The sequence below is a fragment of the Phodopus roborovskii genome, unplaced genomic scaffold (genome assembly GCF_943737965.1).
Source record: "Phodopus roborovskii unplaced genomic scaffold, PHOROB, whole genome shotgun sequence".
Lineage (NCBI taxonomy): Eukaryota > Metazoa > Chordata > Mammalia > Rodentia > Cricetidae > Phodopus > Phodopus roborovskii.
This window is the reverse complement of record NW_026126547.1, coordinates 12,919,690-13,171,784: the sequence shown is the minus strand read 5'-3', so window position 1 is coordinate 13,171,784 and position 252,095 is coordinate 12,919,690. Positions and strand designations below refer to the sequence as shown.

Genomic DNA, 252,095 nt, shown 5'->3' with positions numbered 1-252,095 from the left:
GAGAGGCTTGCTGGCCAGGACACGATGTCCACTGTCAGGAGCATATTCCTATATGGCAGAGAAAAAAAACAGGTAAGAGAACAGAAACAAGGTACATGATATGACTTCTGATGGAGATAGTCTTGGGGGGGGTAAGGAATGCTGGGGGGTTGGGGGGGTGAGGGAAGGGGTGATATGCTTGTCAGAAACGTTCCAGTGTCTGAGGTGGCCAGGGTGACCTTGTCCTTGAGGTCATTCTGCAGACTGGAAAAGCAAGTGCTGCTGTGAGAGAGAAGGGTTGCTTGGCAGCTCCTTCCTTTGAGGAAGGTGAGACAGGCAGGCAATAAGGCTGGGTAGACACCCAGAGCACGCACTTTAGAATTTAGTTAATACAGCCGTGAGCGCGAGGGCCCAGGGTCTCTCTCTTCTACACATGAGCACTGCAGACACAGGGTGGGCCTTGCTTCCAGCATAACCACTACCAGAACTGCATAATAAAAGATGCTCAAACTCCTCTGGAGATCTCTGAGTTCTCTGTCTGGTATTCTGAAACAGTACCCCGAGGCTCTGGGGCCTTGGGTTTGGACAGTATGTCTGCAGTGCGGAGGAGGTGGTCAGAAGCTATGGCGAGGAACTAGCTTGAGCTGAGACTTGAAGATGAGGAGGAGTGAAACCCAGCAGGCACATCCCATGCTCCCCATCACCTCTCCTGATGTATAAAAGCAGTCATTTGCAGGCACTGGAATTCGCCATATATTTCGCATTTCTATGACCAAATGCCCAGAGAAGCAACATAATGAGGATTTTGTTTGGTTCATGGTCTTGGAAGGTTTCAAATCATGAAGATGGGAAAGGCAGAGTGGAGCTGTGGCAGGGGAAGCGTGTGCCAATGACTCCTCACATCCAGCAGACCGGAAGACCAGGAGCCTGAGTGAAAAGTGGTGCCGCATCCAGGCTTCAGAGGCCACCTCTGTCAAGAAAAGCCACCTCTTCTATTTCGTGGAATGAAATACTGCTTTTTTTTTTTTTTTTTTTTTTTTTCCAAGACAGGGTTTCTCTGTGGCTTTGGAGGCTGTCCTGGAACTAGCTCTTGTAGACCAGTTGGCTTTGAACTCACAGAGATCCGCCTGCCTCTGCCTCCCGAGTGCTGGGATTAAATTAAAGATGTGTGCCACCACCGTACCAAGGTTAGATTCAATTCTTAAATATAATTACGTTCTTTAAGATTTGCCAGGTTGAGAAGGCGCTCTGGTGGCAAAGTGCCTGTCATGCAAACATAAGGACCTGGGTTTGATCCCCTGTAGCATAAAATTCGTGTTTCAACCCTTTGTCCGGCCTGAGTTGATGTCTTCGGATCCCCTCTCTGGGAGGCCTGTCTTTACCCCAGTCATTTTTCACCCCCCATAGCCAACCCCTGCCCCGTCCTCACAGTGTACCCCAACCTTGTTGCATTTTCTAAGTTCTCAGGGCGCCTCTCCTCTGTCAGGTATTGGTCCCAGGGCAAGACACAGTTCATAGGAAGCTAGGCCACCGATCAAAAGGAAGTGGGAACCTCCAAAAAGCTGTGTGGCACCAAGCAGGAGGCCCTCGGATGGGCGCTGGTTGGTAATAATTGTTAGTATCTAGCTGTAGTGGTGATTACATAGGATTAAATAACTCCACCATAGCCCAGTGCAGGCAGAAGAGGTCAGAAGCCACCTACGTGACTGCTGTCCCTCTGCCCTCTCCTGCTGGATGACAGAGGACAGGTCCCAGATCTGCCCTAGGCCCTCGCCCCTAGCACATAGTGTCCAGCCCTCCCAGGCGCCTACACCCTCAAAAGAGATACGATCATCTGCCAGACGCCGGGCTATCCTAAGAAGAAATGACACTGTTATGAACATGAAATTGAGCTGCTGGGTACCTCAGGCAGGCCCTGGGGAGGGAATGTGAGGTCACCCGGCTGAAGGGAAGGAGGCTAAGTGAAGGACAAGAGGGGGAACTACAGGAGGGCTGGTGGGCCAGGAGAGAGGTGAGTGGAGTAAAGAGGAGGTGAAGGGTTGGACAAGTTGCAGGGTCCACAAAGGCCGAGGCAAGAACTCTGGACTGGGTGCCGGGGAAGCCAGGAGGGCCGGCCCTTAGGGTACAGGGAAAGTATAATCTAACATTTGGTTTCTAGGTGTATGGTTGGACCAACATGGCCTAGGTAGACATGAGGAGCTCCAGATGCAACCCCAACCACCCAAATGAGAAGCTGCATTGCCACAGCCTTATGTCTGTCCCCTCCCTGTTGACCCCTCCCCTTCTCTTCACTCTGGGCATCGCCTTGGGGACAGAGGACCCATGTAAGGGGTGACTGGGTGGGGGTGGGGAGTACAGCCCTGCAGATGGAAATGCTGCTGGGAGCTGTCTGTGCAGGGATGCAATGTTCATGGTTTCGAATTTCCTGGTGGAATGATTTACTCTCAGGAGTAGGTCCTGGGCCACGTGGGGTCAAGGTGACCCAAGGGATTTGGGTGACTAATGGTGCCACCTTATGCCACCTCCAACCTCTAGCCTTTGGTCAGTTGAATGAAAATCAGTGAAGTGCCAAGCACGTGTGACACATACCTGTAACCCTGGCTCTAGGTAGGCAGAGAGAGGAGGGCTTCAGTAAGCTCCAGGCTACAGACTGAGCTCAGAAGTCTGTGCAAACCTGTTCTTCCCTGTGGCCAAGCTGAGGGGCTCCCGGCATATGCAGACTAGAGGCGGCTCTACTCTGCTTCTCTGATGATATGAAAAAACTGTTCAAAAGCAGCTTGGGGAGGGAAGGAGCTCTTTTGCTTACACCTCCAGATCACAGCCCATCATGGAGGGAAGCCAAGGTGGAACTGAAGGCAGGAACTGAATCAGTGACCACTGGGGGCTGCCGCTTACTGGCTTGCTCAGCTTCTTTTCTCACACAGCCTAGGCCCACTTGTCCAAGGACAGGACCGCCCACAGTGGGCTGGGCCCTCCAACATCCCTCAGCAATGAAAAAAGTCCCACACACATGCTCACAGGCCAAGCTGATGGAGGCAATTCTAATGAGATTCCCTCTCCCTAGATAAGTCAAGTTTTGTGTCAAGCTGACAAAAAAACTAACCAGGGCTTTTGACCCCTTGGCAGCTTGATACAAAAACATGCCACTATTAAACTAAAACCTCTACTTTCTCCCTTTCTTGTTTAGCCCCAGGATCTTTTGTTACTATTACAACATAAAATGTAACTTTAAGACCCTAAGTCTTTAAAATTTTCAAGCATTTAAAAAATTCAAAGTTTCTTTAAAGTATCCAAAGTCTGTTGTTTCCTGTGGGTTCCTGTAGAAACAAAACCAAGTTAAATACTTTCTTATTCCAAGATGGAAGACCAGTTATAATCAGATCAAAGTAAAAACAGTGTATGTAGTTGCAACATATAGAACTCATTCACTCATGATAGTTTAGGCTCCAAAGGGTTTGGACTTCCCACTTCTCTGCCTGCCGGCCCCCACCATCCACGGCTTGTATGGCAGGTTCCATTCCACATCTGTAGCTGTACGTGATCATCTCAGATCCTGGGGTCTCCAATACCCTGGTAGCTTTACTGCAAATGAGGTTGCACCTTCACCAATGGCTTCCTGGACTCTCTTCAGGGACTCCAAGCCTGCCACATGGTGTCAAGCCTGAATGGCTTCAATCCTAGGGATTTCCATGACACCTGAGGCCACGCTTTCACCGGTGGCTGCTCCTGGCTTCTCAGAGCTGCTCTTTATAATGGCTTCTATCTAGCAGTCATGAAGCCAAAGCCAGTTAACACCTAGGCGATTCTTACATGTTACCGAATTAGGTTTTTTATTTGTTTGAGACAGGGTTTCCCTGTGTAACAGTCCTGGCTGTCCTGGAACTCGCTATGTAGATCAGGCAGGCCTTGAACTCACTGAGATGTGCCTGCCTCTGCCTCCCAAGTGCTGGGATTAAAGAGGTGCACCACCACTGCCCAGTTTGGCTGCCAGGTTGAGCTGCAGCTCTGGCAGCCTCTGGACCACAACTTGTGTGTGCTGACTCAGAGGAAAACTCACAGAAGACTTCACCTCAAATCACGCTGGTCTCTTCTTAGTCACAGCTGATTCTTCAGTTGCAGCCAGCCAGACTATAGATCCTTAATTCAAATATACCAGCAACTCCTGATAGTCTTTAAGGGCCTCTCAAACTTCCCAGTGAGACATCACAAGCCAGGCCTCCTCATTTCTCTCCGCATTCTTATCTCCCAAGCTCCTATTAAATATCCCATCATTCTCCCATCATTCTGAGCACTCAATGACTTTTCCTGCCCAAAGTTTCAAATGCCACCACAATCTCCCCAAAACTGTGAAGAAAAAGAAAAAATCTGTCAAAGCAACGCCTCACGGCTAATACCCACTTCCGTCTTAGTTTGCTTTGTTGCTGTGATAGAATGCTGGCCAAAAGCAGCCGGGGAGAAGAGGGCCAATTTGGTTCACACTTCCAGATCATTTCCCATCATCTAGGGAAGAACTCAAGGCAGGACCTGAAGCAGGGGACACTGGGAAATGGGAAGGTCACTTACAGGCTTGCTCTTATACAGCCATATACCTTTCTTATACAGTCCAGGCCCACCTGCCCAGGGATGGAACCACTTATAGTAGGGTCTCCCACACAAATCAAGCACTCAAGAAAATGCTCCACAGACACACTCGTGGACCAATGGTATCTGCTTCGAGTTGTGTCCATGATATCAGCCTATATGGACCTGGGCCCCTGGATAGCACAGCAGTGTGTCTCCAAGGTGCAGAAAAGGAACCTAATAACGTGCTCGGATGTCTGCTCCCGTGCCGCCTTACTTAATTAATAACCTTTCTGGACTTCGGTTTTCTGGTTTTTGCCTCAGTAAGAGGGTCACCTGAGACTGAAAATGCTTTCCAGGGGTAGCTTTGCCCAGCCTGGCTCCCCAAGGGCATTCTCCCAGCCACTGGCCAATTAGAGCCCTCCTTCATAAATTACACTGCTCAAGACTGCTGCCCACTCTGTGCTAGTGCCTCTGGCTTCTACCCTCTCGCCAGCAGGTACTTCTCCACAGAACCCAGCCCCTCCTGGTGCTGCCAGCCCAGCATGGGCAGCCTCTCTGCCTAGACTGTTCCTCCAGTCCTATATTCCTGTAAGTCAAAGCTGCATAGACCAGCCCGACGACAGGGAAACCTTTTGCCACACCACACCGACAAAACAGCTAACCGGCTGAGTAGCTCCCAGGAGGAGGGAGGCCGGGCACGGCGGCTATGGGTCTTCCTGGTGACTCAGCCTCACTGGGTCTATCTCAGAGCTCACAGCTGAAGCCCAGCCCACCTGATCCCCAGACACCGGCCTCATGAGGCAGAGGGCAAGCTAGTGTGCTGTGGCAGCAAAGCTCACTTCAAGCAGGCATGCAGGATGAAGGGGGTTGGCCGAGAGGCAGAGCGGGAAGTGATGGAGACAAAGTTGGGAGAATGGGCTTCCCACCATCAGGACTGGCTGGGCAAGACCTGGGGTTTGGCTCTTTGGCTAGACTGTTCATATTGGCCACCTCACAGCTGGGGTACTTCCATCCCCTCAACCATGGGTAGGCATAGGTTTGGAGAAAAGAGAGGGAGGTTCTCCATGGTAGGAAGGGCTAGAATTCTCTCCTAATGGCTTCAGTCATCAATGATTTCTGTTGCAAAGCTCCAGGAGAACGTGGGACTTCTGCCTATGGATCCCGGAGTTTCAGTAGCACATCTTCCCTCAGTCTAGGCTGCAGCATCCGTAGTCCTGCAGTGACGGTGGAGGTCCCCTCTGCCTCCTTGAACCCCCCCCACACACACACATATACTCACAGAGGCACACACACTACCACCCTCTCTGAATTGTCCCGTTACAGCTGTCTGAGAAACCCTGTAGTTGTACACACATCAGAGACTGTCCTCATCTCTGGACCCTTGTTGGGTCCAGAGAGCAAGGGCAGGCGCCTCACAGAGCACTAATTTCAGCCACTCGGATGAATCCTGTGGCAGCTAGGGCACAGAAATGGGGCCACACACTCCCCACATAACACGGCCAGAGAAGACATCTGAAAGGAACCTTGTTGGACCGTGACGGAGGGAGGGGACTGTGTGAGAGGGGGGTTGGATTTGTCTCAGACTTCTCCCAGGAACGCAGGCCAATGCGAAGGGTGTGGAGAGCTTCCTCAGCCTGCCACCCCTCCCCCACGTTGCCTCCAGCCTTTCTCCAGTCTGAGCTTTGCAGCCATTTCTTGTCACTGCTGAACAATAGGCCTCGCTGGCAGCTGGCAGCTTGGCCCTGCCTGGGAGGTGGGGGAGGTCTGGAGAGCTATGGGGTTGAGACAGCCAGCTTGCTGCAGAGAGGGTTCCCAGCTCCAGGGACAATGTCACCATGTGTTGCCCCATCCTGTCATGCACATGACACGCCATCCCAGATGCCTTGAAGGCGGGCACCTCGGGGCACTCAGGAGCTTTTTGCAAAGCCTTGAGGCCCACAGCCCAAAGCCAGCCCTCCCACTGTGATGACAAACTGGGAGAAGCCAAATATTCAGTCTCCTCTTGCTCCTAAGGGGAAGGGACTAATCTGAAGTCACACAGCCAGGGCAGGAGAGCCTGTGAACACCTGGAGTGTTCAGCCATGAAAAGTGGCCCCCTCCTCCTGTTCCTTAAGGCAATGATGTGGTATGCGAGGAGAGACACGCATGCGCGACACACACACACACACACACACACACACACACACACACACACACACACACACGGGAAGGAGATGAGTTCCCAAGCCTCCAGGCTGAAGCCAGGGTATGCTGTGTTAAGAAGATCTCAAGAGTGACAGTAACTATAGTGTAAGCAACTCAGAAGGCCAAGACAGAAGCCCTTACACCCAGTCCTTTGAGACCAGCCCGAATAACAACTGTTTCAAAGCACACAAATAAAAACAAACAGAAACTTGTTTAGGGCTAGAGGGAGAGAGATGAGCAGGTTTAGGGTGGTGACAAAGGGTACAAACTCAGGTAGTCTGCTTATGAACCAGGCTGAATGCTATCCCTTTGAAGCCTCCATTGCCTTGAGACCAGCCATTGTCACGCCCCGTTTCTGTTCTCACAAACATAAATCAGGTCCCCTCCCAGACCCCTTACCAGTCCCCTCTGGCCCCTCCTCCCCATCTCCTTCTGGAGACACATATCCTTACCGAAAGCACTGAGCCTGTTTTGTCTGTGGCTGAGACACTATTGTAAGGACTGTGTAGGTTCCAAATGTCAGAGTTTGGCACTGTTTTCCTGTAAAGGGTCAAATGGAAACGCTTTTGAACTATGAGGGTCAGTTTAACTGTACCTGCTCAGCTGTACTGTGGAGGCAGACACCAGAGGCGACACTCAGCTCAGTAAGCACAGTCACGATCTAGGACTTTACTGCTTATTAAAACAAGTAGGGTGTAGCTCATGGGGGTATGGTGTGCCAAGATCTGGTGAAGAGGATCAGCCAGGGGTTGTGTTCCTCAGAACTGCAGTGTTGCAGAGAAAACCACATGCAGCCAGGGCTGGGTTTGCCAGGGGTCTTTGCCACGTCCAGAGCCCTGCAGGGACTCAGGAGCCTGGCTCCTACTAGGCGGATGAAGAGAAGGATTCGTGGACGGGCATGAGGTTGGCCTTGAAATGAGGCTGTCCTGCACAAGAGAATGGGAGCTGGGGCACAAAGGTGAGGTGCTGGTGTGAGCCAGAGCTGGGGCCACACGGGTGATGAGCAGGGACCTGGAACAAGCATAGGCAACGCTGGGTGCTGAGCTTCTCATTCTGAAGGAGTCAATGGCCACCCCTCACCCAAGTCTTCTCCGCCGTGCTTCTCTGTTTTAAAGACAAGGTCTTAAGTATCCAAGGGGGACGCAAACCTTGAACATACATCCCATCATCCTGTTGCCGCTCTCAGGGTGCTGGGGCAGAGCTCTGGGCTTCACAGATGCCCTCTTCTGAGGGACAACCCCAGCTTCTCCTGGAACCACATGCCAGGAATAGTCCTGGGCACCAAGGACAGACAAGACATTCTTAACTTGCCAATGTCTTTAAAGGGCTTTAGGGACTGTGGCTGAGCTTTTTCTTGTAACCCTGGAGGCTGAATGGCTTACCAAACAAAACTGCATAGCCAATCAATGGCAAATGCTCACCACCTCAGGCTTGAAGAGGTCCCCTGGTTCCCAGCTGCCCCGAGAGGTTTGCCAGAGCTTCGATGACAAAGGACCCGACCCAGGTAGACTCAACAAGAGCAGCTCACTTTTCTGGAGGGTAGAAATCCAAGATCAGGATGGTAAGGGGTTGCTCCTTTGACAGCTTAAGAAAGGCTTCCTGTAGTGAGATATCTCAATCTGTGTGTCATTAGCTGCCTTTGTGTTATCACTAGAGGCTTGCTGGCCATGCCCAGTGCTCCTTGATGTGTAGAAATATGGCCCTCATGTCTGCCTTTGTCTTCACACAGTATCTCTGTCTGCATGCAGGGCTGATCTGACAGGCTTTCTAATCTCACATACCTCTGTAAAGGCTGTTGCTGAATAAATCCCATTCTGGGGTACTGGAATCTATAACCTCTGTGGAGAACAATTCAGTTTATAGCGCACCCCACCCCCTGCCTTCCATATTCCAAAGCTGACTTAATGGAGCGTGTACTTTCCAGTTCTCTCATACCCACATCTGCCGCCTCACCAGTCAGCAGTGGCCCAGCTATTAAGGAGTGTCTGGACATCCCCGCCCCAATTAGGCCCTGGTGATGGCAGGGTGGCCCAGTCTGGCATTATGTTACCAAAACCACCAGGACAGAAATAGTGACATACACACACCAGCAGTAGATAGGGATGATAGCAGGTATGGGTCAGAGAAGCAGAGAGACAGGAAGGTGTCTGAGGGGACAAGGAGGCTGGAACTGAGGGACAGGCTTACTGTATAGGAGCTGAGCTGAGCCTAGGAGGGGCCAAGTGGCCTACTGGAGAGGGCTAGGTCCCATGGGGAATGGCCAATAGAGAGAGACACATTGCACCTCTGGTAGACAGTGCAGTCCAGCAGTTGAAGAGACAGGGCCCAGCCACGGGTTTTCAAGTCCCGAGTGCGGGAGGGAGACCATCTCAAGCTACACACAGGGTGAAGGCTCTGGGTAAAAATGATGTCTGGACAGAGCTGGGTCAGAGAAGGAAAAGAAGTGAGGAGGGACCCCGAGAAGCCTGGAGAGCAGCAGGATGGGATGAGAACGGGCAGAGCACACTGCAGGACCAAATGCAGGACCAAACAGTCACGACACAGCCCGGTGGTACTCCTGACAGAAAAAAAAACTATAAACACAAGTCTCATCCTTTAACTGTTTATTGTATAATATAAAACTACAAAAGACCGCTCATTTCCATGTACATTTAATCTGTCCAATTGTTTAGAATACAGCCTGAATGAACCTACATTGAACACAGCCCCCTGGGTTCTGATGTGACATCTGTAATATTGCATAGAAAAGGCACAGCTCTCAGGTCTGTGGGGGAAAGGTCACACCTACTTTTGACAAAAAGCCCTCCTCCAAATCCATGCACCTAGCACGTCCCTATGTACACTTTCAACACCTCAGTTGTACATATGGACTACGTTTCCTTCCAGATTCCCCAAAAGAAGTCCAAAACTTTTATTGGCTTTGTCTGCAAGAGCATTTGATCCTGGCTAATTTTCAAGAACCATGTAGACTCATTCTTGGAAGCACTGGAAGCAATCGCACACAGGCAGGTGCACACCCCGCTGGCATCCAGGTGCGGAGCAGCACACGAATTAACCATTTACAGCTAGGACAAGTCAAAGAGGCTCTCTTCTTCCTATTTTCAGAAATGTATAGAGGTCCAATTTGTAAGAGAAAGATTTCAAAATTAAGACAATTCACACAAAGTAGAAGAACGATCTGCACAGGCAGTCTCTTTTTTATGTGTCAATTAAGAAGTCTGCCCTTGCAGTATCCATAATTCATTGTTTACCGAAAAGGTGGTTAATAAATTTAAGCTTTAAAAATGATCCGTAAGTTGATACTTTGGCTCTTTGGAGCTTACTCTGTTAAGAAATTTTCCTTGATTGACCTCAGGATGGTTGGGGCACTTCAAGGGGCCAAGGCAATAAAAAGCTCAACCGCTAAAGACACCAGAGCGGTGTGGGAGGTTGTGGCCATTTCTCACCCTCTGGTGTGAAGGTGGGTGCCCGTGTGCTGCCCCTTCTGTCACAAGTGAAAGTGCTACTAAGAAAACTTTAAAAAAATTATCAACCCTTTTATGCTTGATTTTCTTAAAAATTTGGAGGTATTAAGTAAGACATTCCTCATCCACACCCTTTGCATATTTTAAATAGACCCATATTGGAGGAGGCGAGAGTGAAAACTGAATGTGGACTGTGTATCTGATGAAAAGACAGGGTGGGGGCTGGCTTGGCTCCCCCTTCTAATACAGATTTACATTCCTACAAGAAATACATTCCCACCATACATTCTGCACCATACCACCCAGATGTTGTTAGAGTGCCACAGCAAAATAAATATATTTACACAGGAAAGAAAGGAATAAATAACTTATGGGGAAGCCACCTCTTTAAATCTCTCAGGAGTCTGCACATCGCTGTCAATAACTGCCTCTCAGGCCCAAGCACCCCAAGCTGTCTGCCTGCCTCTGGGTGCCACAAGACTGTCTCTGTGAAGACCAGCCACAACTGCCAGGAAGCATCCCGAAGCACATCCCACACTCAGGCTGGGACTTGGGAGGTCTCGTTCTGACTGGCTCCACCTCTTCCCTGTTGGGACATTGCTTAATACAAAGAGGACACAAAGTCAGTCTTAACTCTTGATGGGCTTGCTCTTTCTGAAACGGGCCATTACTTTCCCATGCACGTCTGCAGAATAAGCACGTGCCTGCTGAGTTGGGGTGGGTGTTTTGATTTTGAAGCCTGGGCTTACAAATGCACTGGAGTCAGAGAACTAAGTTTGGGCAATGCTTCTTTGAGCTTATTTGAACTGTTGCCCAACATACGGGATCGCTTAAACACACGGTTTGCTAATCCAACAAAAGTACAGTTGTTCTAAGTTACTGCACATCAGGTTTTGACAATGGCAATCAACTGCGCTGTGCCATTTTTGTTGGGAACAGTCAACACTACTGTACACACACATGTATGCAGATGTTTGTGGCGGCATGTGGCCAGTTCACAGGGTCCTCCAGGTCTAAAACACAGAGGAGGGTGGAGCTGCTTTCTTCAAGAAAGAAACATTCTTAAAATGGGCAGGCACAATGACACTTGGGAGCATTGGGCAACAACCCTCACCTTCTCATATGGTCCCTGGTCCTACATCAAAGGAAACATACACTTGTAGCGGTGAGAGGTGCCTGTGGAGGGTGCCCACAGCAGAGTTAAATGCAGCTGGGTCAGCCTCTCACTGATCCACAGAGCTGGGAAGCAGCCTTTCAAACACATGGCTGTGGGAAAAGGTAAATCAGAATGCAAAAAGGTATTAATCACACCATACACAAATCTTTTGCGTGGAGGAGCAGTTCCTTCATCGCAAACACATTTGCTTGCCATGTGCATTATAAAAATAAAACTATCTATGGCTTATTTAAAGTGCCATTTATAAACTTATCTTTTTCATTGGCCAGAAAGACCCAATTTTAGCCATGGCAAGAAGCGAGCAGAACTGGTGGCTGAATATTGACAAATGACCAACAACAACGACAACAAAAACAAAACAAAATCCCATAATTTAAAAATTTTAAATAAATATAAAAGTTATTCCTAAAGAAGCCATCTGCATAACAATATCGGCTGTAAGCTGCACGCCACAGCTGAAGTACCACTCCCAGAAAGGAAGGCAGCAGACCTCAGCAACGGGCAGGATACCCTGAAACAAACTATTACAAATCCGGGGATAGCACTGGAAATAAAAAGCTGCTTAAGGGGCCAGGAGACAGGGTACGGCCAGAGACAAGCACGCATACAAATTCCTGTTATGTATTTGGGGATAACAGCTTTGTAAAGTGTGGTTAAATTAGCAGTTAATTAAAAAAAAGCAACCAGATTGGACACCATGACGTAAGGTGATGGACTGCGGCTCTAGTCACAGATGTTGAGAGTGCATCCCGGCTGGCTGAGGTGAGCCAAGCTCACTGTGGTGATCATGAAGATGCCATTTGCAGCTCTTAGCAACAGAGGGAACAAAGGCTCCAGGGAAAGGACACAGGGAAAGGCAGTTCAGCAACACGATGGATGCCTTCTGGGTAGAATTTCTTCTTTATGAGTCCTAAGCACTGAAGTAGGCTCAGCTCCTTGAAGAGGCCAGTTGCTTGTTGTAAAATTGTTATGTAAAATTGTGGTCTCATCATAAAAGCTATGCCCAAGGGGTAAGACCGGGGCTTACATTTTACAAAATTAAAATAAAAACAATTAAAAGAGCAAACTTGGCATAAATACAGTCTTCTTTCTTACCCGTCCCCCCCACCCCCCCAGTCCTCGAGACAGGTTCTTTCTCACTGTATAGCTCTGGGTGGACTGGAACTCACAGCAATCCACCTGTCCTGCCTCCCAAGTGCTGGAATTAAAGGGGTGCACCACCACATCCAACCACGAGTGCGTTCTTAAACAAAACGATACAACCTCTGCTCAGAAGCAGGAGCTGAAGAGACATCAATCCCAGGGTCCTGCTGCCATCTCCCCAACCACTGCTTAATGCAAGTTTGATGAGCAGACAGGGCTCTGGCTTTGGAAGTCACAGGACTGGCAGGTGATCGTGCCAGGGGCTGGTGCTTGTGAAATTTGGGTGTCAGATCACCTGGCCCTTTATTGAAGCACTGTGTATATTTGCATTTGGGGACATCAACTGCAGATTGATTTGATCCAATTGTCTCTTGCACCATACACATATAAAACATTACGACTCTATAAAAGTACAAGTGCAACTTGTACAGCTTACAATTGCAGGAACTATGTGAGCAAATCCTATCAAAATAGCTATCTCATATGTATAAACAGCATTTGTTTTTAGAAAAACAATATCATAAACTGCAGAATCTGTACAAAAATATAAAATAAATTTGGGCAGCGGTTTTCTAAACAGCCATGTAAATGCAACACTTATGAGGAGTTAATGCCTCTAGAAAGGCGGAATTGCCAAGTCAACTTATACAGGGCAAAACGCCAGGAAAGGTACTGAGATTATCCAAATAATATAGATGTATATTCTTTCTTTTACCTCTTGCAATAAAACTTATAGAAAAAATAGACAAATATGCACATGCAATTTACAGCTTTTCCAACTTAACCCTTGTGCTTCACTTGAGCTGTTCATATTCACCTTTCAGCATTATCAATGCAGTCTTTGAACGTCTTCTCTCCTAAGCCAGGGCAGGGTCTCTGTGGAGCCCACTCAGAGAGCGTATTAAAAGTGGTCATACTTGAATGAAGGCACTCCAACTCTGCTCAAAGAAAATACTAGTGTGATCCTTTTGTAAAATTGTCTTTTTCTCTGAAAAAGGCAAGCAAGGGTACATGCACAGTGCGGAGAAACTGTCAGGGAGGCAGGATGCTTGTAGGGCCTGGTTAGGCACAGTCAAGGGCTCCCCAGTCTTAGGACCCAACAAGCACCTCCATGATGTGGTCTAGCTCTGTGAGATCCATTTTGAAAGGCTGACTTGGGGCAACGGGCTGGCTGCTATAGGGAGCCAGGGTCTTGAGGAGGTCATCAGCTGACACAGGGGCCATTTTTGAGGCTGTCCCTGATGCAGATGTGCAGGGGTCAAAATCGTACATGGATGTGTCAATGTCAGCAAACAAGATGTCATCCAGGGTCAAGTCTGTCAGGAAACCCGTGGACGTTGTTATTTCAAAATTCCCAGGCAGAGAGTCCATGAATCTTGAGTCATCTGTACGGCCTTCCTGGGGTCCCTCAGGCTTCTGGATGCTGGACTCACTAGAGGTTCCTTTCGGGCTGTCAGGCGCCGCTGACGTGGCCACGGCAGCCTCTGTGGAGGTAGATGTGGGACAGAGCTCCTCAATGTCATCCAAGGCAGAGGAGAAGCTGTCCTTTTCTGGTGGGAGGGCTGCAGAAGACAGTCTGGTAGGAGGTGCGGGAGGTGCAGCCTGCAAAGTGCAAAAAGTGTCATGGTCGTCCTCTAGCAGCGAGGCCGGGGTGAGGCAGGCCTCCAGGGGTGGAGTGCTTCCTAGGTCACAGGGGTGAGCAGGAGGCGAGGCCAGGTGGGAGAAGGCAGGTGGGGCCTCCCTGCAGCTGTCGCTCAGCGCATCGCTGGGCTGGGAAGAGGGGGTGAATGCAGGTCTCAGGCTGCCTTCCTGCTTGAGTTCCTCCTGGATCCGCCTCAACATGTTGTTAATTAAGACAGTCTTCTGCAAGCTGGGCTCTGTCAGGGGCCTGTGGTTATACAGTTTCATAAGGGAAATGTTGAAGACAGTCTGACGCTGTAAGGTGTAAGACACCCTGGATGGGCCATCGGAGGGGGACACGATTTTGCCTTCCAACCCATCTTCATGCTCATCAAACTTCCGTTTTCCTCCTTTACCCAACATATATCTACAAAGGAGAAAGACAGGAGGCATCGTGAGTCACATGAAGGCTAATTTCCACATGAAAAAGATGCTGCCTTAGAGGTTGGGACTCTGTCTGCCTGGGTCACTGAGAAGAACAGGAGACTCACCAGGGGAAGACCGTAGACAGACAGGGAAGTGGGGCATCCGCCCTCGTACGCCTGCAGAGCAATTTTTATCACTAGGCAATCCTGGCCAATGCACTGTGTGAGTAATGTGTACAACACGACACAGAAGTTAGGAGTTACCATGGAAACCATGATTTTTACTTCTCAGCTCATGTGCTTGCGTTCGCATGCCTAACATTATCACACAGGTTCAATTTCCCTCCCCCAAATGGGTTTATTTTTAAAGCTCAAGAACATACAACGCACAACCTCAACAGACAGAGGTGTTAGAAATTACAGCTTGAACACAACTAAAAAAAAAAATTGAAGGCACCAAGTTAGAGAAGGAAGAACACATACAATTTTGGTAGAGCCGTGTGTGCTTTCAAAATGTTTTTTCCTTCCTCATTATGCACGAAGCCTTCCTGCCTGTTGGGTGCTATGTGGTAAGGCTAAACGACCACAGACTGAGTTGCTACTGCCTTTCATTCTAGACTAAGTGGGATGCATGTCTCTCCACCGGTGTCCTGCTTGGCTCTGTTTGACAGCACGTAGTTGTGTGAGAGCATGACGGCTGTAGTTTTAGAGGGATCTGCTCTGACTGTAAGCTGTAAGCCCTGCTATCCGGGTACTGAAGACTGCCCTAACAAAACACCTACTGTGTCTGGAAGATGCAGGACTTACATCCCCGACCCTGAGAGTCTGCTGCCTAGTTGGTGGTCACTTTCGGAACAGCAGAGCTCTTGCTGTCCCCACAGTCACCGTCAACCCTTTCAGAACCCAGCTCTAAGGACCAGCCCCTGCCCCTCAATGCTTGCTATCTTGTTTTTGTCTTACAGTTCAAGGCAGGCTTCCAATATGAAAATCTGGACTGAGTTCTTAGATGGAACTTGAAATTCTTGTGCCTCAGCCTACCACGCCAGCCCAACCTGGCTTCTGGGGTCCAGACTAGAAGGAAGGCCCTGCCACTCATCTGCAGCACTCACCCGGGGACCCATGTGAATCCTCTCCACAGGTGCTTGGTAGTTACATCATCTCTCCTCTCTTCCTAACAGCTCTTCTTCATTCCTTCTCTAATGTGCACATTACACACATTCTCCACATCTACAGCCTCCAGGTGGGAGGAGTTACCACATGAACTTCCTCCTAGGCCTCACAAGCCTTTTGAATTTCAAGTCTGGTCCTAAAGGGGAAGGCTAAGAGAACAAATACAATTCACAGAAGTGTCTTCCAAAGCTTGGCTTAAAGGAAGGTCATGTTGTCCACCCCATGAAGCAGACATACAGGAGGCCAGAGTCTGAGATCTGCCGATGCTTATAAAGAATGTGGAATTACTTGTATGAAACCATTTCCCCTCATTCCATAAGCACTGACAAGAAGGGTATCAATCCCTTTAGGATCAAAGACCAGACCAAAGACAGCGATTAACACAACTTGTTCTGAGAGACAAGGAGGGTCTAATAAGAACAGCTGGCTTATCTTTCACCTCTCAGAGTTCCTACTGTCTAGTGCGTTGTATGTCTTCTCTGCACCGGACGTGCCCTATCTAGAGTATCTGTACTCATTTAAACTTGATAAATCAGAGAAGAGATAGTCTTATTTCACTCTGCAAAACACAATGCATCAGAAGCATTACCAGACAACTGGATTTCGAAGTGCGTAATTGTATTCATATTTATAAGTGTATCTGCTTACAATTTTAAGCATTTAATACTCTCAGAAAAAAAATGTTACTTTGGCACACAATGTTATCTGATCTGTTAGTTATTCTGTGAAGAGACCACTTGAATGTATACACACACACCCTAGACCAGCATTTCTCAAACTACAATTCACAGGTGGGGATCGCCTGTGACCTGGTAACCCTTCAGATGAGGTAAGTGAGGAAGACACTGTATTACTTAGGGAGGTTTACAGCAAAATTACAAAGTAACTGTTAGGTCTGCAGATCTAACCCTCAGTACTAGCTTTTATAGTCTTTCTCCCACCCCCACCCCCCACTTCATTTTTCAAATAACTGTTTTTATACTTTACTGAAATTCACAAATGACAGGGTAGGGGTGGGGGCGATCAAAATGGCCCATCAACATAAAAATTTGAGACACTAAATACAGCCAAGATCAAATTAGAGACTCATTGTGACTTGGCACTTTTACTGATTTTCTGCAGCAAAGATAATCTCAGGTAACAGTGTAGATGTCCACTCATTAATATAAAACCGAAAAGGCTTGTAAACAGAACCAAATGGTGCTTCTACAGTTTTTGTTCCCTCTCTTTCTCCCTCCTTTTTTTTTCTCCCTCTCTCTTTTAGATGAGATCTCTGTTGACCAAACTGACTGAAACTTCTAGACTTAAGCTATCTGCCTTTCTAGCCTCCTATGAATACATGACACACCACCTCAGTACTTTTCAATAGCACACTTCTTTTGAAAATTAATTTATAAGGCTAGATGAAGTGGTACATGCCTTTGATGTTAGTACCCAGTGAGTCAGAAACAGATCTGAGTTCCAGGCCAGCTAGGGCTACTTGGTGGGACCCTGGTTTTTATTTGTTTCCGTGTATGTGTGTGTATGTGCATCTGTGGAGGTCAGGGATGACTTGCAGAGACAGGTCTGTCCTTCCACCATGGGCCACTCTGCCATTAAGGCTCTTTGAGCACGCACTCCTCAACAAGTCACCTTGCTGGCCTTCTTTAGAAACAACTGCCACTTCTACAGCAGTCACACCTACGGACTGGAGAGATGACTCAGGGCTAAGAGCACTTGCTATTGCTGATAACTAGGGTTCAGTCTCTAGCACCTCCACGGTGAGGCACAACCATATGTAGCTAGTTCCAGGGGACCAGATATCCTCTTCTGACTTCCAGGGAACCCAGGTGCACGTGCGCGCGCGCGCGCGCACACACGCACGCACGCACGCAGATGAGATAAATCTTAAACAAAAGAACCCCACACCTGGGCTGTGTGATGCTGTAGGCATTTAGCAGAATTCTCATAGCTGAATAGCATCTGTGGAGACGTTTTCCTTGTGAGGAGCAGCCTAACTTCCCATTAGAGCGAGCATCTGGCCGAAGCTGCATGCTAAACCTAGTGTTTAGGAAGCCAGTGGAGGTATGCGTAACGCTGCCATCAACAGGGCCCCTGCAAGCAAAATCTGTGACCAGGACCAGGTAGACAAGTTGAATCTCGGGTGTTCTTCAAGTGTGTAAATAAAGGCCCCTGGTGGATTATGTCTCAAACAGGCTTACTTTCATTTTTCTATTTTGTATTGAAGCAAATAAAAATGGCTCCCATGCACCCAGCACAATGTACACAATCTAGCTAAGCCAACAAAACCAAAGTGTGGATTCCCCAGAATCTGATTAATTCACGGTAACAACCTTGTCATTGGCCCCAGCTGAGAGGACCTCCGGCTCCATCCACAGAGGCAGGGCATGTGTGTCCCACATCTCCTCAAGCAAGACATAACTCAAAGAGGATGCAGCATACCCTCAAGAGCCAGGCAGGGCACACCCAAGTACATGGCCCCTTCCGCTCCCAATGGGCCTGGCTCAAGCTCCTGGGACAGGGTGGCCAGCTCCTTGGAAGCCTTTCTCCTCAGTCACTCTTTAAAGGCAGGTGACCTTTCAGAAGGCCCCACAAGGGGCAGCATGCCAAAGCAGCACAGGGGCTCACTGAGGGATTCCTGGGAAGGCTAGGGAGGGCTACCCTCCGGGATGGAGGGCTCCAGGGTCACGGCTAAATACTAGCTTGCTTGCTAGGGTACCTGGGCTTTGTGTTCCACTCAGCTTGCAAATCTCAGCTCCTAGGGTTCAGGGCTGAGTTAGGACACAGGGAAATCAGGTGGATGGCCCTTCTTTTCCTCTCTTGCTGCCCAAGACTAAAAACTATCAACTGCTTTTCTATCAAATATCCCAACACTGGGAAGCCGAGGCAGACCACCTGTCCTGTCTCAAACAACAAAAACATAGCAACGGAAAAAAGGCTGTCTATATTTTGTTGAGTTTGGTGCCCAAAAGTAACAAGTGTTAGCACATCTGTCCTCAAAGGACAAAGGTCTAGACTCTAGACAGACACAAAACTTTTACCTGCTACCCATGGCTCCACCACGCTGGGACTGGAGAAATTCATAGTGTGGGAGCGTGACTATAGCCTGATGTGACTCTAGCCTGATCAGCAGAGTGCCCCTGGAACCTGGCTTGGTAGCTCCATTTGCATGTCTGTCAACTACCTCTAGACTTGTCCCCCTAGGGGCTCAAGAGTAACTGTTTTGTTCACCTCAGCACTCTTAGCTCAGGGTCTCTCCCTGACACCAGACTAGTCCTCAATAAAAGAACAGTGAGTGGGGGGGGGGGGGGGGTGAAGACACAGGGCCAGTGGTGGTGGCGGCGCTCGCCGCCTTTAATCCCAGCACTTGGGGAGGCGGAGGCAGGCAGATCTCTGTGAGTTCAGGCCAGCCTGGTCTACAGAGAGAGTGAGTTCCAGGACAGAGAGAGAGAGAGAGAGAGAGAGAGAGAGACAGAGACAGAGACAGAGAGCGCTCCAGCCTGTAGACCCCACCTGGGCGCCCCTCACATTTACCCCAGCCTCCCACTTAGGTAAGTGCCCAGCCTCAGCTCTGGGCTTGTTTAAGAACAGATGATGGGTTCTAGGAATCTGTGCTCCTCAAGCTTCCAGGGGATTCTGGGCTGTGGCCTCAGAACCAGGATTTCCCCTGGTCTGTGCCAGGCCACCTCACACTGGCCTGAGCACACCACTACTCAGGTGAAGGCCTCCCTTCCTGTTCCAGAGCAAGCAGGGCAAAGGCAATGAACAACGCTTTATGACGACAATGGACTAGACGGACTGCCTCATGCACAGGGACCAAATACTAAATACTGCCTGTGTTTAAGAGGTGACATCCCAAAGCCTTTATTTTTAAGGCATTCAGTCGCCCCCCCCAATGTAATGTGAATTTAAAAGTTACCTGTAACTCCTTTCCCACTATTCAAAAATGATCTCTTCCTCTTACTTTTTTAATCACCATCCTTTAATGTTATATGGAGCCTCTATGACTTTCATGGGACAAATAGAAAACCATTTGTTATCCCACCAACAACTGGTGTCACCTGGAGACTGGCTCGTCCCAGCCCATGGCCCCAGGACTTCCTCGAGGCCCAGCTGACACCTGCCAACTTCAGGACAGGCTGTGCTATGGAGCCCTCTCCTGTTCACCAAGACTGGCAGACTCTGTGCCGGGCAAAGGGAGATGTAAAAGTTTGTTTTAAGTCAATTCATTCCAATCAATGGTCATTATTCCCCGACAGGAGAAACGCGCTAAGATTTCTTTTCTTTTACTCAGACAGGGTCAAAATTGATACCTGAGCCCCAATTTCAAAGAAAGGAGATGACTGGACAAGATATAACTAATCTCATATCCAATTAGGGCGTCAAAGAATACCTAAGGGTGAACAGAGGCACCTGGGGCTTCTGATGAGCCCATTACCACCCTGAGTAGGGCAAATGTGAGTGTGCTTAAACATCCTGGATGGGGCAGGTTAGGATAAAAGGGAGTGGGGTGGTTATCAGTCACCATGAGACTGATAACCTAGGGCTCAGCTGAATGGTACCTTGTACATATTTTCAATAGCACAGAACAGTTTCTTCTCTAACTGAGAAACTCAGGGTTTGCACTTTCCAGGGGTATAGCATAATTAAGTTCCATGGTTTTTCTTTTTTCAAAAAGATTTAGTTTGTATCTATGTGCATGAGTGTTTTGCCTGTATGTATCTGTGAGTCACTTTCATGCCTAGTGCCCAAAGAGTCCACAAAGGGTCATGAGATCTCCTGGAACTGGAGCTACAGACAGCCGAAGAGGCCAACAGCACCAATGCTGGCCCTTCACTCCAGGCCTCTACACAAATTTACAATTTTCGAAGGAAAAAAGGAACCAACAAAGAGAAGGCTCCCAACATGAGAGACTCCTCAGCAGCATCTGGCGCTGCCAGAGGTTTCAGCTCTTACCTTGAAGGGTTCTCTTGGGTCAGTGACAGGGAGAGCATGCTCCTAACTGAGTCAGCTATGTGCTAGACAGAATCCAGAGACAGAGTGGGAGTGGCCACAAAGGCCCAATAAGGGCAAACTCCTAGGAAGTGAGCAGAGACCTATATGCCAGCCATGGCTGTCAATCACACAGCCCTGGAACCACCTCTAGGAAGGTCAGCTAACAGCTTTCATAGCAGCACTCGGTGGGCAGATCTCAGTGAGTTCAAAGTCAGCCTGGTCTACATAGGGAGTTCCTAGCTGGCCAGGGTCACATACATGGCGAGACCCTGTCTCAAACAAACAGCCGGAGAGATGGGTAGAAGAATGCTTTCCCTCCCAGCCACCAGTCGCCGCCATTTCTTTGGCCCAGTCAGGAAAGCAGAATGCTTCCTCTTTTTTCTGCTTCTCTCTCAGAGCTGGTCAGAACCCCAGTGTGCTTTTTCTGGTACTCCGGGCTTCCTTATTCTTTCTGAAGCCTCCCTCTTGCCTGAGGCCATTTGTTCAGTGTCTGACCGCCATGGCTCTGCCCTCTCTTCCATTTTCCTCCTGTGAGTAACTACTGACATTTACAGCTTTTCTGCCTGCCCTGGGGGGAAGGGGTTCATTTAAACTCGAATAAGTGTCTGTAAGCTTCCGTTGAACTCATTCTTACATTCTTTTATTAATGAGACTAAGACCCCATGGGGGACGCCCTATTTCCACTCTATCATCAGTGGCTAAAGTTGGGCTAGAAATTGTTGGGAAACATCTTCTGAAACAATCTTCTCAGTTCCTTGCCTTCACTCACCTTTGGTACCCTGTTTTGAGTTGGTCCTTGATGGAGCACCCCTAAGGGCCTGGATGATGGCCTGACATTCCCTGGCACGTGTCACAGTGCTGTGTTGGCTGGCGGTGAGGAAAGGCCCCATCCACTTCAATGGAGAACCATAGTGGCTTAGATAGCTTTCCACACTTAACATGTTACACCCTGAAGAACACACCATACTAAGAAACCTGATCACATCTAACCTTTAACACCCTGCTTCCCCTCAAAGCACACAGCAGTACCAGAGCAAAAAGAGCACACTGCAAAGGAAGGTGGTCATGGACGCTGGCAGACCAGAGGGGAGGCTAAGAGAAAAGACCAGCCTCTGGGTCCTGGGCTGAGGCCGGGCAGGAGGCTACATGATAGGTAGCAATGGCATCAGGCAGTCTTCAGACGACAGTCCACCAGGGAAAGAGCTTCTGCTGCTTGCAGAAGGGACAGACAGCACCCCACCCCTCGCCACCGTGCCAGTGACAAAACGTGAGGCTGCTGGAATCGGGAAGATCTTATTTTTAAACTAAAGCCTACCCAGGGTTTCAGAGGTCTCTGCAGTAACATCCATGCTAATTGGTAAGTAAGACAAAGCCTCCCCTAACGAATCAGCGAGGTAATTATAAAGCCACTCACTAGATCAGCCAGTCCCCCGTGCTCACCCAGGCTGCTGTAACCTGACACCCGCCTGCGGCTCCACTCAGCCTGGCCCGCAGTCCCGCAGGCCAACCCTGCCCACCCAGCCCGCTGCAAACTCCCAGCCCTCCTGAGGGCCACCAAAGGCCAGGAGAAAAGCTGAGCTGGCCCAGAGGCCAGCTTCCACGCATATTTAGACAAACAACTTTACCATGTGGGGGTTGTTTTCTAATGTCCACATTTTAATACATTTTAGCTTTCCTCTTAGGATTTTCACACGTCTCTATTAAACCCAGAACACTTTCTCATGCTGGTTTGTCAAATCTTGTCGTTTCACTTGAAAACAAAAGGACTTTTAACAGGTGATAACCAATTTCACTGAATAAACAAGAATCAAATTCTAGAAGTGAATGTTTCTTTAGAATAAAGAAGAGAGATATGCAAGAATAAAGTATGCCCTGTTGGCAACAATCCGGAATGCAAACGATCTTTTAGAACATGTCAACAGTGGAACATGGTCTAACACCCTGAATCACTGGCTCTCTGTCCCTTGGAAATTTTAGGTTGCAATGCCAGCCCTAACGGATGGAGGACACGATGATGGAAGTGCTAACAATTCCTCTATTTCACCCCATAGTTCTGGCCAACGGCAGTTTCTGAATTTAGAGTTTCATAGAAGCATGCCCAGTATGATTTGAGGACTCAGGTTGGTTAGAAATAAACACTCCAGAAACAAACAAAAGACGGTCATGTAGATGAAACCAGACCCTTGAAGCAGGGTTAGGAGTGCAGGCTATGCATGGACTGTACTTTTAACTTCTGAGTCTGTCTGGAATTTTCCATAAAAGTTAAACAATGCATCAATATATATATTTTAAAAAAAAACCTCTATAAGTAAAAAAAATCAAGTAAGCATAACGAATTCCTTACAGAGAATTAAATTAATTTTATAGGCATGTTTACACAGATGAATGGTCCTGATGTCATATGTAAACAAGCATGCCCAGAGCAAATTGGAATCCCATACATGCTCAAAGACAGCACCACATCCACCCACAAGGGGGCGCCACAGAGCAGCAAGGCACCTTCCAACTCCATGTCAGTTCCTACCCACAGTTCTCAAAGCATTTACATTTCCAAATTCCACCTCTGATTCAGGTGTCCAAAGGACAATGATAAAAGCTAGGAGCCTTGCCAACCCCAAACTAAACTGTATTATGCTACAGTTCAAACTTTTATTGTCTGTACATAAGTAACTCCAGTGCTTCAGAAACCTCGGTTAGGACCACGTAGGATTATGATTTAAGAAAACACGCACTTGCACACACACATGCACCAAATCATGGAGTTGGAGTTGGAGGAGGTGATTGTTCAGATTTCCAGTGGAGCCTCTGAGGTTGACTTCCAATCACACATCCAATCTCCTATGTTTACAACTATGAATTTTACTAGTATAGCCACTTTCAATAATCCTAATGCATCTTAGTAACAGCAAATTATTTCCACACCAAAGAGACCATGCTTCAGGCAGTTGTTTGAGAAAACCCTTCATCAGGAACACAGTGGAGAAGCCACTGAGTTGTAAAATGTGATGCTGTTAACCTCAGGTTTACACAGAAGCAAGTTACTGTGCAATAGCTGGGATTCTCTCTAGTCGTACTTATTACAAGCTCAGGTTGTATGATGTTTGTTTAGTACTAATGCTCCTAGCAGACAACTGGGATCTTTTTTTCCCATAGTATAATGAGTTACATTATGAAGCCACTTCCTAATCATTTGGTGTCCAGGGTACATCTTTACCACCCTGAATCTGAAGTCTCATTAGCATCAAGGATACCTCAGATTTGACTTTTCTCCCATAGGACTGCGTGCCAGAGAAGCTGATTCAACTCTGCACCCTCCCCCATTCCCAGGCATAATGAAAATATTTTTTTCTCCTGTATTTATAATTGCTTAGATGGGATTCTGGCTTCAATCCTCTTGTAGCATCTTTTCCCTGAAGATACCTTGTTTTTCCCCTCACATAAGTGATCCTTAATAAACAATGTCAAGGGAAAAAAAAAAAAGACTTGAGTAGAAACCAAATGATTTGCCAAAAAAAGCATGTGAAAACTTCCCTTCTTGCTAAAAAAAAAAAAAAAAAAAAAAGGTTCACCAACAGCCATACTGACCCAGTAACTTTAAGGCCAACTCAGTGAAAAATACAACTGCATTTTAGTTAAAACCAAAGGTTGCTTTCCAGGTTAGCTAACTACCTTATCACTAAGTAAAACTGGGGAATAAAACCCAAGAATGCAACCACAAACAAGTATTTTTATGGAAGAGTTTCTTAAAGAGTTAGAAGACTAAGTTGAAAGAATGGGTGGTGAATCTGAGGCCTGTGTAACTAACCTACATATTTAGAATATTTATTATAATTGCCTTTATGAAGGGTTCCAGAAATGACTCACTGGCTGCTCTTCCAGAAGATCTGGGTTTGATTCTCAGCAAGCTCACCACTATCTGGGACTCCAGTTCCAGGGGATGTAACACCATCTTCTGGCCTCTGTGGGTACTTGGTACATAATGTGGTACACAGAAATACACATAGGCAAAACACCCACACACAGAAAACAACAAAATTAATTAGGCTGGTAAGGTTTTACAGAGACAATTTAAATTTTTTATCATATATTGGAGTAGTTCACTCAAGAGAAAAGGGCAATGAAAATATAAACTAAAAGGTAGTGGCTACTTTATAAAAAACAGTAACCATTTTTTCCAGGCTGAGATTAAAAAAAAAAAAAACTCCTCAAGGACCTGGAAGAGTCATAACTTACTGAGTTTTAAGCAAAACCATTTAGCTAAACAAATCAAAATAACCAGAGTGCCACACTAAGTATAGTAAATGTTTTTTTCTAAAGAATACACTCAATAGTTCTTCCTTCCACCACTTTGCAGGATCAATCCTCGTGGAAGGCTTTCCTCAAGCCCACCCAGCAGAGCATCCCTAACATTCTGTTTGTCCTACCTGCCTTTGGGAGCTTTACAAGCAGCAGAGGGGCCATATGAGAAACTGCATTTTGGACTTGTAAATCAACTATTGTCACACAGCTAGAAATCACCCCAGCCAAAATTCACTTCATTTCATATTTCTGGTTATTGTAAAGCAATATTTTAAAATCAGCATTTCAAAACTTGTTCTGTGCTTACCTAACTTATGGAAGACCTGGTGTTCCATCCTTGGTGTCACAAAAATCACTTAAGTTTGTCCAGGACTCAGTGGCAGAGCACTTTCTTAGCACTTTCCACCCCGAGCACTGGGGAAGAGAGGCAAACACACGCAGCTTTAGAAAAGTTCACTGCAGGTCTCACCAGTGCAGAGTAAAAAAAAAAAAAAAAAATCTCCTGAAGCCACAGTACCCAGGTTCTGCCAGACAGGCTTCTGGGAATGTAAAGAAAGCCCCAAAGACATATGTAGGCACAAAGTGCTGAAAATGTTTCCTTCAAAAAGGAGAGGAATCTGAAGAGCAAGCATGTAACAGCTATACCAGAATGGAACATCTCATTCGAGTGGCTGGAATTGTATGCAAACCTGTTCTGGTACAGAAATGACCTTGGGACTTTCGGGTTCCCTGAGCCTAACTTGGGCAATGCTTCTCAACACAGGGGTGGGGTGCTCCAGCAGACTACTCCAAGCTCAGAACCAGCACAGGCTGGAAAGATAGATAAGCAGTTAGCCAAAGAGGAGAGCAAAGGGCTACACAGCAGATCTGCAGCCAGGGACTTTCATGAAAGCTGTAAAACCACTGGACAGTTGCGTAGACTTTACTGTGGCCACCAGGTTGACAGAGCCCACTGTATCACAAGACTGTCCTGGAGTCAGAATCCCTTTCCCATCACTATTCTAAGTAAAACTCCTTAGAAGAAGAAAAGTGTGGTTTAGTGGCTTTTTTCCCCCTAGCTAGTTGCTTATGAAGGGTTTCAAAGGTGAAAGAAAAGCTTAGCTTAGTCAGGGAGCCTGCAAAGTGACAGTGTTTTGTAAGACACAGCCATAGTATATTGCAGACGTGCATGGGCTTTGAGAATTTAAGTTTGCTGCTATGTAGAGTTAGTAGAGAAACAAAGCTGCCTTTGGGCACCTTAAACTAGTCAGACTGGCTATAGCAGTTGCACAGCCTGCTGTGGCTATGTCCTCCGCCCTCTCCCTCCAGCCCCCACCCCCACGTGCCCACACAGTTCAGTCCACTGAGTGAGGCGCCAGCTCTACCTCACCCATCCCTGTTCCTGCCATCCCTGCTGAGAGGCAAGGCCAGCTCCAGTAAGACAGCATAGGGTGTGAGGCCAGGCAACTCCATCCGGAATTGAACACTGCAATGGAGGCAGAATGCAGCTTACATCACGCTAGATTTCTCCCACAGATCTATAACGCCCTGGTGTTTGCTTCTGCAAACTGTAGCGGGTACTTTCAACTGAGTTCAGATGACGGACAGGGGCTTCCTGGCTGGTAGGACCCTCAGACTACAAACAGCCACCTTCCAGAAGCAAGTTTGTATGGTACAAGAATGTATTTGTTTTGTCCTATTAAAACATGTATTTTAAAAGATATCATGCTGTTTTTATCTCGAAATGTGATTTATACATTTTTCAAAGAAAATTTTTAGACAGTCAAGCATGTTTTTGTCTCATGATCTTGGGGGGGGGGCACAACAACAACAAAGAGTCTATTTATTACCCAGAATAGGAATGCCATCTTATTAGGCTGACATATGCCATTCACAGATTGATACAAAGAATGAACTGCTAGTCAGTACTAATGGAGAAAGACACAGCTCCACACAATGAGTGATGGACGCTCCGGGGGACAGTTCTGTTCATAAGGGTTTCCCAGTATGTGGGCAGGACAGGAGTCTGCCTTCAATGCTAACTTCACTGGCTGTTTAAGACAACATTTTCTTTTCTTTAAAAACCAACCCAACTTCGGTTAGTTGTTTCAATCTAGAATAATAAAATCAAATTAAACAGAAGTCACAGCCTGTATGTCTCTGACAAGTGTTTAATGTTTATTAGTGGCAGTTAGAAAATGCATTACTTGTGTGCATATAACGGCCACAGCCTTTTAAAACTTTCGTGTGTTTCTGGTAAGAACTAAGTAATGGAGCCTGAGAGACAGGAGACAGCTCAGATGGTAAAAGTACTTGCCACTCAAGCATGGAGACCAGAAGTGAATCCCCAGATCCCAGTAAGAGTCAGAAGGAAAACTGATTCAACAAGGTTGCCCTCTGACCCCACATGAATCCCTCCTCCATCACACACACACTTTTAAAAAATCCAGTATAGATGTGTGAAGGCTGGCATTACCCTTAGCGCTAGGTCATTTCCTCTTAAGCTGAAGCTCTGCCTCTGGTATCTTTAGCATATGTCCGATCTTTGGACTCAACAATCAGATATGACCCTGCCTCCTGCAACTAGTGCTCTCTCCCTACACTACACCACGACAATAAATGAAGAGATCCACAACCGCTAAGCTTAGGAAATTCTCTAAGTACACTACAGTTCACCCTTCTGAATACCATTCTTACCTACCGTTCTGTAAATAATACTAGCTAAGTGGCCTCCATCTTGAAAATATGAATAAAAACAAAACTCGTACTTTGGGTGGATGGTGGTGGCACACGCCTTTAATCCCAGTAACTATGGAGGCAGAAGCAGGCAGATCCTCTACAGAGGACAGCCAGGGTTACACAGAAGAAACCCAGTCTCAAAACAACAACAGAAAACAAACAAACCAACAAAGTCGTGCTTTCACTCATGTCTTTAGTAAGAAACCACAGCAAAACAAGCCTGTAAAAAAAAACATTGTTGCAGCTCTTACCTTTCTTAGTTTCTAGAGTCTAACATATTTTAAGTAAGGACATTCTTGAACTATGTAACTTGTACTTTACCATGAGGGTACTGTTTAAAGTAGTGGTAATCATAAGATATCAGCCATCACATATAAATTTAAGTGACTTGAAAACTCTATGTTGTTTACTATGCCATTGTTAATAATCAGTCTTAGTAATTGGATAAAATCTCTATTTCTGTTCCTTAACTAAAATAAAAAAAAAAAAAAAGCTTTTACGTAGGATAATTCAGCAATGGGAATGCAAAGATTTTCTACGTCTGAGTCAAAACTCTTCTCTCAGTTCTTCAGCAGAAGCAGGCCTGAGCAGCCTGACAGTAAAACTATTCCTAGGACACCTCCTGGCATACAGCCGGTGTTATAAAATTCAAGTCCATTCTCCTACCTGCTGAAATAAAGAAACAGAGCCAGGTGAAGAGGGGGGAGGGCAAGTTACCAAGTCCATGTCATAAGATTCCCACTAGGAAGCATTAGTCGCTGAATGTATTTTAATTAGGAGGGGAAAGACATTATTTTAAAGCACACCTAACCGAAAACAAACACTTGCTGGCCCGGAACTCACTGTGCAACCCAAGCCAGTCTTGAACTCCTACAGATCCATCAGTGCTGGGATTAGAAGGGTATGCCACCACACCCAGGCCAGCTCTACAGACTTTTAAATGAAGAAACTTAGAAAGCAATTATCAGGAAAGTAAAGTTCCACAATTATTGTTGTTCAAAACAGAGCTGGGAGCTTAGTACCTTCCCCCTCAAATCAAAATAAAATGATACTAGAGGGGTGGGATGGAGTGGCAGCTAGGGTGAGGTAAGCAACACACACACTCTCTCTCTCTCTCTCTCTCTCTCTCTCTCTCTCTCTCTCTCTCTCTCTCTCTCTCTCTCTCTCTGCCCCCAGCAGAACAGCCCAGGGCTCTCAGGGATGTAGCCCTCCAGGGGGTTGAGTGGAGCCCTGGTCCACCTAACTCTTGCCAGTAACAAAAATTATGAAAAGCAACTTTGAGTAGTTAGGGCCTAACAATCCTACTGGTGACTACAACTTCCGGGCTCTTTATACAGGTTCTGAACACTTAACATATATTGGGAAATCAAAAGCATGTTTCAAGAACAAAGCTTGAAAACTGACTCCCTTACGACCAGCAAAGGTTTGACCAATTCTACTCAAAATAAAAACTGCTGTTACCCTGCTGACTGCCCTTCTCCATGCTGCCTGGAAAAACCTACTTTCCATTCCTGAAACTACTTAGTTGCAAGCAAAAAGTTATTCTGAAACAGACCGTCTCATCTTTTTGCGAAACTTAACATTCAACTCTCAACTCTATTGATTGCTACTATTTCTGCTAAAGCTAAGGCAATGTATGGTCAAGAAAAAATATGAACAGTTCAGTACTTTCTCCCGACGCAATGGTTCTCTGAAGGGTGCCCAGTGTCAATGGTACAAAGTCTACACGTCGGGACAGCTGGCTCCCCTCAGCGCCGTCCTTCTACCTCCCCCCCCCCCCGCCCCGTCATAGGCGGTTACCACCAAGATGACTTGTAGATTTCTAATTTAAAAACCAGGGAGGCGTTAAGTTTAATATACATTCCGATCCAAAATCAATTCATTTGTGTACGGAAGAAAAGAGGGTGAAGAGAGCTGTTTGAACGCATAACCACCGGGAAACTCAAAACACAATATAGCAAGTTGGATGCAAACCCAGACACGGAACTCAAAAGTGAAGCAGCCTCCGTGCCAGCAACCCGAATCTTAAAAAAAAAAAAAAAGTCTCGCACGTCCTCAGCACCGCAGCCACCACAACGAGCACAGACACCCCAGCTGGAAAGGCAACAGCTCCCAGCCCCGCCGCCCTGCTCCTGCCCCGGGCCGTGACAGTGGGGGTCTCCAGGCGGCCGGCGGGTGCGCCCCAACCTGCCCTGCCCGGCCTCCTCCGCCTTGGGCTCCCGCCTGGCCCAGCCCAGCACCGCCCCCCGCCCGCTGGAGCCCAACCCCGGGAAGCCTCAAGCTCGGCCAGGAACTCACCACAGGCAGGTCCTCCCGGAGCTAACGCATCCGAGGGGTTTCCACCCACCCCTCAAGCTATGCCCGCTCCATGCGGGGCGCCCCGCCACGGGGCCGACGGTGGCTGGGAGCGCGCGGAGAGGCCGGAGCTACCACCCCGGCGTCCTCTGCCTGCGCGTCGGGAACATTATACAATGGTGGAGGAGGCGGCGGGCAGCCGGGAGGAAGCAGGAGGCGGGCGGAGGGGACGCCGGGCAGAGCGAGCTGCGGCTCGTGCTCCAGCACTCGCCGTGCAGGAGTGACGTCCGCCAGCGAGCCTCCGGCGAGCTCCGGCCAGGCCCCGCAGGCCCCGCCCCCCGCCTGGCCGGGCCCCGCCCTGGCAGCCCCGCCCCTGCAGCAAGGCCCCACCCTGCCTCCCTCCCACCTCAAGCCGCAGGCCCCGCCCGCCCCTGCTCCACAGGTCCTGGCCCCCGCAGGCCCCGCCCCCATACGGACTGGACCCGCCCCGGGACCGCCCTCCACGGGCGGTACCATAAATGTAGATTCCGACCCGGTGAATGCTCGGGAAGGGGCAGGCAGGCACCCAGCTTCTGCAAGCAGCTCTGTGGATCAAAGGCCGAAATAGGGGAGGAAGAAGAAACCGGGGTGCTCCAGCCCAAGGGCCACACTGTCACTACTAATCCCCACACTCTGGAAAACAAGCGGATGAGGGAGCCGGTGGTGACAAAGGCAGCAGCGCGGGCACAGTCCGCAGAGGAGCGAGACCACAAATATGATAGGCATCCGAGCTATTCGGCCACTTGGGCCGGTCGGCGTGAGGGTAGGGTCCACCAATGGCCCTCAGAGATGTCGGAATGGGGGGGGAGGGGTCAAGAACTCCATCTGGAGCTGGCTACTGAAAAAGTTCCAGTCGAAATGGGTGGTCGAGTGATACCTTTGGAGCGGGACGGACCTGAGTTGCATCCTGTATGGAGAGCCAGCAGCCAACCAGAGGGAAACCAGGCTTCGAGAACACCGGGAACCAGAGTCGTCCTCAGCCCACAAGTTTCACGCTCACAGCCTTAAATTCCCCCACTCCCACCCCAAAAGACCTAATGTTTTTAACTACTCAAACTTAGCAGGGGACTTTATATTGTCCTTAGTATTAGTATGGAGTGCATGTGTCTAAGTGGTTTGAATTTAAAAGCACTAAGAAGAGGCCAGGCACAGCTCAACTGGAACATTTATGATTGCTTTAAAAATGACATGTACATTCTGCATAAGGATATTACAAAAGTAATTCAGGCACCTTAAAGTTTTTGGCTGCCACCCCAATCAATAAATTCTTCTCTGACCACTTTACTGTTTAATGGTCCACTACACTAGTTGTATTTAAGGATGATAAAGCTTTAAGACCTAACATAAAGGTCTTAAGCATCAAGACAAATTTAGACCAACTCAAACTGTTCCGTAATGATTTGCTATCAAACCGATGATCTTATCAAAATTAAAGTTGGTGCCAGGTGTGGGATTCCTGCACTAGTTAAGCAGAGGCAGGCAAGTCTCTAAGTTCATGGCTAGTCTGGTATATACAGATGTTCTAGACCAGCCAGGACTGTATAGTGAGAACTTGTCTCAAATAATAATAGTGATAATGCCGGCCAAAATGGTAGGAGACATCAGGTTTTAAAGAGAAGTTAAAAGGTTTTTTGTTGTTGTTGTTTTTGTTGTTTGTTTTTAGTAAATTCTTGGCATCATCAAAATTTCATAGAGATGTTTCATTAGATATAACCAATTTCAAAAGCTAAGTGTGTAGCTCTTTGGCAAGTCATTATAATAGTATGTAAAACTGGCATCAAATAAAGTATGCCCATGAGGCCCTATGAGGACTTGCTTGGTTCATGCCTAGGTGGCATAAACTTTTGAAACATTTTGCTAGAGAGCTAAGCTATTTTTCATTTCTGGAGCTGTGCCTTTGAAGACAACATAACTACTCACAGCTCCCTGCCCACCCACTCACTTATACTTTCAGTCCTCGATTTAAGAAACAGCCATTGAAACAGAAGCTGCAATAACCTCTTCCTGTGATGTCTTTGTGGGAGGCCAGAGGTATTTAATTCTGTAGAATTTAAAATGAATTGAAACTGTTATTCATGAATTGAAGTTAACAAAAAGACACAGGAGTTTATGACTCTTGGATGTTTCCTAGCAAATGCCTTCCCAAATACAGTGGTCCTGTACAAAAGAAAAGAGTGAAAAATGAAAGTGACATCTTTGCTTGCCCACAGAATGAGCACATGGCTGTCTGCAGTGCTTGGTAAAAGTCTGGATTCTGAGGAAAGCAGCTCACGGTGGCTTCTGGGGCAATGGAGAGCGAGGAGCTGGCCAGGTTGTATTTTTGAAGGCTTGATAGCCCATCAGTGCAGGCATATATTTTCACTTTCCCAACTTATAGATTCTGGAGTATTAGCCCAATTGGTCAAAGTGTGAAGTGTCAGGTCCCTCTTCCCTGCTCCTTCTCCACAGGCTGAGTTCCATGGAGGCCAGCACAGCGATTCCTGCCCAGTCCCAGACACTCAAGGATATAAAGGGAGATCTTCCCTGTACTTAAAAACGAAAAACTGCCGAGTAAGGGTGTTGACTGCATGTATGTCTGTGGACCATGTGCATGGACTGGTCCTGTGGAGCCCAGAAAGGGCCCTGCATCCTCTGGAACTGGAGTTACACACGGACAGCTGTGAGCTGCCATGTTGCTGGGAACCAAACTGGAGTCCTCTGTAAGAGCAGCCAGTCTCTAACTGCTGCACGAGCTCTGCAGGCTCCCGGCCCTGCACTTGGGAAGTATACACAACGACTGACTCTTTGTTAAAGACAGTTTCTCCACATAGCCTGCCTGTTTCAGTTATTAAACCACTGTATAGAATAAGCTGGACTACGTGTCTTTTCATGGAAAAAATCTGAGTTATCAACGGTAGAATTACCATAACAGAAAATGGGATAATTTTCAAAATAAAATTCTGGAAGTCACATCTCTTACCTTCACCTGGGATGTGAAGGCCAGGAAACAGCTAAGCTCACACAGATGGTGCAGTGTGAGAGAGACTTTCCTGTCCCCAATGACTGAATAATCTCTGACGGCAAGTTCCATCCCACCTCTTGGACCTTGTCAGGCCTTCTTTTTCCTGCTCCTCCCTCAAGTCTCAATTCACACAAGCATGGCTACAGCCCCAAGCTAAAGATCTTTTCCCAAAGTTAGCTCATTGTCTCGTTGTTATAAACTTAGGTGTAATGGCTACCAGTTGCATTCACAAGCATTTCATTCTTGTGCTAGCAATTAGGTCCTTTTCTTTCCTAAAAATCTGTCAGTAGTTAACTCTTAACGCAATCTTAAAGATGATGTTTGGAGTGGGGGAAACAAAGGTAACAAAGGTATTCCATTTCTCAATCTAGCACTATCCGCTGGCCAAAACACACACTGCTCTCTATCACAGGGAGGGGTCTGTACACCGCCTAAGCCTTAGTGGGTAATACACTTTCTTCTCACACATTCAAGTCATCTAGCTCTCACAGAATGCCAAAGGATGTTAGAAGCCCAGCTCCAGGCTTTTCTTGTCCTAGGAAGTGAGTTAGGTGAAGGCCCTTGATAAAGAATCTGAAGATCTACAACTCCATTATTGAACTATGATTAATCCATGACTTAAACATTGTGTGTGTGTGTGTGTGTGTGTGTGTGTGTGTGTATTTGATTATTTGATTGGCCAAATGTGGAGGTCAGAGGACAGCTTCTGGAAGTCTGTTTTCTTCTTTCATCATGGGATCCAGGGATCAAATTCAGATCTGCAGATCAGGCCTGCAAGTACATCTGTTCACTGAGCCACCAAGGTAGCCCAATCTGTGACTTGTGTATTAATCTGCTGTGTCTCAGATCTCAGATCACCATGGGCTCTACTGAAACAAGCACAGGGCTATACGAGGAGACAACTCTGGGGCTAGCTCCTGGTCCTCAGCACTGGGAAGCAGAGGGCCTCGGCAGCACTGAGCTGACTCCTGCACCTTGGACTCTTTCTAGGATCTAGGAGTCTCTCAAAAGGGAAAGGGAAACTTCGCTCTCATGCTTGAGGAGGAATTCTAGAGCTGAAAATGCTATACAATGCTTTGTAAGTTGCTCAGCTCATCTAGAAGACTGTATAACCAAGTCCACATTCACACAATTCTAAATGGAAGCAGAAACAGAAATGGTAATAATGTGTTCTTTTTTGGTAGGTCATGTTCCTCAAAACTTTTCATGTCCAGATGACTCAAGCCATCTTCTGGTTTTAAGGTCTGGAGAAATGCAGGACATTCTCCCATACCTCTCACATGGGTCCACTTGCCTGTCTCCATAGCACACTTTGGGTCACACACAGGGCAGCTGCAGCTCCAGGGCTTGCAAGGAGGGAAGGGACCCAGAGAATGGTCTGATACTAGTATATACCAAAAACTGCGTATCACTTAGACCCAAACAGAGACTAGGATATAGATAAAAGTAATTCATTCTTTTGCCCAAAACTCCAACCATGCCTATCCTTGACCTTATTTCAACCCACAGAATACACACCCCCCAAACCACAGAATAAAATGAAGCAATGTCACCCTACTTCCCAATCCTTTACTTATCTCTAATATGCCTATAAACTAGCCATTCTTATAACCCCATTGCTGGCCTCCAGGATAGCAGGTGGCAAAGGAAGTGGTCACCAAGTATTTGGTAGGTACTAGGGGAATGCGTGGAGAAATTAAGAGGTCATTCCTTTATAAATATAAATTTATAAATAAATCAGTTCTAATCTTTTACACAGCCTAGTTTCAAACTTGTGGGTTCATGAGTTCCAGCTACCTCAGCCTCCCAAATAAGGAACTACAGATCCATGACTGATTCTTGCTATGTTCCCTGTGTGTGTGTGTGAGTGTAACCAAAATGCTTATGCAGATCATTGGTAGTATATCATTGTACTTATAATAACTTTTCAGCATCTCTGTAGTATACCATTCAGGTCAATCCTAGTTAAAAGAATTAATAGGGGGTGGGTGCTGGAGAGATGGTGGAGAGTGGTTAGGAGCACTGGCTGCTCTTCCAGAAGAGCTGGGTTCAATTCCCAGCACCTATATGGCAGCTCACAATGTCTGTAACTCCACTTCCAGCGGATCTGGCATCCTCACAGATATATGCAGGCAAACACCAGTGTACATAAAATACAAATAAAAATTATTGTTTAAAAAACTAACTGTCCTTACAAAGCACTGTTGAAAGTTAACCTGTACAGACTTTCTATCTGGGGAATGACCTTCCCAACAGATGCCAACTTATAGCTATCATTCTGCCACTCTGTACTTCCCTGTGAACACTGTCCTGTCCTACTCACTCTAACAAAGTGCCAATTAAGTCATATATACAAATACAGCATTTGAGGGCTAGAGAGGTGGCTCAGTGGTTAACAGCACTAAGGCCTGAGTTCAATTCCCAGCACCTACTGGGTGGCTCACAACCATCTGCAACTCCAGTCCAGGGGATCCAGTGTTGTCTTTTGACCTTCAGTGGGCACCAGGCACGCATATAGTGCACAGACATATGTGCACACGAAGCACCCATCCACATAAAATACATAAACCTCAAAAAAGTTAAGTGTCAGTAACCAAACATGCGCTAAAAATTTGCAGTCAATTTTAGGTCAGCCTGATCATAGTGAGTTACAGGATAGCCAGAGCTAGACAGTGAGACTCTGTCTGGAAAAAAAAAACAACAAAAAATTAGCAGCCATTTTAACTGCAAAGAAAACTTGCCTAAATGATTATAGAAAATATATTTTTGTAAAAGCATTACTCCTATTTCAAAAGCAAGAATACTTACATGATCAGCTAGACTAAGTTATATTTTGTATAATATATTTTTCATATCCATTATAGTGACTATCTAGGATCATCTTCAAACAATCCATGAAAGCCAGATGTTGTAGGGAGCACCCACAGTTCAGCTGCCAGGAAACCTGACGGATGGAGCAGGAGATTGAACCCAGGAGTTTAAGACCAGGCTGAGCAAAACAAGAGACCCAACAGCAAACACATGAAAACATACTTGTGAATCAGGAGGCCCTTCAAGGAAGAAAGTATATGATGATGTTTATAAGATAAATGATATATTCAAATAATTTTTTTAAACCACAGCTATAAAATTTCTACTTTGAGAAGCTGAAAATTCAAGACTTTAATGGAACTGTCTATGGAAAAACACATGTGCAGGAAGGAACTCTACAGCCTTCCCATTTTCATGCTTTGCCCGGGACTGAACCATGCTTAGGAGGTAAGCTCTCCACCATAAGCTCCATCCCAGCTTAGTGTTACCTTTAGTCATAGATGTGGAATTGTTGTTCAAACAACTGCCAGCAGGGTATGGTGGCACAGGCCTAAAGCCAGCACACACACATCCCAGCATTCTTCATCCCAGCACTTGGCAGACAGGGGCTGTAGGAGCATCTCTGTAAACTCAGGCCAGCCAGCCTGGCCTACAGTCTGAGCAATACAGAGAGACCCTGTCCTAAGATAACCACTACCAGAAAAATAGAACAAACAACAGCAATATCCTATTGCCAGAACGATGGAGACAGTTTCAAAATTATCCAACATCTGGACTAGCAAGCACATACCTGTAATCCCAGGACTTGGGAGCCAGACACAGGAGGATTGGAAGTTCAAGCCATCCTCAGCTATGAATTCAAGATGAGTTTGGGCTACATGAGACCCTGTCTCCAAATTAAATTAAATAAGCAGTAGTAGTTCTTTGCCTGAAATCAAAAGTTCTAAATTTATAAATATTTTTTTATATTTGAAATTTCAGAAACACATGAAATCAATCAGGGAGAAAGTGAAACATGCAGCTCAGACACCAATACTATATTATGGTCACTGATTAGCCAGACAAATCTTACATATATGTTTTAAATAGTGAGGAAAAACATTTAATCATGATAAAAAAAATGCTTGTTTCTTTTAAAAAGAAGTTGAAAGGCAAGTGTGCGTTAGCAAACTCGGAGGCCACTGTCTACCATGCTGCACATAACTGCATGCTCTCACCCTTCGTTTGTTCAAATAGTCTGCACTGAGACTATGTGATACCTTTACAGAGGTGAATAATGATCAGGCCTGTAAATTCAAGGCTTTATTCATGTTTTTATATTTTATTTATTTTGTGTGGAGTGGCTGAGGGCCACTCCATCACATACATGTGGAGGTCAGAGAATAGCTTTCTGGTTTTTTGTTTTTTGTTTTTGAATTTTCAAGATGGCTTCTCTGTGTAATAGCCATGGTTGTCCTAGACCTTGATCTGTAGGCCAGGCTGGCTTTGAACTCACAAAGACCTGCCTGCCTCTGCCTCTGGAAGGCTAGTATTAAAGGCATGCACCACAACCACCCAGCTCAGAGAATGTGGATTTTGGCTGGGGTTGAACTCAGGTCACTGGGCTTGGCAACAAGTGGCTTTACCTGCTGAGCCATCTCACTGGTTCAAATCCAAAGCTGTGCCATTAATAAGGAAAGTATAATAAAAATCTGTCTAGGTGGATATGTCATTTGTACCAAGGTGTCTGTTTAGCAAACATGTCACTGTATATATTAGGTCAGCTCCAATTAAAAACAAAATTAAGGTAAGAGAAAAGGAAACTGGGCAGTGGTGGTGTACACCTTTAATCCCAGCACTCAAGGGACAAAGGCAGGTAGATCTCTATGAGTTCCAGGAAATCCAGGGCTACAGAGAAACCCTGTCTCGAAAAACCAAAACGAAAAAAGAAACTAAGGAAAAAGGAAAAAGCTCACTAACAAGTGACAGGGTGAGAATTAGAGCAATGGCTCAGTAGGTAAAGGCACTTGCCATAAAGCCTGACGACCTGGATTTGGTCCCTGGAACCTACATGTGTACACACGTAAGAGCATGTGTGTACATGCACACACACCCATACACTCTAATATTTTCTTAAGAGGCCAGGATTCAGCTTGAGTAATGGCAATGGTGGTACATGTTTTCAACCCCAGCACTAAGGACAGTGAGGCAGGAGGGCTGCGAGTTCAAGGCCAGCCTGGGAAAGCAGCATTTGTGAGACTAACCATTGCCATTTCTGTGCAACTTCTTTAAGACAGGAAAGCTCAGGCCAGGGAACTCTAAATTTGAGGTCAGCCTGGTTTACGTATTGAATTCCAGGCCAGCCAGAGCTACAAGTGAGATTCTGTCTTTTTTTGTTTTTTGTTTTTTTCCGGAAAGGAAATTAAAGCCTAAATTACAAAGACGATTAGAAAAAAGCTTAAGTAATTGCATATCCATCTTTAATCCACTCAGATTTGTTATAACCTTAAAGTTGTTGAACATTATTATGCTTTCTAGTTTTAATGATGAAAATTAATAGCTATGAGGATAAAGACTTCAGAATTACTATTTTCATGTTATAGCCAGAGATGAAAAGTAGAGAATAAATGCCTTCCCCAAGTTATCAGATGAAAGGATCCATAACGCAGACCCCTGCCATTTCATGGACAAGAATACTTTACCCTATATGAATGTAATGCTCCCATGAACCGACGAGAACACTAGATGCAACTCCAACTTAAGCCCTGATTTTCAACCTGAGGGTGTATTATAGTGTCTGGGCTGGAGTAATATGTGGGGCCTTGAGTTTAGTACCTAGACCAGCATGTGGGGCCTTGAGTTTAGTACCCTGCACTTGAACAAATTTTTTTTCAATTTTGTGTTGGGATGCAGCTCAGTGAGCAGGGTGCTTGCTTAACAGGAAGCCTTGCAAACTGCCTTGCAATTAGATTCAGCAAAGAAGGCAGCAGGAGGTCACCGGGTGGAAGGGAGAAAGGCTTGGGTACCCTCCTTGCAGCCTTTGTTGGGCCCCAACTGGCAGTGCCTGTCTCTCTACCAGCACAGCTGCTTCCGAGTGGCCCTCCACCAGGCCCTCGATTCTCACTGTGTTTGCTGGGGGCGTTACCCCCACAGCACTATGTCCTCCCCTCCGCCTCTGATGTAGCCACTCCCTATTATCACTGATGTCCACGTCTCAACTGTCCTTTCACTAACATCTCCTTGGCTGAGCCATTTATGTAGAACTCCCAAAAAGATGACACTCAAAGCACAAACAATAACTAGACTATATTAGAAGTTAAGTATCTGGGCAGGCGATGGTGGCACACACCTGTAACACCAGCACTTGGGAAGCAGAGGCAGGCAGATCTCAGTGAGTTCAAGGCCAGTCTATTCTACAGAGTGAGCTTGAGGGCAGCCTGAGCTACACAGAGAAATCCTGTCTCAGAAACAACCAACCAACCAACTCAAGTATCTGTTAAACAAAATACACTATTAACAAGTTAAAGCAACCTAAGAACTACCAAATAATATGTGAGGTTCACACACTCAACAAAAGTACCTAGAATTCATAAAGAATGCTTGAGTTAGCTTTTTAAAAGGTTAAAAAATACAGTAGAACAATGGATAAAACAGGAGATGGAATATTTAATAAACACATGAAAAGTTAGGCTCCAGTAAAATAAAAATGCTAATTATAAAAGTAAATGTCTCAGCTTTTAAACTGGTAAAAAGCATAATCTAATGAACAATTAAGACAAAACTCAGGCTCTCCCAACAAAGGAGACAGTTCAGAGGGTAAATCACAGACTCCCGGTCTTTCTGCAGTCCCAGCACTGAGGAGCCTCTAGACAGTGGGGCCCTGGATCTCTGTGAGTTTGTGGCCAGCCTAGTCTACATAGTGAATTCCAGGACAGCCAGGGCTACTTACTGAGACCCTGCATAAAAAAAAAAAAAAAAAAAAAAAAAAAAAAGGAAAAAAATTAAATTGGCAGGACAGGGGACGTGACCTGTGGGCAAAGCACTTGCTATACAAATGTGAGGCACAGAGCTTGGGTCCTCTGAACCCGTGTAAATCTGAGCAGGGGTGACAGTCACCTACAATCTCAGCCCTTAAAGACACAGACAAGGAACAGGTAACACCCAGAGCAAGCTGGCTAGCTAGACCAGCTAGACTAGAAAAAAGCGCTGAATTGGGAGAGAGGCCCTATCTCAATGTGCAAATTAGAAAGTGATGAAGGAAACAGTGATCCTCAGCTTCAGGTCTCCATACAGGCCCACACAAGTGAACATACATACACAGATGCACTCTGGTAGGAGGTAACTGAGGACATACAATGTCATCCTGCATACACAAGTATGCACATGTGTGCATGCACACACGCGCGCGCGCACACGTGCACACACACGTGCACACACACACACTTCAAAGATGAATTCTCGCACATTCTTAATGAGTACTTAAGTGGGTATGGTCACTTTGGAAAAATCTGAAATGATCCAGTAATAAGCTGAAGGGCACATGCTTACCCATATACATGCAAGACTTTCTTAACTAGGATTCAACAGGAAAATAAATCCTACAGAAAATGATTTAGGGGTCATACCTTCATGTCTGCAGAGAAGGGTATAAAACCAGTGATATTCTGGCAAATATTTAACTACAGGACAAGGCCATAATGGATTTCTTACGATATTGGGGCTTAATTGTCTTGAGGAGGTAGCGGAAGGGTTATGTTCAGAGTCCATAGAAACTTGTTTTTATCACCATGGAGCCACACAAAAAAAAAGACAAACGGACGGGCGGACAGATGGACAGAAGGAAGGAAGGAATGTAGGAAGGTAGGATGGAAAAAGGACAGACTGGTACACTGCCTATAATGGCAAACACTGGAAACAATATTAAGGCTCCTCTAGATGAGAACAGATCCACACACCAGGAAACTGTACTGGTTTCAAAGAACTAATATTACCCATCAACACATGGGCAAATCTCAAACACAGCTGAAGACAATAAAGCAGGTTGCAAGACATTACAAAATCACTTGTAGAAGACACTGAAAAAAAAAAAAAAAAAAAAAAAAAACAGGAGTGATGACAGACACACCTTTAATTCAGAGGCAGAAGCAGCGGGTGTCTCTGTGAGTTCAAGGCCAGCCTGGTGCACATAGTGAAAGTTCCAGGACAGCCAGGGATATAGAGAGATCCTGTCTCAAAACAAGACAGTGTCCAAAGTGTGTTCTATATTGTTTACAAGTACACAGTAGGAACCACACAAGCTACACAGCAGATAATAAAGTTCATAAAAACACTGTCCACTGGTAAGGAGAGGGGGGCAATGGAACTGGGGAGAGACACATAGTCTACAGAGTTTAATTTCTTTTAAAAATATCAAATAAATGTGTTATAATTTAAAAATTCTAATTTATTGTTTCAGAATTTATTAGACTAAAGAAATACATTTTCTTTGCTTTCTTCTTTATGAATCCCACAAAACAGAATTTAAGAGATTTTTGTCTACAGTAGCAAATGTCTGCTAAAAGAAAAAATACTGGGCTGGGCAATGGTGGCACACACCTTTAATCCCAGCACTTGGGGGGCAGAGGCAGGTGGATCTTTGTGAGTTCAAGGCCAGCCTTGTCTAGAGTGAGTTACAGGACGGCCAGGGCACAGAGAAACCCTGTCTCCAAAAACTAAAACAGAAAACCCAACTAGACATGGGGCTAGAGAGATGGTTCACAATTATCTTCAACTCCAGTTTCAAAGTTACCAGGCACATATGTACTACACAGACATACATGCAGGCAAGCACTCATACACAGAAAAATAATAAATACCGGAATATGTACTGTAAACATTCATTATCTCCTATGATTATAGTAGCACTTTATTCTTCTCATTAATTTTGAGGTATTACTCCATACTAAAATATAATTATTACATATTTATATAATATTATAATAGCATTATAGAAATATTCTTAATAAAGGGCTGAACAAGAAGTCTGGTATCACATGTCTGTAATTTGAGTACCTGCAAATTAGAGACATAAGGATTCCAAGTTCAAGGTCTGGGTTACACACTAAGACCCTGATTCACACCGAATAACCACAAAGCTCAACGGCAGTGTTAAAGAAACCTAAAATTCTTAATGAGCAGGCTGTCCAAAACAGGGCTTGCAGTTGTGATTGCTAGCTAACTTCTACCACGCCAGAAAGATTGCAAGCTTCCTCACAAAATTTGAAGGCCATTTGGTTACCTCCTCAAAACTTCAAAGAACTTACTTAGGACATGAATATATATGTAGCCACAGATATATGATTTTGTGTGTGTGTGTGTGTGTGTGTGTGTGTGTGTGTGTGTGTATACACATACATATTTGTTTATTTATTTTGTGGTACTTCACTGGCGGGCTGCATCTCTGTCACTCACTGTTTTAAATTTTAGCATCAGTATCCAGACAGTCTTGCTAAGTTATACAGGCTGGCCTCAAATGTTCTATCCTGTTGCCTCAGACTCTAGAGTGGCCAGGGTTACAGGTGCATGTCATTAGATCCAAATTGTTGTTTGAAAATGGAAACAAGGTTGTGTTAATACAGGGTCTTGATATCTGCACACACCATGCTGTTGAAGTGTATGAATAGTGTGACTTTTTCAAAGAGACTGTCTTGAAAGTATACACTTCTCTCTGCAAGCTAGCAGGCATCTGAAGCTAGGTGGGTCTAAATAAAGAACTCTAGTCAACAACAGGAAATAACTCCCACAGAAAAAAGGGGCAGAATACAAACTCTCACCAACTCTTGCACACAGTTCACAACAGCCTTTTGTTCACCGCACACTATGCCTGAGGTCCCCCTTTCAGGGTACTGAAGCCTTTGCAGAGCTATGAAACATTTTTTATTCTCTGGCTGGTGTCCTTGCTTTTTTCCCTCTGAGGAAATGAACGTATAAAAACTTCTCACCATGAGACAGCATGCCAAAAACCAAGGCAGTTTTTTTCTTCTTGCCTTAATTTAATGGAGCGTCTAAAAAATGCTTTTTTCCTGTTCCTTAAAAATTTGCTTTTCTTTTTTCTTTTTTTTTTTTTTTTTAGTTAGGCTATGGTGGCACATGCCTTTAATCCTAACACTCAGGAGGCAGAGGAAGGTAAATTTCTTGAGATCAAGGCCAGCATGGGTTTTATGACAATCATGGCTACACAGAGAAACCCTGTCTCAAAAAACAAAAACAAACAAACAAAAATTCACTTTTTCACCAGGTATGATGGTACACACTTTGTGCTGGCTAATTTTATGTCAACTTGACACAAGCTAGAGTCATCTGACAGGAGAAAAACCTCCATTGAGAAAATGCCTCTGCAAGATCAGGCTGTAGACAAACCTGTAGAGCATTTTCTTAATCAGTGATTGATGGGGAGGACCCAGCCCATTGTGGTGGTCCTGGTTCTCTAACAAAAGAGGCTAAGCAAGCCATGGAGAGCAAGCCAGCAAGCAGCATCCCTCCCTGCCTGCATCAGCTCCTGCCTCCAGGATCCTGGCCTGTTTGAGTCCCTGTCGTTGACTTCCTCCAAAGATGGACTGAAATATGAAAGTGTAAGCCAAATAAACCCTTTTGGGTCATGGTGTTTCATCACAGCAATAGAAACCATAACTAAGACACATTTGTAATCCTAGTGCCTGGGAAGCTGAAGCCAGAGGATCATGAGTTCAGGCTCAGCTAGACCCACAGATGGAGAAAGTGATTCAAAACCAACCAAAGAAACAACAAAATCCCTGTTTCCCACCCAGGTCTCTCTCTCTCTCTCTCTCTCTCTCTCTCTCTCTCTCTCTCTCTACACACACACACACACACACACACACACACACACACACACACGTGTTCACCTGCAGTGTCTGTTTCTATCCCTCTTAGTAAAGGATGCATAGTATCAGCCCATAGATCCAGGTTAATTATCAACATTTTACCAATAGCATTTCAACAAAACAATGCGACCAGAAGGCACATTAATATTCTTTTTCAAGTGTCCATCTTGATTCTTAAGAGAAAGAGGAAAAACTTAGATTTCAAGCCAACCAAACAGAAAGACACCTAGACCGTGCCCTCCTTTTTCTTTTCCTTCTGGAATCTCTACTGTGATCTCAACCGCTATGCATGCACCCCTGGCAGGCAGCTGACTGCAGACGGTGTTCCTTAACATCCCTTTTCACCCAGTCTACTTCTTCCCCACTAGTCCCTTCCAGTAGTCAACAAACCACAGATTCAGTGAGCTCAATCTTTACTTAAAGCAAGGAGGAATCAGCAGGGTGGTGGTGGCAGCACTCGCCTTTAATCCCAGCACTCAGAAGGTAGAGGCAGGAGGAACTCCGTGAGTTCGAGGACAGCCTGGTTTAGAGTGAGTTCCGGGACAGCTAGGGCTGTTGCACAGAGAAACCTGTCTCAGAATAAAAAAGGAGAACTCCTTTCCCACATTCCCGCTGTACTGTGGTGGGCCCAGGTGTATCTTCCTGTCCTTACCCTTCATAGCTGTGTCTCCTGCTCCAACACAAGTGTACTGGCCACCTCAGAAACAGGGTCAAGTGTCTTCTAAATGCCATGGCCAAGTGACACTTCTTGTCACCTGCAATATAAGTAGCACCTGTTGTCACTACCCACCTCCCATTGGTTTTCCCAGCTCTTCCCTATCTGCTCCTTCCTCTTCCTCTGGCCTCATATAAACCTGCAGCATTAGACCTTTTCCCCTAAGTTGCAGATCAAACCCAGGCCACTGTGCATACTGGGCAAGGTCTCTACCACTGAGCTATCCACAGCACCTAGAATTAAAACAAAACAAAACACCCTCCAATAATCTCTGGATGCAGTTGGGGGTCAAAGGGACATATGTACTGGGAGTTTGAGAAAGCAACAGGGATGGTTAGTTAGGGTACTCAAGTATAAGGAAAATTTTGGTCTAAGAATTTTGAGGAAAACTTTTCCCAGTTGATAGCCAATAAATGTACTTGCTAGGGTTTTGTCTCTGCCTCTTTTCTCTTATTCTCACCCTAAAAACCCTCACGGGGTGACTGTGCTCACTCTCGGGTACCTCTATACTAATGACTCATCTTTGAGCTCTAGGTTTGACTCTTCCCTTTTTCTTTCTCCTTTTTAATGTGGGAAGACCATACGTACATCCCAGGTCAAATCAGGGTCATTCCTGGCATATGTTTGTTAATTCACAGTAATTATTAATACATCCTGTCCTAATCTGAACAGTAACAGTATATAATTAGCCTATTTATATTCCCTTGCATATCAGCTACCTCCACTGGCTATCATAAAGGCATCTCCAACTCACAGCACAACCACAATTGCCTAGGAGATGGTGAGATGACTTACTGGCCTGATGACCTCAGTTCAATCCCCAGAATCCCACAAGTTCTCTTCTGACCTCCACACACACCATGCATGCACCCGCCTTGCCTCCATTCCCAAATAAAGACATGTTACAAATAACATTGGCCCAGTCATACCCTTCTTAAATACTCCCTTTGTGTGTAGGTTGGAAACTGGGGTCTCAGAGAATCATCCCCTCACACTCAATACTCACCAGGTACAAAGTTCAGTCTTCCTCTTACTGCTTTCCAAACGCATCCTATTTCTCACATCACAACCTTAGTGGAGCCCCACATTTATCTTCCACAAGATAAATTCAAATCTCTAGTTGAATATTTTCCTCTAGCCCAGTCATATCACAGATACCTGATAGGTAGCATGGTAGATACTAGACATAAAAAAATGAAAGGGAGAGCTGAAGGCATTAGCTCAGTGGAAAAACTCTCGCCTGGACTGTGCCGGTGATTAAAGGCAGTGCCAGTGCATGCCTTTAATCCCAGCACTGGGGGGTGGGCAGAGGCAGGAGGATCTCTGAGTTTGAGGCCAGCCTGGTATAGAGTGAGTTCCAGGACAGCTAGGGCTGTTACAAAGAGAAACCCCATCTTGAAAAACCAAAAACCAAAACCAGCAACCAACTAACCAACCAACCAACAGTCTTGCCTAGCACGTCTGAGGTCCTGGGTTTAATTCCCAGTACCATCACTAGCATCCCTACCATCACCACAAAACGAACAAACAAACAAACAAATCAACAAACAAAACAACACAACAATAAAAAACCTAGAACCACCAAATATGAGATGCTTCTGCAGAGCTCTCAGGAAAGACTACCCATCCCACTGTGGTACAGTAGGTCACATGGTGACTGAACCTTGTACAACTTAACAACACAAGTGAGAGGTCACAAAGCCAGGTTGGTTAGGAAGTAGGCACTGAGAAAATGATCAATTTTAGGGCAGCAGACAAGGACATCAATCAAGGTCACTGCAAGCAGATGGAGAGGCTGAAGCAAAACAAAACAAATTAAAAAATAAAACAAAACAAAACGCAGGACACTAGCATGTCCTCTTGGTTAAATTCCAGGAGGGAATGGCAAAGCCAAACATCAGGGATCAATTGGAGCAGAGCTCTGAAGGCCAGGAGGAGCCAGGAAGAGATTTTCCAGGGAAGAATGGGAAGATCTGATTTTAATTTTAGGGCATTAAATCTATAACTATTCCTAAACTTGACAAAACGATCTAAAATTTATTTAGAACCAACAGATGAGACACGGTCTCAGTCACGTAGCTTTGGCTGGCCTGGGAACTTACTGTGTAGACCAGGTGTCGAACTCACAGAGTTCTACCTGCTTTTTTCTCTGGGGACTGTATCATCAGACCTTTTGTTTTGTTCAAGACAGGGTTTCTCTGTGTATCCCTGGCTGTCCTGGAACTCACTCTGTAGATCAGGCTGTCCTCAAACTCATAGAGATCCGCCTGCCTCTGCCTCTTGAATGCTGGGATTAAAGGCATGTGCCACCACTGTCTGGTCACATCTGTCTTAAAGATAATTTTTAAGGTAATATTTTTTAGATTTATTATTTTTATTTTATGTACATGAGTATTTGGCCTGTATGCATGCCTGTGCAACCTATGTGTGTGCCTGGTGCCAACAGAGGTCAGAAGAAGGCATTGGATCCCCTAGAACTGGAGAGACCAATGGCTGTGAGCCATTGGTTCTGGGGATGGAAGTCAAGACCTCTGCAAGAGCAACAAGTGCTTTTTGCCTTTAACACTGAGCTAGCTGTCTCTCCAGCCTCTTAAAATTAAAAAAAAAAAAAATTTTTTTTTTTTGAAAAGGAGTCCAAACCATATTTAAAAGCTACATTAATTAAGGTTGGGCTCTGGTGTTTAAGAAATGAAATGGATCAGAATTCAATACTTGAAACAGCCCTATCAACTACAAAGGCTTAGTATTTTCTAGAAGGTGCTACTGATGGCACATGCACTGTGGCCATGGGAGAAAAGTGAACATGTCACTCCTCTTCCACACAACAAGCAACACACCAGAGATCAAAATAATAACATTAAGAATCAAAAACATAAGCTGAGCAGTGGTGTTGCAGCCTTTAGTTCCAGCACTCGGGAGGCAGAGGCAGAGGCAGAGGCAGATTTCAGTGAGTTTGAGTTCAAGGCCAGCCTGGTCTACAGAGTCAGTTCCAGGACAGTCAGAGCTGTTACAGAGAGAAAATTTGTCTCAAACAATCAAAAAACCCATAAACATAAGAAAAGTTGAGAGAAATCACAGGTGAAAAGTTGATTTCAGGACTAGAAAAGAGCTTTCCAATTAAACGGGAAAAAAAAAGATAAAATGACTACGTTTAAGAAATTGAACACATAAGAAAAACTGGGGAAAAAAAAAAACCCACAAACTAGGAAAAATATTTGCAACACAGACAAGAAAGACTAGCCTTTAGATTCTACAAATCCGTTAAGAAAACACCAGCATTAAATTAGAAAAACTTTAAAACCAAGTGGTCATTAGAATGGGGAAAAGACAGAAGCCAATAAATACCATAGAAATACAAACTCACCTAATAAAAGCCAAATATTTTTAAAATAGAATTTCCATGTACCAAGCCTGCTGGGGTTGTCTATAAGTGATGAGTATAAAGTGGGCAGGTTGTCTCATAGTTGCTGATGGGATATAAATTGATTTGACCTTGGGCAGAATAGGTTTTGGTCACGTGTACCAACAACCTTTTTAAATGTTCATATCTGTAATGCAGGGATTTCACTTCTAGCAATTTGTCCTACTAAATTAATCAGAGTTCTGCATATACTCAACAAATATGGTTTTAATGTCCACTGTATGTCTTAGGTCACAGAAGCCAGGGGCATGAGACAAATAGACGAAAGCTAAACAGACGGCATTTAAGTCAGTGCCTGCAGGAAGTGAGGCTGCAGGCCAAGCAACTCTCAGGCAGAAGGGTTTGCTAAAGAGAGAACAGCAAATGCAAGCAGGCCTTGTGGGCAGGGGGATGAGGAGGTAGAGGTGAGGGGTGTTGGGTGAGGTTAATATGGGAGAGCAGGGCATGTTGTGGAGGATCTTATACGTCTATGCAATGACTGCCTTTTACCCAGAGTCAGATGTGAAGCAATTATTGCAATAAACTGTCACCTAACTATGTGTTCTTAATATGGGGTCTGGTGACCTTGACAAACTTACTCTCTTTAGTTCTGGAGACGAGCAGTCTAAACTGAAGGTGTTAGAAGGGCTGCATTTCTTCTTTTTCCTTGTCTTTTTTAACTTTGAGGGGTTGTCTACATTCCTGGGATCCTGTCCACTTCCTGTAGCTTCAAAGCACATTGTTCAACCACTATTTGTTACCTCATTTCCTCTGCCTTCTCCTTATAAATACTCTCATGGTTACATACAACTATATAATCCATAGCAGTGCCCTGTCCCATGAACTGTAACCTGATCACATTAAGTCACTTTCTCCATGTATAGTAACACAGGAAGAGCATTATCCAACCTCCACACCAGCCAATTATGGGGACCATCGAATCCCAGGCATTGTTTGTTGGGTTTTCTGTAACATGTGTGTGGAGGCAACACAGTAAACCACATACTGGTCATAAAAGCTTGCTTGGTAACTCCCAGTGAGAGCAGAGGTGGATGACAGAAAGTGCAGAGGAAGGTCTGAGATATTGATGACTTTTTCCAAAAACATCTTTCTGTATCCTGCCCAAACCCATGGAACTGGGATATTCAGGTAAAGGCATCAGGCACAAGGAGTGGGCAAATCTCCCTATCTGAAAAAAAAAAAAATACAGAATAAATGTCCCACCAGTCTCTCAGGATCATGAGAAATCAAGGTAATATATGTGGAAGCATTTTACAAAGGCTTTGATCATTAAAGGAAACTGAGGCAGACAGGAAACAATGGTGGTAGACAAAACAGTTCATTCAGAGAAATTTGCAAACCAAACAAAACTATACTCTTGAGAAGTACCACAGAGCCCGTGTATCAGACCCCATACATTAATGTGCATTCCCCAGGCATTTACTCTTAATTTTAATTTCCCCTTCCTTTTCATTCATTGTTTCTTTTTTTTGGGGGGGGGGGGAGGAGGGTTTCTTGTGTGTAGCCCTGGCTGTTGTGGAACTCACTTTGTTGATCAGGCTGACCTTGAACTCAGATATCCCCCTGCCTTTTCCTCCCAAGTGCTGAGACTAAAAGTGTGCGCCTCTACCATCTGGCTTTTAATTTTCAATATATATGGCTTCCCCCCTTAAGCCAAAGACTGTAAGTGGAGGTTTAAAAGGGAAAATGAAATAGGTAAGAAAGAATGAGTAAAAACAGCTTACTATAAGGATTTTTAAAAAACTCATAAAACTGTTTTAAAAGGTCCTGCCCTCGGATGATTTAAAGCTCTTATTTCAACAGAATACCTTAGTACTCTAATGATTCCCAATCATAAGAAAAGGAAATATCAATGCTGCCTGTGCAAAGTACATAATAACACTGACCATCACAACCACTGTATAAAGAAAGATTTTTCATAGGACATCCTTGTGTTAAGCAAGTCTGATACACCTAGAGATAAATTTAAGGTCTCTAGAAAACTCAACGGCATAGAACTCTACTGTACTACATAAATGTGAGGTTCCTGTATGAACTATGGTTGCAAATTTACACACGTTCTTCTGATGCAAAAGAAGCTCCCCAGCACATTAAGTACTCAATCAATCTGTGCTGTTCAGTTCAGGAAACTGCTATGACAGTCACCCCATGGATGAGGATGGTGACGGGCCAGCTGCTGCTGTGTACATGACACCTTTAAACTGGGGACTACTCTTGAAATTGCATAGCATGCACAGATTACAGAGCATCTTCAAGAGTCAGACATTACTCTACTGTGCACTTGGGGAACTAGGGCTCGGAGAAACCTCTGACTGGACAGCAGAGCCCACACTGGGAATTTGCATTATTGCAAATTTACAGCATTACTTTGGTTAAATGTCGAATGAAGGCTCTTTGCCAAATCACATTTCTAAAAACAAACTCAGATGAGAACTATGTGTGGTGATCTGTCTACCTACCTATCTAGTGGTATGAATCAGAAAAACTTTAAGATATCTTATTTTTTTTTTAAATATAGCCTGTCTTTTTCTTTTTAGTATGCCCACACACCAGCTAGTTTCTATAAACAGCTTTAGCTTAGAGTGAAATTTTACAACTGAATCTTAGGCACTTAAATAGAAAATGTTAAGTTGGCTTTTAGTTAGTGAAAGCATTAGCTGTAAAGACAGAAAGCCCCACAAGTACAGGTTTCACAGGCATTTGTGCTGTATGGATGGCCACAGGTAGTAATCCGGTGTTTTCTTCACCGTTGTCTGTGTCTCCAAAGGACTGCTACCATGCTTGCTCTCATGCTGTTCCAAGCCCACATACGCTGATGACACACACAGAGCCTAAAATGCCATGATGAGCCATCGGGTGGGGCACGAAGCTGTTCTGCCTAACATTTGCTGGCATGCTTCTGCCCCCACCACACGATGGGATCTGCGTGCCACCCCAATCCACCCTTGTCCCCCACAGAGAGTATGCAGTACATCACAGCTCCTTGAGTCACACATCACCCTGACTTCGTGACTGTATCCACCGAAGCTCTTCACTGAGTCTGGCCACTGCTATGCCATTAGATTTTGGTTCTTTTAGAGGAAAAGCATACAGAGATGATTTATAATGAAGTGTAATTTAGGGAAAGCTATAGTGAGTATATTTGACATTTCTAAAACACTGACTTTGAAGTTAAATATTCCTGGGACACACAGGCTTTCAAGTTCTAGCTTAACCCAGCACTGACCTTAAATCTGTAAAAAAAAAAAAAAAAAAGAACCTAGTTATGGTGGCACACACAGGAGCTGAGGCAGGAGAATCCCACGTTTGAAGACAGGTTAGGCAGAAGGCAGGAGCCAGGGCCCTGCCTGGTGCTACTGTTGAGGGGGGGTGGGATTGGTTGTGTGAGGAGCTGGGATTGGTTGTGTGAGGAGCTGGGATTGGTTGTGTGAGGAATACAACCTGAGAACGAGGAACCATGAGGGAAGCCACTGTTGTGTGCAAGTGCAGCAGCCTGCTCACTGAGATCCCCACCATGCTGGTGGTCTCTCATGTTAGAGAACCCTGCTGCCTATCTCCAGCATGCTTCGTCAGCACCGCACTGTGACAGATCTTACAGTGCTGTAGTGCCACAGAGAGATGGAGCTCCATCCCGGTATTAGGTCAGGTTGGAGGACAGGAAAAAGCTACTTTTACTGAATAAATCTTCTCAGCTCACTAGCATTCAAAATGCACTCTGCCACTGTGATTGAATATAAAACCAGTGCCACTATTTTTGTGTAGCACTGTCAGAATGTACTAATGCATTTATGTATATAATGTAATAAAATTGTGAGGTCCTAGGCAAAGCTTAACCAAGACTGTCTCATGAACCTCCAAGAGAGGTTAAGCCTCAACTGGTTTGTTGTTTTCAGATGATGTCTCACCAATATAACTCACTATCTTTGTTAAGACTGAGTTGTTGACCCCCTTCCCTACATCCTCCATTCACTGGGATTACAGACATGTGCCAACATGTCAGCTGCTGCCATGTCCAACTAAATTCTGAATTGTTAACGATCTTGACCCTTTTCTTAATTATACTGCAAGAGGAAAACCCAACAAGGAAGGATCAGATACTTTCTTCAATGGCTTTAAAATGCAAGAGCCGTGAAGGCAGAGGCAGGTGGATCTCTGAGTTTGAGGCCAGCCTGTTCTACAGAGCAAGTTCCAGGACATCCAGGGCTACACAGAGAAACCCTGTCTCAACAAACAAACAAACAAACACAATGCAAGTAACAGGAGCTTGGCAAGTGAGCCCCGAGAAAGAGAGAACACATACAAAAAATGTAGAGGGCTTCCCGCCCTGCTTGAAGTAGACACACATACCCATCCTTCTGGTCCCATTATGCTGGTGCTAATCACAGACACAGATAGTTCTGTGGTCCAGAGTTGAGGGCTGGGGCTTCAGTGGTACACCCACAATCACCAGTTCAGTTATAAGACTAAGGACTGGAAGGATGTTAAAAGCACATCCTCATGTTCTCAGTGTCCCCAAAAGCTGCTCTTCATTTGGCATTTCATCTACATTCTAGGTATATATATATATATATGTGTGTGTGTGTGTGTGTGTGTGTGTGTGTATTTATAAATATAAGTATATATAATGTTACAATAAATACATATAAAAATAAAGTTAGATATGTTATATTTTATGAGGCTTTGTGTTTTTATTAAAATATATAGTACTTTATTTATATAGCATATATAATACAAATATATTTTTGTTTTATATTTATAATATAAACAATTTTATATATTATATAAAAGCTATATATAAACATATATAATATATATATCCTCCTTAGGGACTCCCACTCATACCTCTCAGGCCAGAACAGCATGAGTGTAGACAGCTCAGCTAAGATAGCAACAGTTTTGTTTTGCTTTTTTAACTTTAGTACAATACTACCCAAATAAAATCAGTCAAGGCTATGACACAGATCTGTGGCAGAGCACAGACTTAACATGCATGGGGCTTTGGGTTCATTCTCCTGCACTATAAAACAAACAAGAAACACAAAGGACAAACTATAACGAGATACAACACAGAAAAAGAATGTATCAAACCTGGTTACTGAGAAAGAAAATGAATTAAAGTGTCAAAGGAAAGAAATGGCTTTGTATTGCTTGGTAAGTAATAGTAATGACAGCCATGGCTACTTGGATTTACTCACTGGCACACTCCCATAAGGCTCTACATGACTCTCTACACACTAACTTTTCTCATAACAATAAATGCTGAATTTCCCAAGGATAGCTGCATAAGAACACAAAAATACTGACAGTGGTTGTGGCGCCCCCCCCCCCCCCTCCGCTGAGAGCTAAATACAATGCCTGCTGTTCTTGCTCCTCCTGGACACCGTCAGGGTAAAGCTTAGCCTCTGGCTAGGCAGAGACAACTCTGAAGTGAAGGACTCCTATGCTGTTCTCATGTCTAAGGGGAGAAGGGTCAGATCACACACAGGGCAAAGTGTAGTGAATGAAATGGGCGGGTGTAAATAAGGAAACCCTGAACTGAGACAGGTCGGATGGGCCTTCAGTGAGACATGGCAGCTGAGCCTGGAGAGGCCGCAGCAAATGTGTGCGCAAGCTCAGCACTTCCATGAGCCCCAATACCCCTCTGCCCACGCGCAGGGCAAAGAGTCTCAACGGTTAGGGTCGCCTACTGAAGCTAACAGTGCTAGACTCCCAGAGGAAGAGAGGAAGAGAGCAGTGCTGGGAGGAAAAATATGGGGCAGGGCTTTGATGGCTATAAAGTAACTCCTGAGATTCAGATGAAGTCAAACCACATCACTTAAGATATTACTTTATTTTTTAAATTTCTATGTATATAGGAATTTTGCCTACATGTATGTCTACACTGTTTGTGTGTGCCTGGTCCCCTCGGAAGTCAGAAGGCATTGGCTCTCCTGGAACTGGGGTGACAGATGATTATGAGCTGCCAGGTGGGTGCTGGGAAACTAACCTGGGTCCTGTGCAAGAGCAGAGAGGGTTCTTAACTGCCAAGCCATCTCTCAAACTCTAATACTATTCCTGTTAATCCAGGTTTAAACTCACAGATGAGACCCTTGCTTTAAACTTCAGAGAACACATAGGCAACATACCACAATTAATCCCAGAACTCATCCAAACTGAAAAGGGTATCATATAGCTATTTACTAATGTTATAATTTATTCTTGAACTACATATGTAGGCTTTCTAACTGAAAGTTTATTCCCAAATCCTTAACCGTTTTATAGACTAAAAAAAAAAAAAATAATAGTAATAATTATTACTAGGTAAAATACTAATAAAAAACCTGAAGAACAATAGAAGTTATTCTTTTCCAAGAACAACTCCTACTGTTATGAGTTGAGCACACACAGATTTGAAGAAAAATACTCCGTAACACCTCAGAGACATATGTGAGGAATTCCTCAGACTAAAAGAAGAGCAGAGGCTGTCATAGGCTCAGCTCTCAAATAGGTACACATCCAACCAATCAGCAGTTACTTTTAATGAATAAAATTACCCTACATGAAATGATTGCATCTCCGATATATTAGCCATTCTTTTCAAAGGCAGTTTAACAGGTTTTTAAAATACACTAAAGGCTCTCTCCTTCAGACAACAGAACAGATGCAGTCAGTGTCACCATTACTTATAACCCCACCGGGAGTTAGAGCAAGAATGTTTCATTAGAACCTTTTAAGTTCACTACCATGTGGCCGGGGACGTTATTTCTCAACACTAACTATGCAGATCACAGGGTCTCAAAAACACACAAGCTTTCCCTCTGTGTAGAGATTTCTGTTTTGTTGTGTTTTGTTGTTGTGTTTGTTTGTTTGTTTTTCGGAGAAGGGATGTGACAGTGGTAACAGGGAACAACTTTAGGCCTGGGGAGTTCATCACTTTCCCTTAACATAGGCATTGGTTCGGGGTGTGTGTGCTAGGGAGTTTGACATGATTCTTAATTGCAAATGGTCCATATGGGTTTAATGAACTTTTTTGTGGTTGTTGTTTTAAAACAAACAAACAAACAAAGGTGGAAAAAAAAGTAAATTTTTTTTCCTCAAGTGGACAAAGACTTGGGCCTTCTAATGGTTTCAAATGCATTGTTTTTTATAACTTGGAAACTGATTGGGTGACACTCAATCTCCGAGATTAAAATCACTTAGTGAATATTGTATTGCCCCACTGCGCTCCCTGTCATTTTGGCATGCGGGGGCCCACACTGCTGCTTCTGCTGGCGCACTTAGCAGCTAATGAAACCTAGCCTCGGAGCAGCTGCCTGAATCTATGTCAAACTGCATCTGGCATCCATCTATCTTCCAGCCATCGAAATTCACCTCTGAAATCATACAAAGCAGTGAAAGCTTGCTCCCTGGGCCACGACAACACACCGGCCTTTGTTTCATCAAGACTGGGAAGCAATTTTAGGCTCATGTTTTGCTATTTTATTTTAAATTTGCTACGTTTTAGAACAGTGGCTTCTGAAAGGAATAGGGGAAAGTTATTTTAAATACAGATACTACCAAGACCTGAAAATATTCTGTAAACATTTCCTAGATCATCATCGGCACGGCTTTGGCTGAAGCAGAATGCTGAAGGGCTTGCCAGTAGACACAATGCTGCCGACGGATCCCAGAAAGGAGGCGAGGCTGCTTACAATTCTTGAGTTGTCACGGTTGTTAAATATGCTGTACCACAAAACCTCCCAGCCCTCGAGGCTTTCTCCCTATCAGCTCTGTGGCATTAGCAGAAATGCTGTTTTAGCAAGAAAATTATTGACGTGCACTTGAGACATTATTTTCAAAAACCATTATTTGAGAGACTAGTTTTCCTTAGTGAGCACACACATTATTTTAAAATACAGTATTTAAATGATATCCTCGTGTGAGTATTCTAACACTGCAATACAGCACTGAGAAAGCAGAGGCAAGAATATCTCAAGTTCAAGGGCTTCTAACACCTCAGTTGGCTCACTTTATAATACTGGCTTTCTCCTGGTCTTCTGGTGAGAACGGCCTGTATACAGGGACATTGTTTTCTTTAATTGAGATGAATACAGTATGAGCCACAAACAAGTGCCAAAGAATCTACCAGGAGATTCAAGTTGCAGATGATGCCTAAAACTGACCTACAACAGAAATGATGGGGAATTTCCCCCCATTTATTTACTTCTGCCTTCTAAGTGCTGGGATTAAAGGCATGCACCACCATGCCAGCTTCCTCACACTCCCTCCTCCAGGGACACTTTGTCCACATGGCTTTCAGGACTGTTCACACCTGGCTTTCTTCCCTTTCCACAGGTCCATACTCTCAGCCTGTCCCAGAAGGTTTCCTCTTCCTTTCTCTGGCCTCTCAAACTGTGCCAGTGGCTCAGTTCCTTGGGTCTCTTCACTGAACTTCATTTATCTAGCTTCATCATCTTAAATGCAACTTTCAAATGTGTTATTCCAGCTTGTATTCGTCCCTCTGAACTCCAGATTCAAGTTTCCAATCGGAAATGTGGACATTTAGAACTCAATATCCCTCTCCCACTTCCCCTGAGAGCCCATTATTGCTGCTTATTCCTTCTCAGCTGATGACACACACTTACCCAAGTCCCCAGCTCCAACAGCCCTGGAGCTGCCATAGTTTTCCTCATCCAATTAACAGAGAATCCGGTTCTCAATCTCTCACCCCAACACCACCCCATCCACCCATTCATCCACCCACCCTCCCACCTGTCCACCCGTCCGTCCGTCCATCCATCCATCCATCCATCCATCCATCCATCCATCAACCCATCCATCCACCCACCCATTCATACAACCACCCACCAAACCATCCACCCACCTACCCATCCATCCCAGGGCTGGGATGCAGATGAGGGGGTAGAGGATTATCATGTACAAGGCCCAGACTCCAGCCCACAACTACAACACACACAACAACAACCTGAACACAATGGATCACTTATCCACGACTGGAGTACACTACCCTTCTCTGAATCACTGTCACCTCTATGCCAGGAGCACTGACATAGCTTATGAAGGTTATACTTTCCCTTGACCCTTAAGTTTCATTTTATTTTTAATTATATGTATTTGTGGGAGTGTATATGTGAATGCAGATGTTCACAAATGCCAGAAGAGGGTTCAGATCCCCTGGGGTTAGAAGATTATTTTTGCTTAGTTTTAAGTGGGCGAATCCACCTCTAGTCTAGACCTTTGAGGCAGGAAGACACACACCTTTTTGATCTGGATCTTGAGGAGGGAAGATACACCTTTAATCTGGGCCACACCTTCTGCTGGAAGCCAATATAAGGACATAGAAGAAAGAAGCTTTTGCTCTTTGTCTGCTTGCCCTCGCCTGCTAATACATCCATTCCTTCACTGGCATCCCTACTTCTCTGGGATTCCAGCATATACTGAAGACCAGCAGAGACATGCAACCTTGTGGACTGAGCAACTACTGGATTTTTAAAATTTCCATTCACAGCCAGCTACTGTTGAGTTAGCTGAACTGAAGCTTGTAAGTCACTCCAATAAATCCCCTTTACACACACACACACACACACACACACACACACACACACACACACACACACTCATTCTATAAATTCTGTTACTCTAGAGAAGCTGTGGGCAATTTAGACATGGAGGAAAAAAGCTCCAAGGAGGAATAACCTACCTACATAAACTGTTAAGGATTTGCAAAGGAAAGAAGGTGCTGGTAGAATAAGAATGAGCAAGGAGAGCAATTAAAACGGGGTTCTATGGATGCTAAGAGTGGAGAAGATGTTGAGCCTTCATCTTTTACTGACCGAAATGGGAGGTCACTTTTGGATGTGGACAATGCCATGACCCAACCTACATCTTTAAAAGGGCAGTTCTGGGGGCTGGAGAGATGATTCAGCACTTAAGAGCATTGTTCTAGCAGATGACTTGAGTTCCCAGAAGAATAAGGTGGTTCCCAACTATCCCAAACTCTAGTTCCAGGGGATCTGATACTCTCTTGTGACCTCCAAGGGCAGCGGGCATACATGGTGCTCACACTGTCTCAAACACAAAACACTCCAACACATGAAATCTAAAAAGTAAAATAAAATGGATCATGTTGGCTATGTTGAGTTGAGGCAGTTGAAGAGCAATGGTAAGGAGGAGGAGAGAGAACAACCCAGGCCAGAGAGGGCTCTGCAGTTAAGATTGCATACTGATCTTGCCGAGGACCCGAGTTTGGTTCCCAACACCCAAAATGGGTGGCTCACAACCACCTGTAGTTCTAACCCCAGGGGATCTGAACCCTCTTCTGGCATTTGTGAACATCTGCACTGTTTTGGGATACTGAATACAGCCATGGCTTGTAGAATGGGTCCGTCAAGCCCCTGCTTCTGTTCTCTAAGCAGCGTGTCAACTTCTTCAGATATTTTCTTCTACTCAGGCACTAGATTACCTGCTGGGAAATGCAGAGCCCTCTTCTTACCCTCATCCTCAGAGTTCACAATCCAGTGGAGTTCTAACGAGCTTATGATTTCCAAGCTGCATTTAATTCTGAGATTGTATTTCTACATGCACTTGTAAGAAACAATCCTGAGAGACCCAATGTACCCTTTACCCAGGCTCCTCCAATGGTAATTAACAACTTGCACATCTATAGCATAGGATTTTGCCACTGATGTAGGATACAGAAGTTTGCTACCTTACACAAATCTCTTGGGTGGTCATTTTACCATCATGGCCATTATCCTTTTTCACTGTCCTTTTCCTGGAATCTGGTCTGTCATCCATTTCTATGATTCAGTCATTTTTAAAAAATGTTATGTGCATGGAATAAGGCAGTAAGCAACTTCTCCCGACTGGCTTGTTTCACTAAGCATAGTTCATCCAGTTTCGGCCTGAGTCATTAGCTAGTTCCTTTTCATCACGGAGTAATAGTAAATGAATTATGCTTTGATCATTTATTCATTCAAGAGATTCTGGAATGTTTCTACGCTGGGAATATTACCAAGTCACTATGGAATCTGTACATGGGTTTTTCCTGTTACTGATGTTTTACATGTGTGATAGGACTTACTTTGTGATGAACCTGAACCTTAAGTGGGTGAGAACTTGTCATAGGTGTAAGTGGGAAAGAATATTCAAGGTTAAGATTTGAAAAACTAGGGGGATGGGATGGGAGGGAGTTGGGTGGCATAGGAGGGATGGAGGGATGGAGGGAGGGAGGGAAAGAGGGAGGGAGAGAGAGAGGGAGGAAGGGAGGGAGAGAGGGAGGGAGAGAGGGAGGAGGAGGGAGAGAAGGAGGAGGAGGGAGAGAAGGAGGAATGGAGAGGAAACAGATTGATAAGTAAAATAAGAAAAAATAATAAATATATATTTAAAAAGATTTAAAAAACTAATTAGGATGTAGGTGGACTTCAACAATGTTAACCTAGAGAACACATTAATAATCATATCTTCAACAATACTGTGGAACAAAAAATTGTTATTTCTTATAGGATGTTGAAGTGCAGATGGGGGTAATTGCTCTGTGCTTACAATCTGTAATGTTTGAGATATAAACACTTCCCTTAAAAACAAAGAACTCACTAGTACCAAATGCCTTGAGAAATTTGTGATCCTAGACTCCAGAGATGGGCTTTGGAAAACATCTTCCTATAGGAACATTAGGGAAGTAATAACTAATAAAGGGAAGAACACAGCGAGGAGATGACTACTCCTTTACTTGACTGTGTTTTTACAGAATGTGCTACACAAATGAATTTCCTGGCTAACTGGTGAAGCTTAACTCCAAAGTGTAGAGTTAAATCCTTTTTCTCTCAACTGCAGTGGAGAGCGTTCTGCGTCATCATTAGTCAACATCTGTCCGGGTTTTACTGTGTGGTGCAATCCTCCAGGCCCCCCACCAGTTCACAGGACCCCTGCCCTGTGACCACATTCCTCTAGGCTGCCCGCTGGCCTCTGCCTCGGTCTTTTGTATGTATATACTGGACGTTCTGCTCTCCGGCTACACAGCAGCTGGGGTGCCTGCCTTTCCCTACCCTTCCCCTCAATCTGTAGAGGTTTGTGAAACTCCATAACCTAGTCAGTAACCTCAGTGTTGGTTAAGAGTAGTAAACATGACTCAATGGTTAAAAGCACTGGCCACCCTTTCAAAGGACCCACATTCGATTCTCAGCACCCATGTGGCAGCTAACAATCATCTCAAATTCCAGTCCCAGGGAACTTATCACCCCCTTCTGGCCCTGCGCGCGTCACACACAGACACACGGTGCCCCAGATACACACGAGGGCAAAACATCCATATGCATAAAAATCAATTTAAAACAAAACCAAAACAAAATGAGAAAGAATCTCTGAGTGGGGACACGATTTGCTCAGCGGTGGGTGAACTACACCATGCACAGCCGTGTGGCTGAAACTCTAACTTCCCTCCAATACTTGTTGTACTCCTTTCTTCCACAGTAAAATGGGTTCGAGTCCATCAACGTTCAGACCACATTTCCTAGCCTCTGTTGTTGGCTGGGTGCGGCATGTGGCAATGTTTTGGTACACAGCATACAAGAGGCGCTACCTCTGGTCCCTGTCCCACCCCACCTGCTCAGTTTCTCCTGACTGGGATTTTGTTTGAGATGGGAACTTGCTTCATTTCCTGACTGGCTTAAAACCCTCCTGCCTCAGCCTGAACTACGGGCACCAGCACACCCAGCTTGAGTAGCTGTTTTAATGAGTTTGAGTCACCCTAGACATGGGCAGTGAGACAACAGCTCTAGTGTATTGATTGTTACCCAATCCTTTATCTGCTCCATCTTTGAGCATCACTAATATTTTCAAAAGACACCTCAAAGTCAGTAATATAAGTTAAATATTATACAGAACTTTCTGGGAGAAACACAGTAAACAGGCCCCAAGACAAACCCCAATTACTCCTACCTTTGGTATTCACTTTGGTACAACTGTTTTGACTTTAACAGATGTAATAAAGGGATCTTGCCTTCAAGATTAGGCTCATGACTGTGGCTTTCATCTCATCGCCTTCTCTTGCTCTCTGGCTCACTCTGATGGAAGCCAGCTGCACACTGAGCCACTCTAGATCCAAGTTCCTATTATGGAGCTCCATCCAACTGCCCTTAAGGAACTGGAACCTCATTCCAACAGTCTATGAGAAGTGGACCCTGCTCCTGACCAGGAGAGTGAGCTGGGAAGTCGCCCTTCCCTCATTTTGGCCTTTAAATAAGACTGCACCCCTTGTCTAGCACTGGCACACCTATGACACAAATGTCCACAACGGCCACACTTAAATTATTCTTTCAACATTAGAGGTGGGGTGGAGACAGGGTTTCTCTGTGTAGCTTTGGAGCCTGTCCTGGCACTCGCTCTGTAGACCAGGCTTGTCTCGAACTCACAGAGATCTACCTGCCTCTGTTTCCCAAGTGTCAGGATTAAAGGTGTGACCGCCACCGCTGTCACCACCAGCACCGCCACCACCATCACCCAGCTCAACATTTATTTTCATTATTTTATTTACATGTATGTGTATGCCATGTGTGTGCCTGCTGAGACCAGAAGAGGGTATTGGATCCCCTAGAGCTAAAGTTACAGAGGATTGTGAGCCACCATGTGGGTTCTGGGAACCAAACTCGGGTCCTCTGGAAGAGCAGCAAGTACTCTTAACCGCTGAGCCATTATCTCTCCAGCCTCAGGACTTGAATTCTTGATTCACAGATACTGAGATTATAATAAATGTTCATTGTTAACTTAATCTGTTACATAGCAAAAGGTAATACAAATCTAAAAAGTAAATATCAGTGGTAAGAGATTACTATTTTAAAGGTACTTATACATTTCATTTAATGATTTTTCAATTTTTAAGAAATACTGGAAACTTAGAAGAAATGTATGTGTGAAAATAAAAGGAATATATAGCTCTCAGGAGTCTGTGGCAGAAAGGTTGGAAGTTCAAGGCCAGGCTGGGCTACATAGTGTGATCCTGTCTCTGAAGAGCAATACATTATCTATGTGTGATAATAGCTTTGGATACAAGCTGCAGGTATAGAAAATGCATTAGTAGCATTTTTACCAAGTGATGATTCTGAATACTGCAATGCATTCAGGCAACATGTTCTCACTGCTGCAATGGTGGCATGAAGGTTATGAGGGTAACCAGCTGCTTGCATGTGAGGCCCGCCCCACAGGAAGGAACTCAAGCCAAGCACTGTAAACTTAGTCAAAAGCCATGGCTCCAGAGGTCACACTAAATAGATATGTTGTCTAAATGCTCACACCTTAGCCTTGGCCAGAGGGGCTTCTTCTGCAGAGCAGCAGGTAATGCAAAAACTCACAACTGGTCAAAGCGCTGAGAAGAAATGACTGTTGCGTGCCCAGCTCTAAATGGAACATCTTTATCAACCCCCTGCAAGAGGACACAGAAAGAATAGAAGGGCTACAGGATGGGAGACGGGCTGCAAAACGCTGTCTTCTGAAGGTGGCATGCACAAAATCAAGCCAAGACCCAGCAGGCAGCATGAACTGGACTCGGTGGCTACCCACCCCCCACCCCAAAAGAGCAGACATGAGGGCAGGAAGGGGACTGTGGAGGGCTGTCTAGAGGGAGTGAGGGAGAAGTGGGTATGATCTTTAAAAAGGAAATACCTTTGTTTACAGCTACAATAAGTTGCTCAAATAATTGATTTCATTTTAATCTTTTGGACCAAGGATTTCATTTCAAAGTAATAGCCTATATCATACAATCATAAAGATTTCATACTCTTTTCAATCCAAATAAAATAGCATCTTGATTATAACTGAATGGAATTTCTGTGAGATTTACAAAGTGCTATTAAACTCATGAGAGGTATAAATAACAATGGCCACATTTCTTTTTTTATATATTTCTATGTTTTTTTAATTAATTTATTTTTTGCATTCCAATCCCAGTTCCCCCTCTCCCCTCTCTTCCCAATGGCCCCACTCACCCACCCCACCTCCCACCTGCTCCTCAGAGAGGGTAAGGCCTCCCCTAGGAAGTCTACTAAGTCTGTCCCATCATCTCGTGGAGGCACCTCCCCACCCCCACACCCCTGTCTAGGCTGGGCAAGATCTCTTTCCATACAGAATGGGCTCCACTGGGTTAGTCTGTGCAATAGTGTCACCTATATTTAGGGAGTCTGGTTCAGTCTTATGCAGGTTTCCCAGTCAACAGCCACATTTCTAAATGCTTTAGATTTGGGGAACATTTAAATACTGGCAAATTAAATATTTGTATCTCCAGTCTCTTTGCAATTCCTGCTTCCAAACAGACTCTTACACATACAGGATAAGTTGGTCTCTTCGCCTCTGTGTGTGTGTGTGTGTGTGTGCTCCTTCTGATTGATTTCTGTAAAGCTCAAATGAGTAGAGAAGCATTTTTTAAACAGTTTCATTGAGAAAGAATTCATACTGTACAATCCATCCATATGACTCATCCAACTCAAAGGGCTTTCACAATACTGGCAGGGTTGAAGAGCTATCTTTGCGCTTGGTGTTTAGACAGGATGTGAAAGAAAGAAGCCAGAGTGGGGGTGGTGTGGAGGTGTGTACAGAAATCCATCTCCCTTTCAGCCTGCAGAACTTTCTTCCTGGAGTCCTGCTCAGGCTTTACTTCAAGTGACCCTCCTCCAGCCTTGGAAAGAATGACCCCTAAAAGCACACAGATTCCCAAGGCGCCTCTGTGCCACGTGCAAAGTGCCAGAAGGGAAACAAGTGTGCTGAGATGGGGGCCCATCGGGGCCCCTGGCAATGGAAACTTCTGCTGGGGACTACTCAGGGCTCCGGCTTTGGAATTTCCTGCCACAACACAGAGGAAGTTGTAAGCCCCTACTGTGGTTTAGCTGATCCAGTGAACAAATGCATCCTGATACCAGCCATGTTCCAATTATTCTGTGAAGTGCAAGGGCCAATGTTCAACCCAGAAAACCAGAAAAAATGCAGGTGAAGTGGGTTCTCGGTGCAGACTGCACACTAACACTTCTGGGCCTGGTTTGAGAACCCAACACAGGGAAAAGAGGACACAAGCTGCCTCCAGGTAAGGGACAGCTTTGTCACTTAAGGGACAATTCTACCATGCTCACCACCGCATTCCAATACCAGCCTGAGCTCAGCCTCCCCACCCTCCTCTTGGGCAATGTGACCCCTGTGAGTCTCCACAGGATTACCAAACTACACTGGAAATATTTTCTTCTTCTTTTATCTGCAGGATCGAGGAGTGCTTTCTGTGGCCTCCGACAACAGGGATTTCTTAGTTCTACATTAAATGTAAGTGCAGGAACTGACTTCAGTCTTTATGGCCCACTAGTTGCAAAGGTATTTTACTGGAGATTTTACAGATTTCACAAAACTCATTTAAAGATGCCATGTGTCAAATAAGACGGTAAGAAAATTAAAGTCATAGCCCTCCTCTACAACTCCCCCACCACACACACACACACACACACACACACACACACACACACACACACACACAGGCAAGTGCTGAAAAGGCAAATGTAAGCCCACCTGAGGCGAGGTGACCTCTAAGACTAGTGTAACAAGGTGGGGGCAGCGGGGTGGGGAGGGTGAGGCACACACTTAGAATGACCTGAGAAATGGGCAAATTCATTACTTCACAATCAAGAAGCACCAAACTTTCGCCGATATAAAAGGCTCAATAGGAATCAAATTGGAAGTTACAGCAAGTACCTTTTTTAAAAAGATTTGCTTTTACTATTTTTAATTATGTGTATGTGTGCACAAGTATGTACTGGTGCCCAAGGTAGCCAGAGGCGTCGGCTCCCCTTGGGTCCTCCTAGAGCTGGAGTTACAGGTAGTTGCTAGCCACCCAACATGAGTGCCGGACCAAAGTCCTCTGCAAGAGCTGGAGGTGCTCTTAGCCACTGAACTACCGCTCCAGCTCCTGCCACAGCCCCTTTTCACTCTTCTTTGTCAGTCACAAGGCTCAATCCGTACTTCAGAGAAGTCTTCTTAAAAAAAAAAAAGCACAAAACAACCTGAGGACATATTCTTAAAGTACTATAATCATTATAAAATGCCTGTGTCGGGCTGGAGATGGCTCAGCCGCTAGAGGCTAGGCTCACAACCAAAAATATAAAATGTCTTTGTTAAAGTCATCAATGTTTCTTTCTGAGGTATAGTTTGTTTTCCGCTATTCTTACAACCTTTTACCTATCTTTACATGATAAATGCATAGGTGACATAATTTTAGGTGGTATTCACTTGGGTAACAGACACTTGAGCTTCCACAGCCATGCTGGCTCCTTTAAGCCATCTACAGTTAATGTAATTATTCGTATGGGCTGATTCAAGTCTAGCATCTTGCAATTTGTTTTCTTTTTTTCTTCCTTTTAGGGGGAAGAACAACAAAACTGTCTTGTTTTCTTTTTCTTCTCTTTTGGACTGAGTATTTTATTCTTCCATTTGCATATTAGTTATTTTTATTAGTGTTTATAATATACACTTTAATTTTAAATGTTTGTTTAATGTGTGTGTGCACACGCGTGCCTGTGTGCATTTGTGAGTTTATGCCATGTGTATATGGGTATCCACAGAAGAGGGGATTAAATCCCTAAGGGATTAGAGTTACAGGAAGTTGTAAGTCATTTGGTATGGATGCTGGGAACTGAACCCAGGACCTCTGTAAGAGCAGGAAGTCCTCAGCCACTGAGCAGCCATTCCAGCCTGCACATTTTAAACTGAGGATATACCTTCAAATAATACCAAGACTACTCTGGACACATTTAAGATTGCTCCTGTTTCATATATTTCATTTCCATCTAATTTCTAAAAGTCATAACACAATGCTACTATATTTGCTCTAAATAGTTGTTAACTATTTTTTAAGATTTATTTTAAACTACGTGTGTGTGTGTGTGTGTGTGTGTGTGTGTGTGTGTGTGTGTGTATGAGTGAGTGCATGTGTGGCTATGTGCAAGTGACAAAGGCAGAGGCAGAGGCGTTACATACCCTGGAGCTGCCTGATGTGGGCGCAGGGCACTCTTGACTACTGAGACTTCTCCCCAGGGCCGTATTTCAGAATGGAGTCCTTCACATTTATTTACATATTTACCACTTCAGTGCTATTATTCTGTCGACACCTCAGTTTCCACCTGGGCTCTTCCTTCAACTTGAGGACTCCCATTACCCTTCCTGATGTGTAGGTCTGCTGCTCACTCAGTTTGCGGTGTTGAAACGATGGTCTTGGTGTATCTCCATTCTCCAGGGCTTTCGCCTGGTCTGTGGTTTCGAGCTGGCTTTCTTCCTTCAACATCTTCAATGCGTACCTTCAGTCTTAATTCTATAGTCTTCTGCTTCACAGTTCCTGATAGCAAGTGTGTGGGCCTCTCATTTAATTCTCTAGATGAGACTGTTTTATGCTGCTGCAGCTGACTTTTCTGTCAATATCATGGTCTTGCAAATGTGGTTATGATGTAGTTTTGTGTTATTCTCTTTAGGTTTACAGAGCTTCTAGTTTTCACCAAATTTGAGTACCTAGAGTCTTATTTTATCCCATTTATTTTTGTTCTTTACCCTTCGAATGTGTACTGGGTTACTTAATAAGGGCTCCCCTGACACTGACATTTTTTTTTATGCATATAGAGTATTTTTAATTTAATTTTATATAACAAAGTCCAATTAAATGAAAACAAACATTTATACACAATATTTGGGAATTTGGGCGTCGTTCTTTCCAAACTACTTCCTGCTGGTAAGGGGCGCTGTCTTGGGGGATTCGAAGAGACACTGACATTTTCTGTCCATTTCTTTTACAACCACGTTTCCCATCATTACACTGGGGAGCCCACTGATCATTCACTACAGTGTCTCATCTGCTGTGATGCCCGTTCAGAGATGGTTTCATTTCAGATGCTGTATTTTTCACCTCTAGAAATTCTGGTTTAAATGAATCTTCCATTTTAAAACTTTTATATGTTCTTGTCTTATCGTAAACCCTCAATCACACTGATAATACAGATCTGCTAGTTGAACTTTCTAGCCTTCTTTACATTGACTAACCTCTCTCTCTTGCTCACTGTGTGTTTATTTATACACAGACATTTTATACCCATAGATATGTTTTATGTTTATATTTATATCCATAGACAATTGCCACTCTCAATCAGAGAAGTCTCTCCAAAAAACTGTTATGATTATGCAGACTCATGGCTGCACAGAGTGCTGAGAATAAATCACAGATGGGTACTCAATCCTAAACAAAGCATTTGTTACATCCCCACCAAAGTTCAAAGAAAACTGAAGGTAGAAAGATTGAGAGAGCTGAGCTAAAAATGGAGGAGGGCCAGGCAGAACAGTACAGGCCTTTAGTCCCAGCACTAAGAAGGCAGAGGCCAGCCTGGTCTACATAGCAAGCTGCAGACCAGCCAAGTAAGACTATATCTACAAATAAATAAACCCCCCAAATAAATAAAAACAATGCAGAGGGGCCCAGGGGGCCTACTCCTCACTGCTGAACTATCTCCTACCAATAGATTCGACAAAAGGGGGAATCATTGCCTTCGTTGCTGTACCCAGTGGCAGCCACACCAGGCTCCCATAGCTAGTCCTTGTCTGAATATTACACTGATGGCCCTAGTTCAACTAAACGGGTGCTGAAACAAGACCAGAAGTCACAGATCTGGAAAAGGGACATAGAGGCAGGAAATGAAAGGGGCTGGGAGGAGAGAATAGTCAGAATGCCTTCCATACAGGTATGAAATTACCAAAGAACCATCACTTTTTAAAAGTTGACCAGCATTTCAAGTCACACGCAAATTAACTTGATCTTTTCCAGGCTTGCTCTTAAATTCTGTCAGTATCCAGATCAGGGTTTCTCGGCTGTGGTTCCTCTGACATCTGGGGCCACACCACCCACAGGGGCTATTCTACGGAACGCGGCTGTTTTGTAGCAATCCTGGCTTCTATCCCACATGTCAGCAGCAAGTCCTAGTTATGACAATACAGAATGTCTCCAGACATTGCCAAATGTCTCCCAGAGTCTCTCCTAGTCCTTTGCCCAGTGTGCAGAGTCGAATTAACACAACAGGACTGCCCCTAATAAAAATCCTAGCGCCAAGGCTCGGGAAAGCTTTTCTAGTAGACAACATTTCATACATATGTCGTCACAAGTGGTTGCTAAGGAAGTCAAGTCTATCTGCATCCTGTATGATGTCACTGGGCAGGGATTCTTAGAATCTTGTGTTCCTGACTTCACCCCTCATGCCTCTTCCCTTCGCTGGCTTTGTTCCCTTCCACTGTAACACATCTTAACCATAAGTGTGACTGCATGCTAGGTCCTGTGAATTCTCCTGGTATATGACCAAACTCAGCCTGACCTGGGACTCACCAGCACACTGGACCCACCTGTACACCTAGCTTAGGGTTCTCGAAACTTAAGGGCCCCTATGCAGATGAGTGGGCTCCTTTTCTGCAACAGTTGCTCCCTCTGGGACATCTGGCCTCTCACATCCGAACCTCCTCGGCTCCCCGACCTCTAACAGATGGGCCATGCTCTAGCAGAACCACTGGTGACCTCAGGACTTACTCTGCGACATTGGGGTCCACACTGTATGATGTCTAGTGTATGAATGAGACCTGAGTCCTCTGCAAGAGCAGTAAGCACTTAAGTCAACCTCTGAGGCATCTCTCTAGCTCCTAAAATATAATTTAAATTTTGGCCTTAAACTAATCTGAGGCACTAAATTGTGCTCTTAATATAGCACAATGTAATTCAAGAAACATCTGAAAGGACCAGACACACACACCCTTGGTCATTAACACTGATTATTCCTGGTGTTATGGTTAACAGGATTTCATCTCATTCAGTCTTTCTCTGGATTTGGGTGGTTTCGGATTCGAAAAGCTTTTGTTTGCTTACTCTTTGTTTCTTGGCTACTGTTTTGAGACTGAATTTCACCGTGTAGCCCAGGCTGGCCTGTAACTTGCTATGTAGACTAAGTTGATCATGAACTCAAAGATCCACCTGCCTCTGCCTCAAGAGTGTTGGGATTAAAGGGGTGCAGTGCACTACCATGCCTGGCTTGATGACTTACTTCTTATCCACATCTCTTCCCGTTAGATGTCGCCAGCACTCTCGAGCAGGCCTATTTATGTGGCTTTCATTTGTTCTATTTAATAAGCACTACTTACTAAGAACCAGCCTGGTGTGGTGGTGAAGTGCCTGATACCAAACTCAGTTCATCCTTTTACCAGTTCTGTGGCACAGGCAAGGCACTTAACCTCTCCATGCCTCAGTTTCTTGTCACTTAATGAATAAAACAGTCCCTCCCTCAGAGGAGCACTGAGGGAGGTGACCCTAATAAAGTTCTTGGTGCAGTGTCTGCCACACAGGAGAACCTCTAGAACCCTACCACAGTGCTTAAAAAAAAAAAAAAAAAAAAAAAGTACAAGCCCCACCACAGACACTGGACAAGAATGAATAAGACATTTTAAAATAAGAGTCAAGGAGTTCATGACTCAGTAAAAGGCACACAAGAGTTATTTCTTAAGGATTAAGAAAAAAAATCATCATATAATAACATTCACTGAGCACTAAATACCTTTACTTGTCACTTAATCTTAGAAGTATCCTCTTGAATCAGAGACCATTACTGTGTCCATTTTACAAACATGAAATCTGAGTGTCTGAAAGTCTATGCAGTTCCCCAACTACCAGTCACTCAGCTAGCATGGAGCTGGGACCTGAATTCAGCGAGTGTAATTCTAGAGCAAGAGTAAACTGGCTCACCGCAGCATGGTTAAGGGCATAAACTCTGGAGTCGCAATTGTGCCTAGTGAGGCCAGGGGAGAGAGAATATTTAGACTGTGCACACTTCACCATGCAGAAGCGGGAAGACGAGAGAACAGACAAGGAATAAAGTGGCGGTGCAGACTTGGGACCCTGAGACTTCCCTCGTGGGACCACAGCACCAAATGCTCCCGGAGTGGCAGTGACGAAGCTAGGAGTCCCTGGGGTGTTCCTGATGCCAGCTCTGTCTTGCAGTGTAAGTTCCGACCTTCTCCACACCACCATGGTGCATAAAGAAAATGTGATCCCTGGGCCATGGTGACAACGCCTTTAATCCCAGCACTAGGGAGGCAGAGGCAGATGGATCTCTGTGAGTTTGAGGCCAGGCTGGCCTACAGAGCGAGTTCCAGGACTGCTAGGGCTGTTACATAGAGAAATTCTATCTCAAAAAATCAAAAGAGAAAGAAAGAAAGAAGGAAGGAAGGGATTTGGCGCTGGAGAGATGACTCAATGTTGTTAAGAGCACTGACTACTCTTCTAGAGGACCGCGGTTCAACTCCCAGCACCCACATGGCAGCTCACAGCTGTCTGTAACTCAAGTTCTAGGGGATCTGAAACTTCCTGTGCCAAAACACATTAAAACATAAAAATAAAATGGAATCTGCACAGTAGATTGTAGAAGACAAATGTCTCTACTTATTACTGCTGTTACACCAGGGATGAGAGGAGCCAGGGACCTACCTACCCCCATCCCAGAAGGTCAGGGGCTTGGATATGAAGAGAGGAAGGGGGAGGGAAGAAGGGAGGGATGGAGGGAGGGAGAAAGGAAGGGAGACCAAGGTAGCTTCCACTTTAAATGACTGCAGGACAGAGGGCAAAGTAGGGAGGAGATAAAGAATGTAGGAAAGGAAGGAAGGTAGGGGCTAAAAGGAGAGACAACAAGTTAGTAGGGGCATGCTGAGTCATCGGCCTGCCAGGCCTTCAGAAGAAGATATTTTGCAACACACTGCTTGCCTGAGGTCTGGAGGAAGACCTGCCATTTATCTGACTCATCAACCAAAATCCTTGTTTTCTTACCTTAATTAATCATCACCTTTGGAGCTGTTTCCAAGCCCTGTTCCAGTGTCTTTCAGATACATGACAATGACAGACAGTTTAGGGAATGGGGTCTATTGGTTTGAAGAGAAAGCAGAAGGGTTACAAGAAGTCAGAATGATGTGTGCCTGATTTTTAGAAAAGGTGACAAGAAATGCCCCTGGTGTGCCCTTACACAAGCACGACTTAGCGTGGCTGTTCAGGTAGAGGGACTAGGTAGCCACCAACACAGCGCTTGCTCAGTCCTCAGGAAAGGAGGGTGCAATTATCCACACTGAATTTGCCCAGGGCACGAGGGTCAAGTAGCTAAGTGTACACAATACTTGAGACTGCCTATAGTGGAAAGAAATGTCTCTTCTCCTATGAATTAAAGCAAAACCCCCATTAACACTTTCAGTCTCTCGGTGCTAATTCTGAATGTGACCGATGGCAAGGAAGCCGTGTAAGAACAGAAAGCATGACACCCTAAAAGAGAAAAGCGATCTCAAGAGTTTGATACATAACAACTGTGGTTCTGCCATGTGGAGAATACACCAACATTAAGATTATGTTTTCACAAATGTGTGCTGACTATTCTGTAATTAAACTACACAGAGCACTGTAGCCAACACTGTAACGAGTTTACACTGTTGAACATTATAGAAGGGTGAGAGATGCTTGCTAATAACTACCATAAAAGGAACAGATGACTAAGAACAGAGAGGAAGTGTGACTAAAAAGTCCCTCCATGTTTTTTTTTTTAAAGTCCCTGAATAACTAGGCATACCAAATGTGGTCTGTCATAAAATTATTCACTGCTAAATTCTGCACTTAGACAACAAATATAATGTTTGCCCAAGGGCTAAAGCCTTTGTATAAATAATTTAATTGCAATTCAAGTGTCAAAATAATAAAACCATCAATAAGCAAAAGTGCTAATCAAACTACACCAGCTGGGTTGGACTGGGTCTTCAATTCAGAGGCAGAGACCACAGTACACTGACCACACCAGAAGACATCTCACAGAACCTCAAACACTGGGGAAACCCTAGCTGGCACATCGTAGCCTACCCTTGGTCCCCAGATAAGCTTATACCACAGCTATCCCCACAGCTACAGCTTTCAAAAGAGACGGAGGTCTGGGGCCACAGCTCAGCGAAGGCTCTTGTTTATCACCAACCCAGGCTAGCATTAGATCCCAGTAGCCAAAACCAAGCCAAGCAGCGAGTGAGCGCTCCCCAGCCCATGCTCAGAAATGTAGCCTGGGTTATTTGCTTGTTTTGTTTTTCAAGACAGGACAACAGTCCTTGCTGTCCTAGAACTCTCTCTGTAGACCAGGCTGGCCTTGAACTCACAGAGATCCGCCAGCCTCCTGAGTGCTGGGATCAAAGGCGTGGGCCACTGCCACCAGCACACTTGTTTTGGGTTGCTTGTTTGTTTTTATTAATACAACTGTCTATGTATATCCTAGACCTCACAAGGGACATTCTACGAAAATGGTACTTTCCTCCCAACAGTAACTTCAAACTATCAGGGAAATGGTAACTATTATCATGTAAACATTTACCCTTACACTTTGAAATCCTTATCACATCATTTCCCCACTGGGCGACACACTCGAGACCCATGTTTGTTTCGTGACAGCACGTTGTTTTCTCAATGCTTTTCTGCTTGTTACAGGATATCGCTGGCTGACATTCAGAGAGAAAATGTGTTGAGCAAGTGGTGACTCACACAGGGGGATGGCCTCAAATGACTGCAGGACTACCTGGTACCATACTTTCTATGACTTTCTACGGCATGTGATTGCGGTTGGGCTGCTGTTTTTTTTTTCAGCTTTATACTTTTAGTTTTCCTAGTATATGCTACTGTCTAAACCTGTAACCAGGTCTATATCAGATTAGCACACAGGATTTTAACAAAATGTACATCTTTACCATATATGAATCTTGTATATGAAGAATCCATGTTCCCTATGTACAATAAAAAAGGGCAGCGTCTTTTATTTATTATAATGAATGATAACCCAGGCTGGTCTCAAACTCCTGATCCTCCTGACTCTGTATCTTCAGCAGATCCTACTGAAGTTTGACACTACAACTGGCTCTTTTACTATAATTGATTATAGAGAGTGATACTTACTTTCCTTATTGGCATTTTATTGACTGATTGGTTGTTATTGATTTTTTTTTTTTTTAGGTACGCTCTCATGTAGCCTTACTGGCATTTACTTACTGATGTACAGTAAGAAAAAAATCGATTTAATGAATACATTTTAGAGTTCTTAATTTTGGAGCCATCTCTCCAGCACCTTCCCCCCCCCCCCCTTTTTTCCCTGTCCCTCCTCGAGACAGGGTTTCTCTGTGTAGCTTTGGAGCCTGTTCTGGAACTCGCTCTGTAGACCACATTGGCCTTGAACACAGAGATCCTCCTGCCTCTACCTCTAGAGTGTTGAGATGAATGACATGTATTACCACCACCTAACTTCAGTCCCTATTTTTTTATGCTTTTTTCCCCCCTTCTGTGTGTGTGGGGTGGGGGGAGGGGTGTACATGACACAGCGTGTTGGGGGTGAGGAGAATTTTAGGGAGTACTGGTTCCCTTTCCACTCTGTGGGTCCCAGGAGTTGAACTTTATAGAGTGTCAAAGCTCCTTTACCTGCTGATGACATCGCTCATCTTGTAAGATGTAACAACAAGCAAACAAAATAGAAAGATTGTAAAAAATAAATTCTGGCACGGCAAAAAAAAAAAAACAAAACAAAAGTGTCTATATTGTTTGTCATTGAGACTCCAATATCCAGCACAGAGGAACCAGGAAAGGCAACCCTGATAGATGACACAGACTTTCTTGTCTCTGTTCCAGTACAGTCCCTGGAGCAAACCAACAACATTATAAGAATTTTACCATACATCTTGCTAAAATCATGAAGCCCACACCTACAAACTTACCCAATGGAGAAAAAATGAAAAGATATGCAAAGATAGAAGATGTGTGATGTTTCTAGCACTGAGTTGCTTATAAGGAATGAGTGAGAAGTGGCACAAATGCCCAATAACATGGCCTGCTGAACAGAATATAGCCCGTGCTACAATACTATGCTGCAATGCAAAAAGATAATCTACAGTGCCAGGAAAAGTGCAGGGAAAACTAGCAAAACCAAGAACAGTAGCAACAGACTGACAGCACTGACGAGAGTTTATTCCTCTGTGTGTGTGTGTGTGTGTGTGTGTGTGTACACATATATAATATATATACATGTATGTATACATGTATATATGTATATCCTAAGGAAGGTAGGAGTTTAGAAGTTGGTTAGGGTTTTTCTGGAAGGGGGGTTGTTGGTTTGAAACAGGGTTTCTTTGTGTAGCTCTAGCTGTCCTAGAACTCACTTTGTAGACCAGGCTGGCTTCGAATTCATTGATCTGCCTGCCTCTGCCTCCCAAGTGTTAAAATTAAAGGCATGTGCCCAGCTGCTTGTTTGTTTTCTAAATCAACATTTTGCCAGTAGACTCTGTGGGAGGAGACTGAAAGGGATACCTGTTAATGGCTTGTGCAAACATGTACTGTCCTTGAAAGCAGGTAAGTAACAAAATACATGCATGCGCGTATACATACACACACACACACACACAGGCACACAGAGAGAATTAGTGCAATTTCCTGAGAAGTAAAATTCAATATGGAGACAGCTAAAACAAAAGAATTTTAATCTATTCACATGACAGTGAAGGCCTAAAATCTTAGCCTGTCTGCCAACAAGGAGCAAGGCCCCATACTTTATGGCTTTGTAATTCTTGCACAGAAGCAACAAGACCGTGATTTGAACCCAGCCTGGGTTACATGGCAAGAGCCTGTTTCCAAATGCCAAGATAACATAAAGTCTCCGTTTTCCTTCTAGAGGATAGGCCTAGATTGTCTACCAAAGAAACATTTGCCTCATCGTGCTGTTCTGAATTGTTCACAGCAAGCTGAGGCAGCTAAGACTCTCTGAGGAAAGAGGCAGGGCCAGCAAACAAGCTCAGAGGGCTGCTGCCTCACTTGTGAGCATCAGGGCGTGCGTGCAGCCTAGTGACAGTGTTCATTCAAAGCACAAAGACATCACTTTAGCTTGCTATTTACTTGACCACTTAAGACAAGAGAGGAAAAGCCTGGTGCTGAAAACACTTCCACTGTGGAGCTACAGGTTTTCCTCCATCAAAATGAGCTGGGCTCGTTTTACCTGTTCTCTGCCTCATCACAGCCACTGCTCATCACCCTGTCTCCAGGCTCATGGCACTGCCCCTTTCCACAGGGACACACTTCAGGCAAAAGCATCACAGAGTAGGGATCTACAACCCTGATTACTTGCCATTCGCCTTGGTCCTGACAAGTGTATTTGTTTTGTTCTGGGCTTTAAGAGTGATATCTTTTAGGTAGGTTCATCCCTTTCATAGTCGCTGCTCCCTTCCTTTTCACAGTACACATCTAATCTTGGCCAGCTGCTCTTTCATGTAATCCTTGACTGGAAAGGCAAGATTATGTACTGGGCCACAGGTCATTGTAATAGAACTCCGGCCTTACAGTCTAACACCAGACTATGCTCACAAGTCAGCACATACCATCACTACAGCCACATCTATGTCCCTGGCTATCTACTGACACAGTACATATTATTTGCATGCTGACTTTATAGCTAGGTGATCAGAGGAAAAGACAGGAAGTGACATGAACATAACATACTATGGGTGGTGCAGATGCCGGCCCCACGCTACTTCATTTCATTGGAGACAAGATCTAGTATGTAGCTGTATTGGTTTTAGTCTTCTCGCTTTTGTGACAAGAAAGGAAGGGCTTAGTTTGGCTCTTGGATTAAGAGGGTAAGTTGTAAGTTCCAGCACGGTAAGGGAAGGCTGGGTGGGGAGAGGATGAGGCTGTTGTTATTAATTTTGGTTGTGAGCCTAGCTCTAATGGCTGAGCCCTCTCTCCAACCCAAGGCAGTTAGTTAAGTCACTGCACTACAGAGACAGATGGGTACCGGTGCTCAGATAATTTTCCTCTTTGAGCTTAATACAGGACCCCAGCCCATGAGAGATGCCATCCATATTCAGGACAGATCTCTGCCAGCTAATTCACTTTAGAAAGCTCTCACAGACACATTCAAGTCTGCCTCACTAAGGCCCTAGGTGTTTCTTAATACTATCAAGTTGACAACCACAATTAACTGTCACAGGAGCCCAGACTGACCTGCATATCATTATGTATCCTTGGCTGGACTTAAACTTGGACCAATACTCCTGCCTCACCCTCACAAATGTTGGAATTACAAGCATGCTTTACTATGTCACACAGACGAAGCTCTTAACTCTTATACTTTCTTAAAAATAGTTTGGGTCTAGCAAAAAAATACAAATACAAGTCCAGATATAGTGGCACATGCCTATAATCTCAGCACTCATGAAGTAGAGGCGGGAAGGAGTTCAAAGTTATCCTTGGGTATACAGCAATTTAGAAGCCAACCTGGGCTACATGGCAGCCTGTGTCAAAACACATACATACTATACACCACACACACAACACATCAGAAATACAAATATAGTGAGTCGTGCATTATCATGAATTTAATTATCAGATTCAATTATATATGCTCAGATTACAAAAGAAAACTGGAAAATAACAATTTAGGTAGTACTGTTATCCCATCTATACCTGAGTACTTTTCCTCAGTAGACTGAGTACTTACTTGTCCTTAACAACAATATTTAATTAAGCTGACTAAGTCTTTTAGTATAGAGAGTCACTTTGTTTGTTTTTTGAGATAGGGTTTCTCTGTGTCACCCTGGCTGTCCTGGAACTAGCCTTGCAGACTAGGCTGGCCTCGAACTCACAGAAATCTGCTTGCCTCTGCTTCTTGAGTTCTGGGAGTAAAGATATGCACCATCACCGCCTGGCTGAGAGTCACATTTTCCCCACTGATGTCAGAGGATGAATAACAACTATTTCAACTTGCTGCTGGGGAAACTGTCCCCGTGAAGATGGGATGTCAGTCCCCACCACTCACCTTCCTGAGTAATTTTAAGAGCAATTTTGAGCAAATACAATTTGTGCCTCACATGCTAACTTGAATGCTGTCTCCCGCTTTAGGCCTCACCTACTACGTGCATGAGCACTGAATGTTAGTTACTTCAGTAACAGAGCAGTAAAACCAGGCAATTACAGAATGCAACTCCTAGCCATCAAGGCCATCCCTGTGGCTTTGTGGTCTCTTCTAGCATTAGTTCATTTTCCCAGGCCTCGCGTGAAGTCTCAGACACATCCACGCATAGGCGAGAGCTGACAACAGCATTCACTTTGTGAGGAGACTGGAGAGCATTGGGCACAGACCTCCCCATTTACTTCACTTTCACCACAAAATTGTGTGCACCCAGACGCCTCCTGCTACAAACTGAAATAATCCCGTCTTACTTATTTACTGAAACTACAGTCTCCCAAACCACCAATGCCTCAATGCCAGGTCCAATCACTCCCCAGGATGTCTGTCCCTCCTCCCCATTCTCCACTACTACAAATTTGAAGCCCAAAGATTGAGGGAAACACTGAAGCTAGGTCCCAGTCTCAGACTCCAATTTCAGGGTTACTGAAGGGAGAGGTGTGGCACTTACTGAAAGCTCTGTGAGTGGGTTCTGATGCACAGCCAGGGTCATCACCATCAACTTACTTGGTAACTCATCCCTCCTCTTTGAACCTCTTGGTTGCTGTAGTAGTTTGAATGTAATTGTTCCCCATAATCTCATAGGGAGTGGCACTCTTAGGTGTGCTTAGTTGGAGTGGGTATGGCCTTGCTGGAGGAAGTGTGTCACTGTAGGGGTGGGCTTTGCGGTTTCCCATGTTCAGAACACCACCCAGTGTCTCAGTTGACTTCCTGTGGCCTGTGTATCAGGATGTAGCCATCACCATGTGTTGCATAATTTTACCGAAGATGTGTTACATTCATTTATGCTGTGGAATATTTTGTTTAATGATGCAAAGATGATGCATTCTTTTATGTTCTGTTTGTTTAACTCTGTAAAGCTGTGCTATTTTGCCTGTCTAAAACACATGGTTGGTCGAATAAAGAGCTAATTGCTAGGCAGGAGAGAGAAATAGGCAGGGCTGGCATACAGAAAGAATAAATAGGAAGAGGAAAGAGAGAGGGAGGGGCAGAAAAGGAGGAGAGGAGGACACCAAGGGCCAGCCACGCAGCCACGCAGTCACACAGACACACAGACAGACACACAGTCACACAGACACACAGACAGACAGACACACAGCCACACAGACACACAGTCACACAGGCAGTCACACAGCCACATAGCCACAGACAGACAGACACACAGCCACACAGACACACAGGCAGTCACACAGAGAGCCACATAGCCACACAGACAGCCACACGGCCACACGGCCACACAGACACACAGACACACAGGCAGTCACACAGACAGCCACAGAGCCACACAGACAGCCACACAGCCACACAGCCACCAGCCAGCCATGGAGTAAGAAGTAAAGAAAGGTATATACAAATGTAAAAGCCCAGAAGCAGAAGGTAGACGGGATACAGTTAAAGTTAAAAGCTGGCTAGAAATATGCCAAGTGAAGGTTGGACATTCATAAGTAAGAATAAGTCTCTGTATTAATTTGGGAGCTGGGTGGCAGGCCCCCAAAGAGTAAAAAAAAAAAAAAAAAAAGTACAACCATGTTTGCCTGCACGACACCGTGCTCCCTGCCAAGATGATAATGGACTGACCCTCTGCAAATGTAAGCCAGCCTAATTCAATGTTTTTCATTTATAAGAGTTGCAGTAGTAATGGTGTCTCTTCACACCAATAGTAACCACACCTAAGACAGTTGCTATGACCTCGTCCTACTGGGTATTTCTATTCTCCTACCTCTCCTCTTCACTAATCTTACCCAGCCATCCTTCTGCTGCGAGCATTTCACTTTCCACTGACATGCTCTCTAGAGTTCAAATCCCACTATGTCCACAAATACCCTGCTGTAATAGTGCACTTTCCTTTTCACTCAGTAGCTATTTTTAACATTCTCCATCTTTCCCAGACCCTGTCCCTTACTTACAACAGTAATCCTTTCTCCTGGGACAAGAAAGATTGCCCAGCAGGTAAAGACCTGCCCCATAATCCCGATGACCTGAACTAGATCCCCAGAAACCACATGGGGTAGGAGAACCAAACCCACAAAGCTCACCTAAAAGCCATTGTTTGTTGTGGCAAGCATGCCCCAACACCCTCCATCCCCTAGGCTCTCCACACAAATCATCCCACCCCCTCTGGCCGATTAAAGAAAATCGAAGCCATCACACATTCCCTCCCCCCCACCCACTCCTATCCATCTAAGGCTCCATTTCATCCTTCCTCATGGAGTCCACAGCCTATCATTTCCTTCCCCTCTTTTGTCTGAGAGGGGTTTGCTTGGGTGTTTTGTTTGTTGGTTTCAGCTTTTCGGCAGGAGTGGTAGGGTGGTGTTTGCTTCTGAGGAGGGGTATCTCTATGTTGCCCAAGCTGGTCCCAATCTCTCAGTTCCCCTGCCTAACCTCCCAAATCATGAGATTACAGCATGCATTACTAAACCCAGCTAAAATTCTTAAGTTGACCACATTAAGTGCCTCTGCTTCTTAGTGTCTTGGAGGCTCTACCCCCTCAGGTGTTCCTCCGGCTGCCTTCCTTACTTTGTCATTTGTCACTTAAATACTCTTCCTGAATAACCACCCACTCCCAACTGTCAACTGTGGACTGTGCTGATCTATCCTAAGTGTATCTCCACCCAGACCTCTAATGAAATTCAGAATCACACATCTAAATCCTGACTCTACATCTCCTTTGAGACATCTCACTGGCATTTTAAGTTCAAAGAGTCCAAGGCAGAATATGTTCTCCTTTCCCTGCCTCTTCTGTCAGCAAAAGGGACCATCGTCCACCTAGCTTCCCAAGCCAAGAAGAAGCCCACATTGGAAGAAAACTGACTCAATGGTTGTCCTCTGCCCACCACACTAATGCTACGGCACCTTATGCCCACATACACTTCACACCACACATCACACACCACACACACACACACACACACACACACACACTCACACCACTCACACATACAACACACATACACACTCACACACTCTCTCTCTCACACACATACACACACAGAGAAATAATAAACAACTTTTTAAAAAATTCCATTGCTATTTTTATTGGACTTGCATTAATCTACAGACCATCTGGTGTGTGTGTGGGGGGGGGATCCCATCTGAAAATATATGTTTTTCCATGTATTATCCCTTCAGCAAAGGTTACTTACAGTTATGTGGCCTATCAAATTATTACTAAGATCCCCCCATAATTTATAATTTTAATAGATATGGTTACTCAGACTTTTAAAATTATGTTTTTGAAGTGATCTTAATGATCTACAGGAAAACTATCCAACTGTGGGCTTAAGCTTCTCGGGATCACTCTGCTGTGTTCTGCCTGTGCTAATGGCTAGTTCTCCAGGAGACAGACGGTATCAGGTTCCACAGGAAAGGAAAAAAACAAGCAGGTCTGTATGTAGCACAATGAGGTCCATTTAAGAGGGTCTGAGCTTAAAGTGACAAGCCACACTTATCAAAGATGTCTTCAAAGTACACAGAAATTCACAACTTCAGCCAGGGGAGAGGGTCAGGGCTGGACAAGATGGTAGAATTATACATGTCAGGTAAGAGTTGAAAATGATCTTTTGGGGCAAAGCTGATGCCAGGATTAATACAGGAAAAAATGTTGCACTGCTCCAACCGACATCTGCTGTACAAAACAGAAAGACAAGTTTATACTGCCTGGTGGTGTCATGTTACACTTACAGAGTACAGACCCCTCAAATGTACTTTTCCAAAAAAGAATTTCAGGAGACCAGGGTGGGGTCTCCTGACTGCAGCTCTGGCTACCACATAACTGCCCTGGGATTCAAAGGCATGGGGGGTGACGGGGGAGGGGGGATCTCAGTGATCAAAAGTGAAGGGAGGAAACGGGTGGAGGGAAGAGGAAATGCTCAACTACAAGGTCACGGTCAGGAAACCAATTTGGCAAGATGTATGGAAAAACAAGGCATATAGAATCAAGCACCACAACAGCGACTCGAAGCCCAAAGCCAGCTTTGTCTTCAGTAGCAGGCCTCGGGTGACAGGGTGAAGGCCAGGGCCTGCCATCCACAGAGGAAGCCACCTCTAAGCTCCCCAACCCCGGGGGTTTTTCCTTCCAGTTAGTCTTCTGTCTGAGACAGAATCCAAAATGGAGTCTGGGCCCACGAAACATGTTAGTAATAAACGCCCAATGTACACCCAGGAGTGTACATAAAATTCTCCTTTCCTTTTACTGCCACTATTTTTTAAACCAGTCAAGAACAATACTTATGATTCATACAATGGAATAGCACTAAGATATGGAATGTGTGGTTGGTATCTAGCTTTACCAGGTGGTTACTAAATAAACACAAGAGGCATGTTTATCAAAATGTTAAAAGTGACTATAACTAAACAGCAAAATAAAGCCTAGTTTTTATTTATTTGTTTGTTTGTTTATTTACTTTGGTTTTTTGAGACAGGGGTTTCTCTGTGTAGCTTTGCCTCATCTGTTCTGGAACTCTCTCTGTAAACATGCTAGCCTTGGACTCACAGAGATCACCTGCCTCTGCCTTCTGAGTGCTGGTATTAAAGGTGTATGCCAACATTGCCTGGTCACAGTTTTACTTTTTAAAAACTCTTTTCTGCACTTTTAGCTTCCTGTAATGTTTTAGTTACTGTTATGTTACTGTGAGACCATGACAATGGCACCTCCTCCTATAAAAGAAAGCATTTAGCTGGGGGCTTGCTTACACTTTTACAGGGTTAGTCCATGTTCATCATGGCAGGAAGCAGATGGAAATGGTCCTAGAACTGTAGCTATGAGCTTTATATCTTGACCCACAGAGAGATAAAGTCAGAAAGACAGAGACAGAGAAACATTGACTGGAGACTGGGCCTGGCATGCGCTTTTGAAACCTCGAAGCCCAACCTCAGGGACACTTCCTCTAACAAGGCCACACCTCCTAATCCTTCCCAAACAGTTCTACTAACTGGGAACCCAACATTCAAACATATGAGCCTACAGGGGCCATTTGTCATTCAACAAGTACGTCTAATGAACATATGCTGATGCAGTAATAAAAGAGCTTATAGAAACAACACTCAAAATGCTAAGATCAAAGCAAAGCAATGACTACTATAATACAGAATTTCAGATTCCTCAGGGAGAGGAATTATGATTAAATCTCTCAACTTTTAGATTGTGAATAATATAGGATGACTTCAGACCTTGCTTTTTTCCCTCTGGAGAATGCTAATATAAAGGGGGCATTCGAGAAGGGACTGCAAATTCCACAGAAGCCAGCATGGCAACATGAAAGGAGGGTATGATAGCATTCTTTCTCCTCCATGATGCAGCCAGGGCAGAAGGGGCCGGAGAAGACAAGGGGCTCAGAAAGGAGCCCTGAAACCAACAAGCCACAACGCATCAAGTATCTCACATGAGGTTGTCCACAGCACCGGGAGCAAGGCTTCCTCCCAGCTCAGCCACGGGGTAAGGGCAGCAGGGATGAAGGGCAGCTCTTCCTCAGGCTCTCCCCATCAGAGCCCTTCAGGTGCCTCATACTTGCAGAGTCCCTACCAAGTCCCACACCTCCTCAAAAACAATGATTTCTCCGTGGGAAAAGGCTCCTTAAAGCAGCTAAGTGGGCAAATTAAAGAACTCCAGAACGAGGCTAGAGATGGTCTGCTGGAGGACAGCTGCCCTGTAAGGGAAAGACCCCGCAGATTACTCGTGGCCAGATGTCACAAGTGGATAGGTTCGTTATACTCAACCGAGTATATATTTGCTAGATGTCTTCAATACAGGACATATGCCATAGGGGATATGGAAAACTGTCCACAGCCCTAACTGAGACAGTGCTGACAAGGTGGGTGGCAAGGGAATAAAATAAAGGTGCCAACGATTCAACAACACAATACAATAATGAAAAGTCACATGGTAAGAAGGTAAGACTGGGCTCAGGACTCTAAAGTTTGAGTCCCAAATCCTCAGCCTTTAGTTGTGTGACCTTGAGAAGCCACTTAATTTCCCTGTGTCTTAGTTTTTCTTCTGGAAATAATATTGATGCACTCCATAGGGCAGATAGGCTGTGTAGTTAAAACAACAACAACAGTTAGAGTGTAGACTAGTGCCAAACATATACTAAACATTTGCTATAACTTTGTGCCTACGATACAGCAATGTGCTAACATTTTAAGTCTTATATTGAATAAAGTAGCCCTATTTTCAAGCCCTATTTGTAGGTCAGGGCTGGGGAATCCAGCAACTTGGTCTAGACAGAGGAGGGAAGAGCTGTGATTTGAGCTTCCATCTGCTAGAACACAAAACTTGAGACATTGCTATTACTCTACCTAGGTAACATTTACTTAGCACTTACCCTGTGTCATGATTGCTGTACCAACAACTGCGGGTTTTCTCATGAGGTACAAGGCCCCATCTCCAAGGCAGAAGCACATCCATGGAGAGGCCTGCACAGGCTGAAAGCTCTGAGCTGCTGGTAGAAAGCCAGCATAAGAGTTATCTCCGGGGCCATGGCTCATCGCCCTCACTCATGGAGCTTCAACTGGCTAGCTTCAAAGGGGAGTGAGGTTGTAACTAGGTAAATCTGGTGAGGAGAGAGCTGCATGGCAAACTGACGTTCTTGTGCCATTTTCATCATTGGCAAAGGCATGTGTCATCGTCGTTCTGAACACCAATGTGAAAAGTGTATACTCAATCCATGTACAAATGGAGAGTCAGCTAAGGTATGCCAACAGGTAGCGTGTTCAGAAAATGGATCTCTGGAAGTGATGAATAGACCAATGGGCTGGCCAGGCCATGGTGGTGCTTGTCTTTAATCCCAGCACGTGGGAAGCAGAGGCCAGCGTGGTCTACAGAGCAAGTTCTAGGACAGCTAGGGCTGTTGCACGGGAAAGCCCCATCTTGACAAAAATAAGAAAACAAAACAAACAAATAAAAAGATAGATGGGCTGGAAGGGACAGGCTACTCAGCAGGATACAAAGAATAAAAAGCTTTTTTCAGGTTTACAAAGCTATGTATTGAACATATAGAAAACAAGTCCTTGGAAAAAGATCTACCTGAAAGTAAGGAACCTCAAAGCCTACAGAAGACACTGTACTTTCATGTGTTGATCTGTATATATCAGCTGAAATAAAACCATGCTGGTCCATCCTTCCATCTTCCTCCCCCTTCCCTCCCTCCCCTCCATTACCTTCCCCCTTCCTTCCTTTTTTAATTCCTAGATACAAGGCCTCTCACCCTGTAGCCCAACCTGACCTTGAATTAATTCGCAGTGATCCTGCATCGAACTTCCAAGTGCTGGGATTACAAGCATAAGCTACCACACAGAACTTCAGAAATTTCAAAACATGCTAATGTGTAAATATGGCTGAGCCAACATATCATAGTAAGAAGAAAACTTTTAATTTTATACAGATTTAGAGCTTTAATAATAGTGATATAAACCTGGAAACATCAAAGAACAGAGAAGATAACATACATGTTTTATAAACACAATAAAGATTGTGGCTCACTTAGTTACAAATTAATGAACTGATTTCTAGTTTAAATTATGAATGAAGATATATTTTTAAGATAGTAAAGTTAAGGACTAGGGCTGTAGCTCAGCAACAGAATACTTACCTCGAATATACGAGGCCCCAGGTTCAGTCCCCAGTCTTGAAAAAAAGAAAAATATTTAAAAACTAACATCAGAATTGTGGTAAGATAAGAAAAGTTCATAGTTTCTTGGTGGATTACCTAAGTGTTGAGCAGATAGGGTTTATTTTCAGGAAAAAAAAAACCTGTGACAAGCAACATAAGGATAATATACGCTTTGACTCAATAAATCCACTTGCGTGAATTAAGTGTAGGGAAATAACTGAATAAAAGCTAGAAGGAATATGTAGAAGATATTTACTAAAAGGATCCAAAAGTAAGAAATAATACTTAACATTAGGAATGGCTTGATTGATTCTGAGTTATAAGCACAATGGAATTATACATAAACATTAACTCCTATTATAAAAAAGACCTTGAAATACAATAAAATTATTACTATAATTTCAAATGCACACTCTGGGATATAGCATCACAGTGGGTATTATTTGTAGCTACGTAACACAAATGCGAAATGAGGCAAACTGGAAAACACAGCACTAACTGGCCAGGGCTGGCACCTTCCCCGGTGTTGGTGTTCTATTGTCTTTTACTGTCATTGTACCAAGTTTTCAATTCCTTTGAAACAGAGAAGGCTTCCTAGGGAGCGCCACCGCCCTAGCCCTAATCCCCCTTACAGACTCTAGTGTATGGTTCTGCCTAATTGGTGTCCCTTCTAGGGCAGCATGACCAGCTCTTCTTATCCTTAGGCTTTGCACTGAATGGGAATCACATATATCACCCAGGCCAGCCAGGCAATGCACACACACACTCCTTCCTGCCTTTCTAGGGATGGCGCTTGTGCCGTTGTGTGCTGCACGCTCTACATGGAACTGGGCTCATATTCTCTCCAAGGGTTCCGTCCACCTGGGCCATCACAGAAAAACACCTGACAATGGGAATGAGATTTAAAGGCGGCAGACAATCTTCCAGAGAAGGTGTCCAGAAACAGTCTAGCAGGAACAGCAGTTACAAGCGGAATACAGTGGCCACACCTAATCTTGAATGGCCTTTTCAATTTTCTAGGTTCAAATGCATTTTTAAAAACTTTCTGTTTTCGGTACCTTTGTATCTCTCTGTTCTCTCTCTCCCTCCCTCCCTCCCCAAATGATGATTAAACCCAGCCAGCCTAGATCTTGCACAGTGACATAGTATCTCTGTGCAAGGGTGAGTGGGATAGGATAATGAGCTTTCTGTCCTATGACCTAACACCTATTCTCATCTAGTTACCTGCACATCACTCCAGCTGCCACTGTCCACAGCTCACCACATTGTCCCGTGCCACCTTCACAGCCACATGCACCTTAGCGCAGGCAGATACAGCCCCATTCCACCTTCATGTAGCCTCTGGCTCCAGATCATCTCCTCTTCTGCACCTGCACCAGCTTGTCAAATTCCTTAGCATAGCCTCAAGTCTCTCCTTACCTGGCCCACCTGTTGTGGGTTTTTGTTTGTTTGTTTTTCTTTAACCCCCTTTAAATTTAGAACCAATCACTGGTATTGCCTTGAGGTACGCATCTCCAGCCTCTCTCTACCACCCCCACCCCCCAACGGCTTCCCTCTTCTCATATTTGTAACCCTAGATGCTACTTGTTTTAAGACAGGGTCTCACTATGTAGTCCCAGCTAGCCTTAAACTCACAGAGATCCACTTGTTTCTGACTCCAGAATGTCAAAATTAAAGGCAAATAAACCACCATTGTGGGCCCTCGCTTTTGTGTTTCAAGACAAGGTCTTGTTATGTAGCCCAGGCTGACTTCCTGCCTTAGGCTCTCTAGTGCTGAAATTACAGGCATATACACTAAATCTAAGAAACCACCTTCCTTAAGATCCAGTCCAACAGGTTGCTCCAGAAGCGCTTCCCTGTTTCACTGACTACATGCTCTGCACTGGTATTCTAGTGCATACTCTACTTGGCATGCATGGTACCTTGAACAACTTGTAGCCACTTGTGAATACATTTTTTTTTTTTTTTACCTTAAAAGCTTTAACAACATTAGAGGCAGGTGGATCTCTGTGAGTTCGAGGCCAGCCTGGTCTACAAATTGAGCTCCGGGACAGGCTCCAAAGCAAAACCCTTTTTTTCTTTTGGTTTTTGACAGTGTTTCTCAGTATTGCTTTGGTGACCAGGCTGCCCTCGAACTCACAGAGATCCGCCTGCCTCTGCCTCCCGAATGCTGGGATTAAAGGTGTGTGCCGCCAACACCCGCCCCCCCAAAAAAAAACCCTTTAACAGCAGTATCTCCTCTACATCCCCCAAGTCATGATAAAGGTGGATCATACGAATGTGGGGTATGTGGAGGTGGGTAGGGGGAGTTCTATTTGTGTAGAAGTCAAATTGGACAAGTTCTAGACTGTCCTTTACAAATATCCTTAGTGTACCCCACACAGTTTAGAAGCTTCCCAGTCCTGACAGCCCAACAATACCACTGCTGCTGGATCTCACTAACAGAAATTCACTAGGAAAACGGAGGCAGGAGGGTCAAGTTTAAGGCCAGTTGGCTGCATATTAAGTTCAAGGCTAGTCTACGCTATGTGAGGGAGGCCCTGTGGAGGAGGAGGAAATTATTCAGACTGATGGATTAGAAGGGCCCAAGCGTGGTGGTTTCTTTTAAATTTCTTTAGTTAATTAAATGTGCAGTCAATGTGCTGATACAACACTCATTAATAATAGTTCTTGTCCTGGCAACAACGAACACAGGGTTCAGTACAGAAAAAACACCTACTTCCACCTTTAGAATGTCCCGTCTTCCCTCCACCCACCCCCGCCATTTCCCAGTCCCATATGATGCTCTAGCTCTCCTGGGCTCCCCATCTCAGCCTGCCCTTTCCCCTAGCATCTACATGCTAAAAGCCACCTTCTCTGTGCCAGGTGCTCCAGGACACAGATTCCATGAGACACTTGGAACAAAGCACTGTCTAAGAATAATCTACATTGCACACATCATTAATAAGCTTTCTTTTGGTTTGAAATCTCCCAAGAGTTATCATGTACTGAGAGCTCACCATGTCCTAGATATGGGATGATATAAGCTGAATGGCAACTCTGGGAGGAAGGTCCAAAAATTCCTATTCACAGAAGGTAAAAGAGATTTAATTTGGAAGATGAAGCAACTCTTCCGAAGGTCACAGGCTGAGAAGTGGTATATCCCGACTTCCTGTCTCATGTTATACAATTAACCTCTTTGCTATGTGTTAAACACTTGTGTTAGGCTGGGCACAGCACCAGGGAAGCTGAAGCAGAAGGACTTGCTTGGACAAGTTAGAGGCCAACCTGGGCCACACAGCAAGGATCTCGCCTCAAAAAAAAAAATAAGAAAAAAAAAAAAATAAAAACAAACAACGACAAAAAAGCAAAGGCTTCCATCACTCCAAAGATGTCACTGAGTTTAGCAGCATATGACAGGGGTAGACTAGGAAAACGGACAGCTCGATAGCTGGCAGTGAGCAAGAGTGGGACGCACAGTTAGGACCCACAGTCCGGCTCCTGGGTGCACTCCCACGGTAACTGCTTCACCAAAGCTGTCTCCTGTTCTCCACACCTGCCGATTCTCCCATTCTCCTGAGCACCACAGTGTTTCTGCAGCTGCAGCCCCAGGGCCTGCTTAGATGGGGAACTAACTGGGGCAAGAGCTGCAGCCATTGGCGAGGAGGGGCTGTTATAATTAGAGACTGCCCTATTTGAAATGCATTAGGAAGAGCACAATTAGCAGATTCATTTAGATTTGTTATATTTAACTTGTGAACACTCTGAGTAAGACCATATGCTTACAAATAATATTGTGGCTGGGGTTGATAAAGAAAGTATTCCCTGACTCTGGATCCTGGTCGTGATCAAAAAGGCCTGTGCTAGCCTCGTATGTTCCCTGCCTACTCCTTCGCGCAGGACATGTGGAGGCCGGAGTGGATGTCAGGTGTTTTGAGCAAGTAAAGCACTCTCCACCGTATTTTTTGAGACAGGGTCTTTCACTAAATCTGGAGCTCATTAATTTGGTTGAAATGGTAGATTGTAAGATCCTCCTGTCTCTGCCACCCCGTGGATACATTTTCAAATATATACCACCATGCCTGGCTTTTGTGTGGATATTAGGTTCTGAAACCTAAGCTTACCCAAAGTAATTCTTAGTTTTAAAACAAAATAGAAATGAGTGTAGAGGCTTATATCTGCAATATCAGCACATAGGAGGCTGAGGCAGGAGGATTGCCCTGAGTTCAAGGTCAGCCCGTGCCATAAAATAAAGCCAAAAACAGCCCACAAAGACTGACTACACTGAAGCACGATTCCTACACTGCCAGGCATGGCCTTCAGCAATATGTACCCAGGTTTGTAAGCAAAGGGGGTTTAGTCTCCATCTCTCCATTGTCAAGAAGACAGGACCATGGTAGAGCTGACCTGTGAGGAAAGCCAAGAACTTCCCACTCTCCTGAGCTCTCAACAAGAGTATCATCTCCGTAGGCTATGGCGGCACACACCTTTAGTCCTAGCACTCAGGAGGCACAGGAAGGTAGATCTATGTGAGTTCAAGGCCAGCCTGGTCTAAAGAGTGAGTTCCAGGAGTCAGAGAGTCACAGAGAAACCCTTTCTTGAAAAAGAAAGAGAGAAAGAGGGAGAGAGAGAGAGAGAGAGAGAGAGAGAGAGAGAGAGAGAGAGAGAGAGAGAGAGAGAGAGAGAGAAGAAGAAGAAGAAGAAGAGGGAGGGAGGGAGGGAGGGAGGGAAGAAAGGGAAGGAAAAGAATGTCATTCTTTGGCACTGACTGGCTCATAGCATGGTTTGGCTGCAAGGGTGCATGTACTAAAACAATCATCCCAGTGTAGCTGCAGGTTAGGCAAGGACACTGGTTTACAGTGTGGTGAGTGGTTCAATTTGTATGGGAGTCTTCACCAAAGTGCCAAGAATCCCCTACACAGAGTAAGAAAATTAAAAAATAAATTTAAGCTCTTTTACAGTTTGCCTATTCCAAAACAAATGTTTCTTCCACAAGAAAACACACAACAGCAGCATTATTTAACAAGCCCCAGTGAGCAGCCATGTATTCAGCCTTCCATGGCCCCCTCCCCAGTCTGCAGGGACCCCAGGGAAGAGAGCAATTCTGTGCTTCTCAAAGCAGACCCTGACAGTGGGGCGCTGCACAGTGGAGACGTTGCTGGAACTCTGATGTAGCACCCTATCACAGCTGGGGTTCTGAACAGGTGAAAGGGCACGGTCAGGAAGAACCACATGGTGCGCCCCTCAGGTCCACGTCAGTGGCACCTCAAATGCCCAGGGACGACGAAGGCTTACTTCTAGCAACCCTCTCCCTTTGAGCACAAGCCCTAACTACTCTGAGTGGTAAACAGAACTCATGCAAGCACACGAGCTGGCCGAGGGCACCTGAGAAAGCCCCTGCCCTTGCTGGCCTCTGAGCAGATGAGGCTGCTTTTGATCAAGCCGGGCCACATCTGCTTGCTGGCATGCCAGTCACACACTGTGGATATTCAGACTTGAAAGGATTGGCAGATAGTTTGGGTGGGAGCAATAAAATTCAGGCCTGCAAGTAAAAATGAGAATTTGGGACAATTTGTATTTACCACCCTGAGCATGACACCTTCCCAACACTTTGTGTGTTCCTGCTGAATTCAGTGGTGAAGCTAACAATGTGGCATTTTAATGCTGTACGATGAAAAATGTCAGCTATGAGAAGTTCTGCATAACTCAGTAATAACTCCAGATAATCAAAGTATGATATTCCCTAGTCAGGTACAAGTAAAATACTATCTAATAGTCAAGGTCAGCCACATTTAATGTAACAAATAATTAAGAATTCGGGGACCTGGTTTTAGATCCTATACTGCACCAAACTTTCACAGTTTGAATATAAAAGAACATCCATAATTATCTGGAAATTTTATTTGAATACTCCTCCCTTTCCCACATATCTGTGTGGAACCACACTTTCATTATATACTTCAACCCAAAGAACACACAAGTAGATAAGATTATTTAGCAGTCCTCTAGAAGGAAGATGTCAAACAGATTTGCCACAGTAAAACAATGCAATTCTCATGGGAATGTTGTCACACACTTTTCATTCCAGCACTCAGAGGCAAAGGCAGGTGAATCTCTGGGAATCCAAGGCCAGCCTGCTCTATATAGCAAGTACCAAGGCCACAGAGTGAGATCCTGTCTTTAAAAAAAAAAAAAAGATTTTATCCAGTAGTATTTTTATCGTGGTAAAGTTTAGATATTTCTTATAAAAAACAAACAAAAACAGCAACAAAACCCCATGTGGTGTGGGATGGAAACGAGGCCAGATGTAGAACACTCATCACATCTGCTCAAAGTCCTGGGCTGGATCCTAAGTCCCAAACAACAAAACAAAACACAACACTGTTCGTGTCAACAAGTCCTCTTCTTGCAGTTGTGTTTTAGCTGGGTTTTCCCTGACAAACTCCGGGCAAGTCTCTCTGCTAAACTATATCCCTAAGGCCCAGAATTTTTTCATGGAAAAATATTTCATTATTCTTTTATTTGTTAAAATGGTAGGTAACATATGACTCTATTAACCTAAGTCCTTTGAGGTCCTCGATAGATAACAGATGTGAAGTGAGATAGAGGGCAGGAGAAACTGCAGGTGACGGGTCACACACCCAGGAGAGGAACTGTAGTGCCATGGGTCCCTGTCCTTCCTACTTCCCGGACATTGCCAACCTTTATCACGCATGGCAAGGACACTCCTCTCGGTAGTTATTAAATATTCTGAATACAAGCTGCTTATTATGTGGATTCTAATTACTTTCCCCAGTCTGTCTTTCAATAAATAAAACTTAATCAGAAACAGTCACATTTATCAATCTTTCCTATTCTGATCAATATCTGCTATGTTTTGATGGAGCAACCTTTCCCTCTCCCAGATAGCCTAAATCTTTCAATTAGAGCCACAGGCTCTGTGAGCAGCCAGGAACTACCTCTCCTCCCCGCATTCTCCTATTGGTTCCACAGTCATTACTGCCAAGCTTCCACTTCAACCTGTCAATGAGCTGAAGAGATGGAAGGTCCAAACGCTTCCACAAGGTTAAAAAACTAGAGAGCAGTCATCTTGTCCCAGCACAGCTATGACCAGGAAGGCTCGTTCCTGCTGCCATTTCAAGAAAGCTATGCTGATGTTTAAGGAAGAACAGAAGGCAGGCTGGGGAAAGGTGTGCAGTATCTCCGATTCTCAGGAAGAGGTAAATGCAAACGCCAGTGAGGGGCACTGACAGCACAGGACACCTGACTGGGGACGGATGCTGAACAGAACACTTTCAGAGAACTGGGACTGGGTTCCCAACACCCACACGGTGACTCACAACTCTATAACTCCAATTCCAGCAGATCAGACGCTCTCTTTTGGCCTCTCCAAGGGCATCTGGTCCACACATGGCATACATACATACATACATGCACGCATCAACATAAAAATAAAATCTAAGTGAAGGAAGTTTGGAGAGTAGCTCCAGAATAACCCTCAGTAGGAAAGGTGCCACCAAACCCACTGCAGAAGCTGGGAAGGACACTCATGTAACACATTGCTCTCGTGGGCTAGTATCTTTACAGAGCAGTAGTTGCTTCCCGCCATAAATGCCCACAACAGGGGTATGTGCAGAATGTGAACTCAGCTTCCACTCTTACTGTCTAGCACAGAATTTTCCAAACTACAGACCATTATCCAGAAACGAGGTGTGAAGTCAGTAAAGTGGGTTACAGTTAGCATTATTTTAAATGAACCAGCTTTGAGAGTACGAAAGAGGACGACCACAGTGCCTAGAACAAGAGGGTGAGTATTGATTCTCACATTTTCAGTCAGTCAAACTTGTATTTACATATACGCCTTAATGCAAAATGAATTATCTGCTACAAATCTGTTCTGAAAGATGCTAGAACCTGCCAGGTTGTTGTGACATATATTTAGGGGATTGTCCTCCCAGCCACCAACTCTTATCCGGGGAAACACCTACCCACTTAATAGCCATATGCATGCAAAGATGTTACCATGGTTCTACATAACCTTCACATCTCCCCAGCCCAGTGGTTCTCAACCTTTCTAATGCTGCAACCCTTTAATACAATCCCTCATGTTTTGATGACCCCCAACCATAAAACTATCTCAATGCTTCTTCATGACTGTAATTTTACTATTGTTATAAATTGTAATTATAAATATGTGATATGCAGGATATCTGATATGTGACCCCCCCAAAGGGGTCACGACCCACAGTTTGAGAACTGCTGGCCTAGCCCTGGGTGAATAGAATAACCAACAAGGAATGGGCATTTGCCCATGTTGCTCCCAAGTTCCTTGTCCATCATTTTTTAACTTGGTACACAGAGGGCATTTGAGTGTCAGATGCTACAGGGCAGACTGCTGGTGGCTGCTTCCAGGCACAGAGAGAAATGGTCTGTCACAAGGAATAAACAAACATGCAGAAAGAGGTGGAGAGGAAATTCAGGGAATACTGTCCACACTGAGGTGGCTGTGTTCTCAGTCTCTATCTTAGTTACTGTTCCACTTCTGTGAAGAGACACCATGTCCACAGCAACTTTTATAAAGGAAAGCATTTATTTGGGGGCTGGCTTACAGTTTCAGAGGTTTGGTCCATTATCATCATGTCGAGGAGCATGGCAGCATGCAGGCAGACATGGTGCTGGAGAAGGAGCTGAGAGCTACAACTTGACCTATAGGCAGAGTGAGAGACTGGGCCTGGCAGGGACTTTTGAAGCTCAATGCCCACCCCCAGTTGACACACCTCCTCCAACAAGTCCACACCTCCTACTCCTTCTAACCTTTCAAACAGTTCCACTCCTTGGTGACTAAGTATGCAAGCACATGAGCCTGTGGGGCCACTCTTACTGAAACCACCTCCTCCTCCTGCACAGGATGGAGTCTGACTCCCACTTGGTGTGTCACAACTGTCTTAACATGTTCTAAGCGACCTCACACCCTTTTCTTGCCTCTGCTGGCACTGCATGCGTGTGGTACCTATACATGCCAGCAAAATACCCATACACATAAAATTAAGTCTTTACAAAAATATTTTATTGTAATTCTATTTTGGTCTTTTACTAAAATGAAATAAAGGACGTCTGAGGGTAAATTTAGTAACTGGAGGTGAGGCAGGAACTTTAAACTCTTAGCTAAGTTCATAGATATATATATATATCAATTATCATATTGTTTCTGTCTCTGTACTGATGAGAAGCCAGTGACATACATGGTAGCAGAGACCACTGTCACAGACTATCTGGGGGTTTTGCTTTTGTTTCTTAAGCAAACCCCAAAGCACTCAGTTCTTAAGCCCCGGAGGACTTGGTGAGGGCAGAAATGCTGGATTATAACTGAGTTCTACTGAGGTGTTTGCTGTTCAAGGAGCTGGAGGCAGATACGTGAGGGAATGTACAAGCTTCCTCCTTCATCTGCTCTCCTGAGTGCTAGATCGCCCTTGAGACATGCAGTCTACCTGCCATGCTGTGTACTGCACTGACTGAACTTTTACATAGTGTTGTTTGTTCTGCTCCGGAAGAATCCACCAAGAAACACAGGGAGGGACTATGTGGTGTTCTGTGAGGGTGTTGGCAAAGTAGTCTCCTGTACAATGGAACCTGTCATTATCTGACCTCATTCTCTAGCAAGTCAGTGTACCTCCGAGTGGCACATCTCCAGAGGCTCACCAGAGCTCCTGAGCAGCCACAAACTACGCTGCTTAGTTCTTTGACATTAGTTCTTTGAACATGTATTCCCAGGAGTTAAAGGCCAATATCAGAACTCTGATAACAGCATGAGTAACATGAGTTTCTCAGTTAAAATATGGATGGGAGGGTGGCAGAACATGCCTGGCATCCCAGTGCTCACAGGTGGTGGAGGCTAGGTCAGGAGTTCAAGGCCAGGCCCAGCTGCAGGTCAGTTCCAGCAGTTGCTAGCCTAGAGACTCCTAGGTGGTCCAAACTGACCTCACACTCAAGATCCTCCTGCCTCAGTTTCCCAAGTGGCAGGATTAGACCACAGCACTAAGCAAGAAAGGGCTTCTTCCTAGGTAGCCTCCAAGGCTTTGAAACAGGAGAACACTTAGTACTAGGGCCACTTTCCTTGGATCTGGTCTCCCCACAAGCTCCCAGGAAAGAACTGCAACCTCCAATAAAGAAGTCCTTTACAAGAAAGAGCATTCAGGCCTGATCTGAGGGAGTGGGCCCACCACAGCCCATGCACTTACATATAATTCTCTTCACACATGTACCCACACACCCATGTGTACACACACATAATTTAAAATGAAATAAATCAGACTGAAGAGATGGCTCAGTAGTTAAGAACACTTACTATGCTTGCATAAGACCAGAGTTTGATTCCCAGCAACCACATAGTAACTAACAACTGTTAATAATTCCAGTTCTAGGGGATCCTACAACCTCTTCATACTTTTGCAAGTACTAGGCATGCCATACACATGGTGCATAGACATACATGCAGGCAAAAGACCCATATACATAAAATAAAAATACATGTTAAAAAACATTTTAAAGAGGGAGGGTAGTGTGAATATAGCTCAGTAGTAGAGCGCTTACCCAGCAGGTCCTAGGTTCTGTCCCTAGCACTAAAAATAAACATAAAAACCTTTAATGGTTCCTACTATTGACTCTAAGAAGTGACATGGACCCTATTTTAATCTATTATTAAGGTCAAAGTTTAACCAAGAAGCTGCCACTTGATAGGCATGTGTTTTCTGTAAGTAATATGAACCAACTATAAGATGGACTGCACCAGAAAGCCAGGCCATCCAAGTGCTGGCTCCTAGCATAGCAGAGGGAATACTGGAGCAGGATGGATCTAGACAGGCTGGACAGTCTAAACCCAGAGTGGCTCGTCTCTAAAACAAATACTTCACAAGGCAGTTGTTGCTAAAGTGTTACACAGGAGAAAGCAGATGACTATAACACGGGGGTGGGGCCGAGAGGCTCCGTGGCTAAGGACACCTGTTGTGCAGGCTTGACAACCAGAGTACAGTCCCGAGGACCCACAATGTAGAAAGAGAGACCGAACTCCTGAAGGCTGTCCTCTGATGGCCACAAACATGCCACGGCACTCACACAGATTATTTTTTTTAATGAGAAAAAGAAAGCAAAACCATTCAAATCTCATGGTATTAACTGTAACATTACTCTCAAGAAATAGTATTTTTTCAACAACGCTGATTTTTTAAAAGCTAATACCTTAATGAAGGATTAAAATTAAAAGTCTTTGGGACCTACTGCGGGACACAGTAAGATCATTTGCTTTACGCATTACAGTGGAAGTATCATTGGGCTCCACTGCGGTTATCTAACTCGGTCTCTACCAGGAACCATTTGTTTACAATTTCAACAATCGAATGCAGAGCTGAAAATGTCCACTGCTATAAAATGGTAAGCCTGAACACTTCAGGAATCTCTCTCTCTCTCTCTCTCTCTCTCTCTCTCTCTCTCTCTCTCTCTCTCTCTCTCTCTCTCTCTCTCTCTCCCTCCCTCCCTCCCTCCCTCCCTCTCTCTCTCAATATCTCTCTCTCTCTCAAAAAAAAAAAAAAAAACAAAAACAAAACTTAACGCTGGCTGGTCGCTTTCCACACTGCACCAGGCTGGCTGCACGGCCACGCCCTTCTCAGCCACCAGGCCCCGCCTCACGCCCCGCCCTGCACGCACCTCGCACTCCGCCCAGCCCGAAGCTGTCAGACTTCCACTGCAGAAATGAGTCTCTGGCTGGCAGCTGTTACCTGCTCCTTTTCTTCATCACTCGGAGAACGAAGTGAACGATGGTGAACAGTGACTTGTTCTTTGTCTGGGCCAGATCTGTGTACTACGTCTCTGTTCTTTCGCCCGCTAAAGGATTTAAAAGCTGGCAGTTTAATCTTTCAGGGCACAACTTTTTCCCCCGTTAAATGAAATATAATGCAAAATAATAAACAGTTCTTTTGGTTGTGGTAAAATTATTCAGTAAGATGTTTCTTTTACTCCAAATGAGCTTTTGTTCCTTGAATTCACTGTCAATTGTTTTATAGGTTCTAGTTGAGTTTGCTAATTTTTGAGCATAACTATGTAAATGTATTTTAGTGCCTACTGTGTGTCAAAGTTAATTTTTAAGAGTAATTTATAAAATAACAATTTTTGCATTTTTTTTCTTTTTTGAGAAAGGGTCTCTGTTAGCCTAGGTTGGCCTCAAATTCACTCTGTGCCTTGAACATCTGCCTCTACCTCCCTGGCGCTGTGATTAAAGCCTGTGATTACTAGCATATCCCATTTTGTGTGGCACTGTGGAGGGAGCCCAGGGCTTGCAGCCCTATATTTGCATTTTTAATGGATAGGATTTTAAAACATCTTGTTAGGGATAAGTGAAAATCAACAGTAATTTATATTTCCCTAAACATATGCCTCCGAATCAAGCAAGCTGGGGGTCCTGGCTTCTAGCAGAGAAGTTAAGTTTACACAGTTTACTGTGGTTAATCAACACCTATCAAAACACTTCTTGTGTTTACTCCTTCTGGTTTTGTTTGCAGTCTTGTTTGTCTGAGCCAGGGCCTCTTGCTGGCCTGCAGCTCATCAGGAGGCCTACACTGGGAGCTCCAGGAGCCACCTGGCCCCCTTCCCTGGCACCCACACTGCAACCACCACAAGCTTTTCCTTTAAAAAAAAAATGGGTTCTTGAGAGCTGGAGATGCTCAGTGGTTAGGAGCCCTTACTGCTCTTCCATGGAGAGTTCAGTTCCCCACACCCACATCAGTCAGGCAGCTCACAACTGCCTGTAAATCCAGTTCTAGGGGCTCCAACACCTTCTGACCTCTGCGTGCACATACTCAGGTAGACACACATACACACAAATAAAAATAAATTAATTAATTAAAAAAGAAAGAAATGTGGGTTCTGGGGGTCCTGAACCTCTTTCTTGCCAGTAGCACCTTACTGACTGGACTATCGATGCAGACCAAACAAGTTCCAGTGGCCCTTCAACTCGTTCCTCCTCCTCCAGGGAGATGCTGCTTTCTAAACCTGATTTCTGTCTCCTCCAGTTAGCAACAGGAAATGAAGTCCATCCTCTCAACTGTTCATAGTATTCAGAGGCACATGGGCAACAGGGTCATCGTGTTAATAAATCTTTCTAATTACCTGGAGGGTATAGACGTACGCTAGATGTTTCAGACGACTCAGTAGCAGGGAATGGCTCATTTCATTGTCTACAGGTTCCTTGCTGTTTACAATTTTAATGCGCAGAGGTCTTGATGGGCAGGGGAGTGTGAGGGATGGTGGGGAGGAGCCTCATAAACCATCTTCCCACATCATTTAAATGGGAGAGGAAGTTCTACAGAAGTTATTTAATAAGTGAAAATCAAGAGATTCCAACATGTGATATCAATCTCCTATAATTTCCACACCATGAGTCTGAGATCAGCCTGGGCAATAAAGGGAAACTCTATCAAAAGAATGAAAGTGGCTGGTGGTGGCAGTGGGTGCGCACCTTCAATCCCAGCAGGCAGAGGCAGAGGCAGAGGCAGAGGCAGAGGCAGAGGCAGAGGCAGAGGCAGAGGCAGAGGCAGAGGCAGAGGCAGAGGCAGAGGCAGAGGCAGAGGCAGAGGCAGAGGCAGAGGCAGAGGCAGAGGCAGAGGCAGAGGCAGGTGGATCTCTGAGTCTGAGGTCAGCCTGGTCTACAGAGTGAGTTCCAGGACAGCCAGGGCTACACAGAGAAACCCTGTCTTGAAAAATCAAAACAACAACAACAAAAAGGAAAGTCAGGGGGAGGGTGGGAGGAGACACCAAGGGTTTGGATCACTGTCATTGGTACATTCCTAAAATATGAATAACTACAACTGTCTAGCTTGCTCTGCTGGGTTGCTGTTTAGACTATGGTCCAAGGATGAGTACTGTGCCTTTAAAACTTTTAAAGGACTACCCCAATATTTCTGACATTAACCAATTGCTCAGCACTACACTTGCTTGAGTGTGCCAGAAGAGAACCACTGCCAGGCCCTCCATGGTTCTGAGGTGGGCCCTATCATATCCTGGGGTGATGTCAGGCTGTTGTTTACAGGAGGAAGGTTGCCAGTTTCCACTGAGCTCAAGAGGGCAATGGCCAGCCTCCCTGGCTTCATGTGAACAGGAATGGACTCTTTATGTGGCATGCACAAGCAGCCATATCCAGGAACACTAAAACAATAAAAATCTCTCGGTGTGTGCACACCACACTACTTACGTGTCATTAAGACTAAGCAAAACTGATCGAAACACAACGCTCACTTCTGTTACTCTGAAGTAAGGGGACTGTCACTCACGAACTTTATCCTTTATTTGATCTGGAGAAAACAATCCAAAAGCAGAAGCTCTGGTCTTTACAGAGCCCTTCACCACATTCTACAAATACTCACTGACTAGAATTATGAGCAAACTTCAAAGCCGTAGAGATCCCGTTTGTAGCAGCTTCACTTGAAGAGTTGTTAGGGTTGTTTTTACACGCAATTCCGGAAGCAGTCGCTCAAGTACTAACACACTCTAACTGAATCCACCCAGGGAGAGATTGTGTTACACTTCTTACTATAAAGGAAAAAATATGGCTCATGAACATTCACCCATTCATAAAATTCCCCGACAGGAAGCAACCTGTGCTACCAGTTGGAAGGGGGAAAGGAAAACAGGGGCTGCATTCATAACTTCCTGCAGGGCCCCTCCACTTCTGGGACAGCAGCTGATCAAGACATGAAGCTGATCATGCTTACACCTGGGATGAACCTGATTCGGGGCACACCTAAATCCCACTGTTGACACACTGAAGAGACTGGGGATGTTACCAGGGCTCGGAACGTACTTTCTTGTCCTCTAAGGATATCTGAATAAGGGAGAAAGCACAGCTGAGCAACAAGACAAGCCCAGGGAGGAGGCCCGTGTTCTGCTGGCTCTGTGGCTGTCAGGAGCAAAACCCTGGTCAAATATTTACGTGAGCTGGGCTTTATTTTCAGCATCTGAGAAGTGGGTACAAAACAGCAACTGCTGTTTTACGATTTGCAAAAGGGCATTAGGAAGAAGCTAAAAGTGCAAATTTTTTATATATTAATGAGGAATTAGAAACAGAAACAGGCTGGGGCGCTGCCTGGTACTGGCCAACTCCTCTGAATGCCAGGGAGGAAAACCTGCTAAGTCAGTGAGAAGTGCTATCAGCACCTCCTTCAAGTCATAGTTAGACACAACAGTATTTCAGAAAACAAGGCACCAGCTCAACTTTGCCAGGGTCGCTTCCAAGGAACCATGCTGGCACTATTCTTAAACACCTCAAGGAACTTGAAGGGCCACCCCAAGTTCCTCCCGAACATGAGCTCCAGAAACTGACGCTAAAACCTTCACAGAAGCATACAGGTGTAGCTTTAGGTAGAAAATGGCTGAAACCAGCTCCATCACTTCCACAGAAAGGGACACGGGAACACACACGTCAACGACAACAGAAAAGCTCAGGTGACAGCATGGTAGCAGGAGCATTGATAATCCCACGAATAAATCAATGACTGCAGAGGACAGATTCCTCTCCACAAGCAATAGAGTTCATGAGTTTATTTATCTACCTATTTATTTTTCACAGTTAAAAACAAACAAAAAAACAACTTACCCCAGGGCATTATGCATGCTAAACAAGCAGTCTACCTTTGAGCTTTGTTCCAGCCATTCGTAATTTTATGTCTAAAGAAAACAAACTTTTATATAAAGCAAAGCAGTTAACTTGACACTGACAGCAATAGGCAAGAAGAGAAGTAACAAAACACAAACGGAACTAATAGAGACTCTCACTCCTCACTCATTCTTACTACATTTGTGGGAACTGAACCTTGGGGGTGTATGCCAGGTAAGTGCTCTGCCAGTGCGCTAACATCCCCAGCCCCCTCACTCATTCTTAAGTTTCCCTTCTTTAACTTAAAAGTTTGAAAGCAGGGACTCAGTCACTGAAGTGCTGGGCACACAAGCCTGAGAGCCTGAGTTGGGACCCTGGCTTCACATACAAAGCCAGTACAGTGGCGTGTGCCTGTAATCCTAGCATATGGGATTCCGGGATTCCGGGGTGAGCCAGCCAGCCTGGTCAATACCTGAGCTCCGGGTTCAGTGAGAGACTGTCACAAACAATAAAGTGGCGAGCTACCATTCAGAAAGACACTCAGAATCAACTCTGGCCTCCACATGTATGCACTCAGACCTGTACCCCCACCTACCCACACCCACACACAGACAAATTCCAAAATTGAACTTTTGGACTTTTTGTTTCCTTTATGTTTAACAATTTGGTTGTCTTATTATAAAGCAATTAGAGGTACACACATGAAAAACAAAAAAACAGGGCATCTGAATGAAGTACAGAAACTTAGAATCAGATTTACCAACTGTCTAGTTTCTACTAGACACCCCATGGCTGAATTGCTACACTTCAGTGTGCCAGGATATCACCTTCCATTTCTAAGCATGCTGTCTAGGAGGTCACAGTGCACTTGCTCAATGTGTGACACTATGTGACAGTCACCTGGGGAAGCACGAAGGATTCTAGAAACTCACTGCGTTCACACTCACACTCACACACTGTAGCAGTAAATCATCTCAACTTCAAAGACACAACTGATACAGGACTCTGTTTCAGTTCAGAGGCTGACTGAACAGAGGATTCCTTACCCAAACCTTTTCACTAATCATAAAAAAATAAATATTCAAAGTGCATCTTATTCTGTACCGAAAGAGGTGAGATACTGCTAACTGGAATGCCAACAATTTACAGTGAAAAACAAGTTGAAAGTTTTGAAATACAGGGTGTGATGCCTATCAGTCAGAAATGACCAACAAAGGTGAAAAACAACAACAAAAAACAAAACAACCAAGTGTAGTACTACAGGCCCATAGGCCTGCTATGCTGTGAGCTGAGGTAGAAAAGCCACCTGTGCCCAGGAGTTTAGGGTCAACTTGAGCCACATGGTAAGACCCCAACTCAGAAAACAAAAACATCTTACTGAGGATTCAGCTCAACCCAGTGCTTGCCTAATATGCACAAAGCCCTGGGTTCAACTCCCAGCACTTTCGTATGCTAAGCCTGATGGCGCACTCCTGTAAGCCCACCCCTGTGGAGGTGGAGGCAGGACGATCAGAACTTCAGGTCACTCTGAGCTACATAGAAACTCAGTCCAGCCCAGGTTCCCGAGACTCAGTCCAGCCCAGGTTCCCGAGACCCTGTCAAAAACACAAAACAAAACAAAACTCTTCAAAAACCTTATTCAAGCTGGGTGATGGTTGCACACATCTTTAACCCCAGCTCTTGGGAGGCAGAGGCAGTTATGTGAGTTCGGGGTCAGCCTGGTCTATAGAGTGAGTTCTAGGACAGCAGGATACAGAGAAACACTGTTTCAAACAACAACAAAACTTACTCATATTCAATACTTAAATCAGAAACCATGTGAAATGAAACTGTTAACACCAAAAACAAGCATGGTGGCAACAATCTCTCCTCCAACATCCCAGCAGGGCCCTCTGTCCATCTCTCTTCACCATCACAGGTGGGCAAACAGTACTGTGGTTACACAGAAGAATGTCCCTGAGCGTCATCGTGTCCTAGCTTTCGCTTAAGACAGGAAAGAAGTAGACATGCAGGGATCGGGAGAAAGAGACAGAAGGCAGGGAGCAAATACGGCAGAGGCAGAGCGCTCCTAGCCAGCAAATCCGGGGTGACAAACAGCCGCTGGCCAATCACGATTTCCAGTTTTCTCCACATTTGAAAAGTGTGGTTGTGGGTGTGACAATGGTGCACACCAAAGTCCCAGCACTCAGAGGGTGGCAGGCAGAGGCAGGCAGATTTCCAAGACATGGCCAGCCTGTCTACATAGTGAGTTCCAGGCCAGCCAGAGCTATAGAGAGAACCTGTCTCAAAAAAAAAAAAAAAAAACAAAAAACAAAAACATTGGTGTGCTGAAGGATAAAGTATCAAGGCAACAATGTAGAGTGTGTCTGTGCATTCAAGTTACCCTGGGACTTCCAGAACACCAAAACCAGGGTCTCACTCCCGGGCTGTGTACTGCAAAGGGTAAGTCTACATGTGTTCTGTGAAGACGGCAGAGGGTGCTTGAGTTGTTAAGTCACAGCTCATCACACTCTGACAGTCCTGATGCCAGAGTCAAAGTTCTAGCAATGAGAAGGTAGCAGTATTTTTAAACTTAACCTAGGCATGAAATACAACAATAAAGAAATTTTACCCAGAACATACACTGGCTAACTTAGGAAATACTGAACTAACATGAAATCATTACCAGATAAACTTGCATTGAGCTCTCAGTACTGTGTACTTGTTTAGTAACAGAAAGGCCCTTAGCTCCATAAAAACAAAAATAAACGCTGGGGATGGGGGTAGAAGAACGGAACAGACTTATGTCTCCTTTAAACAAATCTACCCAGAAAGTCTATGGCTCAACTTGTAAAAATCAAGTTATGGAACTGAAAGGGGGGCAGCGACAATGTATTTAGGAGACACACTAAGCCATTTTCCCCATTCATAACAAGAGCAGGGGCTAGGGTGATGGCTAGGAGGGGCAAGTGCTCGCTGCGTAAGCATAAGGACTTGAATTCAGATCTCCAGCACCCATAAAAGCAATGCTTGTCAATAACCCCAGTGGACTGAGGGGTGGACGAGCAGATCTAGGGAGCGGGGACGAGCCAGCCAATCTAGCCTAGAAAGCTCTCTCAACAACTCTCTCAAAAGGTGTACAGGGTACGATAGAGGACACCCAGTGCTGAACATACACATGCATGGGCATGTACACCCATGCTCAAAAAGGCATGTGTGCCCGCGCACACAAATCCACACACCAGGCACCCTCTATTCCCCCAACACACACCTTTTAAAAATATTTTTATTTTATATTTATGAATGCTTTGCCTGCATGTATAAATGTGCACCTCACACCTGGTGTCCACAAAAGTCAGAAGAAAGCACCAGATCCTCTAGAACTGGGGTTACAGATGGCTGTGAGCCTCCATTTGGGTTCTGAGAATTGAACTCAGGTCCTCTGGAAGAGTAGCCAGTGCCCTTAACTGCTGAACCATCTGTACCCCACCCCCACAGAACTAGTATAAAAAGGACACAGAAGCCCGACTAAAGTTATATTCTCATCTCCATGTCAAAGATGAGTCATAATCAGTAAAGCTACAAGGAAAGGATCCCTTGGAGACTACACAACTTCAGTTCACCACATTCAAATTTGTGCAAATTATTTAAAGATACTCTGGTGAGTCTTACATATGAAGAAAAGCTCTCCAAGGTCCAATACATAAATTTAAACCAATACTCATTCCTCTGTGCCTCCTTTGTGCTATTCATCTTTCTTATTTGAATGTATGTATGGCCTAAGGTATGAAACATACATGACTAAAGGGTACATAAGATAGAGAAGCGATTAAAAGTCACAAACTCAAAAACATACTTCAAAGACTGGTATGATTGTTCACACATGTTACCCCAGCACTTGGGAGACTAAAACAGAAAGGCCAGCCTTGGCTCCACTGTTAAGTTAAAAGCCAGCCTGGGCTATAATGTATATCCTGTCTCCTCAATTGATCTTAATCAAAAGGGCAAAAAGCAATGAGATCCTGTTGGGGAAAAAAAAAAAAAAACAAGTTCTAGTGATAGAAATTGTCTTAACAATGTACCTTACAATCTAGGTGGCTTTAATAAAAGTTTTATTGATTATACATTAAGTGCATGCATTTAAAATTTAGTAAAGTTCATTTATTTACTTTAATGAAGGGTCTCTGCTGTCTTTCCTAGGTTGTTTTTTTAACTCAATCCTCCCACAGCCTCTCAAGTAACTTGGGTTACAGTCAGGCAACACCACAGAAGTGGGTGGTGCTGGGATTGAACCTGGGACTTCACACATGCTAGGCAAATGCTCTACCACTGACCTACATGGCACCTTCTTGTTGTTTGTTTTGAGACAGGGGTTCATGCAGTTCAAGCTAGTCTCAAACTCACTGTGTAGCTGAGGATGACCTTGAACTCCTGAGCCCTCCGCCTCCACTTCCTAAGTGCTGGGATCACAGGAATCATACATCATACATCATCGTGTTAGACTACAACCTGGTACATTTTGACACAGATATCTATCCCTGAAGTTATTAACAACAGAGGTAATGCACACAACTATCCTAGAAGGGCTTTTCAATCCTTGGACTAAATGATGGGAAAAGGAAAGGAAAAGGAAGTCTTCGTGGGTTGTTTTTCTTCTTAGGTCTTCACAGAAGTGACTAAATTCTTTCATTAATGGATGAAGACAGACAGAATCTCTGTGAGTTTGAGGCCAGCCTGGTCTACACAGCAAGTTCCAGGATAACCAGGGCAACACAGAGAAACCCTGTCTTAAAAAAAAAAAAAAAAAAAGCAAATAAATAACATAAAATGTGAGATTTTGGACTTTTATCTCTAAATTGAAATCTAAGAGACAGGAATGCACTATATTGTTCTATCTTAGACATAGTTCCAAATAAAGAAACATGTGGTCTAAAAATAAGAATGTTAGCATTTCTAAACAGTCAGAACAAAAATTAAACAAAACCACAGTCACACGGCAGTATGTTTGAATTTAAATCCAAGGCTAGAACACACTTGGAGGAAAAGTGCTTGCCTAGCGTTCACGTGGCTTTAGATCCAGTTCCATCACAAATAACAACAGTAAATACAAGGTCCAGCCTGCCTGCTAATTTCAACCCAAAGGAATTTAGAAGGGTCATTTACAAATTACAGCAATATATTCAGACTTAAATTTGCCCAACAGTCCTAGGTACACCCACCTGGCAGATAGGGCTATTCTGGGCAAAACTGGGGGAAAAGTGTCTCAAGTAACTGCCTAAGACTGCATCCTCATCCCTCCACAGGGTTCCCCTGGTCTAGGGCACCTTCACTGATGTTTCACAGTTCCCAGCAGTGGGCTCTTTGTTTATTTTTGACTTAGGAATCTAGAATATATCCACACTGTGTCTATGAACTCTGTTCACAGGTGCAGTTGCTGCTTCCCAAGGGGATGACGAGTGTCGCTAAGAGCCAGGGCGACTACTCTACATTTAACCGCTTCCCTACTGAGAGACTGTGTAGCAGCTGCAGATGAGACTATTCTTTGTCCAAGCCACACAAGCCATCTAACCAATGTTAGCCAAACTTAAAGAAAGGATCAATTCCCAAGAAGGTCATCCAGCACTTCCAACAGGACAGGCAGGTTCACCAGATCAAGGACTTGAGTCATTGCTGTTCCACACACCAGACTTTCCCTTTGTCTCCAAGTGGGCCATAAGCATCAGAATGGGGAGATGCCATGTCTTATTATATACCCAAGACCTGGAACATGTATTAAATATTTATAAATAAAAAACAGAATAATCTACAATGATTACATGTAATACTACTTGTAAAACCATAGGTATATTCACTTTGTTGCTTGAGATGGGACCAACACTAATAGTTTCATTTGTGCAGGAAATTACAGAAGTTCAGTCACAGAAACAAAACCTTAGCTCCCCCTGCATACCAGGCAAAGCAAACTTAAGCAAACTTGTTAATTGTTTAATATCACTGGGACAGCTACATGGCTACATTCCCATTGTGAAACATTCATTGTTACCTTTTTTTTTTTTTTTTTTTTTTTTTTTTTTCCCTGCTCTGTCACAATGGAAACAAAGAACAAGGGAAAACAACTTTAAAAGTCTAATTAAAATATCTAGGAAAAATTCCAGACCATGGTCATCATAAAGTTTTCCAGGGTTAATAAATACAGAAGATTCATGATTTCTGGGAGAAACTGACATTGTTGTGTTTTGATGTCTCAACTCAAATTCAAATAAAAATTGTTTACTCAAATGAATTTTGTGGTTGGAACTGGGATTCCCTTTATACAAAATCAAAGAACATAAAATCCACATTAAGATTGTTTCCTGTTGTCATTTCATCATTGTACAGTGTTTAACTGTGGCTGCTCCAAACAGCAGCTATCAAGTTCTGAATTCACCATAGCCCTCTGGAATCTGATTTCCAGAGAGGGAATATGCCCTTCCTTTCTTTACTCAATACCACACTGCCTAGCTGGCTCACATTAGGGACTCCAAAATACAGTGTCTAATTTTATTTGAATTAAGTAAAATGTAACAAGAGGGACTGGAAAGATGGCTCACTGGTTAGGAGCACTAGCTGCTCTTCTAGAGGACCTGGGTTCATTCCCTAGCAATCACAGGGTTGCACACAACCATTTGTAACTCCAGTTCAAAGGGATTTGATGTTTTCTTCTGGCTTTCACACGAACCATGCACACAAACATATCTGCACACATAAAATTGAATTAAATTAAATGTAAATTAAATCTGAAAAGTAGCAACAGATTGTAACAGCCAGGCAGCCTTGTTGGGCACATCTATGATTCCCGCACTCACTAAGAGGGCTGACACAGCAGGTTCAGGAGTCTCAGGTCAGCTTGACTACAAAGTTAGTTCAAGGCCAGCCTGGGCAACATGGTGTGACCCTGTCTCCAAAGAATGAGATTTAAGAACACCTGATTTGTGGTGTCTAACTTCAAAAAGTTTGGGAAACCAGAAAACATTCCCACCAGGTCAAAGATTGTGGTCCTTGGTATTTTTTTTTTTTTTTTTTTTTTTCCTTTCCTTTCTTTTTTTTTTTTTTTTTTTTTTTTTTTTTTTTTTTCCTTTTGGTCTTTCGAGACAGGGTTTCTCTGTATTGTTTTGGGACCTGTCCTGGAACTCACTCTGTAGATCAGGCTGGCCTTGAATTCAGAGATCCACCTACCTCTGCCTCCCCAGTGCTAGGATTATTAAAGGCATGCATCTCCAACACCCGGCAACTCACAAGATTTTTATGGATATCTTACTTTGAGAGATGGATTTGGATCCGGAGTACAACTTAGTGGTAGAGCATCTGCTGTGCGTGTTTATGGCTGACTTTCTTGGTGATTTTCAGCATCACAAAGAGAAGAAAAAGCATTCATTTTTATACTCTGATTTTCTAAGTAAAAGAATCCTTAAAATCCAACAACAGCTAACCTAAAGGAGACGTTTTATTTGAGTTAAAGCCAATGAAGACAATAAGGCTGATGTGACGTCGGCAGGGACATTAATCATGTAACAATGTGAGTCTGGAAAACTTCACAGTGGACAAGGTCTGATGTCCTGACTCGATTTCAAGAGTTGAAAACAAAACAAAAGGAGCTGTGACGATCTCGGCAGTCATCTCAATATGGTTGGGGCAGTCGCCACACACACAAAAAGCTTACAAACTTACCAGCCACTTGGCATGGAGTAAGTCTAAGACACTTTACCATGAAGTCAACAGGAGAGAAGGCTATATGTAGGCTTTCCCCGACCCCATCAAACAGACTAATAGAAAAGTCAGTAAATAACAAAGATGTTAAGTTTTTTCCTGTTGCTACCTCTCACAAACTGAGACTTGTCTTAGGTTTATGGCATGACCTTTGAACCTGTGCAGGGAAAATGGTCAATGATCATCTTTCCATAGACAAAGAAAATCGACAGGCATGCCTTTAATCCCAGCACTCGGGAGGCAGAGGTAGGCAGATCTCTGTGAGTTCCAGGCCAGCCTGGTCTACAGAGCAAGTACCAGGACAGCTAGAGCTGTTACAGAGAAACCCTGCCTCGAAAAACCAAAAAGACAAAGAAAAAAAAAAAAAAAATGAAAGCTTCAACTCTGTATGTCCTGCTTGGTAAATGTACAGAGAGCTAATGGGAAAAAACTACTGGGAAAAAGGAACACACAAGGGATTACACACACACACACACACACACACTCTCACATACAAATAAATACAAACTTATTCAGGAATAGTAAGAACTGAAAAGAACTTTACAACAAAGGAAAGAAGGCTATGGGAAACAATGCTTAAATAAAAGGTGGGATATTTTGACCATTTAATATATTGAAAGTAAACAATCGGTAATAAAGAGTTACTAAAGAGTTACTCGTGCCATCACAAAAACCACCCTATTGATATGGGTAGAGGGTGTGTGAAGCTGCTGTGAAGGCTGCTGAACAACAAGAACAAAGAGGTTAAGTTTATTTTGTTTGGTTGGTTTGGGTTTGGGTTTTGTTCTGGTTTCTCTGTGTAACAGTCCTGGCTGTCCTAGAACTCACTTCGTAGAACAAGCTGGCCTTGAACTCACAGGGTTCTGCCTGCCTCTGCCTCCCAAGTGCTAGGACTAAAGACCTGCGCCACCACTGCCTGGCAATTTCGTTTCTATTTTTGTTTTTGTTCGTTAAGTTGATTTCTGGGAGCAGGCTGGAGAGATGGCTCAGCAGTTCAGAGCAAATTCAGTACCCAGTGTCCAATCAGGTGGCTCATAAGTGCCTGTAAGTCCAGCTCCAGGCAACCCAACACTTCTAGCCTTAGAGGCCCTGTGCTCCATGCACATACCTACATAAAGTAACCACCTGCACACAATCTAAAAAAACAAAGACAAAAACAAAAAAGATTTGCTTCCTAGAGGATGGGGGCTGTAGCTCAGTGGCAGAACATGTGTTTGGTATGCACAGTTCAACTCCAAGAGTCAGAAACACATGAATTCTGTTTAGAAAACTCACATTTGGGGGAATTACTACTCACTAGCCTTAATACTGATTAAACTCAATAACATTTCTATGTTTCTCACGTTCACTTTAAATGGTGAATAATACACGGTTATGGTAACTACTGCAAATTAGAGAAAAAGTGAACTAAATTCTGACAAATTTATCTGATAGGCTAACCCTAAGTCTCTGACTTTAAAATGTGTATGTATTTTTGAGACAGTGTCTCACGAAGCTCAGACTGACTTGAACACAGGTAGCTTGAACTTCTTCTGATCCTCCTGCCTCCTCTTGCCAAGTGCTAAGATTATAGGCATGTGCCACCATGCCCAGCTACCTTCTAATGTTGATTTTTATATTTATTTGCTTGTGTTTGCTTGTGACCAGGTTTCTCTATGTAGCCTCGGCTGCGGCTAAAGACCTACACCACCGTGCCCTTTTTATCTTCTAATCTTTAAAGACTCCTAATCCCTGGTGTGGTGGTGCACCCCTGTAATCCCAACACTTGGAAGGTGGCAGGAGGATCAGGAGTTCAAGGCCCACCTGAACTACATGAGAACCAGTCTTAAAAAACAAAACAGAAAAAGAAAACCCTACAACCAAGGAGACAAGGCTAAAGAACCCCACTTGTCTTTAGAGGCATGCAGGGGGACCTTTAAAGTGCAGCCTTTTTGGCACATGCCTTTGTTTGTCTACCTAAATAAACAGAACTGATGGGGATAGACTAAATCCTCCAAGCCACTCTACTCTGAAGTGTGTATATTCCACTGCCTTCAAATGGTACAATATGAATGAGTACAAGGAGGGGTCCCAAAGCTAAGCTAATCACTCCCTTTGGAAGGGCACAATTAATGAATTTTTCTTTGACTTTCTTTTTAACTTTTTCTCTTTTGTTTGTTTTGAAAAGAAGTCTTAAGCCTGACTCTGCGCGCGCGGGTGCGCGCGCGCACACACACACACACACACACACACACACACACACACACACACACGCTGAGTTTATTTTTATTTTTATTTGGTGTATTGTCTACTTACAGATTTTGGCTTAAAAATATTAAATGCAGGTGTGGTAGTGCATGCTTTTCATCTCTGCACTGGGAAGGCAGAGGCAGGCAGATCTCTGAGTTTGAGGCCAGCCTGGTCTACATAGAGAATTCCAAAACAGACAAGGCTACACAAAGAGACACTGTCAAACAAACAAACAAACAAACAAACAAATAAGAAGTACAGGGGGACTGCCCAACATTTTTAAAGAAACATATTTCAAGCGAGGCATGGTGGTACACACCTTCAACCCCAGCACTCTGGAGGCAGAGGCAGATAGATCTCTTGAGTTCAATACCAGTCTGGTCCACAGAAAGAAACCCTATCTTGAAAACAAAAGTCCTATTTCAAAACCAGGCATGGTGCCCATGCTTTTTATAATCACAGTATTTTGGAGGCTGAGACAAGAAAAGCTGCCATTAGTTCAAAAGAGGTGAGTGCCACAGCTGAATACCAGGACATGTACCACTTAGCATAGTAAAAGGGAAGGGAATACAGGGAGAACACTAGAAAAACATGATGCCTTCCGTTTTCAGACCAGATACTTAATATGCTATATCTAAGTGCCTGTAAGTTATTATTTTATTTCATTTATTTAGTGTGTGTGTGTGTATGCATAAAGATAATCTTAAAGGGTCAGGTCTCTCCTTCCATCATGTGGGTCCCAAAGATGTAACTAGTAAGGTCCTTTACCTGATGAGCCATCTCACTGGCCTTATAACTGGCCTTATAAATGATTTTTTGTTTTGTTTTGTTTTGTTCTGATTAACTGAGTGAAGTAGCTCACACCTGTAATCCCAGCACTCAGGAGACTGAGGCAGGAAATTGCTGAGAGTTCCAGACCAGCCTGAACCACACAGTTCCTAGCCAGCCAGGGCTCTGAGGGCTCAAAGAAAAATACACAGACAGCAAGATGTGAGATGTGTGGCTGCAATCCAAATGCTCAGAAGGCTGAGCAGGAGGAGGACCAGAGCACAGAGCACAGCCTGGGCTACACATAAGACCTGGTTCTGTCTTTAAAAGGAGGATGAGTTTTCCAAAATTTGATTATTTTAGTCAATGAAAATGCAACATGGCCAACTAACTGTGTAGTATGGTTAGATTAAACAAAGGTTTGCATACACAGAATTACCTGGCTACAGTAATCAGGTAATTCTGTGAAGAAGGTTTAATAGTTTTAGAAAACTTGGTCATGCTCCTGATTCTGTAAATGAAGATACTTCTTTTTAACTCATGCACTTATAACTTCAGAGAATACAGTAAGCAAACTGTGTTTTGCTGACACGTAAAAAAAAAAAAAAAAAAAAGGGTTCTATAAACAATGCAGGTAGTAGGCCCCATCAAATTTGTTCATTAAAAAAAAATTATTTCCCAACTGTGTAATGCCTATTAAAACGTGGGAAATTTGAAGATTGTTTCATATGCTGATTTCACATGCCTCCATGACAATTTCTACCACACTATTACAGCAACTTCTTCCACAGCTAATTATGATTAAGACTGTTCAAGAGAAAGAGTTTTCTTCCTGCACGGAAGAAAAGCAAAGCTTCAGTCCTTGAGGAAGTGAAGCCATTTTACATTCTCTTTATTAATTCTAAAGCAGAGAATTACAACCTGTCACCATTCCAGACTTTCAGAATCTAAGTTGTATGGTTAACATCAATGAATAGTAGTAGCATTCAACTTAATGATAGAAAGCTTACAACTCAGAAAAAAAAAAACATGGACATGTCAAGTAACAAAGGGAGATATTAGACGTGCTTTTTCTGATGATTTCAATTTAATCTTCAGAATTAAAATCTGCTACTAAAAATAAATTATAAATTTCATTTACTCTTTAAGCACTAAAATCAGTAAAAATTCTTTTTTTTTTTTTTTTTCTTCTGAGTGCTGATCGGTATTAAAGGTATGAGCCACCACATCAAAGCAATGATTCAGTTCAACAAGAAACAATATTCTCTACAGTATCACTCTTAAAATGTACATTCAACTATTCATAAACAAGTTTAAAAAAACTGTTCAATTAAATCAACATGGTCATTCACTTTTTATATGCCAGGTACTTTGCTCAGCACCAGCAATGAACTCAGAAATGAAACGCTACTGTTAGTTTTACAGGCAAAAACCATGAACACTATGTGATTTCTGTAACAATTTCATAATAGAGGTAGATATAGGCCACCATGCAAATTTAAATGAAAGAAAGCAAACAATGGTGCCTTGAACTTGTACTCCTCAGGAGGCTTAAACAGGTTTGAAGCTAGCCTAGATTAGAGTGAGAGCCTATCTCAAAAAGAAAAAAAAAAAAAAGTGAAAGCGTGTAGACAATTCAACTCATCCAATAAACTAAAAGCCATTTTTCAAAACAATGTCTCACTATATAATCCCTGATAGCCTTAATTTCTGATTATTTTGCCTTGACTTCCCGAGTGCCAGGGTTACAGGTACATTACAATATGTCCTGCCCAATAACTGAGTTTTCTTCCTTCACTTCTGGGTACATGTATGCACGTTCCTGTGTGCAGGTACATGCATGTGCAGATGAGCATGCACATGTATGTACATATAAGTGGAAGTCAGAGGACAACCTAAGTACTTTGTTTTTGAGACAGTGCCACAGTGCCTCTTAATGGGCTGGAATTTGTTCAGTAGCCTAAGCTAGCTGGCCAGTGAGTGGCAGCCTGTTGCAGCACTGGAAGCCAAGCTTACGCACCAGATCTCACCAGTTTTGTAGGGCCTGGGGATCTAATTCAGGTCTCATGCTTATAAGGCAAGTGATTTATTAACTGAGTTATCTCTATAGCCTTTTTGAAGGGATTTTGAGACAAGATCTTGTTATGAAGTCCTGGCTGGCACAGAACTTAATAACGTAGACCAAGATGGCCTCAAACTTGTAGCTTTCTCTGCCTCTGGAGTACTGACTTGCAGAAATGTGCCACCCTATCAGGCTTCTAATAACTGAATTTCCTTTTCTTTTTTGTTTTGTTTTTTCGAGACAGGGTTTCTCTGTATTATTTTGGAACCTGTCCTGGAATTCCCTCTGTAGACCAGGCTGGCCTCGAACTCAGAGATCTACCTGACTCTGCCTCCCAAGTGCTGTGATTAAAGGTGCGCCACCAATGCCCAGCATAACTGAATTTCTTAAATGTTTCAGGTAAACTCTAGTTCAAACATCAGGTACTGCTAAACAGCAATGATTCTTTATAACAATTATACCACTGAGGTTAAGAGAGGCAGTCAATGGGGGAGCACTTGCCTTCACATAGGCAAGATCCTAAGTTGGACTCTCAAATACACTTCTTCCTAACAGAGGTAAACTTGTTTAGACAACACATCAAAATCTCCTCACGTGTTCATTCATTCTGTCCTCATAACAGTACGAAGTAGGAACTGCTACCGTTAGCATTTCAAAGATGAAATATCCAAAGTTAACCTGGCCAAGGGCACAGAGACAGCAAAAGGAAATACTGAGACTTGAAACTACAGGACCCGATTCCAGAACTCTCTATTTTCATTTGGTTTTGGTTTTTGTTTCTTGTCTGCTGGTTTGTTTGTCTGAGAAGAAGTTCCACTATGGTCTGCATCCTGGGCTCAGGCCATCCTCCTGCCTCAGCCTCCCTGGAAAACAGGCTCCTGCTGAGCACTAGACCTGGTTTCTGAGCCCTACTCCCCCACCCCCAACCCTGTGTGCATGTGTTTATGTGTGTTCCTGTACCTGTGTGGATGCACATGTGTGTGGAGGTGAAAGACTGGCATCAAGTCTCTGCCTTACTCTTTCTCCATCTTTTATTATGCCAGAGCTTGCTTGAAGCCAGAGCTTGGCAATTTAGCTAGTCTAACTAGCTGCTTTTCCCCAAGAGGCCCTGTCTCCACCTCCCAGTACTGGGATTACAGGAAGGGCTGCCACATTTTTGTGGGTGCTGAGACTCTGAATTCAGAAAATGAGCTACCAACTGAGCAATTCCCCCCAGCCCCTGGGGCTTCACTCTTAAATACTACACAGACACCTATCTTCCAACGATGATGTAGTCTATGGAAAGCATGTTCTTAATCCTTGGAATAAAAAGCTTTCAAAGAGAAGTCTCTCTGGGGAAACAACTGGAGAAAACTTTTACAGACCAGATTGTTTGAAATGTGTCCAAGGTCACAGAACCAGTGAGAGAGAGTGGCAAAATTCAAATTCAGACAGAAGGGGCCCTGTGCTATGTTGCTTCACCCTCATTTTTAAAAGTCACATGTTAAATGTATTAAACAATTGAAGAAGGCTCTATGTAAGTCTCCCTGAAACACACTGAAAGGCCTGGGATCTGGTGATGAGCATTGCTTTAAAACAGCATTTTACGTGTAAGTCACTTTCCAACTCCACCACTTTGGACTGATCATAACCACATTTCTGCTCTTTAAAAAGAAATCTTTCTGTAGCAACTTGGCAGACTTCAGCACAGGAACAGTCTATTCTTTAAAATTAAATTTAGTAACAACTTATTCTGGTTAGTCTGAAAGAGAAGTCAAAAATGAACTACTAAGAGGCCAATGCTGAACTTTAGTATTTCAAAACATTTTGGTTTGGCCTAATTTAAATCTTATGGACAACTAGTGTAGAACTCGATATAAAGAGGGCAGTACCAACTTAAAACTACAGAAGTCTAAACAGCAACCTCAGAAGCCAGTTTGGAGAAACCATCTCTTATCATTCTTTTACCTCAAAATAAATACTAATGATCCATAAGGTAAGTTCCTCATGGAGCAGATAGATAGGTATGGGTATTTGTAGTTTGGAGGCACTTAAGATGGAGAAACCAAATTTAAAATTAACGAAATTCTGTACAGTAACATTGCTTAAAGGATAGTCAAGAATACAAAGTGTATACCAAAAGAAACAAAATCTAAACTGCTCTTCTACCCACACAGTTCTGCGCTGAGTCCAGTGGCTAAGAAAAGCAAAATTCCATGTTGTAGTTCTCTCTAGAGCGGAGGAAAACCGAAGTGGACATATCGTGCTGGATTCCCATCTTACCTTGCTCTCTTCCTACAGGTTCAGACTTCATAACCTTTAATACTGAATTAACATTTTTCTGACGAAAACCCATTAAAAAATGCTTCAAAATAAAAAAGCTAAGCAATGCCACTAGGCAACCAGTGCTCTATCACTATATATTCAAATTAGAAACACCTTTTGCTTTCCCTTCACTGAATGAAAGTTAACTTTGATTTAGAGGAAAATGTGTCCATTAGACATTTTTCACTTTTTTGCAGGGCACTCAGTCTATCAGATCACATCGCTGACTATTACTGCTCACTTAGGCATTCAAAAGACAGAAAGCATGCCAGCACCAATTATTTTACAAGCGGCATAATGCCCCGCTGGTGGAAGTCTGGCAATACCTACATGTACAGCAAAAGACAGGAGAAGGAGGGCGTCAAGGGCGGGGGAAGAGCGAGCAAGGGAATGAGGGAGTCGCCTCCTCAAATCCACGCCGGACCGGGAATCTCAGCCACAACCAGATCCCTGCCCCTTCCCAAAAGTGGCCTGGCAATCACATTTTTTTTCCCCCAGACCACCCCACCCAAAACCCCGCTCCGTACTCACCTTCCGCGAAGAAGTGGGCGCGGGGTCCAGCTCCCGGGCGGGTCGTACCGCCGCGGGGAGCGAGCGTCGGTCGGCGCGTCCCTCGGTGCGGGACCGGGAACCCGACGAGTGGGAGCGCGGGGGAGCGGGGTGGGGGCGCCCGCTCCTACCGATCGCGCTGGTACTCCACCGCTGCCCCGCGGAGGAGAGCCGACCGGGTGATGGACCGACTGTCGGGGGACCGGCGGGGACCGGCGAGGAGGGCTAAAGGGGCGAGACCGCGCGCGGGCTGGACGGGAGACGGCAAGAAGCGGCTCGGGGTCTAGCCCATGCCGCGGCGGCCTGGGGGCAGAGGCTGGCTGGGGGGAAGTTGCCGCGGCTGGCGAGATGTGGGAGGAGGGCGCACCGGGAGGAGTACAGCCAGCCAGCCATGGATAGCGGGGCGCCGAGAGCAGGGGCGGCCGGCGGCGGGGAGCACCGCCCGCTCGGCTCGCTCAAGACATTTAATTGGATTGATGGGTTGTGCAGTGACTCACAGACTTTAAAGAGTCCTAGGGCAGTCCCCGCCCAGCTGGACCGGGAAGAAGCGGCGGGGCGGGCGGGGTAGGGGGCCGGGGAGAGCCGCGAGGGAGGAGGCGGCGGGGCGGGAGCGCGGCGAGGATGCCCGGTGACAGGGCGCGCCGCCTTGACGGGCGTGACGGTAAGCCAATGGCGGTAGGGCTCGCTAGGTGGCTGGCTTCGCCCCTGGCCCAATGAGTCTTCTAAGGACACTGTCGCGCACCGGGCGGGGGAAGTGGTGGGGGTGGGGAGAGGTGGGTGGACGTTGAGCAGGGGGAGGAGAAAAGGAGCCGCGGGAGACCCGCGGAGTCACTCTGCCCTCCTCGTTCTAGAAGTGCGCTTTCCGCCAATCCGAGAGCCACCCGGGGGTGATGGACGCCTGTCTGTGGCCAATGAGGAGGAGAGGCTGACGTCGAGGAGTGGGCGGGCCCGCGCTCTCGCTCCCTCCTCCCGTGCGGTCCTCCAGCCCTGCCGGCACGGGTCAGTCACGCAAGTAACCGTGTGAGAGCCCGGCCGCGGAGGGCGGGGCGGGGCGGGGCGGGGCGGCGCAGCTGGCGGCCTCACCCGGGATGGGCTGGAGGGGCGCGGGCGGGTCCCTTGCGGACCTGCAGGCAGAGGGTCGCCCAGCCCGCCCTCGGGGCAGTCGGATTCGGAGTGGATCTGATCCAAACTTGAACCTCGTCCACGCAGCGCCCACTCCTGAAACAGCCCGGTGTGAAGTCCGATGGGCATATGCTCTGGGATTTGAGGGGTCAAAGACTCGAGGCGTGGCAATCACTTTGGCCCAGGATTTGCCCGTTTTGGGGGGACGACACCTAGGGTGTGGACAGGTTGAAGGGGCTCCTCAGTGCACACGTGTCTTTTTCGGGTTTCTGGAAATGGCACTTCTTAATCTGGCGTGAAAGTCTCTTTGCGGGTTTTTGCAGTACTTGTGTACAGCTTAGCTTTCTCTACATGTTCCTGGGCACTCTCTCCCACTTCCTCACATTGAACCCTAAGACAGTGCCTGGGTGCTGTGGCGTGTCTCAATATTTTGGCTACTGTCCAGTAATTGCTTCACAGACTTTAACCCTTTGTGTACTTGAAGGAGGCCCCCCCCAAAAAAACACACTGGCAAAACCCATCTTCTTACCCTAAAAATGCATTCTGTTTGTTTTGGGACAGGGTCTTGTTACCTAGCCCTAGCTGCCCAGCTACTTGCTGTGTAGTCCAGGCTGGACTTTACACTTGTTTTATCCCTACTGCCTCGGCTCTGAAGTGATTTCCGGAGGCTTAAATCGAATACATCCATTTCTGACAAAGTCAAGTACCAGTGAGACAATGTTGCTGTAGTAGGTTCTAGGAATAAGATTTCTCCCCAGATAACTGAAATCCACAGTGGTTGGAAATAAGAAAAGATAGAAATAAAGGCAATTGCTCCAGTTACATTGGAGCTTTTCTCAATTGTGGTCAGTTTAGGATACAGACTGTTCTGGAGCTTAGTTGTGACACGACCCTACCCCATGATTTCTTTCTGGAGTCAGAATCTGCTAATGAAAATGAGCTGTGCCCAGAACATCTTGTATTGTACATCTTGTATTGTATGCATTTTCTCTTAATGTGTTGAAGCCACTTTGAAGCTATGAAGGGCAAGGGACCCAGCAATTCTCTCCCTCAGTAGGTGAGGTAGTAGGTGAACAATGTTAGCCAGGTTAACCTATGAAAACCTAAACCAACCAGATTTCTCACAGTGGCAAAAACCAAACAAACAAAACCCTTGTGAATCTAATCTGGGTTACTATACTACTTTTTTTTTTATTTTACACATATAAGTGATTGTATGTATTCATGTCTGCCTGTGGAAGCCAAAAGAGGGTCCTTTGGAACTGGAGTTAGAGAGGGCTGCTCACAAGTGTGTAGATGTTGAGAACCTAACTTGGGTACTCTTCAAGAGCAACAAAATGCTCTTAACTGCTGAGCTATCTCTCCAGCCTGCAGATGTTATATATAAAACCTTTTTGTTTTCTATTTTTCTCTTTCTTTTATTTATTTTTTACATTCCAATCCCAGTTCTTCCTCCATCCTTTCCTCCCACTCCTTCCATTCCCCCCTCCTCCTGTCTGCTCCACAGAGAGGGTAAGGCCTCCCCTAGGAAGTCTACTAAGTCTGTCACATCATTTAGTTGAGGCAGGACCAAGGCACCTCTCCACCCCCACACCCCTGTGTCTGGACAAGGTATCTCTCCATATAGAATGGGCTCCACTAAGTCAGTTTGTGCATTAGTGTTAGATCTTGAACCCACTGCCAGTGGCCTCATATATTGTCCCAGTGACACCATTGTCACCTATATTGAGGGATTCTAGTTCAATCTTATGCAGATCCCTCCATTTGTCAGAACAGAGTCAGTGATCTCTCACTAGCTTGGGTCAGCTGATTCCCCATCATGGTCTTGACTTCTTTGTTCATATTATCGATCCTCCCCCACTTTGATTGTACTCCAGGAGCTTGGCCCATTGGTTGTGTATTTCTGCATCTGCTCCCATCTGTAAAACCTTTTTCCTATATGAGATCATTTTATAGATAACTGAATATAAAATAATTATTGTATATAACATACTAAAAGTCAGATTTTTGACTATGTGGAAGATCTCCAAGTAAGGGTTAGCATCTCGGGTTGGAAGAGCTATGGATTACCTCCAATCTTCACTATGTATCACTTTAGAATTCTTTGCCCTCCCTCTTCCAATATTTCCTTAAGTGTGGAAGGCCCACTAGATTCCTGGGTCCCCTCTCAGGTCTATAGCTTACTTGCTGCTTAAGCAAATAACTCAAGTGTTCTGGATATTAAAATACTCAATGCTTCATTAGCAACCTCTGTTTATTCCTGACTTTACTCTTTCTTATGATCTTTTAGTGATCGCTTGCATATTTCCTGTGTTCATGTCTGAGTGGATAGTGTTGGTGACACTGTTCTTAGGGAGACAGTAACAATGTCTTATTACCCAGGGCAAACTGAATTTCTTGGGGTTTCTTATGAGAGTATGGATTAGGGATTGCTTGTATACAAGGGCACAAAAATGCTACTCAGAATGGGTGACAACTAACCAAAACTGAAATCTTGGGAGATCTCTGCATCACTTGCTTACAGCTCCTTAAGTCAGAGAATCTCCTCAGTCTCGACTGCTTTTATAACCTTGGGGAAGGAAAAGCCTTTTGAATCTGGTACTTTTCGGGAACTTCTGAGATGTATGAGTTGTTTACTTCCTGTCTTAATAAGCCTCCCTTTAGAACTTCCTGAACTCTTAGGAGCTTGGTGAAGGTCGATAAGCTGACAGTGGGAGGTGTTCATCACAGCTGTGCTTGTAGCAACCCAAGTGGGATTACCTTACTAGATTTCACCTCTAATTCAAATGAACTCACACACACACACACACACACACACACACACACACACACACACACACACACACAGGCTCTTCTGTCTACATTCCTCCAGTTTCTACTGTCATGGCTTCCCCCTCCATTTCTTGGTGCTCCGATTTTAAAGAGTAGGTGCAGCTGAGTGGCAGCCCTGTGGTAGAGCAGTCCTGCCACTCAGCGGCCCCTTCCCAGTTAGAAATAGTCAAGCAGTCCTGGATTTTTAAAAGCTTTATTTCGATACTAGCCCAAACATGTTTACTTCTGTGTTGCTGTACACTTCTTAGAAAGCTGTGGGTTCTGATCATAGCCACCGTGATAAGCAGTAGCTGCAATTGTGATATCAGCCATGAGTTGGGAAACAAGCAGTAGACCAAAGGCCTTTTTAAAGTTGGCCCAGAGGGTAAAAGAACTAGCTATGGAGAGTCGGTTTAGCCAGAGGTGCAGCTCCCTTCTGAAGTCAGAACTGACTGGTTGGCAAGTGAAATAGTCACCAAACAGTTTGGGGATAGATTCAGGGTGCTGCTTGCTGAAGGCAAGGGTGGATGGTGAAGAAACCATCTCTTAAAATTTTTCCTAGCACTATTAGGTTATATATCGCTCCTCCACAGGCCAAGTTGAAAACAGTCATTTACCACAAAGGGACGTCCAGAATAGCCCTGCTGGTTATGGATTCTGCTGCTTTAAAAGCTGGTCTCTGCTGACTCTCCTTAATGGCTCATTATTGGCATACTGAACTCTGACCTTTAGTAATGGCTGCAGCTTCATGGCCCTCAGATGTTCACATGCAGGAGCAGGCCCACGCCTCAGCTGGGAGTTTGGTGGGAAGGTAGGTGGTATGATTGAGCCTAGCTGCCTGCACCCCTTTCTGGTGGGCCAAGAAACCAGGCAACTCCACTAGCTTTGGGTCCCCCAAATCCACAGAAGCCAGTCTGGGGTCCTGTAGAGTTGAGGGTTTTGGGGAAGCACATTTCTCTGCACTCGCAGGAGCTGTGTCATCATCTAGCATCTGTGCTTGCTCCATCATCATCTTTAGTGACTGCATTTGCACTTAGACGAGGGGATGGCTTTGCCATTCCTACAGGTCTGAAGCATTGGGCTCCTTGTTTATGCTGTGCTCATGTTAACAACAGGCATTCACTCAGGCCTTCATCTGTTCCCCTCCCCTGGGAGGTGTGAAAATAAAGTCAGAGTAGCATCTGAGCCAAGTGTGTATAGGTTTCTTTCTGTAGTCTGTTGTAAATTTGGAAAAAAAACAATTGCAAAGAAAGAATTATTAATAATTATTAAACTATTAAATATTTGGTCTGTATGTGGTTTTAGATATATTTAAATTAGATATATCAAATATTTCTCCTACCACTGAATATGATTTTTGGGAAAAAAATTTTTTTTGTTTTTTTTCTGTGAGTCATTGCCCAAGCTGGCCTCTCACTCACTTACATAGCTGAGAACACATGTTCAACCATATCCAGCTTCTAGAAAATGATTCTTAGTTCAACTTTGTATTTGGTACTTGGGACTGAAACAATGACCTTGTTAGTCAAACACTCTCCTACTAAGCTACATCCTTGGCCCTCAGCTTCAGTTTTTTAAGGTGGTATGAACAATTTTGGAGAGAAATATCTGTCCACAGAGGACTAGTCGGGAGATAAATCCACCAAGGATCTGGCTGAAGGTCTGTGATAGGAAGACAAAGACAAAGAAGAGACTTGGTCAGAGCTATCGCTAAAAAGACTGTTAAGCGAGAAAAGCAAATCTCCGCTTATTTGTAGTTTAAGCACAGGCAAGGCTAAACATGTGTTTTAGAAAGCCATGTATAAACATTCAGTCAAGTCTGGTGTGTTCCCTATGCCTGCATTCCTACCTACTATGGAAGGCTGGCTTACCCAGGAGGGTCACAAGTTCAAAGCCTGCCTAAGCAGCACAGGGAAGCGCTATCTCAAAAGTAATACTAAAAAAAGAAAGGGGTAGGAGCAGGGGGTAGTGTGTAAAGATACTGACACTAAGCCTGGCAGCTTGAGTTTGATCTCGAGGACCCACATGGCAGAAGAAACCAACTGCTTGCTACAAGTTGTCCTATAACCTGTGTGCCATGATGCACGCAAGCCTATACCTGCATGAGTGCACCAAAAGTTTGTTCAGCAATTATGCCCTCCCCCCTTACTCTTCATTCTGGTGGTTATCCTTCTGAAAGAATTCACTGGAACAATGTCATTCCTCACCCACTCTTGCTGTGCTGACCAGGAACAAGCTAACACCAGCTTAAGAACAGCATAGCCAGGAGCACTTACTGCCTTTTCAACACGTGTGCATTTCCACTTTTATAACAAAAATAGAAACCTCTGTGCACATAACTGGAGTATTTTGACATCTCACTTCTTGCTCTATAGCATAGAAAGCCATAGTGGGAAATAATGAATTTTGATTAAGAGTCCATCGTTTTAAATGTGTGGCAATGTAAAATGATGAGTTAAGTCTCAAATAATTACTGTATGATGGATACTCATTCTGCCATTATTTCCATTCCCAACATGCCATGGAATAGAGAAAAATTATGCACTATAGTTCCTTGTTTTGACGTGCTCATAACAACCCTCGTAGCCTATCCACAAAGCACTACTGTGATGATGCTGGGTGGGTCCAGCTAGGTAAAGAACGCTGAGGACAAGAATGTAGCACTTGGCGGTTTCATAATAAACTTTTCCAAGATGACAACAATCCTCAGAACAGAACTTACACAAACACTGAGTATCTGCAGTGTGTTCTGAGAGTTTCACAGTATAGTAAAAGAACAAGCCTAAGATGTATCTCCCAAGATTAACATGTTTATAAATTAGAGGGCCTAGCATATGTAGGTAGATTTATAAAGGTAAGCCCTTTTAGTTTACATTTCAAGATGCTTGTGGAATGCATCTTAGAAATAGAAACAGACAGATAATAGACATATTTTAGAAATAGACTAAAAAATAGTTCTGTCTCCCTACCCCGCTCCTCTCAGTTACCTACCAAGAGGCAACATTGTGGCCAGGTTCACATACACGAAGTATATAGAAGTTAATATATACACGATGGCAGTGGATATCGTTTCTGTTCTTTGTGTGTGTGTAAGATAGGGTTTCGCCATCATTCCAGGATAGCCTTAAACTCTTCATTTAAAAAAATCATTCAAAATTTCCTTTCTTCTTTCTCCCCACCCCTCCCCAACTCATCTGGAAGCCCTGGGCTGTAGTGATGCTCTTGCCTCTGCCTCTGCATTGCTGAGACTGTAGGCGTGTCTGCATCAGTCTGTTCCTGTACTTTTCTCACTTGAGACTTCTCTTGGAGTCACTTCCCTGTTGGTACTGAAGGAGTGGCTTTACTCTTCAAGCCTACAAAACAGATCATAGTATAGATGTAGCACAGTATAGGACATTTATATTGCTTCTGGACGGTTCCTAGGACAGACATTGCAACAACCATGACCTCACACGTGCCCCACTTGGGAAGACTGTAGTGGAATTGCTGCTCCAGGCATGTGTACTTTTGTTGCTCTCTGTGAAGCCCTGTCTGTCCTGGAACTCGCTCTGTAGACCAGGCTAGCCTCAAACTCACAGAGGATCTGCCTGCCTCTGCCTCCCAAGTGCTAGAACTAAAGGCATGCACTGCTACCACCTGGCTATGTGTACTTTCTTTTTATTTTTTATTTTTTAAGCTTTAAATTTTTTTGATGTATATGAGTGTTTTGCTTGCATGTATGTGAGCATCACATGCATGCCCAATTTCTGGGGGAACCGGAAGAGGGCATCAGATCTCCTAGGACTAGTGTTATAGATAGTGAGCCACAATGTGGGTGCTGGAAACTGAACCCTGGGCCTCTGCAGGAGCAGCCAGTATTCTTAGCCACTGAGCCATACCTCCAGCACGTTTTAAAATGATAGGTATTGCCAAATTGACCGCACAGTGTTCTGCCATTAAAAGGATATTTTATAGTGCATGTACCAATTATTGTGGGGGTCTTTTTAAAGTACTTACATGGTGCTCTCCACAGGAAAACCACATTATAGCACCATCACTGACCACCCTGCAATCTTTTCATAGCCTACGTGTTAGCAAGAACAGCATATTATACATTTCTCTGCTTGTGTTTTGAGGTTATAGATCTACCGTCGTGGGGATTAAGCTGTGGTTTGCTATGCATTTAGAAACGAATCTGTAACTAGGGTTGTCCAAGCCCTTTTTCTTGAATCTAAAGGGCAGTCTACTCTGGAATTTCTGGTGTTGAGAAAGTGAAACTGAGTAGAAGCCAAGATGAAAGCCAATGGTCAGGCTTCCTCTTTAGAATGGTGAGAGAATTATGAGAAATAAATTGCAGCCTCAAAAAATCGGTTCTGGTTACTGCAAACTTTATTGTACCTAGGTAGGGATTATTTTAACCACTTATAATTACATGAACAGTGCACATATAAAAGCATAAAATCCTTATCTAAAAGCCACAATTTTAAAAAATAACTTTCCTATCATTTTAAATGTATACTATTGGTCCTTTATTTCGGCCCCTTATCCCAAATCCAGTTTAGGTCTTGTTTGGCCTGTTTAAATTCTTGGAGAATATTTCACAAACTCACAAGAGATGAATCAAATTCACATGACGAATGTAAAAATAGTCATGCATGTTTTAAAACGAGGGGGATTCCCTGTGCCTGAGAAACCCTTAGCCCTGCAGTTACTCTTCTAGTTGGAACTAGAAGAGCACGAGTAGCATAGGATTGATTCCTAGCCGCTGTAGGTTAGAATCTTTGGTCCTTAGTGAGATTTTTCACGTACGACGAGGATGCCAGGGAATGCTGTTTGCGGTCGGTGGGGTGGCTATAAATAGAAGGTGATGTGTTCTACTGCCAGGAGGGTGCGTCACAGGGTCCCCCCTGAAGCTCAAGAGCTTCGGGAAGCCACCTAGTAGCACTGCTCTGCTCAAGTCGGCAGGGGCTCCGGTTGAAGGGGCTTGTGCCCGCAGGGGATGTGGGCAGGAGGGGCCGGGGCTGCAGGGAATGTGGACAGGGCGGGTTCGGACAAAAGGAGACGTGAGCTGGAGGGGCCGGGGCTGCAGGGGGCGTGGGCAGGAGGGGCTGGGGCTGCAGGGGGCGTGGGCAGGAGGGGTACAGGCAAGAGGGCCGCGGACCCCGCAGACCAGAGCCTCATCGGAGTCATGAGAGAAGCGCAGGCGGCCCCGCCCGGTCCCACGCCTCGGGGCAGAGGAGGAAGAACGATAATCTGGAGGTCTCGAGTGGCGGTAGATATGAACGTCCGGTTTCCCTGTGCACCCCAGTCTCGGCAGAGCAGTTGGGTCCTGTGAAACCTACAAGCTCTACAAAGCACCTGCTGGGCGAAAGGACTCCCTGTAGCCTAGACAGAGCAGCCGACACAGTGCCACACAGTGCGTGTGCGTGCGTGGAGTCGCTGTTGGAATTTCCACTGGCATTTTTGTAAATGGCCAGTTCTGGGATTCCCCCGCCCAGGCGTCTGTCTTCACTGCCTGTTCCTGCAGCTTGACCCTAAGTCTCTTCCGCCCCCCTTTCTCTCTGTCTCTGTCTGTCTGCCTGTCTGTCTGCCTGCCTGTCTGTCTGCCACACACACACACACACACACACACACACACACACACACACACGGGGCGGGGGGGGGGGGAAGGGGTGGTGTCTGTGGCTTTGCCCCCGTGGTGCACTGTTTATTTTTCTCTCCCTCCTGGCCTCCTCCACCCTGCGGTTCTTTTTTCGTTCTGACTGAGGACTGTGTGCTCCCCTTGCCCTTTTCCACGTGTTGGTTTTATTTCTGTCTCGTAACTTATTCTATCTATTCAACTCCTTTTATTTTTCTGTTACAGCTAACCACATCTGCATTACCATTTCTTCTTCCCTAAATTCTGAACACAAGGGTTTCTGAAAACAACCCAAGATTTCATAGCATTTTGTCTCAACAAAGGATGCTGAATTCCACTTGTAAGGGTTATACTCAGGACATGCCTTTGTAGCTAGGGAAGTCGCAGCCCTCGCAACTGTCTGGTGTGTTTGCTTAAAATGGAGGAGGGGGGCTGGCAGTTCGGGGAAAGCAAGGGGGGCTTTTTGTTTGTTTGGTTGGTTTTGAATTCTCAAGACAGAGTTGCACTGTGTAGCCCTGGCTTTTCTGGAGCTAACTCCATAGACTAGACTCAAATGAGAGATCTGACTCTGCTGGGATTCAAGGCACTATCACCACCGCCTCGATAGGGGGCACATTTTCAAGTTAAGATTTTATAACCTCCATTTGTTTTTTGTTCGTTTGTGTGCTTGGTTGGTCGGTTGTGGTTTTTTTCTGTTTGTTTGTTTTTGTATTGCTTTTGCAGCCAGTCGGTGGTGGTGCTTGCCTTTAATACCAGTACCTGGGAGGCAGGGGTGGGTGAATCTGAGTTCAAGCCCAGCCTTGTCTACAAAGAAACCCTGGTCTCAAAAAACAACAACAAAAATTGTTTTCTTGGTTTTTTAATGTTTCCATTAAATTTTAACCTATTTCCCCCTCATCCTTCCCCTGGGATTATGAACTGAAGCCAGGGCCTTGTACTTGCTCAGCAAGTGCTTTAACCCTGAACTAAAGTCCTAATCCCCATATTAGTAATTTTGTGTGCACACATGTGTGTGTGTGTGTGTGTGTGTGTGTGTGGCCTCAACTGTGTGAGTGTGGACACACACATGCCATGATGGAGCTCAGAGAACACCCTCCCATGCAGTCCTCACCTTCCACCTTGTTTGAGATGGTCTTTTGGTGTTCATACCCTCATACACAAAGTTATCCCTTCATCAAGTTTCCAGGGCCTTAGCATAGCAGCACTGAGATTTCAGACCTTCCATAGCTTGCCTGCGTTTGCATTGTTCCTGGATGTAAACTCAGGTCTGCATACCTGTGTGACCTAGATAATTTGTCTTAAATTGGAATTACTCATTTTATTTTATGTGTGAATGTTTTGCTTGCATGTACGTATGTGCAACAGTATGTGTTTGGTGCCCTCCTCAGATGTCAGAAGAGGTCATTGGATCCTTAGAAACTGAAGTTATCAATGGCTGTGAACCACAATGTGCATTCTGGGAAGTGAGCCCAGGCCTCTGGAAGAACAACAAATGCTCTTAACCACTGAGCCACCTCTCTATCCCCTAGAATTGGTTTTTGTTTGTTTGTTTGCTTGCTTGCTTGCTTGCTTTAAAAATTGTGCGTGTATGTATGTAATATCCCAAAAACAAAACTTTGATCATATGAAGTTTGAAGTTCTGACTCTGGCTTCTTTTGTCCTTTTTACCCTTGTTCCTGTCTGTGACAGTAACTGGCTACTTTGAAGCCTGACCTAGATTACCAAGTATACACATCTTACAGCAGTGCACATTGGAGATAGCTCCTGGGGACTGGAGTGTTGTGGAAAATTATTTTAAGATGTGTTACATTTGTTTATGCTGTGGAACATTTTTTTTAATGATGCAAAGATGTGCTGCATTTTTATGTTGCATTTGTTTAACTCTGTGAAGCTGTGTTACTTTGCCAGTCTAAAACACCTGGTTGGTCTAATAAAAAGCTCAACAGCCAGTAGCTAGGCAGGTGGGGCTGCCAGGCAGAGAGAATAAATAGGAGGAGAAATCTGGAAAAGGAGAAGGAGCAAGAGGAGAGGAGCAATCTAGGGGCCAGCCACCCAGCCAGCCATGGAGGAAGAGTGAAAGTAAGATTACAGAAGTAAGAAAGGAAAAAGCACAGAAGCAAAAGGTAGATGAGATAATTTAAGATAAGAAAAGCTGACTAAAAACAAGCCAAGCTAAGGCAGGCATTTAAAATGTAACAATAAGCCTGTGTGCATGATTTATTTATGAGTTGGGTGGCAGGCCCCCAAAAGAGCCCCAAGAGCCAAAGAGTAAAAAACAAGCAGCTACACTGGAAAGATGGCCCAGTGGTTAAGAGAAGCTTGTTTCTCTAGCAGAGGACCCAGAGTTGTTCATTAGCAGCCACATGATAGCTCACAACCATCCACAACTCCAGGTCCAGGAGAGGCAACGCTGTCTTCTAACTTCCCTGAGTAGCATGAATGCATGTGGTGCATGTACATATGTGTAGGCAACACGCGCACACACACACACACACACACACACACACACACACACACACATTAAATAACATTTTAAAAAGAAAAAAGAAAAGAAACAGCCCCTGGACTTGAGACCTGAAAACCCTCCAGACAGGGCCAGTAAGATGGCTCCGTGGGCTGTGGCACCTGTCACTAAGTCTGAGGACCTGAGTTCAATCCCCAGAACCCACATGGCAGAAAGAGAACAGGTTTCGGCAAGTTTTCCTCTGGTCTATTACATGTTTCATGGTACAGGAACATACCAACACATACAAACACATATATGTTAATAAATGCAAAAAAATATTTTAAAGAAACTTGAATAGGCAACAAATAGCTGAAATTTTAACAGTCAGCCAGGTGTGGTCCTGCACTCCTGTAATCCCAGGACTTGGGAGATAGAAACAGAAAGATGAGGAGTTCATGGTCAACTGATGTTACAAGAGAAACTGCCCACCACCACCAAAAAAAAAAAAAGTCAACAAAAGCAGGCTTTTTGTGGCAAAAATACTTAGAGGTGAGAAGGAATTTGAGTGAGTAGCTGGGAGAATTGGGGGAGAGTTGAGCATTTCCAGGAAGCAGTTTGCTTTGTCAGAGCTGTCCCTGGAGGGCATGGCACCTGGCAGGTGATATTGGCTGGAGCTGCGGCAGCACAGCCATGGCAGGAAAAGGGGAGGTGGCCATAGGCCATAGCAGCGCAGAGAGAAGAGTGGCCTGCTGGGCCTCCACTCCCACCGGCGTCCCTCTGCTATCAAACTTGCTGTCCCCAGAGAAGGCCTACATGGAAGGAGGGGTCTCAGGAGCAAGCCGTGGGGTCATGAGCGGTGCTCACTCTTACCAGAGCCATCTCTCCAGCTCCTAAAACTGTATCTCTGTTTTGTCGTTCTAGAACAGGTTTTGTTAATTGCTGTTGCTTTGAAGCAGAGTCTCCCTTTGTAACACTGGCTGGCCTGGACCTTCCTATGTAGACCAGGTTGGTCCAGAGCTCATGGAGATCCTCCTGCCTCTGCCTCCCAAGTACGGGGATTAAAAGCATGCACCACCACACCCGGCTTTACAGTATACCAGCTAATTCTTGGTAATTGAAGGGGTTAGGGACAATCAATTCATAGATAATTCATTGAAACCTACAAAATTATGAGATTCCATTTTTTTTTGCCCGGTTATTTAAATCTCTTTCCTTGCAGGAGATTGGGAGAAAACACAACACAACTTTAATCCTGAACTTGCATGCATAGTAGTAAAATTATCTATTTTGAGTTTCACAGACTCTTATAGCCCACTTTTCTTAATGAATGAGCTTCCTGTTATAAAATGTGCAGGAAATGAAAAGTGGCAGGAAGAGGAGATTGTATTCTTAGACATGGGTTTGAAAGTCACAGCCTGTGTGTGTGTGTGTGTGTGTGTGTGTAGGTCAGGGGACAACTTTGGGGACTTGGCTTTTTCCTTCCTCTATTTAAGTTCCCAGGATCAAACTCAGACCATCAGGCTTAGCAAGTGCCTACCTTTAACTGCCACCCTGATGGTCAAACACATTTAAATAACAAGACATTATTCAGGAGACCTAAGTCAGGAGAGGTGAAAGCCAAGCTGGGCAATATGATGATCCCTGTCTCAAAACTATAACAACGCATTGATTGTGGGGTTAGGGCTGGGTATTAGTGGTACCTGCTGACTGGTGGCGCCTTGTAGGCTTTTTGTTTTGGGTTTTTTTCACTCTAGCCCCACATTGGTTCACCACAATGCTGTTTGCTGTTTTCACTCTTTACTCTTTGGGGGTCCTACCACCCAGCTCCCAAACAGTTCACAGGCACAGGCGTATTCTTTCTTATGAATGCCCGGCCTCAGTTTGGCTTATTTCTAGCCAGCTTTTCCTAAATTATCCCATCTACCTTTTGCCTCTGGGCGTTTTCCTTTCTTACTTCTGTGCTCTTACTTTCACTCTTCCTCCATGGCTGCTGAGTGGACCCTTCCTCTCTTGCTCCTTCATCTCTCTTGTTTTTCCTTCCGGTTATCCTCTCTGCCTGTCGGCCTCACCTATCCTTTCTCCTGCCTTGCTGTTGGCCCTTCGGCTCTTTATTAGCCCAGTTACCAACCTCATCCTACCTAAAAGTTGGCCCAGGTATCTAGAATCACTTTTATTTTTTTCCCACTTAACCCTTGCCTAATCCTTCCTGCCAGGAAACTCCTAACTAGAGGCTTACTGAATCAGCAATATGATACATGAACTAACCTATCTAGTATATTTCCTCCTTTCTGTGTGTGTGTGTGTGTGTGTGTGTGTGTGTGTGTGTGTGTGTGTGTGTGTGTGTGTGTGTGTGTGTGTGTGTGTGTGTGTGTGAGAGAGAGAGAGAGAGAGAGAGAGAGAGAGAGAGAGAGAGAGAGAGAGAACACAAGCACATGGTGGAAAGTAAGCCCAGGGCCGATCCATGCTAAGCTACCCCTCCCCCTTCCTGTTCTCTGCATTCTACCTTGCCTTTCTCTACATTGACTTTTTACTTGGGGACCTCCGTGCTCTGCGCTCATGATCACAGTATCTTGGCCACAGAATGTCTAGTCTCAGTTGATCAGTTGAATATATCTTAGGTCTTGGGACCACGTCCCTATAAGTAGAAAATGGGTTTCCTGGGAGATAGCAAGGAACTCTTCCAGACCCATAGTTGATCATGGTTTTTAATTTTCACTCTTTGACAATCATACAACTTAGCACCAATATTTTAAATAGGCCAGGCTGGTACTGTACACCTGTGATCCCAGCAGGCAAAGGAAGATCACCCAAAGTTCAAAGGCAATCTAGTCCACGTAGTGAGTTGAGGCTAATGAGGGCTATGCAGCAAGATTTGCCCCTCTCAAAAACCAACAAAAGTGGGAGGATGGTATAAAGCTAGAACATGGACAATTGTATACAGATACATGTTAAGGGGGAGAGCGGGTGAAGCTCCCCAGGACCCAGTCATTTTTATAGTTGCCGTGAGACTTGACTTTGAAATTAGTGTCACATATGTAGTCTTGTTCTGAATCTCTTCAAGTTATGACCTAATATTTAGGAACTTGAAAACAGGTCAAAACAGGTCAAGGGTACAAAAGAAGAGCCTGAATTACTAGAACAACCAACCTTGCCTAATCAAATGGCACGGACTAAAACATGAAGCCCCGCTAATTAGTGTTAGGATTAGTGAAAACAGCCAGAAGAGTGTGGAGGAACTGTGGCGAGTGTCAGACAGACATAGCTGCCAACCAAACATCACCCACGAAGGGGGAGAAGGCTAAGAAGCCCTGTACCAAGTTGACTATTTAACCGGTAGTTCAAGGAGGGACCGTGTGTGAGGAGTATTCACTTACTCACGTTAAACCCAGTCAGTAAATCTTACTGGGCACCTCTAATTGATGGGCAAGGGAATGTGGAGATCTGGATAACATCTTGTGAAAGTTAACTCTGTGCCAGCTTGCCTTGGCCAACAGATGCCCAGGTAGCTATTAAATATTTCTACGTGTTAAAGCTGGAGCAATAGCTCAGCAGTTAAGAGCACACACTGGCTGCTCTTCCAGAGCACCAACATTGTGGCTCTCAAACATCTGTAACTCTGATGCCTTCCTGATCTCTGTGGGCACCAGGCACACATGTGGTACACATCTGTGCAGGCAAAACACCCATATATGTGAAAAAGAAAATTGAAATATTTCTGTAGGGATGACTCCAGAAAGACTAGCACATATTTAAATCTATGGACTGAGTAGAGAGGTTACCCTAATTGATGACAGTGGGCATAGGCTACTCACTGAGCCTGGATAGGGAAGAAGGATGGGGGAAGGGCCAGTCTGTTTAAGCCACATCCATCTTCTGCTGTAAGACAGTAGTCTTTCTAGTTCTCCACCTTTGGACCTACACTGTTAAGATTCTTGTGACTCTGGCTTGCAAACGACAGGCTAGGACTTATCAGCCTTCAGCTTCTTGGGAGCCAATCCTATGTAATAATTCTCATTGAGCTATCTAGCACTCTTTCTCTGGAAAACTGTGACCAATGCAAGTCCAGACCTTTCTATGTACCCATCTCATTCTCTTGTAAAACTGTAGGACATTTTCAACACAGTAACTGAAGTAAACTGATTAAAATATATATATATATATATATATATGTATGTATATATATATATATCATCAGAGAATCAATGGCAAGCTCAGAAGGTGCTAAGTCAGAGAAAGAAAATAAAATACTAGAAAAGGGATAAAGGTGTGCAGCTTCTGGGATGGAGGTGCTGCCGAAAAGGTTTGGGCCCCACAGGCTAGAACCGTCAGACATGTTCTATGCAAAGACACAGCAAAATCATGGAATCCCAGAAAACGTGAAAGTCCACACGAGTGCCAAAGATGTGGCCACATAGTGACAAGGACATAAAGCTGTGCATGGAGAAACATGAGTTGGATGATCAGAGGGTCCGTGTGGCACCATTTCAAGAAGTACATGCCTGCCCAGGAAGAGAGATAAGCCTGTGGTTAGCTGGCAGTTAAGACAACATTTAGACTTAGAGTCGATACAACATTTATATTATAGTTGAAGGGAAAAGACAGAAATCACAGGAAAGATTTAGAAATTAACATTACCTGCCACTTGAATTCTTTCAATGACTTCTTGTTTTTATTTCTGGTAAAGCTACAGCCCTCACAGCCAGGAAAGCCCTGCCCCCACCCCCTCTGTTCCCTCTCTGGGCTGTCCCAGCATCCTGTCCTTTGCTGGGCTGACCATAGCACCCTGTGTACTGGGCATGGCCTCCCTGCGCTGGCCACTGGCCGGGTGGGCTCTCTTCTCTACCCCACCCCACCCCCAGGGCCATCCTCGGTTGTCATCTCTCCAGCATTATCCTCAGGTGACTGTGCATAAAGTTCCCCAAATCCCTATGCTCTTTCTCCCTTTTTCATTTGCACCCCTTCACCATGTCACTGCATGAGGAACATTGCAGTTATTGTCTTCCTGCCACTTGGGACATAAGCTGTCCGGGGACAGAGATTTTTGGTGTGTTTGGGTCACTGCTCCATCCTGGACCCAGAACTGGCCCATATTGAACAAATGCTCAGTAAATCGTTGTTGGCTGATGTCTAAATGCCTTAAGAAGTCCTTTGGACACATAGATTCCTTCATGCCCTTTAAAGGACCTAGCAAGTAGCAGGCCATGGCTGATAACCAAGGTCACTTTGAGGAGAAGCTGTTCTTTCTGGGTTTTTTGTTATACTATTAAACTACAACTGTTAAATGATGGGAGGAATGCAGTGTGGATAGTTACAGGTACCCTGGAGGAGAATGGTAACAGTTCAGCAAGGACACTGCCTCCAGTAGCTGAACAAGCAAACACTGAAGAGTAAAGGCAGCTGGGGTGGTGATGCATAGTGAAGTCTCTGTACTTAGGAGGCAACACGTCTCAAGTTCAAAGCCAGTCAGGGTATATAGTAAGATGTGATCTCAAAAATGTTAATGTGGCTAAATGGTAGAACATTTGCCTAATACATATAAGCACAGGCCCTGGGCTTGAACCAGCACAAGAAAAAGAAAAATAGACAGGCAGGTAGGCAGGCTCTTATGAGGCCAAGCTCATCCTAGATTCCCTTTGTGAAAGAGGCTGGTTAAGCCTACTGTGCAAGGTTGTTGGAAGGAACGGGCAAAGTGCCTGTGGTAACTAAGCATGGAATGTGCTCATTAAATGGTGGCTGTTGGATGATCAGCCACTGCCCCATCCGGTACAACCACACCTTGCTGACAGTGAATATGCAACCCATTAGAAAACCCATGGCCACTCAGCCCCCTTACCTGATATGGCTGTGAGATCACAGATTTTTACAATGTGTAAGGAAGGCTGTGCCAAGACCCACTCGGGCATCTCCCACAGTTCATTTCCAACTTTGTTCAGAAGCATCAATGACTTTAGACATTAAACACTGGAAGAATGCATGTGTCACACTTCAAAGCTGATTAGGTGGACTTATAAAACCAACATCAAAAGAACCCCCAGATCCCAGATACTAGGTGTCGCTCCATGCTGTTCTAGCACCACAATTCAACAAGAGAGGTGCTGTGTGTTTCTCTGGCAGTGGCCCTTTCCCAAGGGTATGGAGAGAAAATGGTCTGAAGTGAAGGAAGCTTGGACTCTGTCAGCCTGTCTTTTCCTCAGAATGCTTTCCTTTTTCTTTCCCCAAAGTTCCCCTTCAGCTACTACCACTTCTCGGCTCCCCTGCTATTTAGCCACACCCCTCCTTACTCCCCACCCCTCCTCTCATCTTTCCCTGACACACTCAGAATTTGATGGTTGGGTGAATTTCTTCTTCACCTGCCTTCCCAGGAATCCTTCCAGGTGTGGTCCTACATTCCCAACCACCCTCTCATCCTCTGCAGCATGCCTGGCCTTAAAGTGCTGTCCCAGAGCTGGAGAGATGCCTGCGCGGTTAACAGCTGCTCTTCCAGAGGACCTGGGTTTGATTCCCAGCCTGGTCATGGCTTACAACGTTCTTTAACTCCAGTCCCAGGGAATCCAAGACCCTCTTCTTGTCTCTGCAGGCACCACACACACACACACACACACACACACACACACACACACACACGGGGCACAAACATACATATAGGTGAAACACCCATATATACAATAATAGTTTTATTTTTAAAGTTTAGTCCTGGCTACGCTGACTGAGAATACTTCTGTCCTTCCCTTTCATCAAATCCATCAGGTCTGAAAGTTGCTTTGCTCCCTTCCTGTTTCAAACTGGGGGATGGGGCGGGGAGGGAGGGAAGGCAAGCTTGGTGATTGCTAGTCTCTTACAGCTTGAAAGAGTTAATATGTAAACAGCACTTTAAAAAATACTTATTTATTTTATGTGTGTTTTGCCTGCATGCATATATTCGTGTACCGTGTGCATGCCTGGCACCATGGATCCACTGGAACTAGAGTTACGGACAGTTGTGAGCTGCTGTGGATGCTGGGAATTGAATCCCGGTCCTCTAGAGAAGCACCCGGTGCTTTTAACCACTGAGCCATGTCTCTAGGCCTGGAAATAATATTTTTAAAGACAAGAGAAACGGAAACACTCAGAAAACCCAGGCTTTGTGTGAGTTGCGGGGCCCTTGTAACAGCAGTTGAGGCTGAGGGCTCTGAAACCATGGCATGTTTCTGACCTCAGGCATCCATTCCGAGGTTTGTAGGAGGATCCTGTACTTCTTGGAGTGACCCCCTCAAGTTTCCAAGTTGTCTTACTCACTCCCACCCCTTGGCCAATGCAGTCCATTAGGGAAAGACAGACTCTAGCCTTCTTTTTCTCCCTTGCCAGCCAGCTGCCAGAACAGGGGTTTCTCATTCTCAGAGCCATGGGGATTTCCCCTGGGGAGGGAGGGCCTATAACCAGTTCTAGCCTTATTATCCCTCCCCTTTTCTATCAGCTTCTAGCTGACTGTGGAAAGGATCCCAGGAGGCTCAAAGTCCGCTCCTGCAGCATAGATTCACCCTTGAGACACACGCTACCCAGGCAAGGAGAAGCCCCACATGGACAACTTACAGCTCTGATTTGTTTAGCTTTATCTGCCTTTGGTTGGCATAAACACTTCCGAAAACGGGCTGCAGCTGCAGCCTTTTGCTTTGGTCCCCTTTAACAAGGGTTTATAAAACGACTCACTATGCAGAACACATGTTCTAAGTATAGTATTACTTGGTGGATTGTAACAGTGTGGAGGGATGTCAGACACGTGTTTAAAATATACTTAAAATACATAATTATGTTGTGGGCCAATCAGGTACATAATTCATATTTGGATGTCCCATTTAATTGCTGCTTACCTAGAGAACTGGAACCTTTCTTGTCTCCTGGTTAAACTGCAGATTTTTAGAAACCATCCAACCACATATTTACTTGACTCATTCTGGTCTCTTGGGTGATGAATTCTTTGCCAAAGAAAGGGCTTTCCATGCAGAACGAGACAATTAAATGCACGAGGTGGTGGTGGTGGTGGCTGCCCATGTAAAGAGAAGGGCTTTGTCTCTCATGATTCAGAGATAAATACCCCATATCTGGGCCAAACACGGAGCTTGAAAACGAACCCACAGCACTGATCGCAGAACTCACTTTCCCATCTCAACATCTCCTTATAGCCCCGTAGGGAAGAGAAAAGCAAAGTGTGTCACTCTGGAGTTTTTAAGAGGACCACAGGGGGATGAGGCTGGATATCTTCACCTCTAACCCACCTCTAGTCCAGGAGGGATTCCTGCTCGGCCTCCTGGAAAGGCCTGCTTCTCCACCCCCTATAGTACCCACCTCAGACAGCCTCACCACCCGTGCTCATCCTGCGTGCCTTCCTCACTCCGTCTGATGCAATCAGGTACTATTTGGACACATCATCTAACCTCCCCATCTCTTCACCTGTCTAGTACTGACCGTATAAGGCTGGTAATACAGGTGTTAAATGTCAAGTGACTAGGACCCAGCCATGCACACAATAAGATCTGTGTTTGTTTTCTCTGATCGGTTCCATATTTACTATCCTTAGGACTCTGCTCACTTTTCAGGACACCAGAGGTAGAAGCAAGAAATGTTGAGGGTTCAGGCCAGCCAAGGCTGCATAGTGAAACACTGTCTCACTCACAACAAGCAAGAGACAACAAATCCCTTCCCCTCTCCCAGTGCCATCATCAATGCCCCCATTCAAGCAGTTGCTAGATCCTCCCGTTCCCCTGATCTCCAGGTGCTGTCCTTTTCTGGTCCCCAAACTCCATCCTAACCCTTTAAAACTCTACTTTTTTTCCCCCCAAATCCAGGCATACTGCTCCTATTCCTGGAAGTCTTCCATGGTCCCACCCACTGCTCAAAGGCAAAAGCCAGCTTATGGAAATGGCTTCCAAGTCCATTTGTGGTCAGCCCCTGCCTCAAACTCCAGTCCCAACTGTGTCCTGAAAAGTTATATTGAACTGCGTCTGACTTTAGCAGTTACAGATCAAAGGTGTTGGTTCCCTTGGGGTGTCAGGCCCTGGTCACCTCCACTTCTGGAAACAAGTGGACTTTCTCGATACAGCAGTTGGAGAACCATGCTCTCTGCTTCCATCCCTGAGCAAAGCCTGCCATTTGTGTTTAGTTCCCCTGGACTCTTTCAACAGCCGTACCCCCTGGAGGGGGCGCTTTTGGTGGGCTCCAGGCTTCTCATGACAGATTATGGAAGGTGAGAGCCAGATTTAATGGCTTCTCCAGGCATTCTGGAGACGTAGTCATGTCTTCTGCCAGCGTAGGCACCTGGAGTGAGACCCCCACGGAAACCCCAGGCCCTTGTTATCTACTTCTCCTTGCTCAACTTCCTGTTCCCAGCTCTCTCCTGGCTATTGGTAAGCCGGTCTCTACTTTTAGTAGATAAAACTGTGGGGCTGGGGCTGGGGCTGGGCTGTGATGGCTGTTCTTGGTTGCCAACTTGACTGCATCTGGAATGAACTAAGACTCAAGTGGCTGGGCATACCTGTGAGGGATATTTTTTTTCTTAATTAAATCATTTGAAGTGGGGTGACCCACTTTTAACCTGGCTCTTTTGAGGTGGGAAGATCTGGTGGCAGCCTACACAGGACATGAAAAAAGGAAGCTTTTGCTCTTTGCCTACTTGATCTTGTTCTTGATGGCAAGTCCATTCCATCACTGACACTAGAGCCTACTTCTTTTGGGATTTCAGTGTGTACTGAAGACAGCTGAGACATCCAGCCTGGTGGACTGAACAACTACTAGGTTCTTGGGCCCTCCATTGGTAGGCAGCCATTGTTGGACTAGCTGGACCACAGCCTGTCAGCCATTCTAATAAATGAATGTATGTGAACATACACACACACATACACACACACACACACACACACACACACACACACACACACACACACATATTCTGTAAGTTCTGTTCCTCTAGACATCTCTAATCAGGGACAAGGCTGCAATAGAGTGTATGTGTAATGTGCAAAAGACCCTGGATTTAATCCTGGGTATGAGAAGAAAAACTCCTTGGGTTGATTGAAGTACTTCTTCATTGTGTGGCCCAGACCTGTGTTTCAGAACTTGAGGGAGATTCCTCCAACCCATCGGCATGGGAGGCCTTTTCAGCTTCTAGTCCTAAGTCTTCTAGAGCTTTCTTTCTTTCTTTCTTTCTTCCTTCCTTCCTTCCTTCCTTCCTTTTTTCTTTATAGGGTAGGTTGCTTTTTTGTTTTCTTTTTTAAAATATATTTATTTATTATTGAGCTATACATTTTCCCCACTCCCTCCCCCCCCCCACTCCCATTCCACCCTGCCCACTGCCCCCATGATCCCAATTTACTCAGGAGATCTTGTCTTTTCCCCTTCCTAGGTGGATCCGTGTGTGTCTCTCTTAAGGTCCTCTTTGTTACCTAGGTTCTCTGGAGTTGTGGCCTGTAGGCTGATTGTCCTTTGCTTTATGACTAATATCCACTAACGAGTGAGTCCATATTATATTTGTATTTCTGGGTCTGGGTTACCTCACTCAGGCTAGCTTTTTCTAGTTCTGTCTGTCTGCCTGCAAATTTCAAGATGCCACTGTTTTGTTGTTTTACCGCTGAGTAGTACTCCATTACGTAAATGTCCCACACTTTCCTTATCCATTATTCAGTTGAGGAACATCTAGGTTGTTTCCATGGCTTACGAATAATGCTGTTATGAACATAGCTGAGCAATGTCCTTGTGGTGTGAGTGTGCATCCTTTGGGTATATGCCCAAAGGATGGGTCTTGAAGTTGGTTAATTCCCAATTTTCTGAGCAATGCCATAGTGTTTTCCACATTGGCTGTATGAGTTTGCACTCCCACAGCAGTGGAGGAGTGTTCCATTACTCCTCATCCTGTCCAGCATAAGCTGTCATCAGAGTCCATTCTTAAAGCTTTATTTATAGAGGCATTGCACCTCCTTGGTTTGGTTAGGTTTGTGCCAGGGGTGTCTGTTGTTTTGTTGGTTGATTTGTTTTTAGTGGCAATTGTGAATGGGATTGTTGCCCTGCCTTCTTCCTCAGCCTGCTTATCATTGACTTATTGGCGATCTACTGATTTCCAACACTAAGGCTGTAGGTATCCTGCCACTTTGCTGACAGTGTTTACCAGAACTAATAATTTTCTGGTGGAGTTTTAGGGCCTTTTATAGAATTGTATCATCTACAAATAAGGATATTCCAACTTTTTTTTCATATTTGTATCCCTTTTATTTGCTTTTCTTGCCTCACTGGTAGAGCGAAGACTTCCAGCACCATACTGAAGAGAGTGGAGAATGTGATCACCCTTGTCCTGATCCTTGTCTTAGTGGAAATTCTTCTTGCAGTTCTGGGAGCTGGGAAGCACAGAAACAGGAACCAGCAGGTTCTGGGTCAATGTGTCTTGATGTGGAGACAAAGACAAGGGGCCTGTCTCTGGCCTGTTGTGATAATAGTGTTGATCCTGTTCACGAGAGTCCCAGCCCACAGCCTAATCACCCCCAAAGACCCCATCTCCTGGAATAGGAGTCCAGCATACAATTGAGGGGTAAGCAGACATTATGACTGCAGTGTAAAGCTTCCTTCCATGCCTTTGTCCCACAAGCCAAAACTTCAGTGTCACACTGGTAAGCTAGCTATGTCAAGGAGTGGAGAACATCTGAAGCAATAATTCTGTCACAAAGATGGGAGCACTTATCAGGAAAAGCCTATCTTCCAGGTGGGCAAGATGACTCCAAGTAACAACTATGCAAAAAGAACAACATTGGTGCACTTAAGGAGTAAATTCTGGCAATGTCTTGCAGTCTCCTGACTCTGTTTAAATGTTCAAAGTGTAGCCTGGGGCCTAGACCTGAAGGATTATATGGATGACAGTACAGTTGGAATGCACAAACCCAAGGCCAATGTGAGCTGGTAAGTTTTTCTGTTTGAAGCTGGTTTCCTTTTGTGAGCTAGCCAGAACCAGTCACACGCTATTATTAAAGAGCTTTTCTCATTCTTAATGTCTAAATGTGCAAAGTGATTTCTCCCTGGGAATGGTTATTGATCCTGCAGCATTACGACAGGTCCACTGCTCTGTGTGGCACTGTCCGCTGTTGGCCGCTGGCACTACACACAGTGCTTGTCACTGTAAAGCCAGCTTAGCCGGCTTCATCCTGCCATAGCCTCCCCACTGTAGGCTGAAAGTCTGCTTTGAAGCCCCGATTCCTCCCTCTCCACCCATAGCAGGCCTGGCATAAATGAAATACTCTAAAGAGGCTCTTGTGTCTTTCCCTCTATCAAACTGTTGAAACAATGGACGCCAAAGAAGGTGTCAGTGCTGGAAGAAGGAAAGGATACCAGCCAGAGAGGGAACTTGCCTCCCAGAAAGAAATTTCAAACTGTTCTAAACAACCTGTCAGAGTCCTTGCAAGATGAGACTGAAACCCAAATAATGATGGTTACTGGTGGGTGCTCACACCCATTGACCATGACTGCACTGAGTGGATGTGTGTAGCCTTGACCCTCTACTTAAATTTTTATCTCACTTCATGCCCCTGAAGACAGACTCTGGACTTTCCCTCTTCCTAATGCACACACATTAAATTGATCTTTTTTTCTATGCTTTCCGGTATTCATTTGGTTCTTTTTATTGGCTTTTTATGGAGGATGGTGGCCAGACTTGACTTGAGACACAGTTTGTGATCACCCCAAGTTTGATACCTCTTGTTTTCCAGCTGTTGATCAAGCCACACCTGGCTATGTCCTGAGTTTGGGGGGAGGGTAATATTGCCTGACTTCACAATAAATAAAGAAATAAATACACACACCACAGGGCACAAAGTTGCCCAGCACATGAGCCTTCCCCAGCTAACCCTGCTGTGGGCTTGAGTGCCTGTCTGCAGGGTCAAGCCAGCCCAGACGACCTGGGCAGTGGAGACAGTTCACTATTTGATGACTTGCACTTACTTTGTTTTCCTTTCCCAGACTTGAAGTCTGGCAATGTACCATCAGAAAGTGATATCTGCCTGGAGAGATGCAGAGGTTCAGGGATGCAGTTTCTTATTCAGCAGGTGCATAGGTCTAGATTCAGATAAAGAATTATCTAAGCGTAGGAAGGGAAATGTTTTGATTAACACTGGCATTTGGCAGGGACCTCACTTGGTGTCCTGGTTCAGGGAGCTAGTATTTATTTATTCAATACAATAAGACAAAGTCATTAAAGTCCCCACTGCTGGTAATTGTCTCAGAAATTGCATTCCTTGGCCTCACAATTAGTTTGATACAAAGCAGGAAGACACTTGGGTTAATAACCTTGAGTTTTTATGACTCCATCAATATTTTGGTTGCTGCAGGCTGCTTTGCTGTTGTAAATTTTGAGTACAGTGCTTGTGGAGTGTATAAATATTTAGCCAGCCATTGAAGCATCAATTAATGAAATCATTTCTTTAATTTAGAAGCACCATTGGCAGTGCGTTGCTATGAGGTATTTCTGCTGGGGAACTGGAATGCTGTTGTGCTGTATGGCTTATTACTTTGCCACTTCCCAGGTCCTCACTGTAAATATTTCTTGTAGATTAATCACCTTCAGACAGAGCGGCGTAGCTGAGGCTCTTGCCACAGATGGTTTTGACCTGATTTTAACTTTATAGCCATGCTTCTTTATCTGCTCAAGATTTGCAGTATTTTATGCCAGTGCTTGCTGATCTTACAGATAGACTGGGCATCAAAGCTCCCAGTGATTGCTCGCTCCATCCTTCTTTCTAGAGTATGATACTGTTAAAAAGAGAAAATCCTACATAGTCAGAGCCCCCCCCCCAACTATGGTTCTCAAATACCAAAGCACTGTGTTCAGTGATATTTTAACTGGGTATTTTTCTTTTCTCCTTCTTCAAAATTTGATTTAGAGTCAGGCATGGTGGCACACACCTTTAATCCAAGAACTCAGGAAGCACAGGCAGGGGGATCTCTCTGAGCTGAGGCCAGCCTAGTCTACACAGGGAGTTCTGGGCTACAGAGTGAGCTACCAGCCCCCAAAACCTCACAATGTTTTGGGGGGAACTATAGAGATGACTAGTGGTTAAAGTGCTTGCTGTGCAAGCCTGGAAACCAGAGTTTGGATACCTAGAACCCATAGAAATGCCAGTTGGCATGGACTTCCACCTGTAAATGAAGTCTTGGAGTCCCCAGAGTAGGCTGGTTAGCAAGAGAAGCCATATTGGCAAGCCCTGGGTTTGATTGAGACACTCTGTTACATTGACTAAAGTATAAGAGCAATCAAGGAATATAGATACGCACTCATGTGAATGCATGCACACTACACATAAAAATGGATGAGGACTGGCTTTGGGTTTCTGAAATATGGTCTAAGGTATATCAGGCTGACCTCAAGATCCGGAATCTTCCACATCCACCTCCTGAGTGTGAGATTAGAGGTGTGTAGCAATACCTGGTCTTCAACTGGTTTTTCTTCTAAATAAATGTTTCCCAAACTATGCTCCTGGGAATATGTTTCCCTGGGTTGCTGAAAGGAGCCTCCTTTGTTTCTGTTTGGAAAGTCAAATTTAAAAACAAATTTAAAGAGAGGGGAGAAGGGGAGAAGAAAAAGAAGGAGGTTGTATCATCTAGTTATCAGTTTTTTTTTTTTTTTGAGTCAATAGACATCTTGAGGATGAAGGATTGTGCATATTGTGTCCTGTAGTTTTTAACTTGAACTATTACTACTAGGAGGGTTTTAACTCTTTAGCTTCATCCTAGGAAGGAGGTATCTTAATGCAATTTGTCCTAATACATAATTTCTTGACATTGTCACTTGGTTTTTAAACATTCACAAACATGAAATAGAAATTGGGTGCTAAATTATACTAAAAGCAAGTGTAGTGTTTCATACCTGTTAATCCAGCTACAGGAGAAGCTTGGGTTGGAAGACTTATTGCTTTGATTAGTCAAGACAGGGTTTCTCCATGTAGCAACTGGACTTGTAGACCAGGCTGTCCTCGAACTCAAAGATCCACCTACCTCTGCCTCCTTGTGCTGGGACTAAAGGTGTGCACTGCCACCACCACCACACTAATGCCCAGATTTTAAAATTCAGATCCCTGTGCTTGCAATGCCAGTACTTCACTGACTGAGCTATCTCCCAGGACCCCCCCCCACCCTAAGAGATACTATTACTATGTGACCCAGGCTAGCCCAAAAATTCAATTCTTAGCCTAGGCTAGGCATAATATCACACACTTGTAACCCCAGTGCAGGGAAGGTAGAGACTATCTAAACAAAGAAACAAAGAACAAAATCAGGTTGCTGGAGCCTGAGCAACAACACACAAGTTCGCCATCTTGCCGATTCACACCCAAGCACGCGAGTGCATAAAAACTGGCACACAGCCCCTTACCAGCAGGAAGTAGTTTGGAAAAAAACGACGCCCAAATTCCCAAATATTGTGTATAAATGTTTGTTTTCATTTAATTGGACTTTGTTATATAAAATTAAATAAAATAATAATAATAATAAAAACTGGCACACATATGTGAACATGCACACACATAAAAACAGAAAAATTCTTTCCCCTTTCAATCGTGCATACTAAAGCACACGCAGACAAAACTACCTATTGCCCAGAATTTTCTTTAAAACAGCTCAGCAGCTCTGATAAGTCCCTGGTCAGAGGGCAGGGGCTCTGTATCTTTCACTTTAGAATATAGTCTCAGTCTGGTGCCTGGACTTCTGTCCAAATGTTGGGAGCCTGAGCCTCCCGAGTCTAGGACTGTGGACACACAGTGCACACCTGGGTTAGGACCCTGTCTTTTTCATCTGCACTAGTCTATTGCTTTAACACAGGCCCTCAACAGGGTGAAAAGATCCTGTTCTTGAAATCACTGAAAAACATACAACTGTATGCACACACCATTGCTCCACCACATCCAGATGCAAGAGAGGCTGGGCAGTACAGTCTCTATTCCAGACCTCTTCTTAGCTGAAGCCTAGCTGAATCTGTGTCTCAGTTAAGGTTTCTATTGCTGTGAAGAGACACCACGACCACGGCAACTCTTACAAAGGCAAGCATTTAATTGGGGCTTGCTTACAGCTCAGAGGTTTAGTCCATTATTGTCTTGATGGGAAATATGGCAGTGACCAGCCAGATATGGTGCTGGAGGGAGAGGGAGCTGAGAGTTCTACATCTTGATCCACAGGCAGCAGGGACAGAATGTGTCACACTAGGCCTACCTTGGGCCTATAAGACCTCAAAACCCACCTCTACAGTGACACACTTCCTCCAACAAGGCCACACCTCCTAACAGTGCCATTCCCTGTGGGCTAAGCATTCAAATGCATGAGTCTATTCAAACCACCACAATCTGTCTATCTATCTATCTGGCTGGCTATTATCTATCTATCTATCTATCTATCTATCATCTACCTACTTATCTATCTATCCATCTATCATCTGCCTACCTACCTGTCTATGTATCTATCTGTATATCAATCTACCTACCTGTCTATCTACCTACCTATCTGTCTATCTATCTATATGTCTGTCTATCATCTACCTACCTACCTGCCTATCTATCCGTCTATCATCCACCTACCTACCTATGTATCTGTCTGTCATCTACCTGCATACCTGTCTATCTACCTATCTATCTGTCTGTCTGTCTGTATACCATCTACCTACCTACCTACCTGTCTATCTATCTATTTATCTATCTATCTATCATCTACATACCCATTGATCACCTTGAGATAAAGCTGAAAGGCCAAGGCTAGTGCTGCAGAGAACAAATTGCCCATTCTTTTGTGGAAAGCTCATTGTGTTTAATGTAATGATGTAGGATAATAAACCAGTGTTTCCTGCTTTTCAGGTATCACTGGGGCTGCTTTACATGGGGGAGCATTTACTGTACTGGCACTCACTGATAAACTATTTAGAAAAAGCAGCCTTCAAATTGTGAAAGAAATAGCCCAAGTGTCTGTGTGGCAGGCATGGCCCCTATGAGGAACAGCACATTTACACATTGAACATTCCCACAAGACATGTAAATATTTACTTAGCCAACAGTTGGACTTTACAGTTATTACTTCCCGGGTCTAGATTATAAAGTCATGGATCTCCCTAAAGTACAATGCAGGTAGCAAAATTATATCCTGGCTTTACTCAAATGATCCTATTATCAAGGATCTTTTGAAATGTTCCTTTAGAACAAGTGGTGTTCTCTGCCAATACACAAACATTTTTGGATATGATTTCATAGGGTGGGGGAGATGGCTCGGTGCATAAAGCCCCAATCACACAAACATGAAGACAAGAGTTCGCTTCCCCGGAACCCACATAAAGCAAAGCCTCTTATAGTCCCAGCACTCAGATGGAAAGTGAATTCCTGGGGCCAGCTGGCTAGCTAGACCAGAAGGAAAATGGCTCAGTGATCCAGAAGACTGACTGCTCTTCCAGAGGACCTGGGTTCAATTCCTGGCATCCATGCAACAGCTTAAACAGTCTATAATTCCAGTCTCAAGGGATCCAACACTATCCTCTGACCTCTGAGTGCATTGCACATGGATACACAAACACATAGTTAAATAAAGGAAAGAAGTGCAGGTTTTTGTTTCATGCTGTGGGTACAGGGTCAAGGGGCCGTAAAGACACACTGACAACAGGACCTGCTTCAGCAGGGGGCTCTTCCTAGAGCACCTTTGTTTCTGAGGTGAGGTAGAAGGGAGTCGATGGAACCAAGAGCACATGGGTTCCTCAGCTCCAGTGGGGGCGGCTAATCTATGGAAAATAACAAAAGCGCCTACGGGTGACCTAAGCCAGCCCACTGACCACTTTGTCTTTAGATAATGGTTCACTCAACTGGAGGACGAATATAGGTAAAGATTCTTTTCCTCCCTTGTCTCGCCTTTCCTTTATAACTCAGGACCTTTATTATTAAAATTAGTCAATGCATATTATTTGAACAATATTAAAACATTGGCTGGGCAATGCAAGAGAGATAACATGAGAGGATTGCTTTCTCAGCCCCTAACAAAGGTCATACAGAAGACTTGGGAAGGAGGTTAGCCAAAGGAAGGCCAGAGCTGTGTCTACAGTAACATGGCGACTGGCCCTGGCAGGACAGGAATTAGCCCGGTGAAGCCAGGAGGTGGCAGAGAAAAAGTGTTTCCATATGAAGACTGGGCGTGAATAAAGAACTCGGTGGTAGACAAGCAAATGGCAAGAGACGAGAGAGCCTAACAAGTGGACGGGAAGTAGTTCGTGTGGACCTGAGACAGACTCATCTGTTTTTATCCTAAGCACTGTCGGGCAGGGCCTTGAGGAAGTGTTGTGTGAGTTAAAGGTAAAGCAGGGACACTTTCTTGGGAGGTACAAGCCTCGGACAGTAGGATGCAGGCAAGTGACACAGGAAGGTTAAGCGTCATCACTCTGGTGGCTGGGTCACAAGGGCGTGCAGGACCATAGCAGGGATGTTTGTTGGGCACCCAGGATTTTTCCAGAGAATTTTCAAGGGAAACGATGCCTCAGAATTCTGGTTTTAATTTGAGACAGAGTCTTACTTGATAGCCCAGGCTGGCTTCAAATTCTTGATAATTGTCCTGCCTCTGCTTCCAGGTGCTGGGATTATAGACATGAACCATCATGTCTCGCTTCTTAGAACTTCTGCCCATCTTTTCCCTCCTTGCATTGTTCACTGGTCATGTCTCACTCCTCCGAAGCCAACTCTTGTACTTTCAGAGGCTTCTACACTGCACTTCTCCAAGCTGGAAGCAAACACCCGGAAAGGGAGGACACACGAAAGGGGGATGAGAGAGGGTCTGTGTCTCATGTATCCCCAAAGGGGCCCACAGGAGAGGTATGTGACCCAGAAGCAATGTGGAGAGCCGTTTCGAGGTGCCCGAGAGTGGGAGTAGGACCCGTTGGGGCATCACTGCAGTGGCAGAGAAGGAAGACAGCAGATGGCAGAGGGAAGAATGAGCTGGGGCAGGAAGCTGAGAGTCTGGGTCAGTGGCATCAATTTGTGAAGTGTAGGCAGAAATGTGAGGGGGGAGGTGGCATTTACAGAATGTGGAGAGAGTTTGAAACAGAACAAACTCAGCTTAATGATCACAAGAGGATGTCAGTCTATGGGCACCTGGGAGAGAGATGACTGGGAGAAAGGAGTGGGGAGTCACCTTACCACCCCCAAACTCAGACTCCCAGGTTATGCTTTGCCAGCCTTGGCTCTGATCATAGATAACGAAGGACATGACGCAGGTCTGAAGCAGCCACCCACGGTTTTGGCTTGCAGATGACTAGAAGGCTGTTGCCTTTATGAACTCACAAATACTAGCTTACCACATGAGCCAACCATTTAAGAGCGTCTTCTATTGTGGCATGGTGGTGACACTTCCAAATGCTAATGCTGGGAAGCAAAGCACTGTGAGTGAGCATCCACTGAAAGCTTCTTCCAAGCACTTCACCTCTTGGTCTTTTCTTTTTGGCCAGATCAGGACCCAACTGTCTAAATGGCAGTGGCACCAGGCACCTCAGGAGGTGAAATGTAGTGGAGCCCTGAGCGGCAGCTCCAGTTACAAATCTCAGCCATGTGAAATGACAGGAAGCATGGGGCTTTTCGAGTCCACTGGAAAGAGTAATAATTTGGAGAGGAGTTCTACAGTTCAGCCTCTCTGTGTCAGAGAAAAGGATAGCCCATGCAGTTTTAATGGTGGAAAAGAAAATTCTGCCACCAGACTAAAAGAGAGGACTGCTCATTCTATTTCTAGAAGGGCTTACATTTAGTTTTAAAGTTGTCTTCCTTTTCTGTAAGAGACAAGGGGTTGGGAATGAGAGCCAGATGGAGCTTCAGTAAGATTTGAGGTTATAAAAGAAACAAAACAAAAAAACCCTAGATTTCCTAATTTTCCAAAGTGACCTTCCAGAGTTGTTGACTTGAATTCTCTCCCAACTGTCCTTTCCCTCTCCACACCCCCATCTTGCTTTTTAATCCTGAACAAAGATTTCCTACACATCAGTTCACCACATGCTTGCTATTCAGATAAACTCAAGATGTCTAGGAGATGCTGACACCGGATTTAGGACCCCTGTACTATGCAGAAGAGTAAGCCAACATTTGTGGCCTGTCAGGGACAACCCCAAATGGTCAGGCATGCTGACATGTGTACAGACTTGAGTACAGTTCTCCAAGAATGGTGTGCGCACACTCAAAGTGAAATAGCCCGGTCCTGCAGTGTCCACTGACTGTGAACTGTTGTCACATTTGACTGGCATCGGAGTTTGCAGTGTGTAGGGGAGGGATGGGTGGAGGGATGGAGGGACAAGCACACACCATCAACCTTCAAGCAAAGGGTGCAGAGCTCCAGGCAGAGAGAGCAGGAAGGTGAGGTGAGGCTTAAACCCGAGAGCAAAGTTAGTTCACTTGAGGTCCCTTGGGAGAAGCAGGGGTAACGGAGGTGTTGTACCCAAGAAAATGGGCCCAGTTAGATGTAGAAAAGTCACATTTTCTTGTGTTTCTGGCTGAAGCAGGTGTTTAAAGGACATTCCTGGATGAGGGACCTCTGGGAGGGCAACAGGACTGGTCAGTATGACATGATATAGTTCGTTTGCAGTTTGTTATTTGAAGATGCCTAACCCCCTAGAGGAGGGCGGGGTCTCTCTGTCTAGATCTCAATGTCACTCAGCCCACATGTTCCTTTCCACGGCAGGCAGGGACGAGGCCTGCTTGAGCATCCCTCCCAGATGTGCATCACTGGAATTGAACCTGACCTCAAACTGTGATGCATATTTAATATCTAACCTGATTAAGAAGTGGGATGTCTAAGTTAATCAGTGAGTCAGGCTAATGGGAAGATCCATGTGCTCTCTGTAGCCAGTTTTGGTTACTTAGACTCAGTCTAAGATGAGAAGGAATTCGGGACCATTGTAACTCTAGTGCCTGGGGTCTCAGGCCATCGATGGATGTTACAGTGATCCTTGTGGGAAAGGGATGTGAATTAACTGGGTTTCTCCAGTAAAAAAAAAAAAAAAAAAAAAAAAAGCCACTGCAGACCAGTTAAGTTTCATTTGGAGAATTTAAGGGGGGCAAGGCTGGTTCAGGAGGGCAAGCAGTGAAGGTGCGCAGAGCCTGTGGCTTCTGATCTAAGGCAGAGCCCACGCTCTCTGCGGTGTGAAAGGAAGGTGTGAAAGGAAGGAGAAGCACCCAGCCCGTTGCACCTAGTTTCCAGTTGTTGCACTCCCCTCCCCGTCGACTTCTGCACGTTTTGATGCCCAGGTCTCTCATTCTCTCTATAAGAAACTTACTTTTAGTTTTTCATGCATTGGTGTCTTGCCTGCATGTGTGTCTGTGTGAGGGTGCTGGATCCACTAGAACTGGAGTTACAGACGGTTGTGAGCTGCCATGTGCATGCTGGGAATTGAACCCGGGTCTTCTGGAAGAACAGCCAGTGCTCTTAACTGCTGATCCATCTCTCCAGCCCTGTAAGAAACTTTTACTTTAGTTTCCCTACCTCTACCATCGTTTTACTTACTTACTTTGAGGCAGTGCGACATCACGCTATACAAGGTTAGGCTTGAACTCACGATGCTCTGTCTCAGCTCCCTAAGTGCTGAGGCTACAGGCCTGCCCCACCCACCACACGCAGCTGCCACTAACTTTCTATAGCCTGTGTGCTGAGGGCCAAGACTGAGAAGAGACACAGTCCCTGGCTCCAGGGGACATTCGCTTTGGCTGGAGAGATGTGACATCGGGGCCGATCAAGGTTCAGACAGCTGTAGTGAGGTGCAGTGATAGGAGTGTCCCCTGTCTTGTTGTTTAGGGGACAACTGGAACTGCAGAGGCTAAGGGTGGTCCTGGCAGCCCCCAGGACTGGACCCATGGCTGAAATTGGAAAGTGTCAGGTGAAAAGAAACATTTTAAAAGAAGAAGAGTCTACTTTGGTGTTGTAGATTATTATTTTAAGATGTGTCACATTTGTTTATGCTGTGGAACATTTGTTTTAATGATGCAAATATGAGTTGCATTCTTTTATGTTGCACTTAACTCTATGAAGCTGCATTTCCTTGCTTGCTTAAAACGCCTGATGGTTAAATAAGGAGCTGAACGGCCAATAGTGAGGCAGGAGCAAGGACAGGCGGGGCTGGCAGGCAGAGAGGGTAAATATGAGGAGAAATCTGGGAAGAGGGGAGAAGGAGCAAGACAGAACAAGGAGAAGAAGACATGGGGCCAGCCACCTAGCTACACAGCAAGCCATGGAGAAAGAAAGAAGTATGGAAAGGTATACAGGAGCAGAGAAAGATAAAAGCCCAGAGACTAAAGATAGATGGGATATTTTAAGATAAGAAAAGCTGGCTAGAAACAAGCCAAGCTAAGGCTGGGCATGTATAAGTAGTAATAAGCCTCCATGTGTGATTTACTTGGGAGCTGGATGGTACCCCCCACCCCCTCACCTCCCCCCCTAAAAAAGACAAAAGAGTAAAAGAACCAACAACACTCTGGCTCACAGTTTAGGGGGTCTCGGTCCATGGTCAGCTGTCACGATTGTTTCTGGCCCAGTGGTGAGGTAACATCACAGCAGAAGGGCATGAGAGCTACCCAGGAAATACCCAGGCTACCGAGTTCCTGCTTCATTCCTGTTATTCCAGCCAGGACCCCGCCTTTTGGACATTGTCTCTGGCATTCAGGGTGGGCCATTTCTTTTCAGTTAATCATTTCTGGAATCACTCTCGGAGACATGACATACCAAATGTACACTGTGGGAATCGCCTAGGTACTTCTCAGTCCACTCTAGTTGATAGCAAGACCAACCATCACCCTGGAGATGGCTTTGATTCTCTCCCACTGGATCCCACCTCTGGACGATGCTCTGAGGGGCAGATAAGTGCGCTTTTCTAGCATTGGTGAGAAAGTAAGCTAGAATCCCCTGCTGGCTCAGCCCCAACCAAACGCCTAACTTCCTCATTCACTTAAAGCTTGGTTTCCATTTACTAGACGTGGCCATCACCTTCTGTCTACCCCATTCTTCTGTTTTTGTGGTGCTAGCCCACAAACCCAGTATTCCTAACTGTTAGGTTGGTGTTATCTCGCTGAGAAACACTCCTAGCCTGTCCATTCTTCTGTCTCCCCTCCTGTCTCTTACTCCATGGTGGGGTAAGAGGATCAAGATGGGGAAGGGGCAGAAGCTTTCCCTGGCTGGGATCATTGAGAAAAGCCACTGTTGGGTGGCGCAATCGACTCCTCAAACTTGGCTACTTTTTTAAAGACCAGCAATGGGGGTAGGGGGTGTAGAGGGTGCTGGAGAGATGGCTCAGTGGTTAAGAGCACTGGATATTCTTCCAGGGAACCCAGGTTCAATTCCCAGCTCCCACATGGCAGCTCACAACTGTCATAACTCCACCAGTTCCAGGGGATCTGACACCCTCACCCAGACATGTTCAGGTGAAACACCAATGCAAACAAAATGAAAAATAAACTCTTAAAAAAAAAAAAAAAAAGACCAGTTGCGGGCTTACCAAAGACTTGGTCCCCACAGTTCACTACTTACACCCCATAGTGGCTCCTGCTTTTGTTGCTATGGTACATGTCCCCTCCCCAACCCCATCCACCCATTCCTCCCAACACTGTAGTCTATCCTAGCAAGCGAATCTCTTTCCTTGTCCTCAGAAGAAATGTGAAGACAGCTCCTCCCCTCTGTGACTGCTCTGCACTCCTCTGGAGAGGAGACCCCATTGTCCAGCATGAATCACAGGCTCGTGAACAGAACTATCTGTCAGGGCAAGGGGGACCAGAACCTCTCATGTGGGAGGTTCTAGGCACGTGTCTAGTCCTTTCATGTGGTCTTGGGGGAACAGAAATGTCCAGGATGCCACACAATTCTCTTGGCATTTTCACTTGTCACTTTTACACTGAATTGCTAAAAAGTAAGTGTTGAGTTCAAAAAAGCAGACTATTGCTTTATGTGTTTGTTGGTTTTCTAGGACAGTGTCTCCCATAGCTCAGGACAGCTCATGCCAACCTTGATCTTCTTATGTAGCCAAAGCTGGCCTTGAACTCCTGATGTCCCTTCCTCAGCATTCTGAGTGGTGGGATTAAAAGTGTGTGCCACCAAGCCAGGCAGAGCTGTGCTGGTTGCTTCTTTTGAAATGTTTTCTTTCTTTCTCTTTGTTTATTGTTTGTTTTCAGTTTATGTTGCCAGGCAAGCTTTGAACTTCTGGACTCAAATAATCCTGCTGTCTCAGCATCCTTAGTGACTAGGATTTCACTTCTTTGTTGTCATTTTAGACAAGGTCTGACTGTGTGGATCAGGCTGGCCTTGTTTAATAGACAAGGCTAGCCTTCCTTCATAGACCAGGATGGCCTTGATCTCTCAGTGATCTTCCTGCCCCTGCTTCCTGAGTACAAGTGTTGCACCACATCTGACAGTTTTGCTGTTTTGAGGCAGGGTTTCACTCTGCATCTGAGAACTCACACTGCAGACCAGGCTGGCCTTGAACTCATAGAGATCCTCTAGCCTTTGCCTCCCAGTCATTAGAGTTAAAGCCACATGCTCCTATGTCTAGCCTTTGTTTGTATTCCACAAGTCCTGTTCAAAAGTTCCAGAGCAGTATGCATACGTGCACATGCATGCATGCTGGAAATGAGACCCACATAGCTCAGGGGTGTGTGTGCCACTTGCCTCACATAGAGGAGCCCAGGGCTCCATCCATCTCCACTATTGCAGGGAGAGTGAGTGGGGAGAGGGGACAGATGTTCTCTTCACTGATTGAAAGCATTAGTGTCACATGATAAGTATAAACTAACCCATTCTGCCCTGAGCATTAATTTTGGAGAGGAAAACCTTACCTTGCTGATGCACAAAAACTGTAGTCAGCATCTTCATCTTCTGCATGCCCGGGTATAAAAATGTGGACAGCTATAAACGGAGCTATTGTTGCCTGGTGATCCTCTGGACTCCCGAATATAGGTGTGTGTTACCACACCCAACTCATACATGACTTCTGAAGGTGGAGGTAGCTGGTTTAATTATGTGCTGGCCCAGTGAGTTTATCCAACAGCATCACTTGTAAAAAGGCCTGTGTCTCCTTCTTTCTGGAAGTCTTTGCATCGGGCTCACTCCCAGGTTCTAGATGGAAGAGCAGAACTCAGCCAAAAAGAGGTGGCTCTTTCTGGGCTAATGTGTTACACCAATGATTACCCTCCAGCGTACACCAGTGTTCTCCAGTTACTGAATTAAGTCCAACCTGTTTGAGGTAGCAAGCATACCTAGCAAGATCTTGGGTTGACTCTCCAGTATCACCGCAAAGACAAAACAAAGCAAAACCCCTGGTTTTATTCATAATCCTTCTAAATTTGAATGTGCTTGGCCAAGATACTGACTTTAAATACCATCCACTTCCTTGTGCATAGCTCCTAAGAATAAGCACTAGCAGCCAGAGGTAGGTTTGGGAGCTAGGTTTGGTGGCCAGAGCTTAGCATCCTAGTACTTGGGTGTTGTAGAATATTAGTTGAAAATGTGTTACATTTCTTTACGCTGTGGAACATTTGTTTGATGATTCAAAGATGTGTTGCTTTCTTTTTTGTTGTATTTTTCTAACTCTCTGAAGCTGTGTTACTTGGCCTGTCTAAAACACCTGGTTGGTCTAATAAAGAGCTGAATAGTCAATAGCTAGACAGGACAAATGATAGGTGGGGCTGGCTTGCAGAGACAATAAATAGGAAGAGAAGAAGAGTAGTAAGAAACAGAGAAGAGGAGGAGAGCTCCAGGGGCCAGTCACCCAGCTACAGCAAGCCATGGAGTAAGAAGTAAAGAACGGCATATAGAAAGGTAAAATGCCCAGAGAAAAAAGGTAGATGCTGGCCAAAAGGGACAAGATCTCCTGAGTAAATTGGGAGCAGAGGGGCTTTTTGGAGCCCATTTCCTATGAAGGGATACCTTGGTCAGCCTAGATTCAGTGGGGAGGACCTCGGTCCTGCCCCAAATGATGTGACAGAGTTTGATTCCCCATGGGAGGCCTCACCCTCTCTTAGGAGTGAATGAGTGTGGGATGGAGAGATGGTGGGAGTTCAGGAGGGAGAGGGAATTGTGATTAGTATGTAAAATAAAATTGTTTTTAATTTAAAATAAATAAAAAGCTGGCTAGAAATAAGTCAAGCCAAGGCTGGGTATTCATAAGAAAGAATAAGTCTCTGTGTGATTATTTGGGAACTGGGGGGTGGGTCCCCAAGGAGCAAAGATTAAAAACAAAACAAAGCAGCTATACGTGGGAGGCTGAGGCAAGAGGATCACAAGCTCAAAGCTAGCCTGAGCTACCAAGTGAGTTCAAGGCCAACCTAGTGAAAGGCAACTTAGTGAAATGCTATTTCAAAATAAAAAAGAAAGGAGGGTTTGGGCTGGGCAGAGTGGCATCTTCTGTAAGCTCAGATGCCACCTACCCAGTTTCTTCCTGTTTGGAATGTGGATACTGTGAGCACCACCTCCTAAAATTGTGGGGATGATTGATGTATGCTATGGTGGATGGTAGCCTCAGAGCTCTGCACCCGCCACCAACTAGTGGACTCTGTGTCCTTTCCTGTGAGCCTTAACTCTCCTGGTCACTGGTTTTGACCATGTTCTTGACAGAAGACTGACCCTGTCAAGGATATGCTTCTCTAGATTGCAAATAGTATTGTTCCCTAATCTGCTGTCCTTGAGGTGCGGCCACAAGGGTCCTTAGAGGGAGAGAGACAGGAGAAACAGCCCTCAACACAGGGACTTGACTAGCCACTGGTAGCTTTAAAGATAAAGGGAGCACACAAGCCAAGTAATGTAAGCAACTGTTAACAGAAAGGGAAAAGGCTGGGCTGAGGATGTAGCTTAGTTGATAGAGTGCTTGCCTGGCATGCATGAAGGCCTGGGTTCCCTCTTCAGAACCACACACACCTGGGATAGTGACACATGCCCCTTATCCCAGCACCGGGGAGGTAAAGACAGGAGGACAAGAAGTTCAAGCTATGTCACATTGAGCTTCGTGACACCCTGCCTCAAAAAATACAATAAAGAAAGAAAGGCAACTAAAATGTACTCTCCTGAACCTCTGCAAAGAAAAGCAGCCATTTTTGAACCTGAATTCAGTCCTCAGGGAACCTCCAGAACTGTAAGGTAACATATTGTGTCTTGCTAAATTGTCATAGTTCTAGAAATCCCTTGCAGCTACAGTAGCAAGCTAGTGCAGACCAGTAGAGTGTGGTAGAGCTGTGCTGTGTGGTAACTGAAGTTAAGCCTTTAATTTTAACCCTCTTGGAAGGCCACTGTCATGTGAGCAGTCCAGCTATGGTGTAACACAGTGCTGTGAGGAAGCCCAAGCCTGCCGCCTGGAAGGCAAGTACCATGCTTGCTGCCTCTTGGTAAGCCCAGGCCATGCCAGTCATCAGCTGAGTGCAGCTGTGAACCTTGCCAACAGATGTACACAGGAGAACCATCCAATGAACCTGTCCCAATTCATAGAACTGTAAGCGAGTAAGGTGGTGGCATGAAGCCCCTACATTTTTGGATTGTATCTATGCTATTGCATTATGCTGTAAATACTTAGGATGGTATTTTCTATATAAGATGCTTCACTATTACCATGCTTCTCCAATTATATACACATAAAATTCCAAGTAACCTGATAAGGAACATCACCCTTTATGTGATAGCTGGAGTTATTGTTACACAAATATTTCCTCTTCCCACCATCATGAGCCCTCATCCACTGATGTGGCGTTTGACCTTGTGAATTTTGGAAACATGGATCTTCCAGCCTCAGTCTCCCAAGTGATAATATTGTAAGCATGAGTCACCATGCCTAGTACTTGTCAGGTCCAATAAAAATAAAAAGGGACAGTGAGATGGATCAGCAGGCAAGGACCCTTGTATCCTGATCATCTGAATTGGAAGGAGAGAGCTGACTATTGAAAATTGCAGTTTGCCCTCCAAATGCATGCTATGACATGAATGTACATACCTCAGTGTGTGTGTAGATACACATATAATTAAAACGTAATGAGTTGGTAATTATTGAAAAGAACAGACTGAAATAGTCTGAAAAATAATAGACTACCAGGTGTGGTATATGCTTGTAATCCTAGACATCAAGAGATTGAGGCCATCACTCAGGTCCAGAAACTTGAGACTAGCCCAGGTAATATAGTGAGAAAAAGATAAATGAATAAAATTAAAGGCAAATGCCATGGAAGTGTCCGGGATTAAGGAAGTTGTTCAGGCAATTGTTTTGTTTTGGAGTAGAATGGGGTTGTTTTGTTTTATGTGGTGTTGAGATAGGGTTTCATATGACCCAGGTGAGTCTCCAACTCTCTAGGCAGCTGAGAATAACTGTCAACTTCAGATCCTATGGGGAGTGGATGAAGTCCTGAGTGGATGTGTATTGTTGATCTTATCATGACCATGTCAAGAACCCCAGTGCATCAGAATGTCAAAGCCTTCCCCTGGTTCATGTGTGGATGTTTGCTGTGTGTATAGAAAATGTGGATGGTAGCTTCTTCCTCCAGAATGTTTAGCTCCTAAAACTGCTCCCCTACAGAGACCACCCTGCTACCAGACTCAGTGAGGGATCTGGGCAAGCCATGGAGGAAGGAGGAAGTAGAGAGAGAGAGAGCTTTTCTGGAGCCATGTGTCCAGATGAGCTCACACAGAAACCAGAGCTGGCCTGTCTAGAGTACTTGTCTTGCTCCACAGAAACTCTTTACACTGTTACCTTCCCTCCAGTTCCAGGAGGTGAGTCAGTGGTGCTTATCTGGTGTTCACAGGCCTGAGTCTTCCTCCAATACCATCGGGATCCCAGGCCTGCAAAGGAAAGACATGCTCTGCAACTCAACAGAGCAGTGAGAAGATAAGATGGATGAGGGACAAGTGACTTATTTGGAGGAAAACCTGCAGAGAGCAACCCTGAAGAATTAGCATCTGGGGGCCTGAGAAAGAATAGCTCCACTGCTTTTCCAGTGGATGCAGGTTCAATTCCCAGCACCCACATGGTGGCTCATAATCAACTGTAATTTCAGTTCCAGTATAGTCAACATTCTTCCAGGAGATATGACATCTTCTTCTGACCTCCCAGTACACGGGGCACACAAGTGGTGCAAACATACATATAGACACCCATATTCATAAAATAAAATAATCATAGCGCTTCACTTTCAAACTGGAATAGACAGGGGAGGCTGTTAGAAAGTTTCCTTTGTCATCCATAGTTGGCTAGAGGGTACCAGTTAAAGAATGTTAGGTGCCCCAAAGGGGTTAGAGAGATGGCTTAGCAGTTAAGAACACTGGTTGCTGTCCCAGAGGACCTGGGTTCAATTCCCAGCAACCACACGGCAGCTCACAGCTGTCTGTAACTCCATTTCCAGGGGATCCAACATTCTCACACAGACATACACGCAGGTAAAACACCTGAAATAAAATAAACTGTTGCAGGCAACCCTGAACACACACCCCTTGGGGGAGGGGACAAGAAGGCTTGGGGAGTAGCAAAGGCCAACTCATTTACTAAGGAAGTTAGGCCTGCCTATATGCCCCCTCCCAAGGTTCCATTGGCTCAGGTGGCTGACTCTGCTGCATGTCCTTTCCTCATTGGCGTCTCTGGTCAGCCGTCTCGGTGTCGCGGCAGGCCTGGCTCAGGGAGGAAATTTCTGCCATACACTCATGCAGGCTGGTTTGGGCGGAACAACTGCAGCTTGGGTAGGCTGGCTGGTGCTTTCTCCCACAATAAACAAATTATTTTTAAAAATTATATGTAAAAACCAAAAGACTGTTAGGTGATTCAAAATCATTTTTCCTTGCTGGCCATTACTTGGGGTTCATTGGGGCAGGGGAAGTGTGACTCTAAAGAAACAGCTCAGTGACTCAGACTCAAGCTGAGTCTGGAGGATTCCGAGAGGCATGTTCAGGACAGGGAGGGATGACTGGAGTCAGGGGTGGTCAGGGAAGAGCTCAGAGGAAGGAAAGAGGCAGGCAGGAAGGGAAGGCGTGGCTCTGACTGAACACATTGAAAGAGCTTTGTGGGGGGGGGTGTCTGTGTGCAGAAACCCAGCCTTTAGCCAGGACAATGCTCTGAACACAGCTGAAGGAAGGGGTGAAAATGATGGGAGTCACTTTCTGGAGGGATTTGCAACAAAAACAAACAAAACACCAAAAAGGCAGAGATCTGAGGAGCATTCTTTCTATTTCCTGGCCACATATCCAAACACAGAAACACAGAAATAAAACAGGTGTCCACCCCTGATGGCACCATGCCCAATGCAGTTCCAACCAAGTAAGAAATTAGCCTTGAGACAGCAGGGCCCAGCGGCCACCTTAAACTAAGACAACAAAGACAGCTCAAGAATAGGTATCTAAAGCCTGGGGTGCCCCGGGCTTGTAATCCCAGCACATTGTGAGTTCAAGGCCAACTTGGGAACCCTGTACAGAAAAACTAAGCCATGACAAGACCCGGTAACTCCAGTATTAGACAATTCAAGATTATTCCTGATCACCTTCTCACTCGCCCAGTTCAGGGCAGGATAGAGAATCGGCTTCTGCTCAGCGTTCCTCAGTCAACCTCCTCCACTCCTCCTCCACATACACCGCATCCTCTGGTCTATCAGTTCCCTCACGACTCTTCAGTGGTTGGGTCAGGGTCTTGTCATATAGCTTTGGCTGGTCTGGTACTCGATATGTAGAACATACAATCCTCCTGCCTGTGACTCAGGAGTGCTGGAACGAAATAATGCTTCATTGTGACTGTTCAGGACCCTGTGGGCCTCTCCTGGTCACTCATATCTCCATTGAGCTGGATGTCCAAGTACATCTTTTTTGAATCAGCACTGGCTGAGGCTGCCACTAAGTCATGTGCTGCCGTCCCTCCAAGTGCGGGCCATATTCTGAGAGGGAGAATCCCAGGGGCATACATTGTAAGAGCCAGGCCAAAGCCACAAGTCATTCTGAGCTACCATATCACTTTCATGGCTATTTTGCAATTTAGCCAGATACAATGAAGGAGAATTGTCTCCATCTTTCTCTCTCTCACATATATATCCATTATTTGTGTGTGTGTGCAAGATGTGTGTGGGGGCATGATGAATATGTGGTGGTCATGATATGTGGAGGGGGTATGATGTGTATGGAGGCATGATAATGTGAATAGGGGCATGATGGCATATGTGGGCATGATGCTATGGGGGTGTACTTGCTGGTTTTGTGTTGTGTGATATTCTGTTTGTGTTATGACAAATAGCGGTTGATCAGAGGACAGCTAGCCACCAGCTAATCATAGAACCCAGGCAGTGGAGACACACATCTTTACTCCAAGTCTTGGGAAGCTTGTGCCTCTTATCCAGCACTTGGGAGGTGGAGAGAGGAAGTCTTAAGATTAAGCAGGATCTCAGCCCTTTTGGACTAAGGAAGGAGACAGGAAGCTGCTGGTGGCTGCTCCTGGTTCTCTGTTCTTCCAGGTCTTTACACTGGTATCTGACTCCTGGTCTTTATTGATTATGATTAATTAGATTAACACTTCAGTTTTGTGTGCAACTTGATATAAGCTAGAGTCATCCGAGAGGAAGGAACCTCAGTTGAGGATTCAGCTGTAAGGCATTTTCTCAATTAGTGATCAGTGGATGAGGGTGCAGCTCATTGTGGGTGGTGTCTAGTGGTCCTGAGTTCTACAAGAAAGTGGGCTAAGCAAGCCTTGGGGAGCAAGCCAGTAAGTGGCAGCCTCCAGGGCCTCTGCATCAGCTCCTGCCTCCAGGATCCTGCTCTGTTTGACTTTCTGTCCTGAATTCCTTTGAGGATGAACAGCAATGTGGAAGTCTAAGCCAAATAAACACTTTCCTCCCCAACTTGCTTTTCAGTCATGGTGTTTCATCACAGCAACAGAAACCCTAAGACAGGGGGCATGATGTGTGTAGAGGTTCAATAATGTGTATGGGGGCTCGATGGGGGGGGTGATGTATGCCTCTGTGAGACTGAAGTCAGAGGACAACTTAATGATGTCATAATTCTCTCTTTCCACCTTTGTGAAGGTTCTGGGAATTGATCCCATGTCTACAGGCCTTGTGGAAAGCACCTTTGCCCACCAAGCCATTTCTTCATCCCGTATTTTTCAGCTGGAGGATTAGATGAGCCTGCAGTCATCTTCAATCTAGGCCAGGTAGAAATGGGTGAGACCAGGATTAGAATCCAGGCGGGCTTGACGCCTTCCTTCACAGTCAGAGGCTTCATTATGAGCCTGTTCAACCATTGGAAAGTGGCCATTGTTGATTCTGGTGTTTGGAAGGGGAGTTAAGTGGCCATACCAATACCACTTAGCCTGATTAAAAAAAAAAAAACAGGCCAGCAAATGCAGGCTGAACCATGTTCCACCAAGAAGGCCTAGTTCTCCCACTGGGAGCTGCTGTCTTTTCCAGGCTTAGGAGCCACTGAGCCAGATGTCTGCAAAACTCAAGTTACTGGCAGCTCTTCTTAGCTAGCTGAGTCTTCCACTGTAGGAGGCTGGCCCAGATACCTCCACTAGAACTTTTAATATGCAGGTTTTCTGACATCTGCTGTTTGTAATCACAAGCCAAAGTCTGTGATCTTTAAGTTTTTAAAATCACATTTGTTTACTTATTTATGTGTGTATATCTGTATGTCTCTGTGTGTGAACGTGTGTGTGTGTGTGTGTGTGTGTGTGTGTGTGTGTGTGTGTGTGTGTGGCAGCCCATGCTTAGCATGGCACATGCCTCCCTATGGGAGGAGTTAGTCTTGGTGGAGCACAGTTTGGTCTGCACTTGCTGGCCTTTTCACCAGGCTATCTAAGTGGTGTTGATGTGAACAGCCGGCCGTTAACTCCTTTTTCAACCACCAGAATGAATAATGGCCACTCTCAGTGGGTGCACAGTCACTTGCAGGCCTTAGTTCTCTCCTTCTACCATTTCAGTTCCAGAGACTGACCTCAGATCAGGCGCTAGGCAGCAAGTGCCGCTGACCTGTCACTCAGGCAAGATCTGTGGTCTTGAAAAGTAATTTTCACAATTCCTTTTAGTACTGGAGCCTGGCAGCCTTTGGCTTCTCCCCTACAGTAACCCCCTTCCTCCAGACTCCTGTGAGGCCTGGCATGTAGCCCAGTGAGAAAGCACTTACCTAGTGTTTGCAGGCCCTGGATTTGATCTTTGGCCTGGGGTGGGAGGATCTCCATCACATTTTAGGTTCATCTCTGCAGCCGTGTCTTGGCTTTTTGTTTGTGTGTTTTTGTTTGTTTGTTTGTGTGTTTTTTGTTTGTTTGCTTTTGTTTTTTAACAAGGTTTCCCAGTGTAGCCCTGGCTGTCCTGGAACTTACTCTGTAGACCAAGCTGGCCTCAAACTTAGAGATCCTCCCGCCTCTGCCTCCTGAGTGCTGGGATTAAAGGCGTGCACCACTGTGCCCAGCTGCAGCTGTGTCTTACCCACATCTCTCTGCTGTGCACTAAGGAAAGGAGAGACTGGGTCTCAAACACATCACTCTACACACACACACACACACACACACACACACACACACACACAGCCCTCACAAATGAGCTTTACAGGGTCATAAAACAGTCCATACACCCCGAGGTACTGAGGCTCAGTCAAGGCAGCTCAGGGAGGGAGTGGTCCACAGAAAGCAGGGTGAGGGATATTCGGAGAGAATCCTGCCCCCCAGGACCTGAGAAGGCATTTCCTTCCTTTAGCACCCACTAGAGCTGAGGGGAGACTTGCTGCCCCCAAATTGCCTCTTGGCAAACGATTTGTATGAGCAGAAAGCAGAAAATCAGATAGATGCAGCTTCCCCATCAAAGGGCGAAGCCGCTGAGAAATGAGAGCTGCCTAAGTCCTCTCTCTCTTTCTCTCCCTCCCTTCCTCTCCCTCTCTCTCCCTCTCCCTTTCTCTCACTTCCTCTCCCTCCCCTTCGCTCTTTCCCGCTTTCCTTCCCTCTCCCTCCCTCTCTCACAAGACAATGTTTGTAGCTAGGAAGGAGACATAAAGTGGGCATTGAGTCTGGTCTGCACAGACTTGACTAACTTTCCGGACGGGGTGGTGTGGCTCAGTGGCAGAGCTGGCTGGCATGAGTGAGACCTTGGCCCAATCCAGCAACATAAACCAAGCAGCTGTCCTATTGGTCTCCCCACATGTAGACCTTCTCACACTTGAACCCCTCTAGAGACTTGAACCCCTCTTCTATTCTCCCATTACTTCCCCACACATAGCTCACCCTCTGTTTAAATGGCAGAGGAGGCTTCGTGTGTGGTCTGTAGTGCCTGTAAACCTGGAGAACTACATGAGTTGAAAGACAGCTTGGGATACAATGTGACTTCCAGATCCGTCTGTGTTACAGGGTACAACACTATTTAAAAAAATAATGGGGGGGGGGCGCTGGAGAGATGACTCAAAAGGTAAAGAGCACTCACTTCTCTTCCAGAGGGCCTGAGTTCAATTCCCAGCACCCACCTGGTGGCTCACAAACATCTGTAATGAGATCTGGTGCCTCTTCTGGCGTGCAGGGATACATGCAGACAGAACACCATATACACAATAAATAAATCTTAATAATAATATGTCTAAATAAAATTAATAAATCAAACAAGCTGAAGCCTTCACATACAACCATCTTCCTGGAGTTCTCTGTGAGGTCTACTTCTGTGAGGTTCCTATCGTTTATTCCACTAACCTGTTTATTGTGCAGCACCCTGCCACCAAAAAAGGAAATGCTTTTTCTTCCTCAACATGGCTCTCATTCATGTATGCCTCAAGCTTCTTTTTACATGTGGCGTGTGTGTGTGTGTGTGTGTGTGTGTGTGTGTGTGTGCGTGTGTGTGATGGTACTCATGTTGGAGTCAGAGGACACCCTTGGGTGTCAGTCCCTCTGCTGGTATGCCAGGCCACCAGCTGCCCCTTGCACTCTGGAGAATTTTCCTGTCTTGTGTATCCATCTGGCCATACGACTGCTGGCATTACAGATGTAGGCCACTGTGTCTGGCTTTTCACATGGGTTCTAAGATTTCAGACCCAGTTCCCCAAAGCCCCCATTCCTCAAAGTTTAAGTTGGTATCTGATCTGAGCCGGGTGCATTCTCAGGGCCAGATGTGTGCTAACACTTCAGATGCGATGCTCATTGCTCCTCTATGCACCTGCCTCCTCTCCTCAGGAACCTAGCAGCTGCCCTTTAGGACAGAGATCCCTGTTCCCTGGGCTCACTCAGCACCAATTCCCAATGGGTCTCCAGTGTGAGTCTCCGGTGTGCTCCCAGTGGGTCTCCAGTGTGCTCCCAGTGAATCTTCAGTGTGCTCCCATTGGGTCTCCAGTTTGCTCCCAGTGGGTCTCCAGTATGCTCCCAGTGAGTCTCCAGTGTGCTCCCAGTGGGTCTCCAGTTTGCTCCCAGTGAATCTTCAGTGTGCTCCCATTGGGTCTCCAGTGTGCTCCCAGTGGATCTCCGGTATGCTCCCAGTGAGTCTCCAGTGTGCTCTCAGTGAGTCTCCAGTGTGCTCCCAGTGAATCTTCAGTGTGCTCCCATTGGGTCTCCAGTGTGCTCCCAGTGGATCTCCGGTATGCTCCCAGTGAGTCTCCAGTGTGCTCTCAGTGAGTCTCCAGTGTGCTCCCAGTGAATCTTCAGTGTGCTCCCAGTGGGTCTCCAGTGTGCTCCCAGTGAATCTCCAGTGTGCTCCCAGTGGGTCTCTGGTGTGCTCCCAGTGGGTCTCCAGTATGTTCCCAGTGAGTCTCCAATGGTGCTCCCTGACTAGCAAGTATGCTGGATAGTCTTATGTCAAGTTGACACAAGCTAGAGTCATTTGAAAGGAAGGAACCTCAGCTGAGAAAATGCCTTCGTAAGATCCAGCTGTAAGACATTTTCTTAATTGGTGATGATGGGGAGGACCCAGCTCACTGTGGGTGGGGCATTCCTGGGCTGGTGGTCCTGGGTTCTATAAGAAAGCAGGCTGTGCATCGTGAGGAGCCAGCCAGTAAGTAGCACCCTCACGGCCTGTGCATCAGCTCCTGCCTCCAGGATCCTGCCCTGTTTGAATTCCTGTCCTGGCTGCTTTTGATGATGAAACATTATATGAAACTGTGAGTGAGTGAAACAAACCTTTTCCTCCCCAAGCTTCTTTTTGTCATGGTGTTTTATCACGGCAATAGAAACCCTAACTAAAACAGTAGGCTTTCCTGGAAACTTCTAGAAAACAAAACAAAACAAAAAAATAAAAAACCTCTTGAGTTGAAATAGCACACACAGTGCAAATACTGTAGAATGGTGAGTTTGGAGATCATCCCCACCCCAGACAAGGACCTCAAAATGGCTTTCATCAATATTATTAAAAGGCCAAGCAAACTTAACCTTCACTGGTAGCAGGCAAAAGAATTCTAATAGAGAGATCTTTAGAAGACACTGTGGGGAGGAGCTTGACTTAAGAGGATAAAACCTTTTCTTTTATTCATTTCCAAATAACAGATTTACTTGGAAATTTCAAGTATACCTCCAGGTCTTTTTAAAACAGAGCTAAAGAATTACAATCACTTAAATGAGGTTTTGTATCTTAACCCTAAATGAAATAATAGTGACAGTCTTTCAACCACGTTGGATCTTTCTACCGGTCCACAACAATCTTGGGGTCAGGCATAGTAGAGCACACTCCTTCATCCCAATGCCTGAGAGGATGGGCTGGTGGATCTCTTGTTAGTTCAAGGCTAGCCTAGCCTATGAAGTGAGTTAGTCCCAGGCTAGTCAGGGCTACCTAGTGAGACCATCTCAAAACCATCATCATCCAGGGGGAGGAATGTGGCTTAGCAGTAGAGTACTTGCCTCGAATGCCGGAGGACATGGTTGCATTCCCCAGCACAGGGAGAGAGACACTCCAAGAAGTGTCCAGGCAAAGTATCTTTTAAGAATGGAATTTAGGCCAAATATAGAGGCTGAGGCAGGAAGACTTTGATTTTTAAATCTAGGCTCAGCTCTATAGTAAGACCCCCATCTCAAAAAACAAAAACAACAATAACCCAACAAACAAACAAACAAAACATTAGTAAATATCCAGAATTGAGTTTAGTATCTTCCCCATCAAGCAGAAGGTGGCAGGACCACATCACGCGGCAATCGCTGAGGATGAAATGAGAATGTAGCAAATACTCAGGGCAATTGTTAAAGGGCTGTTGCTATCCCTGCGCCGCCTGCCCTGGCCCCTGTACAGCCCAGGGTCATCCCTTATCATTTACCAGCATGTGTTACCTCAGGGGAGGGCTGACAAAGCAGAAAAGCAGCAGAAGGAGTGGTTTTGCCAGGCTGGTGGTTTGCACTGGGGGAGAGCCATGAGTTCAAGGCCACCCTGAGCTATCTAGAGTTCCAAGCCAGTTTGGGGGGTTGTAGAGTAGGACTCTGAGTAAAAAAAAAAAAAAAAAAAAAAAAAGAGCATGTCTGACAAGATGTCTCAGCAGGTCAAGGGTACACGGTGGAAGAGGTTGTCCTCTGATGTCCATCTGGGAACTACAGCACGTACAGATAAAAATAAATAATAGCAACAATGACAACAAACAGAGGGCTGGGAATATGGCTCAGTTGGTGCTTACCTACCATGCTTAAAGCCCTGGGTCCATTGTGAGCCAACATGTGAGCCAGAAACTAAACTCATGTCTTCTGCAAGAGGAGCAAGTGTCTTAACCACAGAGCCATCTCTCCAACCCTATCATCATCACCATCACCATCATCATCATGTTCCTTATGACAGGGTCTTGTGATATAGCTCAGGCTTGCCCTGGATTTAAGATCTGAACTCAGTTCTCAGTTAGCCTGAGTGCCAGGATTACAGGCAGGAGCCACTATGCCTGGCTTCTATGGAGTCTCTGGAATTCCCCTTCCCCTCAGGCCAAGAGTTGGAGTCAGAGCATTGACCTGTCCTGCAGATGGAAGACTGGCACGTGCAGTGTTGTGAGGTGTAGCAACTGAGAAGAAGCAGCTGCCATGCCCCCCACTGTCTGCCCCCAAAGCAGGATACGCCTTTGTGGAGGACCCTTCTCCTAAAAGGGCAGACGAGTAATCACCAGAGACAAGTGGACCCTTGGCAACCAGTGGGGGTGGGGGAGGGGTTATGGAACACTCCTTACCCACAAGTCCTGCTTCCTCCGATAGCTCATCTACTTCCCACATTTTGCCACTCCAGGATCTTAAAGTCCATTTCCTTTGTGGAGACTGTGACTTCCCTAAGATGACTTGCAAGCCAGCTCTAATCTCTACCTTAAGTTGCCTGCTTGGGCTGCTTCCACAGAGCAAGGCATTGTATCTACTGTCTGTCAGTCAGACAGCTGGAGAACTACAGATGGCCAAAGGAAAATGAAGGCAAGGATTTTTGGAGGGCGGGGAGTGCTCAGCATGATGACTTAGGTAGCAGTTACTGAGTGGATACACTTAAAAAATTCATGTTGTCCATTCTGTTCAACTGAACCACCCCCTACACAGAATGCCTGTACTCTCCTGTGTGAGAGGCAGAGACAGGAGGAGTTCCCACAAGTTTGAGGATATCCTGGTTTACATAGCAAGATCCAGGCCAGGCAGGGCTATAGCATGAGATTTTCTGAAAGCAATAAAGCAAAACACATCCAAAGGGCTAGGGATCGTGAAGAAGTAATTCTTGCACTCGGGAAGCTGACACAGAAGGACTTGGAGTTTCACTGCTGTTCAGGTCCCACGGTGAGTTCCAGGCCAGCCTGGGCTACACAGCAAAAACTGGAGAAATGGCTCAGAAGGTAAAAGCACTTCCTGCCAATCCTGAGAACCTGAGTTCCAGTTCTATCCCCAGTAATCACATAGTAGAAGGAATAACCAGCTCCTGCAAGATGTTCTCTGACCTCTACACCTATACCGTGACCCATATGCTCCCCACCCCACAACATAAACACATATAATTAAAACAAAACATTTTAAACAATGGGCAGAGTGGGGACCAGAGTCTGTAGACCTTGATGGTCTGGATGGTCAGGCATCGTCATTTGTGAGGTCACCAGTTGGCTGCAATCCATGGCCAGCACTGAGATACATAGTGGACCCATCCAGCAAATCCACTTGGGGGCCGGGTAATGACTAGGCAAAGCTTACTTGGTAGAAAGTAAGGCTAGCTTCTGAGGGATGTGGGGCAGAGGAAGAAGACCCAGGCCTTCTCTTGCTATTCCCCTGTTCAATTCAACCAAACAGATCTTCCCGCCAGACCCAGCTGTCCATCACCTCTGCCCAGGCAGCTCCTCCTAGCAACAAGGGCCTCTCAGGGCCAAGGGCAAATGTGTAAGACCTCTGGCCATAGCATCAGCATGTGGGGACAGAGAGCTGACATTTATGACTACAAGAAATTGCCTATTGGGATAGGCACCTAAAAACTCAGATAGTTTGCCCAGGAGTACCAGGAAGGAGTATGGGTGACATCGGTGGTCCCAGACAGGTGCTTTTGAAGACTCCAGTGAAGTGAGAGCCAGATGACTCAGGCTGGGGAGACCTGTGGTGTAAAAGCTTTGTGACTATGGTCTGGGGAGTATTTACAGCTCTACTTTTCACTGAGCATGGCTTAAGTCTTTAGAAATGGTTTGGCTTGGCTTTTTTTTTTTTTTTTTTTTTTTTTTTTTTTTCACTAGAAGCCTTCATTAAGTAGTGGAATAGACGGGTGCTAGGTTACTGAACACTAACTCATCACTCAGTGTAAACATGGAATCAGCTTACAATGTGCTCCTGCAATTAGACATTTCCGATTGTCTAGTGGACACCAGAAAAGAAAGGAAACTGAAGTGGAGTCCATCCAACCCGGGTTGAATGGCAGAAAGAGTGTGCAGCCATGTGCAGGCAGCTGAGGACACAGCTACCCTTCTCTTTCTTAAAGGTCACAGCCACTCCAAACCACATCCGTTTCCCTGAACAACTCCCCGAAGACTCCTAAGCAACCAGGGTTTATTTGAATCTCCCCATCTTACTTGCTGGCCTGTAACTCACTCACTCTATAGACCAGGCTAGTCTCAAACTCACAGAGCTCCACACGCAGATTCTGCTCTACAAGCAGGACTGCGAAGGTCCCCAGCCCCACTGTGCAGGGTCCCATCCTCTGGGCAGGTGAGCCTGGGCTGTATAAGAAATCAGGCTGGGCAAGCCATGGAAAGCAAGCCAGTAAGCAACACCCCTCCATGGCCTCTGCATCAGCTCCTGCCTTCCCCAATAATGGAGTGTGACCTGAGAATTATAAGCTGAAATAAACCCATTCCTCTCCAAGTTGATTTTGGTCAGTGTATTATCACAGTGACCAAATTATGACAGTGGCCCATGCCTATACGCCTAGTGTTTGGGAGGCTAAGGCATGAGAATTGTCAAGACAAACCAAACACCAGCCCCATCTTGTGGGGACTCCTCCTCTTGGTGTGGACCCAGCTTTCTCTTTCCTGCTGATCTTGGTCTTTCCTTCTAGCCCATCTCCATCCTTTATGTCAGCTGCTGATTAGCAGAAGCACTTTCTACCAAGGACCCCCAGTGGCCACACTGGGCTGGGGCTTAAGTCGGTAATTCCTGTCCTGCATTCCAATTTCTTCACTTGTCTTTGTTCTATAGCAACATGCCTTCAAGATCCTTCCCTTCCACTGCGTCTCCACTTCCGGGGCGCTCTAGCTATTGGTGTGACCATGGTCCCCCTAGTGCTTTCCGGAAGACCCTCTCATCTTCATTTCTTTGTGGTACATGCCAGCCCACAGAAACATTCTCTACCAGAGACCTTACAGCTGCCTAGAACCCAGAATGACCAACAGCAACCAGAGAAGGGCACATCCACCCAACAAAGACAAGGCCATATATCTACCTGCACCAAGAATCCCCTCAAATATCCTAACTCCAGTTACCCAGAAACCAGTGCAAAACACAAACATAAACAGCCAAGACAATATGACCCCCTCCAGAAGCCAGTAACCCTATTGTAATGGGTCCTGAGAAAAACAATGAGGACTGATTAATATGTTCAAGGACCTTAAAGAAAATATGAACATATGCCTTAATGAAGACTATGAAATCTCAATCAGTTGAATAAAATAATGAAACAATTCAAGACATAAAAATAGAAATAAGATCACTAAAGAAAACCCAAACTGAAAAACTTAGAATGCCAAACAAAACCTCAGAGGTTAACCTCACCAACAGATTGTAAGAGATAGAAGAGAAAAATGTCAGGTCTTAAAGACAAAGAAAAAAAAAATCAAGCAGGGCTGGAGAGATGGCTCAGAGATTAAGAGCACTGACCACCCTTCCAGAGGTCCTGAGTTTAATTCCCAGCAGCCACATGGTGGCTCACAACCATCCGTAATGAGACCTGGCGGCCTCTATTGGCATGCAGGAAGAACACTGTATGCAAAATAAATAAATTTTTTAAAAACACCCCAGCATAATATATTCAGGAAATATGGCACACTATGAAAAGACCTAGGGAGAGAAGAAGAAAACAAGGTCAAAAGCACAGAAAAATATTTCTAACAAAATTGTAGGGAAAAAAAAAAATCCCTAACCTAAAAAAGAAGATACCTGATAAGGTATAAGAAGCATACAGAACACCAAATAGACTGGACCAGAAAAGAAATTCCCCACAACACATCATAATCAAAACACCAAATTTACAGAACAAATAAATGATATTAAAAGCGGCAAGGGAAAGTACCAAGTAACATATAAACATATAACACTTGAGTTCTCAGTTGAGATACTAAAAGCCAAAAGGACATAGATAGACGTTCTAGAGACTCAAAAGAGTCCACAGATGCCAGGCAATACCACTAAACTCCAAAACTATCAATTACAATCAAAGAAGAAAGAAAAACATTCTACAATAAAACCAAATGTAAGTAATTTCTATCTAACAAAATTCAGCTCCATAGAAGGCACTAGAAAGAATACATCATTCTGAAGAGGTAAACACCACCCATGGAAACACAAAGAATAAATAATCCTACAACAGTAAATCAAAGGGGGGGACCTATAACATAACAACAGAAAAGCAGGAATCAGTAAACACTGCTCATGATAAATTCTCAATATTAATGGCCTCCGTTCCCCAATAAAAAGACACAGACTAGCGGATTTGATTAGAAAACAGGATCTATGTAGGCGCTACAGGGGACAGGGACAGAAGAATACCGCCCACAGAGTCAACTGAGCAGGCTCACAGGGGTTCACAGAGACTGGAGAAACAAACATGGACCCTGTCTGGGTCTGAGCTAGGTCCTCTGCATATACCCTATGGTTGTGTAGTGTAGTGTTCTCATGGGACTCCAACAGTGGGAGTTGGGGGGGTGTCTGTCTGGCTCTTTTGCTGGCACTTTGGACCCTTTTCCTCCTACTGGGTTGCCACATCCAGCCATGATATGAGGGTCTGTGCCCCATCTGATTGTACCTTGTTAGGCCATGTTCGGTGGATATCCCTGGAAGGCCTGCTCTCTCTGCCTCTGTCTCTCTTTTTAAGGGAAACAGAGTTGATCTGGGGGGAGAAAGGAGGTGAGGGGAAGGACTGGGAGGAATGGAAAGAGGGGAAACTGTGATCAGGATATAATGTATGAGAGAAGAATAAAAGTTAAAAAAGAAAACAGAATCTACCTTTCTGCTGCATACAAGAAACATAACTTACCATCAAGGTCAGACAAAGCCTAGGAGAAACCCTACTATAATTTTTCTGCTAAAGAAACATAGAAATAAAATGACTCCTAATGACATATTGTTATATCCACAGATCAGTGCATAGCTCAGCCCACATCAGAGAAGCTTCTCCTTGCTGTAGGTAGGTAATAACCAGAGACCCACCTGGACAGTGTACAGAGAGTGAGGCTTAGCAGCACGAAGTCCTACATGGGATGCCTCCATAAAAAAAAAGCTCAGGGAACTATGCAGGAGAAGGGGCAAAGAGCCAGAGGGGATGGTTGACTACACAGGAACAGTGTCTTTCAGACACAACAGGATCGATGCACAAATGAACTCGAGAGGCCTGCATGGGGTCAAGCCAGACAGGATCCCAGCACTAGGAGGGGGGACTAAACATGGGGTCCCACCCCAAACCAAGAAACTACAAACAACTGATATGTGCTGGCAAAAGGAAAATCAGTTTTCTCCAATATAGTGTCTTACTGGGTATATCCACCAAACGTAAGGGCAGGCTCCATGCACAGGTGTAGTTGGCCAACAAAAAACAAACTCAGTGGTATTTTTGTGGATTTAAAAAAAAAATTGCTTTGTTTTAGCATTTTTGTTTTGTTTTATTGGTCTTTTGTTTGTTTATTTTGACTTTTGCACTTTTTGTGGAGTTTGTTTCTTCTCTTTTGAGAAAAGGAACATAAAGTTGGGTGGGTAGGGAGGATCTGGGAGAAATTGGCAGAGAAGAAAAAAAACGTGATTAAAATATGGAAAAAGTTTTTCAATTAAAAACGAAAAATATTGAAAGTGTTGCAGATACATATTCCCAATAAACTCCTACAATTACTCAGAAACTATGACAATCCAGGTATCTGTAATTTAAAAAAAAATCACAAATAAAGTAATAATTTCCTTTCATACACACACAGAGAGAGAGAGAGAGAGAGAGAGAGAGAGAGAGAGAGAGAGAGAGAGAGAGAGAGAGCTAAAAAACGAGGCAAACTAAACGAATGAATGAAGAGAAGAAGGAAAAAGAGTACATAATGCTGACACTGGTTCCTCTTAAGATGGCTCTGGAACTTTTGGCAAGTTGGTGGCAGCCCACAGATGTGCGGATGGGGGCAATAAAGAATCCATTATCTGCAGGATTTTTCCATGTTTGGTTATCTTTCCGGCCACTCCCCTCCCCGCCCACTCAGGGTGCCATCCTGCCCAGCTCACTGACTCAGGCCCAGCTCCCAGCCCCTCCCTTCCTCCCTCCCCCTCACTCTAGACAGTGAGCCGCTGGTGATGAGCCCCGGACCCAGCTTCTCTGGTCCAGATTTTCCTGCAACTATGGGTAGAGAGTGTTGGGCAGGATGTGGGTTAGGAAACACTTACACAAGGCTCAGCTGATTGTGGGTCCACTTCGGGGTACACATCCGCACTGGCGGCAACACCCCCAGAAATTATGAGGGCACGTGTCATTTAAGGGGTGTGCCCAGCAGGGCCCACAGGGTTCCTGGGAGGCCCTCCTCAGAGGGGTGAGTCATGACTGCTGAGCTGGCTCGCTGGCCTAACTCTGGCCGGTAATTATCATGACAATTGCCCTGAAGGCGGCAGCTGGCTACTGAAGGGGCAAGCGGGGCCTGATGCCCTTCCTGGCCTCCCTCCCCCTAGACTTTCGAGCCTATCCCCGTGTCTCCCACCTCCAGTCTCCTGGCGTCAGAAGCAGGAGGAGCTAGAAAGAGAGAGTTTAGGAGAAGTCAGTTTCCAGTCCTAAATTCAACGAAGACTGCCAAAAAAGATGGTTCATGAAAGAGCAATTGTGCGGCCCAGTGTTTTCTTCCAACAGCGAGAACTGGGTTGTAAACCCAGAAGCCAAGTAACCAGCCACAGCATACAATGACACCTTTTGCTTGCTACTGACCCCTCCTGGATTGGTGAGGGCAAGTGGAAGAGACTCACAAAAGGAAAGAAAAACAAAACAAAACAAAAACTGGTTCTGCGTTTGCTGTTCCTATCGTTTTGTTGAGACCGGAACCCATTATGTCCAGGCCTCCAAGAGCTGGGGTTACAGATGTGGACCACCAAGTCTGGCTTTAGTCATGGGAGTTTTGTTTTTCAGACATGTCTCATTGTGATCCACGCTGCCTGGATCCAGGCAATCATCCTGCCTCAGCCTCCTGAGTGCTGGTATTGCTAACACACCTGGGTGTGTTTATTTAAATTTAAATTCAGTTTAATTGTGTGGGTATAAGTGTCTTGCTGGCATGTGCACCGCCTGTGTGCCCAGTGCCTGAGGCCAGAAGAAGAGGATATTGGATCCCCTGGAATTAGAGTTACAGACGCTTGTGAGCTACTCTGTGGGTGCTGGGAATTGAGCCCGGGTTCTCTGGAAGAGCAGCCGTTGTTCCTAACTGCTGAGCCATCCCTCAGCCCCTGTCCTGAATCCTTAAACCCGGCTCCTGTTTGGGGAGGCTAGAATCTGTCTAGATCTGAGGTGACCGATGCTGGGCATCCTCTTTCCTGCAGCGGCTTTGCTGTCCTTCACACTAGACCTCTTTTTTTCACCCAAACCTCACTTGTATTTTGTCTTGCCAAAAATGGGGGTGTCACTGAGAATTACACAGTATCGCAGTATTGCATAAACGCTAGCCAGACTGGTGGCCCACTGGGTCTTTTCCGAGCAGCCTCATTGGCTTATGGTGGGGTCAGCCACTATTCCAGCTTTCCCAAGACAGTCCTGGGAAAAGTCTGTAATTCTGAAGTCCCTGGGACTGAGATAAACTCAGCCTGCAGTTATCTAACTCAAGGGTCAGAGAGGCAAGAACAGCAGCATGCTGACCTCGGGCTGGTGTCTTGTGGGTGCCTGTGCTAGGGAGTAAGGACAAGGGGACAGTGAAGGGCAACAATTGTGTGAGGACATTGAGATGAAGAGCAAGAAGCCCAAGGCCCACTGAGGAAAACCTCCGGTGAGACTCTCTGGGAGGAGGCCCAGCGTTCCAGTTATGCAAGGGAGCACCTCTAAGAAGATGGGAGCACCCATAGCCCTGCAAAAGGGAGAGACAGAATAACTAGTCCTTTGATGAGATACTTTGCCTTTCCTTCCCAGAAAGCCTGTCTATCGGAATAGCTCACAGTTGTGTAGCTTTGAAAAGTCTGCCCCCTTCTCTGAATTGGTTTATTTCAGAGAAGCTTCTTCTTCTTCTTCTTCTTTTTTTTTTTTTTTTTCCTCCTTCTCTTTTCGAAGCATGCTTTACCAGATAATTTTAGCTTTCTTATTCTTTCTCTAAAACATCTCTTCCACCATGTGGTCTGCCATGTGTCTGACCTCCATGCCAGCTTCTAAGCATAGCTGTTTCCTTCTCTCCTCTCTTCCTGCCCCCCGAGCAGCCACTGAAGTTTATAGCTAGCCTGCCTGGAAGTTTTTCTGTTAAACTCTAATAAAACTATCTTTGAGCTGCCATTTGAGTCCATTCTTTTTTTTTTTTTTTTTCCTTAAGATTTAATTATTTTGGGCTAGAGAGATGGCCCAGCAGTCGAGAGGACTAGCTGCTCTGCTCCAAGACTCAGTTCAATTCCCAGTGCCTATATGGCAACTCATTGCTGTCTGGAACTGCTGTCTCAGGGGATCCAGCACCCTCTTCTGGCTTCTGCTGGCACTGCATGCATGAGGCGCATAAGCGTACATTGTCAAGCAAATAACCACAGCCTATAAAATGAAAATAAATAAGATCTAAAAACGGTAATTTTCTTTTTTATCTACATTTGAGTGCCAGCACGTATGTTTGCGGACTGCCTCCGTGCCTGGTGCCTTTGGAGGCCGTGGCTCACAAACTGTAACTTCAGTTCCACAGGACCCAGTGCCTTCTCTTGACCTACTCAGGTACCAGCATGAACATATACACACACCACATTCAGGTGGAACATTTATACACATAAAACAAATAAATATTTTTTTAAAAATAAGAAAAAAAAAAAACCAAGCAAGTGCTCCTAACTGCCGAGTCTCTCCAGCCCTTTAAACTCTTCTATCAATGGGAGCCCCAAGAGGGGACCCCGATTTCCCCTGTATCTTCAGTCTTCCAGCGAGTTCTTGAGAGAGCAGGCTTACTGGGGGAAAGGACTTTCAAGAACTGGTAGGAAAGCAAGAGGGTACCTGGGGATGAAAGGGAGGAGAGCCCGGAATCACACTGTGTTCTGCCACAGAACGGGAGGGTGCCTCTACACCCCAGCTCGGCCGGGCAGTCACTCGGAATCTGTACTTGCCCTCTCTGCTCTCCACTCCGCTGCCTCCAATATCAACCTCATCCTGTAACTACTAACCTCTAGCCATGACTGGGCTGGGCAAAAAGAAAGGCTGTCTCTTCTTAGGGGCTCATTTTAGAGACAAGGTCACTTTTCTTAGAAGCAGAGCAGGCCTGGGTCACAACGCTCAACCTGGAACCAGTCTTTGGCGAGGAGGACCAGTCAGACCCATCTGCGGTTTTCCCTGAGGCATATGACTGTGCGGGGAAGGCGTAGATCCTGAACAAAGTAGATTTTCGAGGCCAGCCTGGTCCACAGAGCATGTCTAGGGCTACACAGACAAACCCTGTCTGAAAAAAACAAAACCAAACAAAAAGTAGATTTCAGTTAGAGCAAAAGAAGCAGGGGTGGATGGATGGATACAGAGTATAAAACCAACAGTGTCCTTTGCAGCAGAGGACAAGAGGGTGTGAACACGATTATGAAAATGATTCAGTTTCAGTTTTTCATCTGCTAAACGTTCACTGGCTCCCTCTTGTGCCTGTGGGAATGTTATATTCTCAGCTAGCTTTAACTGCTCTGCAGTGGCCGGACAGTTGACCCAGTAGTTAAGAGCACTGGTTGCTTCTGCAGAGGATAGAAGTTTGATTCCCAGAACCTGAATGGTGACTCACAACTATTCATACACATAAAACAATTAAAAAGTAAATCTACACCTCTAACCAGGAGACAGAGGCAGGTGGATCTCTGAGTTCAGGGCCAGCCTGATCTGCAGAGCTAGTTCCAGGACAGCCAGGGCTACACAAAGAGATCCTGTCTTGAAAAACCAAAAGAAAAAAGAAAAAGGTAATTCTAAAAAAAAAAGAAAAGAAAAAGAAGTTGATTTGAAAGTTCTTCATAAGCTCCCTATTTTTTCTTCATAAAAACTCCACTCTTAGCCAAGTGTTGGTGGCACACACCTTTAGTCCCAGCACTCAGGAAGCAGAAGCAGGAGGATCTCTGTGAGTTCGAGTTCAACCTGGTCTACAGAGCGAGTTCCAGGACAGCCTCCAAAGCAATAGAGAAACCCTGTCTCAAAACAAACAAACAAACAAACAAAACTCCACTCTGGGCGTCCACTAACTGCTGAACCTCCTGCCTGCTTACACCATCTTCTCTTCAGCCCAAGCCTGTGTGGTGTGACCCTGCTGGAGGCCCCCTGCACCAGGTCGTGGCTCCCGGGTCCTCCACTGTGGCCAGCTCATTCGCTGCTATCCGCACAGGTCACAAGAGACAGATAAGGAGTTTGATGCTCACTGGGTGACATATTTCATATTCGTTGGCTCTGACCTGATTCCTGATCCCACAGTCACTGATGCTGCTTTGTGGGGTGTGGCCAGCTAAACCATTTTGCTAGTGCTGTTCACATCTTAGAGGTTCTTGAGGACAAAGCAGGACCTCATAAGGAAATCTACCCCTGTGTCATCCAGGAACTTGGGCCAACTTTAAGTAAACTGGAAATCTCCACTCTGGAGGCACTGGGCCTCAATAAAGTATAAATTCCCTTCAATGACAAGGACTTACTGATATTGCCACTTGATTAAAACAGCCCAGAAATGTTTCATTTGAACACATTTTCCTTTGAGTATCAAACCATGTAATAGTAACATGGACTTTAATAAAGGGAAATGAGTTTGAACTGAAAAAACAAAAACACAAAGATATCAATTCAAGCCTGCTTCCTTGACTTTCTCTGTCCTTAGACTGCTTCCCCCATCCCAGGGCCTGCCCATACCATCTAGCAGGTAACAGACCCTACCCAACCGTCCAGCCCAGGCACTATCCCCATGGCTTAGTCTACATGAGTCTACCTTGGGCATTGGCATGCCAAGAGACCGTCATCCCATATCACCTCTCCTTATTGACTTCCAGCCTACGCGTACCTCCTTGAGAGAGGGGCCATCTTTCTATTCCGAGGGCCTCTCACAGTGGCTGACACAGACAAGGGATGCTCCCCACCTACTCATCTGCTTCTAGATTGACTAGTAGGTGTTCACAGTTGAGGATGGAGTGTAACCAGCTGGCTTTGAAATCCACATAGATTTTCTCTAGAGAGAAGCCAGAGGAAGGTCAAGCAGAGGGAGGGACTGTCTCTGAGCCCAGGGGACTCTGCTGGGCAGCCTGGGAGAGCAACAAGAAGACCTGATTACACAACTGACAAGCATAGCAACTGTCACCCCTCAATGGACAGCTTAGGTGACAGATACCACCCACTGACTGTTGGAAAACAGATTTCTAGTTGTCTGCTTTTGGCATCATCCATGTCGCATGGCTGTGGGGTATGTATGTAGCGCGAGGCAGTCTCACTCTGTAGCCCAGGTTGGCCTTGAACTTACGATCCTCTTGACTCAGCCCCTTGAGGGCTAGGACTATAGTTCCTTCTCTTCTGCTGCTGCTGGGACAGCTGGGCTGCTGGGGATGGAACCAAGGGCTTTACACATGGTAGCTTTGCACCTCTGAGCTCTGTCCCCAGCCTCACCATTTTAATTCTTAATGACAGTTCAGTACGAAGGGGTCCGGATTTCTCCTGTGAGTTTTGATTTCCAAGAAGCCTTGAAGATCCACAGGCTTCTGTGTTCATTCTCAGTTCTGTCGATTCCTTTGCAGCGGTTACAGTGCCAGCTCTGCTTGCTTGTTTTATAACCAGTCAGCAAACATTTGTTAAGCTCTGCCTTCTGGGAGACACTAGAAGCAGCAGAAGAATTCGCTGCAGGCTTTCCTGGCACGCCAACGCCTCAGGTGAACGAGCACCTGCAGCCATCAGCAAAGGAACTGATGGGGATTGTTTGTGTGGCTCAGAATGCATTGTCTCCTCCCCTGCAGTCCCACTCTGAGATTTTACCACCAGTGCAACGGGGTGGCTGGCCCCATGACTCCCTGATATTTTCCCTGGAAAGCCTGAAGACACAGAGGTGCTTCTCCTTACCAGGTTGTAGGGGGGAATCTAGGAGTGATCTAAAGCCACGCTGGCAGAGCAGCTAGCTTGAGAGAAGTAAATTAGCAACAGAAAGAGTGATACTCTGGGAAGAGGCAGCAGAGACAAGTGGGTTTTAAGTCCTGACCTACTAGGGCTCCCCAAGGCCACTTGCAGCTTGGAACTTTGCACAGATGGTACATGAGACAACACACACCTTCCATTTTCCTTTAGCAGATTGCTTTGCACCCTGTATAGCTGTGCACCAATTATCTAGACCCATCCTCAGTACATGAGTTAAAGCAGTCACATTAACAGTGAGAAGCAAGAAGTTCTTGGGCGCCGGATCAGCCTGCCTTAGAGTGGGCCCCTGCCATGCTTCCCTCCTTTTGTGGTATGGTCACCTACACCCACCCTGATGATGTGGGGCTAACTGGGGATGTGGTCTGAACTGGCTTCCTGTAACATTTGCTTTGTCCACATTCCCACCAACCCCTTTTCCCTCCAAGCCCCTAGTGTCTCTTATTGTCTGTTTTATTAGGCTTGAAAAGGTACTCAATGGCATAGCCTTGCTCTGGGAAGGAGACCAGGCAGCTAAGGGACTCAGTTCGTTTCCCTTCTGTTGCTGTGACAAACACAACTAAAGGCAGCTTGGGAAGGAGATGGCTTATTTTGCTTACACTTTCAGATAACAGTCCATCACTTAGGGGAGTCAGAGCAGGAACCATACTTGCTGGCTGGCTAACAGGCCTGGTTCATGCATAGCTAGCCTTTCTTCTATAGCACAAGTGCTGCCTGCTCTGGGATGGTAGCACCTACCCTGGCCAGACAGTCCCCACATACATGTCCTCTGGCTAACCTGACCTGGGCAGTTCCTGAATTGAGATTCCCTTCTCAGATGACGAGGCTGTGTCAAAGCTCGCACCCTGAACCTCAACTTTTCATGGTCTGTTTTTGACATCCAGCAGCTTCTGAAGTTCAAATTAGACAAAGATAAGGACTCTGGAAGTTTCTGAGCTCCCCCCATCCTTAGCCCCACCCCCAGGGCCTCCTACATGGCCAGCTGCATCCCTGGGGGTTTTCACAGGGCCTGCTTGGCCTCCAGGATCTGATCTGCTCTGCAAGAGCCAGCCTCCTTCCTGTTCCTGCTCTTCCTGCTACACCTAGGCAGAGTCGGCAGCCCTCCCCCACTCAGCCCTCTGTGACTCAGTGGAAGCTGGTGACCACTTCCTTACTTTACCCACCCACACTCACATTCCAATGGCCAGCTCACTGGCTTCTGGAACTTGACCCACAGGTCCTGGCCTCTGCTTAGAGTGAATAGTCATCTCTTTATGGGACAATTTACAAGCAGGGCCAGCCCAGGATGGGAAGGGCTCACATGTGTCTGACCCACTGTGAACACTGAGGACTGTGAATCCTCCCCTTTGACTCCTGGCTGACCTGGGACTCTCCTCTAAAGAAACTAGAGACTCAGCCTCAGGCTGGATTTAGTGTGGTTATGAGTAAATGAATAAATAAATAAAATTTAGGAGGGGCCAGGGATATAGTTTAGTGGTAGAGTGCTTGTCTAGCAAACACGGGGACCTGTGTTCAGTACCTCACACCACCAAAGGAGGGCGGGATTAATGTGGCTGGAGATGTAGTTCAGTCCCAGGGCATTTGCCAAGCATGCAGCAGGCCCTGTGTCCAATCTGCTGAACCAAATGAACCAGGCTTTGTGGTTCAAGTCTGTACCCAACACTGCAGAGGCGCTGAGGCAGGAGAATCAGGTTCAGGATCATCCTTAGCTACATAATGAGTGTGAGGCCAGTTTAAACTACATAAAACCTTGTCTCAAAAATAAGTAAATAATAAATAAATCCAGCCTCCAGCATTGTAAACAAAACCAGCTGGAAAATGGACAGGGCTTCTTCGGCTGGTCTTTTCCTGAGGAGTCTTTGGAAATTCTCTCAATTAACAAAGACTTAACATTAACTTTGCATAGCTCCAGGACCAGTACAGTTTCTTCATTAAGCTTTCAGGTCCCTAGACTGCCTCTATCATCTCAGACTTCATAGCCAGTGCCCGACTTTAGCCCTCAAGATTACAAAAAGCTGCTGCACTTCCTGCTTTCATATAGCCCTCTAGACAAGGGAGAGAGGAAGGACAAGAGGCATGCTACTTCCCTTTTCTAAAATAAAATCTATCAGAAAAGGCTTTCCCGGAAGTCTCACTCAGCTGGCTGCGTTTGCCTGCATTCCTTTGCACAGCCAGGTGTCACACGTTGGTCCCTAATCAGAAGGTGCCCGTGCCTAAGGGGACTGTATGGGAAGGGGAGAGCCTGCCATGTCTGCTAGAGAAAGGTGATGAGGCCTTACTGTACCTGCAAAGGCTGTGGCGGTGGGAATCCAGCCGCAAGGACAGGTAGTTCCTGTACCTCCACAAGGAGACTTGTTTGTCCTGCTCAAACCAAGACTCAGTGCGGCAGCTCCACACTTCCAGCCAAACTTCTGGCCACTCTGGGTGACCACTCAGTGTGACCTTGTGGATAGCCATGTCGTTAACTAGGCACTAATGTCCAAAGAAGAGGAGAATAGCTCTGGCAGAGTGAGCCCTGCGCTTCCCTGAGAAGCTGAGCTGACTTCATTGGGAAGACAGAGACTGGAAGGTGCTCCTGCCGAGAGCCCGTGTCCTGAGAGCAGACCCCCATCCTAGCCAAAGGCCCAGACAGCTTCTCCAATGCAGGGGAAGGAGTCAGGCTGGCTAAGGTGGCTTTGGGGAGCAGGCACAGCAATAGAGGGGTCCCCTTTGGCAGTGTCTTTCCTGGGTCTGTGGCCTTATTTTGCCTCATGTTTCCATCCTAGGCAGGTCTGAGAATATTTCCTTTGTAGGGAATGGTGGAAACTACAGAGACCATGCATGCTGGTGTCTATAGTGGTGGGTTACAAAAAAGGTCAGTGTTTATTGTCCCTTTACCCTGTGTTCCACCGGGCAGCTGTCAACTCTCCACTGTAAACTGATTTGCTCAGGCTAGCAGAAAGCAGCAGCAACTTTGCTCTAGCTGTTAATCCCACTGGGCGAGAATACGACCACTACCACAATTTTTGAGCCAAAGTCATTAACTACTGGCCAGGACACCGGCCAGTTCTATGCCGGGGGATTCCCTCTGCGTGAAGCCAACTTACATTAGTCAGAGGCTTATAAAGGCAAAACGCACAAGGATTTGTACTTCCTGCCTTTGTCCAATGGGGTAAACGTACATCCTGACGTACTTTCTGCCTACATACTGCTTGCCTCCATGTGATCAAGCACGTCCTGTGCAGTTGGGGCAACCAAGCTTGTTTACTGAAGCGAGAACACGTGGCTTGGATCTTACATGAATGACAGCCCCCAGCATTCCCAGGAAGTTATCTGTCCTTGGGCAAATGGGACTTATAGGTTAGAGGCGCAGCAATTTAAACTTAAAACATAACTTTAGCCCTCGTCCTTTTACCTGGTCTCCATCCAGGAAGCCTAAGAGCAGGCTGGGGCCACTCAGATGGTAACCATCTAGCTGAGATCCCCTTCTGCAGTGACCATGATCTGCAAAGTGAATTCCCCAGACTCAGTACAGTATCAGGAGCTGGGTCTAGTAAGAAATAATGAGTCATATCCATTACCAGAGGGAGTTATAAAATTGAGTTGGGCCTCCCTTGCTCTCCTGTGCACACTGTCTTCCCTACACCAGATAGAGCATCGTGTGCTTGGACTTCCCAGACTCCAGAAACAGGAATGAAATAAATCTCTGTTCTTTAGAAATCACTTAGTTTAGGGCATTCTGTCTTAGAAGCAGGAAACAGACTAAAGAACTGTCCAGTCCAGCCAGCCCTCCTGACTCAATGGCTGACCTTGGCTATTCCACCGGGGTTTATAGAACTTTGAACTCAACACAAGGCCTGCTTCAGACCCAAGGTTAGGGATATGTGTGTATTAGTTACTTTTCTGTTGCTGTGATAAAAGACCATGACCAAAGCAACTTATAGAAGGAAGAGTTGGACTTCAGTTCTGGAGGGTAGGGGTCCATCATGTTGGCAGGTACAGCAGCAGGCATGGTGGCTGGAGCAGGAAGCTGAGTGGTCACATCTCCACAAGCATGAAGCAGAGAGAGTGAAGTAAGGTGAGAAAGCAGAGTGAGGCTCTATAATATCCAAACCCACCTCCAGTGATGTACGCCCTTCAACGAGGCCGCATATCTTACACCCCCCCCCAACAAGTGGGGAACAAGTATCCAAATGCTTGAGCCTATGGGGACATTTCCCATCTGAAACACTACAGCTTACTAAACAGAAAGAGCTGCCTGATAGATTACTGTGGGCTGGACTTTACACACCAATTATGTACTTTATGTGTCTGAGTAATTGGTTGATTTAACATTGAGACAGGGTGTCTTTGGGTTGCTATTGCTGTAAAGAGACACCATGACCATAGCAACTCTTATAAACTAAAATATTTAATTGGAGTGGCTTACAGTTCAGAGGTTCAGTCCATTATCATCATGGCTGGGAGCATGGTGGCGTGCAGGCAGACATGGTGCTGGAGGAGCAGCTGCAGGCAACAGGAAGTCAACTGGGACACTGGGCAGTATTCTGAGCATAGGAAGCCCACCCCCACAGTGACATACTTCCTCCAACAAGCTCATCTCCACTCCACCTCCCTATGAAACTATGGGAGAGGAGCAGTTACATTCAAACTACCACACAGGGTCTTAGTAGCCCAGGCTGGACTTGAACTCACTATGTAGGCATCTTAGTTAGGGTTGCTATTGCTGTGAAGAAACATCATGACCAAGGCAGCTCTTACAAAAGAAAGTACTTAATTGGAGCCTTGCTTACAGCTTTAGAGGTTTGGTTCATTATCATCATGGTGTGGGGGGGGGGTTGGGGCATGGTGTTGGGGCAATGGCTGAGAGCATCCTGACCCAGAGGCAGCAGGCAAAAAGTCTTTGGGTCCAGCAGGGGCTTGTGAAACCTAAAGCCGGCCCCCAGTGACACACCTCTCTAACAAGGCCACATCTTTTAACCCTTCCAGCCCTTCTCAAACAGCTGAAGATGAGCATGCAAATATATGAGCTTACAGGGTCCATTCTCTTTCAAACCACCACTGTGGATAAGACTGTCTTGGACCCCTAGTTCATTATATCACCACAACGGGCACTTTATTTCATTTTAGACGGGTCCCTTGCCTCAGCCTCCCTCCTGAGCTCTCAGCTGATGTCTTTTAACTACATTAACACCTCTCAGAGTTCAGGGAGCACTCCCAGGCCAGCCTGCATGCCATTCTGATGGAATCTCTGTACAGTCAGTGACATCAGTAAGCTTTCAGCCTCTACCAAACGTGCTGCCAAGACCCCTTTACTTTTGCCCAGTCTCTAGTCATGTAAGGGTGTGTGGGTTAAGGGGGAGGCTCTGTGGTTGGAAGCTGCTCAGTTCTCAGTGTGGAGACTGCACTCTGGGAAAGTTTCCTTGCTGGTTTTAAGCTGAGTGGTTCCTGGGTGTCGGGGATTGAGGAAGGACCCTTTAAGGCTACTCCATTTTTCCACTGAGGGAGCTAGGATGAGACACTAGGGTCTTCCTTTGGAGCAAGACGCCTAAGTAGGAGGTAACTGAAGGCCCTTGGCAGGACGATGGTCACCAAAGTGGCGACCACAGCAGATACCACCCTCACACCAAGGAGGAAGGCACAACCTCAGGCTGGAGGCCGTGTATTTCAGTATGCAAGCCCTCATGCTGGCTGTGCTGTGGATCTCAGGCACATCTGGCCACCATTCGGGAGGCAACAGAATCTTTCAGGAAGCCAAGGTGTCTCACAAGATAATAGCATCAATGTAAAGTTACAGACCATTGTGGGTAATGCTATGCTTGTGCAGGGTTTGACTCTCCCTTTACTTTTGGTTTTTCTTTCTTTGCCAGCCTCCTTTGCTGTTGCTGTCAAGTGTACTCACCCCTCAATAATGGCTGTTATGCTGCCTACCCAAGGAGGAAGTGCATGGAGCAGCGAAACTGGAACTAAGACTTCCTTCCTCCATGGATTCTCTCTCTCTCTGTCTCTCTCTCCCCCCTCCTCTGTCTCTCCCTCTCTCTCCCCCCTCTCTTTCTGTCTGTCTGTCTGTCTGTCTGTTTCTCTCTCTGGGGTCTCACTAGGTATCCTGGAACTCACTATGCAGACCCGGCTGACCCGGGAACTCACAGAGATCTACCTGTCTCTGCCTCTCAGTGCTTAAAGGCATGCATCACCACACCCAGCCTGGCCTGGGTCTTCCCAAGAAGTGTAGAATTAACCTGTTCATCATGGGTTTCTTCGTCCACCCTCTGGTCAGTGCATGCAACTGTCCAGTTTTCTTTGGGACTTGGAAGTTTTAATGTTTAACATAAAGGACATTCTTCTTCTGATGCTTGTGAAAAACTTCTGAAAAACAAAGCAACGGCAAGAAGAAACCAAAAGCAAACTGCTGGATCATGCTCTATGGACCTTTGCAGAGGTCTTAAACCATCCAACCTCAGGGCAGCATCCCTTCTTCTGGTGGAAAGTAGGAAATGGAAGAGTGGTCACTCGGTGGGTGTAGGGAGGCAGATGCTGACCATCTTAAGTGACAAAACCAGAGGTGAAATGAATAAGCAAAAAGAGAGAGAGAGAGAGAGAGCAAAATTAAACAAATAAAGTGATCAGACGTCTGCAGACAATTTGTGTTTTATATCAAACTTCCTGAGGGGGGTGGGGGAGGGTTGCACTGGCTGCCAGCCACAGAAAAAAGATGGAGGGTAAAGACAGCTCCCCCCACCCCCAGACAGCCCATGTCTCCCAGGGCGCCTGCTGGCTCTGGCAGGCTTCCCAATCTTCTGGTAGCTTCTTTGGGCTCTATGGGTCTTGTTGCTTCCTCTTTCTCAGCCACCTTGTGGCTGCCTGTTTCTGAGGAGTTCTGCCCCAGTAACAACCAGAAAAACCCAGAGACTGAGAATAAGGCCTATTTTCCAGAATCTCAGGTGCAGAGAGGGGAGGGATACAAGCTTCTCAGAGACGGGCTCCCCCTTAGCTGAAAAAAGTGTGCTGTCATGTGCCTTGCCCTTCTGGTCCGCCCCCAGGATATACACAGCAGATACTCCTGCTTGGCCCCGTGGAAGGCCAGGGCCTCCACAGGCTGGCCAGCGACCTCCCTGACCAAACCCAGGACCCCCAGGCAAGCACTCTACCATGGAGCTGCTTCCCTGCCCTCCCCGGGACTCACTTTTGTAACGAAAGTGCTTGTGATGGTTCATATCGTTTGTCACCGTGACAAGACAGAGAATATCTAGGACAAAGATCTGGATACATCTATGAGGGATTTTCTAGACTAGGTAAATTTAAGTGGGGAAGCTTTACCCTAAACGTTGGCTGGGGTCCTGATTGCATAGAAAGGAGATGGCAAGCTAAGCTTGAGCATCCATTGCTCTCCGCTTCCTGGCTGTGCACATAATGTGGTCAATAACTTCTCTACTGCCTGACCATCCCTGCTAGATGGACAGTATCTCCATGAACTGGGAGCCAGATAAACCCTTCCACCTGCAAGCTACTTTTGTCAGGTACTTTGCAAAAGCAACAGGACAAGCAACTGACAATACTCAGTTGACTCCCAGCCACAGGACTGCACTGGATCCTTGGCCCCATAATTCCGGGAAGTGCTTTGTCACCTGAGTACTTGCAGTCATCTGTGGGAAGATCTGTCAGTCCAGGTGTCCCTTCCTTTCTGAAGCACACTACACTGGCACTGTGACTTGGTCACATGCCCACCATGGGACAAAGTAGCTGTTTTATTAGCACTGATCCCCACAGAGCTCATAGGGCCGTTTCTCTAGGGGCACTCACCCAAGAAATAATAACAAGCACCCCTCTCTACTGTGTAATTAATGACCCCTAAACTCAACAAGTTGGGATGCGCTCTATTGTTCAGGCTGGCTTCAAACTCCTGGACTTAAGCAATTCTCCTGCCTCAGGTTCCTATGTAGCTGGGTTGTACACTACTGTGTCTGGCAGGAGTGGATTGTGTTACTTCGAAGTTTCTGTGAGTAGCTGACTAGGTAACTGACCTCTGGTTCTGTCTCTTAGGAACTATCTGTGACCTGAGGCTGCGGATTCACCTTCAAGATGGCACGTATGGCTGACAAGGGGGGGGCTGGCTGTTAACATGAAGCCTAAGTTCTTAAAGAATTACTTTACTTAACGTAAAGTACGTTTTAAGAATTTAATTAAATGAGGATGATTCTGGACCAGGTACAGGGCAAGGGCAACAGAGGAGATGGAGAAGAACACGGGAGGGTAGGGGAAGGAGGCTTTAGGGACTTGGCCTTTTGACCCCAAGAAGCAAGCAGCTCAGTGGGGATTTATAAGTACCCACTGAAGACACTCAAGGTCAAGGAATGGACTAGAATCAGTTTCATGCCCAGATCAGTCTGCAGTGGGGACAGAACTCTAACCCTAGGAGAATCTCAACTCTGTTCAGTTGGCTAGACCAAACAGGGCTGCCACCACCTTTTGTCAATCCCTAAAATGGGCTGACAGCACCAGGGATACAGACAGTGAATTCTGGGAACATAGCAACAGGATCAGTTGCCCAATAGTTCTCTCCTCTCCTCCCCTCCCACCCCCTCTTCTCCTCCCTCCTCTTACCTCTTCCCCTCTCCTCTCCTCTTCTCTCCCTCTCTTCTCCCCATATTTACAATACTGGGGACTGAACCTACAGCCTCATATGCATTTAAGCATTTTACCGATGAGCTGCATGCTCATCCCAGTGATTTTTCTTTTCCTGAGCGGGATCACCATATCTAAAGCCCAAGATAGAGTAGACATTTGAAGGTAGTTCCCTACCCTCCTGAGGGAGAGCCCACCCTAAAAGTGGGTAGCACCGGTCCCTGGACTCTGTAAAGGAAAAAGCTAGTTCACCGTGGGCATTCATCAATTCTCTCCTACTGTTTGGTTCACATTCCAGGTCAGACTCTGTCATGGCAGGGAAGTCAATGGCAGGACCTTGAGGGAGCTCAGCAAAGGTGCACACTGACGATCACTTTCCCTACTTACACAGGGCCCAGCCACAATTAAAGCAGAGCTTCCCAAACCAATTAACATAATCTAGAGACCTCCTCACACTTGTGCCCGTAGGCCCAGCTCCCCGGTGATTTTTGATCCGATCCAGTTCAAATGACACCAACGACAATCAACACCAATGTCTCAACTAGAGACCCTTCCTCTCTCTAGGATGTATGGTGACCAACCAGGCACCATCTGGGCGAGTTTAGGGTTGGTTACCTTCAGGAGGAGTGGCAGGAAGTGTTGTACTCCTGTGACAAGCACAGCTCTCCAGTTCCTCGTTTTAACACTCCCTCTCATGTAAGAACATTTCTCTGATGTATAGGAAATAGCTTCAAATGATGCCAATGCCTTCAGAGAGCTGTGATAGGTGACCTTTGACCCCCTTATTTCTATTTTTTGCCCACATACCTTTTTACAGAGAGTGTTCCACTCTTATATTCGGAAAGATTTTTTCTTTCCTTTCTATTATTTTTAATTTTTTTTTTGTCTTTTTCTTCAAGATCTGGCAAAGAATAAAGAGGACTGTGACGCTGAGTCCATCCTCAGGTAAGTAGGATTTCTTTTATTAATTTTAGAAAAAAATTTTTTTGAGACAGCCCAGGCTGTCCTTGAGCCCCTGATCCTCCTGATTACAGACAGAAGCCACCATGTCCAGCTTAATTTTAGAACTTCAAAAAAAGTAACCTCCTTCCACAGGCGAGAGGTATTGTGAATAAAAAAAAAAACACTCCTTTGTGTGTTCATACATTTTACCCACAATGCACCACTGTGCAAGCTCATTTGGGATGAAGCAGCCAGGCACCAAGAGTAAAGAACCTTCATGGAGAACATGTGCTTAGCATATGTGATGCCGGGATTGTACCTGTGGCCTTGTGTGTACAATCGCTGGCATCAAAACGCTAAATAAGATCTAACAAAAATAGTAAAGAGAGCCACATCTGAGGTGTAATGACAAGCTTGCTTTAGGGGGTCGGTCGGCCACAGCATGGGAGAGGTGTCTTCAATAACTTCTTCACACACCACCTTCCCTCAGATGGAAGCTAGACCTTGCAGCCAAGCCTCTGGACGGTTGGGGACACCACACTGCCATAGCCCCCTCCCTGGAGCCTCCATCAGGATAATGTGGCCTGGAAGGTATGTGTAGCTAAGTGTCCCCTCCCCCACACTTGCCCTATGAAAGCTCTGGGGTCTGAGTTGGGTGAACATTTTCTGGCTCTGAGAGCATTCCTCTACTTTCAGGGTCCCTCTCAGGCTAATCTCCCACCTCCCCAACGTCCTCGGCTTTGTGTCTGGGCCAGCAGGGAAAAAACCCTTGGCTTGGCTCCTTGTCTGTCAGGAATCCAACATTTCCAGGGGCTTGCTGGTTTCAAGTATTGCCCGGTGCTTTTCCTCACTCTGTAGCCGAGCTTTTAGCTAGGATTTCTTGGCTCTGAGTAAGATCGAATGCCTGCCTGTGTGCTCAAGTCTGTGTTTCATTTGCAGCTGCCCTATCCCTGCTTGGGTGACAGTCTGAGGCCTCCCTGCCAGCCCAGCCCAGCCCATCCTGCAGGGCCAGCAGAGGAGGCCCTTTGTGAGGCTGTCCTGCAGAGTGGGAGGGACATGCCTCTGAGTTCCAGTGTCCTGCCTTCCCTCCAGCACAGCCCAGGGGCAACGGTGGCACTGGCTTCCAAGAGTGCTAGCTGTCTCCTAGGCCCAGCAAAGAGCGATTGCCAACCCTAACAGCCCTGGCCCCTGACTGCTTCCAAGCCAGCCAGGGCCAGCTCCGCACCAGTGCTTCCTTCACAGAATTTTGCAGCTGATCTTTCCCTACAGGGCTTGGCAAGGTTGTCAAGAATTGGAACCAAAAGAACTCAGCTGTCCTGAAGCACGCCAGACCAGGCCTCAAGCTCTGCCTGCCTAGGGACTCCCTTCCTTCCTTCCTTCCTTCCTTCCTTCCTTCCTGCTTCCCCCCATTCCTCCCTCCCTCCTTCCCTCCCTCCCTCCCTCCCTCCCTCCCTCCCTCCCTCCCTTCCTTCCTTCCTTCCTTCCTGCTTCCCCCATCCCTTCTTTCCCCAGGCCTCAAGCTCTGCCTGCCAAGGAACTCCTTCCTGGATTTCCCAGGCACTTCCTGAGTCTACAGTCCCCCAGCCCACTGCAAGGCCACCAGGCCCTCCAGTCCAAGGTTCAGGAAATAGCTTGCAGCTTGTTTTGGCGACATTGTTGTTACCCATGGCTGTGAAAGAGTCTGAGCCACAGGTTATAGTTTACAGGAACCAGCTGGTAATCAGTTTGGGATACGAACACAGAAGCAAAGAACTTAGGGACCCCCAACATGTCCTTATCACCAAAGGTGATCTGTGCCCTGCCATCACCTGAAGCAGAGGGCTGCACATGAAGGGGTCCTTCTGTCCCTGAAATTGTAAGGTGTGACCCACATCTCTGCTTGTTCTAGGTGTCATGGCCTACGTACAGATAAATACAGATATTTGTAGCCTAAGGAAAGTACCCGTCACTAGTGCAATTGTAACTGATTAGGGAGGGAAAGAGGTTGTGTGTGGTAGGGGGTGGGGTGGGGTGGGGAAGTGGGGGGTGCTGGGAGGTTGGGGGGTATCCCTGACAGTTCTCACCTCAGTGAGTATTTGGGAGACAAAGCAGGTCATACAAATGCTGCCTTCCATCCTTCATGGTAATCTCTACATTCAGCCTCCTTATCCAGGGTTACCCAAACCCAAGGACTGACTGATTAGGACTACGAAGATGAAGGGCCTCCTTAGACACTTGGCCCTCGGGGAGTTCACTCATCCTCCAGCAACATAGCAGGGACTCACACACACCCTTCTTCCTTGAGTCAGCCAACTGATGGCTGGTCCATCAAGTCCTGGCCTCAACTACAGATGAGGAAATTGATGCTTAGTTTGTAGGCCTGCCCAGGTCTGTGAGCACGAAAGCAGAGGAGCTAGGAGGACTGCACCCAGAGCCCTCAGATGCTGCCTAGGACTGGGTGAGGTGACAAGCGCGAGCGTGTGCGTGTGTGTGTGCGCGCGTGTGTGCGTGTGTGTGTGCGCGTGTGTGCGTGTGTGTGTGCGCGCGTGTGCGCGCGCGCGCGCGCGCACGCGCATGCGTGCGTGTGAAGCCCCCCTGCCTCTAGCACCCACCGGCAGTCCCAAGACTCCACTCTAGCCCTGTGGCCCCTCAGCCCAGGATTGCACTGCTCTTACTGGTGACAGGCAGCCTGGTTGCTGAGGGGAAGCTGGACTGTGTTTCTTTCCCACTCAGCGGACACACTGCATGGCAAGAGCTCTGCTGAACCTGAGCAGGTACAAAACGGTCTCGCATGGTGACTGCCCGAGTTGGTGTTCAATGAGGGAAGAAATCTACCCCAAAGCAAAGAGCTGAAGACACCGGAGACTAGAGGGTAAGGCCGAGAATCACAGCCGGCCAAAGTGATAGGGATTCCTGGAAAGGAAGCTGTTTCTCCTCAGCTCTCTAGAAGGTGTCCAGAACATGGATGCCCCATGCTTCCGCTGTGTGCCACCTGGCCCAGGGCTGCCCATAGGCAGGGGTGCAATCCCATCAGACCTGAAGCCCCCTCTCAGCGCTGCTCCCCAGCCCGCTGCAGAGCATCACCAACCATCCTGTGGGAGCAAGTCTTGACCTTTGACCTCTAAGACCCTCATTTTCTTCTGTCTGAAGTCTGCTGACACTTGAGGAAATTGGAGTCATCACAGCCTTCTCCAAGAGAGAGTCCCTAGGCCAAGCACCTTGAACCCCAGGATATCATTCCAAATCATGGCCCCCAGGGCAGTGAAACTGCTTATCACATAGCATCACATACCCGCTATTGTTCCTTGTGTGGTTGGAAGCTCCAGCTCACCCCTGCAGGATCCAGAAAGCTCCCCGCAACCCCCAACCCTGCCACTCAGAGAGTTTCCAAACAAAGGAAAGGGACCAAAGAGCCCTGTTCCACATTCTTGGTGGCTACTGCAGCTCCCCCCACCCCCGACGATGCCAGCTGCCCAAGTTTTACCCTAAGTGCTCAGTTTTTGTTTTTTGTTTTTTGTTTTTGTTTTTGTTTTTTTTAAGTCATACTTGGGCACAAAACTAGCTTGTGTTGGATATGTCATCATCCCTTATTTATAACCTATAAACTCTTCCAGCTTTAGTTTGGCATGTGACTCCTCTGGCTCCAATCTCTGGGACTGGGGACACCCCCACCAGGAGTTGCTGTGTTCAAATATACCTGTTTGTATACTTTTTCAATTTGGCTTGATTTGGCTTACTGCATTGGTGGAAAAAATTTATGGGTGTGGGGGAGGGTGGAGAGGAGAAAACCTATCATCTATCTATCCACAAGGAATGAGACACAACACCAGGAATAAAGAAGCCAAGTGAGCCGGAGGTCAGAAGTTCAAGGCCACCCTCAGCTATATATGGGTTCCAGCCCACTTGGGCTTCCCACAAGTGCATATGTGTGAGCACGCTGCAAGTGCGCGTGCATGCGCATGTACACACACACACACACACACACACATATACACACAGATTTTTATTAGCAATGTGCCTATGTAAGCTCATCAAATGTGCTCTCTTGTGGTAGCAGAGCCAGGGGAACAGGATAAATCTTTGTATTGTCTACTCCCTAAGAAGGCTCTAACACATTCAGCTCCTTTTTAAAACTGAAGCTGAATGTCATAGAACTCATGCCTGTAATTGATACTAACCTTGGACAACATAGCATGACTGGCCTCAAAAATAAAGAAATAAACAAAATTTAATTTTGTTGTTGTTATTTTGTTTTCCCAAGGCAGGGTTTCTCAGTGTAACCCTGGCTGTCCTGGAACTCTGTAGACCAGATTGGCCTCGAACTCACTGATCCACCTACCTCTGCCTCCCAAGGGCTAGGATTAAAGGTATTTGCTACCACTGCCTCGTATAAAATTAAAATTCAAAACTTTTAAATAAAATAACCTCGGCTCCTTCTGAATGTGTGTCACTAGGCATTACCCATCATCCTCCTGTTCTGGTCATCTGTCCTCCCAGAGTACTGCCTCATCTCTGCTGTCATTATTTGATGAGGGTGACCTTGAACTCCTGACCTTTCTGCCTCTGCCTCCCAAGTGTTGAGATCAGGGCCTGCCAGAAGGCCGGGCAGGTAAGGGTGCTTAAGCCAAGCTGGGATCAGTTCTTGGGATAAGAGGCTAAACCTGACCAAGTGCTGGGACTACAGGTGTCCGCCACCACACTCAGACAATCTAAACCTATTTTTTCCTTTTTTTTTCAAGGCAGGGTTTCTCTGAATTGTTTTGGAGCCTGTCCTGGCACTAACTCTGTAGACCAGGCTGGCCTCGAACTCACAGAGATCGCCTGCCTCTGCCTCCCGAGTGCTGGGATTAAAGGTGTGTGCCGCCAACACCCAGCAACAATCTAAATCAAAAAGCATGCAAGGCCCCCTGAGGGTGGCTGCTTTCTCTACTCTCTGCTAAATTCTGCCACCAGACAGACATTGTGTCCTGACTGTTCCTTCTTTTGGAGCAGTCAGGACACACCTGTGGAGGAGGCATCTTATGAAGCAGCCCTGTCTATGTTAGCCCTTTCTCCTCAGCCTTTCCACCTTCCCTGCCCTGCCGACTGGACTCAAACTCTCAAGCCTCCTACCTCAAACTTCAAGCTCTCCCATTACAGGCATGTGCCACCACTATACACAGCCTACTTTAATTTCTTCATAGTACTCACCCACATACAAAATAGTTTGACCTTGTGTCCACACTGCTCTTCCAATTAAAACAGAGAATACTGGACTTGGGAAAGTCATACAAGCGTGAGGACCAGAATTAGCATCCCCAGCACAGATGTGAAACTGCTCCTCTGGAACCTCAGTGGGTCGCAGACTCTGGGTGTTTTGATAGGTATATCCCTGGAACTCACTGGTCAGCAGGCCTAGAGGAATTGGCCACAGTAGTTTACTGACAGACTATACTCACTCCTTCCTTTGATGATGTAACACAACACCATCACGGTGGGGAGCCAGGGCAACCAGAACTTGAAGGAGCTGGTCACATTGGGTCTGTCAGCAGTCAACAAAAGGAGGAGAATGGATATTCAGGATTAGCTAACTTCCTCCATTATATGCAGCCCAGAACCCAAACCCAGGGAACTACAAAATCCTCCATGTCAATTAAATCAATCAAGGTAATCTCTCAAATTCTGCCCAGGGGCTAACCTAATATAATCCCTCCCAGGTGCCTGGAGCTGGGCCTCCTAGGTGATTCCAAATCGTGTTAAATTGACAATCCAGACTGATGATCCCAGGGACTGTCTCAAGTGGAGAGTGATCAAGGAAGACACCGATGTTGACATGCCTTGCTAGCATGTGTGGGGCTCTGAGTGCCATCCCTACCACTGCAACAAAAGCGCTAACAAACCGTGCTGAAGGGTGAGTGTTTGTCTGGCTCAGTCCCAGGGCCTGGTGGACCCTGCACACAGCGGATTTGACAGAAACACTCATTGGTACTCGAAATGACTAGAGAAGGAACACCAAACCCAACTGTGAAGATGGGCTGAGAGTCTCAGGACTGAAGAGGGAAGCCAGAGAGTTCCCTGCATCCCAGGCAGGGGCAGGCTGTGGCCAGGAGAGCGGGGTGGGGGGGGGTGGAGGGTAGGGGTTGGGGGGGTGGGGGTGAGGTGGGGTGGGGGATGGTGGTAAATGGAAGATAAATGCTAGCATCCTTCCAGGTCTGTTCGCAGTGCTGCTGAGGAGGTCTGATAAAGGAGCAGGAAATTCCTAGCAAGGATTTCAGGATGATTGATAGGTGGAAGGTTACCCATCTGCGCGTCCTTACTAAGCGCACTCTCCCGCGGGAGCCCCGGAGTTTAGAAGACAAAGACAATCAGAAGAGTTTGAGATCCGCGGGGAACCAGGGATTGGTCCCCTCGGAATGCAGATGTAAGGGAAGTCCGCTACCCAACCTTTTAGGGATCAACACTGAGTTCCTGTTTCCGAAGGTCTCCCTAGGCAATTAAGGACTTGCTGCAAGTACACACGGGTTAGACTGGTAGCCCAGCGTTCCAGCCCACTGCAGCAGCACGTGGCACACTCCGCTCATAGGCGGGACTGCGTCCTTTCTATTCACCCGGTGACTCAACACAGGCTTCTCCAGACCCCCACTCTAAGGACGCATCCCCACCACAGGCAGGGCATCCGGGGTTGAAGGATTTTTAACTCGGCCAATCCCAGGAGGCTCCGACGTGCAGCATCTTCCTGTGGGAGAAAGCGACTGAGACATCTCCCCAGGCCACTGAGGTTTGGATTTGTTTCTGTCCAGTCGGTGTCTGTCTCTGTCCTGGTGTCTTCCTACCGGTCCGGGACTCCCCGCTCACCCCCCTAGGGGCTGTCCTGGAACTCTGTGGACCACCCAAGCCTCGAAATCATCGATCTACCTGCCTTGGCCTCCGGAGCGCGGGGTTTAAAGGCATGCGCCACCCCGACCGGCTTTGTTTCCATTTATAAGAACCGAAACAAGTTTCCAATCGGACACTCCCCAGGATGCCCCCAGAGAACTCCCAGAGGCCACCGGGTCTTGAGGTCTGGATGACTTCCGTGGTGTGAGGCTGGAGCTATTCCCACAGTTTTCCCTACAGTCCCGGGTCCGGCTGGACTGGGACACTCCACTGGGTGGTGGAGTGGGGCGCGTTCTGGGACAAATCTGCACTGATGCGCAAACCCCCTGCTCGACCCGCCTGGCGTTAAAGTTAACCTCACCCCAACCCGGGCAAAATTCTTCACCAGACAGAGAAAGGTGCTGGAGAAGGTACCGGAGCTGCAGATGTTGTATTTAAATTGCACACACACACACACACACACACACACACACACACACACACATGCCTGCAGATGTTGTATTTAAATTACACACACACACACAAATGCCTGCCAATCGCTTCTCAAGGTGACAGCTCAGCGCCCTCTGGTGGCCACAGGGGGCCTTGCGAGCCCACAACCAGGAGAGCCAGTGCAGCCAGAAGGATGGAAAGCTCTGGGAAATACCAAAGGCCAAGGAAAGGGGCCTTCCCAAAGGGAAGCCCTGGTTCCATTTTATGTTTTAGTTTGCTTGTTTGTTTTAGTTTTTCCAGACAGGGTTTCTCTGAATATCTAGGAAGACCAGGCTGGCTTCGAACTCAGAGATTCACCTGCCCCTGCCTCCCAAGTGCTGGGATTAATGGTATGTGCCACTGTGCCTGGGGCCTTGTTCCATTTTTCAACGGGTGCCTGAAATCTTACTGACGCAGCACCACCCTTTTGTCTGCGGTTTGGTTTCTTTTTATACAGGTGTGTGGACTAGCTTGGCCTTGGATTCGCATGCACAAGCCACCCTTCCACCCCACCCCCTGGAGTAAACTGGACTGCATGTATGTGCTCTGTGGTGATGACATGTAACAGCAGTGTTTACTCATCTTTCTACTTCAAATACCAGTACAGTTTGAAGAACCCTGCCCTCTAGCTACCTTCTCCTCTATCTATCTATCTATCTATCTATCTATCTATCTATCTATCTATCTCTACCTCTCTCTCTCTTCTTTCTTTCTTCCTCCACCCCCCCCCTTTTTTTCTGGCTTTGAGTTGTTTGTCCCTTGTACTACCTACACATTTCTCTCCTTTACTGGATCAGTAAAGTGTAGACTCAACGCCCTTGTCATAGTCCAGAGCCCTGCAGTAGTCCACAGACATGGCTGGACCCCTCCTGTGGCACAGACTCCGGTAGGACTCACTGGGGTCCTCTCGGGTCCTTTATGACCAAATGAGTAATTCTGTCTGCCAGGAGGCAGCCATCTGTGCTGGCTGAAGCTCTCTTCCAGGTCAGTAATGGCCGCCTCCCCGCACCGCTGCCGTCGTATCCCCTGTCATGTTCTGTGTGTGTGTGACTGTGTGTGCATGCATGTGCATACATGCATTGAGTGAGTGTGCATGTGTGCGTGTGCGTGCATGTGTCCACTGCTTTCAGCTTCAGCTTCATCTCTCTATCTGGACTTTCTCTCCACCCCTCAGGTAGGCTGTCCCCACCTTCTCTTAGTCCCTTTTCCTAGCAATCATTGACTTCTCAGCGTCTGTTTCTTGTCTGTAAACAGGAGTGGCCACAGAGCCACATACAGAGCACACTGGCAGGGCCAAGCGCCTGTGTTTCAAAGGGCTTCGGAACTCATACCTGGGGATGCCCCTGCTAGGTGGCCTTGCTGTGCCGCTCCCACAGCCCGTTCATGGACACTCCCCTCCCAGTCTCCATAAGAGGGCATGATCAAAGGGAAGACTCTAACATCCACCCTGGCTATGCTTGCCAAGCCTGCGCCCTTGTTTAATTTTAAACCAAGTGGCTCTAATATTTAACCCAGGGCTTGGCATGATAGGTATCTATGTAGGGTAGTTTTACGTCAGCTTGACATAAGCTAGAGTGGTCTGGGAAGAGGGACTCTCAACTGAGAATCTGCCTCCGTAAGAATGGCCTGTAGGCAAGTCTGCAGTGCATTTTCTTCATTACTGATTGACAGGGGAGGCCCAGCCCATTGTGGGTGGGGCCACCCCGGGACAGATGGTCCTGGGTGGTATAAGATAACAGGCTGAGCAAGCCATGGAGAGCAGGTCAATAAGGAGCACTGCTCCTAGCTTCCCTTCCAGTTTCTGCCTTCAGGTTCCTGCCTGGGCTTCCCTTGGTGATGCACGACTAGCTGTGAGGTGAAATAAACCCATTCCTTCCTCCCCAGGTTGCTTCTGGTTACTGTGTTTATCACAGCAATAGGGACACTAACTAAGTGCCCAGTAAAATCCTCGGTGAAAGAAGAATGGAAGAGCCTTTGTATTGACAAAGGCTGAGCAAACTGAAATGTTAAAACATTTCAATTTTGAAACTTCTAAAGAGAGTATTTTGTCTTACTCTGCTGCCACAGCTGGCCTTGAACTCCTGGGTTAAAGTGATCCTCCTATCAGAGTAATCTGGACTGTTGGAAAAAAGTTTTGAATTTTGGAGCATCCGGGTAAACTGGTCCATACAAATACTCCAAAACCTGAACTACTCTGAAATCCAAACATGAGGACCTAAAAAGTCCCTGGCCTTTTTAATAAGGGCTCCTCAATCCATAATCTCTCTTTTCTTTGGGTTAGAGCACTTCTGTTTGGTTCTCAAACCAAATCTGCTCATGATGGCCTAAAGGGAAGATATTCCTGAGGATGCGGAGGAGGGGCCATCCTCCACTTTGCCGACATCAGTCACAGGAAAGAAGATACGACACAACAGGCAAGGGCAGCCTGAGTGAGCCTCATCCAGAGGGCCCGACCTGTGTGCCCTTCAGAGTTGACAGTGAAGAACCCCGGACTCTGCTGAAGGCTTCCTAGGAAGTTCAGATCACAGAAAATGATGGCATCAAGCACAGATGCAAAGGGACAGTGTGTAACCGTGTGTGCCCAGGCGCCATTAGTGTGTGCTGAGCATCCCATAGCGCAGGTTCACATGCACAGGTGTGTCCTGCAGAGCGAGAGCAGAGACAAAAGTGATGGCGGGAGAAAGCACCCTGGACCAGCAGGGGAGAGCACAGATGTAGAGCTGTGTACGAAGGCCGAGTCCTTTGCCTGCTTCTGTTTTTACCTGTTTCACCTGTAGTTGGGCTCCTCCTAGACGTAAGTGTGCACTAGTCCCATGGCTGACTCTGAGTCTGAGTGTGTGGAGGGCAAAGGAGTTAGGGCTGAGATGGTGCCGATTCTGTACAGGACTCTAGAGTAACTCGGAAACAGACAATAGGCCATACGTAGTCCCTGGGACATAGGGACTCCCAGGCCTCTATATCAGAATTAACTAGGCCAATACTTAAAAGCACTCACCTAGCCAGGCATAGTGGCTCTTGCCTTTAATCCTAGGATTCAGGAAGCAAAGGCAGGTGGACCTCTGTGAGTTCAAAGCCAGTCTGTTCTACATAGTGAGTTCCAGTACAGCCAAAGCTACATAGTGAGACTGTCTGGGGGGTGGGGGGGGGAGGGAGTGTGGATCCCCACCTACCTAATTTCTAGGTATTGAGTTCTCAAGTTACTTTAGGAAATTGAAGTTTTTATTTTAACTTATTTATAAGATTTGTTTCATTTTTAATTGTGTATATGGGGTACGTTCATGTGAGTATCAGAAGGTCTGGGAATCCCTGGAGCTGGAGTTACAGGCAGCTGTGAGCTGCTCAGCATGGGTGCTGGGAACCAAACTTGGGTTTTCACAGAGCAGTATATGCTCATAACCCCTGAGTCATCTGTCCAGGTTCAGAAATTCAAGTTTTTTAATGTGTGGTCCAGGCAACCCCATAGTGTCCAAGAACAGAAGGCATTAGCTGAGTTGACAGCCAGAGATTAGATGGCAGGCTCCCTGCCTTGGGGCTGTGAGAATAGTTGAGGGTTGTAAAAGTCAAGTTCTGGCCCCTAGTTGATCCAAGGTGGCCCAGAAATTAGTATTACTAGGAATTTGCTCAGATAATTAATGCTTACTCAGCATTGTTGACCAGAAAGGGAATTAACCAGAAAGCAAGCTTTCTAACCTGTGTTCCCTTTGAGATGCTGTCTTGATCCCAAGTCCAAGTTCATACTGAGCTGGATCCACTTGTCCTGCTCCTGAGCACGGCCAGGCTCAGCTCTGTGTGGTACACTGCCTAATAATGCAGACCAGTGTGCTGTGCACTGAGTGGGCCTGGGGATGGGGAGATGATGGGGACACTGTCTTGGAATACTTTTGTGGCTTCCACTATGAGCAGGCTCATGTGTTGAATGTTTGGTCCCCAGTTGGTAGTGCTGTTGTTTGAAGTCATAGGGGCTTTAGGAGGTGGGGCCTCAGTGGAGGAAGATGGTCACTGGCGTTCTTCCTGTGGGTTTAGCCTGACCCAGGGTTCCTTCTGTCCTCTTTCCCAGTCTGTCCTCCTCCACCTCATGCCACCACGATGTCTTACAAGTTAGACTCAGCAAAATCAAGGCGTATGAAGTGGAGCCTCTGAAACTGTGAGCCAAAGAAATACTTCGTCTTTTATGGTATTTTGCCCAGATATGTGGCTGCAACGACAAAAACAAAGAACACACACACAACTAACACAGCAAAAATTAACACAGCAAGTTAGCTAAATCAACAAAGAACATACACACACACACACACACACAACTAACACAGCAAAAATTAACACAGCAAGTTAGCTAAATCAACAAAGAACATACACACACACACACAACTAACACAGCAAAAATTAACACAGCAAGTTAGCTAAATCAACAAAGAACATACACACACACACACACACACAACTAACACAGCAAAAATTAACACAGCAAGTTAGCTAAATCAAACAAAGAAAACTCATCCCAAAGAATTCAGCCTCCAGAGATACCTCTGCCAGCTGCTGTTCAGGACTTGGAGATTGTCCTCACACACTCCTAGGTCACACCACTGGACACCCTGCTGTCCAGCACCACTGGCTATGTAGACTACATCCCTCATGGTGGTAAACGAGGGCAGACTGGCTCCTAGCCCTTGGGCCTCAACCCCCAGTAAAGGCATCCCTTTCCTACATAAACAGCATTTCAATTCTTATCCAGAAACAACCCTAGATGCCATTTATATCAAAAGGGGCAGGGGTGTGCAAAGTCAAAACTACTTTCATAATAAGATGCATTTGCTTTGTCTTCTCTTGTCCTCCCCTTAAGGGCATAAAGTCAAGTGCTTTGGGAAAACTCAGTCACTTTCACAATGGAGCAAATGCAGAAGCAAACAGGGGACCCCATCTGTTGTTTATTAAGCTAGATAGTAAAAAAGATGCCACAAATGTAAAATAGTGCCATACGTAACATTCTTTTGTTTCACAAACTGTATCTTTCTACATAAACCCACATGCGTTATTATAAGTGTAACTGTCTTCTAGATTCTTAATTTTCACTCGTAAGCCGGCAAACGTTGAGAGGTACAATCCACCTAGCCACCTCCTCTCTGAGGTCCTTCTCTGTGATGGTTTGAGCACAAAGCAATGGTTCTCAATCTGTGGGTTGCAGCCCCTTTGGGGGTCGAATGACCCTTTCACGGGGTTCACCTCAGATCATCAGAAAACACAGATCTTTACATTAAGATTCATAACAGTAGCAGAGTTATAGTAGCAATTAAAATAATTTATGGTTGGGGTCACCACAGCACGAGGAGCTGTGTTTAAGGATCACAGCTTTAGGAACGTTGAGAACCACTGGTATAAGGAACGGGTTCCAGAGGTTGAGAAGTCTGAGCAATGCTGCCTCACTTCTCTGCTCCCTAGCAGCAAGGGGCACACTGAGTTCTGTTTAGAAAACCCAGGAAAGAAGCAAGGAAGCTCCCACAGCCCCAAAAGCCAGGGGACTAAGCCACAGCACCTGCTCTCAGGGGAGACCTCTGATCTGAAGAAGATAAGGACAGGGCAGCCCTGTGCATGAGGTACCTATGACTGCCCCCCCCCGGGAGGGAGAAGAGCCCCCAAAACCCGTTTCTTTCCCTCTTCCAGCTCTGATTTCCAGGACCAGCTCACTTCTGCCCCTGGTGGTGACTAATCCCTTTACAGTCTTTTTCTGTCCAGTGGTTGGATGCCGATCCTACCCAGCACAGGGACCTCTTGGTGAGGGCGAGTAAAGATCCTTTTCGCCTTCTGTACGATTATCTCTTGGTGATTAATTGCTGATTGTTCCTGGCTCTGTGCCTGCCCTTTGGGTGGTTTAGCCCCTATGTAAGTGATATAAGGAGCAGAAAGCCCCAGGGCTTTCTGGGGGAAGGAGGGAAAGGGCAGAGGTGGGAGCATATTCCAAGGTCATCTGTATGCTTACTTCCCCATAACAAAGTTTAATTTACAAATTAAGCACAGTGAGAGATTAGCACGCAGTACTACTGAGAAAATGGAACAGTAAGGTCTCTCTGGAAAGGATCATGAGAAATATTTATGTTTGGGGACCTCTGGTGAGTGAAGTGGAGGCCAATGGGTCTGTGGTGCCTATTGAGTGGGGCCAAGCCAAAACCACACTTTCTACTGAAGGTCTCTACAGAGAATGATCTGACATACAAAGAACCCTGGGCATTGGTAATTGAAGGACAATCTACCCTGGGGTCACCTTTTTATGAGAGGGAATGAAATACCTACACTCTGAATCTTATCTGTTAACATTTGATGGTCACATTCCAGTGACAAGGAACCTCTGCTATAGTAAAGAGGCTTCCCACGGGGATACACCATCCCAGAATTCCTCAGAGTGAGCTTGCTGGATCACACTTCACAGGATCAACCGAAAACCAAGTGAGAGCCATAAATGGAACCTTAGAAACTCAGAGAGAAAATAGTCTCAAACTAATCACACTGCTGAAGGCAAGAAGGCAAATTCAGTGTGCATCCTTTGGAAATATGACCATGAGTGGTATTGTTGAGTCTTGGCATAGATTGATTCCCCATTTTCTTAGAGACCGCCATACTGATTTCCACGTCAGCTGTACAAGTTTGCACTCCCACAAGCAAAGGAGGGATGTTCCCCTTTCTCTACATCTTCTCCAGCATAAGCTGTCATCAGAGTTTTTCATCTTAGCCATTCTGACAGGTGTAAGATGGTATCGCAGATTTGCATTTCTCTGATGACTAAGTACGTCAAACATTTCCTTAAGTGTCTTTTGGCCATTTGAGAGTCCTGCAGTCTCCTTAGACCCTGCTGGGCTATTGAGCCCCTCCCTGCCCACTTCTCATACCCTCCCTTTGGAGCTGTCTGTAATCCACAGCTCTTCTAGGCCTTCATGGTGTTTGCAACCCACCCCCCATCTTTTCATCCTTACCTGCTGGCCCCTAGCAAGCACCAAGTGTCTCCAGGCTAAGCACCTGAGCTTCATTGAGTGTGGTGATGGCCCACTAACTACTGGCTTCATCCTCATTCAGTCCTCCTTGACGCTGGAGAGGCCCAGGACAATGGGCTACAGTGACATTTTTCCAGGAAATGACATCTATACCTTCTGGCTCTTCCCCACCCCTGTCTTGGGATGCCTCTTTGAAAACCTCCAGCCCCTCCATCTGGCACCTGACCTGAAAGGCCCCATCCAAAATTGACCAACTAATGGCACCCTAGATCCCAATATTATTTAGGACCTTTACAAATACTGCAAGTGATCTCCAGGGGAATGAAGAGAGATCTCTCATTCTGTATTTCTCTTTTCTCTGCTCAAGGCCTATTTGTTTTTGTGTAAGTGTGGTAGAGTTGATGAATCTGTAAGTTTGTTGCAAAGTGAGGGAGGAGGAGAAAACAAAGCCAGCCACAGGGTGCACACACCCAGCACGCAGCCCTTGCTGGCTGGCAAGTCTCTCTGCTTTCTCCTGCAGAGGCTGCATGGGTTAGAGCCACTGATCTCACTCTCCTAAAATATGTAAGCATCATTTGTGTCTGCTCGCTTATAACACCGACAAAATTTGATTCCAAATTCTAGAGTCCACTTCTTCAGCTGAGTAATCCCTTTACCTGCTTTCTAACCATCTCTGGTCTGTGGCCTGCTACACATGGGCACACACTTCTCTCTCTGGCTGGTGGGGCCAGCTAAGCCTCTAGCTTGCTACACCCACTGGGACATCTCCCTTTCTCCTGTTCCCTGCTTTTTCTTGGCACCTTCCTGAGCCTCTATTGTGAGTTTCATTGTCTCCCACCAGGAGCTGCCTGTTAACTCCTGCTGCTTTTGCTCTTCAGCTCCCCTGGCAGAGCTTGTAGAGCGTACAGGAATTCCCTCCAGAGGAATTTTGTTTCTCTGCCCTCTCTTCTCCTCTTCTATGGACTCAGTAATACTTGGCCTCAGAACAGATCAGTGACCAAAACTTGGTGAGCTTGATTTCTAAATTTTCACAAATCGTACTGTCATTGCAGAAACACATGATCCTCAATATCTTCTATCTGAACTTGTTCTGCTCTACACTCTACTTTCCACTCTTCAAAATCTCTTCATTCTATTTCTCTGTTCTCCGCTCAAAAATAAATAAATAAATAAAATCTCTAAAGACTATGCTATAAACTCTATAAAATCTGTAACAAAAGTTGGCTTTAAAGTTATAACTAAAGGCTTATAATTAAAAATTTTATATGTAGGTAATTTTAATTTGCTGCAACATATTCTGTCAACTCTATATGTGTTTGTATGTGTGTATGTGACTTGGATTTAACTCTTGTTAAGTTAGCAGAGAGACTTGCCAGCCAGCAAGGGCTGCATGCTGGGTGTGTGCACCCTGTGGCTGGCTTTGTTTTCTCCTCCTCCCTCACTTTGCAACAAGAGTGTGTATATGTATTTGTAATTTGCATTGAACTCTGTGTGTGTGTGTATATAAAACTTGGATTCAACTCTCATTTAAAAAAATAGATGTAGTAAAACAGATGTTTTTGAAGAGCAGCCATGTGGCTCCCATCCTGTCTGATGACCTCTTCAAGATATGAGCAGCCACATGGCTGGCAGCCATCTTTACTAAGACTAAAGAATACATGTCATGTAACTTAACCACCATCTTCAGATGGCCACATGGCATACAGCAACAATTGTAAAACCTTCTTAGTCCTAATGAGCTCTGTTGTGTGATGTTTTGATTGCATTCTGATGATCCAGAGACGACAATAAAGTTTGTTTTGAGTCAGATGGCAAAGCTAGCTACCATATCTGACTCCTGAGTTTTTTTTATTGATAAGGAATAATTAGATAAACACTTCAGAGCTCTCAGTTTATCACTGTATCTTTTTTAGATTAAGGAAGCAGTAACAAGTCTCCCAAGTATTTTGGATTGATATGAATTTTTGTGTGATGATAAAAATTTAAGCTAGTCAGTGGTGGTGGTAGCACATGCCTTTAATCTCAGCCCTTGGGAGGCAGAGACAGGAAGATCTCTGAGTTCAAGGCCAGCCTAGTCAACAAAGTCAATTCTAGGACAGCCAAGGCAACACAGACAAATCCTATCTCAAAAAGACCTTAAATAACAACAAAAAAGAATAAGAATTTCAAGTTATATTTGCTAAAACATGCTCTATATGTGGTTGAACTCTGATTTAGAATATACTATATAGGATGATAAAATTTTAAGGATATAAAGAGCTACTCAGATTAACAAAAGCTTACTTAAGATGTCTATTTATGTCTTTGCTAACTGTTCAATACCTAGATGCTAGAAAATTTAGATAAGTAACAACAAATGTTTGATAAATAAGCTATAGTTAATAAATGAGATTTATAAATTCCCAAGGTCTATTCAGCTTCACAATAATATTTGTCTAGTTTCTTTGCCTTTGTTTATTTTGTTAAACTTTAGCTATTTGGATAAACTGAGTCATACAAGAGACTATAATATTCTATAATGATGTACTATAAAAGTAAAGTTCACTGCATTTATGGTTTTTTTGATGTTAAAGAATCTCCAATTAAATCTTCAACTTAAATTTTAAGGCTCAAACTTAACAGAAATAAAGCTATAAAATCCTAATCTTATAGAAGCTACTTATTGTAAACTGTTTAAGATAAATAAGACATCCAAGTTAATAGTCACTCACCTTATAAACGATCAAATTCTTCAATGTATTCAGAACTTTATTTGTAATCATGCTACAAATAAAGCTTATTTCTATATAAGCTTGTATAGATTTTATAAAAATATAAAATTGTATAGATTTTCAAAGTTATGCCTAAAATAAGCAACAAGAAACAAGCCAAGTTTGTTTATTTTTTATATATCTAATAGACAATGGTTCTTAAAAATTTCCAGAGTCTGTTGAATATAACATTTAAAATGTTCAATGGAAAAAGTTTACTATGACAGACGAGGCCCTCAGCTCCTAGCAATGACCCTGAAGTCTACAAAGAAGATGACAGAGCACAGAAGAACCCCACCTGCAGCTTGCTTCAAATGTGGCAAAGCCAGCCACCGGGTGAAAACTGCCTTCCCCCTGCCCCTTACCATGACCCTGTCCAAACTGTGGACAAGCAAGACACCAGGGACTTGATTGCCCCTCTTTGTCTAGATAATATAGGCCGGTCCTCCGAGTTTCTACTCTATAGGAAAGTCTGTTGGATCTCCTTGGCCTGGCAGCCAAAGATTGATGCTGCCTTGGGACCTCTGCCCCTAACTAAATTAAGATTGCCATGGAAAAACCTAGAATGATCAAGGATGACCCCAACTAACAATTTGAGCAACAGTGGAAAGGCTACCTTAAATGTTCTTCCCTCATAATGAGACTGATGACTAACATATATGCCATCATAGAGCCATCATCTAATAGCTGATGGAAACAGAAGCAGACATCCACAGCTAAACACTGAGTCCAACTCCTGGAATCTAGTTGCAGAGAGAGAGGAGTGATAAGAAAAGGGGTCAAGACCAGGCTACAGTAACCCACAGAGACAGCTGACCTGAACAAGGGGGAGCTCATGGACCCCAGACTGATAGCTGGGAAACCAGCATAGGAACTACCCAGACCCCCTGAACGAACATGGGTCTCAGAAGGCCTGGGCAGTCTAAGGGACTTCAGACAGTGGAACCAGGATGTATCCCTGGTGCATGAAAGGGCTTTGGGAGCTCATTCCCCATGGAGGGATACTCCCTTAGCCTAGAGGCAGGAGGGAGGGCCTAGACCCTACTCCAAATGACTTGCCAGATTTTGATGATCCCTCCTGGAAGGCATCACCTTCCTTGTGGAGTGTGTGTGTGTGTGTGTGTGTGTGTGTGTGTGTGTGTGTGTGTGTGGTGGGGGGAATGGGAGGGAGAGGGAACTGGGATGGACATGTAAAATAAGGAAAAATAATACATATATATTTAAAACAACACCAACAAACCTAGAGTGATTGTCCAGGTAACCAGTGAGTCTCTGTCAACTTGGGCTGTACTTTGTGCTTCCTCATGTGAAATTCATCCTTCTCAGATCTCTGATGGTGTTAAGGACTAGGCTAGTAATAGCTTTGTCAGTTTAACAGCAGCAACCAAAACTTCAGCTGCCTTCTCAGTTCTCTTCATATACCAAAATCAGGCCTCAGGCCTCACTGTCCCAGGCCTCCCGCTGAGGAAGACAGTTTACCTGGCCACCAAACTCTTAAAAAGAGATAAACTCACGAAACAGATTTCAGAGTAACGCTTCACTCTTCTGTTGTAAAGGGACTTGATTTACAAGGCTGCTCTCAGTAATCAACCATCTCTGTCTCATGGTAAATGACTGGGTAGAAAAAGGTGAAAAGTTTAGATCTGAGGCTGTGACAGCTTAAGTAAGTTGTAGGGGTCTGAAAAAGTGTTTTAAGACCTGTAAAAGCCCAGCAGGGGCAGCTCCTGTGACTCCACAGCAGATCCAGATCCTACACTTATGATTGCTACTACAGCAGGAGTCTCAGCCACAGGAGTGACAGTTACCATCGAGGTAGGAGTTACAACAGGTGGTCCCGGAGCTGTAGATCCTATGGCTTGGACAGTAAAAGTGACAGAAGTTACTCTCATCACTGGAGTCCCAGTGAGCAAATACAGCTGAGGCGGCTTTGTGCACAATGTATCTTAATTGTAAATACCTAGTAACTTAAAGCTTAAGAAACTGAGAAAGAAAGAAAAAAAAAAGAAAAGAAAAGAAAAGAAAGAAAGAAAAGACATGTAAAAGCAAGTTATAAAGGTTTAAGTGGAAAAAAAATCAACAAAAGTCTAATAACTTAGAGATGGCTCAGCAGTAAAGAGCACTGACTGCTCTTCCAGAGGTCCAGGGTTCAATTCCCAGCACCCACACAATGGCTCACAACTGTCTGTAGCTCCAGTTCCAGGGGCTTCTGACACACTCACACAGACACACATGAAGACAGAATACCAATGTACATAAAATAAAAGTAATAAATCATTTAAAAAAATCACTTCAATTCCTCACTTTACCTTCTCTCCCTAGTCTATCTGTCCTGACAGGTTTCAAATCACCTGCAGAGTGCTCCAGCAACTTCCTTCGAAATCTGCACCCTGAACATCTTCAGAGCAGCTAGTCCCAGTGGTCCAGCCTCAAAGATGCTGCCTGCACGTCTCTAGCCCTGAAGAGTCTGGACAAAGAGTGAAACAGCCTGCTCTTCCCTGACTTGGCCAGTATCCCAGCTTTCTTGGGTCCCCAAAGATGTCAATGTCCCCAGACAATGGGAAATAGTCTAAAGAGCTCACCACCCCCCATTCCTGCCTCACCAGTCACCCCTTCCTATTTCCTCACCTTTTATAATAAATAAGAGGGTAACTGAGAACCACCCACATTCCAGAACCAAGTACTCCCTCAGCCTGCTTTCAGTAACTCACCTGTTGCCAAATGCAACACATTTTTACTGTGGCCAATAGTCAGGCACCTGATAGGAGATGTCATTCTTATTGGTAACTATGTTTTTCTTATTAGTTAATGAATAAAGCACTGTTGGCCAATAGGAAGGCAAGTTAGGTGGGTCTAGGAGACAAGGATTCTGGGAGATATAGTAAAGGAGATTCAAGATGTAGAGACTGAGAAAAGAAGAGGTCCAGACCCTCTTTCCTGTAAGATAAGACCATGTGGAAACACTTAGATTAATAGAAATGGGTTAATATTTAAGACAGAGCTAGCCGATAAGAAATGCTAGTAACAGGCCAACAGCTTTACATCTAATACAGCGTCTCTGTGTGTTATTTGCAAGCTGACGTGGCTGTGAGGCTAGACTGGTGGGAAAATTGCTCGTAACGGGTACAAAGCCTGCACTTTCACGCCCTGCCCCTCCTCTTCCACCCTTGCTCAGAATTGGCCTTTTGCATGAGATCTATTGCATGGTGTGATCTTTGTGACATTCCTTGGCCCTCCAATCCCTGCAAAATCCTAACACAAGGTTTCAGGTAGTCCAAGTTGACCTAGGGCTTATGTTGTAGCAGAGGCTATGCTTGAACTCCCAACCTTGCCTGCAGCGCCCATGTACTAGGCTTACAGGTGAGAGTGCCACCAAGCTTGGCAAAAAGAAAAAGAAAAAAGAAAAACATCATTGTGTAACCTAAGACTTCAATTTTGAAGCATTTGAAGAACATACATCGTTAAAATGTAATGAATAAAAATGTGTAGACTCTGGGGAAATAAAATTACTTACATAGTTCCATTTCCATAATAGGACCTTTTTTTGTTTGTTTGTTTTTTAAATGGCTGGAAATCTAAGGGTGGTTTTCACATTTTTAAAGGGTTGAAAAATGGGCAAAGAAGATGGACAGAGATGACTGTATGTGCTTATGTGGCTGGGTCTGCCCTCTGCTGCAGGCCAGCTACAGCCCCGGCGAAAGGGAGCTTTGCTTCCATCCCAATAGCAACTGACAGAAGTTACAGTTTCCAAGTTGCTATGCCGACTGGGAATTCAGCTCTTAAAATAGGAGACTATGCGCAAGCATTTCCAGGGGTGGGAGAGATGGTAAACTCGTGATGGCTGCTCCATCATCTCTCTGGCAGCCTGAGGTGCGGAGGGGACAACACTCACAAAAAGGGGCCTGAAAGGACAATTCGTGTTCACAGATCAGAGACAGCTTGGTTTCCTCCGTTTTGTTGTCTGGCCAAAGGGAAGTCCCCTACCTGCCTCTTCCCTGCAGTGAACAGATTTAAGCAACTGGCCACTGTGGTACAGCCTGCCTGCCTCAGAGGCTTTGGGTGGTATTGGGGTCACACGGGGCAAGACAGAAATGTGGTCACTTTCCCTCATGCCTAGGCTGCCTTTACAGTTCTGCTTTCTGGAGGCCAAATGACAGAAACCAGTGCTGCTCCCAGCACTACCACTGGGTCGAACTAAAAGTATCTGTCACAAAGTGGGTGTGCTGGCATATGCCTGTAATCCAAGCACTTGGGAGGCAGAGGCAGAGGCAGGTGTATAGACTGACATGACCTCTCCAGGGTATGGTTGGGGGAAGGTTTTTATTGCCAATGTAAGGGAGAGTACATCCAGAGGCATCTGGAAGAGTCTAGACATGCGTGCTGGGTGGGTGGGGGGGCAAAGAGATGGAGGGAGAGAAGTTAAGAGGGGAAGATAAAGAGAGTGAGGAGCAAAACACGAGGAAGCGTAGCCAAAGCAGCAGGGTTATAAGGAGCATGAATCGCTGGGGAAGGGAAACCCATGAGCTGGAGAGGTTTAGGGCAGGGGTGGGGTGAGAAGAGCCAGGAGCCAGCATGGACTGTGAAATGTGCAAACAGATACTTGTGACACCCAGGGGGTCCAGAGGCCAGCGTGTGCTTTGGTGTGCTGATAGGTCACAGACAACCATTTTCCCTCTGTCAGTGATAAGGGAAATGGCTCCTTCGGATAGAGGGGAACCAACTTCACAAGTTCCTGGGGGATGGCTTTTATCTAACTGCCCGAATTGGGGGAAATGGAATTTCCTTTGGATTTGACAGAAGGTAGTTCAGGAGTTCAAGGCCTTCCTTGGCCGTAGTGAGTGCAAAGCTAGCAAAGGCCACAAGAGACCTTGATTTTAAAACAAACAAATAAAAAGAGTGCATCAGTAAAAATATAAGTAGACCAATTAGCTACCATTCTGTCTGTCTGTCTATCTATCTGTCTATTAGACAAAGGTGATACAATCTAGGCATCTGGATCGGCTTTATTTTCCCTGCTAAAGAATTAAAAGGCAGAACTCTGGAGCACAGCAGTAAAGGGCAGAGAAGCCTCAAGCACCCACCACAGGCAGAATCAGTGGTTGATGAAAGGCATTCACTGGAGGTGAGGAAACACACACATACAGCAGACACAGAGAAGGGCCCTCTGCAATGCTGAAAATCTGGTCTCTTCTTGAGGGCTGGGGTTTTTGATGCCTCAGAAGAGTTTCTTCTCCCACTTTAGGGCTGGCTGGTCAGTTTAAAGACAGGTTGATCGGCCCATCTGTGTGACATGTCCTGAAGAGGCCTTGGATTTGTTGAACCAGCAGGGGCCCTGCTAGTGGGAGACAAAAGCCTACAAGGCCTTTGTTTTAAGGGGCAGGCTTTTGTCTCAGGTCAGGGGAATAAAGAAGAAACCAGCCTTCTTGGTAATTTGATTCCTTCATTACTTAGTCTTTTAATCAACGTTCTATTGCTATGGAGAGACACCATGACCGCAGAAACTTTTATAAAGAAAAACACATAATTGGGGCTGGCTTATAGTTCAGAAGTTTAGTACATCATGATCATGGTGGGAAGCAAGGCAGGAGCATGGCAGACATGGTACCCAAGATTTCCACATCCAGATCCAAAGGCAGCAAGAAGAGAGAGACATTAGGCCTGGCTGAAACACCAAAGTCAGTAACACTCCTTCTCCAGCAAGACCACACCTACTCTAGCAAGACCACACCTAAGCAAGACCACACCTACTCCAGCAAGACCACACCTAAGCAAGACCACACCTACTCCAGCAAGACCACACCTACTCCAGAAAGACCACACCTCCTAATCCTTATCTAATAGCACACTGCCTAATGACCAAGCATTCAAATCTATGAGCCTATAGGGGCCATCCCTATTCAAACCACCACACCTCACCGTGGCTCCTCTCCTTACCTGTCTCCTTAGTAGGGAGTTTAACTCTCAGTCCCTCATGGGGCTTGTTAGGTAGCTCAAGCTGGTCTCACTGAACTCCTGCCTCAGCCTCCCAAGTGCTGGGATTGCAAGTGTGCTGGCCACACCTGGCTTAATAAATTGTATATGATGTACAACTTACCTTAACTATCTCTAACCCCACAGTTCATTGGGTGAAGTTCAGAGTTGTGTCCCCAGGACTTTTGAGTCACTGGAGTGCTGAGCATCACTTCCCAGGCAGTGCCCTCCAGCTCGTAGGCCTGGCACTACTCTCTGTCTCATAGCATTTGACTAACTTAGGTAGCTCAGTTAAGTGAAACCATACAATATTTGCTTCTCAGTGTGTGGTTTATTTCACTTACAACACCTTTAAGATTTAGCTGTGCTGCAACCTATGTCAGAATTTCCTTCCTGGGCTCTTGTTGGCTTGTTTATCTGGCAGATCAGGGTCTCACTTTGTTGTCCATGCTGATCCAGGTCTCGTGGGCTCATGGGATCTATCTCAGCCTCCCAAGTAGCTGGGACTCAAGATGCTGCAAGCCTTCATCTTTTATTACAGAAGTAACAATTAATATTCTAGGTATGAACTCCAGAATATTTGTATTAGGGTGGAAGTTCTACCCAAGCCCCCGTTCCCTCTCTCCTTCCAAACCCTGCTGCATCCCAGAAAGCCTGCCAAATGATGTTGCCTTCCCCACAGATGCTCAAGATCACTTCCACGGGGGTATTTAAACTGTCCTCCAGAAAACAGACATGCAGTTGTCCAGTCTCTCTTTCCCATCTCCTCTCTGGAGGGCTGGAAGGCCATCCGGGAGTGTTGTATCCATTAAATGTTGGCTTTTCTAATTTGGTTTGATTTCGTCTGAGTTGGATTGCTGTACTAGCAGAGAGGCTTATCAGGGTGTAGAAACTTTTCTTCTGGAGGTCCTGGGCTTGGGTGGAGCTTCCACCCTAACAATATGTTACTGTGAATGTATCTGTATGTAGAATATATACTGGGTGCTTTGTATTCTCAAATAGACCCCAGAGAAAGGGGTCTGCAGCCTCTGGATCTCACACTACAGAGCCTTGGTTTTTCCCTTTGATATAGCACTGAGGACTCCCCTTTAATGAATTAGCAGCATGAGTTGCAAGTCACATTTCCCTGAGACTTAGGTTTCCCCTGACTTTTTGCAAGTCATGTCCAGGGGAGACGTGAGACACCTGCTTTTCTCAAGACCCCACCCGCCTTTCTGGCTCTGAGAGATATGGGTGCCCTATTGTCAGAGAACCTTTAATGTGCCTGTGGGTATAAAATCTAGGAGTCTTGCGGGATCTAAGAGAACTTTTAGAAGGAGAAACTTTTGGAGACTATTTAGAAGGCACTTTTAGAGAAGTTTTAGGAAGAACTCTAGGAGAATTTTTAAGAAGACTTTCTAAAGGGAACTTTAAGAAAGAGCTTTTAGAGAAAGAACTTTTGAGGACTGAGCTTTTAAAGAAGAATCTTAAAGAGAGCTTTTGAGAGAGAACTTTTTAGGAAGAATATTTCTTGAAGAATAAAGAGCTATGAGAGGATTGTGTGTGTGAGCCGGTTTATTTCCTTTTGGCCCTCAGATCATAACTTTTTAGCAAGACCCTAACCCGTCTGCCGTAAGCCTCGTGCCTGAACCCTGGATGCATACATCCAGGGCTGTCTTACTTACCTAACACTAACAAACATGTTATACACTTATCCATGGGTAGATATTTGCATTACCTCCACTTGTTGGCTATTGTGACTATTGCTGTGTGGACACTGCCATACACCACACACAGCTGTTGCTGTTGTAGTGATCAAGTATATTTTCAGGAAGAAAACATGGGTAGAATGAGAGCTCAAACAGGGCTCCATGTCCTTCAGCCGCCACCATTCCAAGTCCTTCATGGGGTTGCAACAGCCCTCAGCTCTTGGGGCCTGTCCCCATGGGGCCAAGGCCCTAGGATCTGTGATCCCAGACCCACTGCTGTGGACAGTAACACTTTAGCACCTTCAGCCTTTAGATTTGAGCATCATTAAGGAAAACTTTCCAGATTTTAATAGCCTTAGTCAGGGTTTCTATTGCTGTGAAGAGACACCATGACCATGGCAAATCTCATAAAGAAAGCATTGAATTGAGGTGACTTACTTATAGTTTCAGAGGTTCGCCCACAGGATCTAAAGAAAGCGATGCTCCCCAGACAGTTTCTACCATTTCAAAGGGACAGACAAGTAGCTTTCACTTTTCATGGTGGACTTTTCCACCTCCTTCCTTCAAATCAAGTATCAGACTCCAACTGGAAACGCGAAAAAACAAAGGCCTCCGCCGGGCCCTTCTCCTATCCTTAGGAGGCGGGGAACTACAGACTGCAGGCTTTCCCTCCTGGTTGTCCTAGGTGTGTTAGTAGTCTCTTGAGGGCAGCACCCATGTCATTTTGTTCTTTGTAATATTTTATGCTCTTGGCATGGTGCTTGGTTCATGTGGACACCTGCTCAAATTCCGTTTATTCCGAAGCATCCTGTTCGGAAGCAGATAATTTCAGAGCAACTCCACATCAACTGAGAGGTCCAAGACAACAGATTCTGAATGGCTCAGCTGCAGAGGATCGACATTTGCTTCGAACAGTATTCAGGCTGTGGGGTGCTGGGACATACAAAGTTGAAACTGTCATTCTACTCATATGAGTTACTTACAGTGAGGGAAGACATGAACACACACACACACACACACACACACACACACAGAGCTAGTGTCAAGCAGTGGACCAAGGTGGGCCGAGTGTAAAGAAAGAGACCCCAGATGAATGGGACCTGTGTTGATGTGGGAACTGAGCCAGGGAGAGCTTCAGAGAGGCTAACATTTGGTGGGTGTTTGAAGTGAAAGTGTGGAGAGGCGTGGGAATGCTCAGGGTGGAGCAGGGCTGGTGCAGGAGGTAGGATGGGAGCAAGGAGCTCGGGGTACAGGCTCTTGCCTGCCTTGCTCAGGATTCTGGCTGTTTCCCTGTAAGCTGGGTACCAGGTCGCTTTTAGCTTGGGGTGTGCACATGATTTTTTGTGCTAATTTCTCCCTCCATCCATCCATGCCACAGGGAGCAGAGGGGTGGTTGCCTTTGAGATACTTGCTGTCCTTCATCAGTTCCCCGGGCTGCTGACTTGTGGTCCCCCAGAGTCCAGGATAGAAGAAAAGACTAGAAGGAGAAGTTGGGCTTTCTCCACGTGAAGGGGTAAAATGCAGCTGGAAGGCTGGCCAACAATCTCCTGGAGGTGGATTGAATAAGCGAGATAAAGTCGTAAACAAATACTTCCAGGGTACTGACTGCATTTCAGAAGCAACCATGGAGGGTAAATAAAAGGGTGCCGTTCTTCACCAGTGGCTCCGATGGCCCTCTGTGTTTGCCAGCAAACCCCATTAAAGCACTCTGTAATTAAAGGCCAGTCCTGGGGCCTGTAATTTAGCGCATTATCAAAATATGACCGGTGAGAGGAGGTGAGACCATAGAAACAAGCCCTGCTTTCACGAGCTCGATTTAGATCATGCAGATGGTAATTCTGAAGAACTTAGCCTTTGTGCCCTCTGCCGCTGCCCTGCCGGCCCACAGGGGTGTTCACTGTTTGGCAACTGGCTGGCTACGTTTTCATCCCAGAGGAGTGGGCAGGAGGAATACATTGATTCTTTTTTTTTTTTTTTAAGGTGATATTTGAAAATTGAATTATAATTCTCATAACATACGATGACTATTTTGAAGTATGCAATTGTAACTGGGTGTAGCAGCACACGCCCATAATCCCAGCACGCAGAGGCAGAGATGCGAGATCATCACAAGTTAAAACCATCCTGATCTTTACAGCTAGAACAAAGCAAACGTGTCATTCTGTACTTCGGGGTATGTGTACAATGTTGTGCAACTGTCCGCTAAGTTCAGAACTTGTTTGTGTTGAGGCAGGCTCTCACTCACAGCGTTGCTGTTGCCCTGGCTAGCGGTGACTTGGAAATGGCTCCCAGCTCCTCCAGTGATGGATTATAAGAGTGAGCCAGGGGTTAGTCAGCAGTTTGTGCTGCTATCACTGTAGAGCGGCACAGATGCAGCGATGAATGAAGAGAACAGTGACACCCTCCTGGAGGCTGGGAGGTCTAAGATCAGGGCACCTGAAGGTCTGGTCTGGTGAAGGCTTGCTCTTTGCTTCCAACATGGCTCCTCTTGCTCAGATGGTAGAGAATTAGAAAGGGAAAGAGTGTTTGGGCAATGGCTTCCGCATCTGTGATAAGAGCATTACTTCCATTAGTGATAGAGAACTCATGACTTCGCCACTCCCCAATGACCTGGCTTATTGGGCTCAGTGATTAAGAACACATACTGCTCTTGCAGAGAGCCAGAGTTAGGTTCCCAGCTCCTACAATGAGTGACTCTCCTTCACCTGTAACTGTAGCTCCAGGTGATCCAATACCCTCTCCTGGCCTCCTCTGTTACCTGCACTCATGCATGGATACATATGAATACACATAATTAAAAATACATTCTAAAAAAGACCCAACTTCTTGACACTATCACGTTTTTGGGGTGTGTGTGGGGTTGGGGGGGACACGTCCATTTAGACCACAGCATGAAGTCATCCTCATTCTACCCACCCAACACTTCAAAACCACTCATCTGTCTCATAGGTTTGTGTATTTGGAATTTTATATAAACGAAGCCACCCAGTACACAGCCCTCCACGCCTATATCTTTTACTAAGATCACTTCAAGGTTTGTCCATGGCATATCATGCGCCACTGCTCATTCTTTTCTGTAGCTGAATGTTCTGTTGGTCTAGGGCTAAATGGTTTATGGTCTGTTGTGTAAAGGTACCATGTTTTGTTTACACGTTTGTCTGTTGAAGACTTGAGTTGCTTCCACTTTTTAACTATTATAAGTAGTGCTTCTGTGGGTATTCTGTTTGGATGGATAAAGGTTTTCGGCTCTCCCAGCAGCACATCTAAGGGGAAAGTGGCTGGGTCTTGCAATACCTCTGTTTAACAGTGGAGGAGCTGCCAAGTCCTGACTGCACTGTTTCACATTCCCCTGAGAGCAGTGAAAAAACGCGGCTCCAAACACTCCACTGTCCTAACGCGGCTCCAGACACTCCCCTGACCTTTCTTCTTTTCACTACAGCTGCCTAAGTGGTGAGACTTCACAGAGGAAGAGGTGCGGGCTCATGATCGCGGAGGTTTCAGCCCAGGTCAGCTGGGTTGGAGCATCTTTACTACAGGTGTGTGACAGGCTGCTCCACTCACTGTGGCTAGGAAGCAGACAGGAGAAGGGCAAGGGACTGTGAGATAAGGATGAAGCAAGCCTAAGTGGAGTGCTGCTTTCCCACAGACAGGTCCTGAGATATATTTCAGGTCCTTTAGTAACACTGGTCACTCCAAGTAGGGGAACCCGGGCATGGTGGAGTCAACAGCAACCGAAGAAGGAAGGCATTTGCTTACATTTATGGACTCAAGAGGGAAAGGGTCTCTGAGTTTGGAGGTTAGTGAAGGTAGGACACATAGACTGTTTTTAGGGAGCTTTCTTGACCCATCTTCCCTGGGAGCTGCCCCATGCTAGGAGTTTAGCAGTTTGGGGACTGGACTATAGATAGGATGTAAGGTGTGTCTGGTGCCCTCTAGTGGGGAAGCCTCTGTGATCAAATAGGGGTAAGAAGAATCTTCCCAGGGCTTGCTCTCAGTCACCTATGCCTTCTAGGTAGGCCCCATTATTTACTTTCCAAGATACCCCAATAATGCCATCATAATATCAATCCCACAGGAGACTGATCCATGGATTTTAGATCAGAGCCCCCAGAGTCCATTATTAGCTGGCTACTGGGCTCCTAATGTGTGGACCTGCATGGAATTTTCTCCGTCAGAGTCATGGCACTACCACATGCTAGGTCTCAAATCTGGGGCGAAGGCTAACCGAGAGCTCTATTTAACGTGTGGAAATGTACCTGGCTGCCAGGTTCTCCTAGCGTCCCTCAGTCACTAGTGTTACAGGGTATCGCTGGCACACCTCTCCAGGCCAGGGCTGGGCTGCCCTTCCTGGGTCCACCCTTTCCTGGCTCTCCCCTCTCTTCATGTGGCCCAGCTCAGGGTCACTGTAATAGTTTGAATGCAATTGGCTCCCATAAGCTCATAGCGAGTGGCGCTATTAGGAAGGGTGGCCTTGTTGAAGTAGGCGTGGCCTTCCTTGTTGGAGGAAGTGTGTCACTGCAGGGGCAGGCTCTGAGGTCTCCTATGCTCAAGTCAACTCTAATTCAGTTCACTTCCTGTTGCCTGCAGATCAAGATGTAGGACTCTCAGCTCCTCCAGCACCACGTCTGCCTGCGTGACGCCATGTTCCACCATGATGATAATGGACTAAACCCTTGAACTGTAAGTGAGCCACCCCAATTAAATGTTTTCTTTAAAGGAGTTGCTTAGAGGGACCTAGGCAGACAGAGACAGCAAGGGTGGCCACTCTAAGACTTCAGTTTCTCATTCCCAGAAAACATCATGAGGAGAGATGCTGGGAAGGCGTGGGGTGAGTATCTAAAAAGGACCCATAGGGGAAAGGGAGAACCCAGCCCTCCTCAAGGATGCTGTTTGTTTCAATGAAGCTATTATGTTCATCTTTGCCTCTTATTGTCTTTCCCCAACATTCAAGTCTGTCAGAGATCTCCCAGACTACCACCAGCACCCCTTTTTACTGATTAATAATGGGGCTTGTTAAAATCAGGGATGGCAACACACACACATGCCCACATGCACACACGCGCACACACATGCATCCTGCTACAGTGTGGGAAGAGGGTGGGCTATGACACGTCTGGGAAGACTGAGCATGTGTGGAAAGTGGTCTTGGTAGAATGTTGGTGTTTCAGAATGTTACTGTAACAGTATCAGCCAGGTATGGTGGTGTGTCTGCAATCTCATCACAGAGAGGTAGATGCAGGAGACCAGCCTGGGCTACATAGTACAACCCAGGTTCAAAAACAAACAGAAAACAAATAATAGCATGCCTTTGTTGATAACATTGTAAGGGCTGCCCAGTTATCTAACAGGGCACCTTCTTCTGACCCTTCTCTGGCTTATTGCTCTTAGGGTTGGAAAACTTATATTAAACGCTTGTTTCTTTTAGCCCTTGTTGGGGTTGGGGAGCAACAACAGTAAATTAGCTGGCTAAAAATATACAAATTTTAGTAAACGTCAAAGACTCTCAGGGAAAAGACAACATGCGTGCTGTGTACAAGACTGAAGGTGAGGCATGGCAGTTGGCTTCTTCTTAGAAGACATTCGGTTGATAGAATTAAGGTCAAGCCTGCTGACCCCTGACTGTGGGCCTCCGCTTCCCTAGCATCCTCTGAAGCCAGGACTCACCACAGACCCAATTCCTCTTTTGGTTTGGGAACCACACACTGGTAGCCTGAAGTCGGCCATGAAGGAATTGTCTGTACCTTTGAGAGCTGGGTGAGCCCAGTAAGTGTAGAACAGAAACAAAAACACGAGGAAATAAAAACAAGCGAATTGTGGGTAAGAGAGGGCCCCTTACCCCTTTAGTAAATGTCGGCTTCACTGGACCCGTTGGAATGGATGAATCTGTAGACTTCTTGCCCATCTCTTGCTCCCAAGAACAGGAGAATTCTGGGATGTTTCCCTCTTTTTTTAAACAGACTTAACTAATCTGGAAAGAACCATCCAAGTAGAGGCAAGAGGTATTGGAGCAGGCTGGGGCAGGGGAGAGGTGGGGAGAAGTGCCCATTGCATCATGGTAGGAGATTTAGGAGCAGCATCCATGCCTCAAGCCTACCCCCTCCCCTCTGCACACAGCCAGCAGCCCTCTTTCCCCCAAGCAGCCTCCCGGGCCAGTCCTTTGCACATCTTTCCAGAAACAGTCTGGGGCAGGGGACTTGCTGTTTGTGACAATGCCAAGCCCAGCTGTGAGGGTCTCTGCAGAGAGTGGGCGCTGCTGGCCACTGCTTTAGCTGCTGCTCTGGAGTATCCATGGAAACCCAATGGGCATTGCTCGCTCTTCTTTCTGAAGTGATCTAAGCTGTGTCTTCCCGGAAATGGAAATGCCACTGAGACAATTCCCTAAGGGAATTCCCAGTTCCCTCATGGGAGCCTTCTAGCTGACACTCCTGAGTACTCACCCTACTCCTCGGTGCGAGGCCTTGCTCAAAGACCACTTCCTCCAAGAAGTCTTCCTTGGTTTTCTCCCTCTCATGGAAAAACAAACAAATAAACAAAAACAAAAACCAACCCCCCCCCCAAAAAAAACAAAACTGCACATCCTTTAACCTCCCTGGACTATTCGTATCCTTAACCTCCCTGGAATGTTTGTATCCTTCTGGGCACCTGTCAAGTATTACAACAGGGTGATGAAGCAAGTCTCTCTGCCTCCACAAACTTGCTTTGTTTTTAAGGAAATGCTGGATCAAAAAATGTGTTTGAGACAGCTCAGCAAATGTCTAGTTTAGGTCTCAGGACCCTTGGTCCTTCTGCAGCCACCCTGAGAACTGTGAAGTAGTCCAGAGGATTTGAGCAGGAAGGGAAGGGAAACTCAGGCTCACCCGTGTCCCCTGGGGCCTGGAGAGCCAGGTCTTCAGAGGCACTTTCATTATTCTATGCAGTCTGAGATGGCAGGAAGAATCCCAGTCAGAAAGAGAAGTGGCTGCCTTCCTCCAAGGGCAGGGGAGGGGGTGACAATGGAAAGCGCCCAAGGGTCTCACTGTGGGGACATTTAAAACTCTGGTGACCTCAGCACAAAGGAAACAGTGTGAACTTTGGTTCTTGAGGCTGCACTGTATGTGACAGACAGCACACGCGCACACACACACACACACACACACACACACACACACACACACACACACACCCCTCCCTCTGAGAACAGCCAGGATACCCCTGAGATCTCAGCACAGGATCTCTCTTAGCAACCTGCTGTCCAGACTGCTGGCCAGAGCCCCCTCCTGGCTTTGCTTTTCCCCCCTAATACTTGGGAAAGGCCTAGGGCAGGGGTGAGGGGGCGTGGTTTAAGGAGAGCACACCTCCTTCCTCAGGCACCAAGAGAAAAGGCCAAATAAACCTAGAGGTCTGATTACTAAGTAGTCCCAACAGCCTACTTAGAGGGGACAGTGGTCACTCTTCAGAGGGACTGAGATGCTAGGGTGGTTTCCAAGAGTGGCAGCATAATTAACTTCAAGTCCTGCTGAGGTTTTCACAGGGGCAGGCAGAGTATCCTCACCACCTCTCTCTCTCTCTCTCTCTCTCTCTCTCTCTCTCTCTCTCTCTCTCTCTCTCTCCTCTTCCTCTTGCTCCTCTTTTTGAAACCATATAGACCAAGGTGACCTTGAATGCTCAAACCTCTTGCCTCAGCCTCCTGAGTGTTAGGACTGCAAGAGTGCATTGCCACGCAGGCTCAGGCTGTCCTCTTGATTGTAAGAATGCACACATGCATCCAGACCTTCCTCCAAAGCCATTTTCTCTCACACTCTGCTATAAGTGTCTCCGTGTGGTTCATGGCGCCCGTGTGAGCCTCTTGGGCCTGGCACAGCCTGTGATCTCCCACTTACACATGTACTAAAAATTCATATTCATCACAAGCTACGGAGCAGAAATGAGGATGGGTGTTCCTTTAGTCCTCCAGGATGGTGCTGGTGTAAGAAATTGAGGGAGAAAATTCAGATTCCCAACTGGCAGAAATAGGCAGAGCTACTTCCCATGAGAGTCTTACCTTAGACAAGGCAAAGGTATGATGGCACAGCGGCACAAACCCCAACCAACATGCCCCTCACTGGGAGCATCTCATCTCTGCTGCCTTTGAGAATCCAAACTGTCATCCCCACACACAGGAGGATGAGGCGGGAAGAAATTGAGTCGAGGCCAGCCTGGGCTACACAGTGAAACTTTCCTAAAAATTAAACAGAAATCTGACTTTTCATGTGAAATGCCCCAAACACATCTGTGGGCATTGCACAGAGAAAAACTGTGCAATTGACAAGCGGTTGAGGTTGGAGAAGGATCTTCTCTTAATTCTTCGTTAGTGGTGGCTTCACTAAAACCACCCTGAGGACAGGAGGCATATGGAATAGGGTGAAGCTCTTTCTTATGTGCGCTGTTTCTTTCTGTTTAGCTCTGTTCATTCTCGCAGTGTTTAAACACCTCAGGAGAGCTGCAGATGGGATTTAAGATGTATGTGGAAACAGCATTTGATATTAGCACAAAGCACACATGGGAACGAAGCTGGAGGGCCTCAGAATGACATTGCTTGGGACACAATCCTGGCTTCCCCATGGCCTGAGGCATGTCTTAACCCCTGGGTTCCTACTTTATAATGTGGGGATGGTAATTAGGATGTTTTAGTTTTAGGATAAAGATTGTTGAAAATAGCAGATAATCCCATCTAAGTCTTGAACAAAGAAGTTACAGGCTATGTTCCTCAGATGTTACCATGTAGAACAGGGTGTTCCTGCCTGAGATTTCCTTTTACTTGGTTAAAATGGAAAACGCCAGCTCCCAGATAGACTGTCTGTATCCCATAATTCCTGGTGATATAGATTTCTGATCACAGCACCAGGAAGCATGAGGCAGGAGGATCATAAGTTTAAGTCAAGGGAGGAGGGGCAGATGAAAGCCTGAGGAGCAAGCAGGAGCTGGACTTCCCATGCAAATGATTCAGACCCCTTCCTCTGGCAATTATGGCTTCTGGGGGCCCAAAATTACATTGAAAAAGCAAACACAGGAGTTGGGGACATGGCTCAGGGATTAAGAGCACTTTCTGCTTCTGCAGAGGGCCTGGATTTGGTTTCCAGTACCCATGTGGTGGCTCTCAACTGTCTGTAACTCCAGTCCCAGGGGCATCCAGTGCCCTCTTAAGACCTCTGTGGATACCAGGCGCATATGTGTTACACATATATGCATACACAAAACACTCATGCACACAAAATAACATAAATAAATGTTAGAATAATTCAAAACAAAAACATGAGTCCAGGATGCTGTAACTGAGTTTTAGGTCACAGCAGCATCATGTCTGCAATCTATTAAACAGGATACTGTAACCACATTTGCAGTACTTATGGAGTTTTGCCACTGTGTGACTTCCTTCGGGTCCAGACCTTTGTCACCGTGCTCTTCTTCCACAGAAAGCATTAGGAGTTTCTGAATTTTCTTCACTGAGCTGTCATTGAGGAGGCTTAGGACATGCTATCCCAAACATGGCCCCTTAGCTTCTAAGAAAACAGCGTAAGCAGGGGGCCCTTTCTCCCAGCAGTTTCCTCTTCTCCCTTAATGCAGGCCACAGAATCTTCTGGCTTCCCTCTGAAGAACTCCCCTGCAGAGCTGTCTTCTCCACACACAGAAAACAGGACTGTCCTCTTCTGGGAAGACTGGAGCCATGAGGATGCAAGCAAGCAGGCCTTGCTGTTCTCTGCCCTTCATAAATCAGGGCCAGGCCCTTCAGCCCGCAGGCATATTTCTTCACAGATGGCTTCCCTGGCTCCCTGCCGGGTTTGAACCCAGGCTTTGATCTTGTTTGTCAAGTGATCTACCACTGAGCTACATCCCCAGCCCTTTGGGTTCATCTCCGGAGGCTTCTGTGCCACACGAACATACTAAACACATAGTTTTGCTCTTAGCAATCTGACTTTCTGTCATAGCAACCCCAAGCATGAACCTCATGAGATGAGAAGCCTTTTCTTACCTGCAGTGTAAGTATGGTTATGTTAATATTATATACAAGGCATCAGTCAGTCATGGTGATGCAGGCTTGTAATCCAGCACCAAGGAGGAGGCTGGAGGAGATTCGTTCAAGCCCATCTAGGGCTACAAGTAAGACCCTGTCTCAACAAATGAAAACAACGAAACGTCAAAAGCTCACGTTTGCCCTCTAGCATAAAGAAGAAAACAATAAATATAACAAAGGTAAAGGCTGTTTTTGCATTCTCAAGTATGGTGTGCTCTGATCAGGGAGCTGCCTCTACCTGAAGGGTAAATAGAGGAAGAGTTGACAACCACCTCTCTAAGGGTTTTCTCTTTTTTAGGTTGCCTGAGAGTTTTCTAGTTACTTCCATCATCTAGGAGCTGGCTCTGCCATCTTGCTCTAGAAAACCCCAAGCTACCTATGTTCCTATGACATGGATGACAACCTCCACTTGGCTATTCTGTGTGACAGACAAGATGGGGGCCTGGAGGATGGGACCCACGGTAGGGTGGGAAATGAAGCTTCTTGTGCTGTGTGCAGGAGTGTCTGTGGATGAGGAGGAGCCTGGGGAGTCCCTGATGGTCTATACTCCCTCCCTTCTGTTTGAATAGGAAGCTTCTAGAACATTTTGTTTGTTTGTGTTTGTTTTCAAGATAGTCTTGTGTAGCCCGGGCTGGCCTGGAACTCACTATGTAGCAGAGGATATTTGAGCTCCTGATCTCCTGCCTCTATGCCCTCCACCCCATCCCCCGCCCGCCAAGTTCTAGGATCACAAGCTCACAAGTATGTGCCACCGTGCTCAGCTTTGAAGTGTCCATAATCATAACTATGGCCACCCTTTTATGTAGCAGAGATAACAAACAATGCTAAAGTTTCAGGGCTTAAGATGACAAGGACCTCCAGCCAAGTATGTTTATTTTTCCTTTAATTCTCATAGAACTCATGCATGGCAATTTACAAATGGCTCCATTTGGGGACAGGACATGCCCAGCTGTTGATAACACCTGTGTCCACCAAGAAGCACCAGGACCTGTGTGTCCCTGCTCTCAGGCCTCCAGGAAGAAGCTGGGTGAGAAGGGAGGGCTGTGCAGGGTACAGGGCTCCCCAGGAGAGCAGAGCAGGGACTTGGGGCAGTGAATGGGCTCTGGCCTTACTTTGTTCTTCTGGTCAGTGAATGAGGACACCTCTAGCAGTGTGGCTGTTTGACAGACATTTTTATGGGCATAGCTGCAAAGTCCAGTGTAGAGCGAATTCCAATTGGTCTTATAATAATAAAAACCCGGAGTCAGATATCAGGGTAAATGCTGAAAGATCAGAGAAGTAAAATAGCCTCTACGAAATCCCCAGACTGAAAATGGACTAAGCTCCTGTCCCCTCCCGCCTTATATTCCTCTTTCTGCCCAGCCATATCACTCACTGTCTCCTCCTCCCTAGTGCTGAGATTAAAGGCAAGAAGAGCCACCACCGCTTCTATGGTTAACTAGTGCCTACCTCTACCCTCTGGTCTTCAGGCTAGATTTATTTGTTGGAGCACAAAGTATCACCACAGTCCAGATGGTGACAATGTCTCAGGACCAGGGAATAAGCAAAGTGACTGAGAGAGAGAGAGAGAGAGAGAGAGAGAGAGAGAGAGAGAGAGAGAGAGAGAGAGAGAAAGCTCACAAACTATGAACAAGCCATCCCTTTATGTTCTTCTGACCAATCTGACTGTTTCAGAGCTCTTACTCCTCCCTACGGGAATTTAGGAGGTTATTTTTATGGTTGCCTGGTACCATGGTCCCACTGTTAGAACTTTCTTCCAGCCCACGTGTTCCCAGTGGACTTCAAGGTCAGGCAGGTGCACTAGGACCCTGGGGATCCTGGACTGCTGATTCCTTCAAAGCACTCTCCAGAGTGTTACCCTACCATGGCATCCCCAGATCCTAACCTGTTTCCATTCCCACCTCTCTTCTGCCTCAAGACCGCTCTCTGCCTACTGACCGTTAAGATGGCCAGTTTTCCAATAAGCGAAAGTTTCCCTAAAGCAGCATGTTAGACTTCTTAAACTGCATGAGTAGAAGATCAGCCGGACTCACACCTGTAACCCCAGCACTGGGAAGGCTGAGAAGGGGGACTGTCCATGAGTCTGAGGCCAGCTTGGGCTATGTAGTGAGTTCCAGCCTAGACAGAGCCACAGAGGGAAACCCTGTCTCAAAAACCAAAACAAGACAAGCAACAACCTTGTGATAAAACAATGGTCAACAACAACTTGGGGAAGGAAAAGGGACGAGGGCTTCATTTGATGGTCGTGATGGAAGCCAGGGCAGGAGCTCATTGCAGGAACTGAAGCATACCACCTCACTTCCCAGGGCTTGGGCAGCCCCTCTCTTACAGAACCAGGCCCACCTGCCCAGGGATTGCACTTCCCACATCAGTCATCAGTCAATTTAATGAGCCACAGACAGGCCCGCAGGCCAGTCCAGTGGAGGAGACCCCTCAGGAGAGGCCCCTCTTCCCAGAAGACTCTGCTTGGTGTCCAGTTGACGAGAACTAAGCAGCATGCTTGTAGACAGAGATGCCCGTGACATGGAAAGTAGATGACTTAAAAAGCTGAAGGGACTCCGGCTGACCAGAGCATGGCAAGCATGGCTCCAGGAGGCTTTGCCCTGCTCCATCCCTTCTGCCTTGCTAAAAACTGTTAGATTATATCCCTAAAGCTAGCCCCCAAGGTCTGTTCCCTTATTTATACCCTTCCTTCTCCTGAGGCTGACTACCAAGGTCCATCTATCAAAGTATTCAAATCCAGCAATCAAAAGCCCCCTTTGGCTGCCCTAATTAACATGCCCAATTAAAACTGAACACCTCATTCTAACACGGGGCTTCCCCCTTTTACTTTTATAAACTGCCATTTGCCTATGGACCACATCTGTCTTCTCTCCATCCAAAGGCAGTCCTTTGTTTGCCCCGCCCCCCACCTCCTCCACCTGAGAGCAAATACCCGTTCTCCTCTTCCCTGCTCCCTTCCCATCTCCTTCATCCTCTATCTCCTGTCTTGGTCTCTTATTTCCTGCCCCTCTGTCCCTCTGGGGCAAATAAATCTCCTTTGTGCTGAGAACTTGGTTGTGGAGTGTCTTGTGCTGATATTGGTCCCTTTACCCTGTAACCCATCTCCAAAAGGATACAAAGGAAATCATTAGGTACTAAGACCAGGTCTAGGGCCAGGGCCAGAACTAAATTTTGCTTCAGGATACAAGAAACAAGGCAAGGAGCTAGAGAGGCGAGTATGGTTAGAGCACTGACTGTTCTTCCAGAGGACCTGGGTTTAAGTTCCATCACCTACTGTCTGCAACTCCAGTCTCGGGGATGTGACACCCTTTTCTGGCCTCTGTGGGCATCAGGTATACAAGTTAAGTACATATATATATATATATACATATATATATGCATAGAGAGAAATATGGAGGGCAAACAGAGGATAAAATGAGTGAAGGCTCAGGAAGAAGCCTCTGCCACACACACATGTATACCTGTCTGAAGCTTTTATTTTTTGTCCTGTGACACTTTTTGTCCTGGCACTTAAATCTGTGGTATAATCAGAACCCTGCCACGGAGGCACTCTCAGTAACCATGGGAGGGGATAATTTTCTGTATAATAACAAATTTTAGAAACTCTTTTCAATTTCATGTTCTTTGTGATGTACACACAATTGGCCTTGTAGATCCATAGATCATGGATTAGAGGTCACCTGTCTGAAGAGTTACAAAACAAACCGAGGACTATATTGAATATACAGATTTTCTCTTGTTATGGTTCAGTAACAACTTGTGCAGCTACATACACAGCACTTACACACTGTAATGTACTTAATGCAATTAGCAACGCAGAGACATTTTAGATATGGGGAGCATTATGTAGATTATAAATCCTGCAGTGTAGGATTTAAGGGACTGGAGCATTCCAGGCTTGCGATTCAAAGGAATCCAGCAATCCATCCCCCAGCGAGACTGAGTGATGACTGAATATTGCTTTACCATCAGGAGAAGAATGCTTTAAATGATCTATCAAGTAAAACCTTCGTTACAGTAAGATAACAGACATGGGCTGATCCTGGGAAGAACAGTGGGACTTCCTTAATTTTTCCTCTTTGATAAAATATTCTCCAATAAGAATGGAAGGAATGTGAGGTCATTACAAGATAATACAATGATAATGGTGCCTAATGCACAGCAAATGCCCTTCAAATAAATGGCAAGTTTGCTATTTGGGGATCCCAGACCACCTAAGAGGTCCTTCAGATCCCCAAGTCTGAACTTGAACGCAACCAGCAAGAAAGGCTTTCTTAGTATCGCCACAGGGTGGTGCTGTGACACCAACCTCCTTTCCACTCCGGCTTCCAGCGGGCCACGCGGCAGGAAACCGGTCCCCTCCAGACTGCCAAGGCTTGCGTGTCGGGTTACCAAGAGCACCGGGCAGCCGGACACCATCCAAGCATTCATCCGGCAGATAATGAGGAAACAGTCCCCAGCTTTGTACCCATCTGTAATGCCAAAGTAAGGGCTGCACAAAGAGTTGAATGGCGACTATCAAAGTCGTCCTGGAAGCCAGAGGCTCCTGTTGGAGGCTGGGAGGTGGGGTGGGGTTGTAGTGTCTAAATGGAGTCTAGTGCTGAGGTTCCACATCCTACGCTCTCAAGCTGCGACCCTTGGCAGGGTGTGCGTGTGTGCGTGTGAGTGTGCGTGTGTGTCCCTCTGCAGGGGTGGTGTGCGGCGTGGCCCTTTGCAGGGTGTGTGCGTGGGGGAGGGGAGCTCAAAAAGGGTTTGGTTTGTGAGGTACTTAGCTATATCCTCAGCCTCGGAATTCAGTTTCTAAACTGTCTCAAACTTCAGTCTACATCACAGTCTCCCGGAACTTGTTAAAAGGTGGTTTGGCCATTCAGTTCAGCCACCCAGCCTGTGGCCGGAGACTTTGCATTTCAAACACGCTTCCAGGGATTCTGAGGGGCTGGTTCATTCCTGCGAAGTTCCCTGGGTCGAGAAGAGAAGCATCTCTCACTGTGACTGCCCTCTCCTTCTCAATGCCTGGGCTCTCCGGCAATTCCTGGGCAGCACTTGGGCCACACCAGGATACTTGTTAGAAGTTATCAAGGGCTAGACAGGTGGCTGTGTACAGACAAAGGTGACACAAACTCTCCAAGCTCCACTTGCCCCATTGTGGGCAACAGATCTTCAGAGACACTCTCTACCCGATGCCAGCAGTCCAAAACAGTGTCACTTTTCCCAAATATAAGTGGATGCAGCAGGGTTGTTTGCATGGTTCTGATGGAGGTGTTGGATCATCCCACGTAGAGCCCAGACAACTTAGATGGACAGAAGGAAGTCAGAGGCATGAGCCAGGTCCCTCCTCATCCTGCTTTAGGTACAGGGTCTCTGTTGGCCTCACTCTGACATAGCCTATCTAGATGGTCATGAGCTCCAGGCTTTGCCGTTTACCCCAAATGATTCCAGGCCAGGCCTGGGAGCTCAGACCTATAATCCCAACTACTCCAAAGGTTGAGTCAGGGGGACTGAAAATTCAAGCCTAACTAGAGAGAGTTCAAAGCCAGCCTGGGCAACTTAGCAAGGCTCATCGCAAAAATGTACACTTAAAAGTGAGGACTGTGGGTGCTACAAGCATTGTTGGTTAGAATGCTTGCCTACCATGGGCAAAGTCTGGATTTGATCCTCAGCAAAGGATTAGCTGGGGGGGGGGGCACATACCTGTGACCTCAGCACTTGGGAGGTGGAGGCAAGAGGACCCGGAACTTCAAGATCATCCTCAGTAAGTTTATGGCCAGCCCAGGATACATAAGACTCTGTCTATTAACAAAACAAACAAACACTAAGAAGAGGGCTCAAAGATGCAAGGGGACACACTCAACAGGGAGCTTTCCAGCTGGAAGGCAAGGTGAGTTGGTTTAGACAAAGCAACAGGTTAAACAATGGGTGCTTCTCTGAAGTTTGGGAAACACTAGCCCACAGAGTCTAAGCTTGCACAGACTCAGTGGGAAGTCCTGAGGTGGGGTTAAGGAGAGGCCTTGCTACAGCTCAGCCTGTTTGGGAAGTTTGGGAAACACTAGCCCACAGAGTCTAAGCTTGCACAGACTCAGTGGGAAGTCCTGAGGTGGGGTTAAGGAGAGGCCTTGCTACAGCTCAGCCTGTGCTGCTCATGTCATTGAGTCATGTAGGGGAAAAATGTTTCTTCTTCCTCAGTTATTAATGGCCACACAGCCACTGAGTTTTGCATTTCTACCACAAGATGTAGATTCCTGGCTCCATTGGTGGGCCCTATAGCAAACTACCAACTCAGTTTTGTTCTGTTTCCTGCCCTCTGCCCCCTCTCTCTGATGCTGATACTGAATCCAGGCCCTTGCCCTTGCTAGGTAAGCACTTTATCACCAAGCTGCACCCCAAGCCTCTATTCCTCTAGACCTTTCTTTTTATTATGAAGCAAATTTGGCCTCTTTTGACTTCCATCCCAAACTCTGTAACGTTCATACCCAGGGATTAACAGATACCAGGACAACACATTTTTAAAAACTCATTTCTTTTATGAAGATAGCAGCCACTCCGAAGTTGAGTTTTGCAGTGTCTTAAAATGTGAAGCACAGACCAGATGTCTACACCACCCACTCAGTATTTACTGTATCTACCCAAGATAAATGAAAATGTATGCACCACAAATGCATGTTGATGGGTGGTTATAATAGCCTTATTTAGAATGACTAAAAGCTAGAACAATCTCAATGGCTAACAACAAGTGAATGAATGCACACATCCAAGTATATTCATGAAATCAAACTATCAAAACAATGATGCAAGTAAACTATTCCACACAGGAGACAGCAGAATAAAAGATGACCCCCTTTCTATAAAATTCTAAAAATTGAAGTTAGTCCAGAAGGTGAAGCATTCTTTGAATTGAGGAAAGACAAGGAAGGATTAGAAAGGGGTGTGTGTGCGGAGACATCTGAGTCACAATGGATACAAAGACATGGAAAGTATGGAAGGCTTTAGGTGTGTCAAACACTTCAGTACCCGCAGCAACATGACATTCATACACAGCCACACTCTTAAAGGCAGTAATGCAACTAACTTTCAACAATGGCAAAACAACTCCAAGCTAAAAGCAAAGTGGACAAAAGACATCTATCAAAATAGCAAGCCAGCATTCAGTTATTCTTACTGTTGAACACTAAGAAAGGCAAGCTGAACCCACAGTGAATCTCACTGCATGTCTGCAAAACAGATACAATAATGATAGCTGTAAGAAGCCCTTACAATATCAAATTCAAGTCCTAAAGGGGATGAGGGGCAGCCAAAGCCAATATGTCTTAATATAAGGAAACATGGTAAGACACTGAAGAAAAGCTCAGCATTTTGGATAAAGCTAGACACACACCCAATGTAGAATAAACAGCCCTTCCCCCTCAACTGTAAACAATCTAAATGCCTTTAAAGCAGTGGGATGCTAAGTAACTGTGATACTTTTATACCAAGGAATAGCATTTGACACTGAAGAGGAATGAACAACTGACAGGCCACAACACGGATGCAAACACAAGAGGTTACATGCTGTAAGACTCCATTTGAGTGGCATTCCAGAAAAGACTACTCCGAACCTGTGAGAAACCTTTTTTCTATCAAAGGAAGCATCCCTATCATGTGACATGTCCATTTGTCCAACCCCTAGAAATTCTTGAGATATGCCTATCACACCCTCCTTTTCCAATTAGCCAACCAGGAGTATGTGATGAGGTTGAATCTCAGCCAAAGAGGAACAACCAAGTTCCCTGTTGCTTTAAGAATAAAACAGAGAGGCATCTTGGCCATGTGCTTGCAATCCCAGTTTAGGTCATGGCACATCCTTTTTTGGGAGGAAAAATTCCCTTGCCAGGTTACTTTTGCTTTTTTCATGTGTTTCTTTGTGACATGCCGAGATTATTCGTTTCTAGCAGAAGTGATGGAGGATATCATGTTGGGGTACACAAAGATGATGAAATTATTATTTCCCATTGTGGTGTTTGAATGAGAATGAACCCCAAAGGCTCATATGTTTGAATACTTGGTCCCCAGTTGGTAGAGCTGTTTGGGAAGGATTCAGAGGTGTGGCCTTGTTGGAGGAAGTGTATCCCTGGGGATGGGCTTTAAGGTTTCAAAAGACTCTTGCTATTTTCTGTTAGCTCACTCTGCCTTTGGCCTTAGATCACGATGTGAGCTCTCAGCCACTGTACCACACCATACCTGCCTGATGCCATGTTCCCTGCCACGACAGTCGTGGACTCTAACCTGAAACTGCGAGCCCCAAATCAAACACTTTCTCTTATAAGCAGTGTTAATCATGGTGTCTCTTTGTAGTAATAGAAAAACAAGTAAGATAGCTGGTTATTGGACACTTTTTCCTCCTGATTCGGTGGTGGGTACATGGTCTACGTACATATTTGTCAAAACTTGTAGAGCCAGATATCAAAGAGACTGAATGCCACTATGTGTAAAGAAAGACATGTAGAATCAGTTCCTGCTGTCACAGAAGCATCACACAGTATAGGACAGGTGAAGAGGTGACTCATGAATGTATACAGGTATTTTATTTTTCCAGAAACAAGATTATATCATATCTATGGATCTGAAGCTTCCTCTTTTCTACAATCTTCCAGAGCCTGAGAACTAAGATTTAATTGGCAATGTATGGTACAATGCAACTTAAAACCAGCCCTCTATTTTCACGATGACACAATGACTGTGCTGTCCCTGAGACCTGAGTCTTAGAAGCAATTAGAGTGGATCTTGATCACTCAGATGGCAAGGCTGAAGAAGACTGCTTCACCAGAGAGCCTTCTCCCAGTCAGGGATCATGTCTGCTGGAGGAAGTGAGGGGCAAATACTCCCCAGACTTGAGAGCCTCAGAGGATCATTGTTAGTCTGAAAAGTCTTCAGTAGGGCTGTATCCAGGACACAGAGCCAATGCCAGCTTTCCAAGGTGAGAGAGGAAATGTGGTCAATAAAGCAATTACAATATTTTATTATTGCAGCCTTAGGAATTGAACCAAGGGCCTCACACATGCAAGGCAAGCCAACTAGACTGTCCCCATGTCCCTTTTCTCATTTCCATTTAGAGATGGGGTCTCACTGACTTGCCCAGGCAGGCCTTAAATCTTCAATCCTCCTGCCTCAGCTTCTCAAGTAGCCGGCATTACAAGTCAATGTCACATGCCTTGCTGGCAGAATGTTTAAAAGTCTGCACTTTTGGACCCTAGGACGTGCTTGTGTTACTGTAACACTTCATGCTCCAGAGCTTGGGTGGCGTGGCAATATCGTAAGACACTGGGTTCTGTAAGAGGACAGCGTGGGTTGGAACCAGGCTTTTGACTTTACCAGGTGGGCGACCTTGGACAGGTCACGTGACCTTCCTCTCTTGGGTTTGCCCGGGCTTGTGGTAGAGATCAGTAGCTGTGTGTATGCACGTGTGTGGCAGTTGACTAGCGGAGTACGAAGCTAGCGTTGGTGTGCTTTCCTGTTACTTCCTGTCCGGGCTGTTATCCTCGGTCTGAGGCCACTGACCTCAGTCCCATTCTTGCGGTTCTGTGAAGGGGCTACCCAACAGGTGCTATCAACAACTGGCCCTTCCCCCAGAGGCAGCTGGAGTCCCGCTTCTACTTTCCATGTCAGTACCAGCAAACAGCTGAAGCTTGCTGTGGGATCTTGGCGAGCAGGGTCTGTATTGATTTTGTTCTCGAAGCCTTTCAAGTGGCGGCTGCCTCTGTGTTCTGGCTGTGGTGCCAGTTACAAAGCCAGCACAGTCCGAGTTTTGTGTTTCCAGAAAGGAACCCAGAGCACCCAAGCCTCAGCCAGTGGGTGTTGACGGGGCCCCGAGCACTGGCAGAGCAGTGTCAAACTGCTCTTGTCTCTGCACCTCACTTTCAGCGTCAGAGAGCAAATATTGGTCCTGCCTGCTACGTGCGCGCTGAAGCCACACAAAGCGTTCTCAAGACCTTTACCACCGCTAGGCTTGCTGGCCAGGTCATGGGTAACTCAAAGGAAGGCAACCTCAGAGAGATCGCAGCTCATTCCGGCCAATATTTAAACCAGGTCAATTCTTCTGGGCCAGCACATCCGTTGACTCTGTGCTGCTGCAATATTGGCTGGATGGTGGGAGGCTCAGCGAAGGTAGGGGGTACCAAGAGGGCTGGGACCTCACAGCTCACCTCAGACTCAAATTGTAAGCATGAAGTGAGACCTTTATACAGAAGCTGTTCACTTTGAGCATTCATGTCTTGAGGCAAGAAGGGTCCCTCTGTGGCTGCATAGTAGGCTAGCTGAGTGGGGAGAAATTGGGCTGTCAGTCTGGGCACGGCAAGGAAGCCTGTAATCTTACTTCTTGAAAAGAGGAAGCAGGGGGATCAGAAGTTCAAAGCCAGTTTTGGACATACAGCTAGTTTCAGGGCAGCCTGAGCTTCACGAACCCATGTTGTAAAAGGGGTGAGGGGCTATTGCCGTGAAGGAATGTGTTCTGTGTGAATTTGGAGTGGAGATGGCCAGTGAGAAGGTTCAGCAGAGGGAACCCAAAGCTGTCCCCTGACTTCCGGTTTGCTGCTGTGGCACTAGTCTGCCCGCATATCAGCATTCACACACACACACACACACACACACACCAGTAATAATAAAGGAAAAAATTCAATTTACAAAAATGTGTAATGGAGAAAAAAGTCAAGCAAGAGGATTTTTGTGTTTAAATTATTTGGTTAGGGCTAATTTTAAACCTTCTTTGAAAAATGACTTTTTGAAAGACAGGGTCTTACTTTATAACTCTGGCTAACCTAAAACTCAAAGTGATCATCCTGCCTCAGTCTGGGACTACAGGCTAAACCTGTATACATACATACATATAGACATACATGCGTGTACCATACAAACACATGGATGTAAGTATGCATGTATATTGGCAAGTATGTGTGTATAGATACACACGAGTGTGTGACAGTTCGTGTGGCAGCCAGAGATTGATGTTGGATGTCCTCTCCCAGCACCGTCCTCTTCACATACTGAGGCAGAGTCTAACTCTCATTCAGCACTCGCTGATTCAGCTACAGTTGTCTCTGGGACCCCGTCTCCACCTTCTGAGTGCTGGGATGACATGTGTGTCACCACACCTGCCTGGCATTTATGCAGGTGTGTGGCAAGGGCTTTACCCACAGAGACATCACCCTCACCCTAAACCACAAACAGAGATTACTCTGTGCCGATTAAAACCAACAAACCCAAATCCTGACAACACACATTGCTGGTGAGGACCTGTGGCAAGAGGGATGCTCATGAATCCTGGGAATGAAGTGGCCACACTGGAAGACAGCTTGGCAGTCTCTTAGAAAGCCGGATGTACTGATATCATACAAACCATCTTGCTCCATGGTATTTACCAAAGAGCTGGAAACCACACACATAACCACATGCTGATGTTTATCAACGCTTTATTCATAACTACAAAACAGTGGGACAACCTCAGTGTCTCTTCCAAAAGGACAGTGGTCCAAAAGGACAGTGGGGCATTTCAGCACTAAAAGTAAACAAGCAAGGAAAGCACAGAGGAAATGTGAATGAATGTCTGTTACTGAGTGGAAAGGCCACCCGATCCCAACTGACACTCCAGAAACAGGCAACACTCAGAGTGGCAGGAAGAAGAGCGATTGGCAGAGGGAGGAGGGAGAAGGGATGAATAGGCAGGGCACAGAGGATCTGCGGCCGTGTAAGTGTTCTTCAGGATCTACAGTGGTGGGTGGCTGTCATCTTACCATTTGCAAACCCACACCACGTAGCAATAGGCGCGGATGCACTAGAACCTGGGTGTAGACATTAGTTTTGTCCCACCCAGTTCTGCAGCTGTTCAGTCCCAAATAAACACACAGAGGCTTATATTAATCATAAACTGTTTGGCCTATTGCTCGGGCTTATTACTAGCAAACCCTTACAACTTAAATTAACCCACAATTCTTATCTATGTTTTGCCATGTCACTAAGGCATCCTCATCTTGCTTCCTCTGTGGCTGGCTGTCTACTGCGTCTCTGCCCTTCCTCTTCCCAGAATTCTCCTAGTCCGGTAACCCGCCTATACTTCCTGCCTGGCTACTGGGCAATCAGCGTTTTATTGGACCACTATGAGTGACAAATCTTGTCCCACAGCACCAGTGTGGAACAGGGGTCCCAGGGAACACTGCACTTTCCACTGCATTCTGCTCTGAACCGAATGCTGCTCTAAATACCTGTTCAAATGTGTGTGGTGTGGTGGTGTGGGAGAATTCAAGGCCAGACTCTGCCACATAGCAAATTTGAGATGAACCTTTGCTATATGAGACCCTGTCTCAAAAACAAGAAAGCAAACAAACAAAGCCGGGTGTGGTGGCTCACACCAGTGATCCCAGGAGTTGGAAGACAACGGCAAGACAACTGGCAAAGTTGGGGGAGAGTATCCTAGGCTACACAGTGATGGGGATGCCCTTCTGTATATTTGCTTCTCTTATTGGTTGATGAATAAAATCCCATTTGGCCGATAGAGGTAGGAAGGGGTGAGGCTAGGAAAATCCGAGAAAGGTAAGCAGAGAGAGGCGCCATGAGGAAACACCATGTAGAGACCGGGAAGACAGGATGTACCAGGGTTCTCTGTTAAGATAAGGCCATGTAGAAATGCATAGATTAGTAGTTATGGGTTAATAATTAAGAGACCAATAAGAAACCCTAGCCATCGACCAATAATTTTATAATTAATACTCGTCTTTGTGTACTTATTTGGGGCTGAAGAGCAGTGGGACCTAGCAGGACAAGAAACTCCAGTTATAACACAGTGAGTTCCAGGCCAGTTGGAGCTAAAGAGATAACAAAAACAAAACATCCCAAAACTAAGTAAATAAATATAAAGTCAATACACTAACCCAGGTGGTTTTACCTTTGTGTTTTGTTTTGTTTTCAGGTGCTGATTTGAATTCAGTGCTTCAAGTATTCTAACTCTAAGTACAACCTTCTTTTTCCCTTTGACACCGTCTTGCTCTGTGGCCCGGGTAGGTCCAGGTAGGGCATGCATTTAGAGAAATATAAGACATAATGTTCTTTTCATTATAGTAAGAATCTTGCTTACTTCCCTTGGTCACAAGTACTCTTCTATAATCGTGCCATGACTTATTGACTTTTTTATTTCTGGACAACTTAGTCACTTAGGTAACTTCTTGTGTGTGCTGCTATGATAATCAATTCTGCAGTCATCCGTAATACTTACCAGGCATTTGCTACAGGCCAGGCTCTGTGGTATGCACATTGCAAACATTGGTAAATGGTTAACCTAGATAACAATGAAACTCTTACAGCCTATGTGAGGAAACCCAGGTCCAAAGAGGATCAAAGCCTTGATCAGACAGTCTGGCCCTTGTGCAAAGCAGGGGTCTATGGCTTTACCTGTGTGGCTAGAGAGAGTTTCTGGATGACAAACAGGGGCATTTCCCTGGCAGTCCCTCGAGGAGCACCCTGGCACTCTCTCAAGTGCCTCAACCTTCCACGCAGTTGAGACAATTCGCTGCAGCACAGGCCATGTGGAATGTTCTCCTTGTTCTCCTTCAATCTCATAAGGGAAAACTGTAGTTTCATGGGTGTTTGAATATTAACTTCTGTTATTTCTGATGCATCTCAGTATCTTCTTGGGTTTATTAGTATTTTGTATTTTCTTGGTGGATTATCTGATATGCTCTGTATATTTTCCATTAAAAATTTAAAGTTTCTTTTATAAAGCTGAATGATTCCTTACACACTAAGTGAAGCAAACGTCTTCCTGTTGTATGCATTCTATTATCATTTCTAAAGTTTCATTTTAAGATGTTATTTCATGTACACCTCTTTCTGTATTACAAGAGCTAATGACCCCCCAACACACACACACACACACACACACACACACACACACACACACACACACTGCTTTCTTTATTATGGCTCTGTCTTTTCCAGGCCTCCATCTCCATCCCCAGCCCCTTTGGATTCACACATTTTTCTAAACCCCTCACTGATCCAATAAACCTCTTCCACAGATTTATTTTGTTGCCCATATATACCCCTGTGGTGACAGTGAGCTGAGGCTCCCTTGTAAGCCCTGCTTTGTGAATTGGGAGCTGCCTATGCTCTTGGGGGATGGGGGCTTTAAAAGATTTCCATCCTCTGAGATCTGGCTAAAACGAAGCCAGTGATAAGGAGAGAGAGCTTGTCCTGGGTATCAATGCCCCCCCCCACACACACAGAATGGGATGGAAAAAGATGGTGGCCCACACTTGTAATCCCAGCACATAGGGTTAGGAGTTCAAGTTCACCCTTGGCACTTTTGCTGCATGGTGAGTTAGTTGTAGGCTAGTTTGGGTAATGTGAGTCTCTTGTCTAAAAAGGGGTGAGGGTGGGGAACCCTTAGCAACCTGCAATCAGCTATTGAGAGCATGCTCGGTGGCCACTGAGAGCCAGAACTGGGACACAAAATGAGGAAGCAGCTGCCATAGGAGGCCACACAACACCACTGGAAGCAGTGTGCCTGCCGCCATCCCCTCCCATCCCAGCCTTATACCACACCCGTCTCAAGAGTGGCAAAGCGGACTCTGTGGGGATTTGAAGTCTGAGGCAGGTGCATCCTTTGCCCACCTACTGCTTACAGTGAAGCTGAGAGTCAGTGTCCAGCTTCACACCTGGCTTTGCCTCCCACTCATGTTGGGTAAGCTGCTCCAAGCCCAGAAAGGGGTTTAGAGGCCGAAACGTCAACAAATGTTCCATAGAGCAGATATCCAGCCAGTTTCTGAGCCCAGGTGGGAAGTGTTTGAGTGCAGCTGGTGGGAGGCACCCAAGACAGCAGGGTCTCCAGGGTGGCGCATTACCCCAGTTACCCTCATCTAGGGACAGTGTTGGCAATGCCTGAGGACATTAGGGGATGTCACAACTTCGGGTGTAACTGACACCTAGTGGGTAGAGGCCAAGGATGTTGCAAATGCCCCACAATTCAGAGGGTAGCCCTAAGCAAGACAGATGACAACCAAAGTGTCAGCGGAGATCCCTTACTTTATACACAGGTCCCAAATGCACCTGCTTCCATAGAACAACAGCCCAGCCTAGACACTGGGCTGGAATGAGGATGAGGCTCCACTCCACAGCAGGAATGGCAGAAGGGACTGTTCTGAGAGTGAGGGACGATCCTGCCCTACGCACTGGATCCTCTGGGCAGGTCAGGATAACAGGCACAGACGTAAGGGCTGCAGAGACACTCTCTCACCCACAAGTGCCATTCAGCAGGCTGACACACGTCCATCTTCATAAGGGGCAGGATGACTGAGTGAGGGGTTAATTGGGACCAGAGGGGATTCTGAGACGTCAGCTCTGGAGAGGTCCCGGGTAGGACTGGCTGTCTCCATTCTGACTTTAAATCCAGCACAATTCATCCTGGCCTGTCTCTCCAGCTAGATTGTGACCTTCTTGAACACACATCTGGGGGTGGAGTGAGGGGGAGCGAATAGGAATAGAGGTGTCCAGGGAGGCATGAGTTTGTATAATTGGGAAACAAGACAAATGTCGATTTTTTTTTCAGAACACGAGACAGAAATGAAAGTTTACCATGCTCGTCTTAGTTGGTGAGATAATGTTTTTTGTAGATTCGATTTCTCCCATAGGCCACAGACAGTGCCAATTTCTACAACATTTTTTTTTGTAATTTATTTGTTCTTTTAAATTTCATTTTACATTCCAACCACAGTTCTCCCTCCCACCCCTGCCCCCTTCCAGCCCTCCCCAGTCCACTCTCAGGAGTTAACAAAATCTGGTACAATAGGTTGGGGCAGGGCCAAGACCCTCTCTCATGCATTAAGGCTGAGCATGACATCCCACAACAGGAATGAGCTTCAACAAGCTAGCTCATATACCAGGTTTGTATGGTGGTTCTACTTCCAGGGGCCCCTCAGCTAGTCCAAGCTCACAACTGTCTCCCACATACAGAGGGCCGAGTTCGGTCCCCTGGAGTCTTCACAGCTATCAATCTAGTTTCCACAAGCTTGGTTCAGCTGTCTCTGTAGATTTCTCCATCATGATCTTGATCTCCCTTGCTCATATATTCTCTCTTCCCTCTCTTTGACTGGATTCCCAGAGCTCTGCCTGGTTCTTGGTTGTGGATCTCTGCATCTGGTTCCATCAATTACTGGATGAGAGTTCCATGATGATAGCTGGGGTATTCACCAATTTGATTACAGGGGAAGGCCAGTTCAGGCATCCTATTTACTATTGCTAGGAGTCTTAGCTGGGGTCCTCCGTGTGAATTCTTGGGCGTTACCCTAGCACCAGGTTTCTCCCTAACCACATAGTGGCTCTCTCAATTAGCAATAATCGCGCCTCGGATAAACCTCATTGGCTACGATACTGCCACTGTGCAAAGCTCATAGTGGCTCTCTCTATTAAGATATCTGTTTATTCCTTCTTCCACTCCTCGTCCCTCCACTCCTCAACCATCCTGTTCCCTCATGTTCTCAACCCCCTTCCCCTCCTCCTGACCATCTCACCCCCTCCCAGTTTACCCAGTAGATCTCATCTAATTTCCCTTCTCAGGGCGATCCATGTGTCCCTCTTAGGGTCCTCTTGTCACCTAGTTTCTCTGGAGCTATGGATTGTGGTCTGATTATCCTTTGTTTTTCATCTAATATCCACTTATGAGTGAATACATGCCATGTTTGTCTTTCTGAGTCTGGGCTGCCTCACTCAAGATATTTTTCTTTGGATCCATAGATTTGCCTGCAAATTTAATGATGTCATCATTTTTTATAGCTGAATAGTACTTCATTGTGTAAATGTACCACACTTTCCTTATCCATTCTTTGGTTGAGGGGCATCTAGGTTGTTTCCAGGTTCTAGCTATTACAAATAATGCTGCTATGAACAAAGTTAAGCAAGTGTCTTTGTGGTATGATTTAGCATCCTTTGGGTATATGCCCAAGAGTGGTATTGCATAGATTGATTCCCAATTTTCTTAGAAACCTCTATACTGACTTCCAAAGTGCCTGTATAAGTTTGCACTCCAGCAGCGGAGGAGCATTCCTCTTACTCCATGTTCTCTCCAACATAAACTGTCCTCAGTATCTTTGTTCTTAGCCATTCTGGCAGGTGTAAGATGGCATTTCAGAGAGGTTTTGATTTGCATTTCTCTGATGGTTAAGGATGTTGAGCAATTCCTTAAATGTCTTTCGGCCATTTGAGATTCTTCTCTTGAGAATTCTCAATTGGATTATTTTGTATTTTGATGTCTAGTTTCTTGAGTTCTTTGTATATTTTGGAGATCAGCCCTCTGTCAGATGTGGGGTTGGTGAAGATCTTTTCCCTGTCTGTGGGCTGCTGTTTTTTCTTCTTGACTGTGTCCTTTACCTTACAGAAGCTTCTCAGTTTCAGGAGGTCCCATTTATTAATTGTTATTCTCAGTGTCTGTGCTGCTGGTGTTATATTTAGGAAGTGGTCTCCTGAGCCAATGCATTCACGGCTACTTCCCACTTTCTCTTCTGTCGCTTTCAATGTAGCTGAATTTATGTTGAGGTCCTTGATCCGCTCGAATCTGAGTTTTTCACAACATATCTTATGTTGACAAAAAGCTCTTTCAAAACATGTTCAAGCCCCAGGTGGAAGGCTTTTGAGCTGTCATTTCAAAGGCAGAGAAACTGAGGCACGGGAAAGCCAGGCAGCTCACCCTGAGTCTGTCCCCTGCCTTCCCATTAGTCCCAAGCACTGTGGCAGGTTCTGTTTCTTCAGGGTGTTTTACTTTGCAGTGACCGAGTCCCACTCCTCCTGAGTCCCCTCTCCCCCCAGCTCTCTCTCTCCCTCAGATTTGGCAGTTTCTCCTGTGGGTGAAAAACAACTTCTCAGCCTCTATCCACTTGTTATTTCTCTCACACAGCAAGAAGCTTGTAGAGGCCACCCTGTTTGTGAAATGCCAGGTTAGACAAGGGAATTGTACCTAGACTCAAACCCCTGAGCCATGGCCCTGATGGGCATGGGGGGGGGTCCCAGAAACTGGCTTCATGGGAACCTTTCTTTTAATAAGTTGGTGCCAATGCTATTGTGGACATTTGCTTAGCTTTTCTTCCTTTGATATATTTCTCCTATTCTGAAGATTATTGTTGAACTGGCATATAATTATTGTTTGGAATTGCTACAGTCTACTCAGCATTGTAGAAGCCCATTATTTAGCCCTGGGAACTACTTCCGGGAGTTTGGGCTGGGAGGATTGCAAGTCTGAGGCTAGCCTGGGCTACATAACCAGACCTTGCCCATGTGCCTATGGTTTGTTGTTGCAGATGCCACTATAAAGCAGATGCTTTCCAGCAGTGGCTGTGCACTTGTCTATGCCCTGCTGCACCCGAGTCAGGGGCCTTAGTTATCCCACTGCTTTGGAGTTTGAAAGTTCTATGATGGCGGTAAGCACCTTACATCCAGGAAAGCTATGTTCCCATTTTCATAACTCACATTTCTGAGAAGTGGCACTTTACTCTGTAAGAGTAACTTTAGTTATGTTGAGGTACAATGCACATATGATGAATTACACATAGGTGGTGTGCATTTTGACAAATGACATACATATACACTGACAACGACATCATCATTGTGAAGTCAATGTTTCCATCCCCCATTTAGCTATCTCCTCCTGCCCTCTCTCACTTCCTCCTCCTCACCTCCCATGCAATGCTGTCTGCTTACCAGACAAGCTCCCAGCACCAGGGGAAACTGGTAGTAATTGAGGCCAGGGGTGGAGGGATGAGGTCGGGGAGCTGGAGAGATGCCTTGTGGGTAGGAGAACTGGCTGCTCTTCCAGAGGACCTCAGTTCAATTCCCAGCAACTATGTGGTGGCTCACAACCTCTGTAACTCCAGTTCCAGAAGGCACAACCCCCTCTTCTGGCCTTTGAGTGCACTATAATTACATGGGGGAATGTATAGACAAAACGCTTATATATATAAAGCTTATTTTAGATAAGGTCTCACTGCGAAGTGCAGGCTCCTTTGAGTCTCAACCCTCCTGCCTCAGCTTCCCGACTGTGGGCTTACAGGCTCTCATCAACAAACCTGCAAAGTCCAAGTCTTTCTAATGCTTTCTGGAACACTTGAAATTTCAAAACCACCAGCTTCCATACTGCCCCATGTCATACAAAGCATACAACTCTCTCCTCAAAGTGGATAAGAGATAGTTTATTCTGAAACCAAACATGAGCAACCATGGCTTCACAGGTGGCCAAACAGGTTGTGTAAGAAGGTAGATGCCACAAAACAAATCCCTTCAACTTCTACCAAACCTACAGTTATGATCTTGTCTGTGTCCCCTTCTCAGAGAGTTGGCCTCCTGTCCCCAGAGATGCAGAGACTTGGCTATCCCTCACCCAGCCCTCCCACAGCTGCTCAAGGACATCCTCACCTGCTAACATGTAGTTGGATTTTTCTTTGGGCCACCAGCTCGTAAATAATGACATGGAGACTTATTAATTATGAAAGCTTGGTCTCAGCTTAGGCTTGTTCCCCACTAGTTCTTATAAATTAAATTAACCCATTTATATTAATCTATGTTCTATCTGTGTTTCTGAGGGATGGAGACGGTCCACAGGGTGGGGTGGGGCAGGTGCAGAGCAGCTAAAGGGAGGAAGCCAATGTTTACAGAGCTGGGGGTGGAGCTGACATTGCCTTTGTGGAAATGGAAGTATTCAGGAACTGCACAGGGCAATGCACGTACAGCACTGACTGTGTTCACTGCCACTGAGCAGGACACTCAAAAAGGTTACCTTCCTGATTCTTGAATCTCACCTGAGCAGTAGTAGATGGAAAAGTATGTGGGAAGATTCTACCTTTGGGTTTCCAGACATTTGCAAAAGGCTCACCAAGTGGCCCCCAGCCTTTATTAGTTAGTGTCGTCCAGGCCACAGGACTCACCTGTGCAGTTTGTAGCATGCATGGAAGCTTCCAGGTCAATCCACAGCATCACCTAGCAGTGGCTGCAGCTGCCCAGGGGCCTCTCCCCAAGCCTCACAAAGGTGCCTCTGGCTAGCAGCGGCTGCAAGTGTTACCCAATGAGCCTGCCACTGAACCGTGCAGTGTGTGTTGGAAACCTGGTTGTTATGATGAGGTAGGGCTTTCAAGAAAGAATAAGTAATGTGTGGGCTGGGGCAGGAGGCAAAGGCTCAACTCTTGTGACTTGATGTTCATACCACAGAAGGGAGAACAGAGTAGTTGCCATGGGAGCAATTTAGTTACCATAGGAATAGGCTGCTGATAGAAGAAAGGCTTGGGCCCTTTTTCTTTCTTGCTCACTTGTTCCCTGCCATGTGATGTTTTGCTATCTTTTGAGGCAGCATGAGGACCCTCATTAAGTTCAGCCCCTCTGTCTGGAGCTGCAACAGTCTCTAGAATAAACCTGTGTTCTCTATAAATTATTCCATTATAGCACCAGACTGAAGTCCCTAAGCCAGATTCAGGGAGGGTCCACTGAAACTTCTCCACACCACTCATGACTAAATCCTGCTGGCTCTGGGCACTCACTGCAGTGCCCACAGCCTGCTTGGCTGTCATCTCTGACCTGTGATTGTGGACAACATGGATCTCTCATCTTCTGCCTTCACATATAACCCCAAGGCCGCGGTCAGCCCATTTACCATCCACCTCAGTGACAGGGGTCTATGTTTGCCCACTGAGTGAAATTCAGTTTTGAAAAGACTGTAGGAAGTGTGGGGCTCTGCCTTTCTCTCCCTCTCCACTTGGCCCAGAGTCTGCAGGGGGCATCCGCACAGATGCTTGTGGGTTGCATTATGTCTGCTGGGACAACTGGCCAAAGGAATTCACAAAGGCACAGCCTCCAACAGTGTTGTTACTAGTCTGCTTCCTAAGTCTGCTTACACAACATGTCCTGGCCCCCTGGAGCCCAGAAGCCTGCTCACCTATTTAATGTCTAAGGCGGGGCCCAAGAGAGTGTCAAGCCCTCAGCCAATTGTTTTTGCCTTGTCCTCTGGTGTCCCACTGACCCTGGAACAGGACTGCAAGGACACTTAATGACCTGCCTCCCAAACCTCTGCAGATCAACTCTTCCCACCGCCTCCCTGCCTTCATGACTCGCTCGAAGACCATGGAACCGGTCCACTTGGGAGGTAGAGGCAGGAAGATTGTGATTTCAAGGTGGGCTACATAGCAAAACACTGTCTTAAAAAGTCAAACAAACAAACAAGCAAAGAGACCAAGTCCCTGATCTTATCATGCCTAATTGACAGTGAATGTCAATAAAAGATCGTTTGCAAAACAAATCTATAGTGTGGTAGTGGGGAGTGTAGGGGCTACAAGACCATGCAGGCTGCAAACACAGACTCCTGAGAGCATGGTGCTGACAAGGGGTGGCTCCTGGAGGGGGGATGGGGTGGGGGGGGGTTGCTGCCTGGCAGAGGGCTGGAGGCCAGCCTGAGCAGGACCTTCCAGGTGAAGGGAGAAAGAACTTCCTAGGAAGCAAGGGGAAGCTGCAGGGGCTGCACTCCTTAACTCTGGCACAGGCACCCTTTGAGCAGAGACCACATGCTGCTGATGCCAAACAGTAAATGTGTCTGCCTTTCTGGCTGGCAGTGCCAGGCGACAGCTAAAGGTGCTCATGTCTGCCTGTTGGGTGAAATAAAATGATGCTAAGATTATAATAAGTATGAGGACTCAACCTCTGTGTTCCCCGCCCCCCCCCCCAATCCGGGACCCTGTACACAGGTTTGTATCCTGAGTCTGGTGCTGGCATTCTGCATCTGGGAAGTACCCAAGGCTGAATCCGATGCTGAGACAAACTGTCTGTTCACTGGATACTAATGATGTGCCCAGCTCAGTGCCACAACTGTAACACGTGCTTTCTCATCTAATATTCCCAAGAGCAAAGTCAGCAGCATCACCTCCAATGGTTGGGCTGGGTGGGCTCACAGGAGGAGCTGAGCCCAGAATGCAAGCCGCGTTCCAAAGCTAAAAGCTGTGTGCGCCTGTAGCTAAACTCCTCGGGCCAAACGCCCGCACTCAGCTTCCCATGGCTTCGAACATAGACCTCTTCCTCACGGCTCTTGGCACATGAGGATTGGAAGGATCTTAGAAAGCTGCAGTTGCTCTCTGCACACAGGAGCCAGAGCAGTGGCAGAGGAGTGGAAGTGGGGAGGGGTGGGGGGATGGGAATAGGGGAGCGGGGCAGTTTCCAGGCAGCTGGCTGAAGTTCTCTCCTGCTTAAACTTGACAAAAATCGGCTATAAAAGCCATGTGGTCAGAGGCCTGGCAGCGCTCACCGGAGAAAACATGCTGTAACAAACCTTACATGAAGAGGTGTGGTTGACATCCAGCAGGGTCCTGTCCATGGTGACTTCAAAACCCTGGCCACTCAGGCGCACTGGTTGGCCACACTACGGCTGTTCTGCTGGCTATGGTGCCAGCTGGCTTCCGTGTGCTTACCACACTTTGGGCAGTCCCTCTGAAGCTACAGCATGTGGTACTATGCTGTGCCCTAGGCTCTCTCCTGCCTGGAGCAATAGTCCACAGCAACAAAGGCTGCATCTTGCCCATCCTTTTACAGAAGTGGAAACCACTTTCCAGACAGATGATGTCACATGTACCCAAGGTCCCAACACTAGTTGGTGGCAGAGTCTAAGCAAGAACCTCCTTGTTCAATTGCTGCTCCCAGGCTACTTCCCACTCTGGTGACCCGCTGTGCTGCTTTTCCCTTGTTTCCCTTGTGCCCAAGGTCCCCGTACAAGTTTCTCCATTATTATCATGTCCAGTGGCAGCAGTGACCTCCTCACTCAGTCTCGGCGCCCACCTGTACAAGCCAGTGTCGCTTCCGGAATCAAATGTAAGTTATAGCGCTCTCCTTTCCTATGAAGCCACGAGTCCTGCCCCAGCACAGCCGATGGATGCTTAGCATCTGTGAAGCAGCCTGTCAGCTACAGTTTATGGTCTGAACTAAGAGCCGGGCAGGGCATTAGGAGCCTTCAGCAGAGCCACAGGAGACAGCAGCAGAAGCCCCTCTACCTGTCCTAACCACTCATCCCCATCTGGAGGGACATGGATTCACACAGGCTGATGTGCAAGGAGCCTAAATTAGAGGATTCTTTGTAACATATCCAAAGCAAGGCTGTGATCAGCCCCAATGCTGTAGAGGCAGTCTCCACGAGCTTCCCGGGGGAGATAGGTACCTACCTGCACTGAGAGCTAACTGTCAGCTCTTTCAGGCGTCTGTTCATCTGTCTGCCTGTCCATCCATCCATCCATCCATCCACTCAGAAGACATTAATACAATCTGTTTCTTGTGCTTATTTCTGATTAAGACCCCATGGGAAAATAAGGAAAACCAGAAAAGAGCAAGCCCAAAGCTTACCTTGTTTCTTCCCCCTCTCTTCTCTCCTCCCATTCTTCTTTCTTATGCTTCTCTCTACAAAGGGATACTAGAAAATAAGTCACAAATCGGGTAAGAGAAATAATTCTTTCCCCTTTATTGCAGTTAAGTGGCTTTATTGTTGCTTCTGGGAAGATTTCCAGTACACGGAGAGATGTGCAGAGGTCTACAGTTGTTCAAACACCCATCACTGTCTCCCCGGAACATTTGCCTTTCACTGTATTTACTGACTTTTAGGTTTCCAGCTCTTCTCTTTCTCCTCCTTTTCCACAAAAACAAAATGTCACCGGTTCAGTCGGAACTGCCACCCTTGACCTCACTCCACAAATGTCCCTCCCCCTCCACTCTTCCCAACTGTGAGCACATGTCTGAGAAAGTTAGCAGCTACTGGCTACTGTGGGTCTGGATCCACAGCAGTACACTGTGCTGCTCAGTGAACCCTGCAGGAGGCTACAGGATGTTAGAAATGCTTTACATTCCATGTACATCATATCATGCGCTTCTTCTTGGGACTTGCTTCTTAATTTTATTGGGCTTTTAAAATTGTGTGTAACTATGTTGCTTGAAACATGCCAAGCAAAAGAGACATGGATCAGGGTACAATTAATCATCTTCCCATAATAGCCACTGTCAACAGCTGGACAGACAGCTTTCTGCACCTTTTCCTCTGCTCACATAAATACACACATGGGCTCAGTGCTGAGAGAGATCGGGCTCAGGGCAGGCCAGAGAGCCCAGGGCTGGCCACATGCCCAGTCTTTGCCTCTCTCTTGCTACAGAAGTGAGAGTGGTGGTAGTAAGATCCCGAGTTAACTCACAGCCTGATGGACTTCCCCCACTCACACTCCATTCACACCCACCGACACCCCATTCACGCTCCGTTCATACCTGGCCCTGTGATCTGGTGTCCAGGGTAAGTTGATGGTCAATAAATGTCCTTGGGTTGGATGGGGTAGGTGGTGTGGTGTGTATGTGTGTGTGTCCAGCTGGGTGGCCACAGCAAGCCAAATAACCTCTATAGCAAAAGGATATAAGACCTTCCTTTGAAGTCTTCACTGGCCAACCGTTCTCCATAGAATTTTTCTAGACGATAGATGATGTGCTTCCAGGTCCTAGTGTATGTGACCACCTTGGGAGGCCAAGTTGACATGGCCTACCATGGCCACATCTGTGGCTGAGAAGACTTCAGGTTGATGCTTATTTCCTGACCACTGTAAACTAGGAAGGAGAGCATCGAATGCCAAGAGAGCTTCTAAGTACTGGCATAGGGTTCACCTTTCAAAAAATGGAATAGGCCTAGACATGTTGTATCCCAAGCTAGATGGAAACGGTTTGCTTTTCCTTGCCAGAAGAGGGGGGACTCCAATAATTAGAGCTTACTTATTTTTCTCCCAAATTAGTTTCATGTCTCTGCAAAGTGTTGAGAGAAGCTATGAGTAAGTCCTGGGTCTGGTTCCAACTTTCAACCCTCTGCACCAGCTTGAAGAGAGATACAAAGCATTTTGGAACTGAAACATCCATGTTTGAAATGATCTCTAAGCAATCCTCCAGCTGTTAAATTCTATGATTCTGTTATAACCCCTCCATCTTCCTGCCTCTGAGCTGGCCAAAAAGAAATTCTCTAACCTACCTGTCTGACAATAGGTCATAAGGCTACCCTCTTCTAGAAAAGATCCTGCCCATACGCAGAATAGCTGTTACAGAATAGGCCACAGAAGTACAAATAGATGGGCTTTGCTGGGTATGCCCTCCATTTATCTAATAACCCACCCTTTATGTCCAATCACCCCTCTGTACACCTTCTCCAAGGATCCTGGGTCCTTGTGTCTTCTTTCTGAAGGCCCCCAGGTCACACAAAACTATGATTGAATTAATTTTCTGGCCTATGACTCCTCTGGAAGCAGGAGAGGGACCACCTGCCTTTCCTCCCCAGTAACAGCATCCTTAGCTTTCCAGGGTACTTAAGAGCTCACCACAGGTCTGGACCCCTTCAATGCCATCTTCAGGATCCTATGTTAATCCCAAAGATGGGAGGAGAAAGACCAGACACAAATCATCATGGCCAAATTAAAGCAAGATTTTTTTAAAATTCATGTACATAGGCTGCATCCCCCTAAGGTGGGGTTTGAGAGTTCAGTATTGGATGCAAAGAAAACAAAGATTTCATAGCTCAGGGGGAGAGGGTTTCCAGATAGGAGATTTGGTGGGCAATATGGTCAGGGTTATAGGAGGAAACATAAGCATAACAAGTTAATCATAACAACCTCTTGAAACAAAAACATGATTGCAAGGTGGTCACAACAACAGGTAGTCATAACAAGGTAGCCACAACAACCCTTTTAAAACAAACTTAGGGTTATAAGATAGTTATTAACTTTTTAAAACAAAGTCATGATTGCCATTCCTGGAACAGGCAGTACAGAACCATTTGTCGTTAAGGTTACAGGTGAGGCATAGACCACTCCTTGAGAGACAATGGTTTAATCATCAGCCATAATGAACCTAGTTTGTCTTTACTATAAGATGGTTTTTAAGCCTAAGATGGAGGTAGGCTGGTTCTCCACCTGGCCATTCTTTCCTAGACATTTTGATCATCACTTTTTAGTGTTGTCCCCCAATGCCTGCTCATTTAACTGGGAAATCTATTTTAGGCTTTATTCCCCCCAGTACTAACCATCCATCAGAAAATGTTCATATCCCACAAAGGGATCTTCTGGGCCAGAAAGTAGGTCCCATGCTGATTTAGACGTCGGGTTTCTCCCAACACTTTCCCCCAGGCAGCACCAAGCTGGCAGTGTAAGTATAACGGATTATTTGAACTAATTAGCAACATTAGGGTAGCTTTAATTTCATCAATTAAAACAGAGAAAATGCTATGTAAAAATGGGAGGGGCTGGAGAAATGGCTCTGTGGTTAAGAGCACTGGCTGCTCTTGCAGAGGATCAGTGGGTAATACCCAGCACCCCTGCAGGGGCCCACAGTTCTTTGTAACTCCAGTTCCACGAGATCCAACATGCTCTTCTGGCCTCCCTCTACAGGCACCTGGCATGCTTGCACATGGTGCACATATATACATGTATGCAGGCAAAACACCCACACATAAAATGAATAATAAAGGAAAGACTGGGAAGTGGGAAGGGGACCGTGAGAGTGGGAGAGGACATCTGGGTTGAATGCATTCTATACATTGTATGTATGTGTGTATGGAATTGTCAAAGAATAAATAAAACACATTTTAAAAGCAGTCTACCAAAATCCCAACCAGCACTCTCTTCATCACAGAAACACTCAAATACTGGTACAACGATCCACCAAGAAACTCTGGAAATAGTCACCAAAATGTCATCCAGGACCAGCAGCCCCACTTGAACTTGTTAAAGGTGCAGATTCGCAGACCCACCCTAGACCTACTGAAGCCATTCTGGGACAGGATGGAGAAACCTGCATTTTAGCATAACTTCTAATAGATTCCAAAGCTTGCTAAGGTCGGAGAAACACTGACAAAAAGCATTTACTAAGTATCTATTTAAATTTATTTTAGCTTTGTTCATTTTATGTGTATGAATGTTTGCCCCCCCTCTGTGTGTGTGTGTATGTGCATGCATGCGCCCCAAGCATGTGTGATGTTCAGGAGGTCAGAAGAGGCGTCAGAGCCCTTGGAACTGAATTAAATGATTGTGAGTCAACACCTGAGTGTTGGAAATTGAATCCAGGTCCTCTGTAAGAGCACTATGTGCTCTTAACCACCAAACCATCTTTCCAGCATCAAGCATCTAATTATTTAATATGGAATGAATACATAGTGGGTACTTTTAGTGTAAGACACATTAGTATTACCTTGAAAATTAAATATAAATGATATTTTCCTTCCCCATTGTTAACCCTGAGATTCATGAGAGAAAAACAGTTCCCCAATGTTGAACCAAATTTGAAGCAAGCTTTAATTAAATACTGGGCAGGAAGATGGACTCCAGCCTGATCCACTCCTGGATTCCCATGGGATGGCCACAAGTCATGTTTGCAGGGGTTTAAACATTTTACTGTGTTTCCATCAGGTTCAATCAGGGGCATGCATACCTCCTGATGTATTTTCTGCCTGTGTATCTCCTGCCTACAGTCAATCAAACACATCCAGTGTAAATGAGGTTGTTTAGGGGAATGAAAACATGTGGCTTGTTATTCCCAAGAACTACAGCTCCCAGCACTTCAGAAAAGTATCTTTTCCTTGGGCAAGTGGAGCTAACTTTGACTCTCCCACTCATCACAAGAATACTATATAAAACAATGTAATTGTTAAAAATTCAAAGTTAATGTATATAACGCACATAAATAATTGCATTCATGAGCTATGTGCTGACTTTCCATCTTTTGCATTTTTGCCTCCCATGGTATATGTTGGCACTCGCTAGCTTTTCTCCTTTTAAATATGTACTTTAAAAACCAAAACAACTTTTTAGGCCCCACTACTTTACTTTTCAAACTTCTTACGAAACATGTTCACAGTCTAGGAACAGCAGAGAGATGAGAGCTGCTCTGACAGGAGAGCTGAGGTACGTCGCCCAGCCTGATGGTGAGGTCCTGGAGGTGTTGCTGGAATGTGGATTGTGACAGTGTAGGAATGTTTGCCAAGTTCAGAACAAATGTTCAGAGTGAGAGTTCAAAGCATCAGGTATCTCACTGGAGAGGGACAGGGGTTCTCTCTGAGGAAAGCCACGCCCCACCTCCCTTTTGGCTAGATGGAACACTTGATTCTGGAGCTGCCTAGACCCTGGGCCCTTTTCAGGAGCAAACATCAACCTTTTGGGCCTCCCGGTCACACTTTAACACGTCATACCTTCTCCTGGGTCATCGCAAAGCATTGCTGTGGGCCTGCCAGGGAATCAGGCAAGGGTTATAGCTTTGTCATCACTTGAGCTGTGGAACACAAGAAGGATAATTTGCTGAGTCATGATGAGGGTGAGTCTCTGAGCAGGAAGCCAGGAATAAGAAAGACTTGGGCACTGGCCCCTATGGGCTTCCAGTGTAGAGTAGAGAGACTCTGATAAGCTCCGTAGGAAGACTGTTCCCACTGCAGAGTGCCTTGCTATTGTTTGAAACAAATATTGAATAATTATCATTGTATGTTTAAAAACTGACTAAGTGGGTTATTTAGTTATTTAGCAGGTTGTTTAGATTAACTGCTGTTATTTAGTTAGCTAGGCTGTTGAGATAGGATCTCCTGACTGTCTTCTCAGTGCTGGGACTTTAATATGTACTCCAGAATTGCCCAGCGCATATAAACTCTCTGAGAAAGCTATTGCCCACAAGTTGTTCTGCAGTCTCGTGTGTGCTGCAGCAAGCGTACACCCATCTCATAAGTAAATATGTGCAATAAAAATGGATTTTAAAAGGAAATATCTGGCCCTGCTGTCGTGGGGTGGCCTCTGGACATCAGGGACTGTGGTGAGGTCTTTTTCATACAAGAGTACTGTCTGAGGTCTGGCTCAGCACCTTCCCTTCCGCACGACACTGAAAACTGTGCTGTGTAAATGGATGCTATGGTGATTTCTGTGAGTGAAGAAATGAAATGATGGTATCTGGTTTTCAAGGTTCATCAAGAGGAATTCATGGCACCCACTCCCACCCTGTTTCCCCTTATACAGAACATCTCTTGCCTCATGGGACTTTTAGTAGACTTAAGGTAAGGGTGTGTGTGTGCGCATGTGCACGTGTAGGTGCATGTGTACATCAGCGTGTGAGTGCACATGGAGGCCATGTCAAGTATCTTCCACAGTCATAATCCACCACATTTTATTATATTTCCACTTATTTTGTGGGGAAAGAGTGTGCCCATGTCACAGTGTTGCCGTGGGGGTCAGAGAACAATTATGGGAATCAGTACTCTTTCTAGTGTGTGGGTCCTGGAGTCAAACTCTGCTTGTTAGACTTGGTGGCAAGAGCCTTAACCTGTTAGTTACTTCACCAGCCCTTCCACCAGAACCTGGGCAAGACTGACAGGACAGAAAGCACCGGGTCCTCCCGTCTCTGCCTCCCCAGTGCTGGGGCCATAGGCATTCACCACCACATCCAGCTTGCCCATGGGTGCTGGGGATCCCGCGTGGGCCCTCATGCTTAGGCAGCAAGTATTTTACCACCAGAGTCAGAGTCAGCTTTCTAGTCCTTAGATGTCTGTGTTGTAGAGTCCAAGCTCATAGGCAGAGGAGTCAAGTGAGGGAAGACCACGGGACTCTACAGATGACCTAGGACTCTGGCAAGGAAGGGTGCTGCAGGACACAGACTGTGCATACTCCCTTCAGAGGCCTGGGGGCCTTGAGGTAGACAGGAGGCTTCCTGTGAGCCTGGAAAAGAGCAACGGCACAGCTGGACACAGCAGCCCAGTGCTTGGCATTGTGTAAACTCCAGGATTCCCGCCAGGACCATGGAGGAAGGGGCTACTATAGTCATAGCTGCCTTGGGCTTCCTATCAGTTGGCAGGAGGGTGCTCATAGTTGGATGTATTGGGGTTTTGTTGTTGTTTGTTTGTTTGTAGGCAGTTTTCTCTGTCCCAGCAGCCGATCCTAAATAACCACACAGAGACTTAATATTACTTATAAATATCGACTGACAGCTTAAGCTTTTTTTAGCTAGCTCTTATAACTTATATTAACCCATTTCTATTCATCTGTGTGCTGCCCTGAGGCTCTTTTACCTCATGTACATACTTCCATCCTCCTCACTCTGCATCTCTTGGCATCTCCTCCAACTCCTATCTTCTTCTCTCCAGCATTCTCTGTGCCCTCAAAATCCTGCCTAGCCATAGGCCAATCAGCTTTTTATTAACAATAAGA

At 45.8% G+C, this 252,095-nt stretch overlaps 1 protein-coding gene and 1 pseudogene across 3 annotated transcripts; both read right to left on the bottom strand.

The window, feature by feature from the left end:
* Positions 1–12,794: 12,794 nt before the first annotated feature.
* On the bottom strand, positions 12,795–116,219 carry Sertad2 (SERTA domain containing 2). Of its 3 annotated transcripts, none has more exons than XM_051200621.1 (2): positions 115,748–116,219; positions 12,795–14,557 (listed from the first exon to the last, which is right to left on the bottom strand). In XM_051200621.1, exon 2 carries the CDS (start codon positions 14,551–14,553, stop codon positions 13,600–13,602), a length of 954 nt encoding a protein of 317 aa, XP_051056578.1. In that variant the 5' UTR covers positions 14,554–14,557; positions 115,748–116,219; the 3' UTR covers positions 12,795–13,599. The 3 variants fall into 3 exon arrangements, with proteins under 3 accessions (XP_051056578.1, XP_051056576.1, XP_051056577.1); XM_051200619.1 differs by lacking the exon at positions 115,748–116,219 and adding an exon at positions 30,036–30,335; XM_051200620.1 differs by lacking the exon at positions 115,748–116,219 and adding an exon at positions 25,327–25,350.
* A 122,000-nt stretch (positions 116,220–238,219) lies between these two features.
* On the bottom strand, positions 238,220–238,287 carry LOC127233994 (uncharacterized; annotated as a pseudogene).
* Between the last annotated feature and the right edge of the window lie 13,808 nt (positions 238,288–252,095).

What these genes read in the sequence shown, in the direction of transcription:
- Sertad2 (XM_051200621.1), bottom strand. Translation starts at nt 14,553, where the DNA reads ATGTTGGGTAAAGGAGGAAAACGGAAGTTTGATGAGCATGAAGATGGG.